The 288,358-nt window shown below is 47.6% G+C and overlaps 1 protein-coding gene and 1 pseudogene across 6 annotated transcripts; both read right to left on the bottom strand.

The window, feature by feature from the left end:
* Positions 1–3,874: 3,874 nt before the first annotated feature.
* On the bottom strand, positions 3,875–171,971 carry RBPMS (RNA binding protein, mRNA processing factor). Of its 6 annotated transcripts, none has more exons than XR_008792833.1 (9): positions 146,226–146,245; positions 143,968–144,049; positions 89,045–89,122; positions 85,889–85,927; positions 84,765–84,827; positions 53,782–53,932; positions 11,251–11,320; positions 6,778–6,880; positions 3,875–3,996 (listed from the first exon to the last, which is right to left on the bottom strand). XR_008792833.1 is itself a non-coding variant. In XM_056116926.1 (9 exons), exons 1-8 carry the CDS (start codon positions 146,228–146,230, stop codon positions 11,258–11,260), a joined length of 612 nt encoding a protein of 203 aa, XP_055972901.1. In that variant the 5' UTR covers positions 146,231–146,245; the 3' UTR covers positions 6,773–6,880; positions 11,251–11,257. The 6 variants fall into 6 exon arrangements, 5 of the variants coding, with proteins under 5 accessions (XP_055972901.1, XP_055972903.1, XP_055972898.1 ...); XM_056116926.1 differs by lacking the exon at positions 3,875–3,996 and adding an exon at positions 19,979–20,109 and having other exon boundaries at positions 6,773–6,880; XM_056116928.1 differs by lacking the exons at positions 3,875–3,996; positions 143,968–144,049; positions 146,226–146,245 and adding exons at positions 19,979–20,109; positions 171,639–171,967 and having other exon boundaries at positions 6,773–6,880.
* Positions 171,972–253,229: 81,258 nt separating this feature from the next.
* On the bottom strand, positions 253,230–254,539 carry LOC130026021 (proteasome subunit beta type-2-like; annotated as a pseudogene).
* Positions 254,540–288,358: the final 33,819 nt, after the last annotated feature.

The raw sequence follows: 288,358 nt of genomic DNA on the forward strand, positions 1-288,358 counted from the left end.
GATCCCTCTAGGAAGGAAAATTCCTCCACATAGTCCTTGCGATAGGAGTTCGGTTGTGTTTGAGCCTCGTTAAGAGAAAGAACCTTTCTCCAGTTCTTTTGGGTTGGAAAGACATGGTCGTCCACCTGAAATTCAGGTCAAATTTATTTCCTTCTGCTCATTTATTTCTGCTTGACCTGTGGATCATTTAGAAAAAACTGGAACGGCCACCGTGGCTGAGTGAGTTCGAATGCCAAGATAGAGAGTCTGGAGTCCATCTGATCTATAATTCATCACGATCACTGGAGGCTTTTAGGACAGAGCTAAGAGAAATGTAGTCGCGCCAGAAAAATGTGTAAAAAGGGGGCATTGGCGGCTGCTGTCAGATCCTGTGAGTGTCTCCATGATGATGTCCCAGGGGCAGGAGCGCTTGGGACCCGGGAGCAGAGCAGGCGGGAAGGCAGCAGCAACACCACGTTAGTTCTTCTGCCCTGTGCCTGGGGCGGCATTGGGAAGGAGCTGTGGCTCAGAACCACGAACGGGCCCAAAAAGAAAATGTTCCTACGCAGCAATAGGGCATTTAGAGTAGAATTAAAGCGGCCTAGAAGTTCCGAGACAGACCTGGGGAAGCTTCGGGGAAGCTTCTCAGAAAACATTTCCCAGACCAGTTTCCATCAGGAACTAATGAAAAGTGGCCAGGGCATCTTGGCCCAGTTTGGCCATTTGCACTAGCTGGGAGGAACGTTCCTTGACACAGGAGCACCAGTGATTTCCAGTCCTCCAGTATTTTCGCAGGGCTGTGTGGCAGAGGATGTGCAGGGCAAGACTTCTCTCTTAAAATATTTTCAGTTGGAAAGAAACATGACTCTAAAAGGAGAGACGTGAATAAACTACAGCCTGAACTCGGTGGGATGAGCCCCAGAAACAAGGAGAAATTTGTCTTCAGTCGGTCATTCTCGGCTTTTTTGCTGAACCCCTCGCACTCCAGGCCTGAATTCTCGGAGGGGATACCATTGTTTAGGGAAATTGTCCCCCTTTATTTCCCTTAGAAAAACTTAAGACAGCTTCTTTAGTGTTAGACATGGGTAGAGTGTTGCTAGAATTTCCAGCGTTGGCGCAAGGACGGTTGCGGCTGTCTTTTCCAGCATTTTCTTCCCCGTTGTTCAGGGACCGTCCCTCCCTGGAAGAAAGGCCAGTTTGGGTGGGTTCTGGCAGCACCTTCGTCGATTTGCTCGAGCGGGCCCAGTAACGTCTCCATTGGAGACTTTGTTGTTATTGTGTTTGGCATATCGAATACGTCACGGGGAGCTTGCCGGGCTCTGCCGTGCGGGCGAGATGCTCTCTGTACCTTGCCGGGCTCTCCGAGAGGGGCAGAGGAATCGAACTCGGGTCGGCCATGTTGGCTGCGTGCAAGGCAAACGCCCTACCGCTGGGCTATCACTCCAGCCCTCAGTTACAATTTTCATGGAGGCAATTCAGAAGACCAGTGCTTCAGGCAGCATCTGACTAGTCGCAGATAGTCCTCTGCCTTCTAGGAATGTTGAACAGTTGGTTACACCAGAGGGCGTCACAGGGTGGGTTGAGTGAAAAAGTACTTCCATGTGCCAGCACTTCAGATCTGTGAGAATGCTCGTCTCAGCTCCAGCTGGAGGGCCTGCTGTGTGGGAATCTCTTTCCAGTCCACGTCATCAGAAGGAATAACGTGCAAGCCGAGTGATAGCACAGTGGGTAGGTGCTTGATTGGCATGTGGCTGACCCAGCTTTGATTCCTGATACCCTGTACAGTTCCCTGAGCCTACCAGGAGAGCCCTGAGCACTGCTGGCTGGGTGTGGCTCAGAAACCAAAAGGAACAACAACAACAACAAAAAGGGCTGAGTACATGTGGAAGGCCTGGGTTCCATTCCTGGCACATAGTTCCCTGAGCACTGTCGGGTGTGGCTTATAAGACAGACCACAAAACCCAAACACAAGAGTTGTGTTGCTCCAGGCTGTCAATCATGTCTCTTTCTCAAGAGCAGCAGCTGGGGGCCTTGAAGCCAGGGGGCAGCTACATGGGATTCCACTGGCTTTGGGGCTACCCCTGGTGCTCAGGGCCCATACGGGGTGCTGGCATTACACCTAGCAGTACTTGGGCATGTGATGTTGAACCTGGGCCCAGCCCTTTGGTATGCTTTGGATTAGAATTTATCTTGCAAACTTTGAGCCTCTTTGCTATGAATTCTTTGAACTCGCCGTTTTGAGTGGGTTCCTCTCTCAGGCGCTGGCTGGAGGGCCGTGCACGCTGGTGCTTAAAAGCAGGCTCACATGGCAGCGAGGTGGGCAAAGTGGCATCATGGAGCCCGTGAACTGGGCCCCAGTGCGTACAGGCCAGCAGCCCTGCCTCACTGCTCCCAAGGGCAAGGGTGTTAGGTCGTTCATGGTGGGAACAGGGACCAGGTTTTATGGGAGGCTGGTTGCCCCCCTCCCTGCCCCGCCCCCCCTCCAGCTACCCCAGCTCATCACCTGTGCTTCACTCACTGGTGGCTGCATGGTCGTGGAGCTCCCGGCCCACATGGAAGCATCCACACTAGGTGTCTCCTTGGGGAGCTGCCCAGTGCCTGGGGGGCTGAGCAGGACGATCCTGGATGTACTCTGGGGTTCTGACACCCAGCCCAGACCCCTGTTGGAGCCCCATGAAGACCTGAGCATTGCTGTCTGCCCCCTGGAGGGCATGTGTGTGCTTTATCATGGCCACTATGTGGAGTTCAGTCATCACCGTAAACGACTCTGAGGCAGCCTCTGCGTCAGCTGCGGCGTGGGAATCCACCAAGCTGGTGACGCTTGGGCGCTCCCAGCCCTGTGCCCTTGGCTCACAGCCAGCCTGTTCCCGCAGAAAGGAATCTATCTGCAAGCATGGTGTGAGAGCTGAGAGAAGGACTTTATTTTTAAAAACGACAATAGAAAAGTACCTCTGAACAGTTTAGAAAAGCCTAAGAGCCGGGGGCAGTTTCCCTAAGAGACAGGAGTACAGATGCCCCGCGGGGGCCGCCCCCTACACCCCTCCCCTTCTCATCAGCTGGGCCCCAGGTGCTCCTGTCAAGGCTTCTGACAGCTTTATTTCTAATGCAAAAGGATGGGACACATCTGAAACCAACCATCAAATCAAGAAAAATCGCAGCACCCAGTAAGACGGGGCAGACGCAGCTCCTCGGGTGTGTCTTCACGCACGGGCTGGAAGGGGAGCCGTCGTGTGCTCCCGAAATGGGTCAGTCGATGCCACGAGATGGACCAGCTCTGAAGACAGCTTGCAGCAGACCCGGCAGTGGTGCTCCCAGTGCCTGGTGCCCGCCGCCCTATCTCCCTGGGTTGGGGTGCGGCACGTTGCTGCAGGGGGAGGCACTGCGCCCAAGGCAGGATGGGAGGGCCCAGAGCCCCCCCAGAAGACAGGAAAGCAGCAAGACGCAGCACTTGGCACACCCCTGAACCGCCCCGTAGCAGCATGAAGGCTGCTGGGTCTGGCAGTGCAGGGCAGTCCCGGAGCACAGCGGGGACGGCAGGAGTGCTGACAGCTAACGCACAGGGCTGGTCTCTCGCGGCCCAGGCCAGGCAGGCGGGGGCTGGACATTCACAATGGTTCTGGGAACTCGGACGGGTGTAAAAACATGCGTCAAACATGCAGCTTATTTTCGAGAGGCGGAAATATATAGGTACTTTTAATTACAAGCATTCAAAAAGTCAAACACTAAAAATCAGTGATCCAACCCAGTGCAGCATCATCCTACATACTCATGTTTGGTAGAAAAATACGCTTGGCCTGTCGGCAGCTTGTGTATTGTGCTTCGAAAGTATCTCCATGCTGTACAAAATGGACATTGGATCATGCATTCACAAATAATACACTATCTCTTAAAATTATACAGTGTAAAAGAGCAAAACTTTTTTTATTATATATATTTTTTCTTCACGAAAAACAGATGTGTGATAGAGGCTGTGGCAAGGTCTTGGAGGGGTCAAAACTGGACAAGATTTTTTCAAGCCTGAAACAGAAAATGTCATAGATTAGGTGACTGTACCTCGGGACATCAAACACACTTTGCCTCTAAGCGAGGCCACAGACAGGAGCGTCCACATTCTCGTTCTCATTAGAGACACATGACGTACGTTTAGTTGACACTTCTCTTGACTGGGAACTTTGGAAGACTTCCACCCCCTGCAGCTGGCAAAGAAAGGTTCACAGCTGTTTTTCATCCTGGCATTCAAAAGGGCCTTGGGGACAGTCACTAGCACAGCCCGGCAGAGTCAAACTTGTCACTCAGTCCATTATTTTCTTACCATATTAACAGCATGCCCTGTTTGCAGAAAATGCTTTCACGGAAGTAAATACTAGGAGCTGCGTTCACGACCCCCTTCCCTTGGCTTGTGTCCAGTGTCGGAATTTCAGTCATATGCAAACCTTTCCAAATTATTCCCTGCGGAAGCCTGCTGGTCAGAGCCAGGAGAGAGCCCGACAGGCCAGAGGAAACGGCCTTTCATGTAAGGAAACGAGGAGGGGAGAAGACGCTGTAATGGAAACAGCATCATGTAAATACCTTAGACTTATTTTGACAGTGCTCAGGGATCACTCCTGGTAGGCTTGGGGGACTGTATGTGATGCTGGGGGTTGAACCCGGGTTCGCCTCAACCCATCTCCACGCCTGAGCAGTGCTCCTGACTGGCAGGGTAGGTGAGCAGGCCTGACCTCCCCCTGGGGAAGCAAGGTGGCAATGCTGGTACCGTCTCCGCCCAAGACCCAGATCTCCCACACCCTTGGGTTTGCCAAGGCCCGTCACCCATTTCCTCCCGCCACCCAGAACCCATGACACTGAATTTGGGCCCGTTTCCTCTGGCCTGTCGGGCTCTCTCCTGGCTCTGACCAGCAGGCTTCCGCAGGGAATAATTTGGAAAGTTTTGCATATGACTGAAATTCTGACACTGGACACGAGCCAAGGGAAGGGGGTCGTGAACACAGCTCGGGATGGCACGGGGCAGCTCCCCCAGTCTCCGGGAAATGCCCGGGGCAGCTCCAGCCTCCTGGGCATGGAAGGAACCTGCCTGCAGTCCATTCTTAGTGGATGCCAGAGCAGGTGCAGCGGTGCCAGGCCCGGTGCGGGTGAAAAGGAGCGTTTTGTGGAAGGCCCAGCACGCAGAGGGGGACATGAGTCTGACTCTTCCCGGGCTTTCCATCACTGCTGCGGAAATGTGATTCTCACATGGGAAAAGAATGTGTCCACATGGCCATAGATGTTCCCAGACCCAACAGAAGGTCAAAATGTGGCTATTTCAGTCCCTGTAAACAAGGAAGGGGTTTAGCCCAGAACGGAGTTCAAGCCTTGGAATGTATTAACAAGGACCTTTTAAACAGAACGCGGAGGCATCCGGGAACAGAGAGCACCCTGGGGGGCAGGCGGGGGGCAGGCGGATCCTCGGCCTCCTGAAAGACGTGTGCAGGGTGAACAGATCGGGAGGAAGCAGCTGAGGGGGCCATGCCACTCAGGAAAATGGCTCCCGCTGGCTAAAGGAGCATTAGAAAACACAGAAATGTTTCATTCCTGTTGTCCAGGACCAAGGAAACATGTGGGCCTGCATCATTGGGGCTGCTGCGAGGGGCGCGGGGTCAAGGTGCAACAGCCAGTCCTGGCCTGAGGGAAGCTCCCTCCTCCCTGGCCAGAGCAGCTCCTCCTGACCTCTCCTGTCACCCACAAAAGGTTCAGGACGAGTGAGCCCCATCTGGAGCCAGCTGAAAGCTTCTCCAGGTTGCCAGGCCCCTGACCCCCTTCCAGAGTGTTGGGGAACCTTCCCGGCTTCCCACTTTCCGACTGGGCTTATCATCTTCACGGGATGCTGATATTTGAGTCAACGATTTGTTCTGGGGGCCACACTCAGTGGTGCTCAGGACTTTCCGTGGTGCTTTCAGTGCTTAGGGATGACATGGGATGCCGGAGATCGAACTGGGCCTGCCAAGTGCAAGGCATGGTTCTCTACTACTGCTCCGGCCCCTATTAAACTTTGAATTCAAAGAAACATATTCTGTGGGTTAGTATTAATCGTAGCCCTGCTACGCTGTGCAGAACCATGGCAAGGGCCAGAGAGGTAGTACAGTGGCGAAGGAGCCTGATGTGCATGGACCTGCCTGGGTTCGATCCCCAGCGGTGTGGCCCAAAACCAAAATAATGAAATCTGCTGGAGGCAGGCCCTTAAAGGAGCAGTTGTGCATTTCAGAGCCCTGGGTTCAACCTCCAGCCTGCATGGCCCCCCAGCCATGCAGAATGTGATCCCTCCTAGAGAAAGAACCAAGACGAGTGCAGGAACGAACAGGAATGGGTCTCTGTGCTGGGAACTGCCCCGTGGTCCTTCTCAGCCTGCCCGTTACAGCCACTGCACTCTAGAAGTGGGGCTCGACCACACAGAATGAACAGAATCTCCCCTTCTGGAGAAGCCCTGCAGCCCTGTGGAACTCAAGGTGAACCCCTCAAACTGCCCCACCCAAAGGCCATCGATCATCCTATTTCTGAAGCAGCTCATAAAAATGCCCTGGTCAGAGAAGAAGGGCCGCCCGAGACTCAGCGGGGCTGGATTAGGCAGCCAGGAGTGGACGAGAGCAGCTTAGAGACATTTCCAGGGCACGTTCATTATTGGAAAAGGCTTAAGGGCTTAAAGAGAAAAGCTCTTTCCGTGGACTGTCTCGGCCCATGACGCTCCAACCCATCCTCATACCCCTTGGGGGGGCTGGGGTGTCCAGGGGTCTCCTCCAGACGCCGGCCAGCCCAACTGGCACTCACCGGCACGCTCCAGTTCTGCAGAACAGCTTGAGAGCCACGGCGCCGCTGAAGATTGTATTAATACCCACAAGACAGATTGCAGCCACCATCACACACCTGGGACCTGGGACGGAGAGAGAGCACACGTTACTAGTGCTCTGGGCCCCGCACTCTCTGATCTGCCAGGGGCCTGCCGCGTCAGAGGGGAGGCCTCTTGAGGGTCTCCTGTGGAACCTGAGGACTGAGTGGTTCCCGAGCCCGAGAAGCCCCCAAAGTCACCCACATCAGAGGCTAGCACAGTCCCCGGGCCAACGTTTCACAGCTGGGTTCCCCTACAGGCCAGTGGGCCCTTACAGGACTGTGAACACGTAGGGAGCTGGGAGCAAAGCGAAGGGTGAGGGTCCCTGGAGCTCTGGGCACAGCGCTGGCTCTCCTGGAGGGGGATGGCCTGTTCCTGGAGACACGGCCTACCTGGGACCCCCATGCTCACAGCTCACCCCCTGGGCCACTGCTCCCAGAGCAGAGCCCGAGGAAGACGCGGCCTCAGCGGCAGCTGCACCAGCTCGGGGCCCAGCTCGGATCCGCTGAGGTGCTGACCCACGTGCTGATCGTTTCTGTGCCAGGAGCTGGTCCTGAGCCAAGGAATTTTCTTGAGTCCCTGCACCCCCCAGATCCACCCTAATCCCCTCTCCCCCCTTTTGGGGAGAATTCCTCACCCCTGCCTCCAGATTTAATGCTATTTGGATACCAAGTGGTATAACTCCCACCGCCTGCCTGTCAAGAGGGACTTGAGACTCATTCCTCTCTCCTGGCCTCCCACGAGAAACCGACTTTTCCCAGTCACGACTACGGATTCCAGGGCTCAGTGGAGCGGAGCCAAACTCTAGTGATACGCAGAAGCAGCTCACGGCTAAACTGAACACCAGCGACCAGGGCTAGATGCGAGATGGAGCGCAACCACGGTGGCCCCATCCACGAGCATGCCGATGGCTGTCAGGCAACCTCGAGAGAAACACAGTGCCACATGCCCCTGCCTGGAGTATCCGGAGCAAGAGCTCACGGCCAGGAGTAGCACAACAGGCTGAGCACACGCCTTGAAATGGGAAGGAGGCCGAGGAACGCTGTGCCCTCCCTCCCTAAGTGCCCACTGGCCTCACCATGAGGGCCCGAGGCCACAGGCCCGACTGTACACTTTGCTCTCATTTCTGGCACCAGGCAGACGCTTAGAATATGCTGGAAAGGATCGAGAGCTTATGTTCCTGGCCTGGTCACCGATTTCCCTTCTGAAAGAGGGAGCCGCAGTGCAGACGCTATAAACATCCTCGCAGGGCCCGGGAGAGCGAGAGTCCAGGGACCGAATCTGCCCGACGCCAGCCGTGACTGTCACTGCTGCTGTCACTGTCCTGCTGCCCACCCATGCAGGCCTGCCCCTCTGCAGGAGGCCCTTCGGGGACTTGTCCTGCTCTCCAATCCTCCTGCTCATCAGCACCAGGCCTGTGGGGCATGCCCCTAAAATGACACACCCTGGCAACAGCCTCGGGCTTGTTCTAGGATCCGAGGGCCCTGAGGGTTGGCTCTCACTTCCGCAGAGTCCTTCCCACTGGCTGGGGGTGCTGTGGTGAAGGGCGACCGTAATCCCCGAGGAGGGAGCCTGTAAAGAAGTGCGGCTCTTTCTGGCCCACCCACGGGCTGTCTCACTAAGGAACGTTTCCTTTGGTCGGTCTCTGAAGACACTGGGAGTCATCCCGGGGGCACCAGGCCACCCCTGTCCTTTGCTGGTCAGGTGGTTTCTCTCAGCTTCTTCCCTTTCCCTCTAGCCTGTGACAGAGAGACCTGAGCCGCCTCCCACCATCCCCCCAGCGCCCGGTTCCCTCTGAACCGCACAAGTGCCCAGCTCGCCAGCTCCCTGGCCCCTCACTGTGCTCAGGGTCATTCCACAATTCAGTCCACACAGCCTCTCTCAGGGGCAGCAGAATTTCCAGCTGCCTTGTCCTAGGACACCTCCAGCAAATGCGGGTGGGGAGAAGCCCCAGAAAGGGGGCATCGGGGCAAGGACCCTCTGGAAGTGCCCAGCTCAGCAGTGCCGAGCCAGTGACGGTGTGACCATGACAAAATGATGACAGCGTTTTCTGAACAAGACAATAGCCGGAAGCCCATTTACAGGCTGGCTATGGGTCCAAGCCGCATGGAGCCTGGGCCTGAGCCACCCACGTCACAGATGCTCAGAGCAGAGTCTGGGCCAGAGCAACAGGGCAGTGGGCTGGAGCTGACCCAGCTCGGACTGAGCCTCAGCGTCCAGCATCTTTGAACATTTGATTCCAACGTTTTAAACATAAATGACCACACTAGACGTTCTCCTGAGCAGAGCTGGTTATGGTCTAAAAACAAGCACAACCCCCCGCCCGCAAACAAAGAACCCTAAACCCCTTCGATGGAGGAAAGTTAAAATACCTGAAGAGAACATTCAGGCACCATCTCTCTGACATCTGGGCACCTCCACGTACAGGGAAGACCAGAATCTCAGAACAAACAAGCGGAGTGCTGTGAAAAGAACTCACTACACTTTCCTGGCTCCTGCCCCCCAAACCTCATTGATCAACCAAACAGATGACCTCGGACCCAGAGCCTGTAACACGGAGCAACTGGCTTGAGATTCTGAATGTACGGTGAGGGCGTGGCTTCTAGGTGGACCACAAACCCTCCGGGGTCACGTGGGGGAGAGCTCCCTGGTCCCTCATACTTCCTGCTTGAGAAAAATGTCATTTTGGCCTTTAAGTAAGGTTCATGCTGTTCACTGTGTTTCCAAGAGCCCGTGCCTCGGGGAAATGAGCTGGTCTGAGTGTGGAAGCGTTCACGAATCCTGATTGAGGGCCACCTCCGAGCAACCCTGCCACAGAATGGGCTGGTCTGGGGGCAGGTTGGGCACTACTCAGTCATGGCACGGGTGTGGCCAAGCACAGGCAGGCACTTCTGCAACGTCTCACCACCCGAGACAGCCACCGGGCAGTGCGGGAGTCCCCCTGGGTCGTGACCCGGGAACTGATGGGAAGGCAGCGCACACCCAGCAGGCGCCTCAGGTCGCGGAAGGTGAAGCGTGGAGGCCGTCGGCACAAAGGCCATGCACCCTGCTCGGCTGCCCTGGGCACTGCCCTCTGCTCCAGTGTCTGTCTCCCCAAGGATGAAGCCGTCCCTGGAGGCCAATTCTGAGCTCCCCTGGGTTTGCCCAGAAGAGAATCGCAGCCTGCTGTGATGTCACAGAGGCACCCAGGGAGCAGCAGCATTCTAGGGACCTGTCCTTAGAACAGAAGCCCCCGAGCCAGGGTGGGGGCAGCATTAGTCAGGGGACTCCAAAGCCTCGCCAACACAGGGCGAGTCCCCCGACACTGTAAAGGATTACAGCTCTCAAGGGAATAAGGTGAACGTGGCAGTAAAAGCAGTGACTTCGGGGGTAAGTAAGACCCCTCCCCAATCCACATGCCAAATGAAGCGTTCAAAATAAGTGCTTTTTTAGTTCACAGAAATTTTGTCAAAACATTCAAAACACTGTCCTCCCGTTATTCATCAATTTGCTCGAGCGGGCCCAGTAACGTGTCCATTTGGAGACTTCTTGTTACTGTGTTTGGCATATCGAATATGTCACGGGTATCTTGCCAGGCTCTCCGAGAGGGGTGGAGGAATCAAACCCGGCTCAGCCGGGCTGAGCACTGCCAGGAGTTAACTCCTGAGTGCAAAGCCATGAGGAACCCCTGTACAAAACATTCAAAGGCATCTGAAATTTTATAGAAAGTCTACATGTAGGGGCGGGAGAGACAGTTACAGCAAGGTGAGGCACCGACAAGGTATGACCCCCCCTGATTCCGGGCAGGAGTAAACTGAGCACCGGGTGTGTAGCCTAAAAGTCAAAACTAAACCAAAAACAAAAACAATTCTCCAGGTACAAGGGAAAAAGAAATCATTGTCTCCTGGAAACAAGGTCAGGTTAAGAGAAAATGACACCAAGATGCCAATTCAGTTCAGTTCCCTGGACAATTAAAAGATGGGGCTGGGGTAGGGCTGGAGAGACGGTCCAGTGTGTGGGCGCTTGCCCTGAATGTGGCCATCCACTCCCAGCCGCCATACAGTCCCCCAAGCCTGTCAAGAGTGATCAGTGATCCCTGAGTGCAGAGCTGGGAGTCCTGAACATGCAAGATGGGGCCCTTAGGAGAAGCACGTGAGCACTGCACAGACCTGGGGCTTGCAGGCTGCACGGAAGCCAGCCTGGAGTGCGAGGGGGTGGGTGGGAGTGAGTGGGCACAGCCCCGGGAGAGCCGCGCCCTCACCGAGAAGCGAGCACACAGCTCACCTCTCCCTCAGTGCCAGGAGCAAAGCCCTAGAGGTGCGGCACTACCAGGGAAGGTGGGGGCCACCGAAGCAGGAGCTGCTGCCTGTCAACCAGTCTGCCCGCCCCTCAACCCTCCGGTGCCTGCCTGTCACGACCCGAAGTTGATTACTCACGTAGGATTCAGCAGAACTGACGGGACTTCCAGCCCTGAGAAGTCGCCTCGGACGGAGGGAACCAGCGCATCTGCAGAGACAGGGGGAGGGGGCTGAGCCCTGCTGTGGGCACATCTTCCTCTGAGCATCCTGCCACCCGTGACCGAGGGCCACGGCATGGGAAAGGCCCCCCGCCCGCCACCCCCTTCCCAAGCTGCTGATCTGGGTGCTGCTGCCGGCATCTCTGTGCACACAGGAGCCTGCCTGCTCCGGTCAGCGCTCCCGAGAGGGTCCTCCAGAAAAGGGCTCTGACTTGTCACTGGGTGCCTGCTCCCTGCCGCCCCAGACAGGTGCATCGAGTCGAATCTTGTCGACAGGCCAAAACATCCCAAGTCTTGTCCTGAGGGAAGGGGAAGGGACGAAAGGGCGGCCGACCCGTCAGCCTCCCTCTCGGCTGACAGGGGGGTCCTCGCTGCTACACGAGGTGCTGGGGGACAGGAGCCGTTCCTGGAAGCGGGGTCTGCCCAGGAGTGCACTGAGGCCGCCTCAGGATGCCCTTTCACCTGGTCTGGTGCCAGCCGTTCCCCCGACACTGGGCTGAAGCTCCTGGTCCATTCAGAGCTGGCTCAGATCCCCGAAGTCGGGGTGAAGCCGTCCTGACCGTCCAGGAATCTTTTGGCCCCATAAAATGGGGGTGGGGGTGGCACGGCCTGGGTGCTGCTCCACTTCCTGCCTCTTCCCGGGATCCCTCTCATGGATTAGACTATGGACGTGGGGTACCCTTAAGAGCTACGGCTGTCACAGCCGGAGAGTGTGTGTGTGTGTGTAGGGGGGGGGGGGCTCCTGCAGGGAGAGGACAGAGCTGTGTGCAGGGCCACCATAAGGGCCTAGATCAAGGGAAGGACCCACGTTTCCAACACCCACAGCCGTCAAGCCAAATTTCCTTTTGGACAAAACAAAGGGGCCCAGAGTGAGCACAGCGGGAAGGGCACTCGCCTTGCATGTGGCTGCTCCAGGTCCGATCCCCAGTGGCCCCGCCCCAGCCCCCCGTGGTGCCGCCGATTCATGCCAGGGGTCCGGCCCCTGCGTCTGTGATAAGCGGGAGGTCAGTCCCGGGGGGAGGGGGGGAGTCGGGAGGGGCAGACACAGAAGTGACTCGTACCTACCCGTGGCTCACGGCTCTGTGAGGAATCCACGTGCTCACTGAGCAACGGGCAGCCGGGAGCTGCCTTCCCAAGTCAGGTGGACAGGGCAGGGCGGGCTGTGGGGACCTCAGCACACGGGGGCGGAGCGCCGGGAGGCTGGTGAAGGTGCTGGGAGGAGGTGACCCTCACCCCACCCCTGCCTGCTGGACTCGGCCCGGCACCCCAGAGTGACCCAGTGCTCGCCAGCCACGCTGCTTCTCAGGGAGGACGTGGTGACATGCGTCAGTCCCTCCTGCCCTTCTGGGCTGCGTCTAAGACCCTCGCTACACTCCTGCTACTGTCAGGGGCTGCACCTGGGCGGGCTCGTTAGTGCAGTGAGCACCAGGAACACAGAGAGCCTGTTGGTCTGCAGACATGGGTCGGGAGGGGGCGCTCCAAGCTCAGCGCATGAAAGGCAGCGGCTTGGCCGTGCACACATGTGCGCGCTCGCCGTGCATGCACACACACACACACACACACACACACACACACACACACACACACACACACACACACACCATACTTTGTGGCTGGGTCAGATCCGGCAATGCTCAATGGTTACTTCTTAGCCCTGTACTTAGGACTCACTTCCGGAAAGCTCCGGGGACCATATGGAATACTGGGATTTGGATCCAGGTAAGCTCTGTGCGAGGCAAACACCTCCCTACCCATTGTACTATTGCTCTGCCCCCTCTTCTCAAACTTACACGTGAGTGCACACACAGACACACACACACACGTATGCACGCACGCCGGTTTGACATCCCAGGAGCTTCTGGTGTTCCTCTGCACCTCTACTCCAAGGCTGACCTTCCTCCCTCTGTGCCTGAGATGGCTAACAGCGGAAGGGCAAGGAAAACTGGGCACTTCACTGCAACCCCATGTAGGTGACCTGTACTGCTGCCCCCCTCAGCATACACCCGGGGGCCTGTCCAATCAAATCCTATGTAGCCTGGCCTGAGCTCAAGGCCCTTCTCACAAGCAGGGGGCTCTCAGGGGTGCCCTGGAGCCAACACCCCGGCCTGGTCCTTGACTGCGGTGATGGATGGGGGAGGAGGAGGGTGCCAAGATACTCAGGAAAGAACAAACTCGGAACAAAAACAAAATGGAATGCTAGAGAAAGTACCAAGTACCCTTACAAATAATTTCCATCTTCTTCCATTTATAGATGAGAAGACGAGGTCCAAGGGGACTAAAATACATGCAGAAACCATGTACCCGAGAGTGCTGCCAAGGACAGACAGACCTTGACTGGCGTCCAGGAGGGAGCCCCTACCTGACCCACGGCCCCGCGCGGGGGGGGGGGGGGGGGGCGCGTGGACCGGACAGTGCGGCCCTGCACTCCTCAGCCCACCCCCACCTCACAGGCACTGCTGAGGGGAAACCCACTCTGCCTCAGGGGGCTGCAGGAACGAGCCACCCCGGGACACTCTCTTCAGGTCACAGAAAATCTCGGTCAGTGGCTTTCAGAGACAACGGCTGTGGGCCGGGTCGGAGCAGGCACTAGCGGCAGGACCCGTGCAGCTGCCTCAATGACTCCTGCCATTTCGGAAGCGCAGCCAAAGACTAGTCCAAAGAGGCATCCCGAAGATTAGTCCAAAGAAGCATCCCGGCTCCAGAGTGAGGAAGAGGGGCTCCACCTCCAGGCAGGCCACCATGGCTACTAGCACAACCAAGGGCTCTAAGAGCCTTAAGGAAGAAACTGGGTTTTCTGAGCACACCTGATGGTTCTGGAGGCCCCTGCGGAGGAGAAACCTGGAGAATCAGAGGTGGAAGCCCGCGAATGTGACACCCAGGTTTCTAGCAACCAGCAGAACTGACGAAAGCTGAACACACCAGCCAGACTCTCTGTACCCCGCTGGTTGCTCGGGAGAGCCCGAGGGGACTGGATCCTCGGCCTAGGCCTCGGGGCACCATACGCAGTAAAGGTGGAGCAGTACCATAAGCCCATGTTTTCTTTAGGACCTTTTCACAAAATCCTGCGTGCTCAGGATCAGAACCCTAAGCTGGCAATCCCGGGACTCTGCTGACAGCCTGTCCACCCCCCACCCCCAATCTTCCTCTAGGAGGGCCTCCGTCATTCACTGCAGACCGAGTGGTGGGCTCTGGTTGGTCCTGCAGAGCCCATAAGAACAGTGAGGATGGCTGGAGGCTACCAAGCCTGAAGCCAGATCCCTGTCCTGGAAACTCCCAACTCATCAGAGGACGGGTGCTGACCGACACTGTCCCTCTGCACGCAGGCTCAGGATGCTCCGGCCAACACCCCCTGACCAGGGAAGGGGACTGCCCGGCCCTTGGAGACCCTTGGGACATGCCCAGCAGGCGGGATGTGCACTCTGGTCTAACATGCCTGCCTGGGACAAGCAGGCAAGAGTGGACACGGTTATGCCCAACATCCATGTCCCTACATCTGGGATGTGGCACCAGATCGTGCAGGCTCCCCCCAGACTGCTTGGTGGCGCGTGGCCGAGGTCTGAACCCCAGGCGGAGAGGTCAAGCTCCTCCTAACCAGGCCTGTGAGTCCACTGGGGCCTCACCAGACACAGGCCTGTAGGGACAAAGCGCTCTCTGCGGCTTCCGAGCAGGCCTGTGCACCTCCGACCATGCCCCAAGCTCACACAAGGCAGCCCTGGCCGAGGGTGCCCGGGCGTGAAACGTGCCTGTCAGATGCAGACCACGGAGCCTGCTGGCCAGCCATGCTTAACTTTGTCAGCCTGTTAATTTTTAACGATGTTTGCCATCAAGGGCCATTAGCGGGTCCCAAGAGCCGCGCTCGGTGAAGCAAGCCGTGCTTCGTGACGAGGCCCCGGGCCGGGGTGCCCCACTTTCCCTTCCTGTCCCCACTCCCGGGCTGCCCACACCCACAGCAGAGCGCTGAATAAAACATGTGCACTCGGTTTCCCTTTTCCCTCCTGTCACAACGTGTTTTCTTCAAGAAGTTCACTTTCTTGTCATGAAGGCCGTGCTGATTTCCCAAGTTTCTTTCAGAAAGCTTTGCTTCTGTTTCCAGAGCTATAAAGAGTTCGTGGGCTCGTGGACAGGACCTGGGTGGACAGGCACAAGCCGGCCAGAGCCCCACCAGCACATACCACACCAGAGCGGTCAGCTGTGCTCAGGGGGGCTGACCCTGAGTCCTAGACCCCCGAGTGCTCCAGTCACCAGAGACAGGCTCAAAAACCAGGGCCAGGCCTGCCCCATCGAGTCGTCACAGGAAGGACAGCCCATGACGATGACCCAAGGAGCAGCACTTGGCTCGTTCCCAGTGACCCCCGGAGCAGTGGGGACTGTGTCTCTCGTCTGAGATCCCAGGAGGGCAGAGTGGGAGGAAACGGCCTTCAGGATGTTGGGCTCCGTCTCCAAACACCAAGCCCCCAGCTCATGCGGGGCTCAGGGCACCTCTGTGGCCACAACCTTCAGAACCAGCCCTCAGAGGGGGACGTGCAAAAGGACCAAAGAGAAACCCAGAGAGCTCAGGAAGCCAAGGGCTGCTGCCCCCACCCGCCGGCTGTCTGGTCCCTGCAGTGGCGAGCTCGGAGCATCTGCTCCAGGACAGGTCCCAGCACCTGCATCCTCAACAAGAACCAACTCTCCCGTCGGGGGGAGGCTCAGCAGTGGCCAGCTCTGGGGCTGGGGTTCCAGACTGTGGCTGAGGTGGCCAGAGGGTCGGGGCAGACGGTCGCGCTTCTCACTGCCTTGCTCCTGGGCTCCAAGGACCAATCTCTGGGCTGTGGCGGGAGGGCGTGAGCAGACGGGCATCTGCCTTGCCGGAACTGGTGTCCGGCCTCCACTCCTGCCCAAGCCCACCGTGGGACTCCCCTCCTGGCTTCTCAGAGAGATGAAGACAAGGAAGCAGCTGGAAAGTTCAGGAACATCGGGCCTGGGTGACGCGACACACACGGTGCCAGAGGTCTCTCGGGGAATCCAGCTCTCTCCCGCTCGGCATCCACTTCCTGTCGAGGCGGCTCGGGGCTGGAGGTCTGTGTGGGCCTGGCTGTGGGGGCGATTCCCGATCCCGCCAGGCTACAGAGCAGGTGGTGGGTGGCAGGCGGGGAGGCTGCCCTGTCCAGGATGCCAGTCCGTCTCTGGCCATTCACGACGGGATCCTTGCTGTGTCTGTCGGTGCGTCTGGCTGGGGACCGAGAGTGACCCGGGAGCCGCCCGCCCAGCCGAGACCCGCCTCCTCCCATCCTTCTTCCAGCCGCCCCTGCCAGTCTCCGGGTCCAGGCTGAGGAGGGCCAGAGACGCTTGGGTGAGCCCCCCAGGTCCAAGTCCCAGGCTGGGCCTTTAGCCCGAGTTTGCTGCTGTGCAGTGTGGAGAGGCGCTGAAGGGCTGTTTCTTTGAGTTCCGAGAAGCTGCTGCTCTCCAGGGCCACCCGAGGGCGCGGCCACCCCCACACCAGCACTCAGCTGAGTCTCCATGTTCCTTCCATCTCTTCCCAAAGTCCACTGTGGCGTTTATTTTGGGTCTAATCTTGAAAACATTTCCGGGGGTGGGGGGTGTTCACAAGGGTCCTCCTCAGGGCCCATGTGACCACAGGAAGTCTGCGTGAGGGTTTAGGGCTTTCGGGTGGCCTGTGGGGACAGGCCAGGGAAGGACTCCGGACCCGCTCTGGGTCCAACTTACCTGCCACAGCCGCTACCCAGCGGGTAAGCGGAACGGCTCCTTGCGCGTGGGGAGGATCGCGCACGTGACCGACCTCCTCTGACCTGTCAACTAGAGCGAGAGCGAAGGCAGGCGCGGACGGCCCAGATGTGTGTCTGCACCGATGGAACCGCCCGTGCCTGCCCACAGTGGCTCACACAACTGATTCCCGCCACAGACACCACCAGCCTGCAAAGCTGGCACAGGCTACTCCGCTCAAACACCAGATGTTGCTGGCCTCAGCTAACGCCCCCTTCACCCACGCCCCCCTTCCATCTGAGGGTCCTGCCAAGTAAGCATCGTCCACGGAGAGCCACAAACAGCAGCCTGGAGTGAGGGCGGGGTGGAACCAGGCCCGTGGCCTCCACAAGCTTCTCGGGGATCCCTTCTTCCGCGGCTTCCTTCCTCTGCATCAAGGTCCTCGAGGACTGCTGGGCTTCGAGGAAGAGGAAGGCAGAGCGTGTCTCCAGATAAACCGAGCCTGGAGGCTGGAACGAGAATCTTCCCCAACAGCTCTTGTTGGCTCAGGGCCCGAGATATGGAGGGCAGGGTGGGGCAGGGGGAGGGTGGGGTCTCAGCTCTGGGTCTGTCCATGGATACTCGGTGCCAGGGGCTGGACTCTACCCGAATCTGCCAGGATACCACCTTGTAACAAATGCATCACAGACAGGAAAAAAACGCTGCAGTCTATTTGAAACAGTGTTTTCTTGGATTGAAACTTTTATTGAAATCTCTCAAATGTTGCCAAGAAATAGTTTGCTTTTTTTTTTCTTTTTGGTTGTTTGTTTTTTGCAAAACAACAAAAAAGGGGGGTGGGGCGGGGCGGGGCGGGGCGGATAGCTAGTGGCAAATTCAACATGGGAGCTCCCTCTGCTGGTCTGCAGTAGGCTGATACGTTACAAACACATTCCCAGAGACAAATCTAATTTGCTGGAGAAGTGGACAAAACACAGGTGTGTTGGGCTTTGCCTCAGGAGAGAAACACTAGAAGAAAAAAAAAATCCATGTCTCAAAACAGAGCACAACATTGCCAAGAGAAACAAACTTAAAAGTTCTTCAAAGACACACAACACGATTTCCAAAACAAAAAGGGGATTCTCCACTTAGGGACGCTGTTCTGGCGCCCCCTCCGCTCCGCCTCCAGCCAGCCCTCTGGCAGGAAGGTTTCGGGTCCTCATCCCCATCCTCTGCCTCCGCGGCTCTTCTTCCAGGCTCTTCTCTACGTGGAGAGGAAGAATCCCAGGAGTCACTGGAGCGGAGCCTTTCCACAAAATTCCGCCCAAGAATTAGGTCTCTGGGGCCGAGTGCCCTGGTCTGGCCAGCGAGCCACACGCGGCTCTAGAATGCTCCGTCGCCTCAGCGTGCCCCTCTGTCCGCTCTGGTTCCCGCTGAGCCCCTCACATGGGCAGAGGCCGAGGCCCCCGACGGCTCAGGTGCTGTTTCGGGGGTGGGTGAGACTCCAGCCAGGCAGCCCGGATACATGGGCTCAGGGCACAGCCTGAACCGCAGGATGGATTCCTGGGGCCAGGGCTGAGCCCCGCCTTGCTCACAGGACTCCTATCTCAAGGCCCTCGGCCAACCCCTGCCATAGCCCTGGAAAGACTTTTGTGGATTTTATCTGTTACGTCAACAAATCAAGGAAGAGACGAATTACCCAGAAGCCGTGACCAAAGCCACTTCCCCAGTCCTTTCTGCCACACGCAAGTGTCGGTTCTCCAGGGCCTGGGCCCAAGGAAGACGCTGCGAAGGAGGCCTTCTCGCAGCCTTTGTTGTCCTGCTTGTGCTTGAGGGCCCCCCTGGACGGTGGCCGCAACCCGAAAGCCCTGCACTATCTCTTGGCCCCCGCTGGCCGACATCAACCTTTGTGCTCCGCTGCCCGGGACTAGCAGGGGAAGAGCAGAAGCGACCCCCAGACAGAGGCGCCCTGACCTCAGGAGACAGGCATGGCACGAGGGAGCACTGGAGAGGGGAGAGGAGCGAAAAGGCACAGAGCGAAGGAGAGAGAAGCCCGACTACACTGGCGGTGGGCACAGGCCTCCCGACCTGCCCTGCAAGTGACCTGCAGTCCCGCCCTCCCGCCACCACCACTGGCATTTTTCGTTCCACTCTGCAGCTTCTCTACGCCTGTCCTGGCCCCGGGTGTCCCCCAGCCCGAAGCACACAGAGGCCCTCCCGGCCCACGAGCTTCGAGGGAGGAAGAGGAAATTTCGGGAGAGAATTCATCCAGCCTCGCAGACCAACACTGCACAAAACAAGCAGAACCCCCACCTGTTCGGGCTTATTATAATTTTTCAAATTTGCACCAGGTTTTCCTGCTCTCGTCCAGGCCACGAGGCAGATGCGCTTGATTCTGTCTCTCTGTTCTGAGTCCTGACACTGGCTGGGGCCTCCCCAGAGAGCAGAGCAGGAAGACCAGTCCTCCCCGGAGGAGACGGGGTCCGCTCAGGAAGCGCGACCTGACTCAGCTGGGCAGGCAAGCGGAACCCAGAGCGGCCCCAAGACCTGGAACTGCACCCCCGACACCGCCCTGTGCTGCCTTCTCTAGAGCGTTTCCCAAACCAGGACAACGGGGCCTTGACTCTCTGCTCTGACACCCACGACTGAGCACAGCCTGCCCTGGAAGCTCCCCGCTGCCCCCTCAGCCCTGCGTCAACAGGAGCCCGACTCCCTCGAGAGCCGCCCCTGGCCCCTGCACGCAGCACCCCCGCCTCGGCCGTGATGTGGGCATTCGGGGAGAGAGAGGTGTCGTTGGGGCAAACGTCAGGCAGTGGGTGAGGCCGTGGCGCTCAGACGGTCCTCGGGCGGAGGGGGCGGTCTCGGTGGGTCTGTTAGCCGCACAAGTGTTAGTGGCTCCGTGCGCTCTGGGGGGCCGGGCCGGGAAGGACGGGCGAGGGTGCGTGAGTGGTGGCGAGGGGCCGAATTACCTGGGCATGCAGTGAAGCGGGGTAGGTGAAAGCAGGAGGCGGTAGAGCAGGCGCTAACTCCGCCGGGTACAGAGGGTACGGGGCCCACACTTCAGGGCTACTGGGGTAAAGTGCAGGCACTGTGAGCTCATCTGCAAGAGAAGAACAAGGGAGAGTCAGTGGTTACCCACGGCCGCGCCACACCCACACCGCCCCGCCCCCGCCGGGGGCCCAGTCCAACGACCCTCAGGGTTCTGATCCTCGGGCTTTGCCCCGCCCGCAGCCCTGAAGCTGGGGTGCAGGGGGACCGGCAACTCGAAGCATGGGGAGGGAAAGCCACAAGCACCCGTGGCCCTGGCCAGGCCTGCGCTGACCACAGCCACGGCCCTCCGAGGAGAGAAAGCAGCCACAGGAGAGCGCGGAGTCTTCTGGAAGCAGACGGGGCTTCTGCGTACAGTACATGGCTCTGAACATGACGGGACCCGAGCCCCCCATCAAGCCCCTCCGTGCCCCCGAGCAGAGGGAAGGAGCAAGCACGCTCGCGGGGGCAGCGAGAATGCGGATATATTTTGGGGGGGGGGAAGGGTCGTGGGGCTAAATGCCTCGCCGGGACCGCTTCCTGGAGCGTCCATGCAAGGGCCAGCAAGCGTAAGAGGAGAGGGTCTTGGCCAAGGCAACTGCCCCCGGGCAGTGTGGCCAAGTGGGACCCCAGGACGGCAGAGAGAGGGTGCTTCCCCCGGTCAGCTCAGCGCGGCTCCGCCACCAGGGAAGCCCACTCCCCGCTCTGGGGCTGAGCACAGGCTCATTGTGTGGCCCCAGCTCCGCTGGGTCCCCCGGAGCCCAGGAGTGACCCCCAAGCACAGAGTGGGACTAGCGACTGCGGCCCACTTGCCATGACCCAAAAGCCACACCAAACAAATAGCAAACCACCCCTAGTGCACTCCTAGTCCTCAGGGAGAAGGTGCAAAGTGGCTGAGAGCCCAGAGCAGCGGGGACACTGGCGGGACTGGGGTGCCAAGAGCCGAGGAGCGACTCTCCCTACGGCTGACAGTGGGGGGGGGGGGGGTCCCTGTCAAGGCAAGAACTGGCCTCCTGGGCAGGTGTGGAGCTGGGAGCTGCGAGGGTGTGGACTGGCGGCCACTGTGTGCCCAGCGGGCAGCATCATACGCCTCCTGGCCCCGACCCTTAGTGGGGGTCTGCGGGGCGCTGGGTGAGTGGGGCGGGCGCCAGTTGCCGTGGGGACGGCTATTTTAGCCACGAGCTATTTTAGGGCTTTCAGAGCCCTTTGAAAAAGCCAAGTGGGTCTCAAGGTCCAGCAGGCAAAGCTCTGGCCCACGTGACCCCTCTCCACTTGCTAGTCAACAGGAGGAAGTGGCCGAGGGGCAGGGGGCCCTGACCTCACGAGTGGGCACCAGCCCTAGAAAGTTTTGCTGCTCACTTTCTTTGGGGTGCCAGCGACAGAAGCTAGAATCTCACTCTATGTAAAGCAGGCATGCCAACCACTAAGCCACACCACAAGGACACGTCATTAAACAAAACAAAAACAAGAATGGAAGGTCCTTCAAACATTCCAATGCTCGAGACACACTGGAGGTGGGGCTGCAACTGCACCTTGACAGGCCGTCACGACCTGCAGGCCCCCCCACATCTCCCCCAACGCATTCCTTCCCTCTGAGTCTCGGCAATGTTTCGATTAAGTCTCTGGTGGACATCCTTACCAGACCTGGCCTGGCAGGACAGGGCGGGGATCTACCTGGGCGTGGGGTTGACCCGACCGTGCCCTTGATGCTGTCCCTCGACTCTCCTGGGCCCTGGGGACGGGATGTGGAGCCGAGCACGGGGCATGGGGGGAGGCAGAAGTCAGCAGGGCAGCACGGGCACTGGGGTGAGTGCCCAGGGGACCGGAAGTGTCTGACCAGCACCCTGCAAATGTGTGTATGCGGGCCTGAAAGTGGCCCCGAGAAACTCAATTCAACATGAGAAACCAGAGCTTCCGTCTGTGCAGGGAGGGGAATGTGGCCTCCCTGTTTCCTAAGGACAGAGACAGAAAGCGCCACACCCCATTGGCAGCACACTTGCAGATGCAGAGGCGGGCTCTCCGAGGGGCTCTGCTCACCCCCCCCCCACCCCCAGTGCCCACCAGCCTATCACCCACGTGTCCGGAACAGGCGCTTCTAGCTGTTGATAAAAACCCTCCTGGTGGCTCTGAAACCCCTTCCCCTGCTGGCGGGCAGCCACTGGATGAGCCTTCTGGGGTCCTACAGTCCAGGAAGAAAATCCCCGAAGTTGTTTCAAGAAGCCTCACCTGGTTTGCAAATGACCACTGAGAATGTCTAACCCTGATATTGTCAAGCCAAAGAAAAGGATGAAAAAGAGGTTCCAAGCAGAGCTGGAACCTTCAAAGTTCACAGTAACAGTGGGGGCTTACGAGGGAGGGGCTGAGAGGGCAGGAGCTACGGGAGCGGGAGCCTGGGTGGGCTCTGAGCACACAGCCAAGCAGACAGCCCATGAGGATGTGCGTCCCAAACAACACGTACTAAAACTGTGGGTGGAAGTTAGTTGATTCTTCAAGTTAACTCCCCTTTGAATCTCCTTTCACCTTCAAAGCCCTTGAAGATATACAGGGGTTCGCCTGGGGACAGGAACCCAACTTAATAAGATTAAGTGGGCTGGAGGGTCTAATGCCCCAAATCCTCAGGTGCTCAGAGTTCGAGAGACCAGTTTAAAAACTGTTCTACCAGGGCCGGAATGATAGCACAGTGGAAAGGGCATTTGCTTTGCACATGGTCGACCCGGGTTTGATTCCCGGCATCCCGTATGGTCCCCCCTCAGGAGTAATTCCTGAGTGCAGAACCAGGAGTAACCCCTGTGCATTGCAGGGAATGACCCAAAAAGCAAATAAATAAATAAATTAAAAACCCTGTTCTACCAGATACTCTCACCAGAGATAAGTTTTAAGTAAGTGGATCTTCAAGATCTCTCTCAAACCCTGCTCCAGGGTCCTTCTGAATGGGAGTAGGGTGCTCTGCCCTGGAGGCATCCGTGGTAGGACAGTGCAAGTGGGGAGGGGCTGCTGACTCCATGCACACTGACAGGCCAGGAAGGCTGGAGAGGAAGGAGTCTGGGACTGCGCCCGGTCCTGCCCACCAGCTTGGGGCTGGGCGCTTTTCCTGGGGCACCGAGGCAGCCGCTGCGAAGGGCCCAGAGCAGACAGCTGAGCAGGCCTTCCAGCGGCACCCGCCAATAGCAAGGGCTGTCCTGACGTCCCCTGAAGAGAGAACTAGGGTTTGGTGGAAGGTTTCAGCCCAGTGAGGCTCAAGGAAGCAGCGTCCAGCCTAAGACAGATGGAAGCAACCAAGGAGGAAAGAGAATCTGAACTGACCGTGTTGTGGCCACGAGTCAGAGAAAGATTTACGTTTTTGGGGGGATGGAGGGGGCCGGGGGCTGCGCCTAGCAATGTTTCACCCAGTACCACCGCTGGTGGTTGAACTGGGGCTGGCGACGTGCAAAGCCAGGGCCTTCATTCCCGCACGTCTCTGTGGCGTACAGTGGGGGATGGGGACGCTGAACCATCTAAGCCCTCACAGGACAGAGGATGACCCCAGGGCCTGGCCTGCACCTCTCTCGGCGGGGAGCGCCTTGGTTACGGGAGAGATCGCGTGATGTTTGGAGAGTCTGGCCAGAGGAAACAGCAGTCCTGACTGCCGACGACCCAGATAGGGGGAGGAATTCCATTTTTAATGGGGGAAACATCAATCTTGGAGCCAGAAGAAATCAGTCCAGGATTGTGTGAAGCCATCAACACCCACTCACCCGGCGAGCAGCTGACCCAAGTCAGTTAAGGAAAGGGACCTGCATGGGGAGCCCGGGGCTTGCTCCAGTCCCAAACGCCCTGTACCCCCTGCACCCCACTCGTATGTGCGGAACTGTGCAGAGGCTCAAATATCCACCCCCCCCCCCCCCCCGGCACTAGCCCTTATCTACCTGGCGGAACAGAAACCTCAGGGTGGGCGTCATCCAGCTGCACTCATGGCCCCACGTGTCGGGAGTCAAGCTGGGTTGACCTCCGAAAAAGCAAACACCTTTCTCCCAGCTTCACGCTCAGGGATCACTCCTGGCAGGGCACGCAGGACCAAAGGAGCGCCAGGGACCCAACCCGGTCAGGTCCCGTGCACAGCAGCCGGGCCACCCTTTCCCCCTGCTCCTGCCCCGGAGAAGCAAGCATTCTAAGGACCTCGGCACAACCTGCTGCGTCCAGTGTCTCAACAGGCAGAACTCAAACAGAAAAGAGTTGTGGCTACTTTCAGTGACGGCGAGAGCCATCATTCTAGACAAGCCGGAGAAAAGCATCTTCTTTTATTTTTGTTCTGTCTTGGGGGACGGGGGCCATACCTGGCGATGCTCAAGGCTTACTCCAAGCTCTGCACAAAGAACCCTCATGAACAGATTTGTAAGGATCTATCTCACAATGATTCAATAAAACAATCTTTAAAAAAAAAAAAAAAAGGAATTAGTCCGGGCCATCTGGGATCCAGGGACTGGAAGCTGGGGCAGCCATGTGCCGGGCAATGGTCTACCCACTGTGCTCTCTCTCTGGCCCCTGACACATATTACGTTTCCATATTTCCTTGACAGTCAATAAAGCTGAGCTAATATGCTTCAAGAGCCTTAGCTGAAACAGAATCTCCCAAGAGAAGTTGAAGGAGTGCCCCTCGCTGAAAATCCCAGGGCGGACCCAATCCCAACCCCTCATCTCCCTAATGGTCTAGGCGGGCCTCAGCATCACACCAGCACAAAGATTGTCTCCTGAGGCTCTCCTTCCCTTGTGGAGTCTTCCAACGCTCACTACCTACAAGAGTTCACAAGACGTGGTTCAACTTAACTGCCACGACCAACGACCCTCAACTATCAACAACTGAAAATGAGAAGGGAGACAGTGAGTAATTTATAGTCAAGCCCGTTTCCTTGACTTTTAAGAAAATGTCAATCTACAAAGAATCCAGCTCTGGCTACAAAAGGCAGGAAGTTCAATAATGACTTGCCCTGGCCAACTGGTTTTTCTGTCTTGTTTCTGGGTCAGTCACCCCAAGCGCAGAGCAGTGGCCCATGCAGTGGCAAGAATGGAGCCCAAAAACCCTGCGCACAGAACACACACACCAGCCCTCCCCACAGAGCCACCGCCAGGTGACCCGGAACCTCCTGGTGCGCCTGGGAGCCTCACCTGGGCTGCCCGCTCCAGGGCGTCCCTCGGGCTGTTGTCTCGATTCAGCCACTGGGAATGTCAAGTCAGGCCAACTCTAGCTCCTGGCTTCAATGGCTGGCAAAGCTGCCGCTCTCCCATAACCTTGTCTGGGTTTCTCCTCTGCAGATCAACTCAGGGCTGTGACCTGTGGCTCTGGAAATATGTCTGAGGGGCTATATTTAAAAGTTCCAAGCGGGTGTTTTCTAGAACTCAAGAAAAGCTACCCATCATTGTGGGAATGAAAACAGCCACTACACCATGCAGACTTTCTGGATCCCAGGGCCTTCCCAACAAATTTCTATCCAGCCCCTCAGTAAGAGAGATCCCTCTTTGTTGGCCTGTGGCTGCCGCCCCTGTCCCCCCCTCTCCTCCCCATGAGCTGATACTTGCTTTGGGAGCTGTGTGTACTTGTCACTGTCACTGTCCTCCCGTTGATCGTCGATTTGCTCGAGCGGGCCCAGTAACGTCTCCATTGGAGACTTTGTTGTCTTTGGCATATCGAATACGTCCCGGGTAGCTTGCCGGGCTCTCCGAGCGGGGCGGAGGAATCGAACTCGGGTTGGCCATGTTGGCTGCGTGCAAGGCAAACGCCCTACCGCTGTGCTATCGCTCCAGCCCGTGTGTACTTAATATATGACATATATGTATATACCTGCAGGTGCTGCTACTTAATATTTATGTATAACACATATACAATAAATCTACACTGCTTTTCATGTCTTCCTTAGCCATCAGCTGGGCTGCACAAACAAATCTCTTCTATTTTCTGCAGGCCACAGTTGTGAAAGGCTGAAGATCGCTGACACAGATAGTAAGTGACCCACTGATATCTCCTTGATTTCTTCCCAACGAGTACCCAAATGCTTGTCATCATTCCTAGTGGCTGAGGTTCTTGTGGACTCAAAATATTCAAACTGCAATTATAACAGCGACTTCAATACTACTGTAAAAGTATGAGAAGACCTCAATGAAAAAATGGAAATAAAGAAACTGCACTATAAAATGGAGGGAGTTCTGAATGGCCCTATTTCTTCCTCACCAAGGTGGGTTGGGGTCTTAACGCCCCCCCCCCCCTCCATCCCAGGTGCTGGCCTCCCTCCCGCCATCCTCCTGCTGCTGGGCAGGTGCCGCTTCAGGTCAGACTGCGCGGCCAGCGGGGAGCAGGCATCCAACAGCACACGCAGGGGCGGTCTCGGAAATGATTCCTGCCCAGCCCAGGCAATGGGAGGGAAGAGGGGAAATGAAGACGAGACAACTCACAGTGGAATCACCTGAGTGAGATGCTCGGCCATCCACCCTCACCACAGTGCCGGTGGCTATGGGGAAGCTGCCCAGGCCAAGGAGTCTTTCAGGGGGCCCAGAAAGCAACCTCCAATACAACACGAGAAAGTCTGTCCCACCAACCCCAAAATTCCCATCCGAATGCGGCCCCCAGGACACCAGCACTTCCTTCCACCGCGGGCACACGGCAACCCTCCAACTGGCTCTTCACTTTCCATCTGCTCCAAACACACATCCTGGATTCACTCGAGTTCAGACTCCTGGGAGCCCCGTTCCACTCTGAGGAAAACCACACCGCCGGACCCGCTTCCTGCTCTTTCCCTCTGCCCGCAGTGGCCCCAACCGCACCCTCCGGGGGGCCTGGGAAGCTTCCGAGGGTGCGAGCAGGCGCGCAGGTGAGGAGGGGCCGAGCAGGGCGGTTGAGACCAAGCCCCTCCTCAGTGGGAGGGAAAGGCCCAGAGAAGCCCCAAAATGGGTCCCGCCGGTCTGATATCCAGTTCCAGGTGCCAAGCTGGTGTGTGGAGATGACCAGCCAGCCAGGGTGGCTCCAGGGACAATGGGAAGGGAGGAGGAGAACGAAGCCAAGATGGGCTGGGAGACAGCAGAGGCCGCGGCTCTCACCCTGCAGGGGCCACGACTGTGATGACAGCCCGACCCTGGGCTCTGTCAGGAGTAGACATGGGGACATCTCCGTGCCCACCCCCCCATCCCCCACACACAATCGGAAGCAAAGTAGGACTGAGCTAGTTTTCAGGACAGGCACGAGGAAGGCCACCATCAGTGCAGTGCCCCCCCCCCCCCCCCAAGCCCACTCTGTCCACTCAGCCAACCCGGAAGGGGCCGTTCCTGCATAGTCCCGGGGTCAGGGACAGGCACACGGAGAACAATGATGGAAAATGCAGCTCCTTATGGATTTCAGAGTGACAGACCACTAGGAGAAATGTGAACCACCATGTGGAAATTGCCAGAGCTGTGCCCTCTTGGGGCAGGCAGAGAACTGCTACTTCGAGGGGCCTGGGCGGGCGTGGACCCAGCAGCCTCCTTGTGCGGGCATCACTTCAGTGGGAATGCAGTGCCGGGGGACAGAGCGCCTCCGCCCCCTCAGGAACGTGCAAGCGGGAAGCAGGGAATGTGCATGCAGGAATGAGCCCGAAGTGCAGACCAGAGGCTCAGGGGTCTCTGTGGCCGGGGCCCAACCAGAGTGGAGACCCCAATGCAATGGGAAAGCCATCCTCCTCACAGCACACCTCCAGGCCTGCAGTCCTTAAGGTCTGGGCCTGCCATTCGAGGCGGCGGCAGGGCGCGGCGCCCTGGAATGCGGGCCCTCGAGCCCCACGCGCCCTTCCTCATTCCTGGGCCTCGTTCTTGTACCCCTTTTTACCAGGGGTACAAGGATGATCTGTGAAGATAATGCTTCGGTAAACAACGGGTGTGTGTATATGTGGGGGTTACAGTTTTATTTTTAGGATAACTGTGCTCCCTCTTCTTTCCAGGGCAAGACTTCCACCGAGACTCTGGGGCTGCAGTGGTAACAGGCCAAGCACATGTGTTATATATGCAGGAAGCCCGGGGCTGATCCCATGACCTCTGGGGGGAGGGAGGGAGGGAAGGAGACAGGGAGGGAGAAAGAGAAAAGGGGGAAGGAAGGAGGGAGAAAGTGGGAAGGGGAAGGAAGGAGAGAGAGGGAAGGGAGGATGAAGGGTGAGTAAGGCCTCTGGGACGCTGAGCACGTGACCTGGGAGGAAGGGGCGCCTGGAGAGGTACGGATGGAAATTCTGAATCACTCCTAAGCATCTCTTCTGTCCAGCTGCTTGACATCAGATCCCTTGTGATTAACTGGTGCTCTAATGAGTCAACAAAGTCCCACACTAGCCCTCAGCTTCCCTGGGGCAGTCTAGAATACTGGAAAGTTCACACGTACGATAGCCAACAGCCGAGGCTGTGGGCACGCTCCTGTCTGTGTCCCTACACGCCACGCCCTTCCCACTGCCTCCATGGCCCACGGCCCTCGATTCCCAGAGCTCTGCCCTCACCAGCAGGACTCTGCCCACCCTCCCCTCTCTACCTCTGTGCCCAGAAACACTGAACCGCAGTTTAAAGAACAACCATAACAGAAAGTCGAGATCTTAATTGTGCAGGAGATTAATAGTCCCACTGCTGACCTTCCAGTAAGATCAACAGTCAAACTTGGCAAGAATTAAAGTATATAGCCCGAGTCTCTCCCCCTGGACCCGACCCTCTCATTCCCGGAGATGGGACTCAGGCGCGGAACGTGAATGACAGAAGAATCCATCTGCTACCACATGCCAGGAGAAATGCGAAGGGCCGGCTTAGCCCCTTGATTGGGAATTTCTAGAGGATCTCAGGATTGAGATGACTAGAAGTCCTTCAAACACCAAAAAACACGAGATGTCAGGGTGTATTCTACTACTACTGTGGCCTGAAAGGACAAGCTGGTGTGCGTGTGTGTGTGTGTGTGCGCGCGCACGCGTGGGCGTGCAGCAGGAGGAGTCAGTGGGACTGCCCCACCACCCCAGCCTGACTCCAGAACCACGTGGGTAGAAAAGGCATGTTCAAGCCAATCAGGGCCAGAAAAAAACCCCAAGATCTAGGCCTGGATTGTTGATGCAGGTCAGAAGCTATTCTGCTTTTCACGCGAGGAAGATCAGCTCAATGTTTAAATCGAGAGTCTGGCTAGATCAATGTCAAATGGCATATTCCGTCATCACTGGACATGAGCCTGGCAGAGACCCGTGAGCTCTCCTGATGGGGAGATGTCAATTCGCTCCGTGGTGATAAAGCCACGGCCACATGGCATCTCTGCTGAGGGTCCAGAGGCACCACTTGGCTCTGTGTCCTCAGTTAAGTCAGTCACTTCAAGGTCAAACGTCTCCACTGGAGAAGTAGCTTAGGATGAGGAGTTAGTGTTCCTAAAACTGCCCCGGGAGTTATAGTCGCGCGTGCGCGCGCACGCACACACACGTAAAGGATCTCGAGAACTTTTGAGATCACATATTGAGTATGATGCTCATGGTGTCTGAAGACTGGGATCCTGTTATTCACTCCTCACACTTTCAAAATCTCTACTGTGGCACATTATTATTCTCATGGCTTTTTTTTTTGGAGGGGGTGGGCATTAAAAACCAGCCAACCAAGAACCTAAGTCTTCCAATGCTACAAAAATAACTAAGAGTTTGTCTATTGAAGGCATCCATGGGGTTGTTCGAGGGGCCCTGGGGACACGGGCGGCGGAAGCAGGCTCTCTGGAAATGGGGCAGCTGGAACGACGCATGCAAGGAAAGTACGATCAGTGGCGTTGTAGATTCCAGCACCTCAATAAAAGAGGGGCGGAGAGAGCAGGGGGCGAATTCCCAAACAAAAATATAAACAGGCGAAGAGGAAGTAGCCAGATACTAAAGGGCCAACATTCCATGATCTCGCTCGTCTGAAATATCTCCGATCAGCAAAGGCATAGAAAAGGAGAGGAGAGCTGACTGAGACGAACGGTGGGAACCGAAGTCACTGCTGAAAGGCTGGCTCCTGTTTGGGTGGTGAAAACGTCTGAAGGAGCATAGTAACAGCTGCAAAACACTGTGACTAAATAAGCCACTGAAGTGCACCCACAGAAATGGTTAAAAACAGTACCTGTCTCTTAAGTGTGAGACCCTGGGTTCAAACACCAGCACCAACCAAGTGAGGAATACAAAAGTATCATACGCATTTTATCATAAGATTAACAAAATGAACTAGACACCCGCCACACTCTAATTTATGAGGTCATATAGGTCAACGAAGAGGTTTGGAAAGAACAAACCTGAACCAAGCTGGGCCCTGAGGCTTGTGGATCTCTGGGCCGCTGACCAACTTTCATCCTGGACAGACTTTTCAAACTGGCGCTGGAGAGCGCTCCAGAGCTTTGCAGGTGGGAGGTCTGGGTTCAGACCCTGGGGCCTCCCAAGCACACCTGGTGTGGCCCGAATGCCACGATAAATGCAAATGAAAACTTCTGAGACCTGAACCACCATGTAAGCATATTTGTTTGCTGCATAAGGAAACGAGATCAGGGCTGGAGGAGCTCATCAAAGAGCCTGAACTGAGGAACAGCCAGTGCTCTGGCCTCAAACCAAGATGCCCACCCCACCCCACTAGGGAGCACGGGGAAGACACCCCGCCTGCCCCGTCAAACACAGTCCAGGAATCCTAGTCCCTCTCCTCCTTCCAACCCCACAGCGACCTCAGGAGGGGCTGTAAGAGGAGTGCACCGCGGGGACCACCTGTCCTGAACAACGGGACGACACCCCCTGCAGCCCAAATGGGAGTGTGAGCAGAGAAGCTCCATCCTGCAGCCTCGCCCTCTGCGGCCCCAGCAGCTGGCCTCATCTTCTTGCCCTGCTTCTGCTGGAGCCCCTCCAAGTCTGTCCCCACACAGGTGAGACCCAGGTGGGGTGGAGGGGTAGGAAAGAGGCCAGAGCCAAGCACACAGCCCAGAGCAGGGCCAGTGCAGGACCTGTAGCTCAATGATGAAGGACGTCGTGACAGCCGGGGGACCCGGCCCCCTTTCGGGGCAGGTGAGAGCAGAGGGAAGACAAAATGTGCAGCCAGGACCTTTCCTGAGAACTGACCACGCCTGGTGCAGGGACCCAGGGACGCTGGCGGGGAGGGAAGATCCACTCACTCACTCACTCACTCACTCACCCGGAGTGAGGCAGGGACCCCGGAAAAGGCACCGGCCAGGAGACGCCCCAGGGCCCAGGGTCCCCAGTCCTGGCAACAGGAGGGCCTGCAGTGACTGGTCTCGGCCTGGCCAGAGGCTGTGGTTCCCACACTGCAGTATCTTTGGATGAGAATCGAATCCAAGGGGCTGGCTGGAAACACAGTGAGGCGGGGCAGCCCGGAGCGGCTCACATGCCCTTTTAGGGCTGTGGAGGACGCCCGGGACATCCAGTGACTGCCCGAGTGAGGAGAGACCCCACAGAAAGCCACGGCTGAGCTCCTCCTGACCCTGCTGCTCTCCTCCCAGCTGTCTTGAGGAGGGATGAGCCTAGCCCTCCCCTCACTCTCCTCCCCTTCCTCCCTACCTTTCCTCCCTCCCTCTCCCTTCCTTCCAACTCCCCCCTGGCTGAGGAGACGGGGTGCTTCCGGCCACCTTCAGACCCGTCTTGCGGGAATGAACTCATCTGCATCAGCATTTTCCAACCCAGGCCACATGGCCCCTCTGTGTCCCAGGACATTATTCCATAGGCCCACACGTGCAAACGGGAGCACAAGGCTAAAAGGAGCTCCAGTGGTAGGGGAGGGGTACAGAAGGGGCTCCCGTGACGAGAATGGCTGAGCCCACCGCAGCTCAGCAAGGGTCTTCTAAGATCCTAAGAAAGCCAAGCCTGAAAACCTCATCAAGGTGGGCCACCCTCTCCCGCAGGAAGCTCGCAGCCACTGCCGACCGAAGAGCCAGGGCGGTGCCGCCTGCCTTCCCCGCTGAAATGACACCTTGCGGTCTGCCTCTGGAGGAAAACTCTCCTTCAGTCTTTTCCTCAGGAGAAGCAGTCGCTCCTAAAACCTGTTATTTCCTCTGGTGAACTGACTCTCCCCGGAAATGTAGATTCTGGAAGGTCACCATGCGGAAGTGGGTTTAGACTCGCTAGGTTAGGCCCAGGTGACACAGGCAGGCGGGTGAGCGGGCATCGCACGATCTACAGATCTGGGTCAGTTGGTAGTGCTCGTGGGCCAAGAGTTAGAAAGGCACATGCTCAGCATGCAGGAGACGCCGGGTCAACCTCCAGCACCAACCACGACCCCCAAAGCACTTTCAGGATGGAGCCGGAAATAGCCCCCGTGCACCACGTAAAGTAAAAAAATTAACCATGGGCTGGATGGAGCGATAGCGCAGTGGATAGGGCATTTGCCTCGCACACACCCGACCTGGGTTCGATTCCCAGCATCCTATATGGTCCCCTGAACACTGCCAGGGGAAATTCCTGAGGAGATGAGCCAGGAGTAACCCCTGAGCATTGCCGGATGTGACCCAAAAAGCAAATAATAAGTAAATAAATAATAAATACACAACGAACTAGTAAGAGGCACACACTTTGCAGATGCAGAAGGTGCTTGGGCTTGCAGGTGGCCACAGCCTTTGCCAGTACAACTGAGGTGGCCCCGATGCTTCAATGGCCCCGGGGTCTGGTCTCCACAGCACTGCTGGGGAGACACTCCTTCGCCCCAAAGGAAAGACACATGAACTGAACATAGACTATGTGTCCAATACCACATCCAGTCTTTCCAGAAGCTCTCAGATTGGACAGTCGGAGAAGGAACTGCTTCCAATAACGACAGTTTTTCTCTAGAGGAAAAAACGCCCTTGCTCCGGGTGCCAGCCCAGGAAAGCACTGGGCCTGGGGCTGGGCCTGCAGTCAGGCCAGCTCTGCAGAGCGGAGCTCAGGCGAGTGCTGAAGGCAGGCGACCATCTGCAAGAGGGCTGGGAAAGTTCTGGAGGCATAGGGCACCTGATGTGTCCACGTAACCTCTTAGAGCCAGGCGCTGCTGGGTAAGGATTCCAAAGAGGCCGGGGAAGGGCAGGAGAGGCAGGACAGGTGACCAAGGGCCCTGCCAAAGTGGTGAGACCCCCTCCCCACACACCCCAGGCCAGGCTGCTGGTGGGGGGTGGGGGAAGACACCTTGGAAAGCTAGGACCTTTCAACCCACTGCAGCCAAAGGAAGTCCGCGAACACGGCCCTAATCTGCAACTGACGTGCAGCGAACACCTGCACTTCGGGGATGGGGCTAATCTACTTCACAGAGATGAGGAGGAACTCTCGCACAAGGCCCACGACTCCAAGGCGGAGAGCAGCAGCCGTGCTGGGAAGGCCCGCTCTCGAGACCACGCACCTCTGCACAGGCCTGCCGAGTTCAGAAGCCTCCGAGGCCGACACGGCCCTCTAGGGAGCTCCTGCCAGCCCTTCCTCTCAAGAGCCAGGAGGAAGGCCTGAGAGGCTGGCTGCAACCCTCAAGCCAAACGGGGTTTTCTCCTCAAGTAAAATCTCACTGCAGAGTCACAACACAATTCCTGCTAGAAACTGGGAAGGGTGGAAGATTCCTGGGGTTCCATTTAATCACTTTAAAGCACTTAGTGGTTCTCAGCATAAAATTTCCCTTTCTCAATCAGCTTAATCAATGGCTGAATAAATAGCAGTATACACACACACACACACACACACACACACACACACACACACACACACACACACACACCTACCTCACTTTCATCTGATGGATTGTTATGCTCCAGAATTTTAAATTAATGAACACCACTGACATTTGTATACATACCAGGGAGCCCTGAAAACATACAAATAGGGAGATGAGGGCAAAAAAACCCCTTGGGTTTCCACAGGATCTCTTGGTTCTCTTTATTGGAGGTGAGTGAGGGGAGTGAAAACGAAGAATCTGGTTCCTTTCAGTACATTTCTTTTGGCTCTTTAATAAACCGAGTCCAGGTCTTGGGAGAGGCCAGTATATACTAGACCTTTGAAAGTTCACTCGGATAAAACTAGAAATGGTAGACTGATTGCTAAATTTAGCTTCTACGTGAAAATACTACATTCAAAACTTGGTACAATCTTTAAGGGTAACTATTTGCTTAAAGTCAAGTGAAACTGCTATTTTAGGAAAAGGACTTGAATTAAACAAGCTTTGAGAAATGTTTACTATAAAATAAAAGTCCCCGAAATACCTTTTAGTGACAAGGTTTATCAAACACATCTAGATTCGATTTCTCTATAAATATATTCAGTAATAAATTAAGAGTGAAATATTAAGAAAAATGGTTATATTTAGAGAACTAATGGTTTAAACTTGGAACGTTACCAGGAAATCCCAGCACTGGCACTTTTTGGTGTCGATAATGGTCTTTAAAGGGCACATGTGTGTGTGTGTGGGGGGGGGGGGCCCCTAGAGAGACAAGGCAGTGGATAGGGCACTTGCCTTGCACGCAGCCCACCTGGGCTGGAGCACTGGCCGGCACCCACAGATAGTCCCCTGAGCCTGCTAGGAGTGGCCCATGACTGCAGAGCCAGGAGTAAGTCCTGAGTACTGCTAGGTGTGACTCCCAAACAAAACAAAAAAGAAAAGAGGATCAGACAATCACCGAACAGACCTAAGTAATGATAATCAATGGCTGGAACCCTATTAGTACATCAGGGAATCATAATGAGAGTGAAGACAGGGTCTATCCTGGAAACAAACATGTCCAACCATCCTAGGTTAAGTGTTCAGTTCCTTTATTTCATTACTCTTTGTGTGTGGTTCGGAGGGGTGTACCTGTCGATATTTGGGGCTTCCCCCGACTCCATGCTGGGGATGAAACTCTGGTCTCCTGCCTATAAAATCTGTGCTGCGTCTCCTGAGTATCCGTGGGCCCCCGGATCATCATCTTCTTTCACTTTCTGGTCGCACCCTATCACTTCTCCTAAGAGGAAAGAAGCAACTCCTTGGTGCTGCGATGAAGGTGTGAAGGTGAAGGAGAGACTCGTGGCAGTGAACGGCGGTGTGAAAGGTGGAAGCCTGGGACCCGAGCCTCAGATGCCACATCTATAAAATGAAAGATGTGCAGCTACCACGTATTTTTTGATTTACTAAAATATATTAAAACTAAAAACTACGTTAAATACAAAAAGAAGCCAGAAACTGGGGCCGGAGTGATAACACAGCTGGTAGGGTGTTTGCCTTCCACACAGCGACCCGGGTTCAAATCCCAGCATCCCATACGGTCCCCTGAGCACTGCTAGGAGTAATTCCTGAGTGCAAAGCCAGGAGTAACCCCTGAGCATCTCCGGGTATGACCCCCCCCACCAAAAAAAAAAAAGGTCAGCTATTGACTGATTAAATCCAGGTAAAGCTCAACAATGGAGGAGAGAAGGGGGGCGGGAAGCAGTGATAACTACTGTGGCAGTAACCTGAATCCAATCAAATCTCTGTAACTACTAATTTCCCGAAAAACAAACAGCAGAACCACTGCATGGCAACACCCTCAGCACAAAATTATAGGACAACCAACCTCAGCTCCTATGCAAATACACTGCAAAGGAAGGAGGGGGGGAACACAGATTACAGCAGAAAAGACTTAAGGAGATCAACTGAATACATAAATATAATCAAGGTTTTGATCATAACGCAGTGAAAAACTTAGAGGGGAGCTGGAGGTGTAATAGGGGAAGGAAGGCCCCCCTTGCCTGGCATGTGCCTGCAGCAGACCCTGGTTTGAAGGAATCAAGGACCTTGATTCCCTGAGCACTGTGGGGTGGAGGTGGGGAGAGGGGAGGATCATTCCTGAGCACCACAGGGCGATCTTGACCCGCACCTCAAAAAACAAAGAAAAAACACAACCTTAAAGAGGCATAAATTTTTTTTCCTAAAACATACACAGTATTCTAACAATTCAATATCCCTACCCCCTGCCAAACTGTAACATGGATCATGCTACGGTTCCCTCAACAATCCCATGACTAACATGTCCCAGAGTTCAAAGTTAAAAAAAAAAACAACTCTGGAGTTCAAACAGTATTAAAAACAGTTAAAGACTATAAAAAAAAGTAACAGAAGGCTGAACTCTACCAGACGGATCTGGCCCCAGGCTAAGACCTCTGGGGCCCGTCCCCAGCACCTGCCGGAAGGTCCATCAGCCCCTCCACACACGGCATCTTCCAGAACAGAAGCAGCGCAGCGCCACAACTCGTCTCAACACTTAGCTGGTGAATGTCTGAGGGAGGGAGGGTGGTCCAGCTGTGATCCGAATTGGGTGGGCTGCAGAAAGGACCTAGCCCCGCACACACCAGACGCCCTCCAGCAGAGAAAAGGCCCGGCCCAGACTGCATCTCCTCAAGCTAGGGCAGCTTGGCAAGCTGCTCCCGGAGTGCATGGCAACACAACACCTCCAAATTTCAGGGTACTGGCAGACCCGTAGGACCACAGCAAATCTGATGGGGAAGTTACAGAGAAGACCACCGGGCTCAGTGAGCAAAAGCACAGAAGGCTCAACTAGCGCCAACCAGCCCCGGAAATCTCACTGACTTGAGTAACACCATCGAGAGATATAACAATGATCACAAACCGACTTTTATTCATTTATTTTAATTTTTTATTTATTTTATGGGGTTTTGGGCCACACGTGGCTGTGCTCAGGCCTACTTCCAGCTTGGCACTCAGGGATCCCTCCTGGCAGGCTTGCAGATCATATGGACTTCCAGAGATCGAAGCAAGGTCAACTGTGTACAGGGCAAGCACTTGGTCTACTGCACCAGGCCTTGATGTATTATTTTGCTAATTTCATTTGCCATTTTTGTTGTAACAAGTAATATAAAGTCAACATGTTTGTGCCGGCTAAGGGGGCAGGCTTGGGTGAGATAGGTAGTGGTGGAACTGGTATTGGAATAGTGAATGCCTGAAACAAGTGTACTATGAACAGTTTTGTAGATCAGTTATAATTAAAACACAGACACACACACAACAGTGGAAGCAAAATAACTTGTAACTTCCTTTCTTGTCTAATCTCTTGGTTATTTACTTCCCTCTTAGGTGGAAAGTAACACATCAAGAGGCAATCGTGATATACAAGATACACTTGAAAGTGTAATGCAGTTATAGACGGTTGGAATCAAAGGAACAAGAATTTCCAGGAACTGCGTTCCAAATGACCTGCGAGAAGTCTGACCCCAAGTTCTCTGGCACAGCGAGACCAATACAGTGTGCCCTTTGGTTGTGCTCAATCTATGTCCAAGTACATCCTAGAATGTCAGTCCCATGACAACTCAATGAAGTGAAGCAGAACAGGAAGCCCCGCAGTGCTTTAAAGCGAAATCACCAGTTGTGGAGGAGGTTAATATTGAGTGGAGATGTGAAAAAAGAGAACGGAACTACCAGCTTCCTCTCCTTCAATCAAAGGACGAAGAAATAATTCGATGATAATAAATGGTACTAGTCAAAAAAGCACTGACAGGGCCAGAGAGACAGCAGCAGGGTAGGGCACTGACCAACCGTGCGACTGACCTTCACGATTCCCAGCACTACATATGGTTCCTTGGGCACTGCTTGAACCAGCCAGATGGGGTCCAGAACAACCCCCTCCAAAAAAAAGAAGAAGAAGAAAAAAAAAACCCTTTTTCTTACAGACCTGAATCAGTGCAATAGGAAAAGCACTATTTTCAAATTAAACACTAGTACTTATGGTAAAGGTAAAAGGTAAAGGCCCTCCCGTTGATCGTCGATTTGCTCGAGCGGACCCAGTAACGTCTCCATTGGAGACTTTGTTGTTACTGTGTCTGGCATATCGAATACTCTCGGTAGCTTGCCGGGCTCTCCGAGAGGGGCGGAGGAATCGAACTCGGGTCGGCCATGTTGGCCGCTTGTAAGGCGAACGCCCTACCAGCTGTGCTATTGCTCCAGCCCCCCAAGTAAAAATTTTATCTGGGGGTGCAGAGAGGGGCTGGGTCACACAGCCAACAATGTTCAACGCTTACTCCTGGCAGGGTTCAAGGGACCCTCTGTACTTATGAGAGTACATGAGAGTACTTATGGTAAGAAACTAATTTTATTCATAGACATTAAAATGATGGAACATGAGAGCTGGTTTAGAGAAATGAGCTTGACACGAAGGGGTGGTAGGAGAGGGGAACAGACTGGTGGTGGCGATGGTGGTGGGGGAGGGGGGGTTTGCTGGAGCGCTCCATGCAGGAAACCCTCTCAAGAAGTGTTGTACGTCTCAGAGCTTCCAAGTAAAAAAAAAAAAATTTTTTTTTAATTTATTTATTTTTTTGCTTTTTGGGTCACACCCGGCGATGCTCAGGGGTTACTCCTGGCTCATTCACTCAGGAATTGCTCCTGGCGGTGCTCAGGGGACCATACGGGGTGCTGGGACCATGTTGGCTGCGTGCAAGGCAAACGCCCTACCTGCTGTGCTATTGCTCCAGCCCCCCAAGTAAAAATTTTATCTGGGGGTGCAGAGAGGGGCTGGGTCACACAGCCAACAATGTTCAACGCTTACTCCTGGCAGGGTTCAAGGGACCCTCTGTGGTTCGGGGGGATCGTGCCTGGCCACGTGCAAGGCAAGCATCCCACCTGCCAGGCTACCTCAAAAAAGTGTTTTGAAAAACAAAACAAGACAAAACCAAACAAACAAAACCCCCACCCCAGACAAAGCAGATTACAAAGGATAATAACCTCAATGGAGGTGAGAGAGAAACCCTATACCCCATGCCCAGACCACTCTAGCCAATCTGCTCTTTATAATCAGACAAAAAAGTCAGGTAAATTCAAGTTCAAGCTCTGACAATGAACAGTTGTTGGTGGAAAGAGTCAAAAAAATTTTTTTAAACTTTTTTCACCAAATTAATCCATACAAAACCTACTCTAGAAATCCCCCCAACTTTCAATAGCTTCAAGTTTAAAGACTAGTAACAAAATTAACGAAAGGCCTTATCCAAACAATAAGAAACTGTCAAACAATCCCCACCCCCACCCCTGCCCGTCTTCCCGTCCACACATTCCACGGCAGGGACCAAGGTCAGGTACAAACAGGAGAAGACAAGCTCCAGGAATACTCCATCAATGGCACACACGGCGACAGACCTAACATTTCATAGTAATCTAAATATTTAGCTTTCTGCCCTCTGTGCTTACTTTAAAGCATCCAGTCAGTATCACCGCTCGGCCGATCCCACGTTCTTTCACACACAACCACTCTCGGGACTCCTCGCAGGAGACAGATTTCGTTTCTTCTTTGAGGAACGTTTGGCTCACTACATATCCTCTTTTCCATTTTGTGCTTTTCTTTTTTGGGTTCTGGGGGTAAACCCAGCAGCGCTGAGGGCTTCCCCTGACTTGTGTGCTCTGGGTCATTCCTCGGGGTGGTGCCAGGAGTCAAAAAAGAGGCTAGCCACAAGCACCTCACCCCTGCACTGTCTCACCAGCCCCCAATGTCTATGCTGACTTCAATCTGCAGAGGGAAATTCCTAGGTGTATAGCACTCCTTCTATTACTCTCCTATGTTCTTCAACGCGGAAGGAAACAGTGCATTCGGCAACAAATTCTAGCGATCCCATTATTCTACTGATTACAGTTTTGCACCAAAGGATACAATAATTTGAAAAAGTTTATCCTCAGCATTTTAGAAAGGCAGTGTTTTTGTGGCTAAAGAATTTTTTTTATACATCAAAAGCAACAGGTCGTAGTGAGAACCGGAGGACGGACAAGCAAGAAGGCACCGTGAGAGACTCACGAGCAGTAAACACCTTCCTGAAGGAAACACCTCCAAGGTCATCATTACAATGCAAGATGGGGGTGGACGCAAAAACAAAAGCAAACAAACAAACAAAAACAGGGCCAGGGGGTGAAGAGAGGCACAGGGCCTCGGGTGCTGGTCTGGCACCAGTCTCCAGCACTCCACACAGTCCTCCTCAAGCACCAGGGAGACCCTGAGCTCGGTGGGGTTCACCCAGTATTCTGAACAATAAAAAAAAAAAAATATTCCACAAGATCTGTGATCACCATGCAGATGGCTCCTGAAGAATCCAATATTTTTCCCATTTTATTCTTTAGTTCCCGTCAATAAACTTTAACTGTATTTGAATGGTAAATGAATAGGAAAACAACCAGATTCAAATGGGATAAAAATCATAGCCTGAGATGGCCAAAGTGATGCGTAAGGGACTGTTTCCATGGGGGCCCCACCGGTCAAGGTCTGAGCAGTCAGCATCACCAAATGGAGAACAAAGAAACTTAAGTCTCAACGCACAGCACCACGTTGGGCTTTCTCTGGACAAAGCAGTGAGCCAGACAGACCTTCACAGTCTTTCAGATTTAGTCAAGACTTTTCATGTGCAGTAAACAGAGGGGACCCAGCCAAAGGACTCAAGAAAGCAGCAAACTCAAATGCCCTGCACCCCCCTGAAGGCGGACAAATTCAACTACTAACACATTTACAAAGGGGAAGGGAGTAGGGGCCCACCCCCAATCAGGGGGGACAAGGAGAGGGGCTGGAGATGGCATAGGGGCCGAAGAGCTTTTACCTTGGCCATGGCCGAGCCCTGGCACCACAGATGGTCTCTTGAGCCCTGCCACAGTGTCCCTGAGCACAGAGCCAGAAGTAAGCCCTAAGCAGTGTGGTCCCAAAACAAGCAGAACAAACCTAAAAAAGACACTAAGACACACAACTGGATGCAGTACATGGAACAGCTACTGAACAATTCAGTTGGAAAAACAGCCTGGGGTGGAGAAGGAAAGAGGCTATGATAAAGCAAGCTGTGGGACCCACGAGACCAGAGGCCAGGGCAGTTAACCTGCACAGGGCCAGTCCTGGGAAGCACAGCGGAGCTCAAACACCACCAGAAGTGACATCAGGCAGAGCCCAGAGCAAGCCCAAGCACTGCTGGGTGTGGGAGGGCAAGTCATGGACTCAGAGTAACTGTTAAATACGATGTTAAATGTTTCCTAGGGGTGCTGATACCGTGCCTCCCTGCTTTGAAAGGCCCTGAAAACAACAGAAAAGAGACATTCTCCCTCTCACAGAAACAGAGCAGACACCAATCCTTTCTGTAGTGGTGCCAAAAGCCCAAATTTCTTCTCTGAAGTCGCTAAGGAGACACTGGCTCCAAGAAGCAAGGTCAGAAGCAAGTAGGAGGGAGGAGTTATCCAGGGAATGTTTCCATCACAGGGCTTTGTTATGCAAACACACCCTCAGTCTGCCCCCAGAGTCACTGGCTAGGAAGACTTTTAGTCAGGTTTGCCCCTTTTCATCTCCAGCAGCACTGGCAGCTCTGGGGAAGGGCCAGGTAGACACCACTACTGTGGATCCTTGGATTCTCCCAGAGAAAGGAAAGTTTCCTCTCTGCTCTCCTGCTCGGGGCTGAGGATCAGTGACAATTACACACACACCCACCTTCAGCACACACAGTAGTGGGGCAATTAAACCACAGCTGTAGAAACAACTGCACACCCAGCCATGGGCTGGAGGCCTCAAGACCCTGCCCTCAACCATTCCCAGCCGACCCCCTTAGCCCACCTGGAAGGCGCCACGAACCCAGGCCTGGCGCCCCCACCTAGAGGTCTGAAACGGTGAGAGTAGCGTGGGTGGCGTTTCCACAGGCTAAGAAGATGACTGCCTGCTTGCCGCTGGCATGAGTGTGACAGAGTAAGCGCGGGAGGAGCGGCCAGCTGGCCTTGGTTCAATCCCCTGGCACCCCAAAGGTCCCCCGAGCCCCACCAAGAGGCCAGAGCCAGGAGAAAGCTGAATTCCACTGGGTGTCGCCCCCAAACAAGAAAACCCACCCCGTACCTCCAAGGAAAGAGAGAAACCCCCAAACAACCCTTAAACAGGGAACCTGTGAGACAGCTCAAAGGGCTGTGGCGCAAAACTGGCATTCAGGAGGGCCTGGGTTTGTCGGGACAACAGCTGAAGTCCCAGCACCCCTGGGCTTGAACACCGAACCATGAAAGATCTGCTCGGGAGGCCTAAAATTGAAACCATGAAACAGAAGGTAAAACTTGAATGTCCCTGTCCTGTTCACAGAACAAAGCCTTCCACCTGGTGTCTATGGGTTTGACCTGGGCAACACTCGGGGGTCCCTCCCGGGGGGCACAGGAAGCCACGCAAGATGGAACTTGGCACCTCCTGCATGCCAAGCATGGGCTCAGGGGCCTGCATATTTAAGACTGGAAGGGCAGAACCACAACTACTAGTCATGTGATGCCAACGGGAAGCCACACACCGTCACACTTGCTCCAATCATGGAAACAGCTCTACTGCCGGGGTCTCTCTGGAATGGCCTCAAGGAAGCACGCAAGCAAGGGGTGGTGGGCGATTGCCATGGGAGGGGCTGGGTTAAAGCACCTCTTGGTCGGGCTCGCTGGAGACAGGACAGTGGGCGAGGTACCTGCCTCTCAGGAGGCTGACCTGGGTTTGGTTCCTGGCACACCATCTGTTCCCCTGAGCGCTGACGTTTGTGACCCATAAGCCAAAAATAAATAAATTTGAAATGAGCAGAGAAAGCACCTCTCAAGGATTACAAATGTATGAAGAACAAGAAGCCTGCATCCAACTGTAACAAAGAAATGCCTTCCTTCTAGCGAGCACTTATGGCTAGAGAACCTGGGCTTGAAAGAATTAGTCATGTCCAAGAACAGATGACTGGATTTAAAAAAAAAAGGTACACATACACAACAGAATGCTACTCGGTGGGAGGAGAAAATCATGCAGTCCGCCACACATGGACGGGTTGGGGAGGATCAGGCTGAGCGAAGTCAGTCAGAATGTGAGGGACAGACACAGAGCGATCTCTCTCGTACGTGGGACATGGAGAAACACAGGAAAGGGGGCCGCAGAGACAGTAGAGCGCATAGGGTGTTTGCCTCGCATGTGGCCTACCGGGTTTGACCGAGGCTCCCCATGTCCCCCTGAGAACTGTCAGGTGTGACCCGAGTCAAGACTAACCCTGAGCATTGCCAGTGCGGCCCCAAACCTCCCTACCTCCCCAAAAAGGGACAAAATTAAACACAGTAAGAAACCCAAAGCCCCAACTCAGCCGAAACTGAGAAGTGGTCTTCAGAGGAAGCCTGCTGTGAGGTGGGTGGAACGCTCCATGCAGGAACCCTGCCGTTATCAGTACTGTAAACCATGGGGGCTACAATAAAATTTCTAAAAAAGTGGAAAATGAACTTCCTTCTGGACCATCCCAGTAATCAAACTCCCTTTGGAAGACTAGTTTCTTCAGAGACTGCAGTCCGCTGAAGAGGTAATGAACAACAAGAATTTACAAACACCCAAGTGGGGGCAACTCTTTGTATGATGGAAGACTCCTCAGATTCCTGACTTCTTAATGCATTTGCTCACAACTGACAAAGACTTGATACACAAATTCAAAGCAAAATGTCAGCAGCCACTGTGGAATCAAAGGTAGGTTATGTATGATGTAAACCAACTGGATCAGATTAGCTATGAACTAAGGTGCCCAGCAATCTGCCTCCCACATAAAGCAAGATGCATTTCTCTGGAATCCATTCTCACCAAATCCGTTACCTACTACTCTTCTATTACTGAATTTCTGAAGGGGTCAGAGAGAGTTCAAAGCACGAGTACACACTTGTGGAAGGCCTGGATTTGAGTGCTGGAACTGCACGGTGCCCAAGTACCACCTACCAACCTCTGCCGGGTATGTCCCCCAAACAAAACAACAACGGATTCACAAGCAAACCCTGAATGGCTGCAGCCTGGACCTGCAGGGGAGGGAGATGGGCTTCCAACTCGGTGTTTATAAGATGCTTTACTTTAAGAAGGGAAATCTCCACCGCCATTAGAATGCGGAAAGAAACCTGTGTTTGGTGCTCTGGATTCCTAGAATGTTTTGCTGTCCTACCTGAGTCAAATTTTATTTCAAGATTTTTTTCCTCCTTAGAATGTCCAGGGGCCCAGGCGATGGTGCCCCTCTCTCTGGTGAGTCCTGACTCTTCAGAATAGACCTTTCTCTGAGATGTGACCTCGGGGCCCCCACGATTATCTGGGGGCTTCAGAAGTGAGGGATGAGGATGTTCAGAGAATCCTCATATGCTCCTCACTGGCGCCTGCTGGGGACATGGCAGCCCCTCTAGCTCAGCTTCCAGGGGCGCCGCCCTCTCTCCTGGCCCCTTCAACGCCCTTGTGCAGGACACCCCCTTCCCAAGGGGTTCAGTTCAGGAGACCTGCCCAGGACTCAACTGAACCTGTTTTCCTCCTCCTCCTCCTCCTCCAGCCCTTCCTGCCATGGACGGAGACAAACAAGGCAGTGAAGTAGCCACTGGGAACAGGCTCTCCCGAGGGATCTCAGACAAGTATCCGCATCCATCCAGAATTTTCTCCTGACAAAACGCCACTGGTTCTCAGACTCCACTATTTGAGGACCATTCCAGGGGAATTAGTTATGATGTCGACATGGTATTTTATGCAGAGCTGGAGCTGGCATATTAACTCAACCACTGATGTTATAGGGATTTCCCTTTCGAAAGCCCTAACTCACCGTGCAAATGGCTACTCTGGCCAGTCGCTATTATTTTTTTCATACATGTGATGTGAACGCACAGAAAGGGCTCCAGCCCAAAGTTCACAGAGGCTGTTTCTGGAGGGAGGAGGAGTCTAACCTTAACCCTCTAGGTTTCATGTGATGTTGTAAAGAATCAGGCACTGCATGAAATGAAAATATTATTTCATATACTTAGCAATAAAGAGAATCCAAGACAAAAGGTTATGGAACTGGGGGTGTGGCCCAGAGGTAGACTGCAGCCCTGAATGTGAGGCATGAGCTCAATTCTGGGGAATGGAAATTAAAAAAAAAAAAAAAAGGTACTTAGCCTAGTTCTCAAATGCAGATGAGCCCCTAGTGTGACCACATCATTTCTAGGGGTGGTCCCAGAAAGGCCTCTAGTCAGACGCAGCTGTTTGCACTTAGATTCAGGGCTCTGGGTGTTTCTAGGGGTAAAATGAAACAAAGCCTTTTACCTCCCCAAATTACAGATCTAATAACCCATGAGAGAACCCCCACACTGCTCTATTACTATTCCCCAAACTGCAGAGCCAGGTGTCTGAAGCCCCTCCTTTATAGTCAGGCAAGGTTTACTCGCTGATACTTCTGATCTTAGCAGAGAGGGCACTGGCTTGCACAGCTGCCAGGAGAGACCCCTGAGGTGACAGAGCCAGGAGTAAGCCCTGAGCACTGCAGTCGGCAGGCTGCACCATGGCCTTCTGGGCCTGCCCAGAGAACCACTGGAGCCGAGGGGGTCGCTGGCGTACGGCTCATGGCTCACCTGAGCACTGTTGGATCTTAGGATGCCTAAGATGTAAGAGGACTATCTGCTCCCCCCACCCACAGTTTGAAACTCCTCCTAAAGTGAACTGTGCTTCTTGAGACGTGAAATGGCTCCCCTGTGCCAATGAAGCAACTATCTTTTATTTTTTCTTTCTGGGTCACACCTGGCGATGCTCAGGGATTACTCCTGGCAGTGCTCGGGGGACCATATGGGATGCTGGGAATCGGAATTGGACCCGGGTCAGCTGCGTGCAAGGCAAACGCCCTACCCTCTGTGTTCTCCTTCCAGCCCCTCTGATGAAGCCACTACTGATGCCACTGAAATAGTTAAGCTGTTCAAAGTGGTCACTCTGATTTTCTGAAATAACCGAGGCTCGAGTATCCAGTATTTCATAGCTGCCTTGTATAACCAAGACGGGACACCAGTGGCTTTCAACCTTTCTACACTCGTGGACTGGCACGGGTCTACAGAGCAGCCGTTGAAGTGCCGCGGATCCTTGAACAACATAGGTAAAACTGTATAGATCGGCTCACGCCTGGCTTTATTCATTTCTCGTTTTGGGGCACACCCAGCATGCTGAAGGGTCACTCCTGGCGGGCATGGGAGACCATATGGGATCTCAGGGATCAAACACAGGTCGGCTGTATGCAAGGCAAGGGTCCTACCCACCGTACTGTCACTCTGGCCCTAGCATTTTTTGTTTGTTTTAAAAAACTTCTGTCTCCTTAGCATATGAAACACGAAGACAACGCCGAGCACTGGTTTAACAAGAATTCACTTAGCATTTTCTTAAACCACATTTTTCCCCTTTAGCTTACTCCCTTGTAAGATTACAGTAGATAATACAGATAACAATCCAGACCAGTCGGTATAGTCGGTCGGGGAGGGGGGGGTTGCCCTGTGGAGACGCTTGTGTCTCCCCCATCATATTTCACAAACCATTTAGCGTCACAAATAAACAAACTCCAAACATGGTTGATGCAGCTGCTTTCAGCACTGGGGAGGGAGCTTCTAGTCAGAAGCAGCTGTTCGCAGTTGGGCTGGGGCCGGGATTATCCATAGTAAGCGCTACTCAGACCTGTCTGCGGCCGAGAAGGGATCTATCGATGGATGTCTCACCTTGATGTCGCTCAAGGAATCAAAACCTATGTTTCCTTCTTCCCATCTGTTAAAAAGCCTGCGAATAATCCAATCAAATGCCTAAATTCCAGCACATGGCTAGGCTCACCTGGTACCGGGTGGCTGCAAGGGACCCCACGCCCCTGAATCTGACGCCAAGTGTCGGGACCCCCCGAATGCCAACATGCTGCCTGCAGAGCTCAGGGTCACATCTGGCCCTGCCAGGCCCCCAAATCTCACTGGGCATCTCAACTTTCTCATAAAGCAAGGAAGTAATTCCGTCATTCTGTAATTCAACAGTTCAGAACCCAGACACAGCCATGCTCAAGACTACTCTACTCTCCACACGCTCGGATAAGCCTCACGCATGAAGGAACCAGCAGAGGAACCCAGGTGTGTGGGACCCGGGGCTGAGATTCCCAAGCCTGCTCGGATCGGGACCGGGCCTCCTCCACCCACATCCCCCATCTTCCAGTTGCTAGATAGTTAGACCCAACAACTGCCCCGCCGCGTAATCCCATCAACGGCCAAGATCCAGAGAGTATAAAACCAAGCTCCCGGAAGTGAATGCGGCTGCGCAACCTCTTAGTGTCTAGTTCTCGCTCTTGGAGAACCCAGCAGGCTACCGAGAGTGTCCTGCCTGCACGGCAGAGTCTGGCAAGCTCCCGGTGGCGTATTCGATATGCCAAAACCCAGTAACAATGACGGGTCTCATTCCCCTGCCCTAAAAGAGCCTCCAATGTGGCACTTGCTAAAATCTCAGGGCTAGGACGAATGGATAAATAGGGGGCTGGGTGCGGAGAAAAACCCACCCCGAACGGGACACAAGCATGTGCCCCAGTGCAGCACAGCACACGGGGCTGCACGCCAGGAACCCGGCAGCGAATGGAAGAAATTTCCTACCAACGGAGCATTTGCAGGATGGACTCTTCGGACAGGAAACAGGACTTCAGGCCAGACACACAGACAGACAAGATCAAGGGGAAGTGGCAGGGGTGTGGCAGGAAGACGGAGAGGCAGGATGAGCAAAGGGTTATGACATCATCAGGCAGGCAGAGGCTCCAAGCAGCGCCAGGGATGGAGCTCAGTGACTTCCCTGCTTGCTCAGAGGCCCTGGGTCCAACCCCCAGCAAGAAAAGACAAAAACAAAGGCACTCCTACATTAAGCATGGTTTCATACAGGTATGGGTTGGAGAATGTGGGGGGGAAGCAGGCCTCTGCTCCCCAACTTGCCCCACCAACACCATCATTAGAGACGTGCAGTGAAACCAATGGAAACACAGTACCCTAACTGCAATAATTTAAGTTTGATGATATTTTTTTTTGGCTTTTTGTTTTTTTAACCCCGGCGATGCTCAGAGGTTACTCCTGGATCTGTACTCAGGAATTACCCCTGGTGGTGCTCAGGGGACCATATAGGATGCTAGGAATCGAACCCAGGTTGGCCGTGTACAAGGCAAATGCCCTACCCACTGTGCTATTGCTCCTGCCCCTGTGACAACTTTTGTTAATGTGGCAATTATCCTCTGCTGAGTGACCCACAGCTGACAGTCCTTAGTTGGACTCTAGAAAAATCTTAAGTAATGAGATTCAAAGCCTCCAATAGTCACATTCTAAAAACTGAAACGAAAGGGCTATGTCCTCTGAGAAAGGCACTCTGAGGGGTGGAGAGCCTCCATCTCAGGGCCCCGTTATTCAGGGTTTGCTAAGAGATCAAGGGCGATTCATTCTGCCAACCTCCTATGTCTAATATGAAATTTACCACGTAACACTCACAGTGTGCATTTTAATCACATGTCAATGATCTCGCATGGCACACTGACACCATGCAGAGCACATCACACGCGCGGGATGTGACCAACAGACAGAGCACTGCCAAGGAGCTGTGGTAAGCACAGAGGCAGAGCACTTGCGGGTGGAAAGTGCTTCTTGGTCGGCATGCCCCGGCGACAGCCTTCTTTGGTGGCCCAAGAAAGCTTGGTAGACTGAGCACGAGAAGCACACAGGGGCCCAGGTTGTCCCCTCAACACCACATGGAACCCTGAGCACCACCAAAGGCAACGTCAGCTCTGAACTGAATGGGAGAGGCCCCAAGGCATAGCTGAATGTGGTCCCAACAAATAAAAAACTTAAAAAAATTTAGGGCATTTAAGAAAAATTGTCGCTTGTATTTCTAGCTGCCTCATGCTGAATACACACACACACACACACACAAAAAGGTTTTTTTAAAAAAAAAAACCCACAATCCAAATACACAACGAGGAGTGGGCATAAATCATACATCACTGAGGGTTCCCTGTGGGGTCTCCCCGTGAGGTGTCCCGTTGACTTTCACAGAAGACAGCTAAGTCCTCGCAACATGGGCCGGGACCATATTATTGCCTTTATACAGGTGAGGAGACTCAGCTACAGGGGAGAGTTGTAAATGGAAGTGAAATTTTTTCATGGGGTGGGGGGTGGGGGGGTGGGGGGGAGCGTGGCGGGTGTGGGAGTCTTGGGCCCAGACCCAACAGTGTTCGGGGTTTACTCCTGGTTCTGTGCTGAGGGATCACTCCTGGATTCCTAGTTGTGCTTAGAGACCACGTGTGGTGCCAGTCCTGAACCTGAATCAGCCATCTGCAAGGCAAAGGCCTTACCCAACTGTACTGGTGCTATGCCCCCACGAATCAAAGTGACTTTATTTTGTTGTTGCTGTTGTTTCACTTTTTAGGTCACACCCGGCGATGCACAGGGGTTACTCCTGGCTCTTCACTCAGCAATTACTCCTGGCGGCGCTTGGGGGGACCATATGGAATGCTGGGAATAGATCCTGGGTCGGCCGCGTGCAAGGTAAACGCCCTTCCTGCTGTGCTATGGCTCCAGCCCCTGGAAGTGACTTTAAGTCCCTCACATCAGATGGATTAAATCTGTTCAGGCTGCTCTTAATCACACCCCACTGCAGGTGTGTTAAGTCAGCACTTCTCAGCGGGGGGGCTCGCGGGAGACCACAGGTCTCCTGGGCTACAGCACTCATGGGCTAGTTCTCAGGGGGTCATAAATGGTGTCAGGGACAGACTTGGGGCCACGGGTGACAACCACATCAACAGGGAGCCACAGTATCAGATTCGGGGGCCAGCGATGAGAATGGGGACCCCTGGGAAGAAACGGGATCGGAGGGGGACCATAGCAGCAAAAAGGCGAACAACGGTCACGCACTTCCTATCAGCTCCAGAGGCTGCAGATCCCAGTTGCCAGCGGGTCTGTCTTCTCCTGAGACCGCAGGTGGCAGCCTTCAGACCAAGTCTGCACAAGGCCTGATCTCTGTTCCAAGTACATCCCTGGCATGTTTTTCTTTCTCTGAGGACCAGTCATACTGGATCCAGGCCACCGGATTAGTCTCCTTTTAATCTAATCATCTCTCTCATGAATTTCATCTCCTAACATGGTCACATTTAGAGGCACTCGGGCTGGGGACGTGAACCTACAAAGGAACACAATTCAGCCGCGGGAGTGAGAGCCAAGAAACCTTCCGGAACTTCGAGGCCTTCTAGACCTTCAACTGTAAGACAGCATTACCGACACACAGAGGAGAGAATTTATTGCAAATGCCTTGCAAATACGGGGAACCCATGATCGGCCCCTTACTGATGGAAAGTCAAACTCAAAGATGGTGTACCTGGCCCATTTTCACCTCCAAACTGCACTTCTCACCCAAAAGACTACTTGCTTATACAACCAGATGTGAAACATAAAAGGAGCTTCTGTATTTCAAGTTTCTCACCTGTTACTACATAAAGAGGAAAAAGAGAAGCAGCTCACATCATTCCCAGGGAACTTGGGAAGTTCGTCTTCTTGGGCCTCCTACATGACTTTCATTTCTCTTCTAATTTGCTCTGACAGTCCGAGCTGATGGGTAGGAAGATGAATACCTCCTTTGGGGGGGAGGTGGGGGGGCAGAGCTTGGGAGCATAACAAGGGGCTTCACAAGTGCAGAGGTCACATGAGCGCCTCAATATATGTACTCTCGTCTATTTAGAAAAGTAAAGGCTATGCGTGAGGCAGGGTGGGGATGTCAAACCCAGTGGTGCTCAGGGAGCAGTTCTCAGGGGCCCATAAATGGTCCCAGGGATAGAATGGGGTCAACTGCAGGCAAGACAAGCACTTAATCTCCACCATGTATGGGCCCGCTCGAGCCAATCGATGAACAACGAGAGGATGGTGATGATGATGGTGATGGTACCTCTCCAGCCCCCAGTTTGTTTTACTTAGGGTTTTCATTGGGGGTAGTACCCAGAAGCACTCAGAGCTTACTCCTGGATCTGCATTCAGGGATAGCTCCTAGAAGCGTTCGGGGATCATATAGGGTGTGGGGAATAAATCTGAATTGGTCACATATAAGGCTACTAATATCCACTGTAACATTTCTCTGGCCTCCAGAGCTTATTTTAAACTAAAGTTCGTATTAGTTGACACTCCCCTGGTCTACACTGGCTGTGCGTTCTGGAGTGACTCTGATGGTTAACGCGGTGCCAAGAATCCAACTGGTTTTAGCCCCACACCAGGCAAGTGCCCATTCTCCTGGACTCCCTGTTTCCTGCCCTTTGAAAACTGAGACAATGCCCCCCCCCACACCATATCTATCTAATCCGCAACACAATCCAATTATGGCCTTTTCACATAACACATGATAGTCACTGAAGAAAGTATAATTCCCACTTTACAGTTGAAAGGACAGGAGCGAAACAAGGTTATTATTTTTTTTAAGGTCAAAGCTTGATAATGACTGGAGGAACAAGAACACTTGCTGACATTCTCAAGTCAAGGGCTAAGATTCTCCACGGAGGACCCCCCTAAGCACTCGGGCGAACGGTACTCTCTGGGTTTCTCACTCTTGGTCTTGGTACGTGAGGACAGGGCATTAGGTCAGGCATGCAGTTGGATCAGGGGCAACCTACAGCTGCAGGAAAATCCCGTTGACAGCATTTCTGTGGGCTCAAGATGCCTGCCCAGCATGACCACTGCCAACCTCTGGGGACTGAGAACTGTTATTTAAAGGCAGAACCAAGGGCCTTTCTTCCCAGTGTCTGGCAGACATGGGATACTCACTGAAGCTCAACAAACCCTTAAGAAATAAGAATTACTACAAAACTGCCGTAGAATTCAAGCATCGCAGACACTTTCTACAGTATCAGCAATAGAACTTCTCAGCCAGTGCCATATAAAAATGTCAACAACAAAGCACGTGTGAAAATCCTGCCTGCGGTGCTGCAGCAGATGCCGACTGGGCCTTTCCTGCTTCCAAATTCTTCTTCAGTCTGCTTCTCACCAGGAGTGAGTCTAACCCTGGCAGGTGTCAACTATGGGAACGAGGAAGTGGGATGGGCCAGTGGGCACTCCCAATGTGCCATGCCGGGTGCCACCAGCAGGGACACTCGAGATTCCCTGAGGAACGACAGTGGCCGGTAACCTTCATCTGAGTCACAGTGTTACTGCGCCCCACGGCCCCTGTGCCGTAAGCAGGGCTATATTAAGAAACACACACTAAGCTTTCTTTTCCCAAGGATACAAGGCTGTTTGGATTTTTTTTTTAAATTCGTTTGTTTTGCCATGAGCAGCGAGGCAACTCTTGAGGCTCTCATGGAAACTATCTGAGCTGCTGTGGGCACAGGAAAGGGAGGCGGCCAAGCAGGCCCGGCCAGTACTCGACGTTCTGCTCTCCTGGTCGTCAGGATGCCCAGTTTGTTCATGAATGTTGAATTCAAAGTAGGGAAAGGAAGGGAGGGAAAAAAAAGACACTACAACAACAAAAAACCCATGTAAGATCCCAGCAAGCTACTTCCCAGTTGAGCTCATCTATCCAAAACACTGAGGGATGCATGCAGGCAAGCGCATGAGAAAAGTAAGGCGTTCCTTGAGGTTTTTATCTTTACAAATACTCTTTTCTGATGCCTGGGTCAAGAGGAGACGTTTCCAAAGAAAAATGAAGTCGGACCCAGTGGAGCGACTCGGCATGCAGAGAGCCAGATTCCAGTGTTCATTCAGCCGTGCGTCACTGTGGCAGTGAGCGAATGTGGGACATGCAGGGCGCGGAGACAGTGTAAGAAACTACCCTAGGGTCAGCTGTACCACAAGACGGAAGTTCTGTTTAGATTTCTTTCCCAAATAAACAAATGTTCCCAGGACATGGAAGAACAAAGCATATCTTCCCCTCAAAATTTATAATAATTTTGGCTTCATAGAAAAATTTACTTTGGAACCCAGGCTGGTGGGTTCCTCTGCAGAGGGCAGGGAAATAGAATGGGCTGCAGAGGTGAAACTCAGGGGCCACTCCTGGCTCAGTGCTCAGGCAATGCCAAGGATCAAAGCAAGGCAAGCCTTAACCCCTGTGCTAACTCCGTGGCCCCAGAAGCTCTGCATTACTAGTTTTCACTGACAGACACCATTCGGAGCAAACAAATGACTTTAACTTCCGTAAGATCCTGACTCAGTCTGATTCACCCATGAAATGGCTTGAGGAAGGAACCTGGGCGGCTTTCACTAAGACCAGCTGATTGTCAGGAAAAGCAGGAAGTTCATGTGATTCGGAAACAAAGTCAGGAACAACAGGAGAGAAATTTATTCCACACAATAGCAGCTCACTTAGGATGGACTGAGTGGCCTGCTCCGCAAACCACCTGTGGCTGGTGGGGCCAGGAAATGAGCAGGCTACTCCCTGCACCCCCCTCGACTGAGCAAAGAGAGAAACCAAGGCACCTTTCCACCCAAAGGAGAACCTGGAGCTTGACAAACGAGGTAAGAAGCTCATTAGGTGGGGGTCAAAGGCAGCAATCGGTCACTAGTGTCCTGCTCCAATTACTTTAAAGCAGGAAGACCCAAATTTCTATAAAGCTTAGCTGGTATTCGTTGGCTCGCTATTCTATTATTTAGAAACTTTTGTTTACCCCCCACCCCCCCAGATTCATGGTGAAGTTGTTTTCAAAAATAGAACTGATTGCTTAAGAATTTGCTTCACTTTTAATGTTCTAGTCTTCCAATGCCACAGAACTGGTGATTAGGAAGTGGAGTGAGGGCAAGATGAAGACCCACTTCTTAGTCCAATGGTGGGTGAACTTAAGCATTTATGCCCTGGGGCAAACAGGCCATACATAGCTCAGGAGGAGGTCAAGACCACTCAACGGAAATTGACCGCAATCCTGGAGATGAGGGCCTGAGGAGGCTGGACCATACTTTGGGACAGCCAATCGCAAGCAAGATTGCTGCCTTTGGGCTGGAGACAGTGAGAAGAGACGGAAACGACGGCCTGTCTACAGCATCAGCTCACACACAGCAGACAAATAATATTTCTTACTTTTTTCTTTCCGAAATGAAAAGCAGATCAACTTACATGGCTCTCTGGCAATGAACTGAGGTACAGTGTTAGGCAGAGGAGTACTGGGGTTTGGTGTCCCTACTAGTTTGTTCTTGGCCATCTTCGTGTTCGCCTTAGCAAACTCTAGTCGCAGTGTTTGTGGAATTTCAGGATCAAAACGGATGCCCTTTGGAGATAAAGAACAAATGAAAGATGTTTTCATTTCCTGAGCATCAAACAGGAATGGTGACAAGAACACATATATGATTAACCCTGGCTGTCAGAGAAAAAGGTCAGCATGCACTCACATTATAACTACTTACCCAGAGCCTGGGGCTGGAGCGATAGCACAGTGGGTAGGGCGTCTGCCTTGCACACAGCCAACATGGCCGACCCGAGTTCGATTCCTCCGCCCCTCTCGGAGAGCCCGGCAAGCTACCGAGAGTATTCGATATGCCAGACACAGTAACAACAAAGTCTCCAATGGAGACGTTACTGGGCCCACTCAAGCAAACGGATGAACAACGGGAGGACCGTGACCGATCACCCAGAGCCTGGGGCAGCACCTAACGCTGCCTGACCAGAAATCCAGAGAGGCGCTGCTTACTTTATTAACAGATGGTGGTTCATGATTTTCCAAAAGAGTTCTCTTCATAACAAATCCCCTCAGGCTTGAGTCTAAGTGTGGTCTAGCTTATTTCTAGCATAGTCAAACACTTCGACCAAAGGAGACCAACAGGACAGAGGCCTTAGTTAACCCTGCACTGTGAGGGCCTGCAAACGACGGGGCCAACCAAGTGGCCAAGGCTTGGACGAGGAGTCTGACACGGACTAAAACCAGGCTTGAGCGTTCTCACCCACAGAACATGAACCCTCGCCCCTACACACACGGGGTTAACTGGGGAAATTTCCTGAGATCAGCTACAGGGACTAAAAGACGGAGCAGGAATCAGACAGTCTGAAATGTCAGGGGTCAGGGAGATGGTTTAAAAGGCTGAGGCACATACTTTGCATGTAAGTAGGCCCTGTCTGGATCCTGGGCACCACTGGCTTCCCCAAGCACCACGGGGTATGGTTCTACTCCCAACAAAACAAGGAGACTTCAATAAGCTCTATTTAACTCCACAGAGGACACATTTACATGAATTCTCAGCGTATGGAGATTTTCATGGTGGCTCATTAGTGCACGGGGAGAGAGCTAAGTTTAAACTTGAGAGTAATCCCAGTTCTTCTTGACTGCTACGGCAACCTGTACAACATCATTCATGAACCAGATCAAACACAGGAAGACACAAGGTTTAGGCCAGAAAGGCCTACACTCCGAGCCTCCCATTCAAGAAGGCCTCTACTCGAAGCCCAATAAAGAACTGATGCCTTGTCCGAAGCTACGGATTCTCAGTCCACTGCACACATGGCTGCGAAACAACCCCCAGGGCCCATGTCTGCCTCTATCATGTTCTGGAAAGGGGAGGGGTGTTCTCCAGTGAGTACCCTCAGGACGGAGACGCTTTATTCGGGGCATATGTAAAGGAGGACTCTGGGGCTCACAGCCTCCTTCGTGTCTTCAAAAACCACCTTGAAAACCAAGACTGTTCTCCCAATAAAGGAGAGAGACGCCTCCGGCCTCAGAGACCAGGAGGAACCGCAGCAAAGGCCCGGGGGGCCCTGAGACTACACGGGCAGGGCAGAGAGAGGGGTGCTGTGGAGGGCTGCACAAAAGCGACGGAGCCCACACACACCTGTCCCTCGAGGCAGAATTTGTTCTGAGTGTGGTTTATCCGTTCTCGAGAAAAAACCAACCGAAGATGGCAGACTGGGGGGAGAGGCGGGGTGTGCTCCTGAAGAAAAGGAACCGACTCAGAGCCCCGCAAAACAGAAAGAAACTGCAAGGGGAGTTGGGGCGAGTGATGCTGGTCGTAGGCAATGCTGAAAAGGAACGCCGCCTCTCACGGGCGTGGGTTTTGGTTTTAATTCGAAAAAGGCTCCATACTCTCTTGCCAACAAATCGTACAGGAGGACAAAGAACAAAGCAGCATTCCGCCGCAGTCTCTGCTTCCACCCGCTTCCACTTAAGAACGTTTTGCTCTATCAAAGCCAGTATCAGAGCAGCAGCAGAACATCCAAATATGGCCCGAAAGGGCAGCGGTGAGAGTGGGCAGGCGCCAGCGCTGCTGGGGGACGCCTCTGCACCCCCAGTCCGGACCCTAGGCCAACCCTGCGAGACCGTGGCCACCACGGCCAGGACCCTGAAGACCAAGAGCATCCTAGACACTCTGTCCACACTGTAGGCAATGAGTGAGGCGGCGCACCTGGGGATCACAGGTGTGTCTGCTGAGCGATCACTTAACCGGGGCTGGTTCTGTGGGCAGGAGGGGACCTCAGCTCCCATGGACACCCTGGCCCTCTCCAGCCCTGCTCCCTTCTCGTGCTGCAGGGGAAACACCACCACCATCACATTACAAACCAAAGCTCCAGCTCCTTATTTAAAAAAAAAAGGCTAAGAAGTTGAAATGACCTAATTTGTTTGGCAGCGTATTTGAGGCTTAGAATACAAGCCACATTCCTCTACCGTCTTCAGCAGCAGGACCATATTTGGAAATCGATACCCTCCTCAGCTCAGTCTCTATCCATAGGGTTTAGCCGAGCCAAAGAAGTTTTTAATGCTGCTGAAAATGAGCAGGGGCAGGGAAACGTCTTCAGTGAGGAAAGGGGAAAGATGGAAAAGGAGGAAGGGAAATTGGGAACTGGTAAGATACCTTGTGCTCTTTCCCAGGGGCAGGAGAGCAGCGTTCAGGAGTCCAGAGCTGGGTAGGGGCCAAGACTTCTTCACATGTCCACGTAGCATGACCAATGACCAAGGCACCTGCTCTGCCATTTGGGCCACCCAGGCCTTGGACCTTGTGACTTTAGTCCAAGCCTAATAATGACACGAGGCCATGCTGACTTCACAATCAGTGTGGTCACAATCAGACGACTGCCACTGGTAAATCTGCTTTTCACAATCCATTTTTCCTTTCTGGCCTATAATGCACCTATTATATAACCAGGGCTGGTTCTGCATTAAATAGGGGACCTCAGTTCCCCAAACATGGTCAACTTTCTTACAACGCACAGAAGCCTTCACTCTTGCAAGTGGAAATGGTGTCTTATTTATATGATTAGTACAAAGATCAACTTTCACCTAGCAGCCTGATGTCAACTTCAGGGCTGTTACCCGCGAGCACACCTATCTATCTTCAGGGGCAGACCGGAGTCTCTTCAACGAGTGGACACTGGTGGATACATGGAGGGTCCGCTGCAATCCATGAGGCCGCATGTGCCCAGGGCCATGCTGGGAGACACACTCACAGACATGCAGCCTCGTAGTCAGGCAAACGGGAATCTTCCTAGCAGTTCAGATCTGCACACTTGGCCCGCAGGGCCCCACGCCAACGCTGTCTCTCACTGAGGGCACTGCAAGGCGGCACCCAGGTGCATAAATTGGGTTTTTCTGAGAACTGCGGTGGGGGCTCTGAGGTGAGACTGGTGCCCTGCCGTGGGGTGTGAGCACACTGGGGACAGGCGACGGGAGCTCCCAGGAAAGAGGTAGCTGGACCAGCTAGGATGGGCTGGGCGGGTTAGCACGGGACATCTTCCAAATGTCTGATCATAGGGCTATCCTGAGTACCACACAGGACCCAGAAGCACCACCAGCTCACAGCACCACAGCCTCAGGCCTTGGCTGGGAGTGGCCCCAGGGCCTCCCAAAAAAGAAAAAAGCAGGTGCAAGACACAACCAAAGCCTCCTCACTACAAACTTCTTTTCCTGGGCCACAGTTCTTAAAATTCCTCCAGTATCCCTTCTAAGCTGCCCGTCAACTCAGTCTCCTTCCCCTTCTCCAACAGCCCCAAACCCACCGTCCTCTGTCTCCTTACTTCAGGGGGGGTCACCCCACAAGTTGTATTCGATAACCTCTACTCTCTCTGCCCTAAGTCCTGGTAATTCTATCTCAAAAGCCACAAAACATTAGGGACTCCTAAGGAAAATGCAACAATAGCATCCGCATACTGGAACATTTCAAACCAGTGTTTTTCACCTCTTTTTTGGGGGGTGGTGTTAATACACAGTGGTGCTCAGGAAATACTCCTGGCCCTGTGCTAAGAGATGAGTTTGGGAAAGGGTTGGAAAGTCATATGGTGTTCAGGGACCAAAACCCAAGTCAGCTGAGTGCCGGGCAAGCAGCCTACCCACAGCAGCACAGCTCTCAGCCTTTCGATCTCTCACATCTGTGGACAGGCACTGGTGGGGGAAATACAAAGCCACTTGGAGGGAAATTTTTTGAAATTCTGTTTTATTTTTTTCCTCTTAAACCTCAAGAAAGTTAAAGAACTATTTGCAAAAGGAAAGGGATAGTTTTCGAAATTCTGCTAGTAATCCCAATACGAATTTTTATTTCGAATTTAAACTAAGATTTTTAGAGTTAGGAGCTTCATGGGGGCCGAGTGATAGGACGGCAGGTAGGATGCTCGTCTGCCCTTTACACAGCTAACCGGGCAGCTCGTACGCCATGGCCTCCGTGTGAGGGAGATGAGGGTCAACGAGTGGTCAGATGAACCAGCAGCAACCAGCACAAACAGCAATGGCAGGGGTGGCGGTACCAGGGAACGCCTCAGAGGAAGGGATGAAGAGCAGAAATAAACTACGACGTAGTTCAGAAAAGGACTCAGCAAAGTTCTGTGTGACAGGGTGGGGCCGTGGGAGGTGGAGGGAGAGGGAGAGAGGGACAGGGAGAGCAAGCTAGTGAGCGAGACACTGCAGGGAGGCGACCTTTCACCCAAACCAGGAGGGAACACACTGGTGTTTTGCACTTGGCAGATTTGGGGACATTTTTTAAAAAATGAGGACATGCTATATCATGAGACTGATGTCGAGCCATCAACTTCGAATGCTAGGGAGCAAGCATTAGAACCCTCTGGAAGATTTCCTTCCACTTCTCCTTCATTAGGTCTGGGATGAAACCCGAGGTCTGAGGCTGAGGTGACGGAGCTTCAGGAGCCCCCTCAGGGTCAGGCGTCCGCATCCCATGGCTGGTGAAGGGCAGAGTGACTTCAGAGATCAGAGCAAACCAGACTGGAACTGATTCGTACGGATCAGAAGGCCAGCTGGGGTTTCCTCCGGGATGGGGAAGGGAAGGCCAGCGCCTGAGCTCTGAGGTTCCCCGATCACAACTAAGTGACAGCTGTTGGGTCCACCACAGTGACCAAACCTGTTTATTCTCCTGAAGATCTAAACTCAGGATGGTTTTCAACCGCTGGTCAGTGGACTGATGCCAGGTGGCAGTTAAGAGGTTAAAAACCACTGACCAAGAAGGGAGAGTGTGAAAGGAGCTGAAACTCGGTCCCTTCAACACTCTTCAACAGACTCTTCCGTCCCCTCAACAGACTCCTCCTCTACCTACAGGAAAAGCCCCCGAATTTCTCAGCAAGGTTTCAGAGCCGCAGAGGTCTGAAGGCCTCATCCTTCAATTCTGAAAGAAGATGTTAGAATACTTGGGGAGCTGACTATTAGTTTTTTGAACAATGGAAGCAGTCACTGCAAGGAAAAAAGGAGGGAAAATTTCCTATGTTTACTGAGAAAAACGTTAGTGGCAACACAAATGTTTAGCACAAAGTCTGCAGAGGACATGTGTGTGTGTCTGAGAAAGGACAACACACTCACAGTCACGGTCCTCCCATTTTTCATCGATTTGCTCAAGCAGTCACCAGTAACGTCTCTATCGTGAGACTTGTTACTGTTTTTGGCATACTGAATACACCACAGGGAGCTTGCCAGGCTCTGCTGTGCGGGCGGGATATTCTCGGTAGCTTGCTGGACTGAGAGGGACAGAGGAATCGAACCCAGGTCGATCACGTGCAAGGCAAACGCCCTACCCACTGTGCGATCGATCCAGTCTGACAACATGCCCGCATGTTTCAAAGATGACTGAAATGTGGCAACAACCTGTTAGCAGTGGGGAGCGTCGAGTCCACTTTCTACAGTGTAACTTTGAGGTGTTTGGATTCATTACAACTCTGTGACACGTAAAATGCTATTATGGATAAAATGACACACGATTTGTTTGGTTCGTTTTGGGGTGATACCTGGCTATGTTCAAGAATCATACAAGGCTTTGCACTCGGGGATCACTCCAGGCAATGGTCCAGGGGCCTATGGAATGTCAGGGATCGAACCTGGGTTGATGCATGCAAGGCAAGCGCCCTACGTGCTGTGCTCACTCTCTAGTACCTGGAAGAGGATGGAAGAGGGTACACTGGAAGAAGGGAATTCTCGTGGAAGGCTAGCACAGCCTCCAAGACCACAGCTCCTGGCCCACACCCCTCACCCAGCTGTGCTTATGGTGAGACTTTATTAAAAAAAAAAAAAAACTTTTGAAATGAGACTTAGAGCAGAAGCCCATGAACCGTGGCATATGGCATATGAGGCATCCTCTTCTCCTGTCCTAGACGTGCCACCTTGCCCCTCCCTGAGCTGCTGAGCTGAAAGAGGGATGCTGTCCCTTTCAACCATCGGAGCTTAGTCACCTAGGGACCCCACCCAGAGGTCTGCACAGCACCTGGCGGCCATCTCTCAGTCCTGAATGACTTTGAAACATCACCACAGCACAGGCTCTTGAAAGGCTTTGAAAGGCCCTCCATTTGCGTTTTTCTGATTTGCTTCTTGGTTAGATGCAGGCTGTGACCCTTCCTGTACTGGGTACCAGGAGGGGAACAAGATGTACTCTGAATCCCTTTCCTAGCAGTCGCTGTTCACTTGCAAGTTTCTCTGTTTTCTCTCAAGGTTTTTCTTTTTTTAAGTAATAATTTTCTGCAAGAGAGATACTTTGCTACAACGTAACACTTTTGTGTCTCATCAAACTTTCACACACTAGTATTAATATCAATGGATGATTCTTACCTGCAGTAAATAGTGACTAGCTAATGCCATCATCCCTCCTGTATTTACTAAGTTTCCAACTCAGGAAAACCACACTTATGGCCCATTTATTATTCATGTTTTAATTTACTCACATTGATACTAATTCAGTTTATTTTTAGAATGCAATTGTCGTTTTGGTGCTCAAAATGTCCCACATCCTCATAATCACAATTTCTCTACATCTACTTACACATATATTGAAAAATGAAAGGTAGAGGTGGAGGGGAGACGGTACAGCGGTCAAGGAGCTTGCCTGTAATACTCTGGTTAACTCCACGGCACCACGTATGAACCCTTGAGCACAAACAGGAGTGAGTCCTGAGCACTGAGGCAGGAGTGAGCCCTCAGCACAGAGCCAGGAGCTTCACCACCACCAATTTTTAAAATAATTAGAAAAAAAATACAGAAAGGGCTGGAATATGGCTCAAGGGCTAGGCACATGCCCTGCCAGAGGTGAGGCCCTGGGTTCCATCCATATCACTCCCCAAAGCAAAGACAGTAAAAGTAAGACTTCGACTCCACTCTGTGCCACAATTCCAATTCTGATCAAACACCACTGGGTTAATCCTCGCTCTCCTTGTCCGTATTTGTCGTTTCGTCTGAGTGCTAGTTCACATTATCCTGTAAACATAACTTATTTACTCAGCACAGGAATGCATGCTAAGTAGTTTCAGGATTACTAAACAACGTTGCTCACCATTGAAAACAAACCCGGGGCTGAGGAGAGAGCAGTCCAAGGGCCCATGCGCATGCTCTAGAGGGCTGGGTTTGACGTCCTGCACTACAGGGGCGCCCCCAGGCCCCACAGGGAAAGACCCCTGAGCACTGCCTGATACAGCCCTCCACCCCCCCACCGCAAATCCTCCAAAGAAACCTACTTCTAATCTGGTACCTGTTTACAATTTTGGTCATCTTTGGGCTAGAAGTCCGTATCTGTATTCAAGAATTACTTGGGTTACTTCTCTCCATTCCCCCGCCCTTCGGTGTGCCTGGATTGCTCATCTGAAGTAGCTACTCGTCTGTATTCAGCTGGGGGGGGGTCCGCCCTGCCCCCCACCTTGTCTTCACTATGAGTTCATAGCAGGTAAAAATTATTTAACCATTTACAAACAAACTTGAGAACCCATTTATCTTTCTATTGCCCCATCATAAACAATCTTGTATCTACTGACTAAAAATTTACAAAACCTACATTTGAACCCTTCTCCCTAATGCGCTGTGACTCTGAGCAACTGGACCTTTTAAGGGAAGCTTTAAATCTCCAAACGTTTCTAATTCTACAGTCGTATTTTGGAAATCTGCAGGGATTTTTTTTATATTGAAACATAAAGACAAAACTCTGGAGAGGTAGGGCACTTGTCGTGCAAACTGCTGGTACCAGTGGTCAGGTGAGTCTCTGGGCTGCCCGAAATGGAGAGAGCAAGGAAATGTTCCCTGTCACAGGGAGGCTGTCCGGAACCTGCCCAGGGAGACCTTCAGTCATTTCCCACAAGAATCTGCATTTCCCACTTTCACGCGGCACCCCTGTGGTTCTGACCTCATGAAACAACTAATTTCTTCTGGTGCAATAAAAATTTAGGGGCGGAGCGATAGTACAGCAGGTAGGGCGTTTGCCTTGCACGCGGCTGACCTGGGTTTGATCCTCAGCATCCCATATGGTCCCCCAAGTACCACCAGGAGTAATTCCTGAGTGCAGAGCCAGGAGTAACCCCTGAGCATCGCTGGCTGTGACCCAAAAAGAAAGAAAAAAATATTTTAGCGTGGTATCGGCAACTTAATAAAATTCGATTTAACATTATTACTTTCTTGACACAAATCAAAAAGCTTGTCCGCTTTAGGGTCACACCCAGCCTCTGTGGTGTATGATTGGGCATCGTTCCTGGGGGTTCTCAGTCGGGGGATGACAGAACCCAGGCCTCAGCACACCCATTGGCCCTTTGCGCTTTCTCCCTGGCACCGCCCCCTTTCCTTCCTGACTCCAAACAAAAGTCCACTTCTGCATTATAAAATTGGGGGTGGGGCGCACCCAGAAAATTCTGACTAGCTCAGTAGCTATGCTGAAGGGAAAAACAAATATTCTTGTTATGGCCTGAACCAAACAAAAAACAAACACTGTCCTCCCGTTGTTCATCGATTTGCTCGAGCGGGCCCAGTAACGTCTCCATCATGAGACTTGTTGTTACTGTGTTTGGCATATCGAATACATCACGGGTAGCTTGCCAGGCTTTGCCACGCGGTAGAGATACTCTCAGTAGCTTGTCGGGCTCTCCGAGAGGGGCAGAGGAATCGAACCCGGCTCAGCAGGGCTGGCTGCGTGCAAGGCAAAAGCCCTACCGCTGTGCTATCGCTCCGCATGCTGGCCTGAACCAATTAAATCAAATTTTATAAGAGAAATTGGGACTATTTCGTTGCCAGAAATTCTATAGTACCGCCCACCCCACCCCAAAGATTCCTAGTGTATTTAAAATTCACGTTCTTTTGTGATAATCTGCTCCATCTACCCCTGCCTCAGATTCTCTTAAACTTAACAGATGTGCTCAATAAAAGTCCTCCATCCTGGGTCCAGGAAATAATGATCAAGAGAAAGGGACAAGTCAAGGTCAGACAATACAGAGTCTACCACAACCCCCTTCCCCGCTCTGTTAGCTGGATCCTGTCCCACCCTCCGTCCTTGGGATCCCTGAGGCTGTGTAGGAGACAAAACCCAACCTCCCGGCCCACTTCAGTCAGTGGTCAGATCCCCCACGGCTCGGGGCGTCAGCAGAACTGGCTGCTCTCCCTGTGCTCGCTACCGGGCCTGCTTGTCACTGAGCCCTGCCTCTATTTCCCTGGGAAGGTAAAACTTGCTGACCTTTCAGAGAGGAGACGATGGGCTAGAGTGTAACTGGGGGAAGAGGACAGTGGGGGAGCAGTTTCAGAATAAGCAAGCATGAAGCAAAGTTGAGGCAACAGCATCGGTTTCTGAAAACTGTGGTACTCACAGGGAAAACAAAATTCTCACAAGCGAGAACATCATTCTCGTGGTAAGAAGTTTCCAGAAAAAACGGCACCAGCTCCCAGGAGTCCCTGGTTTCCTTTCATAAGTCTGTGGCCTCAAGCTACAGAAAGATCAATCAGCTCCGCCCCATACTCCTGACCCAAACAAGGGTCAGGAGTAGGACACTGAATGACACCTATTGCCAATTCTCATACCCACCGAACACACACAGTCCAAGGGGAGCAGAGGCGGGTGGCTGACGGCCGAGAGACTTAGAAACTGCAGGAGGCATAACCATATTGCACCTCAGTCAGAGAACTTTCCTTCTGCTATAAAAAGATGCTCGAGTCCCTTCTAGCTAAGTGACCAAACATGGAAATCTACCCACTGACCTCACGGTGCCTGCCTGCTTGGCACTGCCTTCTCTGAGAACTCAGTCGTATTTGTGATGGTTTGGTATTCGGCCATACCTGCAGCACACTGCCAGCTCTGTGCCCAGGAGACCACGGAGTGCTGAGGCCCCTGACCTGCCTCCAGTACTCAGCTGCTCTTATTCCAAATTTCTGGTATATCCCACGTCTGAATAATACCTTTGTCAAATACACTTCACAATATAAAAATCCCGTCTTTTGTGTGTAATTTGGTGGTTTTTTTTAGCATAGCCCGGGAGTGTTACAGCGGTCATGATACAATTTAGGAGCATTTTTATCGCCCTCCCAACTCAAGGTTTCTGTGCTCTCATTCCTCGTCACTTTCCCTCCTCTCCACTCACCTCCAACCGACTAATCTTAAATAGACTTTGTGGATTTGCCTTTTCACTCACCCAGAACAATTCCTTCAAGGTTGACCCACATTACAGGCTTGGCAGTATTTCAGTAATTTTTAGTTGCTGAATAATATTTCATTGTACAGATTATACTACATTTAAAATATATTTTCACCACCTGGACACTGGGTTGTTTCCATGTTTATGGCTACTATAAAAACTTGGTACACATGTTTCTGTGTAGATTAAATGTTTTAAATTCTCAGAGAGCAAAACTGAAACTGCTTCCTTACTATTTTATTTGCACCAAAAGCGTTTTTACTTTTTTCCAACACTTGTCACTGCCTGTCTTTATTTTAGCCACCTTTAGTAGATCAGAAGCGGAACATCACGTTGATTCTGATTACCATTTTGCTACGAGGTCATATACCTTATTTTGGTATTTCTCAGAGACACACCTGGACCCAGCAGCAAGGAAGAACCTTACCTCCTACTCTGTCACGCTGGGCTGCCAGGCTGCTGTATTTTAAGACACTTAGAAGGAGGGTTAAAAACAACGCCTTATTTTTCAGAGTACACTGGAAGTGATCTGGGATTACCAATGTTTCAACATATGTAAGGGGAAGTAAGGGGAAGTACAAACTTTCACCTTTTAGGCACACAAAGCACAAGTCAGAAATAGAAGGTGTTTCCTGAAAATTACTGTCATTTTTATTATAAACCAGGAGACAAAGATATGTGTTGAAAAGACAGTCTCAGGTCTGAGGGGACCAAAACATATTTCATTCTGAGTGCTGTCAGTTCTTCCTTACACAGGTAGCACAAAAACACTCAAGTAGATTTAACAACAGACTCCACGTGAGGTAGATGCAAAACCTTCCCCAAGGATCTAAAAACAATTGCCATATTTAGCGAGCAACTTAAAATGAGACAAAGACAACAAAATCTGATGGGTTTGCTTCAAAGGCGTAGCTGGTAGAGAATGGAGCACTAAATAAAGGGTGCTGGGAGGTTTCTCCTTGGATGGGAGATGCCTGATGAGAGTAGACTATAGATTGAACACTTAATGGCTCTTCTGCAAACCACAGCACCCAACAGAAGAGAGAGAACAAAAGGGAATTCCCTGCCACAGAGGCAGGGTGGGATGGGGGTGGGGAGGGGGGTTGGAGGGATACTGGGATCAGTGGTGGTGGAAAATGGGCACTGGTGGAGAGATGGGTATCCAACCATTGTATAACTGAAACCCAAGCACAAAAATTTGTAAGTCTACAACTGTACCTCATGGTGTTTCACTGATAAAAATTAAAAAAAAAAAAAACCCACAAAGGCGTAGCTGGGGCTCCTTCAGATAACAAGAGGAGAGGTAATTAAAAGGAAGAGCTGCATGTTATACATGTAAATACACACATTTGGGGGAAAAATTAATACCACAATTTCAAAGGTCTGAAACTCAATACTATTTTCTGAAAACCAAATAGAAATCTTCTATCATGATAAACAAGTTGTAATCTAAGGCAGAACATGTCATGCCTAAATATTTTGTTTCTGGGTCATGCCTGCTGGTGTTTGGGGGGATGTCTGTGCTCTAGGGAGGGGCTGTCGCTCCTGGCAGGTGGTTCGAGGTGCCAGGCCCAAACCTGGACCTCCAGCATAAAAAACACACTCCAGCACCCTGTGCTCTCTCTCCAGCCCCAGACATTTTATTTTTTAAACAAAATAATATTTGAAAAAATTTAGAGAGATGTGAGGGCAGAAAACCTGGGCTTCTCCAGAGGAGGAACAGCAGCCCAAATATTTTTAAAAACAAAACCACCTCTTGGCAAAATTCATAGAAGGTGAGGACCAGCAGAAAATTGGGTCAGCTTTCCCTGCAGCTAAGTAGGAGGAGGTTAATCTGCATAAAACAGGGAAACTCACAGGATCCCAGTAAAGATTATTTCCAGGACCTCCCAATCTAAGTAGTTTCCACCCAAGCATCCATGGGTAGTGTTTCTCCACACCTCCCCGGTCCATTCCCACCCTCCCACCATCCCATCTCCCCATCTCCAGGGAGACTCAGAAATTTGGACCTGGGAACGAATGAAGGCATCAGGGCGTCCAGCCCTGAGGTGTCCAGGGTGCCAGGGAACTGTTGTAGGAGAGTCTGTGCTGTGGGTGCACCTGTCATAGGCCGAGTCGGCACCCCGTTCCTATCTAGCCTGTCTCTTCCATCCCCCGAACTCGGATAGAACCACAACCAAATGCAGATTTCTCTGAAAATTCTTGTAGGGAAGACCAAGCCTCTTGAAAGGTCCCCGTGGATGGAACAGTACGTGTCAAGGCCCAGCTTCAGGGTAAGGACTTCCTCCTGTTCAGCAGAGCCTGATCTTTGCTGGACAACTACTTCAACATGCAGCACTTAGTCTGATACCAAATACGTCAGCGGGCAGGGGGCTTGTCTTGCACACAGCTAATGGGGTTTGATCCCCGGCGTCCAATATGATCCCCAAAGCCCAGCTGGATACCTGACTGCAGAGCCTAGCCATGTGCAGCTCAAAAAAACACCACAAAAGGAGTCCACTCTTCATTGTGTCCTGAGACACGGTGACGGTGCTCCATGAGAAAGAAGTTGTACAGCTCTCCCAGAACAAGCACTAAGAGAAAGGAAGTTAGGGCTGGCGAGAGGGCGGGTTGTGTGATCCCTGGCACCATATACAATTCCCTAAGCACCCCCAGAAGCAATCCTGCAGCAGAGATAGGAGTAGCCCTGAGCTCTGGTACATGTGGCCAAAACCCATTGACAACCAAGAAATGGATCTGCACTGGATTCAGTACGAGGTGGCAGCAGGAACACCCTTCAGACGAAAGAGGAACCGGGATTGAAGGCCAGCCACTTGGGGCATTATTGTGGGGAATGTCCAACTACTGATTGTTGCCACAAACCAAAAGACAAGCTAGCAATTCTATGGGTTAACAAAGGACATGAACTTAGAACCCATCCATTACATAATGATTTTACAGCATAAAGATAAAATAAACAACAATATAAGTCCCGTAAAAAAAAAGTAAGACTAGACCTCACAATCCTAAAAAAGGACGGTTGTAAATATTTCAAATGCAAGTCTCTACAACACAGGTGAAATCAAAATCTTGAAAAAGCAAAAAAGTCCCTGTGACGAGCAGCTGCTGCATAGGTGCCCAACGGGAGCATTCTCTGGGACTCCTTCTTACAAAGACGACATTGTTTACAGGTTAACAATGGAAGTGGTTGTTCCCTTGTTGTTTTGTTATCCTTCCCTCCCCCCACCAAGCTGAAATGAAGGTTGACTACGATTCCAACAAGGAACAAACTTGAGAGAAGATTCCATCAGATGTAAGCCATGTGTCACCCTTTTCATACTAAATATGGGCACCACTTGCAGAACCCAGGATTGTTAATACAACTGGCTGTGTGCTGGGTCACTGCCACAGAGAAACCATCCGACCAATCACGCCCCGTACTTCTTCTAATCCAACCACCTCAAAGTGTTTGTCCTGGATTTCCGAGAATAACCGTGTTTATGGCTCGTTGTCCTCCTTGTCTAAGCAGAGTCATTTGAGAAATGTCCGTATCCCTATCCATGAGCAATCCAGATTATTCCTTAAAAAGAGAGACCCCTCCTGAAGGTTCTGTGGGTGTCGTGGCACCCAGGTTGATGCTGGTTGAGTCCCAGTACAAAGTCTTGCTCTACATTCACCCAGAAAGCAATAAAGGTTCTTGTTCCTGACATCTAATTACTGGAGAAAATTTGTATTTTATTCATAAACCAGATATTCCATAAAACACGTTATGATCGTCATTCAAAAGCTTTAGTGACAACAAGGAAAAAGGATCTCACATCTAGATAACCAATGGGGTTTAACCCCTTGGTTTCAAGTCTGCATTTCTCTCCTGAGAATATTTGTAACAGGATTGGATTTCTGCACAATATACGAGCTTGGGCATGATGGAGAAACTCATTATTACACTTTCCTGGCCATCCTGGATCTGGAATAAAAGGATTTTAACCAGTTTCCTAGTGATTAGCTAGTCCCCCAAATACAATTCATCCTTGCCTTCACGTTTATTTGGTAAACAAACTAACACTGAAATTCACTTGGGCTCATATATAAGTCAAACACCCACAGAGGAATCTACAAAGCATTTAACGTATGGGGTCCACAACAGACGGAGCAAATCTTTGATTCGGATGAGGCCCAGGACTAGAAGAAACAGGTAGAACAGAAGTCTGTGCAAGCTTACTTGATCTAGTTCCTCCTTTGGTGTGTGTATGTGGGACGGGGGTGGGAGTATGGGAAGAGGACCCACCCCTAAATGTCCCCTGGAAATTTACCTTCTTTTCTTGTTTTGAGGTTACCTGGCTCTTTGCTCAGGGATCAGGCCTAGCCAACGGGGGGGGGGGGGGGGGGGATCTACCTTCTTCTTTTGTTGGGGTTGTGGGGGGCACACTGAGTAATACTCAGGGGTTACTCCTGGCTTCGTACTCAGGAATCACTCCTGATGGTGCTCGAGGGATCACATAGCATCCCTCGAGCCGTGGATAGACCCTGGGTTGGTCAAGTACAAGGCAAATGCCCTACCCACTGCACTATCTCTGCAGCCCCAAATCTAACTCTTTAATTGAACAAAGTGCCCTATGACACCGCTGTAGCTGAGACTACTATCCCCAGTTTGGGAAACACTAACATAAAAATGATCTTAGTGGTGGATCTTCTTCCGAGAACGCTGCAAGAAAGTTGGTTCTCCACAAGCACCACCTTCAATAGGGCATGCTGTAAAGAAGATAACAACTGAGGAAGAATAACCAACTTGGGGTAGAATCTCCCCTCAGGGAAAGAAACTTTCATCACGGCAACTGGGGGTGCTGTTTAACTACAAATATGCCCCCACTGCCAGTTTTGGTTTATAATAACCTTGGGGGGGGGCGGGGAATGATGGTACAGCAAGTATGGCATTGCTCTGCATGCGGCCTGCCCACTTTCAATCCCTGGTATCTCACATGGTCCCTTGAACACCGTCAGGAGTAATTCCTGAGAGCAGAGTCAGGAGTAATCCCTGATGAGCATTGCTGGGTGTGACCCGCATGTCAAAATGCAAAACAAACAAAAATCCTTTCTGGAGCCCAGTTTTCTACCAACACTCCAGACTCCTGGGTTGACTGTGTGTATGTTGCGGGACGAGGGCTGATATTCTAGTCAGCGGTTAGAAGAGTCTGATACACCCTCAACCCACTTCTCCTAAAATGGGCAGCTGGGGGAGTGGGAAGCTAGGGGGTTTCCCCTTGGGAACTTCCTGGAAAGGTAATTCTACCACTTGACAAAGAGGAGATTGCTAAGGAGCTCTGCATTTCCCCAACTGGAGGAAGTAGCAGAACTGAGCTGCTTACAGTCTAAGCTGGTTCTTTGTAAGTTCAGAGAATTCTTTCCTTCTTTGATTTCACTTCCCTTGCAGGGAGCTGCCGTGGGTCCAACTACTCTTGCCCATTTCCGCTGGCTCCCACAGTGCGAGTGGTTCACGGGAATGGGCTGGAGCTGCAGAGACCACTTAGAAGAGGTGCTTTGGAGACCTCCGAGTCTCTGGTTTGACATGACCTTCCAATCCAGCTAAATGCATTTCCCCCCCACTAAAATCCCATTTTTGTTCCCCAGCCACCTCCTGTGTACATAACCATGCCCCTGGAGAATCTGCTTTGTATAGGATGACTATAAAACCATGACAAGGCCTTTGAAGAAGCTATAAACTCTATCTTTAATATGTCAACAGAATCCAAGTCAAACAGAGTTTATTTTCAAAAGGGCTGAGAGGGCAAGTGTTTGAACTTCTGCCACGATGTTCTCAAACTGTCCTGAAACGAATGATTGAAAGACCGGCAATGGCGATGTCCTCAAGTGAGGCACCTCCATCTCAGGCCTGGCCGGTGAGATTAGAGCAATGTTTTACAGTGACACTGACCTAAGCAATCTTACATGGAAAGCAACTAGCAGAGTGCAGATGCTCAGGTGTCATCCTGGGGGCTGGACCTTAACATTTCTACCCCTAGCATTTCTAAAGGACGCAGGGACCAACTGTTGTGTTAGGAACAAAGACATGGAGGAATTTTTACACAGAATACCCAATACGGCTGGCAGTGTCAGCACTCCCAATGCCACCCAGCACGGCTGCAGCGCCAGCACTCCCAATACTGCCCAGTACGGCTGCAGTGTCAGCACTCCTCACTGCGGTCCTCCAGTCTCACCGGTGGCACAGTGAGTGTACCACAAGGAGCCCCTTTGCAGGAAGAAGTGGGGGAGTGACCACATTAGCGACAGCTCCACGAAAAGGGGAAGATGCTCAAACCACAGCACTCAAGAAACTCCAAACCACTGATCTGAGTAACCACTTAGTTCCATTGGGGAGTCCTGAAAAGATCTTCGGGTGATGTGGTCAAACTTATAAGGGGGAGGGGGGAAGGACTGATGGGGCCAAACTCTGGGACTCTTGCTAATCAGGCAGGGGCCCTCTCACTGAGCCACACCCCCCCAACACCCCAACAATCTGATCGATGCAGCCCACGAGTCTGAAGGCTGTCAAGTCAACACACATCAGTGGAACATCACAATTTTGATGGCTAATATCACTTATCTGGGAAATTACTTACAAGTACCTCAACCAAGCACTTCCCTGCACTTCTAAAAGTCTGAGGGTAGTCACAGACAAATTTCAGAGGAAAAACTGATAATCGTAAGAAATGGAAGGTTACTTGGGCCGAAGCGATAGTACAGTGAGTAGGGAGGGTATTTGCTTTGCACTGGTTGGCAGACCAGCAATTAATAACCACTGTTTCAATTGTGGTTTTCATCATTAAGAAATCAGAACAGTCCAGAGACTAGATGATGCCAACTGCGGCCAGTAGCATACCTGATGAAAAAAAGATGCTTATGTGCAAATTATGTGATTCATAATCAATCCCCACTATAGAGATTTAAATAGATGATACTGGGCAATAGGAAGAGTCTCCGGAAAACTCTGTGTGTGTGTGTGTGTGTGTGTCTGAAGCAGTGAGGGGGGGGGGGCGCACACCCAGGGATGCTCAGGCTCAAGGATTACTCCTGCCCTGCACTAAAAAATTACTAATGGAAGTGCTTGAGGAACCATATGCAATGCCACAGATCAAATCCAGGTCAGGTGCACACAAAGCAAGCTCCTGACTGGCTGTACTATCTCTCCAGCCCCAAATTAAGCATTTTGGTACCTTTATAGAAAAGGTACATGAAGACTAAGTTCTTCTGTTGCGGAGGCAGTCTCAGGGGATGCATTTCACACACTCATAACTTCACCTGAACAGAGTGGTTAGGGCATGAGGACCAACTTGACCTTTTGTAGATGCTTCAGGATCATGCTGCAAAGTTTACCTTTGGCCTTTACTAGTGGCTGGTGGAAAAGGGGAAAAAATACTTAAGTACAGGAAAAACAGTGACAATATACAAACAAACTCCACAGCTGAAACAAGACAGATGCCTCAGTTTCAAAGTTCCACTGAGAGAAGTCTTCCAGGTAAGGTCCACCTCTATCCCTACTACTTTTCAGCCAGCAACGCTCCCTTCTTCAACCTAGGAATCAGCAGACCAACTCCCCCATACTTAGTACACCCTGTCAAAATTCAGGCCATCTAAGAAAATCAAACACAAGAAGGGCCAAGGGAAGGACAGAGGTCAGGACGTTTGCCTTTCATGCAGACAATCTGGGTTCTATCCCACGCATCCCATATGGTCACCTGAGCACAGGCAGGAGTCACTCCTGAATGCAGAGCCAGGGTTATTCCTGCACATCACTTGCTGTGACCCCAAAACTCAAAACGAGAGCTACATACAAGAAGACGACAAAAACAGGCACATTCTAGTGAATAATTAGGGGGCAGAGGGAGAGAAGTTTGGGGCCACAGCATCTGAGCCCAGGGGTCACTCCTGGTAGAGCTCCTGAGACCATGTGCAGTATCAGGGATCCAACTGGGGCCAACCACATGCAACCAAGTGTCTTAACCCCTGGATTATCTTGCTGATCCCAGTTAGTAATTTTTTCCCAAAGAAAGCTGCAGAAGATAATGCCCACACTTTAGAAGGAAAAGGGTGTGATTAAATATATGAAATTTAAAACATCTTTCAAAATCACATACCCCCCCCCACACATAAACACACACACATCCTCTACTAAGGAGAAAAAATAAGGACTGGAGCGATAGTACAGCAGGTAGGGTGTTAGCCTTGCACACGGCCGACCCGGGTTTGATTCCTCCGTCCCTCCCAGAGAGCCCAGCAAGCTACCGAGTATCCCCCTACATGGCAGAGCCTGGCAAGCTCCCTGTGGTATATTCAATACGCCAAAAACAGTAATAAGTGTCACAATGGAGACGTCACTGGTGCCCGCTCGAGCAAATCGATGAACAATGAGGAGGACTGTACTGTGCTGTGCATCCAGACAGGTCATGCTCCATGCATCAGTTTTTAAGGATTGATATCAGGTTTTCGCTCTGTAACTAATTCAATGGAGCCTGAATGGACAGAGATGTGCCTTCCTAAGGCAAGAAGAGTGGGGTGACTGCTGTTTGCAACTGTAATAAATCTTGAAGCTTTGAGAGAACCCAGAACCCTGTGATTGTTTCCCTGAAAAGCTGTAAGAAGTGCTGATACATCAATTTACCATTAACTAGCAGAGAAATCAATATTCCAAAGTACTCTGGATCCACTGGGAAGTGGGAGTCCACAGCTATTTTTAAACTAGTCTGTAGGGGAGAAAGTTTAAGGAATCAAAACAAGGGCAAGGTGGGATGGTTCAAAGGGTTGGAGGGATGGTTTTCATATGGCAGCTCACAGCATAATCAGGTGTGGTCCCCATATCCCACAAAAGGAAAACAGGACCTTTTTTGACAGTCAACACAATCTTCAGAATTTTTAAACAATTATTACTAACTGTTTCATCAATATAGTGCTTTAAAAAAAAATAACAATCTCCTTCAGTTCAATCTTCTGACCTTATGAAGTAGGTTCCACCAGCAGAAAATTAATAACAGGAAAACCTTAAATCAATGAGTGGTACACCCTGGATGTAAATGGGGCAACCTGGGCCTCACAACTTGATTCCATGGCCTTAGAGGGGCCGAGCCAGGATCACTAAAACATCTTTTCCCACCTCACCTCAGGTGCGATTTAGAGACTTACATCTTCTCGTAGAAGAAAACACAGGAACACAACCTGTACACACAAATCCATTAGGTACTCTAATATAACAAATCTCTTTTTATTATCATTAAAATCCATTTTGTATGAAATTTTTGTCAGATTTAAGCGAGGGATAAACCAAGAAGACACAGTGAAATGTTGGAAAATCAACACTGTCCTACTAATAGTGACCTAAGATTTTCCTAAAAACTTTCCCTCTCTGTGATTTGTTACTCTTTTATTCAGCATTCGACAATGTGTAAACAGCCAGATTTCTCTTTCGTACACATGCTTTTCTTTACACTGGGTGGGGGTGTATTAAGACTTGTAACCCTGAATAATCTTTTGTGCCTTCTGTTCAATGTTCCTTCATTTGAACATTATATTGGCCTTGTAAATGAACGCCAAATCTGAATGAAAAACCAAACTGCAAAAGCGTGTGAATCCCTATTTTTATTTGTGCTTTTCAAAGTGTAGCAATGCTTTTATTTTTTGCTTGTTTCTGCTCCTTTACTGTAAACTTTCTGCCTGAGAACATGACATGAATTCTTTTCCATCTAAACTTACTTTTACTGTGTATTTATTCATCCATTTACTTTGAGTGATGCTTTATGTAAACAAAAGACAAACACAGATTCACATGATTCAAGTAAATCCAGAGGTGGACAGTTAAGAATTTTCTACTTGGGCCGGAGAGATAGCACAGTGGGTAGGGCGTTTGCCTTGCATGCGGCCGACCCGGGTTCAATCCCCGGCATCCCATATGGTCCCCCAAGCACCGCCAAGAGTAATTCCTGAGTGCAAAGCCAGGAGTAATCCCTGAGCATTGCTGGGTGTGACCCAAAGAGAAAAAAAAAATTTTCTACTCAACTATAAGTCCGGCCCTCAATCCTCTGGGCTTTCAGACACAGTAAGACAAGGGTTTCAGTTTTGTGAGGGCATCAATGCTAAATCCAGGCAATCAGAAAAATGAGGCCAGAGTGGGGAACTGAAGCCCCCAGTCTTTGGTATATTCATTCATGAAAAATGAAGAGCAACTCCAGCAACAGACAATGAGGGGTCTGAGGTGCCAAGGTCCAGAGCGGTCAGTCACAACAATGCCAGAGGCTCAGGTTCTAAGCAGCTGTGGCTTCCTCAAAAAAAAAAAACAGAGCACACTGTACGCCACACGGCTATCTTCTCCTCACACTGACTAGACAGGGAAGCAGATTCTCGGCATTTCTGAAATACCTAAGAACCATGGAGGAAGGGCAAGGTCAAAACTGAGATAGCATTTTTGCAGGGGAGTCTAGATAAGCTTAAAGAAGCAGCCCCCCAAATAGGCCCCTCCGCCAAATGGAGGCACTTTCACAAGTTTATCAGCTGTTGCAGGGCTGAGCAGAGATCCCTCGTCTACCTGTCACGAGCTCCACACACCTCTGAGACAGCCTGGGGTTCGGCACCACACTCAAGTTCCTGCTCATCTTTCCTTGAGCTTAGAATTTCTTTTACTTAGTGGCAGGCTTGCTTGCTTTCTTTTTTCTCTTTCTTCCTTTCTCTTTCTCTTTCTGTTTCCACACACAAACGATGAACAGATTTAAAACAAACATTTCTTTAGGCAAAGAAAGAATTCGAGAATTCTAAAGACCTCACACATTCTATCTTCGCTAATGTGCTGAGAGCAACTTCTCAATGAAAGCCTGAACCACGCTACGGCAAATCTGTAGTAAGTTAAAGGGTGGGCTCAGGGGTCTGACTCAGGGGAAGAGCATCTGCCGTGTCAGCGCAGGGCTCAGAGTCCAACCCAGGAGCCCGGCCGCTTCTGAACCGCAGCAGCCAAGAGTGGGCTCTCCGGAAGACCCCAGGTAAGTGTGGAAGCTGACATGTCCGGGGAGCCTCAATCAAGCCAGGTGTGTGCAACCCCGGATATTTGAAAGAGTAAGGAGAGGACAGGGGGTGATGGCAAAGTGCCAGGTCATATACGAAGAGCAGAGCATGGAAAAATTTACCAGGAAATCTTTATAAACTCTAAAACCTACAATCTTGTAAGCTATCCTCCCTTCCTCCCTTTCTTCTGTGATTTTGGGGACTGAGTCACTTTTGGTGCTGAAGTTTTTATGAAAAGCTGAGTTCAAGTTTATTGAGGAGGAAGGGGGCTGGACTAAGCTGTCTAACCCTAAAACAAATGCCACTGCTGGGAAAAAGAGACAAAGAGTCCTCAGCCTGTCAGCATCATGAAGGTTCTCGACTAGCACACAAGCAGTCCCCAAGCTAGTGACATCAGACGGCCACCTTTAAGCTCTGCAAGGGGAGAATACGCACGAATAAACAGATCTAGCAAATAAACACCAGATAGGAATCATGACCTCATCTGGCAGCCTGACATAATTCCCATCCAAAAGTCCCAGCTGGGATCACACCAATTGGGCTTCTTCAACCACACTGAGCAAGAGAGCAAGAGAAACTTAAGGAGAAAAATTTAAAACTGATAAAAAACATATTGACACGGTGCCTGCTGAGTGAGGGGGAGTTGAGACAGGACATCTGGAAACTTGCATTTGGGAAAAATCTTGTTTAGTGGAAATAATTCACCTAACATACAAGTTGTACAAATAACAAGATCAAAAGTCCTAACTTGCACAAGCTGACAGGAAAACCTGTGACACAGGAAACGGAGACTGCCATCCAGATTTCTGGTAGCCCAGAGCCAAAATGTCCTGAGGTAGCCGCGACTATCTTGATGGCCCTGGTGTCCTTCTGCACTCAAAGAGTTTGCAGCAGCTTCATGGTTGCACGTAGAGCATTTGCAAGCATTTGCAAATTGGTGATTTTCCTTCAACACTTGCAGAAATAATATTCCATCTCACCAATGACGAACAAAGCAAGTATACAAATACACCAAGCAGTTTTAAAAATACACACACACACACACACACACACACACACACGCACGCGCGCGCACGAAGAACTCAGACAGTTCAATGAAGGTGAAATTATGCAGAGGCTGGAATCGCTGACACACATGATTATTGTTATTTCAACGCCAGGAACGTATGGAAGTAGAAATGGCTGACGAGTTTTCCTGATTCTATCAGTTGTTTTTATAATTACTAGGTATCTTTTCAGCATTCTTTTGGAAAAAATAAAATCTAAGTTATTTTTTAAATACTCCCATTGTCAACAGCTAATAACTTTAATAAACACAAAATATCAGGTACTGTGTATCCTCAATTTTTGCCCCATTTACTACATGGCTTCTTTGTACAAGAAATCTGGATGGTGACCATTCTTCTCATCAAAACCAAATGATTTCATCTACTTTTCCCAAAGTTTAATTACACTTAAAAATTTTCTCCTTCGTGTCTTACATATTGTATAACTGAGAACCCTCTCTATAACTGGTGCGGTATTAAAATGAAAGAACTATTATGAAATAATTTTGAAGATCCTCAAAATATTAAAAATATAATTATAATGTGACTAAGGAATTTCACTCTTGATTCATGCCCAAAAGAATCAAAATCAGGGAATGAAACAGATACACTTAAACATCAATGCAAAGTCTAATTCACAATAGACAGTAGCACTGTAGCACTGTCCTCCCGTCATTCATCGATTTGTTGGAGCGGGCACCAGTAACGTCTCCACTGTGATACTTGTTGTTACTGTTTTTGGCATATCGAATATGCCACAGGGAGCTAGCCAGGCTCTGCCATGCGGGCGGGATACTCTCAGTATCTTGCTAGGCTCTCTGAAAGGGACAGAGGAATCAAACCAGCGTTGACCGCATGTAAGGCAAACGCCCTACCCGCTGTGCTATCGCTCCAGCCAGTTAATTCCTCTTACAAAATAGATAGTAAAAGGAATTAACTCAAGTGTGTATCCATCAACAGGGAACTGTATAAACAAAATGTGGGATATATACATATACTCAAATTATTGAATCACCCATAAAAAATAAAGAGGTTTAATACAGGCTATAACACATATAAATCTTGAAGATACTATGTTCAAAGAAAGTAGCAAAAATAAAAGGACAAACATTTTAGCATTTAAAGTATGCAAATGATTTTTAATTGCCTCTTAACAATACCAAATGAAACTGGATCATACAAGAAGTGTTTGTATTAGTTTGTTTGGTGCTGTAACAACTAAGTCCATGGGACTAATACCCAAATGTAAATCCCGTGCAAAGGAAAAAATAATAATGACGTATGCAAACGAAAGAACAGAAAAGACAGCTGATGTTCTCAGGGGTTAGAGAAGGAAGGAGAAACGGGAAAGTAAACATTTAGTGGTTGAATGTTTGGGATAGTGATGAATTAGATCACCTTGAGTAGTGTTGGGTGCACAATATGGAAAATAAATTAATGCTACTATATAAAAAAAACTTGATCCCAGACCACCAAAAGGGGTTTCTCCTGAATACAAAGTCAGGAGCAGACCCTGAGCACCAAATGGTATGCCCCCCCAATAATAAAATGAAAAATTTTATCATAAAATAACATGGCAGATATAAAAAAAAAAAAATCACCACACTGTATACTGTCAATGAATGAATTATGTGGATAGAAATTAAATCAGTAAATGTTTGCTGTACATACGCAATTTTGTATGTGTGTGTGTGTGCACATGTGTGTGTGGGTTCACATCCAGCAATCCACAGGGTTTCTCCTGGCTCTGCACTCAGGAATCACTCCTGCCAATGCTTGGGGGACCATATGGGATGCTAGGAATTGAACCCGAGTTTGCCATGTGCAAGGCAAATGCCCTACCAGCTGTCCTATTGCTCCAGCTCCATACACTCAATTTTTAATGTTTAAATTATTATTATTACTATTTCTGGCAACACCTGGCAGTTCTGGCAGTGCTCAAGAATTACTCCGGGCAGAGCTCAGGGGAGCACCCAAGGTGCAGGGGATTGAATTCAGTCAGCCACTTGAAGCCAAGTCCCTTACCCGCTGTACTCTTTCTCCAGCCCCAAGCATATCTATAAATCTGGGATCATAAAGAGAAAACATTTAGTAAGTTCAATTCAAAGGAATGAGCACATTACTGTGCTACCCCCAAGCAATATTGATTTGTGAAGACAATTTGCAGTGATGAGCATAGTTTAATTACATCCAAGTTCCCTAATTCTGACATAATTTGTAATAGAGCCGACGATAAAATCTCCTTCTCTCCTAATTTAAAAACAATAATTTGAAGTTAGGATAAAAGGAGTATCACACAAATGAGGCACATACGCTTAGGTGTCATCCACATACATTTGGAAGTACTTAAAAGTGTGCAGTCCCCAAAACACCAACAGAGAACCAAACCAAGGCAGGGCCACGAGGAACCTATGGTATGAAGTGCTAACTGAAAATGATTCTTATTAAAATAAGGTTCTGGGGCCAGGGCGACCTTAAGGCGAGTAGGGCATTTGCTTTGCATGCATCTGACCCAGGTTTGAGCCCCAGCATCCCAGACAGTGCTCTGTGCCCCATCAGGAGTGATCTCTCAGCACAGACAAGTCCTGAATACCACCAGGTGTGGCCTCCTCCAAGAAAACAACAAAAACATCAACAATAAAAACTAGAGTTTCAGCTAAACAATAATGGCGGTTTTGCAACCATCACAGTTGGAAGCCAAAGTCCAATTTTCCCACCTCTGTCTGCTATGGGGTGTTACCTTTAGATCCACCCCATACTTCTCTTAAAATTTCCACACATCAAAGTTTTCACCAGGACCAAGCCAAAGCTCAGTATCATTGTGTGCTTTGATTTACATGTCAAAATTACAAATGAATCTTTAAAAATACTTGGGCAGTTAGAATTATCAGCTCCCCCTTCCATTAGCTTGGAAAATGGAAAAAATGCTGGTACCAAAATTACAAATGTGTGTGAAGGGTGACAGATAGGTCAGATATTTTTCTGTCAGGTTAAAGAATAAATGGTGTTTCTTATCGAGTGGATTAATGAGACCATAGATAACCTGCAGGAAAAGTCTGGGTTTGGGTTATTTTCAGCTTAATTTGGGAGTTTTGCTATAAAAACAAAATATACTGCATTTACTTTAGAAGACTTGAGTAACCACCTCATAAAAATTCAGTGTTACCACTGAACTGCATCCAGGCATGTTTTTCCCATAAAATTATCAAATTGACTAAAGAATAATCCAAAAATGAAGGGTAATAAAAGATTTTACAAATCAGTCATTTTGAGTAAAGACTATTAATACTAACAACTGGAGTAGAGAACAACCACATTAAAGTAAAAAGAAAAAATGCAATCATGAAGAATTAGTTTACGACACTAAACTAAAATACAGAGGGTCTTCGTGGATTGAGGTTTAAGTTTCCCAATAGTGGAATAAAACAAACACATTACAACACGGAATTTTCCCCCAAATGAATGTGAACTAAAGCTTTTAAGAGAATTTAGTCTAGAAAAACATAAGAAAGTTTTGTAATTGCTATGAGCACTGTAAATTTTTAATTTGCTGATTAGAAAAGATTGCTGAAAAGAGAATCATACGCTGGGTCAGAGAGAAAGGCATGTCAGCTTCGTACATTATCCTAAAGGGACCCGTTTTCTCCACAGAAAGGAGCAGGCGTCCTCCACAGCTTCATACCAAGCTTTGTTGTGGCCATTTGTCTTGGACACGAATCGTCCTTGCCACTGGAAAAATGCAGTTAGCATTCCATGGACCAACAAAAATGTTGCATAAAGTATCCAGGATTAATATCCAAGAAGGCCTACAAGTTAGAACTCTCTTAACCAGAGGCATCTATTCTTCCTTAGTCTCCGAAATTCCCAACAGACGATGTGAGCACAATCGCCAAGGTGCAGAGACTCCGGTGTAAGAATGCATATTCACGGGGCCTGAGCGATGGTACTGCAGGGAGGGCACTTGCCTTGCATGCGGCCAACACAGGTTTGATCCCCAGCATCCCATATGGTCCCCCAAGCACTGCCAGGAGCGATTCCTGAGTGCAGAGCCAGGAGTCACCCCTGGGCATCTCTGGGTGTGACCAGAAAGGAAAAAAAAAGAATGTATATTCACAATATTGAAAAAGATAAACCAGGGCTGAACAAATACCCCACACTCAAAAGAGGGCTCAAGTTCTATACTGCACGGGTGAATATTAAGAGTTACTGCTATGGGGATAGGATGAAACTGTTCTTAAGCAGAACTGAGACTTGACTGGTAAAGAGCTCTTCCCAAGTCCTAAGTCCATGAACAACACATAACATTAATGGTTAAGGGAGAAGGTTAAAGGAGCTATGCCAGTGAGTAAGAGGTGAGGACAAGAAGTATGGTGCCGCCAGCAGGTCAATCTGTACCTGCGAGGCGAGTGCACCAGCAGCCTGATGGCGCCTTCAGACTTCCAGATACCTCAAAATTGCCGCTGGGCCTTTGGCCAGACCCCCAAAACTTGGGACAAAGTTTACCAAGAAAGTACACGGCCAAAAGTTAGGTATGTGGGAGACACACCCACAAACCACCTCCAGCTCAGCTAGATAATTGGAGGCAAGGCCTCGCTGGTTCCTGATCAAACTGCTTAACGGCCAGAGACTCAGAAACAAATCTCGAAACCCAGCGGCTTTTGGCAGAAATGCGACTGGACCCCTCAGTAGGTTACTGTCACCAGGCCACCCCAGGGGGGAAGGGTGCTGTCCCTCCTCATGCTCCCCCTTGGTGGCTTGGTGGCCGCCATCCGCCAAAGGCCACTGGACATTCAGGTTTGGGCCCTCAGTGACGAGTCATGCGGATGGGGGTTGGGGGTGGAGCCGGCCCTTTCCCACACATCCCAAAGAGACTCTGAGTTGCCGCCCACCAATGGCCTCTCTGGCTCCTGATCAAGGTGCTTAACAGTAATGATCCCAGAGACTCAGAAACAAATTCTGAACCCAGCGGCTTTTGGCAGAAATGTGTCATATCCCTGCAGTAGGTTATTGTCGCTGGGTCACCTGAGGTGGGAATAAGTTTCATGCCTGAAAAGTCAGGCTTGGGCCCACAGTGACGACTCACGTGGGGCCTCATGGAATGGGGGTGAAGCCGGCCATCCCCAGTCCCAACAAGACCCCAAGTCATCACCCACGAATGGCCTCTCTGGCTCCTGATCAAGCTGCTTAACGGCCATGATCCCAGAGACCCAGAAACAAATCTCAAAACCCAGCGGCTTTTGGCAGAAATGCGTCCGGACCACGCAGTAGGTTACTGTCGCCAGGCCACCCCGGGGGAAGAAATGGTAGTGTCCCTCCACCTGCTCCCGCCTGGCAGCCCAGTGGCCGGCATCCTCCAGAGGCCATTGGACAGTCAGATTTGGGCCCTCAGTGACAAGACATGCGGGGCCTCACAGTATGGGGGTGGAGCCGGTCCAGTCCTCCCCACCACAACGAGACCCAAGTCATCGCCCACGAACGGCCTCTCTGGCTCCTGATCAGGCTGCTCGACTGCCATGATCCCAGAGACTGAGGAACGAATCTCAGAACGCAGCAGGTTTTGGCAGAAATCCCTCCAGATTTAATTGTTGAAAATTTGGAACTTCAAAACTGACATCATATGTTATTCATAACCAGCAATAGAAAACAAATTGTCTACTGTTGCCTTTTTGGCAGATCCTAGTGTTGGGATAAAATCCCAAATAATAATGGTGGGTCAGGTGTCAAAATACTGAATTTGATCAAAGTAGAGAGAGAGTAATGTGGAGGTGATCTGCCCCACAGGTATGGGGAGGGATTGGGATGGGGGTATACTGGGGTTTTTAGTAGTGGAGATGGGCACTGGTGAAGGGACGGGTGTTTCATTGTAGAATGAAATGTACAATGTAGAAGTCTTTCAAGACTCAAACCTGAAAGCTTTGTAACTGCTCTAATTCAATAAATAAAATTATAAAAAATGAAGAAAAAAAAAGCAAGGTTCATGCCCATTCAATCAGCCTAATTAGTGGCTGAATAGCAGAACTTCTACGTTTAAAAAAAAAAAAAGAGGTGACTACAAGAAGAAGAACCTGAAACCAGACATCAGGACGTGAATCGCATAAACATCCTGGGCCAGGCAGCAGAGACATGGGCTTAAACAGCTCCAGTATGACTCAATCCCATGCAATGACAACACTCTGGCACCAAAAACACAGAAATCATGTTTCTATAGCCTGCTTGGTCAAGCAAGGAGACAGTTTAAACTGACACCACCCTCAGGCTAGCCCATAGGGAAGGCTGCCTGGAGACAGAAGTCACTGTGAACCTTGGCTTCAAACAACAGCTCAGCACCTTCAAGAGCAGAGAACACACTTCCTTTATAGCAACAATGGAAAGAATATGGAGAAACTTCATCTAAGGTCCTATGGACTGAACTATTTTTTCATTAAAAAAAAAAGGTAGGCCCCTGATTAAAATGAAAGACAACAAAGTCTAGACAGAAACTAGCAGGTTTCAAGGTTGAAAGTTATTCTGAGTAAACTCTGATTGGACCCATGTCATCCAAAAATCATAAAACAGTTTTTACAAAGTGGTCAATTACATAATGCGCTTTTCTATTTGAAACATTCAATTATACACTGATGTCCTTGTACACCACTGGCGCAGAGTAACTGATCAGCTAATGTTTTGTATGATAAATGATCTAGTCAGAATAACTGTTCTTCCCTTACCAAACAAATCGTAAACCTACAAACCATTTCAGTAGAGAGCACACGCTTCCCCCCCATCCCCAGAGCTCTTTCAAAATTGTATCAGAGGTCCAGGGAAGATAGCTTAAGGAGGCTGAATGAAGCACATGAGCCCTGGGTTTGAGCCCCCACCCCAGGAACACTGCATGGTCCCCTGAACATGACCAGAGCAGCTCCAACACCCCCTCACTTAAAAAAAAAAAAAAAGATGTATCACAATGACACAATCACGCAGATTCTGCACTGACAATCAGACGGAGAGGAGTTAGAGACAGCGGATTCTCATATGTAACTCCCACAGTAACACAGGGGTCAACCCGTATGGTCACAGAGGTCCACAAAATCACAACTAAATTCTCATTCTAGGGCTGGAGAGATTACACAGCAGATAGGGTATTTGCGTACATGTGGTCAAACTGGGTTCAGTCACTGGCATCCTGGATAGTCCCGAGCACCACCAGGAGTGATTTCTGAGTGCAGAACCAGGAATAACCCCTGAGCACCACCAGGTGTGGCCCCCAACAGAAACAAAACAAAGAAACAGAAATTAATAAATTCTTAGTCTATCTTCTCTCAGCTGGTTCCAGTAGGATGTTTTATTCTTCACCGTAACAGAGGGGGGAAATTTCTATTAATATAATTTTGGTAAAAATACATATGGCTGGAGACATAGCACAGGTTATGCCACTATATATGGTCCCACAATACTATCAAGAATAAGCCGTAGGTACTTCTGGGTGTGGCCACCCCCTAGACATACACTAAGTGTGCCTACATGTGCTCTGTGAGCCTACAAACCAAATACAGGCACCGTTGTTCAAACCTGCAATGCAGAACTTCATTTGGGAGAATCCTAAACTGAAGTTTTTAATCAAAGTTGGGCCAGAGAGAGAGTACAGGAGTAAAGGCCTTGCCCGGCTCCCGGCTAATTGCAGGACGATCCCTGGGACCATATATGGATGATTCCCCAAGTCACCCGAGACACACCAAGAATGGCTGGAGCGGAGATCCAGGCGTGTCCCCCAGCATTGCCGAGTACGACACCAGGACGAAAACAAAACCAGAATAAAACTAGGATAAAGTCTATGACCTGTTTGTTTTTAACACCAAACATCTGAAACAAATGAAAAACAGAAACACCTCATGAGATCAGGAAAGGCAAGATTAGCTCAATTCTTGCTTCCTACATAGCCACGGGGAGCTTCATGACAGCCAGCAAGGGGTGTGCTGAGGTGAGTTAAGGTACTCAGAGCATTAGATTCTGAGATAGAGACAAGCAAATGTTCTGTACAGGTTTCACCATCTGACCACATTCTGGGGGAAAAGCTTCTGGAGGTCTAAACTCGCGAGTTCCTCCCTCCCTCCCTCTTACCACGAACAGTGCTGTTCCATTGGATGTCCTGTCCGAAGCAGTTCACCCCTTCCCACAGCTCACAAGGAAACCCCCCAAAACCACATCCTCGGTACTTACATTCAAAGCATTCTTTGCAGCTTCTGCTTCTGAGCGACTGTCAAAACTGACAAAACCTACGGGCTGAGGAAAGAAAAAGAAATGTGAAGTAAACAAACAACCAGGGAGTGCGGGGCTCAAAGGTGACGTCAGACAGAAGGACTCAGGGATGACAGGCAGGAGTAGAAAAAGGAGCACAATGACCCAGTGGTAAACCGCAGTCCTCTTTTCCCAGGGTGACCAGTATCATAAAAACATCTCCACCTCAAGCCCCAGAGGATGCCTTTGAAAGTCCTGAGCCAGAGAGAACTCAAAACGAGCTCCCTATACCAGTGGCCCAGAGACCCAGCGATCAGTCCCCGAGCACCACTGGCTGTCACCTTGTCCCCACACCCTCTCAAAAGATCTGTGTAACTGGGCTAGGCAAACACATTTCATTCACGGAAATAGAACTTTGTAAACTCCATCTTTCAGTCCAGGCAGGTACTCCCAGCCTAGGCACAATCTGAGTGAGAAGAGGAAACACTCAGTGTTCAGCACAGGAATAAAAAGGGACATGGCTCAACGTTTTCAAGAAACTTGCAAGAACTAGGAGAAGCATCCATGACACCTCCATCCGAGACCTGGGACTCTGCCCGTGGTTACCAGCGACTAAAAAGACAGCCCCTATTCCCATAAAATGTTTCTACTGACTGTAAAAATGTTGTTCCTATTTAATCTTATTCCTAAACACCAAGGAAAGGGAATAAAAGTCAATCACAGCCATTTATTTTTAAATATATACATGCCAAGGTAACTCTGATCAAAGGAGTACTTTGCCCTCCTTCAGGGGCGATGTGGTTTGGTGTGTGTGTGTGTGTGTGTGTGTGTGTGTGTGTGTGTGTTTGTGTGGTGGGGGTGAAGTGGGGGAGAGGGGTTAAAAGGTAGTCCCAGACATATGAGCTGGAGAGGATGAAATTATGGACCATTTTCCTATTTATGCCTGCTCAATTCACCCTTAATTTTAAAGGAACGACAAAATCAGATCTTAATGGCTATATTTAAAAAATAAATAAAAGGTGTCATCCACCCCAGAAAGATGCCTTAAGAATGAAGATTCAAACTCACTGTAGACAATCATTCAAACACAAGCTTCAAATTCTTACCTGCTTAGATGTAAGCTTTATAAGAGAACCCTCGTATCCCTGCAAAGAAAGAAACGAATTAAGACCACAAATACTGGGAAAAAAGCAATTGTTGCTACAATTAAATAGAGGAAAAGTCCCTTCTGATTTAACTGGAAAGTAGGTTGTCTCATTCTCCTTTCCTCTCTCCCCGGGTACATAAACAATCACACACTCAGTACATGCCTAATCTTGGTATGCCTAGTTCCTGAAATTCAAGCACTAGTCACTTATGTGCTTCTTTGCCTCATCATCATTTGCATTATGTAATAGTGAAAAAATAGGTGTCTGTCAGGACTTTTTTCTTTCAGGAGTTTTTTTCCCCATGTTATAAAACTTGGAGAAAAGAACCAAGCTAGGGGTCACGCTATGTTGATGATACCAATATGCTATAAAATAAAAGAAACATGAAAAATGGAGCAGACAGAACTCAATCAAAATTCCAAACCCACGGGAAACTTGAAGCAGGCAGGGATAACACAAAAGGAGCAAAATCATACTTCCTCACAGACAGAGTTGGAGGCGTACGAGGGTGGGAGAGAAAAGGCCACGCCCAGGATTTACTCCCAGTTCTGTGCTCAGGGTTCACTCCTGGCAGCGCTCAGGAGACAATATGTGGCATCAGAGATTGAACCAAGCAAAGCTGGCCACATGCAAGGTGCAGCTTAACCAGACGTATGAGCTGGAGATGATGAAATTAGAGACCATTTCCCTGTTTATCCCTAACTCAATTCTCTCTCCAGTCTGAGCAGCAGTCAGCTATCACACTGATCTCCTGACAGGAACATGGAAATACTTCAATACCTTCCTGCCTCCTCAGAAGGGTTCCTTTCTGGAAACAACCTGCAGCTGGGGCTCAGAGGGGTCCCTAACTAGGGGCCCGGACAACTGCACTCCAGGGAGTTTAATTACAGGAGACTGTGAGGAATGCACCAGGGTCCTGACTTTTGCGTCGGGGTGTCTGGCAAGATGTTGAGACTGCTTGTCCTCCTGTCTCCCGAACAGACAACTATGTGACCAATTAGCCACTGTAAACAGTTGGATCTCCAAGGCCTTGAGCATCTCTGGCCAGACCAGTGGCCCGAGGAGTCCCAGCCCTGCTGCTGCCTCTTTCAAGGTGCTCTCACTCAAACCCTGAGGGTCAGAAACCTGTGGGCGGCAGAGGAAAAGGACGAATGGCTACTGAGTAGAGTGGGGCGCCACTAGAGGGACAGACTGTGGGGACCAGAGCTGGGTGTTCCACACTAACTCCCAATGGGTAAGGCAGCCTCCGACTCCCCGAAGACAGACCCTGGTCCAGCTGGCTATTCTGTGTAGAGATCTGCGTAAAATGGCATTTACTGTTGCAAGTTCCAGTTTCTTCTTTTACAAAACCAAGTTAATGATCTTTAAACGATTGTGGTGAGAATTTATGTGCCAGGCTTGCTGGCAGAATCACTTTCTCTTTACACTTGAGGTCCACTAAGAACATTGGGAGGAGAGGGAGAAGGGGGGAGGGGGTGTGCGACGGTGCTCGAGAGAGTAAGTCGAGTTTGCCGGGCGATGTGGCCAACCTGGTTTGACCACCAGCACCCCCATGTGGTCCCCTGAGCCCTGCCAGGAGTGACCCCTGAATACTGCTGGGTGTGGCCCCCAAAGAATATCATTTAGGGGGATAGAGATGTCTGAAACGGTAGAATACAAGCCTTGCACACACAATCTGGGTCTGATTCCCAGCCCTGTATGAGTCCTGAGCACCACTGGAGACCCCACCAACGCATATACCCCCCAAATTTAGCAAGACCAACAAGTGCGTAAGATTCGCATCCTGCAAAGGGACAGAGTAAAATATGCCCTCCCGCAGAAGAACTGAGAACATTTCTATGGAGTTTTCTGAACTCTGGGCACCCTCGCAGGATCCTCTTTCTCACTTCCCCTCAGCTGATCTGGAGTTGAAGTGCCCCGGGTCCCCCTGCACTGTCACCATCACCACTGCTCTCACGGGGGTGGTGCTCAGGACAGTCCCATTCATTACGATGGGGTGGCTCTGGACACCTAAGCTACAGCTTTGCCTTGCATGCCTGAAGGGCCAGTCCCTCCACTCCCCCACCCTCCTTTCCCCCAGCTGCTCACCTGTCACACCCTATACCTCTCTAGGCAGCTCGGTCTGTCACTTCAGACTGTCTGCTCCTGGCCCTGGGTCCCGCCACAGCAGGGAATCATCTTTAACTAGGAGTCCAGGTGGTTTGTCTCGACCCCAGTGATGCTGTGGACATATGTGGACCGATGGCTCGGACCCGGCCTGCTTGAATGACCTGAGCCCTACACGCTCTCTCCCAAGGGCCCACGCCCCGGCTCTCTCCTGTCCGCTCAGGCTCACCTTCACCATTTGTTCTTCTGGCACATGGTTATCACAGCGTTGGCTTAAATTCTGGTTATGTTTCTGGCGCCAGCAACGTGACATACCTCCAAAGGGACTTAACTCAGTAATCCCAATGCATTTGCTCGAGCGGGCCCAATGCAATAAACATTTCATTAAGCACCAGGGATGGTCCCCTTCACTCCTACGAAGCAATTCTTTAAAACCTTGTCTTATTTGAAATCTAGGACAATTTTCCTATGAAAAATAAAGATTCTTCTATACCTATTTAACTGCTTTCTCCAAAGAATCAATTATATCACATTACTTCAATGAATAGGAACCTTTTTAAGGGTAGGATCTAACAATATGGTATTTGATTTATCAGTACATAGTTAAGAGCTAATAAAAAAAATTTTTTTAATGACAGGGGACTCAATTCAATTAGGTTAATCAATTACTGAATAAATAGCAGTACTCCATATTTTAAAAAAAAAGAGAGACGAGGGACTACCCCAGCTGTTCTCTGGGCTTACTCCGAGCACTCTGCACTCAGCGATCACTCCTGGCGGGGCTCGGGTACCAAGGATCAAACCCAGGTGAGCTGCATGCAAAGCAAGTGCTTGCCTGCCTGCTGGACTATCAACTGTGGCCCGAGCTTCACCTGTGAACCTTTTTGTGTTTTTTAAAAAACAGATACTTTATAAGGTGCTTTCTTCAAAGTTGTTATTTCTTCCTCCCAAAAGTCCCCCTCAAAACTCTGGCCTCCTTTACCATTTCTCGAAAATAGAAAAAGCTACCTTAAATGGTCTGAAAAGCAGATAGAGCTCCCGAGGCTTGATGTCGAAGGGAAGACCACTGACAAACAGAGTCCGGACCTGGAAGGCAAACAGGAGAAGTGGTTAAGGGTGGACAGCCGAAGGAATACAAATCGCAGGAAACCACAAACCCCAAACTCCTCATATGATCCCGTGACACCCACTGAATGCACACTCTCGCTGTGACACAGTGAATATTTTAAAGTACTCAAGTAACGTGTGAGCATTTCTGTGTGGAGCATAGCTCATCTTCCTAGCTAATTTCCATTAAGAAAGTGACTTCTCCTTCCCTGAAGAAACAGTGCCAGTTCTGAAAATGTGAGAGGTAGTATGGGTTCATACAACTGAAATATCAGCTTAAGAGAATGAAATGTCAAAACGAAAATACACCTCACATTCGTCTCCTCTAATTAAACAAATAATGTGGCAGAGATGGTACAGCGGGGAAGGCATTTGTCTTGTATCCAGCTGCAACTGTGGTTAGAATCCCAACATGCTGTGGCGCTAAGCACAACAGCATCAGGACCTGCTCCTCAGCTCTGCCAGGGGTGGCCCAAACACAGTCCCCCAAATAGTTTTCTGTGGCTTCCCTCACAATTATGTTAATAAATGTGAACGCTTCTTAAACAATTCAAATGTCCCTCAACAGTATAGTCCAGGTACACGGATTCTGCATCTGCCTTCTCTCTCCTCTCACCACAGAGGAGGCTGCGCCCTAGACCCGCAGTCTTTCTCTTGTGCTCTATGGCAAGTCCAACAAGAATGAATGCCTGTGGTCAGGGCACAGTCAGGGTCTCGATAAAAGAGACAGTACAGTGACCAGGATGCATGCCTTCAGTGCACGACACACAAGGGGAATGAATGCCCAGCCTCACAGGGTTCACGCAGCATGACCAGGGGCAGCCTCGAAGACCCCAGTAATACCAGAATGGTCCAGACAATCCCCACCAGGGCAGGGCTTAGGGATGTGACACGGCCCACGCCCCATAGCTGAGAACTGAACCAGCAAAAGCCCCTTCATGGTCCCAAAAAGCTAGAACCCTATAAATGTACAATGCTACAAAGCAATGTTTTTTCAATGAAAAGAGATCCCTCAAGAAACCAGTATTTCTCAAGCCCAGGGAAAAAACCACGCACTTAGCATCTACTACAATAATGAACACAGGTGACCTCTCTTTCAGCGTCTACAATAATGAACACGGGTGACCCTCTTTCAGCAGAACATTCGCATGTGGAAACTGATCAGAGGAGAGATGACTGCCGCATCCGTTTCAAAGAAGAGGTGGACACAAGTGTCACCAGCAGGGAAAAGCACCTGCCAGAGCAGAGGAGAGAGTAACGAACAGCAGGGTATTCTGGGGGCAGCTGAGTAAAAACTGAACGGGCAACAGGATTCAACCACAGGGGTTTCCAACATCACCAGCTCCAGAATTTAGTCCGGATTCAACAGGCAAGGCTCAAGCTCTAATCTTCTACCACAATTACTGTCTCTGCCTTTCTGTCTCTACTTATTTCAATATGTATTGTATAATTTTGGTTGAGATGACTAACATATAATAATGCCGTGTCAACTGGAGGTGAAGAGTACCATTTTATATAAACCTATGAATGATCTACGGCCAAACTCAATGCTCTTCGATTAACGATGTGGAAGATTCTCCTTCAGTAATTCATGAATAAGATTTTTCAGAATCCTAACCCTTTCCGTTGAGTCTGGTTGCAATGCAACAAAAATGGCAAAATTCTTTTTACTGATCCAGCTACAGCACATAGTAAAATGTCCCATTATTTACACACAGGTGCTTAATAACACTATGAATGCCGATTTAAACTGCCCCAGAATCATAAATGTCTTCTTTCGTTATTTGTTCATTCACTCATATTACAGATTAAGGTATAACTGACATAAACATTTACATCCTCCAAGTGCTTTATATAAGTGTCAATTTGCTAGGTGTTGACATAAATAACCTGTGAAGTTATCAAAACAATCAAGATAATACCTATTCATGGCTTTCAAAGGCTCCTTTAATCCCCCTCACCACTATCTGACACTTCCTCGTGCCTGGGCAATCCCTGATCTGTGTTGTCACTACAAATCAGTATGTGATGCAATGAAAGGAGCCCTAGACTTCTGCACCACTTACTTTGGCTCATTTCACTCCAGCATGACTGAGATTCAGTCAGTCAATAACCTAGTCCATTATCAATAACCCAGCCCATTCTGTTACTGAGTTCCACAAATATACAACAATTTTACCTATTTGCTTGTTGGTGGGAAATACGGCTTATTCATGTTTCTGGCTTCTACAAATATAAAAGTTAAGAATATTCATTACAAGCCATTGTGGTTTCTTTCCTTTCTTTTTCGCTTTCTGGGTCACTCAGCTGTGCTCAGGACTAACTCCCGGTTCTGTATTCAGGGATGGATCCTGGCAGAGCTCAGGGGACCATGTGGGGTGCCAGGGATCAAACCCGGTCAGCCAAGTGCAGAGCAAGCTCCCTACTTGCTGTACTGCTGCTCGGGCCCCACCACTGTGATTCCCTTCTTCTTACATTGCTATGATGGATCAGAGGGATAGGACGGTAAAGAGATGTTTAAAAACACAACCACACTGCCAGGCAGAACCTTCTCTTCTAGCCCAGAACATGATCAATGTTCTGTGGGTGGCTTAAAGCAACAGAGAATTCTGTTGTGGCTGGGTACGGATTGTTTTACATAAATGCGAATTAGGTTCAATTTGCTATTCGATCCTTCTTTTGCCTCCCATCCCAACATTGTTTGTCAGAAAGGAAAGTTTCCTCTGAGGAAGTCTTTCTGAGTTAAAAATCAATGTCAGCAGTACAGACACTAGCTAAAGAGACACAGATCCCGAGGGAATCCTGCTAACCAGCGTGCCTGCCTTCCCTCCTGAGCAGCCAAAACCCTCCTCCCTTCTCCCAGAAAGTGAACACCATCTGCTGTTCTACCTGGGGCAGTCCAGGCAAGAGGAGAGTCGCCAGCTCCCATCCATTCAGATTTGCGGAGTACCCATCCCATTTCATGTCTGACACTATGCCAGTATTGAAATAAATGGACAAGGCATCCCTGGCAATAAAGATAGGCAGATCTTCTGTCTTAAAGATCATTCACCCACTAAAGAAGCTTAGCTTGGAGAAGCAGGGCCGGAGAGACAGAAGAATGTTAAGGCACGCAAACGGTCCCTGGAGCACAGCAGCGCTAGAAGTAAGCCCTGAGCACCACTAGACCACTGAGTGTGGCTCGACACCCCCCCCCCACACACACACACCCTCGCCGCTGCCCATGGAGGCATGAGGGCGAGGGAGATCATTCAAACAGCTGAAACATGCTTTGCACGCAGAATACCCAGGTTCAGTCTCTGGAGTAACAATGGTCCTTCGAGCACTGCAATGAAGGGAGAGATAACAGAGCAGACACACACGGACATGGGGACTAGGGGGCCAACAGCCCAGGGCAGGTCTAGCCCAAAAGGGTGGGCTAGGGGTGGGGGGTGGTGCGCCTGAAGAGTGAAATTGGAAAAAAAATAATCAAGTCAACTACCATTTATAATATTGTTCAAAAGAAAAGGACTTTATAAACATTGGAGCTAAATAGTTTTCCCAAAAAACCCACTAGGAATTTGGGGGTTATCAACAACAGATTGCTTAATATCAATTAGGGATCCTTAATATCCATAAAATGCAGTATTATGCAACCTACTAAAGCAATGTCTAAGAAAGAAAGTATTTGGAACTCAGTTTAGTTTTATAAAACAGCCAACACATAGAGGAAAAAATGTCTTACAGGATGTTTATGTGGGGCTGGAGCAGTAGCACAGTGGGCAGGGTGTTTGCCTTGCACGCGGCCGACCTGGGTTCGATTCCCAGCATCCCATATGGTCCCCCGAGCACTGCCAGGAGTAATTCCTGAGTGCATGAACCAGGAGAAACCCCTGAGCATCGCCAGGTGTGACCCACAAAGTAAATAAATAAAATAAAATGTTTATGTGCTTTAGTCCTGGACTGTGGAAAAGTTTTAATGATTATTCGTATTTTTCATCTATGTACACATAAGGTTCATTTTGCAAGATTGAGGACTGCCTCCATCGCTTCTTTATGTTGTCATTTGTTTATTTAAAGGAAACATTTCTACTTTTTAAGATAGAACAATAAATTGTATAACTCTTCTGTAAATAAAATTATAAACCATAGATTCTTAGTGTCTCAACAGAAAAATGTCACACGTGTTTTTAAAATGTAACTTATTAGATGTAAATCTGCCGGTAACTCAAATGAGGACAAGACACTCAAAGCAAATGCTTTGTTGGACAAATGGGAGGCAGTTTAAGATGTTGGGCACTTAACTGCTTATGTCTCCTTGATGCCAAAGAAGCCCGGTACTACCTCAGAACCACAGAAGTAATTCCTGAGTGCAGAGCCAGGAGTAACCCCTGTGCTTCTCCAGGTGTGACCCAAAAAGCAAAAACAACAACAACAACAAAAAAAAAAGTCACAAGGAGCAGAGGTAACCTTAGGGAAGGGCCCTGTGAACATGGTGGAGTGATACTGGCATTTTGATGATGTTCATGGTATAGGTAATATGTACCCTGAAAATGTATAAATATGCGTACTCTTCTGAATTAATATTACCTCAATAAATCTTTTAAAGTCATGGTAAAAGGTAAAGGTAAAGGCCCTCCCGTTGATCGTCGATTTGCTCGAGCAGGCCCAGTAACGTCTCCATTGGAGACTTTGTTGTCCAAGTCATGAAGATTAAAAAAAAAAAACTACTCTCTAACATCATGCTTTTCTTCGGTAACAAGGTTGGATAGCCAAGCGGCTACTTAGAAACCATTCCAGTCCCCTGTTCCTACCATCACGCGGGTAGATCTGAGCCATGGAATAGCAAAGCACTGCCAGTTTTGTCTATGAAGATCACAGGAAACTTAGTGACGGAACCAATGTGCACATGAAAAGGAAGAACAAGTAAATAAACCTCACCCAGTGACCAAGAAGTCCAAATGACATGGCACAGGAGCCCACGATCCAATGTGGGGGGCGGGCAGGGAAGGAAGTCCCCCCAGACACCAGTGAACTCATGGCAGGTTGATCACTCTCCAGAGCGGCCCTGAGTACAGGCAGTATCTCGGGACACAGATGTGCCTGGCGCCTTGCCCCCAGCAGCTGTTTACTTTACACCAGGGGAAACACATTTCGCAGTCAAAGACACAGCATGCTTCATCGAAGCTCAAGACATGATGCCTCTGACAATCCTGTCCCAAAGGGACACTAATGGATTCTGTGGATGTACCTCCAACTTCATCTTGACCTTAACAGGACTCAGAGAGTAAACAGGAGGAGGACCACCTTGCACTCGAAGAAGGGCCCCTTTGCCAGTCAACGGCTATTACTCCTTCGTGGCTCACAGTTAAGCGTTTTGGAGAAAACGAAACACTACCAGTTCCCACCTGGAAAGCAAGTCCTAATTCAGCAAGACATCTTAATAAATTCTGACATTTAATAAACTCTAATTTGATAAGTAACAAGCTGGTCTTGAATCTTCCCGGCCAGCGCTTGCTTTAAAATACAAAGGTCCTATATTCAACAAAAAATGCCACAGGTGACCTGTAGCACTGTCCTCCCGGTTTGCTCGAGTGAGCACCAGTAACATCTCACAACAAATTGTGAGATTTGTTACTGTTTTTGGCATATCAAATACGCCATGGGGAGCGTGCCAGGCTCTCCGAGAGGGGCAGAGGAAATGAACCCGGGTCAGGTGCATACAAGGCAAACGCCCTACCCACTGTGCTATCGCTCCAGCCCCACAGGTAATCTCGGCATGAAAATAAAAACCAACAAACCCTTAATTTCAAAATGCAGGAGAGAAGAATCACACACTGTTCCCTTTGGCCAGCAACAGCTGCTTAAACATCACAGAGTCCAAAGACAATGGGCATTTTTCTGCGTTCTGTTTATGAAACTATTCTTTGAGACAGAAATCACTTCTAGCTGTCTGAGCTGATCTCCTGAAGCAAGTTCCTCTTAAAAGCAGTAGGATAAAAAAAGGGTAAGTTTTTATTTTCAAATGACTTATGAATGACTGCTCAGTCACTCATTTGAAATATTCTAATGAGCAAATCCTTCGGCGTTATGTCTCCGGATCATTTGCCGTCTGCAAGCTTCCTCTCAGCTTACCACAACATACCTTCGAGTTTAAACGAGGTTCCAGTCATTCTTTGAAACACACACAATCAGGGTCAAGGATACAAAATCATGCCAAAGGCATTTTAGAATCTGAAGGCACTTTAGGGGTAGAGTGTAGCAAGGTTCCAGGCACAGGTTAAATATTTGCTGACTTACTTTAGGAACTATGGAATAACATCTTGTTATCCTAATGAGATAATACGGGTTTGCCTGTCAACATCTCTGGTGATGACAGGCACACACAAGGAGGTGATTAGTATGTCCAATCCCAGCCATACTAATATAGTTACCCACGACATTCTACCAATGCCGAACACCCTTGCCAAAACACAGAAGAGATTAACTTCTCAAGAGACAATCAGATGCTGGGAGAAAAATGGAAAAAAATAAACTGAAATCAAGATAGACTTGAAAACTGACCACAGGAACATCCCGGACTACAGTTACAAATACAGAGAATGACCAACGTGTCTATTAGAAAAATTATTCACATTTCAATTCATGATACTTATATGAATTAAGTTCAATTTCAACAAAAGTAAACAATTCAAAAGCAACAATTCAAAAGGATGTGGAAACACTAATTTGTGTATTTAAATTGCTGAGCAGACCTCTGTACCTTAAATTTACAACAATAATTGTTAAGAAAGCCAGTATCAAAATCTGCCCACAATCCTAATTTGATTCCTTCAATGCTTTTACAAATTAGAATAGCATAAGGGTAGTTTAAAAGAAAATGCAAAGGACGTATTCCAAATTACTTTCGTATTAAGAGTGGGGAAGAGGAAAGGATTACAAACAGAAAGCTTTCATGGTATGTATTTATGCAACTTGGCATTTGTGGGTTTATGGGCAGCGGTCAGGGCTTACTCCTGGTGCGGTTCAAGAGACCACATATAGTGCTGGGGACCTGACCCCGGACAGTGCGTGCCCTGGGCCTAGTCTATGCTCTCTCCAGCCCAGCATTTTTGTTTTTTATAAACGGATGTCATTTTCTTTGGGAAAACGAGTATCTCCCCTTCTTTCGAAGTATCTATCAACCATGAGTCCTGCCTTTTGCACTTCTGTTCTCAGAAAACTCCTTTTCCTACTGTGAAGACTGAGCTAGGAGAAATCCACATGCACGCTAACTTGCTTCACATTTCAATCTGAACACAGGACTGCTTCTTAAAACTTGCTTTAAGGGGGAAATCTAGCATACATCACCCCTCAGCATTAGAGAAGGAGTGCCCTGAGAAAGAATCTTTCCGATTGGTCAAAGATCTGTTTCTTTGGGACCACCCGCACCTCGGTCCCCCACACCCACATGCTGAGAGACCAAACAGACCCTGGCTTCTGGGAACAGAAAAAGCTCCACATATTTTGGGTCACACAAAGCCTGAAGAGTTGAGCTGTATTCACACACGAATATGTCCGTGTGTAAGGTGGGGAGAAAGGGGGGAGGGGGTTCTGAGCCCTATTTTGAAGTTTAGAAATAAAAAACACACTGATTTCCTTAATTTATTTTTGATATGCAAGCAGCACCTGGCTGTGCTAAAGGTGGTACTCCCAGCCCTGTACTCAGAGGGCCATTTATGGTGCGGAGGATAGAAAGCAGTTCGACCATGTGCAGCAAAGCAAGCTGTGGTACTAGCACTCTGCTCTTTCTTTTTTATCTGTATCTTTAATGATGAACAGAATTGGGATGGCATCTCAGTGCTTCACCTGTGTGTGCTCCAGGATTTGATTCCCAGTATAAAGCCATTAAGTACAAATGGATTTTAAAAGATTTTTTTGTAAGCACCCTTTGAAACACCGAAACTGCAAACTTAACCTTGCCAAGGACTGCCACTCACCTCATTTAGGGGAAAGCTTTGCGGGCCTGGTCCGGTTTCCCATTCATGTCTTACCACCATGAAAACAGATTATCACCATCATAGAGATGGTCCTGCCAGGAATTAAATCTGGCTGTAGCTCAATGGAAGCTGACTGGCCTTTGGTCCCTGTCCAGCTCCTTGCTGGCTTCAAGATGGAGCAGGTGGTCAAGTTCATCTTCCTCTCAATGGCCAGCAGCTACATTAATGATTGTTTGGTTCAGGGAGCCAAGCCACGTTGCTACAGACACGGCTGAAGGTCATGGTGCAACCGGGAACCCCCAGGTTTGTTTGAAATTGGCAGTTGCTGTTAATCAAGGAACTTGTCACAACCCAGACCTAGTTGAGAGATCCAACTAGTGTTTGCCCTGAGTGGAACTGCCGGGTGACCCTAAGTGTAGAATGTAACAAAAACTAAAGCCTTCACCTCGGGGCCCTAAGAAGGATTCCTTCACCAAGGGACTCAGAACACCCCCAGGTAGACCACTGGAAGACCAAGACTTGTGGAACGTATACAGGAAGCAGAAGAATGCTGCAATTCATGAATATCTGTAGCATTGAGACAATCAATGTACTGGGAAGCAGGGACAGCAGGTTAGCACTTGGCATGCCAGATCACTATGTCTGTTCTTGAGAAACGATTGTCTGAAGTGTGGCAATTTATGATCTCTCGTGCTGACAAAACTTAAGCCCAACCTTAAGGTCCATCCACAGCTGTTACACAACTAAAAGGATGAAATATTTTAGCATTTGAAACCACGCACATACTATCAGCGGGTTTATGGAAATGAAAACCCAAATTCATTATTTAAGAAATTTCCTTAGAAATCAACTGAGAACAGTGGTGAAGGGTCTTGGGCACGTGGTGTGGCTGGGGTCAGAAACAGGACTAGATTTTGTTGTTGCTACAAGCCACACTTGGCAGTAGTTATTTTCAATTGTCATAGTTTAGGGGCCAGAGAGATAGTCAAACCAGTATTCCATTTGCTTGCATTGCTCAAACAGGAGAAAATATAAGATGCAATAAATAGTTCCTGTACTGTACACAGAAATTCACTCCTAAGATCCTAGAGTGGGGCTGGAGCAACAGTACAGCGGGTAGGGCGTTTGCCTTGCAGGGAGCCAACCCGGGTTCCATTCCCAGCATCCCATGTGGTCCCCTGAGCACTGCCAGGGGTAGTTCCTGAGTGCAGTAACCCCTGTGCACCGCCAGATGTGACCCAAAAAGAAAAAAAAGAAATCCTAGAAGTTCCTAGAGTGTTCTTGTGTGCTTTGGTCTTAAGCCTATCAGGTACGAATCTGACCCGTAAGCTAAGCCATCAGCATCCTAGACTACAAACAACAAAGACCTTCCATACACTGACAAGAAGAAATGCAAGTAGAAAACATGGAAAAGCCCTTATCAAAATCCAAGCATCTCTCCCCTTCTGGAGCTGGGGTGCCAGGAGTGGGGAACCTTTTAACCGCCGGGTCATCTGGATATCTGCATTGCACCACCACTGCAATATAGGCAGATGCTCATGACAAGTTTCCATGCCTGTCCACCATGGACAAGGGTCACATGATCTCAAAGCATTCCTACCCCTGAAAAATTGATTTGCTTATTAGCAAAATAAAAAAGTTATTTCATGGAGCAGAGATAGTACAGTGGGTTGCACAGTGCTTGCCTTGCACGTACTTGACCAGGCTTGACCACACATGGCATCCCTGTGCCAACCAGGAATGACGCCTGAATGCATAGACAGGAGGAATTCCTGAACATTGCCAGGCACGCTCCCTCAAACCTCTCCCTGCCAAAGAAACAAACAAACAACAACAACAACAACAACAACCCAAAATTTTTTAAAAGAGAAAAGGAGGGAGGAACACGTAACACATTTTGAAGTGATGCTGACTGAGATCTCCAAGGTCTTCCAAGACTCCCTTCATCACTGAGATCTTTAAACTGGACAGGGAAAATGAAAAGTATGAGTTGAAATTCTTAAATGTCAGCACACAAGCTGTGTTAAAAACCTACTTCCCTCGAGCCAGAGGGAGAAGACAGACATTAAGGGACTTGACTTGGACATGCTGACCCTGTGGGGAATCTCTGGCCCCACAGGAAGGGACTCCCAAGCACCCAGAAATCTGAAGCCTTAAGCACCACAGGATATGAACACAAACAAGTAGTCAATACTAGACAATTCTCCATGAGCTCCATGGAAAGAGGAAATTACAGAGCTTAAAGGTGAGGAGTTGGGAGATTTTCTGGACAAAAGGGAACAGGGTAAGGAGGTGAGTGACTAACAAGGCAATTTTAAGGATTCCTTGAGATGGCCTTAACAGCAAAGATAGACATACAAACCTACACATCTGATTAAACTGCACGAAAGACACACACTAAAACTGGAAACATCTAAACAAATGCGTGGTTGGTTTTTACAAGACATTGCCATCAGGGAAAACTAGGCAAAGAGCACACAGGATTTCTCTATTACTTCTGAGAACTGTATATGAACATCTAAAGAAAAGGTGAAAAAATGTAAGTGAAAAAACTTTTAGACATAAATTATGTTATAAACATTAATCAGGAGATTTTTATGGTAAAACCAGGCCATGAGACAAGTTAGGAATTCATAAGCATTTCTATTTTATTCTCCCCTACACTGCCTGCATTTTGATGTTAAAGTCCCACCCAAAGCCTGGCTAGTTCCTATTAAGTTTTTCATTGCTGAAACAAAATTGTAAGTCACAAATAATATAATCAACTTCTTAAGTACTCAATTTGCAATAGTGATTTTCTCTAACACTTTTTAATAATATTATCATCTTAGCTGTGACACTTCTTTGACTGACAGTATTGCATGCCCCACTCCAGATACATCTAATATGATATAGAAAATACACCTCTATAATCACATTCTATACTGACAGCAGTTTGGTGAGCTAAGAACTATAATTTTAAGCCCCTTTCTTTATAAAAGTTCACTCAGTTCACATTCATTTATAATACCACAAAGGTAAAAATGCAAATTTTTGGAACACAAGCTATTTTTAGTCAACTATTTCCCCTAATTCATTGGCTTACTTTAAACATGTCAAAGCCCTGTGCTTATAATGCTTAGTTACAAGCATCAGTAGAAAAATATAAGTGCCTCCGAGCTTTTCCAACTGCAAGAATCACCAATTTCAGAATACATTTAAACCACAATTCGCAATTCCACAACCTATACAGAAACCATCCTACTATTGGGCCTTATTGTTATTACATAACCACCTTTGAATTGTACCTTTCTAGCCATTTGTTTGGACATTTGAATCAAGTCAAAAAACTTATTTTATATTTTGGGCCACACCTGGCTGTGTTCGGGGCTTTACTCCTGGCTCTGAGCTCAGGGATCACTCTTGGCGGGGTCAGAGTGTCAAGGGAACTAACCCAGGTCAGATGTGTGCAAGGCAAGCGCCCTACCACTGCATTATCTCTCCAACACCTCAAGTTTCTGCACTGCATGTTTTCTGTGTAATCACGTAAAGAGATGCAGAGTTCAGAATACATGGCATGGCCATATGTATTGGCTGGAAGCAAGAAATGACATCCAATGTGTGTGAAATGACATCCAGTGTGTGTGTGTGTGGGGGGGGGGGGGAACAGTAAGATTTGAGACTGATAAATAAACTCGAATAATGAAAACAGTACACATTTTTTCAAATGGATCTAAACTATGTAAAATTTTGCTAGATATTTAATCTGGGGTCCCAAAGTACCGTAACTTTCCAATTTCTATGAATACAAAAAAAGACCACTAAAGTGATCCCAGTGGTTTAGATCACATGTTAACTTTAAAACTAGCTGAGTGCTCGGGCACTGAGTTCTAGGAGTCCCAGATTCCTTATAAACATGAAGGCATGCAGCATCTCTGTGCTCCATGTAATTCAAGGATGCAGAAAGGCAAAGCTGGCAGAGGGTCATCAATTAAGACATCACTGAACCATTTGAATCTAACAAGCCACTGAAATATATGCATTTCATCACGTCTGTTCACAAGTGTATTGGTTTAAATCAGTGTTCCCGAAGGTGGGCTACTTACTACATCTTGTAGGGAGGGGGCTGGGGGAGAGTATCAGCCTCATACAAATGGAGGGAGATTTCCATTTATTCACTTAAAGTAGATTCCCAGGGGGCCACTGAGAGATTTTACCCCACCACTTGAATAGTGTGGCAAAAGGCCAAGTACTTCAGAGAACCTCTGATTTAAACTGCCCGTTTTAACTTGTGATCATTGTGAATGATGGCCTGAGCCACAGCTCAGAGAATCCAGGACAGTGGCCAGTGCCAACAAGGTGGAATGGGCTCTAATCAGATACAAAGTACGTTCATCAGACACCCTTATCAAAATTGCCATTGAATCGATCTGCATTTCCCTCCCCTACTGAAGTACTTGATAGGATAGTGCTCAAAAGCACATGAAAGCAGTAGCCCAAGAGAACACAGTTTGCCTGCCTTGTTCTGCTCGAGGCCAACCTAGGCTAGATTCTGGCATCGGAACAGCCCCCAGAACCAGGAGTAATTACTGCATGCAGAGCCAGGAATAACTCTGAGGATCACTGGATATGCCAAAACAAAAACAAACAACAGCAAAACCACCACATAAACTCTGGAGCCAGGTTGCCTGGATTGGAACCCCAGCTCCAAGTACCTTTTATTAGCTAAGTGATCTTGGATAACCTAAGAGCTAATGAAAATCTTGGTTTCTCCTCTGTAAAATGAAAATACAGTAATACTTTCCTCATTGTAGGGACACAAGAAGTTAATTAAATGCATCCAAAATATTTAGAAAAGTGCCCAGCATGCCTTAACAATTACGGACATGTTTTTAACTCTCCGGGTTGGAGCGATAGCACAGTGGGAAGGGCGTTTGCCTTGCACGCGACCAACCCAGGTTCAATTTCCAGCATCCCATATGGTCCCCTGAGCACTGCCAGGAGTAATTCTTTACTGCAGAGTCAGGAGTAACCCCTGTGCATCGCCAGGTGTGACCCAAAAAGAAAAAGGAAAAAAAAAAAAACCTCTCATTTGCCATCTTAATAACGTACGTTTGCAGGTACTGAAGAACGAACATTAAAGATTGAAATAATTCAAATCCTAAAACTTCGTAGTTCATTTGGCCAACTAAGAATATGTTTGAAGTTACCAAACATAAAATAGCTAGTGAGGGAAAAAATTTTCACCAATTGTATACCACTGAAGACACAAGTATTTAACTTTCAATACTTAATTTCCAAAATTAAGACGCTCTTATACCATCTGCACTCTCCCTTTCAGAGACCCGAGATTCCTTCTCAAGACTTAACACGTGAATGCAAGTATGATTTGGGGGGCAGAGGGACAGAACGACAGGTAGGGTGCTGGCCTTGCACATGGCCGACCAGATCCAGATTTTCAAATCTGTTCATCTGTCACAGAGGAAGAATTCTCTAGCCATCAGAACCTGGGACCCCGTTGGGGCTCCTTCAGAGCAAACATGATCTGGCCTGTCATCCTCCAGGGAACCTGATGTGCCAATGCCAGTGCTGCTCCGGCCAGGACACAGGCAACCAGCACAGCCAAGACTGTTCTCCCAGCGCCAGACGACCTGCGCTCCAGTATGACCAATGAAGACAAGGCCCAAACCGCAACACAGAAGCTATTCAGCAACATAAAAGTTACATGGGACAACAAAAGAATTATTCCAAGCGTTCTAAATACAGTAACTTAAAAACCTCACCAGAAATCCAAAATGTAACATACTGAATTATACTCTTTACTGACAGTAAGGTTACTGTCACACAGCACACACAATATGTACTTTTTTGCTAACTGAAATTTGGTCTGAGATACTATGACCCCAGATAAAATTAAGAATTGATCCTTGGCTTTTCCCCTTCTGGAGAAGCTCTATTCTCACTCTCTTCTTCCTTCACATTTCTGTAATTTTCTTTCAATACGAACTACTTAAAAAAAAAAAAAGATCCTGGGCATAAGTGCTAGTGCTGAGCACTGTCAGGAGTAATTCCTGAGTGCAGAGTACGCCCCGAGCACCGCTAAGTGTAGCCAAAACACCAATAAATTAATAAATAATTTTTTAAAAAATTTAAATAAAAAGAATGGATCCTTAGAGGCTGGAGAGATAGCTCGACATGTTTCTTTTTGTTCAGAGAACCTGCTTCACTCAACACCGCAGAGCCGACACACCCTATTGAGACCCTGAGCACCTTCATGTGTGGACCAAAAAAACCAAGCCTGAAACACAAATCCTTAACCTCATCACCATCAACATGATCCTGGTGTGAGCAACGCTGAGCAAATCGGCTTTAACACAACCACTGCAGTCCTTTCCACCTTCATCTGCACCAAAGAGTGTATCGTTCATCCATCAGAAATGTTCATCTGCAATGTCATCTTATAGCTCAAAAACAGTAAGTCAGTCTAAATATCAGGCACACACTATTCGGTTTTGAAAAATGCAGAAAATACCCACTCTGCCCCCAAATCGCTGCTTTCTAACCTCACAATCAGCACTGTTAACATGTGTTAGCTCCTTCCAGAAGCATCAGAAAGAAATTCCCAAGTGGCCTTCAAATGCTCTGTAACCAAACTTCCCTTCTTTCCTTTCGTTTGCCTGGGCTCTAGTGAGTCTATATTAACAATGCATCTTGCTTGCTTTGGATTGGGGTGGGGCAGGGGGCACCCAGGCAGTGCTCAAGGGCTACTCCTGGCCCTGGCTCTGTGCCCAGCGGTTACTCTGGTCAGCTCTTAGGAACCACGTGGGGAGGTGAAGCTTCAATCAGGGCCAGCTGCACGCAAAGCAACGCCTGGACTCCGGGAGTATCTCCCCGGCCCTATTTCTGCCTAGAAGTCTTTTCTTTGATGATTCTTTTTCATCTGTGTCCTCCGCTCACTTTCGGGGTCTCTGAGCAAGAACACTTCCCTATCTGCGTCAACGTTCTCCTTTCCTAGAAATGGTCCCATGAAATTATCCATGAATTATCTGTGAAAAAGACTACTCCCTTGCTATCCAGCAAGAACGATTAAGAATGTATACCCCTGGGGGCCAGAGAGAGAAGACAGGGGTGAAGGTGCTTGCTGTGTTTGAGGCTGAGGGGGCGGAGGGAGCAACAATGCTAGGAGCGAGACCCCTCAGCACTGAGCCAGGAGGAAGCGCTCACCACATATCTGATAGGTCTGCAACCAAACGTGTATCAGCAGCAAAGGCCACACACTGGAGCCCCTACCAGCAGCATAACCAAGGAGCGTGAGACACACCCTGGGCAAGCATTGCACCAGATGCGTGACCCCCACTGAGGAACACAACTATGAAGTGTGTGATCTCCCAGTCACCCCTGCAGCAACAACAAAGGAAGGGAGGAGGAAGAGGAGGGGAAAAAAACAATTTGTAAATCATTTCATAGGCTTAAAGTACCAGAATTTAAGATTCCAAATTAGGTAATGTTATCTAATATAGCTGGAGGGATAGCACAGCAGGCAGGGCGTTTGCCTTGCAAGTGGCCAACACGGCCAGAGTATCTCGCCCATGGCAAAGCCTGGCAAGCTCCCCGTGACGTATTCGATATGCCAAACACAGTAACAGCTGTCACAGTGGAGACCGTTATGGGGCCCGCTCGAGCAAATCGATCAACAACGCGAGGAGAGTGACAGTAATCTAATATAGACATGCATTTACACAAATAATACTCAGTGACTTTCAAGGCAGTACCCGTAAGTATTTAATAATTTATCTTTGTCTTAAATACTGAAAAGATAAGAACTACTCTAATCCTAAATTAAAAATATCAAGTTCGTTTCGTTCCTAGAACCAGCATTCTTTTCTGCAAAGTTTAGAAGGGACAATACACGAACCATTTGTTGTAAGGGAAAGAGAGCAAAATTCAGTTCTCTTACTTAAAGGCAGAGTATTTCTAGCACCACATGTGGTTCCCTGGGCATCACCAGGAGTGACTCCGGAGCAAAGCTGAGCACTACCAGGTGCCACTGCCCAGAGAGCCCCCACCCCACCCCGTGATTTTCAATTCAAAAGGTGTGGGCACGTGGGACGCAAGCGTTCCACGGCCGAGAGCCACCTTCCCAGGCTGGACAGGGATGGACGGAGGAAGGACCAGAGGAATGGAGAAACTGGGCCCGGGCCCCAGGCTGGTTCCCAGACAGCTAACTTCCATTCTCTCCTCTTATTGCACAATCAGAGTCGTAGTTGTAGTCCCAGTCATCACAGTTCTACCATCCTACTCTCCTCGTAGACTCTCAAAGTCCTCTACTTCCAGTCACCATCGTCATCCAGTCCCCCTTCTAGTCCCAAAGCCACCAAAGTCTCAGCTGTTATCCCTTTCTAGTCAGTGACTTTCTAGTCCCCTCTTTCCACTTGCAGCATAGTTATACAGAAATCATGAAGGGTGGGGAGACACAAACGTGGGGCTGAACACGTCTTAACAACAAAGAGAGGTAAAGCCCTTCCCTCAGGAGATTAACTCAAGGACAAAACCTCATCTGAGGGTTCCGCACTCCAGATTGCTAGATCTGATCACGGGCAGGATTCCATCTAAGGTGTACTGCTTTCTCCTGTCCTCAGCTAGTTGGTGATCCATTTAAACCTTCTTCTATTTCTAGTCATTCTGTATGGACACAGTAAGAGAGGTATTAAGCTTAAAGAGTGGCTCCCCTGGGGACACCCCACTATCTATCCCAGACCACAGTCCTCAGGCCAGGTTAGTCTTTCTTACCCCAGCAGGGTCCTTATTCAGCTACTTCTTTTTGGCTCATGAGAAAGTTTGTTCCATGAACATGCTCTTATGCTCATGGTGCTTAGCTTGTCTCCTTCTGATGCCAGGCGAGCTCACAGGTTGCCCGGGGTCCATCCAGTCCCTTTGTCAAGACCCTGCTAGGAACTAAGGGCAACTGAGGATTAAGCCAAGTAAATATGGATGTCCGGAAGTAAATATTATTTTGGAGTCAATTAACTCCCATGTTACAAAGCATAAAGAAGGACATTGCTAAATAAGCCATGTAAATGGAAAGAGAAAGGCAATATAGAATTATTAGTACTTGATGGAACTGGTTGTGCCTCAGGGGCACTGTTGTGGGAGTCACTCAATAATCCTAAAATCCCTTTGGAAAGATCAAGGACAACCCAACGTTATTCAACACCCACAAGGCAAAACCAAAGGTAATTAACAAGAACAAACTGCACTGGAAATTAATAAAAACGTCTATGAGGTTAAATCACATTTGACTTAATGACTTCAAAAAACTGAATTCTGGGGCTGGGAGAGTACAACAGGCAGGGCACTTACCAAGCACACAGCTGGCCAGGGTTTGATCCCTAGCACCCAAGGTCCCCGGAGCACTGCCTGTAGTAATCTCTGAGTGCAGAGCAAACCAGTAACCCCTGAACCTCATCGGGCATTGCAAAAAAAAGGAGGGGGGAGTGTTCTGGGGCCAGAGAGATAATACAATGATACAAATGACCCGAGTTCAATCCCAGGAACCCCATTTGTTCCCCACCAAGCGTCCTGCCGGGAGTGATGCCTGAGTGAAGCCTGAGTGAAGAGCCAGTTGTAATCCCTGAGCACTGCAGGGTATGTCTCCATATCGTCATCCTCGTACCCCCCTCCCAAAGAGTTCTGAGATGGGGACGACAATCACACACTGAATAGCACACATAATTCTCATGTATATAATTTTACCAGCTCAGGTCTTCGTTATCAATACCTTTGTAACTTTTATAAGGTCACCTTTATAACTCCATCATGGAAACAGGAAATAACATGAACCAAATGTTGAGGAGTCCCTGAGGAACCATGTAGTACTCAGCCATGTGGATTTCAGAGCACAAATATTGCCAATGTTCAATACTAAACTGGAGTCCCGCATTTAGCCTCTTGGAGACAGAGAAAGGCACCCTGCTGGGGGAGAGACCATGCCAGCACAGAGCTTGCGAAACCGTCAAGAACGCCTGTGTAAGACCCCAAAACACCGTGGGTTTCTCCCTCAGAAATCAAATTTCAGTAGACCTGGAGATAAGAATTAGGCGTCTGAATTTTGCCTTTCTTTAAAATTTATTGAGACATGATTAACAAAACTACTCATAACCGAGTTTCAGGCTTACACTGTCCCTCCACCAATCCCCCCAGGTTCCTTCGCACGCACCCCACCCCACCCTCATCCTGTCTCCTTGAAAGGCACATTTTAAAAAAAGAGAAAATCACTGCAGCTTTTAATCTGTTAAGATTAAAATCTTACTGTTAATTGCCAGGTATGACCCAAAACGCCCAAAGAAAAGAAATTGGAAATCACAAAATTTATTCTTAGAACAGTGACTCTAGGTCCAGTGAGAGGGGACAGAGTCAATCTCACTTGACTCGTATGTGGCTGACTGTCGTTTCATCCCCAGAACCACATGGAGTCCCCTGAGCACTGCTAGCAGTGGTTCCCGAGAGCAGAGCTAGGAACAATCTCTCAGCCCTGCTGGCTTAGGCTTAACCCCCTCCCCCAAATAAAAAGGTGAGAGTGGGGAGTGGGAAAACTTCGGGAAAACTCACAGTGGCCCAAAGAGATTTCCCGAAGTTTTTTTGTTTTGTTTTTGCTTTTTGGGTCACACCCAGTGATGCTCAGGGGTTACTCCTGGTGGTGCTTGAGGAACCATATGGGATGCTGGGAATCAAACCTGGGTCGGCCGCGTGCAAGGCAAACGCCCTACCCGCTGTGCGGCAAACTTCTAGCCCCCCCCCCGAAGTTTTATTTGAAGATAATGTAAGAAAAAAAATGAAGACTTCAAAGACATTCTATAAATCTATAAGAGTACGGTATAAGCTGTGAATGTTCCACTTTGTTTCTGAATACCTCAGCAGCAGAACCAATAGGGAATCATTGATAAACAAGTATACGTGTAAGAAGCTGGAAAACTGTGCCCAAACCTGGTTGTAGCTATTCTAACTACATATTAAATGTACTAGGTATTAAAGGTATTAAAATGTACATCCTAATAAAGGTCTGCTGGGAGGCTGAGAGCTAGCCTTTCTAACTGGCTGCTGGCCTGTGGACAGTAAGATTTTTCCGGGAGCAACCACCCGAACTGAAAGCACTCAGAGGAGGATGCGATTACTAATTAAAAGGAAGATGCTTGCACTCCAATTCTGGATACTGTGGTTAGAGCTGGTCTCTGGAATTTACACTTTTATCAAAGACCTAATGTGGTATTGACCGAGGTGCCCCACCCAAGGAACACCGCCACATCGGGTTTGGAATAAGATTTCTCTCGATTTCCGGCTATCCAGGAGTCATACTCCAAAGTAGTAAAGACACGAGACTAATGGGAGAGGGCTTTTAGGGCAACGGCAGATTAGCAGGTCAAATTCCCAGCTACAAGCAGAACCAGAAATCCACCTCCTGGACCAGAAAAGGCCTCCTCGGCTCACTGCCCGGCTTGTCTGAGTGACCCCTGCAAGAAGATGGGTGCAGAGACACAGAATCTGAGAACTGGGACCAGTTATCATTACAGTGGGCAGATCTGACTGGCTGCAGGAATGACAGGAAACAAAACTCTATGATCAGAAATAACACACCTTCACTGGCAATCCAAGCTCTCAAACAAGAAACAAACTAAGCCCTACATGGGACCAGAGGGGATAAGGCACTTGCCTTGCAAATAGCATACCTGTTCAATCTGTGTCCCCTGAGCATGTGACTAGGAGTGATCGATCCCTAAACCCAGGAATAAGCCCTGAGCACAGCTGAGTGTGACACTGAAACAAACAACAAAATCCTGGTGTTTTGACACCCCACAGTGCTTGCTCCATCAAGCAAGAGAACAGAGACATAAGCGCAGGAATTGGGGAAGAGAGTGGCCACAGATGTTGAGGACATCTCCACATAGTAACTCCATATCTGGGGTGTTCCCTGCCTCCCACCCTTTTGGCAACATCAATCGACGGATCTCATCAATGTCACCCATTTTATCCCCTCACTCTGACCCCCTGACCTGGCCACAGAAATCAAGAATCCCAACCCAGTCACTGTACCATCTTCGGGAAAGCAAAAGAAGCTCATAGAAGAAAAATTCTGCTATTCGCTATTCCACAGCCAAGATGGAATTCCTCACAGAAAGGGAGGAATATCCTTAGGGCAAACCTAAAGACCCCAAACTGATGGGGAGACATCAAAGGAAGAGTCATCATTACAAAACACAAATTTTGAGACTCTCAACTAAGCCAAGAGGCAAACGCTAGGGGAGCACAAGACATAAGACGCTGCAAAGACAGTGAAAAATTCCAAAGATTCTACATATGCAATTCACAATGAAGGCCAATCAGGAACTCATGATAGAATTAGAGCAATGATTCAGGTGGAAGAGGAGAAAGAAACAAAAAGGAAGTCTCCGGGAGAAACACTGGACTCCATAAAGATAAATCAGAGCTATTGGAGTGCCACAAGGTACTTTTAAAGTACCTTTAAAGATAAAAGAGGAAGGATTAGAGACTGTTTAGTCAAAGAAATACTTCCTGAGAATTTCCCAGAGCTAAGCAATAAATTAAAACCAAACAGAAATACCCAGAAATTTAAGAGAATACCCCAAATTTTAATCCAAAAATCTGGAACTTCTAGGACTGAATCAGGAAGAAATAGGAAGCTTTAACAGACCTTGTGCATTAGTGTGATTGAAAATCAAACCGTAATCGAGAGCCAGGGAGAGGGCTCAAAGGGCTGGAACACAAGCTTTGTTTGAGGAAACCCCTGGAGTGCGGGGGTGTGCACTTTCCTGCAGGAATTCCAGGTTTGGTCCTAGGCACTGCTGGAAACCCCCTATGAACAATGAGGTGGGAGTAGCCCCCAACCAGCTATGGTTCCCAAGTCACCCTAATAACAAAAATGCCCGAGACCTGATGGCTATTTCATTGAATTCTATAGACCTTTCAAAGCATCCAACCTACTCAAACTCTGCCCACCCCGCAAAGATTCTCAAGTACATCAAGACAGAATCACACTAATACACAAGGCAGAAAAGAACACTGAAGCCTATCTCCCAGCAATACCCCCACCCCACACACCAACACAAACAAAGTGAACTACAGACCATCATCTTTGTAGAATACGGGCACAAACATACTCAACCCTGACAAATCAAACCCAACCACATCATGAGAACCACTCAACATGATCAGGTGGCCTGGCACCATTTATACCAGGAACTGAAAGTTCAACATTTGCAAGCCAATCGATTAATAATATGCCACACCCACTTTGGTAAGACTTAATATCCATTTATGATTACAAGAAGCTTCAACAAATTTGGGAGACAGGAAACACACCTCAATGTAAAAAAGTCATATACACCAAGCCTATAATAAACACTATATGTGAAGTTGAAAAAACAAAAGCCCAACCCTTATGACATAGAAATCTGCAATGACACCCACTCTCACCAGCACCCTTCAACAGCACAAGTCCCAGTCAAAGCCATTAGGCAGGAAAAAAATATAAAAGAAATCCAAATTGGAAAGTGAATCTATCACTATTTGCAGCTGACATACTATGGATAGAAAAACCCAGACACCCCCCTCTCAAAAAAATTACTGGACTGAATTAGCTCCATGAAAGTAGCAGGATACAAAAATCAATACATATCCATCAGTTGTACCCCCATACACATAAATTAAAAACCACCCCATTTATAACAAGGGCTGGAGCGATAGCACAGCGGGTAGGGCGTTCGCCTTACAAGCGGCCAACATGGCCGACCCAAGTTCGATTCCTCCGCCCCTCTCGGAGAGCCCGGCAAGCTACCGAGAGTATTCGATATGCCAGACACAGTAACAACAAAGTCTCCAATGGAGACGTTACTGGGCCCGCTCGAGCAAATCGACGATCAACGGGAGGGCCTTTACTTTACTTTACTTATAACTGAAAAAAAAAAATAAATGGAGGAGCCATAGTACAGTGGCTAAGGGAATTATCTTGCATGTGGCTGACCCCAGTTCAATCTCCTTTGGCATCCCAAATGGTCCCCACACACCCACAGGAGTGGTTCCCGAGTGCAGAGCCAGGAGGGAATCCTGAGCATAGCTGGGTGTTGTCCAAAACCAAAACCAAAGGAAACAAAAAACAAAACACCAAAAAAAGAATGACTATTGGGGCTGGAGCAATGGTGCAGCGGATAGGGTGTTTGACCTGCACACAGCCAACCTGGGTTTGATTCCCAGCATCCCATATGGTCCCCTGAGCACCTCCAAGGGTGATTCATGAGTGCAGAGCCAGGAGTGACCCCTATGCATCGCCAGGCGTGACCCAAAAAGCCAAAAAAAAAAAAAAAAGACTATCAAAAAACTAGAAGCAAAAGGAAAGTTTGTCAAGATGTGAAGAGAAAGAACCAGCTAACTCAATGAGCTAAGTGAGTGCTGCGTATTACAGGAGGCCTGGGCTCTATCCCGACTACACGGATTCACGGGAATCTGGGGCTTAAGAACCATCAGGTACTCTTGCCTAACCAACTAACCAATCATCATCACAGATGCTAAAGGAGAGCACTGGTCTTGGGTTCAAATCCCTAGTGCACCACATGTGGAACAATCCTAGCAGCTAAGAAGCTTGTGATCCTCAGTGCCATGGGAAATTCCTGAGAATACCAGGTGTGTTACAAGCACAACAGAAAAGGGTGTTCACACCCCAGAAAACAAAATAAAGAAGATACAAGAGAGCCACAGTGAGGAACTGCAGCTTTCTATGAACACATCTATGAGCTCCGCAGTGACTCCTGGTGAGCACCATGACCAATAAGTGTGTATCTCAACTAAAAGCATGGTCCCAGGGGCTGGAGCGATAGCACAGAGTGTAGGGTGTTTGCCTTGTACGCGGCTGACCTGGGTTCGATTCCCAGCATCCCATATGGTCCCCTGAGCACCGCCAGGAGTCATTCCTGAGTGCATGAGAGCCAGGATTAACCCCTGTGCAAAGCCGGGTGTGACCCAAAAAGCAAAAAAGAAAAAACAGGCTGAGCATGTATGCAGGCACCTCAACAAAAAGGAGTGCAAACCTTGGTGAGCACTGTGGGCAGGTATCTGAGCACCACACCTGATGTGCAAGCCGCACAACCAGCACCACGGCTCGTGACGACTGAGTCCCAGAGCAGGGTGACGGGAGGGTACCTGTGGGAGGTTAAAAATCAGGTGGAAGAACTAAATTGAAGGAAGCGGGAGCAGGATCATTCCTGCGCGAGGGAATAAAATACGCTACAACGATCGTGCGTTTGTCCGAATTTTGGACAGAACCCTTCACCTTCTCTCCCTCATGATGGTGACACTTTGTTTATTAAGGTACGATGCCTTGTCTATAAATGGTCAATCATCTGTTGGAACCATCTGTACATCACGTAGTGATTACTTATGGCGTCTTGGTTTTTCCAAGGCTGAACCCAATGATCCTTGGTTTCTTGGCTGTCTCTGAACAGAGATGATGCTTCAGAATTCCCCTAGATTTTTCTATCTAAGTGCTGGTGAGTGAAATATTCTGATCACGGCTAGACCCTCGCCATGTATGTGGCCAATCCCAGCTGGAACCCAAGCACTACATATGGTGTGAGCTCCACCAGTTCATCCCTGACACTGCCTAATGCCCAAGAACTGAACTTGGCCCCATCTGACACCACCCCGCCCTGTGCTGAATGCTGAGTGGGGAGAGCCCAGAGTAAACCCCCAGTGCTCCCTCAGACGGCTGCAGAGGCTTCCAACCACTACCAGAAAAAAAAAAAACCTTTCAAAAGTTCAATTTTTCCAAAAATTTCATTTCATTTCATTTCATCATCCTGTTATTCGTCGATTGCCTCGAGCAGGCCCCAGTAACGTCTCTTTCATCCTAACCCTGAGATTATATTCAAGGCTCTATAGGAGAATGAGACCCATCATTGTTACTAGTATTTGGCATATTTGGTACGCCACGGGGAGTTTGCCAGACTCTGCCCTGTGGGCAGGCTACATTCAGGTGTGCGGAGAGTGGTTTCAGCATGGTGAGACCATTTATTCCAAAAATAAAATAAAAATTAACCCCAGAACTGCAAGCACCTCCATTTCTCATTTGTTTTCCATTATTATCAGAATATTCATTCATCCACAAGGAAACATCAGTAACTGGCAGTTTTCCCTGAGAGGTGCAATAGGCCGATTCACACTCCTAGATGGGCTGAAGTCATGGGAGGATTTCCACAGCCAGGGTGAGGGGGCGGGAAGAATCCTCACCTATCAGAATTGCAACTTCGTGCTTGTGCAAAGCACTCGGACTCTGCTTGCTACGACCATCTTAGGACTTCCTTCCCAACAGCCTCCAAACAAAGACCATCCAGTCCTGCCTCCTCAGCAAAGCCCAGGAGTCCAGTCCAGAATATCTGCTTAAACGTGGAGTTTACTATTATTTACGGTCGTTCACTTAGGGAGGGATGTAACAGAAGGTGTCTGAGGCTTAGGGCCCTGGGACAGCAGGTGTGGATCACAGTCTGCGGGGCACAAGGAGAGAAAGGTGTTCTGGGTACGGGTTTCTGCCACAGAGCCAGTGTGAAAGAAAGAGCTGCTGTTTGTAGCACCTGATCCTGGGACTGGAGCATTTAGCATACAAGTGATTAAATATTTTACCTCCAGGGTCCTAAAGCTGTTTATTTTATTTATTTATTTTGCTTTTTGGGTCACACCCAACAATGCTCCAGGGTTACTCCTGGCTCTGCACTCAGGAATTACTCCTGGCAGTGCTGGGGGACCTTATGGGATGCCAGGGATTGAACCCAGATCAGCCAAGTAAGGCAAATGCCTTACCCGGATGTACTATCACTCCAGCCCCACTGTTTATTTTTAAAACAAATATTAAAATGCCATTTAGTTAACCATGTTTATGGATATTTCCCTTTGTCCTTATTTTAACATAAGAAGCATGATTGCCACTGGAAAAGAAAAATGACTAACTTTCATCACTCTACCAGTTATCAGTAAATAACTAAAGTTTTCCTTAATTCTACTTCTAAATGAAAGACTTTCTTCTGTTAGCCCCCCAAATTTTTTTAAATAAAAATTTTATTGCTTTCAGGCAATTTAAAACCCTGAACGTGACAGACTGAAATAAATCACTAACCATATTATTATAGAAGACACAAAACCTTTTACTTTAGAAGTTAATTTTTCAGTCAGGCAACTCTGACAATATTATTCAACATTTAAACAATGACTTCTACCTATCAAACTGTCACCAGTTCAGAGGGAAATGGAACTGATGGCCTGAGTCGTGGAAAAGAGCCACCCAAAGCCAACTGGCTCACCCAGTGCCCACTCAGCTCCCATATGAAGACAGTATAAAAGGCAACTGGGAATTATCATTGGTTGCAGTTAGATTGGAAGGTCCAGTTCCTACCAAATGAAAGAATCAACCTGAAAGAGGATATCAAATGAAAAGCAATCCATCTACAAAAATTCATTTCCCAAAATCATCACTAATTCTTAGAAACATCTGTGCAAGTGTTAAATACTCAATCTCCAAGGGCTCATAAAATTGTTTTAAATGGGTAAGACCTGAAGGGACACTTCCCCCACCAAAAAGCCATGCAGATAATGGATTAACGCATGAAAAGAATCTATCACTTACGCAAATCAAAATGACAAAATAACCACATATCGAAACCACAAAAAAAAAAAATAAATAAACCCTGATAACCTCATATCCCTGACCATGTTCTTCACCAAAAGATCGAAAACAAGAATTGGGAAGATTCCATGGAGTTGCCAAAAAGACAGTGGAGGAGGCTGAGCATTTGCTCTGCATGCCGCTGGCCCAGGTTTTGATCCCTGGAACTGAAGGCCCCATGTATGCGCCCGCCCCCCTCCCCCACCACTACCCAGGACCACTCAAGACCATCAGGAGTGATGCCTGAGTCCCTAACTACTGCCAGGTATGGTCCAGAACCTAGAAAGAAAAAAGTATAAAAATATGAAGATGTGACCAAAGCAACAGAACAGTGGGTGGGATATCTGCCTCGCACACAGTGACCTGGGTTTGGTCCCCAGCACCCCACATGGTTCCCCAAGCACAGCAGAAATGATCTGAGTGAGAGCCAGGGCCACCTGCCAGGTGTTGCCCCCCCTAAAAAAGGAAAAAGGAAAGAACATGGAGAAAAACAAAAACCTACGGGGTTTGTGTGCTAAACTGGTACAGTTGCTATAAAATATTACGACTCCTAAGCTCCAGCAATGGGGGCTGGAGTGATAGCACAGCAGGTAGGGCGTTCGCCTTACAAGCGGCCAACATGGCCGACCCGAGTTCGATTCCTCCGCCCCTCTCGGAGAGCCCGGCAAGCTACCGAGAGTATTCGATATGCCAGACACAGTAACAACAAAGTCTCCAATGGAGACGTTACTGGGCCCGCTCGAGCAAATCGACGATCAACGGGAGGGCCTTTACCTTTTACCTTAAGCTCCAGCAATATCACAGGCTTTTATCTACAAAATATGAAACACTAATTTAAAAGGTTACTCCCAACCCCTATGTTGATATCAGCATTATTTCCATAGCCACATAGTCTATATAACCTAAATGCCCGTCAAAAAAAAAAAATGACTGGCACACAGACACAGTGTGGTCATGGTATACGCATGATGGAATATTACTCTAATGTTTCAAAAGAGAAAACTCAGCCTTGGGGACAAAAGGAATGGGTCATGCTAAGTAAAATAAGGAGATGAGACAATCAGAGAAGGTGCTTGCTTCAGCCATGTGTGAAACAATAATGTAAGCTGGGGGGGGGGGAAAAAAACAATTCCTGGGCTCAGTTAAAGTGACAGCTGAAACCAGAGGGCATGCGGGTGGCAGGAGAAGAGTCGAGGGGTGGTGGGAACAGCACTGGAACTTTGGAAGTGAAGGCAGGGGGACCAACATGCATTTGGAGGTATTACGCACTACCCCTAAAATTCTATAATGGAAGGTAATAAATCAACTAAAAAAGGGGTTTTGTGGCTCAAGTGAGAAAGGCACATGAGAGTCCCTGACCTGGGTCCCCAGCACTGTAGGCCCTTGGCCCCCAGCACCACCAACGTGGCCACAGGCTGTGTGTCCTGCTGCCCTGACACACACATGCATCAAAGAAAGTTTCCTTCCAACAGCAAGAGCCAGTCACTGGGTTTCTTGATCATAAAACGACCAGATACAACAATCTGCGACTTCTACATTTTAACTCGTTCCGCCACTCCTTGTTTTAAGAGGCAAGTTATTTGGGAGAAGGAAACCATGCGTTAATTTATTGTGATGTGGCAACCTGCCTTCCATCTGTGTCCCCTGTAATACCTCCATTTGTTTAAAAGAAAGATAAACTGTTCTTTAAAAAGGCTTGGAGCTCTGCTTCTAAACAGGACATCCTCGTTGATTTGGAGTTAACCAAATGTAAATTGTCATTTTTCATGATTTTTCAGTTGAAGCCAAATTCTTCCCATAAAAACCTTAGGCTGACTCCGAAGGAGTTCCTTCTAAAACAATGGAAAAGTACTCTGAAAGACAGACACAATGGGAGACAAGACACAGGAAGCCCCTAGAACCTGGCTCTGCAGAACAGCAGACCTGGGGCTGGAGCAAGAAATAGTACAGCGGGTAGGGCATCTGCCCTGCATGCGGCCCACCCGGGTTCAAGTCCCAGCATCCCAAGCGGTCCCCTGAGCACCGCCAGGAGTAATTCCTGAGTGCAGAGCCAGGAGTAACCCCTGAGCACCACCGGGTGTGACCCAAAAAGCAAAAACATAAAACATAAATAATCATGGTAAATTCCTTTCAAAAAAAAAAGAATAGCAAACCTGCGCCAAGGATTCTTTCTCCCTGGGGCCCAACGAGGGGTGGGGAGGGAGAGGGGTGTCAGCAAGCTGAGGTAGGGGCGCGTGTGCACAAGGGGACAGCAGTTGCGTGGGCTTCACCTGAGAGGTGGCACGTAAAAGGACAGGTTGAGCACCAAAGAGAATCAGACGAGCATGCAGCTGACCCCAGTTCAAATTCCTGCGACCAGCTAGGAAACCCCAAGCATCAACAGGGGTGAGGGTCACTCCTGAGCAGAGCCTGGAGCAGTCCCAAAGCACCTCTGGCTGTGGCTCAAACCCCACCCATCCACCCCTTCAAATGAGAAGGGCCAAAGAAAGACAGAGGGTGGAGTTGAGAACGTTGCTTCAAGGAACAGGGCCAGGACAGAAAAGGAAGCTCATGGACGTGATTCCCTGTACTCTACCAAGTTCAAAGACATTGACTGAAGTTTGTTGTTTCCTCAATTTTCCCTCCTCTTCCTTATTTCTTCTCATTCTCAATGAAGCTTCACAAAACATTATAGAAACATGTGACAGAAAGGAAAGCATTTTGAAAGGCCGAGAAGGGGGATTATTTGCTCTCATTATTGCTTTCCTTGAAAAGTTATTCTACTCCAGCATTTTGAGCTGTGTGAACAAGTATAACGTGCCAAATTCCCAAAATTCTAAGCCTGGTCTCAACTTCAGGGGAGGGGCAAAAAAACTGAAAGACTGGCTAGGGAGGTGGTGCAGCACATAGCTTGCACCTCTCTAGCGCCTGGCGGATGCAGAGGGAACCCCTTAGAGGCTCCTCAGATAGGAATGCCCTCCCCTTACAAGGCTTTAAATACACTGGATACTGAGAAGAAACAAAATGGAATACAGATTAGCGTGTTACTTCCCAAACATATTCCCAAGTAAATTTTACTACAGACACTATGTAATCCTATAATGAACTAGGTCCTGCTTTTGTGCTCTTATTTTAGAGGTGACAACTCAGAGGCTCAAAAACACTAGAGTAGGTGCTAAGGTCATAGTTCATTGGGCAGGAACTTGCCTTACATGTCACAGGGAAGGTGGAAGGGAGGAAGGGAGGGAGGGAGGGAGGGAGGGAGGGAGGGAGGGAGGGAGGGAGGGAGGAAGGAAGGAAGGAAGGAAGGAAGGAAGGAAGGAAGGAAAGAAGGAAGGAATCTAAACAATAAGACCCAGCACCTCTACCTTGGACCAGAAGCGCCTGGAGGCCGAGCGCTCTGGATCAGGACATCCAAGGCCTGGACAGAGGGCACAGCTGGTAAGCTGCCTGCCCTCCATTCAACTGACTTGGGGTTGATCCTCAGCACCATATATGGTCCTCCGCGCCCGCCAAGCATCCATGAGTAGAGCCAAGGAGTAAACCCTGAGCACAGCAGTGTGTGGCCCCGGAATCAAAGAAAAAAAGACTTTTGATCATGACTTCCACCCCCATTCCTACCCATGGCTCATCTTTCTGTACAGGTCCAAGTTCTAACCAGTTTTTATCAGTCACTCCATCGGCTTCCATCTCCAAACCTACCCTGATAATCAGGCCCACCCTGACTAGACTCTGAGAGATAAGATAGTAAAGTGGGGAAGGAGTGGAAAAGGAGTTACTGGTTTGACTGTATTGAAAACTGGGTGAGCTGCCCCCTGGCCAAGGCGGGAAATACAACAGTGAGCAAGTCCCCTGGATCAGGACATCCAAGGTCCGCCACGCACAACAAATGTAAACTAAACCATCTTCTGTTCGCCTTAAACTTAAACACTCACGTGCTGCAGTGATTCATACAAGGGGAGAGGGAGAGAGTTTCATGTTGTAGTTAAATGTGCAAAGAAAATCCCTTATGTTTAAGGGTACAGCATCAGTAGACTATACGAAAACTATGGAAAATTCAAGAAACTTCTTGAAGCTAAGATAGAGCTTAATGCAATATTAATACCTTTGCAAATACAACCATGCAAATATGACTTAGGACTATAAAGCAAATCTAGTTAACTTTTCCCTGTTTTACTCTGAATCTAACTGGATACTATAGTTACAAACCATCTCATTTCTCATGTTTTTGAAGTCGGATCCATCTAAGAGCATATATATCCTTACCAAAAATATATAGGAATACTTAAATGATCAGAATTTAGATTTGAGGCAAGAGGACACGATGAACTAAGAGAGTTTAGAAAGCCCCTGTTTATATCAGGGAGCTCTCCATAATTCATCATCTAGCAAGAAATGTAATCAGAAATGAAGGGTGTGACAGTTGTATTAACAGCACTGTTTAAAAGTTCCCCAAATAAATACTGCCTAAGTTTCAAATGTGAGGTAGATCTATCTATAAGGCTGGTATAGAAAGTTGTCTAAGTGTGTGTGTGTGTGGGGGGGGGGGGGGGAAGAGGAGGAAATCCCATGATGTAGATGCAGTTTTGTATACTGACCTGGATGATGGGGGTTGGGGTGATGTGGGGGGTGGGGGTCAGGCAGTGCCAGGAATACAACCCAGGACCTCAGATATGCAGAGCTTAAAACAGAAAACAGAAACGGGCAGCAGAGATAGTGTAAGGTTAAGGGGCTTGCCCTGCACATAACTGACGCTGGTTCCATCCGTGCGGCACTGTCAGGTGTGATTATGAGCACCGAGCCAGGAGTAATCTCCAGGTGTGGCTCCAAAACAACAAAATTGTTCATCCTAACCGACGGCTGTCTCGATTTTGACTTGTTAAAAGAGACATTTAAAATACCATTTTAAATACCATGAGAGCACTAGAAATAAAACTGCTAAATGATTTTCTACCCAACAAATTAACCTCTAAGTGGGGACAGGGCTATAGTACAACGGCTAAGTACTTTTGCCTTCCATCTGGCCGGCCCAGGTTCGATCCCCAGCATCCCACTTAGTTCCCCAAGCACCAGCAGGAGTGATTTCTGAGTACAAAGCCAGGACTAATCAGGCCCTGAGCAGTGTGGTCTGAAAATCAAAAATAAAAAATAAATCAAAAGACTCAATCACATATCACTACTTATGAAACAGCAAAAGATAAAATTTAAGAAATAAGACTCGGGGGCTGGGGGCGACAGCACAGCAGGTAGCGTGTTTGCCTTGCACATGGCTGACCTGGGTTCGATTTCCAGCATCCCATATGGTCCCCCGAGCACTGCCAAGAGTAATTCCTGAGTGCAGAGAAGGAGTAACTCCTATGGAATGCCAGGTGTGACCCAAAAAAGCAAAACAAAACAAAAAAAGGCTCAATGAGGCTCCATAGGAAGGAGATCCTTTAGCAATTTGATCTGACTTTTCAAATTATTTCAAGTGTACCATACTGATGATGCATAGTAATTGATTTCAATGACTTTCCTTAGCAAAGTTCTCACAAATTTACAGATAGACTTAAGATAAATATATATATAAAAACTCCAAGTTACCTTTCCTTATATAGAAAATTTCAGAAAAAATAATGAACTTCTGTTTTACAGATATAAATGGAATTCACAAGTTTTCAGAGAACTGATAAAAGCAAAATAATTAAAAAGATAAGTTGCTTTCCTAGTGTCTAAACATCTAGTTACCTAGTTCAGTTTTCGGGGGTTTGAGGGCAGACATAAGGATGGTTACATATCTATCTCACAGTATTAACTTTACCCTTTGCAAATATACAGTTTCTGTTTTTAGAATTGGTTTATTTTTTCAAGAACATATACCAAAAGCCTAATTAATAAACTGTAAAAACAGACAATAAAAATCTAAATCTATTTTTGTACCTTAAAAGCTATGAGACTTTTCAATGGATTTTAATAAAATGTAAAATGTCAGTTAGCTAAAGCATTCATACCAATCAGAGCCATGAACAGAGCAGAGCACAAAAATCCAACACCATACTCCTAAGCTCAGGACACATCTCTCTTTGGTAGTTAATATCTGAAATATTAGGAGCACTTAAATTGCTTAAATTATAAACTCCTTCTATTCCATCAGATGTTCAAGGAATGATCTAATGGCAGCAAAGCAAATTAAATGTTTAAGAACACACGGTGGCTTTTGGCTCTTAATGTGTGCTTAAGATTAGAAGCCAGTTAAGCATAAGTCAAAAGTTACAACAAAAATCATTTACAAGTTATCTGAAATCTTTGAAATATATTAAAATCTTTCTACAAGCCGCCAAATGCTTAAGCCAAGCAACACGGGGGATCATGAAACTCTTCTTCCCTACCTTAGTCTCATCATTATTGTTCTTTGACAAGTGGGAAAAGGAGTGGGTCTGTGGTAATATGTATGTTTCCCACATCTACGTTAAACCACAATGACAGGGATTCTTACAAATTATGCTAAACCAAAGTGCAGAAATGATTCAATCCTGCACATAACTGTGTTTACCCGGACTGTCAGGCTCTATTCAAATGCTTCACAATCTGGTCCCACAACTCCAGAATCTAAAGGCGGGACATGTTCTGTGCTGGGGTGTGGTGTGTTTAAAGTTGGGTGTGTTGTGGGGCTGGCTTGTGTGTCCCCATCCCTACTGGGTAGCAAAATCTAACCAGAAGTGGTGAGCAACTAGATACATTAAATATCTAACAACTACTACATGTGAATGTGCTTAATTAGCAAGTGCCACTTTAGACCTCACCAAGAGTTTCACCTAGGGGTCGTCAAGTGTCACCAAAGACAAGTCTATTTTTATACGTCAAAACCTCTGTATTATATTTACTTTTTATTTCTTTTTTAAGAGGGGTTACATCTGGATGTGCACAGGGGGCAACTCCAATGTTTTAGGATGGGAAAAGTCACTCTTGGAGATGCTTAGGAATCACATGGGGCCTTGGAGAGAGATCAGTCTCCTGAATGCAGAACACACACACCAGACCAGCCTTACATTAAAAAATGTAAAAGATCCTGGGGCCAGAAGGGCGTACAACACACAGTCAACCTAGGTTGGGTCCCCAGCACTGCCAGGACTGAGACTGAGCACAGAGCCAGTTGTACACCCTGAGCACAAATACACGCAGACCCTCCCCCCAACTAGGATCCTGAAGCACATTCGATCAAGAATTTCAGATAAGAAACCGTGCGCCTGGGGGCCAGAGACAGTGCAGCTGGTAGGGCGTTGCCCTAACAGCAGCAAAGAAGCAAAAACAAGAAGAAACTGTGAACCTGTATCAATGCATTTATCCTCGCAGATCCTGAACACAGCCCCTATTTTGCAAACAAGGAAAACAGGTTTCAAGGAACCTGTCCAAGGTCAAGCAGCTGGTAAATGTTAAAGCTGAAATGGGAACAAGCAATACGCAACCTTTCCTCTTTGTGTCAGACCTCATTCTGTTGCCCTAGTCACACCTGCCAAAACGAATGCAGCTCATTTTTTTTAAACCATTTCTTTAAAAAAAATAAAAGAAAAACACAGGAGCTGGAGCAATAGCACAGCGGGTAGGGCGTTTGCCTTGCACGCTTCCGACCTAGGTTCGATTCCCGGCATCCCATAGGGTCCCCTAAGCACCACCAGGAGTAATTCCTGAGTGAAAAGGCAGGAAGTAACCCCTGTGCATCGCCGGGTGTGACCCAAAAAGCAAATAAATAAATAAATAAATAAGTGAAAATTAAAAATACTGGGGCTGGAGCAATAGCACAGCGGGGAGGGCGTTTGACTTGCACGTGGCCGACCCGGGTTCGATTCCCAGCACCCCATCTGGTCCCCTGAGCACTGCCTGTGACTCACCTGTGACCAGAGCAAGTAGGGCGCTTGCCTTGCGCACGGCCGGCCCCGCTGGACCTCAGCCCCCCCCCCCGTGGTCCCTGGGCACCAGAAGGACGAATTCACGAGTGGGGGGGACCAGCAGCAACCTCCGAGCACCGCCCAGGGCGGCCCCCAAACAAAAACCGAGTCCCGTGACCAGGCCAAGGAACAGTCGGCACCGCACTCGTGGGGACCCCAACGAGGACACGAGCCCACCAGAGCCCACGCCCGGGGCTCCATCAACACGCACCGCCCACGTCACAGTGCTCTCGCCCGTCACGGCCGTGGGAACACGCCGTCGCCGCCGCCGTCCCCAGGGCCAGAGGCTCGGTGGGCGCCGAGACAGACCTCGGTGGCCCCCTGGTCACGAGTGGGCACCGCAGCGTGGGCACGCGGCGAGCACGTTCTCCGCACCCGCCTCATTTCCCCTCAAAGGGCCGAGGAGAGGAAGGACCCTAGTCATCGGCGGGGAGGGCGGATCACCTGCTCCTGTGTCCCGGGAGGACGATCCGGAGTCACCAGGGCGGCCCCTGCTGCTCTGCTCCCCGGGCCACGGCCAGGGTCGGGGTCGGGGTCAGGGTCGGGGCGGCCCTCAGGTCCACAGGAAGTGGCGCCCGCCCGGCAGCCTCTCTCTCCAACATGGCCGCCCACACGGGCGGTAACCGGAAGCGGAAGGGGACCCTCCCCGGAAGGGGACCTGACTTCCGGCTGCGCGAAAGCCTCTGCGCAGTGGGTGCGGGTCCGGCAGCGGGCGAAGCGCAGCAGCAGCAGAAGAACGGACAGGGAACGTGCAGACCCAAGCGCGGCGGCACTGCGGGAAACAGTGGGCAAGGCAGGGACGGACGCCACCCCCTGCAAGGCGGGAATGGACTCCGCACCCAGCAAGGCGGGAATGGACTCAGCACCCTGCAAGGCGGGAATGGACTCAGCACCCAGCAAGGCGGGAATGGACTCAGCACCCTGCAAGGCGGGAATGGACTCAGCACCCAGCAAGGCGGGAATGGACTCAGCACCCTGCAAGGCGGGAATGCACTCGGCACCCTGCAAGGCGGGAATGCACTCGGCACCCTGCAAGGCGGGAATGGACAGAGCACCCAGCAAGGCGGGAATGCACTCAGCACCCTGCAAGGCGGGAATGGACTCAGCACCCAGCAAGGCGGGAATGGACAGAGCACCCAGCAAGGCGGGAATGGACTCAGCACCCAGCAAGGCGAGAATGGACAGAGCACCCAGCAAGGCGGGAATGCACTCAGCACCAAGAGGGCTGCTACCTACAGGCTTACCCGAGCACTGCAACAGGCCACCATACCCACATGCTGAAGCTGCCAAAAGTCAGGGGAAATGAAGCAAAACCTTCAAGGGACAACTGGAGTGCTACGAAATAAAGGGGCAACGGTTAGAAACAGACGGAGACCTGCAGAGACAGGGAATGAAAAACACGGCACATAAGGAATCAAAAATGTTCCTTTTCATACTGTACTTCCTTAGGTCCATCACTAGAAAGACCGGTATGGTAAAAGGTGCAAACCGGTTTTATTTAAAATTGTCACTCAGTCACGACTCAGTCACTAGGTCAGAAAGTGCGGGCCACTTTCTTCTATCCAAGTTTACTTATATTGCTATAATCTCATAAGAGGCACACAAATACTCCAGGAACACTGAGAGAACATAAAAATAAAAACACTACAGCTAAGGGCTGGTTTGGGTGTGTATGTGTTTGTGTGTGTATGTATATAGATATGTGTAGGTCTATACATATATAGCTCTACATACACATATGTATAGATCTATACATACACACACACACATAAAGGATTCATCAAATTTAAAAAACAAGGGGAAATTTTTGATACTACCTAGCCTTTGTAACAAAGTACAGAAATTAGTAATCCTAATGGAAAAAAAATGAAGAGGGGCTGGAGAAAAACTACGTACGTTAAGGCATTTGTCTCGAATGCGGCAGATCCAGGTGCAACTTCTTGCAGTATGTATATAGTTTCTACTGCTAGGAATGAACCCTAAATCCAGAACAAAGAGTAAGCCCTGAGCAATGCCAGGTGTGTTCCCCCATCCCCCGTTCCCACCACCCCTGCAGAAAAACACTGGAGAGAGTTGAAGAGATCCATCTCCTTATCCATCTTTCTTGATTGCAGTCTCTGGAGCATTTCCATTGACCGGCAAGACACATTCCAAGTACTGAAAATGTACACCTGTTATTTGTAAACTCTCATGACATGAAAAATGCTTTCCTCAAAAATCTGTTCTACGCAACTTTTTTTTTCAATTTGTCTAATAAGCCAACTTTGAGTTCTGTGATTTTAGCCATTACCATAGTTTTCCAGTCTTTTCTCTCTAGGTTGTAAATTCCACAGACTTTGGTAAAAGTCAAGAAGAAACAATGTTGGTCAAAATGGACCATCCTCAAAAGTAACTTAAGTCAAACTTGAACTTCTTTTAGGCTGAATAGAAATTTCACATGTGTAGATACTCAAAAATTTAACCATGGTTAGAGTTAAAAACTGACAACACTGTACAACAGAGACACTCTGCATGCCAGAGCCCCAAGTTCAATCCTTGGCACCTCATGGTCCCAAGCATAGCTGTGCACTGAGTACTGAACTTGGAGTAACCCACAAGTAAATCTCCCCCAATCCTGACAATTACTATTCTAATAAACAAAATAGGAATTGCTGAGGTGAAGGAACTAGAAAGTTTCTGCAAGTAGAATGCAAAACAGTTTCTTCAAATAAAACCTGGGGTGGGGGATTGTGGAAGAGATCCTTCAAAGGGCTGGAGTACATCCAGGCACCTCATAGTCCCCTAAGCACCACCGGAAGCAACCCCCGAAGTACCTGAGCAGTGCTTGGTGTGACAAAACAACAAAACCTTGTGGCTAGGAGACAGTACAAAACTGACTTGGGTTCCATTTCCCTCACCCACATAGGCCAAGCACCTCCGTGCCTGGTCCTGGAGGTGCCCAGGACTGCTGGTGTGGCTAAGAAGCACTCGAGGGGCTCAGCAGCACAGCACCCTAAGGCCTTGCTGAATAGCTTGTGGAAAATCACCAGTGAGGGGTCCTGGACCTCATAGGCACAAGTTGGGTAATAGCTGAGAGGGGTGGAGGACATGCCTACAGAGTCAAGGCAAGGTCCAACCCTTATGGGTTCCCACGCACTGCCCAGTCCTGAACAGCACCAAAATACTGGCCATCATGCCCAGCCACAAAACAGACATCATATGCCTCCATTTACAGATGTGTAAAGCAAAAACATTTCACAGAAAGAAGACTGGTGGTTGCCAAGACTTGTGGTGGTGAGGGGGTAGGGGGATGGGTGGGTGTTATTACATAATGGGCACAAAAACATCAGTTTCACAAGAAGAAAACATTTTGGAGATTTGTTGCACAATAACGCGAATATACAACCAAATTGTATACTGAAAAATGGCTTAAGAGGGGCTGGAGCCATAGCACAGCGGGTAGGGCGTTTGCCTTGCACGCGGCTGACCCGGGTTCGACTCCCAGCATCCCATATGGTCCCCTGAGCACCGCCAGGAGTAACTCCTGAGTAACCCCTGCGCATCGCCGGGTGTGACCCAAAAAGAAAAAAAAATGGCTGAAGAAAGCAACAACAATTGGGCATTAGGGGTGCTCAAGGGTTACTCCTGGCTCTGTGCTCAGGAGTGATCCGTGATGGGCGAGGAGGAATATGCCACACTGGGGACTCAAACCTGGATCAACAGAGGCAAGTTGGCAAGTGCTTTAATCCCTGTACTATCTCTCAGCCTAGAGACAAAAATTTTCCTACTACAAATAATTCTGAGTTCTTATCTTTATCTATATACAAAACCCAACTCACAAGGGAAGCCAATAGAAGCTTAACAACTCCAAGGAAAAATTTTCTATCTTTTGGAGAAACAAATCCTCAAAGGAGTGGGCATGTGGGCCCAGTGGCCGAGCACACGCATGGGAGGTTCTTCTGTGTTCAACCCCAGATACTGCACAGCCAGCCCAGCTCCCCTTTGATCCCCAGCACATGGGGGAGTGGCTCAGCTCCCTGTTCCCCCAGCAACTCGAGTTGTGACACTACCCACCCCCCAATACCCTCCACACACACACTTAACAAAACAGCTGCAGAATATCTTTCTCTCACTCAACACTCCTTTTTTGAGACACAGGCACAGCGAGACAACCCATTTAAGGTTCTCTGAGGGCTACGAGGTCCCTTGTAAGATTCCAGGCATCTGTCACTGCTGCCACGCAAAAGGGCTCACACAAAAGTTTGGCCTTTGTCAAAATTACGTTTTAACTCCTGGGCGTTGCCAACCCGCGGCTCCTCCAATTCATCTGTAAGATCTGATTGGAAACAAAGAAGAAAGCGAACGCAGGCTTTCGTTTTGGTTTACAGTTAAGAGATTTGCTTTCAAATGGTGCCCACAAAAAGTTTATCCTACAAACACCATTTCTTGAGCATGACTGATCAGAACTCATCAACTTTGTCTAACCAAAATAAAAAAAAAAGGAAGGACAAAACAATCACCAGTACTATGGTATCAGTGAATTAAGACACCCCCACATGTCCCCTCTGCAAAAACACATTTAAAATAGATCTTACCTATTTCAGGCCCTGGCTGGAATACAAACTTGATAATAAATGTGCCACAGGGAGGAAAACCTTATCATTTGTGCAAAAGAAAAGAAAAACATAAAAAGGCCGAATAGTAGAGTATAAAGCCTTTCCCCTTCATGCTCCCATGCGTGTTCAAGTTAAAAAAAAAAAAAAGAAAAAAAACTTTAAAAAAGACCTTAATTCTAATTGCATAAGTAAATTCTAATTCTCATAGCCCTCCATTATAGGGTGTTTTTTTTGGGGGGGGGCGTAGAGATAATACAGTGGGGAGGGCACATGCCTTGCACGCAGCTGACCCCGGTTCCATCCCCAGCATTCCATATGTTCCCCTGAGCACCGCCAGGAGTGATTCCTGAGTGCAGAGCCAGGAGTAACCCCCTGCATTGCTGGGTGTGATCCCAAAAGCTTCTTTTTTTTTTTTTTTAAAAAAAGGGGGGGGTCTTTCTTTTTTGAAAGGTTTTCTTTTATTTGCTTTCATTTGAGCAAATGTTTCTACAATCGAGTCACGTAAGAGTTGGTGAACACAGGGCTGAAGCAATAGTATGGCAGGTACACCATCGGCCTTGCACAGGCCAGTCACAGTTCAATCCCCGGCACACCATATGGTCACCAGAGCCAACTCAGAGAGATCCCTGAGCGCATACCTGGTGTGGCCCCAAAATCATAAATAGAGTTACAGGACAAATAGCACTGTGATCTCCTGTCCTCCTCACTCTGCCCCATGCCCTCTCAGCTTCTTGCTCTCGGGACATATATTGACTTAATTCATACTCTGTACCTGATACTCCCATTAGTTATACTCTATACCTACAACTTGGAAAGGAAAGAAAGAAGTCAAGCAGTTGGCTCAGAAACTAGAAGCAGAAAAAAAACCTGTTTATAAACTATCATCCTAAAAACTACCAGGCTCTTCATCAGCAAGGTAACAGCAAGATGGGAATGAAAAATAAAGGAATATCTAAAACTCTGCTCTTCAGTACTCCTACATAAAAAAAAAAAATCACTATCTTAAGGTGAAAACATTAAAACCAATGTGACAAATGATACATAAAATAATTTGTTAGCAAAAAATAATAAAACTCTGCTCTAGAACAAATTTGCAAAATGGATAGATCATTTCCAAAGTAAAAAACAATACTGGCTTTAAAAAAAAAATTCAGAGTTCAAAACAAAATTCTTGAGTCTTCAATCAAACTTCAGTAGTTTCACCTACTTAGGGTCAAATTGCTACACACACACATATACGTATGTTCCGTATTTATGTATGTATATATGTGTGTATATATAAATTTATAATGACACAAAGAGAAAACATTTAAGGGGTCTTTATTGAATTACATTAAAGAAACATTTATTAAGTGTTTATGAGCAAGGATTTCTTTTAGCACTAAATACAATCCTAGGAATTTGGTATGACCTGAGTCCATCTTTTTCTCTCTCTCTCTCTTTTATTTTTTGGACCACACGTGAAGGTGCTCAGAAATCACTTCTGGCAAGGCTCAGGAACCAACGTGGGGTTCCGGGGATCAAGCCCAGGTCAGTCGCATGCAATGCAAACACACTATCCACTGTACTGTTACCTCTGCCTTCAGTGCCTATCTTTCTTTTTGCAGCAAGAATCAGAGTAAACAGCCAGGGCATGATATAATGGCAAATGTACCAAGAAACTATGGCAAACCGCGTAACTACAGAGCAGCAGAGAAACAGGGAGCACACGCTGAGGAAAGCTAAGTCTTAAGGGACAGTGAAGTCTGACAAAGGTCAAGAGTGACAACCTGTGCCTGGCGAGAAAGTGGTGGACAGAGCACTCACTTTGCATGCAGGCTGCCCTGGATTCAATCCTCAGCCACATACATATACCCGCACCCCCCAAGTCCCACCAGGAGGGAGCCCTGAGCACTGCTGGTGCAGCCCCCCACAACACGAAACAAGAAAAGAAGAATGCCAACTTGCTCTTGTGAAGATGAGCTGAGCCAAAGGCCCAAAGTCCCATCTGAAGACTACACATTAGCTGGGGCTGGAGCGATAGCACAGCGGGTAGGGTGTTTGCCTTGCACTCGGCCAACCCGGGTTTGATTCCCAGCATCCCATATGGTTCCCTGAGCATTGCCAGGAGTAATTCCTGAGTGAAGACTACACATGGTAGAAGAAAGGGCAAAACAAGTAGCTGGAGATGCAGAAAAAGACTGGGAGTTCTGGAATGAACAAATGGTTGAAGAGGGGGCCGCAAGAGAGCACAGGGAGCAGGCACTTGCCCTGCAAGCAGTACGCCCTGTTCTGAGAGGAGCCTGGGAACTACCATGCGGCCAACAGAACACACGTCAAGGCTCATGAGAAATCCGACAGTACTTTAAACTGTTTATAGAGCTGCTCTGTCCAATGAATAGGTATTTTTACAGGTATCCAATTGGGCAAAAACAGTATCGAGTACAGCCTAGGTGTGCACTTAGGATTGGGACAGTTACATCATAAAATACTGGTACTAGGGGACTGCATGGGTATGTATGAAATTTACTACAGAAGTACCCAAATTATGGGGCCAGAGTGATTGTCCAGTGGGTAGGGCTTTAGCCTTGAATGCAGCAGCCTCGGTCCAATCCCTGACATCCCATATGGTCCCCCAGCACTGCCAAGGGTGATTCCTGAATGCACAGTCAGCAGTGAACCCTGAAACATTTCTGGGTGTGACAAAGGGGGAAAAAAAGAGCAAATTACCTCAAATAGGCCTCGAGAGAGCATACATTCAAACCCAGCATCTTCTCAGAGGAAAAAAGGAAAGACAGAATGGGTCATCTTTGGGAGTGTGTTCCTTAGAAAAATACCAGAGAGGAAGTACAAAAGTTCAGGGATCTTGCCTAGTACAAGGCTGTGAGTTCACCCAGCAATGCATATAGAACCCTGAACACCAATCCCAACGTGGCCCCCAAGCACTGGCCCAAATCCCACAACCCTCAATAAAAAATTTAAAAAAAAAAAAATCTCTGAGGATTTCTGTTGTTGTTGCTTGTTTTTATTTTGTCGGGGGTTGTTCCCAGCAATGCTCAGCGACAGTGCTCTACTTACTGCTGGGGTAAGGCCCATGCCTGGGACTAAACATCTCGAGCCGTTAAGTATCTCTCTGGTTGTGTTTTACATTTTTATTCTAGACCATTCAATGTCTGTAAGCTGGGGGGCGTTGGTCAGATCTTTCCTTCCTTGTCCCATGAGAGTCCTTAAACAAAATTCCATATTCTGCTCCCCAATAACAAAACAAAACAAACACTGTCCTCCTGTTGTTCATCAATTTGCTTGAGCGGGCCCAGAAACGTCTCCATTCTGAGACTGGTTGTTACTGTGTTTGGCATATTGAATATGTCACGGGGAGCTTGCCAGGCTTTGCTGTGGGGGTGAGATGTTCTAGGTAGGTAGCTTGGCGGGCTCTCCGAGAGGTGCGGAGGAATCGAACCCGGCTTCCAGCCAGGCTGGCTGCATGTAAGGCAAACACCCTACGGCTGTGCTATCGCTCCAATAGAAAACAGAATTTGGAGAACTCAATTCTCCATGAGGAGGGGGGAATTATTACTATTAATACTTTGCTAATCTGGTGACACGGACCTCTTTCTTTGAATACAAAGGACACACCTAAATTCTCAAAGACACTGTGGGAACGGAAAGATCCCAGTTCCATTACTGAGCTTACTGATATCATAGAATTCCCAAGTCAAAGGCAACTTAGGGGGCTGGAGTGATAGCACAGCGGGTAGGGTGTTTGCCTTGCACGCGGCCGACCCAAGTTCGATTCCCAGCATCCCATATGGTCCCCCGAGCACCGCCAGGGGTAATTCCTGAGTGCATGAGGCAGGAGTACCCCCTGTGCATCGCTGGGTGTGACCCAAAAGGCAAAAAAAAAAAAAAAAAAAGGCAACTTAGGACCGTTACATTCAGCTCTCACTATCCACTTTAGAAAAATAAATGGTAATATCACGTGTGGATAAAAGGCTCTCTGTGGCTGTTTTTCACTTCTTTTGTTTCCTTGGGGGAGTGGATATTTGGGGATACACCTTCAGGGATGACTCCTGGCTCTGTGCTCAGGCATCACTCTTGGAGTGCCAAGGACTCGAACCAAGGTCAGCTGCGTGGGGTTCTTCAACCCCTGTGCCACCTCTCCGGTCCCAAAGCTGTCTGAATTTAAGTCCAGGCTCGTCGTGGCTGTCTTTACCCACTTTAAGTAATGCCATATGGTTCTTCCAAAAGGTCCAAGTTCTCTCAGAGAAGCACTCGGGGATGATGGAAAGGAAAAGCACACGGTATCAGAGAGAAATACGCCAGGCTGATAGCAACCGCTAAGCACAGCAGGGTCATTGTACTGACACCATCGCTCACACATTCGGAACAATCAGGGCACTGAGCGCACAGACGTCTAATGAGTAGCTGAAGAGGGCCAATTTGAAGAAATGAAGTCTTATCGAACCAAGACTTATTTATAAACCACAGCCCTCCAAATGCACAGGCGGGAACAATCTCTGGGCAGAACCTGACACAATGCTTCCCGAACTCTGCCTGATAAACCCTCAAGAAAACGCGCTCCTGAAAAGCCAGTATTTAATAATCCAAACAGAGAACGCTCTATTTTTCTTCCCTTATGGGTATTTATTTTGCTTCACAATTAAGCAGCCATTGGAAGAATAAGTTTTTTCAGAGTTCTGTAAAGTCATCTTAAATTAGGCCCCGGAAAGAAATGGAATCTCTTTTAGTAATGACTCTTGTTTTCTTTGAAAGTTCATGTTTGGGTCAGCCAAGTTTTAAATGGTAAAATTATATTGCTGTGTTGTTAGTCAAGTCGGGAGGCGGGGTCTGGGCGAGGCCCCTGCGGGCTGCTGCTCTGCTTTCCAAGGCGAAAGAGGGTCTTTAGCGAGACACATCAGCTGAGAACACAGGTCACTTTCGGTGTCCCACATGCAAAGGCTCAAAAAAAAAAAGTCAAACTTTAAGAAACAAAAGCGTTTTGCGGGCCTGGGTGGTTTTTCTTAGGTCAATGAAATGTCTACACGAAAGGGTTCTTTTGCTGTTTTCCTATGTTGCAACTGAGTTAGATAAAGAACAATTGTGTAATGATTTTCTTCCCATTTATTTATAGATGCCTTGTCTTGTTCTAGTAAGAATAAAGCAGCAGATCATGAATAATAAATCGATCTGACGCTAGGAAGGCATCAGAGGCTCGTGTGGGGTCGCATCTGGCAAATTATCCTCTTCCTCCGACCAACCTGCAGGCAGCACTCACTCTTTCTCACGCTTCTTCACAGCCGAACTTGGCACAACCCTCTTTCTTTGACTCAAAACTTCATAAAGGTAATCACTGCACAGGAACTAAGGAAGTAGATTTTTCTGGCTGATAGGAAAGCAAGACGGGTACACAACACAGGTAATTTCACAGCAAACGACACAGTGATTTCAGGGGGATAAAAAAAAATTGGGGGGGGGGGGGTGGTACAGGAGGGAGGGAGGAGGAGGCCCTGACAGCAACATCTCAAGAGACAACAAAGTAAGTCCTGAGGGTAAGGTAGTTCAAAAGGTTGGGGTCAGCATCCAGCCTGCACAGAAACCTGGGCTCCAATATAAGCACCGTTGGGTGAGCCTGGGGAGATCCCCCAAATTGTCCCCCTACACACACACCCACCAAAAAAAATAAGCTGTGACCACCTTATGAGTACTGTGTACCAGGATCACTAGACGTTCTGGTGGAAATATTTTGTTTAAAATCTTTAAGGCAGAGGGACATTTTTTTTTTCTTTTTGGGTCACACCCAGCAATGCACAAGCGTTACTCCTGGCTCTGCACTCAGGAATTACTCCTGTCGGTGCTCAGGGAACCGTATGGGATGCTGGGAATTGAACCTGGGTCAGCCACATGCAAGGCAAACGACTACCCACTGAGCTATCGTTCCAGTCCCACAGAGGGACATTTAAAAAATAAATGAATAAAGTAACTATGGAATGTAGGCGGGGGACATAGGTTGGGGGGTGGGGGGAGAACACATGATTTGCATATATGGGTCAGGGGTTCCTCCCACAGCATGGTAATGCTCTATAAATAATTGCACTGAAATTTTACATAGCTAGGCCAAGGTACATAGAGTATATGAGGGTAAGGCACTTGTTTTGCATGTGACAAACCCCTTTAATCCCTGACACCACATATGGTATCCTGAGCACAGAGCCAGGAGTAAACCCTTGAGCAACACCAGGGGTTGTCCCAAACCCTGAACAAATAACTAACATAGGGGCTAGAGTACACCAGGTAGGGAGTTGGATCCCATATGGTCCCATATGGTCCCCCAAACCTAACAGAAGTAATCTCTGAGCACCATCAGATATGGCCCAAACACCAGCCCTCCCAAAAAAAATTTTTAAATAATGTATAGCAAATATGCTATGTGTCAACTTTTGAAACTAACCAAAGACTCAGATTTCAAAGGGTGAAAATAATTACCTTTTTATTGGAGTCAACTAAATAACTATAGGATTATTTCGAATTAGGTTCCCAAACAACAATTTTATTCCCGAGGGGAAAAAAAAATCTTTGAAAATGCTTAAAAAAAATCTTCAAACAATTACTTCAGACAACAGACCTCTATGATAATTAATAAGCATACAGTCAGTCACCATTATTGAAAAGATTCAAGTGATTAAGCCTTGGTTCCTTGTAAGACCACTTTAGTTTACATATTAAAAACAAATCATACCCACAAGTAATTACTTATCCTACTACACTGTAATCATTTGCCTCATTTTTCATCACTCACCAATAAAAAGAGACTTGCTTGGTCTTCACATTTCAGCGGTTTGCACAGTGCCAAGCATAGGGTGAAACTTTTTAAGAGTTTTTTTTTAAAAAAAAAAAAAACAACCTTATAGGTGTGTTACAGAACTTTCATGGGGGGGATGATGAATCAGAGGCTGGAATTTTAGCCTTTAGGAGGAACTACCAAAGGTTAATCCATATTCCTCCCAGATGTTCAGACACCTCTGACAGGATTGCTGCACGCTTACCTCACCAGTGAGCAGAGCCCCCAAGAATGCACAGGGCACTTAATGCTCTCAAGCCATTTTTAAAACGCTGTCACCGTTGCATTTCTGTTCTTTGCATAATAAAAGACTCTGTAATGTACTTTGGGGGAATGGATCAGAAGTTAATAGATACTCACTGAAAGATTGGTTTTCTTTATGAAATCTGAAAAATGTGCCCCAAAAGTACATTTCAGGAATGAATACAACCAAGTCTTTTGTTTTCAGCTCTCAAATATCTTGTTCCACATGACGGCATAGAATCCAGACATGCAACTTGTCTCTTACAGAGACACTCCATGAAGATACAAACACAGGTAAACAGTAGGTCTGAGTCTCTCCTGCTTTGCCAAAAGTGGCAGAGACAAAATGTGCCAAGTTTATGCGGAGATTCGAGGATGTAGTTATAAGTGTTTGAAACAAAGTTACTCGGATTAGGGTGTTTAACTTATCAATGAGATTATTTCCTTTGTCCAAAAATGCTCTTCCTCTTTCACTTCTAACGTACAGTGTTCTCCTAAGACTTGGAAATTTAAAACCAGGACCCGTTCCATGCTGCTGGGCTGAGCAGCCGTGCAGACGTGCAGAAGCCAAACCATGAAAGGAAATGGCCCCACGAAGCTGATGAAAGGGATCGAGCTGGGTGACTTGATGATCCAGCTGCTAAGGAGGGATTTGTGATCCACCATAATTGTTTCAACTCTGATTACAAAATAAGATTATAGACTTTTTATATTTCACTCCCCAGATTTAGGGACATGTGTATCAATCACTGGATGAGGTGGTTAAGACTTCCAACACTGTCATTAGCTTAATTGTTCTGCCTTTTCTTTTTTTCTTTTCCTGTAAAAGAAAACTAAATACCCTTCCCAGGAGGCCTGGATTTCACTGCTTTTAATTTAGGCAAAATTTCGTTATGAAAGCACAGAGGAGATACTGCTGAAGGGTCAGAAAGGATTTCTATTTCTAGAAGGCAGTTTTTTACTGGAGCACAGGCACCCCTTGAGGGAGAAGCCGTGAGGGCTCCAGACACCCAATCCAGGTCAGCCGGAGGACCATCCATGAACCCACGCGAAGGCTGAGTGCACAACTCTATCCCAGGTACATGACTACACTCTCTGGATCTCAGTTTCCTCATTTGTCAGGACTAATGCAGCTCCTTCTAAAACAGGGTCACTCCACTGAGGACTGACATCCAGACAAGCAGGAAGTCTGTATCCTGTCTACAGAAAAATCACCAAGATCACTTTCAATGGCCCTTTTTCTCCCTCACCACCTTTGATATGGTTTCGAAGCAACTGCAAAGACTTTTTGGATTAAGTATCTCTTATGGATTTCTGCAGGGCTGAAGACGGGGCTACAAGTTTTGGTGACACCCCGCCCACATACACGCCTCCCCAAGTTTGCTGGTGCTGCTCAGAAGGAATCTGGAAAATGCAAGGTCATGATCACATTAGAGCTCTAACACTAAAAGGAAGCACAATGGTTTAAAGCCCCACTTGGATCACAAGACACAGGAATACACAAGGCAGAGGGAGGCAGTCCCTCAGGACATACCCCGCAAGTATCGACAACGACTATATCTATAGGGAGACTCGAATTTGGAAAACTCCAAACAGACTAGAGTTTCTTTAGCAGTTTTCCCTTCACTCCATAATAAGCCGAAAATGAGCCCGGGGCCTGGGACTGATGAGAGCTGGATCACTTGATAGGGGAAACGGACGATTAACAGCTTTGTAAATCAGGACTGCCAAAATAAAATAATACTGCTAACCTGTGGAGTTGGCAAGCTGGGGTGGGGCTGGGGGTACGGGAGAGAAGCAGGAAATGCTGGCCCAGGGGAGTTGCAAGGTAGCAGAACTGTTGATGGAAGACTGTGTGTCAAAACCCCAACTATGAATTACTACGTAATTCATGCTGCGTTAATAAAATTCAATTGGGGATGCTTAATATTTCTAGGGGATAGGAAGTGCTTGCTGAAAATGGCACCTGGAGTCACACACCCCACGAATGAATTCAGTCCCTCCTCCCCACCACCACCGCCGCCACAACATCCCCAGGTCTCCAGAGGAGGAAACAGGCTGAAAGAGACAGAACCGGTCACCCCAAGGTCAGAGTCTTGGCAGGGAGCCCCACCACCCACTTGTTTAAACCCTGCACAGTCAACACCACGCACCTGACACCGGGCTGGACCATCGACAATGTTAAGACAAGTGCTTGGTTTACAGACAGCGGAGTGGGCCCAACATACAAAAAAAAAAAAAAATCCTTGCAGGAGAGCATGTGATCAAACCCCTGGGGCTTTTTGAAAATGCCCCAGGGAAGCAGAGTGGGGAAAGGCAGCTGGGTGTGGCTGGACCTGAGCTGGAGGAGGAGCAGGCATTCCTGGCGGGAAAGAACAGGAGGGTTTTGCAGCAAGGGGACAGGGGCCCAGGTACATAAAGGTGAGTGAGCACAGGAAATCCAGTGGGGCTGGAGGGGAGACTGTCCAGGCCAAACAACGCAGACATCCAGTATCTGCTCCCACGAGGCTCACAGACCTGGTGGCAGTGGGTGCGCCTGTGTCTCCCTCTCTCCCCCAACCCAGGTGGCTCCTCCCTGCCCAGAGTCAAGGCGACTTTAAAATGCAAATGATCACAAAGCTAACCAGAAGTCTGAGTCAGGCTCTGCGGTACAGTGAAGGGGGAATGAGGAGGGCCAACTGGCTTCCGTGATGAATGGCCCTATGTGGACTTTGGGGATTAAGAACATCCCCCACGGGTCTTAGCAGCTCTGCAAAGAGATCAATAACCTCCCCAAAGTATTAATCACCTCTGTCATTTAGACTTGGGAGCCAAAAGTCCGTGCAACTCGTAATATCTAACACATCATTCGAGGGGGTCGAGGGGGTCGGAGGGAGAGGGCCACTGTACTAAGCTCCCAGCACCACCTACCTGCCCTTCCCTCTCCCTTCCCCAGCCCCTGGGCCTGGGCTGAAGCTGCCTCCAGATGCGACCAGGAAGCACCTGAGTGATTTGTTCCCCCACCCACTTTTTTCTTTCCAAAAAAGGAACAGAAGGGGGCTGGAGAGATAGCACAGCGGGTAGGGCGTTTGCCTTGCACATGGCCGACCTGAGTTCGATTCCCAGTATCCCATATGGTCGCCTGAGCACTGCCAGGAGTAATTCCTGAGTACAGAGCCAGGAATAACCCCTGCGCACTGCTGGGTGTGACCCAAAAATCAAAAAAGGAACAGGAGGCTAAGTTAGTTGGGCACTTCTGCTCTACCTGTTAAGAACAGTGGGAAAATCAAAAGACGACAGACCCACAGGCCAGGTACTTAATTAACTTCTCTCAACTAATATGTGAAGAGAAAACTTAAAAATCAACCACCCTGCAGAGAAACGCACTTTAATTTTCTACCACAGGATTAAAAGGATGGCTGCTCTCCCCAGGGGGAAAGAACCACTGAGGAGTCGGAGCACAGCCCTTGGCACCTGGCCCCCTCGTGGAATGTGACCACGGACCAACAGCCCTGTTCATCATCACATCTTGCATCACTAGAGTTGCAACATCGTGCCACTCTGCCCTGGTCGAGATTCACCCCTGCGATCTTTTGTTGGAGGGGGGTGGACCATACCTGACAGTGCTCAGGGGTCACTGCTGGCCCTCTGCTCAAAGATCACTCCTGACGGTGCTCATAGGGCCGCGTGCGATGCCAGCAACTGAATTAGGGTCAGTCACATGCAAGGCACGCGCCTTATTCCTCCTGTATCATCTGTCTGGGCGCGCACACCCCCATCTTTAATGTCCTGCATGGCATATAAGCAATTTTCCATGAAAGAAATAGAAATGGAGAAGCCCATTAGCACTCTGCATGACAGGCAGTCAGGAGCGAGTCCTAATGCCGCCAAGTTACACTCAACAGGTGCCTGAGTTCAAAGGCCAGTTCTCATAGTTCTGTGTGAGCTCAAGGAGGTTACTTACCCTCTCTGAACTTACTGCACCTATAAAAATGAGCAGCATAGTTCTACCTCCTCAAGGAACTGTTTAGATATCTCAGTAAGTTAGCATCTGTAAAACGTCTAAAGATGTCTGGAACCTGGTGTTTGACAAACGCACTAACTCTTACAAAAATTCCTAGATTAAGGGAAATGGCTATTTCAGCACTAATCAAAGAAATGGCATGCTCAATAATAGGTCAAGATATTTGGAAGGTCTAATGTTTGAGATAAAAATACTGAAAATCATTATTACGGGGTAGTTTCACTAGCCATGAAACCAAAAAACATTTAATCAGGTATCAAATTAAAGACATTTTATTGGGCTCCTATCAAATGTTAATCACTGTGCTACATGTTGGGGATAATGAAATTAAAACAATAGTATGAAAGGTGAAGGGAAGGTCACAATGTTAGTGGTGTTTTGTACATTTGAAACGACTCTTACTATGAACAACTCTGCTGTTCACAGTGCCTTAACAAAAATTTTAAAATGATTAACACTAGTTTTTGGTTTTTAATCACTAATAAAATGATTAATTACAAATAACTAATTCTATACATCTCTATATATAAAATTCTGTATGTGACATTCTATTTGTGACATATGTGATGTGTGTGCGACATTCTATATATGTTAAGAGTCCAGCGAGTACTCTGAAGAGCCTCACTTCCTTCATTCTGAAAACGGAAATCTCTTCAATGCCTCCACAGTGGTGTAAAGCATTAAAGAGCTAGTGTCCGTGCTGTGCTCTTGTGTTTTCACAGGAAAAATAATGCAAAAGTGTCCAAACCTTGTAGAAGGAGAAGACTCCCGCTTTCAAGGACAAGGCACAATGATGTCACCGTAGCTGAGTTGTGAGCTGCTTCTCTGAGCCTTCCGGGTCACTAGGAAGAGGGCCCCTCCCCTCTGCTCCCCCAACGTTTCACATGCACGCTCAGCGCACCACTCCATGAAGTGGGTGTGATCATGGCTCTCCTTAAAAGGACATGAAGCTTGGACTTTAGAAACTAAAGGTCACTCAGCTAGAAAGTGAAACCACCAAGCTAGTTACAAATCCAACATAACCATGTACCTTCAATAATAAATTGATAATTAAATTTCCAAGATCAGAAAGATGAGGCTCAACCAATGTCCCCACCGCCTATCTTCATTCCATTTAATCATCTGTGCTTTGCAAGCATCTGAGCACATTCAATTCTCCAGAGGCAAGCTCTATAATTAGCGCTACGATCCACACGCTACCTTATGGTATAGATTATTATTCCCAGTTCACAAAGAATTGCCTCTGAAGAATCAGGAAGATACCCCCCTCCCCAAATGACACAGGTAGCTAAGTGACAGAGCCAACATACAAAACCAGGATGCCAAAGCTGCAGATTGAATGCACAGTTCAACGCAGCCTGAAAGAATCCTAAGCTCGTCTCCATTTTCTGAAAGTAGAAGCTATATGGAAAAAGTGTTACCCTTGTCCCATCTCAATGACCCAGGAGATTTGCCTTGGCGAATTCCAACCAGAATACTTTCTCTTTCCAGGAAGTCCCCAACCTCTGAACCAAGTTATCCTGTAGGTTCTTTAGCTCTGGTGAGCAAAGGTCCAGTGGGCCTGAGACAGAAGTTGAAGTGAAGGACTAAACAAGGGGAAAGAACATAAATAAGTTCTAAATGCCTGGGGAAGCAGCCTTTTATCCAACAACAGATTTTCCCTGGGTCCCTGGAATGTCGCCCACACCAAGAATAAGCACAGCCCTCGCTTCCAGGCCGCCCCATTCCCCCTCCCAAACCAGTCCGCCCTGTCCCCTTGGAGGCAGCTAGGCAACCAGGCCAACCCCACACAGAGGTAGCGAGGTGCCAAACCCTGCCTCGCAGGTCTTCAAATGAAAGCAGAAGCAACGCTCTATAAATATGCACCCGCTACGGAACACTTGAACAAAGAGATAAGGGGCAGATAGTCCAGATGTTTGAGAGCCGGGAGACTGTGCTAGGGCCCTGGTGGACAGGGACTGGGGAGCCGAGGCCGGGAAGGCGGAGAGCTAAGCCAGAGTGATTCAGTACCTGGAGCAAAGGGGCCAGAACCCGGCAGAGCAGCGCTGTAATAACGCGGCCCAGGGCCTAGGGCCTGGACTTTGTAATAGACATTTCAACGGCTGACAGGTCTGGGAGACAGATCCTGATTCGCAACCCTATTCTAGAGAGTTAAAATTAACAGCTAAGTCACTGCTCTGAAGTGAGTGAGTTAAAAAGGGACCTGACTGAAAATGTATAACCCTGCTTATACGAACACACACTGACATTCAATGTCATTCAATAAAAAATTGTCAACTTTCCATTCTTTAAAGGTGGCTTTGGGGCTAAAACAGTAGCACAGAGGGCAGGCGACTTGTCTAGCACACAGTCGACCCAGGTTCAATCCCCAGCATCCCATGTGGTCACCCTAGCATGGCCAGGTATGACTACCCCCACCTCCCACCCCCCAGTGCCCTGCTGAAAAGGAGGCTTCGTGAACTGTGTTAAGAATTGCTGGATGCTGGGGCTGGAATGCGAGTACAGGAGAAAGGTACTTGCCTTGCACACAGCTGAGTCCGTTATGATTCCCCCAAAATCCATGTGGGCCCCCAAGACTACTAGGAGGAAGCCCTGAGCACACTGGTGGGTAGCACCGCACTGTCCTCCCGTTGTTCATCGATTTGCTTAAGCGGGCACCAGTAATGTCTCCACTCTGAGACTTGTTGCCCACCCACATTTATTTTTGAAATGAGAAACATGTTACTTTACATAAGGAAAATCAAAATGAGGCTGGCTAGAGGTCACAGAGAGAGTAAAGCAGTTAGGTATTTGCCGTGCATACAACCAGCCCACAAAGTCTGAGAGCAACTCCCAAGTTCTGCTGAGTGTGGCCCAAGCCCTCTGCTCTCCAAAAATGGAAACCGGACAAAGAGGAGGGAAGACTTAGGGCGACAGGCCATGCAGGAGGAGCCCTGAGCCTTGAGGGGCAAAGCCTGACCCAGGCATCCAAAAGGCAAAAAGAGAGAAAAATGAATAGGGAGCCCAAGTGGAAGATTGTCTAAAGCTTTTCCTCAGCTATATTGACATTTGTTCAGGAATGTTCCTTCCTATGCATCATTAAGAGTTTCTACAAAACGAAGTGCCTTGGAACACTCCAGTTTAACAATGCCCAGATTCGTAGAGAATCCTACACCTGCCAGCCCCAAGGCCCAAAGGCCCTCACTTCTAGGAACCTTCCTCAATGTCCTTTCCCCAGGGGTAATTCCTACCTGCCCGAGCAAGCAGCTCTTCCTAACTTGCATCCCACTGCATCACTAAGGCATGGGGAGGATCCTACAGTATCCGGGCACCTGGGAGGTACCTAGAAACCTTCTGAAGTATCAGTCAGTGATGTCGTAGCTTCAAACTGAAGAATAGGAAACACAAGTTTTACATAAGGCGTTATAGCACTTTAAGGGATTCTCTCAGCAATCACGCATGCAGAGACAGTAGGGGGCCATGAGAATGACACCAGAGAGGAGGCCCACAGCCACCTAGAGTTTTCTTTTTTTTTTTTAACTTCTTGGGTCACACCTGGAGATGCACGGGGGCTCCTCCTGGCTCTGCACTCAGGAATTACCCCTAGTATTGCAGGGGGGGCGGGGGGAGACGGACCATATGGGATGCTAGGAATTGAACCCAGGTCGGCTGCTGCAAGGAAAACGGCCTCCCTGCTGTGCTATTTTGCTAGAGTTTCAGAAATATGTTTGACAAATGATTGCTGTCCAAGGGTCTCCCCACAACCTAAGTCACATTCGCCTGGCAGCTGCTGCCTGGCGATACTTTTCTTAGCGTCAGGAAGTTGGTGAGTTTGTGATTAAACATGTTTCCGTCCTTAGCTCCACCCTAGATGCTATCAGGTTGACAAACAAGGCTCTACAGCTGACCAGCTCGCACCACACTCCAAAATACCGAAGAAAAGACAAACAGGGCCAAATGGTCTCACGTCACACGTCACCGAGAATGCAAGGTCCTCTCCAAGTCAGGCACTTTTCACTCCTCTTTCTGCTACAGCACAAACTGAAACCGCGGGCAGAAAAATTAAAATTGGACATTCTCATAACCTCACTTAATTTTAAACTTCTAACTCACAGTGTCAATGAAGAAAGTCACCACATGACTCACCCTGTTACCTAAACTTTTAAAACTAAAGAACAGAAACTGGTCAGCCAAATGATCCCACGTTTCTTCTAATTAAATCCTAACCTCCTTCCTGAGTCAGACCAAGCCTCTCTCCACCTTCCTCCCTGACCTACAGCCCTGAACTACTCCACTACAAGAATGTTGGAAGCATTCACTAAGAGAAAACAAATCCCACAAATTTGCCTGATCTGCACAAGCCTTTTTCCCTTTGCTAACTTTCTATTCAAGCCTTGCGTCTATTGTCCAGTGACAACCTTTCTGGCCTGTCTCTGCGATTTCTCTTTATCAAACGAACTTTAAGCTGAATGGGCAAGGTTTCACAGGCAGAACAGTGGAGACGCGCAGAAGCTGCAGAAAGTAAGATTTGTTTGGTGGGTGGTTTCTGGACCACACCCAGTGGCACTTGAGGACCACTCGTTGCTCTGCGCAGCACTGTCTTCAGGGGAACATGCAATCTTAAATATGATCTCTCTACACATTATATAGACACAGAAGTACATTTTGTGATTTTTAAACAGAAATAAGGGGCCCAACTAATGGTTCCTCCCAAATGCCTAGGAAAAACAGATTTTTCTGAGAAGTAACGTGCAGATTTCTGCCACTGACTGCATCAGTCAAAATTCATTGTGCAGTGCAGAGAGCAAGAAAGAAAACAGAGACAACAGCCAATAAATTCCAAACACTCTGGTAAAAGCACCAATATTCAGTCATTGTGATCTTTGCTGTTTCTATGAAAAATAAAACACTAGAACATTTTCATAAACTACCACCAAACATTTTACTGTATTCTTAGATAAAGTTAAAAGATGTGACAGGTTATCTGTCCCACTGAAGAACAAGTTTCCCCTCCTAAAGAAAAACATTAGGAGAAAAACTTCAAGACAAGGGCCAGAGATATGGTTCAGTGGTAAAGTTCACAGTCTTGCAAGCATGAAACCCTGGTTTTTCAAGCCCCAGTCTATTGTCCAGTGACAACCACCAGTAAAACACAACACACACACACACACACACACACACACACACACACACACACACAGAGGCACAGTGACACAAGCAAGTATGCACAAATGCAAGCGAAAGAAATTAAAGAACAGGGATGGAGAGATAGTACAGTGGGTAGGGTCAGGTCCTACTTGCATGTAGCCGAGTCAGGCTCGATCCCCAGAATTACACAGGACCCCCAGAGCCCAAGAGAAGTAATTCATGGGCACAAAGCCAGCAGCAGGCCCTGTGCATCATCGCAGGCTACGAACCAAAAACCAAAACAAAAATCATGATGATAAAGAAAGAACATTCCTTCCTAGGGATTAGAATTCACACACTGACTCCACAGATGAAATATTTTACAACCTGTACCATTTTGCTTACTTTATCTGGCTAGGATGATACCTAATCAACCCCAAAGGAAGCAGGGCACAAGGTGACTATATATAGACATTTTGCCTCCCGGGACAAGCACATACCCAGAAACAGCCCTCTACATCTCGGCTCAGAGTTTCCCAAACTCTGGAAATTCCATATTGCAATGTGACATGACCTGAAATACTACAAAAAGGATTCATTATATTACCATATTTCACTGCAGAATGGTCAAAGGTTTTATGTTCTCCCCCCACCCCGTTTTTGGTCAAAAAAAAGAAAGCAGGTTGAGACCATACTAGTTTTTTTAAGATGCCAATAACTTAAAAAAACTGTTCCATGAATATGTCAGAATAAACAGTGGATCATTAATTTTAGCTCTGTTTTCAGGCTGGAGAGAGGACAGCAGGTAGGGCACGTGCCTTGCTTTGGTCGATTCGGTTAGATCCAGAGCATCCCATATTCCCCCAACAAGTGTCAAGAGTGATTCCTGAGTGCCAGCAGTAACCCCAGAGCATTGCTGCATGTGGCCCAAAACTTTAAAAAAAAAAAAGGATGTGTCTTTTTGGCAAAGCAACTACTTGTACACTAAGGCCCTGAACTTGCCTCCCTGAAGTCCCCAGAGAAAAGTCCCTGAGCAGTGAGCCAGAGAAGTCCCTGAGAACCAAGGGTAGGGTCCCCATACAGAAATAAAATAAAAATAGCCCCACCTAAACCCAGTAACTTTAAGGCTCATGTCACAAAAACAAACATATGGACAGCCCTCAGACACACTGGTTTTAGACTGAAATAACCAAAGAGGCGTTTCCCTCCACATCCTTCAAGGCCCAGCAAAAAGGCAAACTCTAACTTCCACCCATGTGACAACTGGGTGGCTTGGTCCACCTGCCCCACCCGGCACCAGCAGGGCTGATTCCTGAACACCGAGCCACAAGTCTCTTGGGAGAGGCCAAGATCTTCAACCCCCACCCCTCCAAAAATGTGATCTTTGCTTTCTTCCTTCTTTCTTTTTCTGTATTTTACATGGTCCCTAAAGTATGTGTATTTTAATTTGGTTTTTTGTTGTTTTTGTTTTTATTTTTGCTTTTTGGGTCACACCCAGCGATGCACAGGGGTTACTCCTGGCTCTGCACTCAGGAATTTCCCCTGGCGGTGCTCAGGGGACCATATGGGAAGCTGGGAATCGAACCCAGGTCAGCCGCGTGCAAGGAAAACACCCTACCCGCTGTGCTATTGCTCCAACCCCCGTGTATTTTAATTTGTATTAAAATATTTATTGAGGGGCTGGAGCAATAGCATAGCAGTTAGGGGTTTGCTTGTACGCAGCCGACCCGGGTTCGAATTCCAGCATCCCATATGGTCCCCTGAGCACCGCCAGGGGTAATTCCTGAGTGCAGAGCCAGGAGTAAACCCTGTGCATTGCCGGGTGTGACCCAAAAAGCAAAAAAAAAAAAATTATTGAGAAATTGTTCTTACTTGTCAGATAACACACAATGGTTCTGTAAGTTTTTCCCATCCCAGCTCTGGGTCACTCCTGGTATTCTTGGGGACCACATATAGTGCCAGAAATCAAGCTGGGGTCAACTGCATGCAAGGCAAGCAGCTTAGCCCCTATGCTATCGCTCTGGCACCCCTGAAATTTCTTTGGGGGACACAAATATAGATGTTCAGGGATTATTACTGTCTCTGCACTCAGGATTTACTACTGGCAGTGCTCGGGAGGCCAGATGAGACACCAGAGTTGGAATTCGGGTTGGTTGCATGCACAGAAAATGCCCTATCTGCTCCCCTGCACAAAAAAAATAAATAAATAAAAATAAAAATCCTTTTTTAAATAAGAAAACGGGACCAGAGAAACAGTCCAGCAGGCCAGGCACTTGCCTTGCATGGGACGGATCAGATTCAACCCCCAATACCCATATAATACTCCAAGCGCTGCCAGGAATGATCCCTGAGCAGAGCCAGGAGTTAGCTGAGCTGTATTGGGTGTGGCCCCAAAATCCAAATTAAAAAAATGGCAGAAGAAATGGCGCAAGGGGCTACATACTGCATGCAGAAGATCTGGTCTGGTCCTGCCCCAGACCTACCTGGGCTCCAGACACTCTACTCATTCTTAATCTCTAGGCAACATGCTCCAGGAATAGCCCCTGGACCTGAAAAAGTTTCTGAAACATCCCTGGTGTACGATCACGTGGTATCATCTGGTCCTCCAAGCACCCCCAGGAGGGATCTCGGAGTTCAAAGCCGGGAGTTAAGCCCTGAGCACCTTGGGGGTAGGGGTACGGGGTGTCTAAAAAGAAACCTAAAAAAAAGAAAAGGGGCTAAAGACCACATTCGCAGGCCCCCGTTCAACCCCCAGTACCTCATGACCCTCTGAGCACCATCAGCAGCAACCCCTTAAGCACCAAGGTCTGGCTCAAAATAGACAACAAAAGGAAACTGCAGAGTCTATTCAGAGCCCCATAAGCAGAAGAACCACCGCAGAGCTTACTCGCCACGGACATGTGTCCTGCGTTCCTTTTCCCGGCGTGCCAGTCTATCAGCTCAGCTCCGTGACCGGTGACACACACCGCCCGGCCTCCTGGCCAAGGTCTGGAATCCCAGCAGAGCAGCGCAGGCCAGCGGCACAGAAGGGTCAGTGGCCCTGGGGTCATTAGCATGTTGTTCTCTGCCGGCCTTGCCCCACTTCTCACCACTTCTAAGGTCAAAGTCCCCCAAGTTCTGCAACATTTCCTCTAAATAAGAGCTTGCCTATAAACATTCTCAGAATTTCCAAGACTCGCGGAAAATATTTATTCGTTGCACTAGCAAACATCAGTGTATCATTAATGGAAATATGGCAGCGCACTGGGCCAGCACAGATAATCATTAATGACCTAATATCAGGTGTTCTGATGACACCAAAGAGTAAGGGAGGAGTTTAGGGCCAAAATACTTCTAAAAGTCAACATGGTTATAAGAACTCCTAATATTCTACCTACCCTTCTCTTGAGCCCACTCGAAACAAGGGAATCTAATTCACAACGTTCGCCTGAAAACAGCACCTTGTGTATGAGAGTAGCTCTGTCTCCTCTTCATTAATGAGCAAACCCAAAATAAGAGTTTTGTTCTGATATGGGTTTGGTTTGGGGGAGGTGGGGGGGCACACCCAGTGGTACTTAAAGGGATCATGAGACACAGGGATCGGCCGTGTTCAAGGCAAGTGCCGGACCTCAGTCGTATCTCTGCAGCCTACAATACGGTTCTTTCCCTGGACACCAAGGGAGCCAGAAAGAGAAAACTAGAAATCAAAGAGGAAGCTTCAGAGACCAGCAGAGTTACTCAGGAAAGGGCTGCGGACCCCAGGCTGTCTGCGTTGCTCGAGCGTAGCAACACAAAACATTTCTATGAAATAAAACATTTCATAGATCCCGTCCAACCCCTGAAATCCTATTACGGCATTAATACATACTGCCAGCACACTGACAACTAGCGCTAGAAATCTTTAACACTGGCTTTCAAACGTCTACATTTCCACAGTGACCTCCTACTACTGTTGGAAGAAAGAAAAGCATCCATGCACTTTCTTGACGTCATTCAAAAATACAGATCACTATTAAAACCAGGCATCTATTTCTCTGTTCAGCCTAGCAGAATAAAAACAAGCCAAGTCCAAAGAATCCTTGGGCCGAGCATGGGCAATCACTATTTCCCAAAAAAAGAAAACGTACAAAGTTACGTTTGGGATACCAGCTTCCAATGGATATTTGACTATACTTGGTTTTCAGAGGGGAAGGATTAGAGATGAGAAGCTGAAAATAGAAGCAATAAATCGGAGGGAGGGAAAAGTACTTGTGAGACGGTAACAATTAGCAAAAATGTGGTATCGCCAGTATTAAAATAGGAATCCTGAGCTACTCTGGCGGCCTCGGCCATTCAGCCTCCCAGGCTGGGCCAGTTCCCTCCAGAAAAGTCCCTTGGCCCCAGTGGACAGCCTTATAAGGCAACTCTGCAGGGAGAGCAGATAAGAATACCAAGCACTTAACATTTCCAAAGGCCTCCATCAAGTATTAACTCATGAATCCCCGTGGAGCTCTGGAGAGCTGGCTAGTCTTCCAGTTTTCCAGGAGACTGGGAATAAAGACTCCTGACTAACTGCAGACAGACAGACGCTGGACTTGTCTCCCAGCTTGTAGCAGCAACTGGCCAACACTTTCCTATAGTTAATGAACCAGGAAACCATCAAAGAGACAACCCCCACCTCCCCCCACCCCCTGCACCTCCTGTTAGGGTAGAGCGGCTTGTCAAACCCTCAGAATAATTAAGACTCTCACTGGAAGCCTGAAAAAGGAAGACCAGCACCGTTCCGGAGCCAGGCAGCCAGGACGCTAAGAGGTCCTCTCCCCACACTGGTTTCCATTCTCCAAGGGGATCCTTGCTACCCATCTACCAGGCCGACTTACCCACATGACACAGCAACCTAGACGGTCTAAAAGTGACTAAGTCGCTTCACTAAAATGTTTTAAAATTTCAGGAGCCAGAGAACAGCACAGGAATTACTATCATAAAGCAGGTTATAGGGGTTAAGGCACCCCACCAGCCTTTGGTTTGAAACCCGGGGAGAGTGTTGCGGGTGGGTGTCCCTTGAGTAGCAAGCGTCTCAGAGTCGGGGTACCACTGGGTATGGCACCAAAACTGAAATAAAAAGATTTTAATGCCGGGGGGAGGGGGGGTGGTGGAGTGACAGTACAGCCAGCAGGGCGTTTGCCTTGCACATGGCTGGTCCGGGATCAATCCCCAGCACTCCTGAGTCCAGAGCCCACAGGAGTGACCCCTGAGCACAGAGCAGGACTAAGCCCTGAGCACTGCTAGGCAGGCCCCAAAACAAACCTAACAAAAACATTTCAATGCCCTCTTTATCATCCTCATTGTGGCGCTCAGGGTTTACTTCTGACCTTGCTCACAGGGACTCAGCGGTGCCTGAAGCAAAACCCCAGCTTCTCACATGGAAGGGAAGAAAGACTCAGCTCACTGGGCAGTACAGCCCCAGTTGTGGCATCTGTGACATCCTGTGTCCCAGTACTGAATGGGCAGGATCTACTATGAGGGGCTGCATTTTCCCTGCAATGGAGCCGGCCCAGGTTTGATCCCCAGCACTAAGTATGGTCCCCTGGGCACTGCCAGGAGTGACTGACTCAAGAGGTTTGCCAAGTGTGGCCCAAACACCAGAACTTCTGTTTTTTAATTTTTAAAGAATATAATGGGGGGGGCAGGGAGAATATAATGGGAAGGAGCAAAAGTACAGGGGGCAAAGCATGTACGCAACTGACCCTACCAGGAGTGATCCCTGAGCGTTGCTGGGTGTGACCCACCCCTCACCCCCTGCCCCAAACAGTAAGATGACGAGAGAGCTAGTACAGCAGGTAAAGTGCCGGCCTTGCAAGTAGCTGATTCAAGTTCCATCCAGGGCATCTGTAATGGTTCCCCAAGCCTGCCAGGGGCAACTCCAGGGTGCAAAGTTAGAAGCAACCCGAGTACAGCCGGCTGTGGTCCCCAAATAAACATATATATTTTAAAGTACATATATGTATATAAAATATACGTGAAGGTGCATGAATACATGCATATACGTAGAATAGTGGCAAATGACAAAGTCTCTTAGGATGTAAACTCAGCTAGAATCTAGAGACGACACAAAGGCAGGACTGTCATGATCTGATTTTTCCTCTAGTTGCCTACGCCTACTTTATGACTGACACACACCAGAATTGTCTTTCCCAAAAAATGAGCTCAAGATCCAAATAAACAAACATCTGTAATTATGTAGTTACATAAGAAAGGGTATCTGAAAACATTAAGCAGCATATTTTATTCATTGTGCTCATTCAGAGACTGACATAAGTGTCTATGGGTAGGGGTGGAGATTCGGGTAACAAATCCCCAGGGTAATAATCCTGGGAGGAAAAAATGTAAATGCGAGACAGAAGAACACCACACACCAGAAGGCAGGGACCCAAAAGCAGATGCCTCTGGAAGAACAAACATTTGTCAACCAACAAATGTATAAATAGAACATGTGTGTGATCAAAGGGAATATTATTTAGCCAGGAAAAGGAACCCAGTACCAATTTGCCAATTTGTGCTACGACATGGGCAGGCTTTGAAAGTATCACACTTAGTAAAATAAATAAGCTATACACAAAGGCCAGATTCTGTATTAAACTCTCTGTGAAATGTCCATAAAAGGCAAACGCATGGGCCTAGGAGAGAGAGCGTTTGTCTCATATGAGGTCAATCTCCTCACGTACCACATGTGGCCCCCGTCTCCTACGCACTGACAGGTTCAATACTGAGTGCTCAGTTCCCCCATTAATAATCCCAACACCTTCCCCCAATCAAAGACAAAAAGGCAGACTACAGAGACGAGACAAGATACGTTGTCTCCAGGGCTGTTGCGAAGACAGGTCAACAGGCATGGGATTCTGTTCATTTGTACCGATGGGTGCCGGGGTGAGAGAAGTCTACAACAACACTGTAAAGTTCAGCTCTAAATATACCACATCCTAAGAAACAGTGATATGCATCACGAAATGAATAAAAACAGGCCGTAAGAGTCTTTGCAACTCTTAAGATTTCATTTGAAGGTATGTGAGCGAAATCCCCAATAAAGTGCAGGGCCGGAGAGATGGGTCAACAGGCTGAGATCAAGCTCTGCACACAGGGTCTGGAGCCGGGCTGGATCCCTGGCACAGCCTGGTATCCCTGTACCAACCCAGAGCCACAAGCCCAGTGTAGATCCTCCCCCCAACCCCAGCAAATCCAGATATGAGGGGTAACCCCCTCTGCAAAAAAACATACAAGCCACCACACCTACACAAGCTCCTATGGAGTTGAGAAAATCAAGCACAGGCATTGGACACCAAGTCTGGAAAAGCCAAGAAGGGCCTTGGGTGGGAGGGGGCGGGACTGTGAAGTGTCAGTTCCCCCAGGCACTGCAACCTAGGGGAAGGAAAGGCGGCACCGGGCTCAGAACCTCCAACCGGGGCCATCACCTGCCCGGAATCTATCAGCCGCAGATTTTGACGGCAGAGCCCAACAGTGAGCGCAAGTCAACTGTGGTTCTTAAGGTCTAATTTAAGAGTCCAGACAGGTGGGATTGAAAAGGTGGGAAAGATGAGACTGGAGAGAAGCCAAAGGCCACACCGATTTTCTGAAACTCAGAGACGCGCTATAAAACCGGGTGACTCACCCCCGTGAAAAAGAAATTACCACATCACTGACTAAGAGACACCAGGCAACTCACATTCCTCTCTCCACAGAGGCTGGACCCGGAAAAGCAGCATTAGGCTCAAGAAACGTCAGGGATGGCTTCCAAAAAACGTCACTGAGGAAAAAGACCCCCCCCGCCCACCCCCCCATCCCCCCCCCCACACACATACTGGTGGTGAGTGAGGTTGATTTGGAGAAGGCAGATATTTGGTTTTGGGGTGGAGAGGGGGTGGGTTTGAGCCAGCCCCACCCCCCACCCCCGCCCTGGGGTGGACTAACTCCTGGCTCTGAGCTGGGAAATTATTCCTGGAGGGCTTGGGAACCACATGGGGCGCCGGGATCAAACCCAGGTTGAAGGCATGCAAGGTAAACACCCAATCAGCTGTTCTATCGCTCTGGCCGCCAGGAGGACAGGCTGAAGCTCAGTCATCCCACCCAGTAGCTGTGACCCAGAGCAAGCTTTTTAACTCAGGTCCTCGCCGAGGATATTTGGAAAGTGACAGCAAGGCCAGGGTGCGTCCACACACCAGGGGCGTGAGCTGGCCGAACAAGTCCCCTCGTTCTCCAACTGCAGTTCTCGAAGCTGGAGCACTTACTGGTCTCCAGCTTTGTACTTACTCCTGCATTTCTTTATTTCACACACACGTCCCCATTTCCCGGTTTCAGGAAGGTCAAGGACAAGGTCTGCCCACTGAATCACCAGTCCACTTTAATACAGTAGAAATTTAATACCGTTGGAATGACTCTAACACCTATGAATGATGTTTCAGTTTCTCGGGCTAAGAAATACCATGACTGAGGCGTGCCCCCACGCTCCTGTGAACAGAGAGAATGAAGAAAAAACACACACAGAAGAGAGTCACCAACTTCTTCTAAAAGAAAAATGGGCTTCCGGTATGAAAACCCTGATGGCCTGCAGTTTCGTTTAAAAATACAGAAAGGAAGGGCTCAGAGAGACAGTACCAGGCTAAGGTGCTGGCCTGGCCAGCAGGGGATCACTGTTCAAAACCCAGAACCCCAGATAGTCCCCAAGTCAGCTAGAAGTGATCCCTGGGCACAGAGTCACAAGCAAGGCCTGAGCAATAAAGGATGTTGCACCCCCCCAAAAAAATATATATATATATATACATATATATGCAAAATAGAACCAAAGAGCTAGTAGAGCAAATGAGGCACCTCCCTGCACACAGCAGATGCCATTGTGACCCAACACCCCATACCGTCTCACACACACACATGCCTGGATTGACCCCTGAGCCAGGAGGAAGTCCCGACCACCACCAGGCATGGCCCACACCCTGCCCCAATCAGTAATTCCTGGTGGTAGGAGCAGGAACTTTGCACACCAAGACCATGTATTTTGGCACCAAGTCATTTTACCTAAACTCTAGTTTAAAATTTTATTTTTAATCTTAGACATAAAATAAAGCCAAAGATAGTACAGAATGAATATGCTTGCTGAGCATGCAGCCAACCTTGATTGGGTCCAAGGCACCACCAACGGTCCCCAAAGCACCACCTGAGCCCAGAACCAGAAGTAGCACTGAACACTGCTTGGTGTAGCCCCCACTGCCGCGAAGAAACCAAATAAACCAAAATAAACAACACTGTGCCTCCTGCAGGTGAGACATCTGTCACCTATGAGACAGGAGCTGTTGGGAGTCAGTAACGAATGACTAACCAAAATATCCTCGGATGTTTTAAATAAGTAATTTTTTTAATCCTTAAATCTGTCTTTTTTTATTTACTTATTCACTTAAAATGAAGAGAGAAGGCTTCTCCCTCACAAATAAAAACGCTGTATTTTTTATTCCTAACTTTCGTGACAGTGAAACTATCCACTGCCCTTAAATCTTCCCGGCTCTTCAAGGGCAATCTCGTCAATAAAGATTGAACTGCCTGCCTACTCCATTCCACACTGATGGGCCTGGATTTCTAAACCCTTCCCATCTACATTCCACAATGCTGCCAGCTTATATAAAAACTCGGCCTGCCCTCACTGTTTTTAAGTCGCCTGCCTCTTGCTCAGAAAAACCACATGCCTTCAAAGTGGTCAAGACAACCTCTGGCCACGGTCTGTCTTCAGCCAAGCACCAATGACTGAACCACAGGGAATGTCCCACAGAAGTTGAACCTCTCACCACTAATAAATGTTCTAGACCTCAATCCCTAACTCATCTGTCCACTGGAACTAACTCAAGGGTAAAAAAAAAAAACTTCTTTGATTTTGGTTTTCATGTCACACCCAAGGTACTCAGGCCCTACTCCCAGCCCAGTGCTCAGGGAACCACACGGACCAGGGATAGAAAGCGGACCTCCCACGTGCAAAGCCTGTGCTCCAGCCTGCTCGCTCTCTCCTCGGCCCAGAAAGGCCTATTTTTCATGGCAAATGATGAGAAAAGTGCTGTAAGCATACAACTCAGTGTTTCATGATCTCACTGGGAATTTACTCTGAATCGCTGTCAGAGAAAATGCTAAATGAGATGCAAATTCCATTCATATGTACCAGTCAAGATGAGTCAAGACTGAGGTTTCCATTACATCTGCTCATTTCCGAGAGTCACACTCTAAGGACACATATGTAGGCTTTGGAGAGAGGCCTGCGCTCTGCTGCAAAATGATCTGGTAGCAATTAAGGAGGCCTCGTGGGCTGGGGTCAATGGTGATTGCCAGGCCCATACAGAGCTCTGAGCTCCTCTCTTTACACTCCCTTCACAGTGGGCATCCACAGCCAAGCAACCCTGGGGATGAGATAAGAGAGCCCCGAGGCTTTGGGCAGAAATGCATCCGGTCCCTACAGTAGGTTACCGGTGCTGGGCCGACCCAGGTGGGAACGGTTTCATGCCTTGGCCTGTTCCCCCAGGCAGCTTCCAAACTTCGGCAAGAAGTATCCACCTCAGTTTAGTTAGGCTGGGCCGGAAAGAAGCGTTTTCACAAGCTAGATGCATACCCACTGTTTCAAGCTCTGAATAAAGTTTCCTCCAGGGCTAGAACTGTCTTGTTCTCTGAAACTTATGGCAGGCTGATGAGCATGTCTACCATCTACCTCAGCCGAACTGCACACCAACCACGTCACCAAAGGAGAGTGAGCAGGACAAATCCCAAGTCCTGAGACACAAGGTCACACCTCTGAAAGCAGGAAGCACCTTGCAGTGCTTGGGGGATGGGGCGCAGCGCTGAAGACCAAACCTGGGTCAACAAGCGCCGTATTCCCTGTACCAGGCTGCATCTCCCAGAGCTGGAGATGGGGCAGGAAGTAAGGTACTTGCCTTGCATGTAACTGACCCCAGTTCAATCCCTGGCATGACATGGTTCCTGAGCACAACCACAGGTCACTACTAAGCACAGAACCAGGTGACAGCCCTCTGAGCACTGCTGTGATCTGATCCCGCAGCACAATCACCAACAAAAAAGAAAAGAAACCAGCACGAACCAGGATGCATCTTTACTTAAGTATTGAATTGGTTGTGGATAATGATTCACCTGACAAATGTTGGAACTGAGTCCATGGAACGAACCAACACATCCTCACCAGCCATCAATAGCAGAAAAGATCCAAAGACCCAGCACCTAAGATCAAAACCACTTTCCCCTGAACCACTACAATGACTTCCAGGAAATTTCCCATTAGTAGTAAGTATTCCAGTGGCCAACTAAACAAGTGGGAGAAATCCTGAAATAAGGTTTCTAAAAAATAGGCACTACGTCAATATACGTGTGTTACACCCATCAAACTGGGTTAACTGTGAACGACCATGAAACCCAAACTTAAGAAATCCCACGACAGAGATTAGCGACCTCTGGAACATTTTACAATTGGCGAAGAACGGGCAAGCAGGAAAAGGGGCCTGCCCATCCTGGGAGCAAGGCGAGGGCACGTGTGTGGAGAGAGGGCTTGGCAATAAAAAACAAATGTTCTGTGAAGAATGCATGCCCTTTGACCCTAAAATTCCATTTCTGACAGATGAAGCTAAGGAAATTACTAAAGGTGTACACAGATTTAGCTAGGATATATACAGAACATTTTATTTACATCACGAAGTGGATACAAAGTTCACCCTCCCTCCTAAGGAACTGGCTGACTCTATCAGGCACATCTTTATTATGGAATGGCATACAGAATTAAAAAATGAAATGCCCGCACTAGATATTCATAACATATGCTAAGTTAAATTTTTTTAAAGTTTTTTTTGTTGTTAAAATAGAAGTGTATCAATGGCTAAACAGCAGTACTCCTACATTATAAAAAAAAAATAGAGAAGTTTACATACAGGACTGCATAAAGAGGATACACAAGGCATTTATGCTGGATGTACAGAGAGAAAGCGGAAAACTGGTAGTTTCTTTTAAACAAGACCATGAAAAGGGACTTGGGCATAATGGGACTCAATGAAGTGTTCAAATGGTTTAGGAGTCTAAATAATCCACTAAACTTAAAAAAAAAATCCAATGGATCTATCATCTCTTTGTTGCTTACTTTTGTTTCGGCGGCCATACCTGGCTGTGCTTAGGAATTACTCCTAGCTCAAAGATCATTCCTGGAGATGGGGGGGAGGGGGGTCCTAAGGGGTACTAAGACCCAAATCCAGGGTCCGCGAGGTACAAAACAAGTGCCTACCTGCTCTACTATCTCTTCAGCCCCTCAGCTAAGGAAAAATGACTGCCTCATCCCTGGGTGAGGATCTCCTTCATAGGGCTGCACACTCATTAGGGATAAGGAAGAAGAGATATTTTTATGCCTGGCTTCCTGAGGATGCAACTGAAACTTCAATTTTAAAAATAGACCGCTTATTAGTTTTGTGGGGTGATCTCAAAGAGCAGATAGGAAAGAGACTGAAAGGAGCAGGAGGACTGAGGTGAAAACGCAAGATTCCTCTGCCTGGGGCTTCAGCTAACGACTTTTGCCTGGGTTGCCTTCAGGAATAAGAAAATGCAAAGCTTTCTCGGTGAGTTCAGGGCAAGCCCAGACCAACTGAAACTCCCAGTATAATCAAGACCCATTATTTCCAACAATATGACAAAGAACAATTTCCATACTGACTAAAGCCCTACAATTACCAAGTGTCAGTGAATGGATCAAACTCAGATGTGTTATCAGCCAAATTGAGAAACTCCAATTCCAAAGCCCCGTGAGCCCTTTAGAGTCTTTGCCCCATACCGAGTTTTTGTTTTAAGACTGAGAGTCTGTTTTTTAAGACAGTGAGAAGATGACCGCATGTCAGAAACTGGTCTTGCAAAGGGCAAGATGTTTTCCACTCTGCTTACTCAAGCACACCAACAGAATAGACAACATTCCTAATCAGAACATTTTCACCTGAATTCAAGATTTACCCATATTTACACAAATGTGCTAGCTGCAGAAAAAAGCAGCTCTTCCAAACCCACCGTTGGACACCGTTTCCAGAATCCATGAAAACCACATAAAAACCCTACAGCCACAGAGTATATCAGTTAAGAAATGCTCGAAGACAGACGCAGAAAAAGCCTCTGGTGCACAAAATTTTAGTGTCATGTCCTCATAATTATAAGCAATTTAAATGTAGAGTACTTTACCGCTGATTTTTTTTTCCTCTGCAAAAATCAAGTGATGATCATATGTAATAACCAGAAACTGACAACTGTGAAACTGACAAAACGGACAAAAAATAAAAGCATATGCCAACATAAATCTCCTGTATATTAGAAATACTACAACAATAACTGCGTTCCTAAGTTTGTTATGAAACAAACCTACCAACATAAGAGACACTGGCATGTTCATTGATAATCTTTTTTTTTCCCCTTATAAACTTTGGAATTTATCATCAAACTTCTCAAACAAAACTGAACTCCTCCCTTCACTTCAGATTTAAGATAGTCTTCCAGCACCTATTAAAAAACAAACAAAAAGCTTTTATAGCCAGATCAGAGTGTCAACTTTAATCTTATCTCTGCAGGGTCTCAGATACATACTCTTGCATGTGTGGGGTCCTGAGTTCGATCCTCCTCACATAGGGGGAGGCCAAAGGCAGACTGGGGAGGGGGTCGTCTTATCTCAGCTATTCAGTGGTCAAGTGTCTGGTGCTAGGGAAGAAGGCAAACCACCCCCCACACACAAAACCCACCAGATAAATCGGCAGGCCTTTCTATAAATACAGTCACAATACTAAGCCTATAAATAGCACTGTTTTTCTTTGAAAAGATGTTTGTCATTTTCAAATGTTCTGAAAATGAAGTTAACCACAAAACCCATGTCAACAAAATGTGTGTTTCTAATTATTAGTGAGAAGATTTATATTCCTGGGAAGGGTAAAATAGAAAATTAAAATAAAAATGGTGTGCATGGAAGAAGAGTTCGTTGCTACAAGTCAGCAAGAATTTGTAAAAACAAAATAATTTTGAGAAGTCCAAAGCAATGGAGGGGCAGGTTCCTGCTGTACAAATAAATACTGAAATAACGGCCACTTTCGAGTGAGGAGAGGGCCTGTTCCGGGCACACTAGGCCCGACTTCACTCCGCCAGCGAGGGTTACAAACGCCCAGGGTTAGTCAAGAGGCAGAAGTCACACGCTATTCAGGCCAGGGATTTCTGAAAAGAAAACGACCAAACGCAGACCGTTGAATTTCTGACGTATTTAAATCACTGTTTATTGTGGATCATACAAAAACCCCCATCGGGGCCAGGGAAACCAAAGGAACCCCAGGGTTTCATCCGGCCAGCAGAGTACCCCAGCCCTCCCAGGTGTGGCCCGAAAACAAAACGGAACAAACAAAATAACTGTTCTGTTCCATCCCCCACTCCAAATTTCTGCATTTGCTGGGGACGGGGTTTTTCAGCAACTACTGAAGTCCCAGAGAAAGCACCAAGTCAAGGACAGAATCCTCCCAGGCCAACTGGTTCCAGCTTGACTCCTGAGGACCTGAACCAAACCCCCCCAGGGGAAATATCCCGGCAACCCCAGCTCTCAGGAGACCCACACACACACACACAACTTCTAGGAGGGGACAGGAAGGAATCCTCTACCTTCTTCTCCCCCCCCTCCCCCCCTGGATTGGTGCAAGCCCAGAGATGAATTTCCTAGCTCAGGGTTCCTGCATAAACCCCTCCCCAAAACACAAAAGACTCAGGATGGGCCTTCAAGAGTCCTTTTGTTTAGAAAGGGGTCATTTCCTGCTGTTAGCTCACACCCAGAAACTCCCACCCATTTCTCAAGGAGAGGCCCTGATTTTCTCAATCAAAAACAAAAACAAAACCATTTCAAGCTTAAAACCGTTCCCCCACAAACAAGCCTCCCTCCTGCGGTCCAGAAGTTCCTCTGCAACCCCTAATCCTGCACACCCAGCCCGGGTGTGGAAGGGAGAAAATGGGAACGGGGTTTTAATGCAGGGCTGGCCCAGGATGTCTGCAAAAGGCCTCAAGGACTGGTATCCTCGGAAAGACAAAGAAAAACAGGAGTGGGGGTGTAGGGAATAGGCGAGGGTCAGGCACCAACAGGAGGATTTCTAAACCACCATTTCAATGCCCTTCAGATCCTGGGGCAGGTTTTTGGAAGTTTGCTCTAGGTCAGATATGAGGTTCACAATGCATCCTGGAAAGCGCGAGGGTCCTCGTTTCCCTGCTAGTGGCCAGCGACCTGCCACCTGATGCCCACTGAAGAAGGATGTCCTAAAAGGTTCTGTCTTGCTTTAGCATGAATGAAAGAATAAAAACAATTTGAGAGTGCGTGAGGTTAACACGTAGCTAGGAAGGAGGCTGAGGGGGCTGCCACTGGGAGGCGGCTGAGTAGATGCACCCCTCGGGACTACCCATGCAGTCCATGGGGCTGATGGGGGGAGGGGAGAGGGGGGTTAATACTAAGCTTGAGGAAGCCTAAGTCAGTGCCACCTGGGTTTTTAACAGGCATCCCTAGCAAGCCCAGTCACACCTGGTCTCCATGCGCCATGCCCCTCACACATGCCAGTCCTAAGTCCGTCCAACCATGGTAGGTTCTAAGCAAAGGTCAGGATTCCTCTGTATGGAGCGACAGCACAGCGGTAGGGCGTTTGCTCTGCACACAGCCAACAGGGCTGACCCGAGTTCGATTCCTCCGCCCCTCTCGGAGAGCCCAGCAAGCTACCGAGAGTATCTCGCCCGCACGGCAGAGCCTGGCAAGCTACCCATGACGTATTCATATGCCAGACACAGTAACAACAAAGTCTCCAATGGAGACGTTACTGGGCCCGCTCGAGCAAATCGACGATCAACGGGAGGACAGTGACAGTGCAAAAAACTACAGTGGACCCCCACATCCCAAGGGCTCTCTTCCTCTGAGTGTATGATGGTTGTACTCTCTGAGAAGGTGTGAGGCTCCAGAAGAGCTCCCCGAAGAGGGAGTAATCATAGTGAGGGTGGTATGGTTGTGCCAGCACTGGAGTCCAGCTAGTTAACCAATGGGGTGGCCTGGCAGATGACCAGAGAAGCCCCTGCCGCATGGACCTCACACTCCAGATGGCAGCACCAAGAGTGCACGGATGGCAGGCAGGAGGAACTGTGAGTGCGTGTGCTTGGAAACGGGGGGCTCTCCACTTGTTGGTCAAAGGTCTTGGGAACTGTGGCCTGGCTGACCAGCAGGACCGAGGAGGCAAGGTAAAAAGGGTGTTGCTTTTCCAGGCGAGGAAGAGCGGGTGTAAGGCCTGGAAGGCTGAGTGAGTCTGACAAGTACCTACAAAGGTCCAAGCCACTGGAACCTAATGATTGAGCCCGCGGTTGAAGGCTGACTGCTTTACTGGATGCAGTGGTCAGGGGCACCGGCAGGTCCCATCACGTGGCCCTCAGGCAGCAAACAAAGTCATGTCTCAGCTTCTTCCCTTATCCCTAAACAGGACAGAGTATGTTTAAAGCAGAAGATGCTCCTTGGTGGTCAGAAATTCACAATTAAGTCCTATGTGTCAACTATGATAATGTCTGAAGCAGGGTGGATGGTCGCCATCAGTAAATAAGTTATGAATTCACATTAAAAAAAATCATCTTTTTCACAAGTTAGATTTGTACCACCCTGAAATGGTCCCCTCAGGGGCCAGGGTGACAGTCGCACCTTCAAGCCTGAGAGCTGTGTGGTCCAGCCTGGAGCAATCCCCCGCAAGCAAGGTGCAGCCCAGAAACCAAAACCCAGAGCAAACTGAACACTCCTCCCTCCAAGGGTCGGAGCTGTAGCAAGGCCAGGTAGGTGGCTGACCCATTTCAATGGCCCCACACTCCACATGGTCCCTGAAGCCTTGGAGCCCACCCGGAGTGGCTCCTGAGTACTAAATCAGGAATAAGGAAAAAGCCCCTCCCTACCCCCCCAAAAAAAACCAACAAAAGTACTGTAAAGGGGGAAAAGGAAAAACTTTTGCAAAGGAAGTGGTCTTCCCACTAGCACTCACTACTCTCCGGCTCATTACCAGTGAATTGCTTGGCCGAGTTAGAAAGGAAGGACTGGGCTTTGAAGAGTTTGGAAAGAGGAGGCAAAATCAAATCCCGGGGCTGGCCAGAGAGACGACGGCACATGTTCTGCCTTACACGCTGCCAAACGCTGGCACCGCACGTGGTCCAGGGGCAGACAGCAGGAGCAGCCCCTGGGCACCACCGGGTGTGACCCAGACCTCCCTTACCCCCAAAAATCAGAATGCAGAATGATTTGGCTTGGTAGCCGGTGGCTGTCAGGACTCCAGCATTTTGCTGGCTCCTGATAAAACAGGGCCCCAGGAGAACCACTTTCCAACCTCTCACCCCACATCCCGGCAGGCACCACCGGCCGGAAGTGCATGTGTGTTCCTCCCCCGCCCAAACATCCTGCTGGCTTGGAGGAATACTGTATTTAAAACCAGATGCCTCCGTGGCAACGCACACATCTTCAGGTCCTGTAAATCACACGCTGGGCCAAGTAATTACACTCTGTAGCACTTCCCCTCCAAGCACAAAGGAAGGCCTGGGCATTCGGTAACAGGATCGCACCTTCCTGTCTCAGGAGCTCGCCACTGGCCACTCCTCAGGTCAGCCTAAGCCATTTTCACAACACAGGGGCCTGGGGACTCAAGGACAAGACGTGGGTGCGATCTGATTAGCATTTCCCAGAGGCAACTGTTGGCTACCTGCCAGCCCATCCACCTGGTGACCTCAGAATTCAGGAAGGTCCTATTAAACGTGGCTTGGGAGAAACTGGCAATCGACTGGATTCAACTTCTTCCCGTGGCTTGGGGAGCTGGACCTTTGACCTGGAGACTCCCAGGATTCTCTAACCTTTGCCCCCAACACCCATTTTAGAAGGCGGGCAGGGTAGGGCCAGACTGTGGGGGCTCCTGGCTCATTTAAGTCCTTGCATCTGAAATTTGTGTAACAATACTGTGTTGCAGCCTGGAATTTGGAAGATAATTTGGAATTATCTTCCAGGTGCACTTGGCTTTCATTTACTGCCATTTCCCACCTCCCGTTTTTCTGATGCGTAATATACCTTCAGAATGGTTGCAGAGGCTTAAAACCTTCCAGAAATACAAATGCAAACTGTTACTCAACTACTGTTTTTGCAGGACAGGCAGCAAACTTTCAGGAAAGGCAGGGGACCGATAAGGTGAAAATCTGATCCACAAAACAGAGGACTTAAAGATCATCTGCCCCTTTCCTCCACCCAGTGAAGTCAGAGAGGAAGAAAGCAAGGAGAAGAAATGATTTCTTCTTAAAAGAATGTTAAGTCTCAGACCTTTTTCCTACCTTTACTTTGCAAACCCATCCACAAATGTTATGGCACCTCGATGGTCCTTTCTTGGTACAGGGTTTGGGCAAAGGAAACTCGACAGTCTGGGAATCAAGTACAAATTTCCAAAGGAAACAATTTCCAGAGACTCTTAAGAAATGTGACATAACCTAGATGTTTCTAAACTCCCAACTGAGGCTTTCAGTTGGGTAAATATACAAACATTCTTGTAACTGAGCTTATAAATAACTAGAATATATACTTATATATATAAAAAAAAAGACTACTTTAAAAAATGTGCTTCCTCTGGGACTGTAGCTCAGTGTAAGAGAGCACTTGGCTTGCATGTATGAGGCCGGCATTCCATCCCCCCATACCACAAAACAAAAATGTACTTCCCTTCTTCCAGAGAAAGTCCAGTTCTGCTCCTCCCACTATTTTAAAATAAAGATGCTCTTTCCCCTGGAGCTGCCTTCCTCCCCTCCCCCAGCCCTCACAAGTTTCCTAGGAACAACAATCCCACACTTCAATCCTCTAGTCATCCCATTCCCATCTCCCACCTTGCCAAAGATTACCAATCTATTCTGGAATCAAAACCTTGGTACCAGAACGCTCATTCGTAGATCTACTGAGCTCGATAGATTAGAAATCTACTGCAGATCTAGTCGGCCAGATAATTAGCAATTTACTCTGAAATGGCTGGAAGCTCTCTCTGACCTCCACTCAACAGCCTCCCGGCCTCCTCCTCCTCTGGTCTCCTTTACTTCCCCTTTCAGACTCCATTCTCTCCGCCTACGTACACACCAGCCAGTTAGCTAGTCCCTGCAAAAACTAGCATTTAAGACCCAGTTAGGGCCAGCGAGAAAGCACAGCACACACTCAGCACAGGCTAGGGTTCAAACCCTGTACTTCATGGCCCACAAGCCAGCGAGTAGGCTTGAGCCTGTAACTCCAAAAACACAAACAAAACAAAGAAAGACCCAGCCAACATCTCTCCTTGGCCCTCAGTTCCCCAGCTAGGGCCTTGAGCAAGATGGAGATGACTGATACAGCCTTATGGTCTTGCCTTGTATCTCCAAAGCCAATGCCCCCCACCCCGCCCCACATGTAAGACCCCAAATACCACCTCCCCACTGTAATCAGCCCGACTGCCATCCCAGAAAGGCAAGTTCCTCCCTCGTGTCCCTGATGAAAGCCCTTCCTTTCCCTTCCTCCCTCCCAAGTCTTCTGTTCCCAAAGGTCGGGTCCCCGTAAGTCTGTCTCAAAACCGTCTTCCCCCATAATCTCTCAGCCCTTTCCTTAGCTGGCCTATATATATATATATATATATATGTTTTTTCATTTCTGGGCCACACCCAGTGGTGCTCAGAGCACTCCTGGCAGTGTTGAGGGAACCATGCTGTGCTGGGAATCAAACCCAGGCCTGCATACCCAGTGAGCTCTCCCTGAGCCCCTCATCTGGCAAGATCCGAACTGGCTCAACTCAAATGTCGCCAGTTACAACTGTTTCCATGGGGCTCCCATTCGCTCCGCCTCACCGGACAGACTGTTCCTGACCCAGAATCCCCTCTGTTTGCACAGTGACAGCACCACTGAGCCCGTGAGAGGAAGAAATGCTCAGAGACACCCCCCCCCCCGCCCACCCCTGCACACCAGTTTCGGGGCCACCACTGACTCAGGAATTCCTCTTTCCCTGTGCAGCCTAACATAACACCAACATCAATTTGTGGTGAGGATAAAAATAAAGCAATACATGAAACATGTTTGGCCAGTACTTGGCACCTCATAAATACTCAATAAAAGTCAATTATTATTTCAGGAGCAAATGGACGGAAAGACTTCTGAACATTTCAAAGCATCAAATAGTTCTGCATTTTCTGTCATGGCTACCAGCAAAAAGGATGCGACTTTATTCTGGTAAGTCCCAACACACACCATCCCACCCAGGCCCAACACTGAAGCTGTTTAAAACCCAACTTCTTAAATTGTGGGTCACAATCCCAAAACTGAATGTTTCCAAAAGAACTGCTGATTTACTATCAGAAAAGGTTTGACTTGTATATCTATCTTATATACCGATACTCCTAGGGTCACAGAAGACGAGTTTAATAAATCAGTTTGTGGGGCCAGAAGAGAGAGCACAGAGGTTAAGACACTTGGCGCTGCAGGCAGTTGCCTCCTGTTCAAACCCCAGTACCTCATATGGTACCCCTGAGCACTACCTGGAGTGATTGCTAAGCAGAACAGGAGTAAGTCCTGTGTAGCTGCAGGTGTGGGTCCGCACACCCCAAAGTACTCCCCTGTCGGGCTGAGGGTATGGCTTAGCAGCAGAGTACTTGCCTTGCAAGTACTAAGTTTGGTCTACAACTCCACACAAACAATTAAAAATTATTATCCTAGAAAGTCAAGAAATGAATGTAAGGAATCATAACGCAAATTACCCCTGAAAGTCAAACAAGGCTCATGCCCATGATACGACACCCTCGTATCAACAGCGGCCATTTCAATCCCTGGCCCCTGGGCCAGAGAGATTGTATAACGGGCTATAGTGTACATTTTGTATGCAGAAGGCCGGGTTTCATTCGAGGCACCAACCAGACGGTCCCTCAGTAAAGCCAAGAGTGAACAGGAGCACAGAGCTGGGTGTGCAGTCCAAGACACCCCGAAAAATTAATTAAATGATTCATTAAAAAAAAATAGGGGCTGGAGTGATAGCACAGCATTTAGGGTGTTTGCCTTGCACACGGCTCGACCTGAGTTCGAGTCCCAGCATCCCATATGGTCCCCTGAGCACAGCCAGGAGTAATTCCTGAGTGCATGAACCAGGAGTAACCTGTGCGCATTGCTGGGTGTGACCCAAAAAGCAAAAAAAAAAAAAAAAAAAAAAAAGTACCTGGTCCCAGGTGGCTCAAGCCCCCTGAGCCACACCGCCACTCGGGCTCCAGCTACCAGTAAGGCTCATTCTCCTCATTCCTTCTAAGTTTTTTCTCTGACCCAAGCAACGCTCAAGAGGAACATTTGCATTCCCTTTCCCCTAGCCCGGGGCAGACACCAAGGTGCCAAATGAAACTGAACACAAACATTCCAAAGTGGCTGTCACACAGAGCGGGCCTGTTCGGAAAGGCAGGGCGCTCTTCCACCTAAGCTGGGCTTTTCCGGAAGCGCGAGACCGAAAGGTCAACTGGAGTTCCACAGCAGACCAAAGTCAAATGGTGAAAGCCCAAGTGCTCCTGGGAAGGCCAGGCGGGGCGGGGTGACGGCGCCAACGGGGAGGAGCCCTGGGCCTGGCCCCACTGGTCCACCTTGGGCTTCTCTGCATCCCACTGGGCAAGAGGCTACAAACCAAAGCTGCCTTCTCCCAGCTTATCTCCCACCCATCCTCCACCTGACCATCTAAGTTAGAAGACCCGATCTTGGATGACTCTGTTTCCTTTGGGGGCCTCACCAGGCAGTGCTCAGGGCTTATTCCGGGGTCTGTGCTCAGGAATCACTCCTGGCAGCACGCCGATGGGGTGCTGGGGATGGAACCACAGTGGCCACATCCAGGACAAACACCTTCATCCCTGCACTCTCTCTCTGACCCTGCTGATGAGTTAGAGAGGAATGAGTGAGACAGACCAGACAAACATTCAGAGTACTGGGTTCTGTCTTTGGGCATTAAAAATGTGCATCTTTTTACTCTGAATCATTTTTTCACACTGCATATCTCAAATAAATATTCACTTTATGCCTTATGGCTAAAAAAGCATAAAATAAGATTGGTAAGATTTTTTTTTCTTCACACTGTCACACTCCTCCCGTTGCTCATCAATTTGCTCGAGCGGGCCCAGTAACATCTCCATTGGAGACTTTGTTGTTACTGTGTCTGGCATATCGAATACGTCACAGGTAGCTTGCCAGGCCTTGCCATGAGGGCAGAATACTCTCAGTAGCTGGCTGGGCGCTCCGAGAGGGGTGGAGGAATCGAACCCGGCTCAGCCAGGCCATCAGTGCGGAAAGGCAAACGCCCTACTGCTGTGCTATCGCTCCAGCCCGATCCAATTGTTAAATTTAAATAAAAAAAAAAAAAGGAACTGCAATCCTGGGGGAAAATCATCTCTTTGAAATAGGATGAGGGGAAGCAAAGGTCCATTATCGCCACCTCTGAACAGCTGACACAGTTTAGACTTAGGTGTGCATCTGGACAACAAAGAAATGCTGTGGTTTTGGACTGCCAATGGCAGCACCTCAGATCACTACAGGAGTTTGGGGAACAGACTGAGAGAAATTCCCCCAGCACACACAGAAGCAGCCATTCTTCTAGTGGCCCGACTGGGGGACATGACTCTGACCAGCCCAAAGTCTCTGTTACCTACATGTATCACGAGAGGCTTCGGTGGCATCTTCAAGGCTAAAGACGCTGACATGGTTTTGTTCACAAAGTTAATTTTAAAAATTTAGGAAAAGACAATCGTCAGCAAGTAAATAAAAATGATCTGCAACTCACCAAGCGTTTAACTTCTTTATGTGTCTGTGTGTATACATTCACAAAGCTAAGAACTGACATCACAAAGAACTGAAATCTACTCTTCTCACTCAATGCTATAACATTATAAGAATTAGCCTCTCAATTAAAATGCAGGCAGAAACTGGAAGTGAAAGTTGAATTCTTCCCCCAGTCCTCAGAGGGAATGTGGCAACCCAACACCCTGAGTCCAGATTTCTGGCCTCCAGAATTGTGAGAGGAAAAAAAAAGGGGGGTTTGAAATCTCAAAAAAATATTATGTAAGCATCTTTTACTCTGAATCATTTTTTCACACTGCGTATCTCAAATAAATATTCACTTTATGCCTTATGGCTCAAAAAGCATGACTATGTAATGCTCAAAAAGAATGACGATGTAATTCTCTCAGAAAGTATACCGTGATTTACATATCTATTTTCCTAACTTAGACATATACACAATCTTGTGGATTTTCAGTATTATTAGTAACAACTGAAAACAAATCTTTCTGTGTGCTCATTATTTCTTTAAGTTCCCAAAACGTAAGAACTGAATCAAGCCTGGGACACATTTCCATATCCAATGTTGAAAGCTCCACTAAATTTTTATCACCCCTTCAATCCACACACCTTCCCACCACTTACACCTTCTTGCAACTTCTTTGGATTCAAAGCAAAAGTTCACAGGAACTTACAACTGTATGAAAGTACCCTTTTTTTGGATAAACAGTGGGGGAGGGGGGCATACTTGCTGGTGCTTGGGTCTAACTCCTGGCTGGCTCGGTACTCAGGGCTCACTCTGGCAGGGTTCAGGGGGACCCTATGAGATACCAGGGATAAAATTCGGGTCAGCCGCGTGTAAGCCAAGGCCCTTCTTGCTGCACTATTGCCCCAGCCCCTGAAAGCAACTTTGAAAGAGAGATGGCTCAAAAGGTTGGAGCAAATGCATTGCAGGATTCCCAGAGCTGGAAGTAGTAGTCCCTCCTAGCTATCCAGAACCAAAAATTACATTAAAAAAAAAAAGAAGAAGAAAAGAGGGCCAAGAGATGAATACAGAGATGGTAGAATGCAACTGCCTTGCATGAAGCTAGCTGGGGTTCAATTCCTGCCAAACGCTTAAATTCGTGAGCCTGGCTAGGAATAGGCGCCTTAGAGAAAAACTAGGAGTAAGTCCTGAGCACAGACAAGTTGGTCCAAAACAAACAAAATATGATAAATATAAGCAAAAAGAACCTCTACCCATTAGTTTATCCAACCCCCAAATGCCATCGGAAACAAGTCACTACAGAAAAAGTAACTTCAAACACTCATGTTATATGCTAGCATCTCATAGCACCATTTTGGTATGCTCAGTACATTTCCATCCAAAGCGCGGTCACCAAAACCTACTCATCAACTGAAACAGACTCTCTTAGCTTTGTTTTGGTTTCAAATATAACAGAAACACAAACTTTTATGGTAAGTTCATAAAACCATTTTGCTCTTCCCGCCCCCCCTCCTGTGTCATAACACTGATTAATGCTCAATAAAAAACGTGGGGTTGTCCAATCAAAAACTCACAGTTATCGCCTCCCTATGAGAATTTGAACTATTTTCATCACCCCAATATGTGAGCAATTGCTAAGCCCTGACAAGAAGGCCAAGGAAAGATCCCTTTTAACTTCTGGCTTTCTGGAGAGAGAGAGAGAGAGAGAGAGAGAGAGAGAGAGAGAGAGAGAGAGAGAGAGAGAGAGAGAGAACAGCAGGTAAGGCACTCGCTTCGCACGCAACTGACCTGGTATGTTTCTTGGTACCCCAGATAGAAACGGAGCCAGGAGTGATCACTGAATGCTGAATGCCAAGCTGGGAGAAAGCCCCCTCCCCGCAAATTTTTTTTATTTCAGGCTATGATACCTGCCAAGTATCTTTTTTGAGTAAAACTCATCAACTGCTTACTTTTCAAGTATGCTAGAGGACCAGAGCATATATTGCCTACTGAGGTTCATCCCAGCACTAAGTAACGTCCCTCAGCCCCAGGAGTAAGCCAAGTGTGACCCCAAAATAGAAACAAAGTATCCCTAATTTTTAAAGAACAATTTCATTTACCCTGGTATTTCAGTATAAGAGGCCTTTTAGAAAATTATTAGTCATCAAACTGTACCCCATGAATTTGTCATCAAAGCACCCCATGAATCAAGAAAAAAGCTTAAACCAAATTACCTGACTTCCATTTCAAAAACTTTAAGAAATTTCAAAAAATGACTACAAGATAATAATTGCCATATAGAAAAATTTAATGGATAGATATTTCACAATTCGATAATTTTAGCAAGTCTGGTTGAGTGCAAACTGCCAAAGGTGTTTTGAAACTCTTTTTCAAAATTAAGAGGCAAATTCCAGGAGCTCTACTCATTGTAAAAATGCAGTATGAAAAGTATCTAAGGACCAATAAATGTGTGTGTGTGTGTATACATGTAGGTGTATTCATAAGGTTTATGTATACATATATATGTACAGACTTATAAATCTCAGATGCCAGTAAGATTGTAACCACAATTTCTTTATCAGAACAACTTGCATAAGAACATTTGCTAGAGGCCAGGAAGTCAGACAGGTTATCTCTCTTACACAGGTGGCTTAGTTTAATCTTGAATTTTTTCCCTCTAAATATTAAATATAATCAATAGACGAAGTACAGGTCCTGTTCAAATTCTCAGAAACACAGAATCCTAAAAGACTGCAAAAATTCTTCTAAGTCTTAGACTATTTGTTCTAAACAACGGAACCAAGTGACCATCTCTATTTCAGGGTAAGCTTCAGAAACTCTCAACAGAACTACAATGTACTGCAAGATACTCATTTGAAAAAAATAATAAGAAAAAGAAAACTGAAAGTGGGGGAGGAAATCTAAATTATCCTGAATAAAGACCTATGAATTCAATAATTTTCTCTTAGAATTGATTGGATGCCTCCTAGTCAGTTCCAAGGCACCAGAAATTACAATCAAACATATTTTCCTCTTTTGTCATTATGTGCATAAACTTACGTGTCTGTGTGTGTGTTCTGTTTACTGGAAATCTCAGCCAAAGCATTTAAATACGCTTGAGAACAAATTGCAGATCTCTGGGTGGGCAGGGAGAGAATCCAGAGTGATGGTTTTGTGTAATGCGCATTAATCGGACTCACCAAATCCCGTTTTTACTTCACGTGTGGCTTACAGGGTTAGAAAGTGTGACTGCGGGGCGGGAAAGACAGGACACTGGGTTAGGTGCTTGCCCTGCCTGCTTTGCGAGCTGCTGACTCCAGGACCCCATCCCAGGCAGCCCACATGGTTTCCAGAGCCCGCCAGAAATGACCTCCGAGGGCAGAGCCAGGAGGAAACCCTGACTGAGCTCCCCCGACTGGGACCCAAAAACAAAACCAAAAAGTTTGACTCTCCCACACTTCTCCCAAAATCAGAAATCCAAAATACCACGAGGACAAAATTCCCTGAAGCTTTCCGGTCAACTTGCTTTCTTTTCCTACATTTTAAACACAGGCCCTTCAGGGTGTCTGCTGAGTACCTTCCTCTCCCAGGACTCAAGTTCTGCAAGCTTCCCACTTGCCTCTTTATTTTTGAAAAGGGGTTTGCAAAACCTACCGAAACTTCTTAGAGTCACATACCATTCCAATCTGAAAAGGAACATTGTCGGGACAACAGGAGAGGCAAGAGGCAGTAGTGGCCTGAGACTTACGCTGTACACAAAACCTCAAACAATAAGGCAAGTGTCCAGGAACAAGGCAGACAACAGGTCAGACCGGGAGGCAGGGCACCGGAGACGGAAAACTGGGATTCTAATTTGAGTTAGGTTTTAGATTGGGGACACTGAAATTTCTTCTTCTACAAAAGCAAAGCGTAAGTCATTAAAAGAGGATCTTTAATTTCCTAGATTAGCTTTTCCCACTACAAGTTCTCTCAATTGCTTAAGTGAAGAAAGATGGTTTCATACGGTAAAATTTTTAACCTTAGAAGTAAAGAGGTTGCCGATGTAAGACTTCGGAAGCAATTATTTTTTTTTTTTTGATGTGTTAGGTGCGCTAGTTAAACACAGCCAGTTCTTAAAAAGCAAACTTGTCACTTGTAAATTTTTATTTCAGTGCTAAGAAAAACTGCAAGGCAGTCGGCCAGTTTCAAGGAAAAAGTGGATCTTGCCATTCAAACTTCCAACTCTCTGAAAGTGTTACTAAGAATCCCTTCACTGGCTCAGAAACAAGCATATAAACACTTTCCAAACTAGCTTGTATTGAAACAGGCGATCTCCCCGGTAAGAAAACAATTTCAGTTTACTGCAATCTTTGTGACCGTACCCTTCCTGCAGGAGCAGGTCAAACCACAACGATTCCAAGAGTAAAATCTTGTCATTGTTTCGCATTGTTTTTAAAGTCCTTACTTTGCGCTTTGCAAATGGGTCCCATTTCCCAAGCGAACAATGTCCTGGGGGCTGATGTGTGTTAATTACATCTCCCACAATCCGAATATCAGTCTGCACACAGCACCGTAAAACAATCAGCATCCTCTCGCTTTAGAAATCGGTTTACCGTCTGTGTTCATGCCTGCTATTTATTCCAGGAGACACGAGCCACGCGTAAAGGTCCTATCCAGACGCGTAATTTTCTTACACCTCCACCCTCTCCAAACTTTTCCTAATAAATAGCAAAGCTCTGATCAGCGAGGCGCGGGTCTGACAAAGCAGGCGGATAGAACGACTTCCCTGGGCTCCATCCCATGCACCTGAAGGAAGGGGACCCACCTCGGGGGACACCACCAACGCCCTGACTACCACATTCCAAAACGTCGGTTCGGGGGGCTTTCTCCTCCGGGTGCTCATCGGATTGTTTCTACCCGGGGAACGCTCGGCAGCCGCAGCGTGTCCTCGTCCTTGCGGAGGCGCCGAGCAAAACTCCCGCTCGCTCGGGAGTCGAAGCGCTGCTACGGGCAGCCCCGTGGACCCTTGGGTGAATTTCAGCGCTGAACACCCCGACGCCGAGCGCAGAGCCGGCAGGGCCCCGCATCCGCCAGGACCCGACCACCCCAGGTCCGGGGTCTTTGACTCATCGGCGAGGAATGCGGCCGGTGGGTTATCTATTAATCCGGAATGCCTGAGCTGCAACGAGGTTTCCCCAAGAACTTTTACCGCGGGAGGGGGCGGGGGCGCAGAAGGTGCCTCTCGACCGGGACTTTCCCCCCGGAGCCGCACCGACGCCCCCCGCGACCCCCGCCGCGGACACAGAAACTTCTCCAGCGCCACACTCCCCCTCCCCAGGAAGCCGGCCGCCGCGGGGCCCGGGCCGGCGGGCAGGGACAAAGCTGGGCCGGCAGGTCCCGCGCCCGCTCACCTCCTCCTCCTGCAGGCTGGCCTCGCTCGGCGTGCTCTCCTTCTCGGCTTTGCCGCCGTTGTTCATCTTCCCGGGGCGGCGGTGGGCGCGCTCGCCCGTCTCCTCCTCCCTTCCCCGGGCGCCGCGAGGCTGGAGCCGGGGCCGGGGGTCCCGCGCGGGGGCGAGGGGCGAGCGCCGAGCGCGGCGGGCGGGCGGGCGGGCAGGAAGCGAGGATGGGGCGGACGAGCGCGTCCCGGGACGGCGCGGCGAGTGCTCGGGAGCGGCGGCAGGGAGGGGGCGAGGTGGCCGGAGGAGGAGGAGGGGGAGGAGGAGGAGGAGGAGGCGGAGGGAGAGGAGGAGGAGGGAGAGGAGGAGGAGGAGGAGGAGGAGGAGGAGCGGCGCGCGGGCAGCGCAGGACGCGGGGCCGGGAGCCGCTAAGTGCGCACCCGGGCCGGCTCGGGCCACCTTTGCCGCCGGCCGCCCGGCGCCCTCCCCTCCCCTCCCCTCTCCCCCTCCCTCGCGCCCGCCCCCGGCCTCCGCCCTCCCTGGACGCGCGCTGGCGGGCGCAGGGGCTGGGCGGAAGCGGCCGACCCCGGCCCGGGAGGGGAGGGCAGGGGAGGGGACGCGGGGACCCGGGAGGCGCGCCGGGGACCCGGGCTGGTGCGGCGTTTCTGCGCGCGCGCTTTGCACCCGCGGGCGAGCCCTCTGCAACGCCCCGGGACTGGCACGGCCGCCGGAGCCCTGCGAGGAAGGACCCGACAGTCCTTCCTCGACTGACTTTCTTCCCAAGCCCCGGGACGCGCTGCCCCGAGCCCCGAACCCCGCCACCCGCGCCGGCGCCCCGTCCTCCGACGCGGCCCCCCGCGCCCGCCCCGGCTCAGACTTCTCGGGGGCCCTTCTCGGACTGTGGAGTTAGTCGGGTGTGTTTGCCGGGCTGCGTCTCCCTGAGCCTTCCGGGAAAGATCTCCTGTTTCTCTCTCATTTCCGCGGCCCTTCAAACACCCTATTTCATGCGTGGTAGGCGCTCGGTGAGGATTTGTTGGCTAAGGGGATCATCGCCCTCCCCGCTATCGGCGCTGGCGGCCTGCACTGGGACCTTGGGGAAAGTCAAAGAACTGTTAAAAGTGGGGAGGGTGAACTCAAGGGTTTTGATGTTTGGGGGATGTTTGGATCACACCTGGCTCTGCGCCTATGGGAGGGTGGGGATGGAACCCGGCCTGACCAAGCGAAGCGCAAGGCAAGCGCTCTTCTGTCGCTCCAACCCCTCAAGGGTTGTTTTGCATGCGGGAAGCCCTGGGTTCAATTCTTGACACTGCATGATATCCTGAGCATCCCAGAGCACAGAACTAGGAGTCCCCTCTGACCACCGCCAGCTGTGGCAAAACACACACACACTTATAAGGAAAAAAGTGCTTGACAATTTGGACATGTGTACCAGCCCAGCATTCTGCACCACCCTGAGTGTTTATGCGAAATGAGCATTCGTGGGGGATTTTTGGAGAAATGAGAGCTCTTGGCCAGGGAAGGGGGTGGTTTGGGAGCCACGCCTGACTGCTCAGGGCTTAGTCTAGGCTCTGAGCTCAAGGATCACTCCTGGCGGGGCTGGGGGAGGGACATATGCAGTGCCTGGGTCAGGGATCAAATCCGAGTTAACTGTGTGCAAGGCATGCCCCCTACCAAAGTCTGGCCCAAAAGGGGCGTTCTAATAGTCATCTCCCAGAGTGTTTCAGTTAAAGGATATTAGAGGTTGCTAGATCTATACTCCTGGCATTGCTTCAAGCTCACTTTAACTTTACCGGCCATGGACAGGCGGATTCCTGGGCCATGAAGAAGTTTTCCAATACTGGATCATTAGAACTTTCAAGGGTTACTGTTGCAAAATCGTGGACGTTAAATTCCCTAGATCAGTAGGCTCTTACTCCTGTGCCTATCCCAGGAATCTTTCCCCGGCCGTTCCTTTCCTGCACCAGTCACTTCTAATTACTTATTTGCTTTCTGTACTGTTTCTCTTTCCTCCCACATCACTAGACATTCCCTGTAGTGGTTTAAGTACTGTTGGGAATGAGGTGTGGGTGGCGATGGAGTTGAAGATAGGGCCCCTGCTTTTAGGGAGTTAAAGTTGCGTGGATACAAGATACTGAAAACCAAAAAGAGCTCCACTGCGTCTCATCTTAGATGCTGGCTAACAGGGTACCTGAGTCAAGAGAGTAAAGCTGGGAGGGGCTTGCTTTTGTGCCCCTAACCCGGGTTTAATCCTCAGCACCTATGTGTGGGCTCTGAGCACCACCAGGAATAATCCCTGAGCATTGCTAAATGTGGCCCAAAAACCAAAACAATTCTATTTTCTTTTATGAATAAAGGTTTGTTTTAAGAGCATTGCAAATGAAAGTGAGAAAGAAAGAAAGAAAGAAAGAAAGGAAGAAAGAAAGGAAGAAAGAGAGAGAGAAAAAGAAAGAAAGAAAGAAAGAAAGAAGGAAGCAAAGAGATAGTACAGTGCGTAGGGCATGTGGCTGACTCAGGTCTATCCCTGGCATCCCATCTGGTCCCCTGAGCACCGCCAGGAGTGATTCCTGAGTGCGGAGCCAGAGTAACCCCTGAGCATTGCAGGGTGTGACTCAAAAGTGAAAACAAAAGAGTATTGCAAATTTAAAGACAAGACGGTGCTGATTGTAGATTATAGGGATGGGGAAGCTAAAAAGAATCGCCCCTCCCCCCCTTTGGGGCCACACCCATCAGTACTCAAGGTTTATTCCTGGCTCTGCATTCTGGGATCACTCCTGAGAGGACTCAGAGGACTAAAGGGTGCTGGGACTTGAATCTGGGTTGGCCGGATGCAAGGCAAGTGCCCTACCCACAGTACTATTGCTCTGGTCCCAAGGGCTAATGATTTGTATAAAGTTTTCATTATTGTCATGATGTCACTTCTCTCTGCAGTGGAAAAAAGTGTTTCCTGGATGAAAATAAATAAGAGTCTATTGAAATTATTGTTAAAGCTCAGAGGAAGCAAAGGGCTGGCTACAATTAATCTGGAAACTTGGACAACCCTCCCAACTTCCAGTTCCTCCCTGACTTACGTAGGGAGCCAGGAGGGGGCAATGTCTTCCTGAGCAAGGACTGAGGGGTGGTCTTGGGCCCCTGTTCTGGCCAATAATGCCAACCCTTTGCCCTTTTTGCTCATTCTTGCCAGTTACAGAACAAGCTCAGCGGGAAGGCATTTTCTTGCTGGAACCTGGCAGAAACCCAAGGACATTGACAGGGATCTAGTCATTGATAGTCAGACTTCCCCTCCCCCACTGCCCCCATGGGAATGAATAGGTAGAATCTTGTGGTTCCTGGAGGTTGAGGGACCCTACCCTACCTTTACCTAGGGACAAATGGCATCATCCCAAACATCAAACCTGATTCTTTAAGCCAAGGAGACACTCTGTCTATTGTTAAAAGTCAGAAACGTTCAGACCAAAAATAAAAGTAAGTTCCATGAAAAGTTTCCTTGTCCGGCATCTTCATCGCTAAGTTCAACATCAGGAGCCTAATACATAGTCAGTCCCACTGATTATTTTTGAACCATGAACGTTACCAGGTAACCAATTGGGCTACCCGTGGTTCATGGCCCCAATCTTTCATGTTATTATTGGGAGGGGGCCACGTGCAGGTGCTCAGGGATCATTCCTGGTGTATTCCAGGACTATATATAGTGCCAGGGACCAAATGGAAATGATCTAACCCTTTTATGTCTTTATTTTTCAGGAGGTACAAGTTTAGGTAGACAACTTGTCTAAGAAAGGAAAACTGAAGAGATTGTGAAAAAAATTTTCACATTGATGATGCCTGCTCCTACCACCTAGCACTGTTCACACTTGGATGTGGCATAATTAGGACAAATTGTAGCACTCAGTGTGTTAAGTCCCACCATTTGGGGCCAGAGAAAGAGCTCAATGGGCTAAGTGCATGTTTCCAGGCAGGAGGCCCGGGTTTGGTACCAGGTCACCTACCTGTTCCCCCAAGCACAACAGGGAGAAATACCAGAATTAAAAGAAAAAAAAACTTTAATAAATCACAGGGACCCAAGATTACCACCTCAGCTCGAGCGGGCCCAGCAACGTCTCCATTTTGAGACTTGTTGTTACTGTGTTTGGCATATTGAATATACTCTCGATAGCTTGCCGGGCTCTCCGAGAGGGGTGGAGGAATTGAAAGCAAAGAGGCCTGGAATCAAGTTCAAGGTAAATGTGCAGTTCAGGGTGTTTTCAAAATGTCGACAGAGATGGGGTTTTAGGCAGGAGAAAGAGGGACTCCTGTTTTCTGTCTTTTCCATGGAAAATAATTAAGGCTTATTTGAGGGCCAGACAGATGGTACAGTGGGTCGGTGCTTATCGTGCTCACAGCAGGCCAAGGTTTGCTCCCTGGCATCATATACAGCCCTCTGAGCACTGTCAGGGGTGATCCCTGATCATAAACCAAAAGTAAGCCCTGAGCACCACCAGGTGTGACTCCCTGCAGAAAGTCTTTTTTTTTTATTTTGTTTTATTAGTGAAACCCCGTGGGGTACAGTTGTAGACTAACAAACTTTCATGCTTGGGTTTCAGTTATACAATGATCGAGTACCCGTCCCTCCACCAGAGCCCATTCTCCACCACCAATGATCCAAGTAGCCCTCCCACCCCCCCACCCCCACCTCTGTAGCAGGGCGTTCCCTTTTGCTCTCTCTTTCCTTCAGGGTCTTGTAATTTGCAATAGAGGTATTGAGTAGCCATCATGTTCGGTCTATAGTCTATTTTCAAACGCATCTCGCATCCTGAGCGAGTCCTCCAAACATCCTTTACTTGGTGTTCCCTTCTCTATCTGAGCTGCCTTTTCCCCCAGCAGGTGCTGCCAGCTTCCAAGCTGTGAAGCAGACCTCCTGGTTTTTATCTCAACTATTCTTGGGTGTTCGTCTCCCATTCTGTTACTTTATATTCCCCAAATGAGTGCAGTCTTTCTACGTCTGTCCCTCTCTTTCTTGCTCATTTCACTTAGCACAATACTTTCCATGTAGAACCACTTGTATGTAAATTTCATGTCTTCATCTTAACTAACAGCTGCATAGTATTCCATTGTGTAGATGTACCAAAGATTCTTTCACCAGTCGTCTGTTCTCGGGCACTCGTGTTTTTTTTTCCCCAAATTTTGGCTATTGTGAACAGTGCAGCAATGAACATAGAAGTGCAGATGTCATTTCAACTGTACTTTTTTGCCTCTCCAGGGTATATTTCCAGGAGTGGTATTGCTGGGTCAAATGGGAGCTCAATTTCTAATTTTTTGAGAATCGTCCATACTATTTTCCAAAAGGGCTGAACCAGTCGAAATTCCCACCAGCAGTGAAGGAGGGTCCCTTTCTCGCCACATCTGCGCCAACAACAGTTTTTTTTTGTTCTTTTGGATGTGGGCCAGTCTCTGTGGTGTGAAATGATATCTCATTGTTGTTTTGATCTGCATCTCCCTGATGATTAGTGATGCAGAGCATTTTCTCATGTGCCTTTTTGCCACTCGGATTTCTTCTTTGAGAAAGTTTCTGTTCATTTCGTCGCCCCATTTTTTTGATGGGGTTGGATGTTTTCTTCTTGTAGAGTTGTTGTGGAGTACTTTGTATATCCTTGATATCAACCTCTTATCAGATGGGTATGGGGTGAATATCCTTTCCCATTCTGTAGACTGTCTTTGTATTTTAGACACTGTTTCTTTTGAGGTGCAGAGGCTTTTATTTTATTATCTTAAGTTTAAGATCGTCCCATTTGTCTATCTCTTTTCCACTTGCTTAGCCAGTGGCATGTCATCTTTGAAGATACCGTTATCTTCAATGTCGTGGAGGGTTTTGCCAACCTTGTCTTCAATGTACCTTCTGGATTCCGGTCTAATGTTGAGGTCTTTAATCCATTTTGATCTTACTTTTGTACATGGTGTTAGGTAGAGATCTGAGCCCACTTTTTTGCATGTAGCTGTCCAGTTTTGCCAGCACAATTTGTTAAGGAGACTTTCCTTGCTCCATTTCACATTTCTTGCTCCTTTATCAAAGATTAGATGATCATATATTTGCGGGGAGGTGTCAGTAGATTCAACCCTGCTCCATTGGTTTGCAGCCCTGCCTTTGTTCCAGTACCATGCTGTTTTAATTATGACTACTTTGTAGTAGAGTTTGAGGTTGGGGAGATTGATTCCTCCCATTTTCTTTTTCCCAAGAATTGCTTTAGCTATTTGTGGGGGCTTATTGTTCCATATGAATTTCAGGAGTGTTTGCTCCATTTCTTTGAAGATTGTCATGGGTATCGTTATAGGGATCACATTGAATTTGCACAATGCTTTGGGGATTATTGCCATTTTTGACAATGTTAATTCTCCTGATCCATGAGCAGGGGATATCTTTCCATTTCCTCATGTACTCTTTTATTTCCTGAAGTAGCATTTTATAGATTTCTTTGTACAGTTCTTTTATGTCATTAGCTGATTCCTAGGTACTTGAATTTCTGGGGCACAATTGTGAACGGGATTATTTTTTTCATGTCACTTTCTTCTCATTATTTGCATGTAGGAAACTCATGGACTTTTGGGTATTGATTTTATAGCCTGCAACTTTACTCTACAAGTCTTTTGTTTCTAGGAGTTTCTTGGTAGAGGTTTTAGAGTTCTCTAAGTATAGTATCATATCATCTGTGAATAGTGAGAGTTTGATTTCTTCCTTTTCTACCTGAATGCCCTTAATATCTTTGTCTTCCCTAACCACTATTGCAAGTACTTCCAGTACTATATTGAACAGCAGTGGAGAGAGTAGACATCCTTGTCTCATCCCTGATCTTAGAGGGACGACTCTTAGTTTTTCCTCATGGAGGATGATGCTTGCCGTAGGTTTGTGGTAGATGGCTTTAACTATTTTGAGGAAAGTCCCTTCTATACCCATTTTGGTGAGGGTTTTCATCATAAACGGGTGCTGGATCTTGTCAAATGCTTTCTCTGCATCTATTGATATGATCATGTGGTTTTTATCATTTCTTTTGTTGATATGATGGATTATGTTGATTGATTTCTGAATGTTAAATCATCCTTGCATCCCTGAGATGAATCCCACTTGGCTGTGGTGTATGATCTTTTTGATGAGTTGCTGAATACTAGGGCTGGAGCCATAGCACAGCGGTAGGGCGTTTGCCTTGTGTGCAGCCGGCCGGCCCACCGAGCCAGGTTCAATTCCTCCACAATTCCTCCACCCCTCTTGGAGAGCCCGGCAAGCTACTGAGAGTATCTCAACTGCACGGCAAAGCCTGGCAAGCTACCCGTGATGTATTTGATATGCCAAACACAGTAACAATGAGTCTCACAATGGAGACGTTGCTGGGCCCACTTAAGCAAATCGATGATCAACAGGAGGACAGTGCTACAGTTGAATACTATTTGCTAGTATTTTGTTAAGAATCTTCGCATCTGTGTTAATCAGGGAATCCGGCCTGTAGTTTTCTTTTCTTGTGGTGTCTTTGTTTCCTTTTGGTATTAGAGAGATATGGGCTTCATAGAAACTGTTTGGGATAGTTTCTGTTTCTTCAATTTCCTGGAAAAGCTTGAGAAGAACTGGCAATAGGTCCTCTTTAAATGTTCGGAAAAGTTTGCTAGTGAATCCATCTAGACCTGGGCTTTTATTTTTGGGAAGACTTTTGATCACAGTTTCAATTTCCTTGATATTAATAGAACCATTCAGGTATTCTAGATCTTCTTGATTCAGCCTTGGGAGATTATAGGAATCCAGGAATTTATCCATTTCTTCTAGATTCTCTTGTTTCGTGGCATACAGACTTTCAAAGTAGTCTCTGATGATCTTTTGTATTTCTTTGGTTTCTGTTGTGATATCCCCTTTCTCATTTCTGATTCAGTTTATTAGGATTCTCTCTCTTTCTTTGTGAGTCTTACTAGTGGTTTATCTATCTTGCTTATTTTCTCGAAGAACCAGCTCTTGGTTTCATTGATCTTTCAGATTGTTTTTTGGGTTTCCATGTCATTGATTTCTGTTCTAAGTTTTATCATCTCTTTCTTCTGCCTGGTTTGGGCTCCTTTTGTTGATCCTTTTCTAAGATCTTGAGCCGTAAAGTCAAGTTGTTTATGTGGGCCCTTCCTTCCTGAGAAATGCTTGCAGAGCTATAAATTTTCCCCTTAATATGGCTTTAGCTGCGTCCCATAGGTTCTGGTAGCTCGTGTCTTCATTCTCATTTGTTTCTAGGTATCTTTTGATTTCTTTCTTGATTTCCTTCCTGACCCACTCATTGTTCAACATTGAGTTGTTTAATTTCCAGGTGTTTGAATTGGTTTTCTGCATCTGTACATAATTAACTTCTATTTTCAGCGCATCATTGTCTGAGAAGACAGTTGATACAATGTCTATCTTCCTGATTCTGTTGAGGTATGCTTTGTGACCAGTGCATGGTCTATTCTGGAAAATGTTCCATGTGCACTGGAAAAGAATGTGCATTCTCTTTTTGGGGGGATATAAAGTCCTGTATAGATCTATTAACCCTCTGTCTTCTATTTCTTCCTTCAGAGACATTATTTCCTTGCTGACTTTTAATCTTCTTGATCTATCCAGGAGTGAAAAGGTGGTATTGAAGTCTCCAACTACTATTGTGTTGTTTGCAATGTTCTTCTTAAGATCTGTTAGCAGTTGTTGTAGGTATTTGGCTGGTCCCTCATTGGGTGCGTTTACATTTAGGAGTGTGATTTCTTCCTGCTGTATATATCTTTTTATTAATAAAAAATGGCCTTCACTGTCCCTTCTAATATTTTTCAACCTGAAATCTGTGTTGTTCAATACTAGTAAGGCCACTCCAGCTTTTTTGAGGGGGTTGGTTGCTTGCAGGGTTGTTTTCCATCCTTTGACTTTGAGTCTGTGTTTGTTCTGATTGTTCAGATTGTTTTCTTGTAGGAAGAAGAATGTTGGGTTATGTCTCTGAATCCATTTTGCCACTCTGTGTCTCTTAATTGTTGAATTTAGACCATTTACGTTGAGAGAGATTATTGTTATGGGGTTTTGTGTCATCTTTCTTTAAGGGTTTTTTGTGCTTGTAGGGGTTTGACTTGTCTAACAGTAGCCCCTTTAGCCCTTCTTTTAGGTTTGATTTTGAGTCTATGAAGTTCCTGAGCTGTTGTTTATCCACAAAATAGTGTACTGTTCCTTCAAGTTTGAGTGCGAGTTTAGCCCAATAAAGTATTCTTGGTGAAGCATTCATTTCAGTGAGTTACTTCACTATATCCCATTACTGCCTTTGGGCTTGGAGGGTTTCCTCTGATGGTCTGCTGTGAATCTAAGGGGTACTCCGTTGTAAGTGATTTCCTTCTTTGGCCTTGCTGCTTGCAGTATTGTGTCATATCGGGGGCATCAATCATTCTAACTATGATATGTCTTGAAGTGTTTTTGTTAGGGTCTCTTTTAGCTTGCACCTATGGGCTCCTTGAATCTGGATGGCTGCATTGTCCAGCTCTGGGAACTTTTCAGCAATGATTTCTTTAACTGTGGCTATTTCATTGGGATTGTTTCCCTGATCTTCTGGGACTCCAGTGATTCTAATGTTGTTCCTCTTGAAATCATCCCCTAGGACTCTGATTCGCTCTAGAGCTATTTTGAGGTCTCTTGCCATTGTTTGTTGTTGCCTGTAGGCTTCCTGCAGTTCATCTTCCAGCTCACTGATTCTGTCTTCGGCTGTAGCCATTCTACTGTTGAGGGCACACACTGAGTTTTTTATTTCATCTACCGAATCCTTTATTTATGACATTTCTGTGCGTAGCTTTCCAATTTCTGCTCTCCTTTCTTCTTCTATTTTCTCGATTGTTTCTTTCATGTCCTCCTTTGCTCGAGCGGGCCCAGTAACGTCTCCATTGGAGACTTTGTTGTTACTGTGTCTGGCATATCGAATACTCTCGGTAGCTTGCCGGGCTCTCCGAGAGGGGCGGAGGAATCGAACTCGGGTCGGCCATGTTGGCCGCTTGTAAGGCGAACGCCCTACCGCTGTGCTATCGCTCCAGCCCATGTCCTTACTGAATATCTGTCTCACTGTGTCTTTGAGTTCTTTGAACATCTTCATTGCTTCATATCTGAATTCTTTATCAGAGAGCTCCCTTATGTGAGTAACACCTCTTGAGGCTTCTGGACTCTTTCCATAGTCCTCTCCTTGTGGTGGGAATTTGTGTTGTTTCTTCATGTTTTTGTGGTGGTATGGCGCTTGGGAGAGGGAGAAAACCGGGTGCAGCGTTGGGGACGAAAAGGAAGGGGCTCAGGGATGGTGGACTGCCCAGGGTCCCAGAGGACGCCTGGGGAGTGTGCGCAGGGAAGGCGGATTCCTGGGTTCAGCTATTCACTGACGTGGGAGAGGGAGAAAACCGGGCACAGCGTTGGAGATGAACAGGAAGGGGCTCAGCCAGAAAGTCTTTTTTTTTTTAAGATTTTTATTTATTTATTTATTTATTTATTTTTGCTTTTTTTTGGGTCACACCCAGCGATGCTCAGGGGTTCCTCCTGGCTCTGCACTCAGGAATTACTCCTGGCGGTGCTCGGGGGACCATATGGGATGCCGGGGATCGAACCCAGGTCAGCCGCGTGCAAGGCAAACACCCTACTGCTGTGCTATCGCTCGAGTCCCAAGATTGTTTTTTTAAAGACTTATTTGAGACCCATGTCATGCTGCTGCCACCATGTAAGCTCATCTACCAGCCCTGTTCCAGAGAGTCATAATTAAATCTCATAAGACATTAACTATAGCAAAATTTCTCAGATGCACCAGGCCTGGCTGAGACCTCCAGGAGACCTTGGGAACAGGGCAGGTGAAGTTCCTGCCCTCCCAAAGGCCTGGTAGCCGCTCTCACACCCCAACAGCTGCTGCCAAGCTTCTGGCTGGACAACACCGTCTCAAGAATGAACTCCACGGAGATTCTGAATTTTCTTGAGCACTCTGCCATATTCGTGGCCACATTACATCTCCAGATTACGATACTAACAGCACACCAGGTTGGGTGGGAACGTAACATAGAAGCCTTCTAAACTCCACTAACAAAAACATCAACACATTAGGGCTAACTAGCAGCAACTGCTTAGAAAACCCTCAAACAAGGACTTAATGTCTCCATGGTGGGATGCAACAATTTTCATGAATTTTTTTTTTTACCGAAGTATATTTTTTTATTATTCCATTAGCAATTCAGTGGGAACAAGCAATATAAAATAAATCTTATGGGCCTGATACAGGGGCAGGCTTGAGGGGTGGTTGGGAAAATGGAGATGATGGTGGAGGGAAGGTGATAGTGGTGGGGGGGCGGGGCTTGGTGTTGAAATAATGATTTCCTTTAATAAATCATCATGAACAACTTTGTAAACCACAGTGTGTAAATAAAGTAGGGGAGACGGGGACTTATTTGAGAGGCTGGAGCGATAGCACAGCGGGTAAGGCCGCTTGCCTCGCATGAGGCCAATACAATTTGGTCCCCAGAATCCCAGCATCCCATATGGTTCCTTGAGCACCTCTTGGAGTAATTCCTGAGCAGACAGGAATAATTCCTAAGCAGAAAGCAGGAGTAAGCTATGAGCATCAACAGCTGTGGCCCCCCAAAAGAAAAAGAATGGTCATATATTAGCCAATAAAATCTAATGAAAATTTATAAGTAGGCTTGGACTGTTTTATTAACCTTTGCTAGTGAGGGGAATTTGTGTGTACGGAGGAGTGGGGAGGTGAGGAATGTATATTCATTCAGTATATAAATGATCTTTATGATCTGTTTACTACTGCAGAGAGAGAAAAAATTTCAAAAGTGAAATCTCGGTAGTAATCATTTCCAGACACGCTAAGAGTACAAAGACAACAATAAGATTATATACCCCAGAAAGATTAGACTATTGACCAAGACCCACTGCTTCCTCCCCTGCCCATCACCCAAAGGAGTGGCCTGTGGCCACGGGTTCCACGCTAGGTTGGAAGAAATGTCATAGGCACCTGTATTTTCCAATCCCTATGTGTTTCTCTGGATGTGTTCATTTTGGGTTGGAGCGACAGCACAGCGGGTAAGGCGTTTGCCTTGGATGCGGCCGACTTGGCTGACCTAGGTTCGATTCCTCCTCCCCTCTCGGAGAGCCCAGCAAGCTACCAAGAGTATTTCGCCCACTCGGCAAAGCCTGGCAAGCTACCCATGACGTACTCGATGTGCCAAACACAGTAACAATTGTCACTATGGAGACGTTACTGGGCCCGGTCGAGCAAATCGATGAATGGGAGGACATTGACAGTGAGAGTGTTTGTTTTAAGGCTTGCTTTCCAAAATCCCAGCCTATAATTATATCTTCGATGTTTGTCTCTGGGAATTGCAGACGTTAAAGATCTATTTTGAGGCGCTTTGCATGGCCTGGCTTTGTATCCTAATACTGTAGCAGAGAGCTGTGGGACCTACCACATGTGTCGTGACAGCCTATTCACAGTCACTTCCTCTGCATCCTCAGCTGGCTCCCAAAATTGGCTGAGCCAGATGCCTGTGTTCTATTGCTTTGTCATCCCTGACACTTCTCTGTCCCTTGATTTACCCCAGGACCGTAACCATCTTCCCTTGATTTTGTTTCTTTGCTTCTGACTGTGCTTTAAAACACACAACACAGTATTGCCATGTTAGCCTTCTGTCGGTTTGTTTTGGGAACCACGCCCAGTAGTCTGTGACCACACCCACACTCAGGAAATTTTGCAGTGGGGAGACCAGGCCATGGACTTCAGCATGCAAGACGTGCACTCAGCCATTTGAGCTAGATCTCTATCCCATTCTAACCTTTTTGGGGGGGACTGGTGAGGGGATGCCACACACGCAGTGCTCCTGGCTTACTCCTGGCTCTTCATTCCCCTGGAGGGCAGGTTACCGTATGTGATGCTGGGCATCAAACCTGGGCTGGCCGCGTGCAAAATAAGCAGTCCAGTACTATCATTCTGGCCCAATTTTACCCATTTTTGGAGGGGTTGGGACCACAACCTCCAGTGCTCAGGACTTACGCCTGGCTCTGTGCTCTGGTCACCCCTGGTGGCGCTCGAGGGATCATATGCAGTGCCCAGCATCATCCCGGGCTGGCTGCCTGCAAGGCGGTTGCCTCATTCACTGTGCTATCTTGCTGGCCCTGTTTTTTTAACCATTTTTTTTAAAGTGTAGTGCTCAGTCCTGTGAAATCAGTTCACATCATTGTGCAATATCCTCCCAATTTTTACCTCCTAAATACTTTCGAGATTCAGTCACTTCCCTCCAATCATTTGTGGAAGCCCAAGCGGCCTCGTGGAGAGGCCCACCGGGAAGAAGTGGGCCAGCTGAGAGGCAATCACCTACCCCAATTTCCCGTGGCGTGGCGCAGTGAACTATCCGGGAAATGCAGGCTCCGGCCCTAGTCGGAGCGCCCCAGCTGAGGCCACTTGAAAGAGGGTTGAGCTGTCTCCACTGAGTCATGCCCAAATTGCAAAATTGTTCACAAATAGAAAGTGAATACTGTTGTCTTAACTACTTAGTTTCAGCCACTGCATTTGTTACACAGTAGATAAGAGAAACACAATTTTCTTACTTAAAAATAAGGTAGGAAGCCTAAACATGGGGGGAGGGGTACTATCATCCTACAGGGGTTAAAGCCGTGCATACCACCGACCCTGTGGGGTTTGATTCTCCAGATACCACCAGGAATGACCCCTGAACACAATGCCAGGAGCAGCCCCTGAGCACTGCTGGGTTTGGCCCTCACACACAAGAAACATGGACAGTGATTTGGGGATGAAGTAGCGAATGGAACCACTTTGGGGAACGTTAGTGAAGAGCGTTATCTGTTATGAGGAAATCTCCGCCAGGCTGCCCCCCGGAGTTACCACTGTTGGTTCCACGCAAGGACTGGTGATGCCGTGCTGGAGCCCCGCCACAGGGGCACAGGGCACACCTGCTAGTGCCCAGGGATGAAACTTGGGCCTCCTACGTAAACCTCACCTTTCGGGCCATCTCTCAGCCCCATAAGGGGTATTATTAAAAGATAATGAGGGGCTGGAGAAATAGCACAGCAGTAGGGCGTTTGCTTTGCACACAGCTGACCCCGGTCAATCCCCAGCATCCCACATGGTCCCCTGAGCACTGACAGGAGTGATTGCAGGAGATCACTCAACAGGCTAAAGCTTATGCTTCACATGCAGGAGGCCTGGGTTTGATCCTCAATACCGCATGGTATCCAGAGCACAGCTGGAAGTGGACCCTGAGCAACAAACCAGGAGCGGCCCTGAGCACAGAGCCAGAGTGGCAAAAAAAAACAAAAAACAAAAAAACAAACCCCCCTCCACACACACATACACACAGCAAAATAGAGTATTCTTACTATAGCTAGAGAACAGGGACCTGGATTTATATTCTGGAAGAACAATGAACTAAATTAATTAGGTTTAGTTAGCAATTAATTTGTCACTGTATACAAGGAAAGATACTGAATGAATATGTGAATCGAGTTGAGATTTGGGGGTGGGCTATTTAAAAAGTAGAACAGTTTCAGGCCAGAGAGATAGTAAAAGAGTTAAGATGTTTGCCTTGCATGCAACCGACCCCTGTTAGACCCCTGGAGCCTTATGATCCCCTAAGCACAGCTGAGCACAAAACTTGGAGTAACCTTCAACACTGACTCAAGCACTATCGGGTGTGCCCCCCCCCAAACAGTAACATGAAAATTTTAAGTTGAACCGTTTTTTTTTAGATGCTTAGAATATAAGAGAAAGGAAATGAAATAGAGATAAAAGGAACCGTTTGCTTTTCAATCGGAAACTAAAAAAAACATAAATAAGCTAGAGCTTGCTGGATTAGAAATAAAATTATATTTCTCATTCTTAGTTTCTCTAGAGAAAATGAGTCAAAATAAGAAGAGGCCAGAGTAATAGTGCAGCAGGGAAGGGATTTGCCTTGCACATGGCTCACCGGGTTTGATTTCTGGCATCCCATATGGTCCCCTGAGCAATGCCAGGAGTAATGCCGAGTACAGAGCCTGGAGTAACCCCTGAGCATAGGTGTGACCCAAGAATGAAAAAAAAAAATTTAAAAGGAAGTCTTGGAATGAGAGAGAGAAAGAGAGAGAGAGAGAGAGAGAGAGAGAGAGAAACAGAGAGAGAGACAAAGAGAGAGAGGGGGGGGGGATCTTGCCAGTGACTGATTCAATCTCCAGCACCACATGGTCCTAGAGCAGAGAGCGCGCTCACCCCACCCCCAGCACTGCTGGGTGGAGCTCAAAACCCCTGAGGCATGGGTGGGGGGTGGGGAACTGATGCAAGGGGGAGAGGATGAATAGGAAAAAATGGTTAAGGACAAAGGTTAATTCTAGGGTCTTAGCAGGAAGACATAGTTGTGGGTAAAGTTCTCAAAAAGGGAAGAGCTGGGAGAGGCAGCAGGGAGCCTCCCCAATGCCCCTCCACGCCCCCAACCCTCCATTCCACCAGATGGAATTCACTCCTCTTCAGTGTGAGCTGAGCTACCATGGCTGCCAGATTACAACAAGATTGGGGTGGGGGGGCGGGGGAGGGCGGGAATATGACCAAGTGACATAGCATGTGCCTTGCCTTTGTGAGGCCTGAGTGAGGGGCCCCTCCAAGCACTGTGGGTGTGGGTGTGGCCCCACAACAGTCCAGAGTTCCAGATGCCAAGAGCTAGTACAAGAGTGAGGCGTCCGCCTATACAAAGCCCAAACCAATTTGGTGCCCAGCACTGCACGTGGTCCTCTGAGCACCTTCTGGAATCAGGAGTGATTCCTGAGCACAAAGCCAGGGATAAGCTCTGAGCACCGCCGGGTGTGACTCAAACCCCTCTCCACTCAAATAATCAGATTACATAAATCAGAGTTTTTTCAACCTTTTTTCTGGCCCTGGCCCCCTTTAATCTTGTTTCCTTCCTGTGGCCCCTGTCCTAACAGCTGGGCCCACTAGTCCTGTCATAGTTCCTGTATTTATGTAATGTCCATCGGGCCCCCACTTGAGGAATGTTTATATAATCAAGCAAAATGTTTAAAAAGAGAGATTTTTCACTCCACTATTACATGCTCTCACTTGCCATGGGTTTTTTTTTTGTTTTGGGTCACACCCAGTGATGCTTAGGGGTTACCCCTGGCTCTGCACTCAGGAATGACTCCTGGTGGTGTCCAGGGAGCATGTGGGATGCCGGGGATCGAACCCCAGGGTTGGTCACATGCAGGGCAAATGTCCTACCTGCTGTACTATGGCTCTGGCCCCTCACTCGGCATGTTTAATGGGAGCCAGGTACTAACCCTTCAGGGAGCTCCCTGTGGCAAGGGAGTGTGGAAGCTTTCAGCCAGAGTCAGCAAGGAACTGAGACCTCAGGCCAAGCAGCCCAGAACTGAATCCACCACCACCACCACCCACCTGCCTACACTTGGAAGTGGGTCTTCCCTAAATGCTGTCTGAAATGAGCTGTGACCTACTGAGTGTCTGAGTCCTGGAAAAGCCCAGATTCCAGCTCTCAAGCCCAGTGGTAGGAGCATGGGCCCTGCTGGAGGCAGTTAGGTTTATATGAGCTCATGAGGGTGGGGGCCCCCTGATGGAATTAGTGCCCTTTCATCTGTGTGTCTTTCGACCACACCCAGTGATGCTCAAGGGTCACTCCTGCTGGAGCTTGTGGTGTTGAGGATAGAACCTAGCTCAGCCACTTGCAAGGCATGCATCTACCTATCTCTCTGGCCCCAATATATTCTATTTTGCACGGCAGTCAGAGCTGCTTAATACAAGTCCAGAACCCCAGTTAACGCTTTGCTTACAGCCTTTGAGAGACCTGTGAGGCCCAGGATGGAACGCAGGCCTCCTGCACAAAAATGCTGCCTTCCAGCCTGTGGCGCTCCACTACTCTGGCCTAGTGGTTGGTTACTTTAAGCCATTATGTTCGGGGGTAATTTGTTATGCATCAACAGAAAGTTTGATACCGCCAAGATTTAAGTAACTCAGACATTCTTTTCTGGAGGTTGGGGGAACCTCTTTAGTGGTGCTCAGGAGGCCTGGAAATCCCTCCCTGAAATTTTCATCCTACTAAGCTGGTGATTCAAAGCCTGAACATGAGGATGCTCTCTGCTTGGACCTGTACTTGGAGCCTCCAGGGCTGCTCCCGGGCACTCCTAGGGACCGGGGCGGGGGGAGGGGGGCGGTGGTGGTGGATGGTTGCCAGGATGTGAGCGGGGTCAGGTGAACGGGATGCTGCTCTGTGACCCCTCTGCTCTCTCTGCTTGAAGCACGCAGATCCCTTGAACTTGACAGGAGAACTTCTAAGGCTCTAAATGGTATTTCTGGGCTTCGGGAGATGGTTGAGAGGGTTGGAATGCATACTTTGCAAACATGAGCCCAGAGTTTGACCCCAGGGTCCACATGTTCCCTCAAGCACCATGCCAGGAACGACCTCTGAAACTACCAGGTATAACCACAGCCACATTCTTACAAAAAGCCCATAGAGGGGGATGCGGTGCTGCCAGCAGGTCAATCTGTACCTACAGGGTGACTGCATCAGCAGCCTGATGGTGCCTTTAGGTTTCCTGATAACTCCAAATTGCTGCTGTACCTCTGGCTGGACCCCAACAACTCAGGACCAAGTTTCTCCAGAGATTAAAAGGCCAAAAGTTAGGTATGTGGGGGCCACACCCACAAACCACCTCTGAATCAGCTATATAAGTTCATTTATCGGCCTTGCTTCAGAGATCCATAAATAAATCTCAAAAGATATAAAAATCCACAGTTAATCTTGGACCCGCTCATAGCTGAATAGACCAGGGCAAGTTGGAGGGGAGCAGGTTGGCCTCTGCCCACCTAAGCAGAACCCCCAGCAGCCACTTGCTTCCACAATCCAAAATCACCACCATGCCCCCAGCTGGACTCCACCATCTCAGGACACACCTCACTGAGATATAATCTGCTGAAAATTCTCGTACATGGGTTTTGTGACTGAAATCTCCAGGCTTTCTCGGGGTTGGGAAGGGCTACCTCTCCCCACCTCCCTGTACTTCCAGAAGCCTCCGCAGTCATATCCGTAACCCAAAGCTGCTATCCTATTGAAAAGCTACTCCAGCTTTACCTTCCCTATAAAAGTACTGACCACCCTGAACAGACATGATGACCTCTTAGTACCTGTATTGCAAACCATAATGAACAAAAGGAAAATGAGAGAGAAAGACGATAAGTGCCTGCCAGAGAGGCAGGCTGGGGGTGAGGGGTGGGGTATTGGGGATGGTGGTAGGGAACAGGAGACATTGGTGATAGGACACGTACCCTGGTGGAGGGATGGGTGCTGGATCATTGTGTAACTGAAACCCAATCATGAACAGCTTTGTAATGGTCTATCTCATGTATATTCAATGAAAATTGAAAAAAAAAACAACCTAATGTGGAGTTCATGATTACTTCAGTCAGCTTAATCAGTAATCAGTGGCTGAGTAAATAGCTGTACTCCTACATTAAAAAAAAAATTTAAGAAGCACAAAAAACAAAAAGCCCATAGAATGCTGGGAACAGGGATATAGTTCAGCAGTATAGCACTTATTTAATGTGTGTGAGACCTGAGACCTTGGAGTCAATCCCTGGCACCACATGCCTCCACCCTTAGGTGTCAGCATGGCCCCAAGTAAAGACAAAAATAAAAGCCACTTTCCACCACGTTTGGGTCTGAGGTGCGGCTCAAGGGAAGCACAGGCTTTGCATGAGGGATTAATGCTGTCACATTAATGGTGTCAAGCTCTGGCCCAATGTAGAGAAGCCCTCTCAGAAACCAGTAGGAGCAAGGCTTTTGCCTGAGGGAGATCATTTGAACTTGAAATATAAGAAAAAACCTAGGCATGTTTTGTTGGCTGATTGGACAGTTTTAGCTTTTGGCCCACACCCAGTGGTGTTTGGGGACCTCTCCAGTTCTGTGGTAGGGGTTGCTTCCTGAAGTGTTTGGGGAACCATGCGGCACTGAGGATTGACCCTGGGCCTCCTGCATGCAAAGTATACACTCAGCAGGTTAAGCTCTCTCTTCAGCCCCAAACCTGTGACTTTTTCAGGATTCTGATTAGCTTGCATCAGCTTGCCGCTTTGTCATGAAAGTAGATTTCTGGATCTTCTGCTTTTCCAGCAGGAAATAAGCTTAGGAATTACTATTATTCTACATATTTTTTTCTCTACCTGACAGTGACGAGGGCTTATTCCTGGCTCTGTGTTCAGGGATCACTCCTGGAAATGCTCATGGGACCATATTTAGCGCCAGGGATCAAAGTTGGGGTGACCTTGGGCAAGGCAAGCACCTTACCTGTTGTAGTATCTTTGCAGCCAAGCTCAGGAAGTTTTTTCTGGACAATCATGGGCTACTCCCAAATAAAGATGATAAGTCAAGATGAAGCAAAGAGTCTCTAAGAGAGTTTTTCACAAAGGCCTAATAAAGGAATGATATTATTTGACTTGCTGGATTTCAGAATTGTTATCGTCCAACTTCCTTCCTTCCTTCCTTCCTTCCTTCCTTCCTTCCTTCCTTCCTTTTTTTGCTTTTTGGGTCACACCCAGCGATGCTCAGGGATTACTCCTAGCTCTACACTCAGGAATTATCCCTGGCAGTACTTGGGGGACCATACGAGATGCCGGGGATCGAACCCAGGTCATTGGCATGCAAGGCAAACGCCCTACCCACTGTACTATCGCTCTGGCCCTGGACCAGCCTTTTTGTCCCTCTCATTTTCTGCCCATGAAGCATGGGGTTATCTAGTACAGGTTTTCTGCCCTAGCTTACTGCTTGAATGGTGATGTAGGAAGTAGATTTTGTCTCTTTAGTCCTCTGTTCTTCTGACCAAGAGGAGACAGGTCAGAGGAGACATAATTGAGGAGCTACAGCCAAGAAGATAAGTCTGCCCTTGTACCTGACTTAGCCACCATACCTTACCTTAGACCATGGGCGGGAGCCGACAGTACAGTGGGTAGGGTACTTGCCTTGCATGCAGTAAACCCAGGTTCGATCACTGGCATCCTATATGGTCCCCTAAGAATCACGAGGAGGATTCCTAAGTGTAGTACCAGGAGTAAGCCATAAGCATCTCTGGGTGTGGCCCCTGAACAACAATAATAAAATACCTTAGGCCAGAGGGGCCAACTTCTTTCCATATAAGGTCATATAGTAAATATTTCAGGTTTTCCAGGTCATGCGACATCTTATCATCTCATTCCTACTTTGGACAAACCGGCAGGCTACCGAATGTAACCTGCCCACTCGGCAGAGTCTGGCAAACTCCCCGTGGCGTACCCAATATGCCAAATACCAGTAACAATGAAGGGTCTCATTCTCCTAACTCTGAAAGAGCCTTGAATATGGCACTTTTTAAAAAGAATCTCAGGGCTAGGACGAAGGAGACGTTACTGGGGCCTGCTCGAGGCAATCGACGAATAACAGGATGGTCGTGATTGTGATTGTGATTCCAGGTCACACGTGTGGTCCTTTGCAGGGGGGAAGGGTCTCCCAGAAGAGCTCAGGGTCCTGAGAGTCTCTTCTGGCAATATGAAGCCCTGGCATTGCGGGCCTGCCATTTCCAAGCTTGGGCTTGACAACACAGTGATCAGACCCTGCAATGAGGGGCCATTTGGTGCCAGGGATGTATCCTGGGGTCTCATGCATACCTGACTTGTGCCCTGTCACTGTGAGCTAGCTCCCTGGCCCCATATGTGTGATTCCTGTCACTTAGACTTCTTTGATTTTCATAACCCTGTAAAAATATAAAAACCACCTTATCTCGCAGCAAAATGGGTTATAAACTGTATTTGACCCTCATGCTATGGGTTCCTCCATTCCAATGACTGAGTGCATAAGGTTAGGAGATACTTTTTAACTTTACATGAGTATCTAAGTGTAATTTATAGTGGAAAGGGACAAAATGGATGGTCATAGCAAGTCTTGAAACATACCCCAAATACCTTCAGCTACCAGGGACGAAGCAGAGGTTAAGGCCACACCTGGTGGTGTTCAAGGCCTACTCCTGGTTCTTCTTTTGTTATTGTTGGAGCTGGTGGTGCTTAGGGGTTATTCCTGGCTCTGCGTTCAGTAATTACTCCTGGGGGTGCTTGGGGGACCAAATGGGATGCCGGGGGTTGAACTTGGGTCTACCATGTATAAGGCAAATGCCCTACCCACTGTACTAAGGTTCCAGCCCCTACTTCTGGCTCTGTGCTCAGCAATCACTCCTGGCAAGGCTCAAGGGACCATCTACATCAGTGGGGATCAAACCTGGGTCAGCCACATACAAAGCAAGAGCCTAATCTGCTGTGCTGTCTCTCTGGACCCTATCTTTACCCTCCTAGTTATTCACTCCAGTCCTACCATCAAGACTTATCTATCCCCTCAAATTTGAGGAGGGATTTTTCTTCTTTGTACCACAGGACATAGAGAAATGGCATCCTGGGATTTCTGTGCACAGGCATTGGAAAGCATAACTGTTTTGATTTTCTCCCTCTTGGAACCTAGCATGTTTGTCAGAAGTCATGAAGAGGGGATGGGGTGATAGCAGAGGACTTAGGGTGTTTGTCTTACATGCAGCCAACCCAGGTTCAATCCCTGGTGTCCCAGATGGTCCCCCAAGCCCACCAGGAGTAATTCCTGAGTACAGTGCCAGGAGTAACCCCTGAGAAACACCAGGTGTTGCCCCAAAACAAACAAAAACCCAAACACACAAAATCAGATCAGAGTGATAGAATATCGGGGAACATGTTTGCCTTGCACGTGGCCAACCCAGGTTCTATCTTCAGAATCCCATATGGTCTCCTGGAGCACCATCAGGAGTGACATCTGAGCATCACTGTGTGGTCCCATCCCCTCCCCCCAAAAAAGTCACGAAGAGGCCCCTAACCATCTCCCCCTGCCCCACCCCTACCCCCCAACGCTGGCTGCACTCCCTAGAAGCTTCATCTGAGCTCCCTGTACCACCATCCTCCTTGGGAACGGACTCCAGAAGGCTCCACCGCATGCCTTTCCCAGATCACAGCAGTAACCAGCTGTCTGTCCATAAGTTTGCCCAACTGCAACTGCAATTGACCCCCAAGTGACATGCGTTTAAACTATGCGGATCCCATTAGACACAGATTTCCTTGTAAACAGATTGTGACCTTCCAGTATCAGAACATAGTGTACAGTGCTGTAAATGAGCGTCTTCCATTTTCTTTTCTCTAGCTTACTTTGTTGCAACAGCGCAGTATATAATATATATGCCATACAAAATAGGTGTTGATAAACTGTTGAGGCCCTCTGTAAGTCTTCAAGTCAACGGAAGATGTTTAGTTAGATGTAGAAAGAATCAAAAGTGGTTAATGTCCCTAGCCCCCACATGGCTCCAAGGTCAGCTGTACATCTGTGAGCAAATAAGGGATGTGTGGCTAGTTTGAAGTGTCTACTGATGTAGCAGTCCATCCTGGAAATAGCATCAGTGCTGGGGAAGCAATGGGAGGCTCTGGAAGCCAGAAAGCACTGGGCATTTTGAAGGACCAGCAACCCTGACAGATCAGTTAGAATGATGGGACTGGAGAGGTAGTACTAGACTAAGGCGACTGTCCTGTGCTCAGATGACTCTGGTTTGATCTCCAGCATTGCATAAGGTCCCCCCCACAGCAGTGCCTGGAGTAATCTCTGAACAGAGCCAGTACTAAGTCCTGAGCATAGTCAAATGTGGCCCAAACCTCACTTCCTTGGGAAAAGACACACCAAAAGCACAAAAACATTTCTGGTATGTATGGCGGCAGTATTGGCCATGTGATGTTGGGAATAAATCCTGGGCCTCCTGCATGCAGAGCATGAACTCCAGCCTTGGAGCTATCTCTCTGTGCTCCATTTGACCCCTACCACCCCACCCCATCCCCACACATACTATTTTAAAAAAAAAAATCTAAGTTGAAGGGAAAAAAATGAAAGAAAAGAAGGAAGGGAGGAAGAAGGAAGGGTTGAAGGAAGGAAGGAGGAAGGAAATTAGGAAGGAAGGAAGGAAGGAAGGAAGGAAGGAAGGAAGGAAGGAAGGAAGGAAGGAAGGAGTCTGTGGAGTCTAACATGACCAAAATGTAGAGAATCTCTTAGTGAACAGATTTAATTCCTGTGGCCATTATGAAGAACGACCCTTTAGAAAGCAATCATCAATAGCTGGTAAAGGGGAGTCATTCGAGGCACGTAAAATGGAGTTTGGAAGGGTGACAGTGACCCAAAGACAAGCAGTGATTTTAAAAAAAAAGTATGGAAATGAGGGTCATTTCCAAGTAAGAAACTGAGTTGAGAGATGATTGAATGTAGGGGCTAAGAGAAAGCAGGCCATCTGACCTCACACCCAGGTTTCAAGACTTGCAAAGTGGTGATGCCAAATCCACAACAAGGGGGAGGGAGGGAGGGAGGAAGAGAGAGAGAGAGAGAGAGAGAGAGAGAGAGAGAGAGAGAGAGAGAGAGAGATGGGAGAGAGAGGAGAGAGAGGAGAGAGAAAGATGGGAGAAAGATGGGAGGGAGAGAGAAAGAGAGAGAAAAAGAGATGGGAAAGAGATGGGAGAGAGAAGAGAGACAGATGGGAGAAAGAAAAAGAGACTGGAGAGAGAGAGAGAAAGAGAGCAAGATGGGAGAGAGAGATGGGAAAGAGAGATGGGAGGAGAGAGAGAGAGAGAGAGAGAGAGAGAGAGAGAGAGAGAGAGAGTGGAAACAAAGAAATGAGTCCAGGGGGAAACTCACTTGCCTGCTGGTATGGGCGGGGTGTGCTGTTAGCTGTGAAGCTTTCTGGTGTTGCGATCCTCCAACTGTCGGAAACGTGGTCCACATCCCAGAACACACAGGCCATGAGGCATCCGTATATTTGTGGTGCCACCTCCGTAGAGGCCTCAGCTCACAATAGCAGATCTGGGAACAGAATCATAGGACATAACTGTGCTCAGACAGGATAAGGACGAAGAGTGGAGCGTGGTTCCCACTCCCAGCACCACCACCGGGTGTGACCCCCGCCAGCCCCCACAAACCAACCGAACAACCTGACCCCCGGCAAGCTGACCCCCGAGGCACAGTGTCACAGATTCCCCAGAGCGCCCCATTTTGTCTGAAGATGGCAAGTCAGCCGTATCTCTCCCCACTCCCCCAGAGCCTCTCACAGAGACCCCGAGAGGCTGTGACATCATTAGGACAGAGACAAAGATGAGGTTAGTCAGAGCCATCAGCAGGGATAAGAGTGCAGAAGCCGGAGAGCTGAGAGAACAGCTCAGGCTGCAGACAGGACAGGAAGGAGCTGACCCCGAGCCAGGGAGAGGGACATGGGGCTGGGATGGAGAGTGGGTGCGAAGGAAACCGGCTTCTCCCCATATTTCTCTTTTTCATGTTTTTTTAAAGTGCTCCCCCCTCATTTTAGAAATGTCCAGCAGGAAAAGGAAAGATGGGCGTTCAATTGTTTTTTTTTTTTTTTTTTTGCTTTTTGGGTCATACCTGGCGATGCACAGGGGTTACTCCTGGCTCTGCACTCAGTAGTTACTCCTGGCGGTGCTCAGGGAACCATATGGGATGCTGGGAATCGAACCCGGGTTGGCCGCATGCAAGGCAAACGCCCTACCCGCTGTGCTATTTCTCCAGCCCCTGGGCGTTTAATTTTTATTTGAAGTTTCTTTTTTTTTTTTTTTCTGGTTGTCGGCCACATCTGGTGGTGCTCAGGGCTTACCCCAGGCTCTGCATTCTGGACTCACTCCTGGTGGTGCTCCAGTGACTGGGGTGTGAGGGTGGAACCTAGGTCAGCAGCATGCAGGGCAAATACCCTACCTGCTGTACTATCACTTCGATTTTTTAAAAAAACATTTTTATTAGTGAAACACCATGAGGTACAGTTGTAGGCTTACACATTTTTGTGCTTGGGTTTCCGTTATACAATGATCGAGTACCCATCCCTTCACCTGTGACCATTCTCCACCACCAATGATCCCAGTATCCCTCTCACCCTTCAACCCCCCACCCCCCATTGTACTATCACTTTGGCTTCTGAAATTTATTTATTTTATTTATTTATTTTGCTTTTTGGGTCACACCTGGCTATGCACAGGAGTTACTCCTGCCATTGCACTCAGGAATTACCCCTGACGGTGCTCAGGGCACCATATGGGATGCTGGGAATCGAACCCAGGTCAGCCGCGTGCAAGGCAAACGCCCTAACCGCTGTGCTATCTCTCCAGCCCCTGAAATTTATTTTTCTTGACATAAGAAAAATGTTATTCGTGTTGAGTTCTGAGCACAGTTAGGTGTGGCCAATAATAAAGAGAAAATAAGTGTGTCTTGGGGCCGGGTTGGTGGTTCAAGCCTGGAGCATAGGCTTTGTAAACTGGAACTCTGGGGTTTGTGGTTTTGTTTTGTTTGGGGGCCACACCTGGCGATATCCTCTGGAGCAAAGGGACAGGAACAGTAGCTCTGGTCATTGCTTGAATTCCAGACCGCAAAAACATCTTTGCCTCATGTACTTATTGATTTGGTTTATTTCTCTTGAGGGGCCATACCTGGCAGTGTCCAGGCTTGGCTCCTGACTCTGGGCTGGGGAATCTCTCCTGGGGGGGCTCAGAAGGCCAGAATGAGGCGCCAGGGATTGAAGCCGGCTTGGCTCTGCGCAAGGCAAACGCTTCACCTGCTGCACTACTGCTTTGGCTCATGTTGCCAAGTCTTTGCCGTTCTGCAAAAGCTGGTGTGCCAGCATTTCACTTGGTGCATTGGGCAGTTCGTGTTTGGCTGCAGAACAGTACCCAGAATCCAAGAAAAATATTGCTAGATCGCTAAAATGATTGCAAAGGATATAAATCAGGAACAGTAGTTGGAAGAGATGCTTAGGGCATGGTGGGGGGGGGCGATAAATAACATATCCCCTCTGCCGAACTGCTGTATTTTCCCAAATCTTGTGTCTGCAAGCCGGCACCTCTCGGAAGGACCTTTAGCGGCTTTGTGGAGGCACCACTGCATAAGTAAGATGGATGGAATTGTTGGTTATCCACTCAGCCTGTAGCCGCTCACTTCTATAAGGAAATCAGGAACAGGATTGAGAGCCCCACCCTCTATTCATGTTGGCAACCAGCCTCCAGCCTCAGGTGTTTCCCTTTCATTCACAGGAAACACCTTAAATATAAGAAAACTCCAAGGTTGGGCCTTGTACCTTGGGTAAGGCACAGTCACTTGTGTGTGACTGACCCAAGTTTTATCCCTGGAACCCCTGTGATCGCCCTGAAGCCCACCAGGAGTGGTCCCTGAGTGCAGAGCCAGAAGTAACCCCTAAGCATCACCGGGTATAGCCTCAAAAAGAAGATTCCAAGATTGGGGGGAGCTATGAGCTAGGAATTGTGAATGTATATCAAATATGTATGAGAGGGACTGGAGCAATAGCACAGCGGGTAGGGCGTTTGCCTTGCACCCAGCCAACATGGCTGACACAGGTTCGATTCCCAGCACCCCATATGGTCCCCTGAGCACTGCCAGGAGCAATTCCTGAGTGAAGGAGCCAGGAGTAACCCCTAAGCATCGCTGGGTGTGACCCAAAAAGAAAAAAAAAATATGTATGAGAACCTGAAAGGAGAGAGAGAGTAAGAGGGAATGTGTCTGCCACAGAGGTAGGGCGTGGGTGGGGGTGGGGGTGGCTGGAGGGATACTAGAAACATTGGTGGTGGAGAACGGGCACTGGTGGAAGGATGGGTACTCGAACATTGTTTGATTGAAATAAAACCACGAAAATTACAGAAACTGATGTACTCAGCCTGTTTTGAACAAACGAGGGAAGTGATCTGACTCATACTCACTTCCTGCAAGTCTAGACTTCAGAACTCTTACTCACTATCGCCCCATTTTTTTACTCTCACCACTTTTCCGTCTACCCTCACCACTTTCTTATTTAGTGCCAGGGATTGAACCCAGGGTAAGGCAGGGTACTCTGTCACTGAGCCCCATGGCTCCCCAGGTTCTCTGTTTGCTTTCTGAGGCCATACCCAGCAGTGCTCGAGGTTGCTCCCTCAGTGCTCAGGGGACCATCTGGTGCTGGGGACAAAGCCTGGGAATCCCACGCGCAAGGCATTCTCTCCGGCACATGGAACACCTCCTGACCCCGGTGCCTGCTTTCCCCACAAGAGTAATAAGTTCATTCTTTACAACATATTTGTCTTTTTTTAATTTAACTGATATTTTATTTGCTTGACAATTATATTTATAGTATTTGACATTTAGACTTCAGAAAGTGCCTTAGGTGGTCTCAAAGAATACTAATATTTGGGGCTGGAGAGATAATACAGAAGTTTTATCATCGCCCACGAATGGCCTCTCTGGCTCCTGATCAAGCCTTTTTTTTTTTTGCTTTTTGGGTCACACCTGGCAATGCACAGGGGTTACTCCTGGCTCATGCACTCAGGAATTACTCCTGGCAATGCTCGGGCAACTATACGGGATGCTGGGAATCAAACCCGGGTTGGCTGCGTGCTAGGGAAATGCCCTACCTGCTGTGCTATCGCTCCAGCCCCCTGATCAAGCCATTTAATGACCATGATCCCAGAGACCCAGAAACAAATTTTGAAACTCAGAGGCTTTTGGGAGAAATGTGTTAGGTCCCTGCAGTAGGTTACCGGTGCTGGGCCAATCCAGGTGGGAATAGGTTTCGTGCCTTGGCCTATTCCCCCTGGCGGCCCGGTGGCCGCCATCCTCCGGAGGCCACTGGACAGTCAGGTTTGGGCCCTCAGTGATGAGACACGTGGGGCCTCACGGGATGGAGGTGGAGCTGGCCCTTTCCTCCTCATCCCGATGAGACACCCAGTCGCCGCCCATGAACGGCCCTTCTGGCTCCTGATCAAGCTGCTTAACGGCCATGATCCCAGAGACTCAGGAACAAATCTTGGGACCCAGCAGGTTTGGGCAGAAATCCCTCCAGATTTAAGTGTTAAAATTTTGAAATTTTGAAATTTTGTGGCCACCACTGCAGCCATGCGACATCATATGTTATTCATAACCAGCAATAGAACACAAATTGTCTACTGTTGCCTTTTCAGCAAATCTGAGTGTTGGGGTAAAATCCCAAATAATAATGGTGGGTCTGGTGTCGAAATAGTGAATGTGATCAAAGTAGAGAGAGAGTAATGTGGAAATCATCTGCTCCACAGGTAGAGGGAGGGTGTGGGATGGGGGGTATATTGGAGAATTTGGTAGTGGAGAATGGGCACTGGTGAAGGTACGGGTGTTTCATTGTATGACTGAGACTTAGACCCAAAAGCTTTGTAACTGCTCTCACGGTGATTCAATAAATAAAATTATAAAAAATGAAAAAAAAAGAGAAGTAACATTTGATTAAAAATATTGTATGGAGAAGTGGAGATTATGGAAGATTATGCTTCCACTTCTGTGCATAGAAATCAATAAAAGTTTTATGCACTTATTGGTAGTACCAATAAAAGAATAGATGTATAGAACTATAGTGCAAAGCTATAGAAACCAATATTTCATGATACTGGCACACAAAATTGACTCCCAGGTCAAAGGAATAGAATCAGGAACCCAGAGGAAAACCCTCAAATGTATGAACAGTCGATGTATAACAAAGAGGCTAAGTGCATGCAGTGAAAGAGAAAAATCTTTTAACAACTGATTTAAAAAAACTGGCTGACCACATGCAGCACTGCATGTATAAAAAAATGATTTTAATACTATTTAAACTATGATACTTCGTTGTATGACTGAAACCTGATCACAAATAGCTTTGTAACTGTGAATCTCACAGTGACTCAATTAAAAAATTTTTTAAAAAATATAAAAGAAAACTCTGATACTTTGGGGCCAGAGCAATAGTCCAGAGGATAGGGAACTTTCCTTGCATGAAGCCAACCCAGGTTCAATCCCCTGCACCACATATGGTCCCCTGAGCATGACAAGAGTGATTCCTGAGAGAACCAAGTAAAGGGTGTTGGAAGGATCTGCCCAGAATGGGAGATGCATACTGAAAGTAGACTATAGACTGAACATGATTGCCACTCAATGCCTCTTTTGCAAACCACAGCACCCAAAAGGAGAGAGAGAACACAAGGGAATGCCCTCCCACAGAGGGGGGTTTGGGGGGAGGGATACTAGGATCAATGGCACTGGAGAATGGGCACTGGTGGAGGGATTGGTACTCAATCACTGTATAACTGAAACCCAAGCACAAAAATTTTTAAGTCTACAACTGTACCTCATGGTGTTTCACTAATAAAAATTTTTAGGAGTTTAAAAATTAAAAAAAAAATAAAAAAGAGTGATCCTTGAGCACAGAGTCATGAGTAGGCCCTAAGCACAGCTAAGTGTTCCCTCCCCCCCAAAAAACGAAAACAAAACAAAAACCTCTGACAAGAATCAGTCCTGGCTCAGGTGTGAGGAGAAAGGGATTGTCATTCACAGCTGGTGGGAATGCCAACTGGTTGATACTTTTTGGAAAGCAATATGAAAATTCCTCAAAAAATTAGACAGTGAGTTTCATTTGGCCCAGTGCTAGTGTTTTTGGGACGATACCTAGGGCCCAGAAGCACAATATAGAAAGGCATCTGCACTCCTGTGTTAATTGCAGCACTATTCACAATAGCCAGCATCTGGAAACAACTCGAATGCCCAAGAACAGTATAATGGAACACTATACAGCCTTTAGGAAAAAATGAAGTCCTGAAATTTACTTACATCAGGGTGGACATGGAGAATATTATGCTGAATGGAACGAGTTAGAGAGAGAAGGACAGACATAGAATGACCTCACTCATTTGCGGGGCATAAAACGTAGTATGAGATTCATACCCGAAGACAATAGAAACGAGGGCCAAGAGGACTGGTCCATGTTAGAAAACTTGCCATAAGTTGTGGGGGAGGGCAGTTAGGACAGAGAAAGAACCACCATGACAATGATAGTTGGAAAGGATCACTCTAGGCAAGAACTGCGTGCTGAAAGTAGGTAAAGGAATATGATGATAATCCTTTAGTAACAGTATTGCCTAAAGAAAAAATGGCTGAGAGAGAGAGGAGAAGAGGGAGAAGGAGAAGGAGAGTCTTCCACGGAGACAGGCTTGTAGGGGTGGGGGGTAGGCAGGAGGGACATTGGCAATGCTGGTCGTAGGAGATGTGAACTAATGAAGGGGTGGGTGCTGGAATATTATATGACTGAAACTGTGTAACAGTGTAACTCACTGTGATTCAATTTTTAAAAAAAAATACCTGCCTTTGATATTTCAATAGAAAATAATTAAAAAATTTGATCTTTTGAGGTCCAAGCTGGTGAGAGAACATAGTGAGTAAGGTGTGTGCCTTGCACGTGGTCAACCAGGGTTCAATACCCAGCACCATATATGGTTCCCTGAGCACTCCTAGGAGTGATTTCTGAGCACAGAGTCAGAGATAAGCCCCCGAACAAAACAAAAAGTAGATGTTTAGCAACAAGTTACATCTGGGTCTTTTATCCGATTATTAATTGAATGACTTATGGTACAATATGAACATAGTATGAGTTACTGCTTACTGCTGACTTGTGATTCTTCCGGTGAGCCTGGATTCATGAGAATTGCAGAAAAGTTAGGGGTGGGGAGCTAGAGAAATAGTATAAGGATTAAAGCATTTGCCTACACACAGTCAACACCAATTTGGTGCCTGGAACTGACCACATACGTCCTCTGAGAACAGATCCAGGAGTAACCCCTGAGAACTACCAGGTATAGCTCCTGTACACCAAACAAACAAGAACCTTTAAAGGACTGGAGAGACAGTACAGTGGGTAAAGCGCTTGCCTTGGGCACGAACAAGCCGGGTTCAATCCCTGGCACCACGTGTGATGCCCCAGCATTGCCAGGAGTGATCCCTGAGAGCTACGAGTTAGCCCTGAGCGGCACCAAGTATGAGTCTAGCCCGCCCTTCCCCCCCTTCACAGAATTTTTTGGAGATAGAGTATGTTGAATAAAAACTGACACTTAAAAATATCACCTTGGGAAGAGGAGCTTCATCTAGCTTAGCGGAGGTTTTCTTCTTTGTAAAAGTGACCTCCCACGAAGGCCTTACCTCTGCTCAGGGCTGCCCTCTGCACAGGGCTGCCCATCCTCAGCGTAAGGAAAGACTGCCTATTTATTTGAGCAGAAGTACAGACCAAAGTTGGGCCTTAGATACCAGTCTGCAAGCTGCCTGATTAATGAGCTTGAACGGGACCACTGAAATACATTTGCCATCAGCAATGTCTCTATGATATGTCAGACAACGCACCTCTGAAGGTGAACTCAACTAAGGGCATGGTGAATTGCGACGAAACAGTCTATTAAAAGGTGTAGCCTTTACTTGAAAAGGTTGAGAAGGAAAATTCTTAAAAAAGAAACAAAAGATCTATATGGTTAAATTTAAGCCCGAAGTTCATTCTGATATATGTGTGTGTGTGTGTGTGTGTGTGTGTGTGTATGTGTGTGTGTATATGCGTGAGTGTATAAAATATGTGTGTGTGGTGCTAAAAATTGGTGATAAAATTGGGTCTCATACATATGACTACTTTACTACTGAGTTATATCCCCTAGCAACATATAGATGCATACATAATATTTAAAGTGTGTTTAATTTATTTATTAGTTTGGGAACCAAGCATTCCTCATGTACTACTCCCAGTTCTGTGCTTGATAGTCACTCCTGGTGCTCAGGTGGACTTGCAGTACACAGAACTAAACTGGGCCTCCTTTGTACAAAGCAAAATTCTCAGCTCACTGAGGGCTCCCTTTCTCTCTCTCTCTCTCTCTCTCTCTCTCTCTCTCTCTCTCTCTCTCTCTCTCCCTCTCTCTCTTCTGTCTCCCCCTCTCTCTGTCTCTGTCTCTGTCTCTCTCACATTTGCTTCTGGGAGTCAAACCCAGGGCCTCACATGTGCAAAGGCAAATACTCTCCCACTATGCCACATCCCCAGCCCAGTACATTCCTGTAATTGGGTTGTTAACTTCTCCACCTCATCCCCTTGCTCTTCATTTTGTACGTGTTTGAAATTGTGGGGAAAATCACACTGACATGAACAGATCCAGCTCCTTCTCTAACTTGTTTCTGGTGTTATCATTGCTAATTAACACAAATGTCACTTGTGTGAATGCTTCAATTAATTTATTAAATTAAACATTTTCACTAAAGGCCTGTGCCAGAAATATTTTTGTCACCCATACAGGTCTCCTTTCCCGCCTTTAATTGAATGACTTTTCTCCTTTTTATTTATTTATTTATTTATTGAATCACTGTGGGAAAGGTTACAAAGCTTTCAGGTTTATGTCTCAGTCATGCAAATATCAAACACATTTCCCTTTACCAATACTTATCCTTTACCATGAAGAACCCCAATAAAACCCCACCCCCCACCCCTCCCCGTCCCTGTGAGGCAGATGAATTCTAGTTAACACTCTATCTGCTTTGATTAGATTCATTGTTTCAATAAAAGATTCACCACTATTATTTAGAGTGTACCCCCCCCCAAATCAGACATGCTGAAAAAGCATTGTGAAGTGATTTGCTTTCTACAGCTGGGTTCAAGAATTAAATGTTGGTTTTGGATTTCTGCTCTTTTACCTATTGACCCTGGAAGTATTTCTACTGAAAATCAGATAGTTAAGAAATTGGTTTCTGTGTTCTGGAGTCCTGGCCGTGCTGGAGAGCCGCTCATGGGGGGCAACCGGTGGCCTCGGTAGGGCGTGAAGGGCGGACCGAAACGCCCCCCTTCCCATGAGGTTTTAGTCGCCCCCACACTCCCGGCTCATACCTGCTGTCCACAAGGCTCCCATGTGGCCGCCATCTTTCTTTCCAGAGAGGAGAGGGCGAATGGGGCAACACCCTTTCCCCTCCGGCAGACTTGATGGGCTGGATCAACGCATAGTCCGTTCACTTTTCTGCTCCAAGCTGCTGGGTTCTGCATTAAGTCCTTGTGCTTCTGGGGCCGTGGCCGTGCTGGAGAGCCGCTCGTGGGGGGCAACTGGTGACCTCGGTAGGGCGTGAAGGGCGGACCGAAACGCCCCCCTTCCCATGAGGTTTTAGTCGCCCCCACACTCCCGGCTCATACCTGCTGTCCACAAGGCTCCCATGTGGCCGCCATCTTTCTTTCCAGAGAGGAGAGGGCGAATGGGGCAACACCCTTTCCCCTCCGGCAGACTTGATGGGCTGGATCAACGCATAGTCCGTTCACTTTTCTGCTCCAAGCTGCTGGGTTCTGCATTAGGTCATTGTGCTTCTGGGGCTGTGGCCGTGCTGGAGAGCCGCTCGTGGGGGCAACTGGTGGCCTCGGTAGGGTGTGAAGGGCGGACCGAAACGCCCCCCTTCCCATGAGGTTTTAGTCGCCCCCACACTCCCGGCTCATACCTGCTGTCCACAAGGCTCCCATGTGGCCGCCATCTTTCTTTCCAGAGAGGAGAGGGCGAATGGGACAACACCCTTTCCCCTCCGGCAGACTTGATGGCCTGGATCAACGCATAGTCCGTTCACTTTTCTGCTCCAAGCTGCTGGGTTCTGCATTAAGCCCTTGTGCTTCTGGGGCCGTGGCCGTGCTGGAGAGCCGCTCGTGGGGGGCAACTGGTGACCTCGGTAGGGCGTGAAGGACGGACCGGAACACCCCCCTTCCCATGAGGTTTTAGTCGCCCCCACACTCCCAGCTCATACCTGCTGTCCACAAGGCTCCCATGTGGCCGCCATCTTTCTTTCCAGAGAGGAGAGGGCGAATGACTTTTCTCCTTTTACAAAGAAAAGGTCACTGGAACATCCTGCCTATTCTTGCATCTGCCTGTAAGTGCAGCTCTCTTTTGGTTTTCCTCTTTTTTTTTTCTTAAAACTGTTTTAGAATTGGGGGCCAGAGTGATTTACAGCAGATAGGACATTTGCCTTACATATGGCCAATCTGGGTTCAATCCGTGGCATCCCTTATGGTTCCCCAAGCACCACTACGAGTAATTCCAGAGTACAAAGCCAGGAGCAACCTCTGAGCATCACCGGGGGTGTGGCCCCAAAACAAAATAAACAAAAAGATTCTAAAATTTATTTTAGTGGGGAGAGGCCTCCCCAGCGGTGTTCAGGAGGTCCAGGGGATACTCTGACAATGCAGGGCACCTCCAAGGCCAGACCCAGCAATGCTGGGGGCACCATGTCATGCTGGAAGTTAAACCTGGCCTTCCTTTCTATCTTTAATTTTGAAATAGCTTCACTCTTCCAGAGAAAAATGTGCAAAAAGAGAAAAGTATGGGGCTTCCTTTATAGATATTATCAGAAACACAACTTATCTTCCACCCTTCCTTTCTCTTTTTAATTTTGAAATAACTTCACACCCTTCCAGAGAAAAATAGTGCAAAGAAAAAAGTATGGGGCTTCCTTCATATATGTATATGTATATATATATACATACACACACATATACATATTTATACACACATATACACACACTCACACACACAGGCACGCATATGCTCAGAAACACAACCAAGTGTTACTGTTCCACTTCTCATATGTAGCGGTTAGAAAAGATGAAGTCATGAAATTTACATACAAGTGGTACTACATGGAAAGTATCACGTTAAGCAAAATGAGTCAGAAAGAGAGGGACAGACATAGAAAGATGACATTCATCTGGGGAACATAAAGTAGCAAAATAGGAGACTAACACCAAAGAATACCTGAGGTAAGTACCAGGAGATTTATTCCACGGCTTGGAGGCCAGCCACACATGCTTTGGGAAAAGGCAGCTCAGGTAGAGAAGGGAGCACCACATAAAGGGTGTTGGGAGGATCCTCCCAGGATGGGAGAAGCATGCTGAAAGTAGACTATAGACCAAACATGATTGCCACCCAATGCGTCTTTTGCAAACCACAGCGCCCAAAAGGAGAGAGAGAACAAAAGGGAATGGCCTGCCAGAGAGGTGGGGTGGGATGGGGGAACGTGGGGGGTGGGAGGGATACTGGGACCCGTGGTGGTGGGAAATGGGCACTGGTGGAGGGATGGGCATTTGACCATTGTATAATTAAAACCCAAGCACAAAAATCTGTAAGTCTACAACTGTACCTCATGGTGTCTCACTAATAAAAATTAAAAAAATAATAACATAATGTCACTTAGGGGCTGGAGCAGAAATGCAGCAGGTGTTGCATTTTCCTTGTGCATGGCCAACCCGGGTTGGAGCCCCAGCACCACATATGCGCCCCATGACCCCCATCATCCAAAGTCATGTCCTTTAAAGCCAAAAAGATTCAGAGAATAGTAAAATAAAATCACTTAATTACTTCACTTAACTTCCCGTTAGTCGTCGATTTGCTCGAGCGGGCGCCAGTAACGTCTCCATTTGTCCCTGCCGCGTGCTAGTGTAGCCCAATGGCATCTGTTCGCTCAGGGAACATGAAGGGCCTCAAACCGATCGTTCATGATCTTCACGAAGAAGTCTGACCGTCTGGTAGGTCGGCGGCCACGCGGTCTTTTGACATCCCGTGGGATCCAGTCAGTAACAGCTCTAGTCCAGCGGTCGTCTTTAAATCTCTTTACGTGACCAGCCCATCTGAAATAAAAGAAAATAAAATAAAAGTAAAATAAAATAAAGCAAAAGAATTCAAGTCAGGGTCGCCTGCTGTCACCTGGCAGCTGTCACCTGTCTTCCGTGTCCCATGGTCTTTAGGAGTTGCTCGGTTCCTGGGAAGAGGCCCCAAATGGAGCTTGCTCTGAAGATTCTTCTTCAGGGAAGGCTCACTTCCTCACAAATGATGTTAAGTGTTCCGGGGCAAAGTCACTCTTTTCTCCTTTGGAAGTGGTCTCTGTTCCATGGAGAGGAGCGTGACAGCTCTGGAGGTCCCCTGGTCTCTGTCTCTCATCTCCCAGCCGAGCACCACTTGATTTTCTGCCTAAATGATCGTTACAACAATTCACAGGTAGTGGTTTTCTCACTAATTGCTCTTATACTCCAAGAAAGAGTTTTGCCTTCTCCCCCTGGGTTTGGTTTTGGTGCTGGGGATCGATCACACATGGGTTCACACATGCAAGACAAACGCTGTGCTGCATGAGACACATTCCCAAGCCTCTTCCGATGTTTTTAATCGTTTGTTTTCATTTGATCAGGGTGGACTCCTGGGTTCCCATTTGTACAAACTCTGGGCCGCCCGGGGAGGCCCTGGTGGCTTTCCCTCTCGCCGCCTGGGTTCTGGAGGGCCCTGGGCTGCTCGCCCAGCCAGGGCGGGCCAGGTCATGGGCCAGGCAGTGGAGGAAGCGAGGACCAAGCCGGTTGATTGATCAGTTGCTGTGTATTCCATTCTCCCCACGCGCCTGTCTCTGAGCCCCCATTCTAGAGTCTCACTGCCCCTCATTCCTGTCTCCTCCTGTCTCTCCTGCTCATCTCTCCGTGCTCCATCTCGCAGCCTGGGCTCTCTCTCTCCATGCACCTGCTCCTACATCCTTCTCCCTCTGTCCCCCTTGCTAGTCTCTTCTCACTCCATCTTGCTGCCCACTCTTTCTCTTCTCTTCCAACTCTCCCGTCTCTCTTAGACCATCATCTCTCCAACTCCAGCCCTCAGCCTTCCTAGCCCCTCATGCCTCAATCCCCACTCTCTGGATTCTGCTTCTCTCTGACTCGTCTCTCCACCCCAACTTGTCTCTCTACACCTTTCCCTCTGGGCCCAGGCTACAGCCAGTTTGATAGCAAAATCAACACAAGAAAGCCCTTCCTGACTGCCCAGGGGCAAAATACCTCTTAAGGTGTTTTCCTCCTTTCCTCAGTCCAAGAACTCAATCAACATCTTAATACTAGTCATTTTTGTGTGGACACAGTAAGAGATAACATTGAGGATTGTAGGGCAGCTCTCCTGGGAACATCTTGCCGCAGACTCAGACTATAGTGCTCAGGCCAGATTGATCATTCCTAATCCTAGCAGGGTCCGAATCTAGTTATTACTTTTTGGATCATGACAGCATTTGTCCATGACCAAGCTCTTAACTTAGAGTTAAGCATTGTGGCACTTTGGCCAGGCCCATCTCGATGCCAGAGTAGCACATAGCTTACCGCTTGTCCTGGTTCCATCCAGTTCCTGGTTGGGACCCTGCTTTTGGGGGTGCTTAGGAAGTGAGGCTGGCTGAGATTTAGGTGGAGAGAACAGTTACCCAGGAAAATATCACCGAGAGTCAATAAACTCCCAAATTTACAAAAGCAGAGCATTTACTGTCTTCTTGTGTCCACACAAAAAGGACATTGCTCTGAATAAACTATGCAAAGGACCTAGGGAGAAGAGAAAAACGATATTTGCAAGTCAACATAGCACAAAGAAAGAAGTCACAAATAAACACAGAGGAATGGGAGCACAGTGATGGGAGCAACCCAATAAACCTAAACTACCTGAGGCGATGCAGGAAGGACAAAACAATGTTACCCTACACCCATTCGATTCAATGGGATGTAATCTGTCCCTGGCATTCATCTAGGGCCTGGATACAGCCAGTTGATACCCCGGCTTCCTCCCTGCCTATTTAAGCTGAGTCCTGTATCTGTTTGAGATATCCCCGTATCCCTTCTTTACTTCCAAGTGCAGGATGATGCCACATATTTGTCTTGCCCAACCCCTTTGCTCTGAGGCATCATTTCAATGTAGAATGGTATTTAGATACCAAGAATTGGGCACAAGCTGTGCTCATTTTTCTATAAATCATCTTAGTGGATAGAGCTGGCGAATTCATATTTTTATATGCACATGTACATATAGACACACTTATAAAATATATATCTAGTCATATATATGTATGTATACACACACACACACCTATATGCACTTTTTTTGTGTGTGGGGGGGCTTTGGGGCCAAACCCAATAGTGCTCAGAGATTACTCCTGGCTCTGTGCTCAGGGATCATCCTTAGCAGTGCTGGGGGGATCATATGGGGTGCTGGGGATTGAACCTGGGTTGACTGTATGCAAGACAAATGCCCTACATGCTGTACTATCACTTTGGCCCCATATTTTCACATTTTACATCTGTTTAAATCTGTTTGTAACTGCATCTCTATATATTCCAAACCACTCGTTCACATCAATTCCTGTAATTCCAGTCCAACACAGAGAAGCTCATTCAGTTCCCTTGTTTGTAATTGCCTTTGCTGACAGCAAGAAAGCCGACTCTTGGGGCTGGAGCGATAGCACAGCGGGTAGGGCGTTTGCCTTGCACGCAGCCAACACGGCCGGCACAGGTTCGATTCCCAGCATCCCATATGGTCCCCTGAGCACTGCCAGGAGCAAGTTCTGAGTGCATGAGCCAGGAGTAACCCCTGAGCATCGCTGGGTGTGACCCAAAAAGCAAAAAAAAAAAAAAACCAAAAAAGTCGACTCTCAGTATCTCCAGGATATTTACTCATTGCCCAATCCACCCTCCCCCCCATGTATTCTTCCAGTGCCCGCCAGGCTGTCACACTGCTTGGCTGCCTCTCCTACATACATGCCAGCCACCTTCCATGCTTGGCCCTGCATAATTATAAAATTATCAAGGAAGAAAGAGGTTGTCCATAATAATTACAAAATTTTCATTTCTGAAATATATTTAATCTCACCAGTTTTTTAAAAAATTTTTTTAGTGACACACCATGAGGTACAGTTGTAGACTTAAAAATTGTTGTGCTTGTGTTTCAGTTATACAATGATTGAGTACCCATCCCTCCACCAGTGCCCATTTCCCACCTCCAATGCTCCCAGCATCCCTCCCATCCCCCTACCACCCCCATCCCACCCCACCCCTGTGGCAGGGCATTCCCTTTTGTTCGCTCTCTCCTTTTGGGAATCTCACCAGTTTTTAAGGTGCTTTTCTATATCCTAATAGAAAAGTGGTCAAATATTACACAGCAGGGCTGGAGAGATAACACAGCTGGTAAGGCACTTAGCAGACTTGGGCTGAACCCCCAGCAGCACATATGGTTCTGAGCATCGCCAGGAGTGAGTCCTGAGCACAGAGCCAGGAGTAAGACCTGAGTATCTCTGGGTGTAACTTCAAAATAACAAAACAAATAGGGCTGGAGAGACATTCCAGTGGGTAAGGCACTTGCCTTGCATGCAGCCAGCCTAACTCGATCCCTGGCATCCCAGAGGGTCCCTGGAGCCTGCCAGGAGTGATTCCTCGTCATTCCTAAGTGCAGAGCCAGGAGTAACTCCTGAGCACTGCCAGGTGTGGCCCCCAAACAAAATAAAACAAAACTAAACTAAGCTAATAACCCACCCAATATAGACACGATAAGCAACTATTAAATTATTTTAAGCCACCATTTAATAGTTTTTCTCTCCCACTGCAATACACACGGGCTTAACGAACTAAGCTCCAAAAGCTGTCATTTCTTTGCTGGGTTTTACATACAGAATCTTAGTTTCTTTAAAGGACACTTAGGGTCATAGGTGAGATTTTCATTCCAGTTTGTATTTGTGACACCTCAGCCTGCAGTGCAACCCTCCCCGCTCACTCCCTGTCACTGCCACCCCACCTCAGGGGGCTGGTAAAGGTAAAGGCAAAGGCCCTCCCGTTGATCGTTGATTTTCTCGAGCGGCCCAGTAACGTCTCCATTGGAGACTTTGTTGTTACTGTGTCTGGCATATCGAATACTCTCGGTAGCTTGCCGGGCTCTCCGAGAGGGGCGGAGGAGTCGAACTCGGGTCGGCCATGTTGGCTGCTTGTAAGGCGAACGCCCTACCGCTGTGCTATCACTCCTACCAGGGGGCTGGTAGGCACCTGGATTATGCGGGAGGGCTGAGTTTTTTTTTTTTATTAAAATTTTTTTTAATAGTGAGACATCATGAGGTACAGTTGCAGACCTACACATTTTTGTGGGGAGCTGAGTTTTGGCAGTGAAGCGACCTGCCTTTGAGGCTACACAACTCTGAGTGCGCTGGAGCTTTCATCTTACTGTGATGAAAAGAATTAGGGGACACCTCTCTGACTTTGTTTTTGCTTTCTTAAAACGTGGAGCTATAAGACAGCGGGGAGGGCATTTGCCTTGCACGTGGCTGACCCGGGTTCGACTCCTCCACCCTTCTGAGAGCCCAGCAATCTACCGAGAGTACCTCGCCTGCACAGCAAAGCCTGGCAAGCTACCCGTTGACGTATTCGATATGCCAAAAACAGTAACAAGTCTCACAATTTGTTGTGAGACATTACTGGTGCCTGTTCAAGCAAATAGATGAACAACAGGAGGACAGTGCTACAGTACTAAACGTTTATGTGTTGCTTGATTTTAAAAAAAAAAAAAGGTGGCTATGTTTTTCACCGGGCTGGAGTGATAGCACAGCAGTAGGGCATTTGCCTTGTGCGCAGCCAGCTGGCTGAGCCGGGTTCGATTCCTCCGCCCCTCTCGGAGAGCCTGGCAAGCTATCGAGAGTATCTTGACTGCACGGCAAAAGCCTGGCAAGCTACCCTTGACGTATTCAATATGCCAAACACAGTAACAACAAGTCTCAAAATGGAGACGTTACTGGGCCCACTCTAGCCAATCAATGAACAACGGGAGGACAGTGTTTGTTTGTTTTATGTTTTTCATCAGAAAAAAAGTCTTTCATATATTTTATTTTTGCTTTTTGCGTCACACCCAGCGATGCACAGGGGTTACTCCTGGCTCTGCACTCAGGAATTACTCCTGGTGGTGCTCGGGGTACCATATGGGATGCTGGGAATCAAACCCAGGTTGGCCGCATGCAAGGCAAACGCCCTGCCCGCTGTACTATCGCTCCAGCCCCTGTCTTTTATCTTGAAATTAAAAATATATATACATATGGTATTTTAAATTCTGGGTAGGAAGATAGTTCAAAGCTCTGACCACATGATTTGCATGGATGAGGCTGAGGTTTGATCCCTAGCACTGCCTGGTCCCCCGGGCATCATCAGAAGTGACCACTGAGCACTGTGCTGGGAGTAGCCTCTGAGCAATGCCATATGTGGCTGCAAAGCAGCTTGCCCCAAATTGAAGATATAGGTATTAAAGGGCCGGAAGCATAGTACAAGAGGGTGAGGTGCTTGTCTTGCCTGTGGCTGACCAGTGGGTAAGGCAATTGCCTTGCATGCAGCCAACCAACTCAATCCCTGGCATCCAGCTGGGTCCCTGAAACTGCCAGGAGTAATTCCTAAGTGCAGAGCCATATGGTCCCTTGAACTACAAGGGATGTAGAGCCAGGAGTAAGCCCTGAGCACTGCTGTGTGTGATCCCAAAACAAAAACAAACAAACAAGATACATATTTAAAACTCAATAAGAGAGCATATAGGGCTAGAGCGATAGCACAGCGGTAGGGCGTTTGCCTTGCACGCAGCCAACATGGCCAACCCGAGTTCGATTCCTCCGCCCCTCTCGGAGAGCCTGGCAAGCTACCGAGAGTATCTCGCCCGCACAGCAGAGCCTGGCAAGCTCCCCGTGACGTATTCGATATGCCAAACACAGTAACAACAAAGTCTCCAATGGAGACGTTACTGGGCCCGCTCGAGCAAATCGATGATCAACGGGAGGGCCTTTACCTTTACCTTTTAAGACAGCATATCATCTTTAAAGGAGACTCTGCGCTGTTCTCTTCCGGGAGCTGGGTTTTATAGGCATGCAGGTCCCGGGGCTGAGATCTCCAAGCCTGCTCGGATTGGGGCTGAGCATCCTCCACCCAGATCCTCCAAATTCCAGTAGGCAGGGGTCACACCCACCAACTGGCCCCCTGGCGCAGTGTAATCCCATCAACGGCCGGCCGAGACCCAGAGACTATAAAACCCAGCTCCCAGAAGCGTCCGCCACTTGACATCTTATTATGACATCTTATTATCTCATTCCTACTTTGGACAAACTGGCAGGCTACCGAATGTAACCTGCCCACACGGCAGAGTCTGGCAAACTCCCCGGGGCGTACCCAATATGCCAAATACCAGTAACAATGATGGGTCTCATTCTCCTAACTCTGAAAGAGCCTTGAATCTCAGGGCTAGGACGAAGGAGACGTTACTGGGGCCTGCTCGAGGCAATCGATGAATAACAGGATGGTCGTGATCGTGATCGTGATCATCTTTAAAGTGGGTCAAAGAGAGCCTATGGGTATTGATCAGCAGGAGAATACTTGCCTCACCGGTGTGAGTTTCTGGTTTGGATCCTATAGATCAAAACGAGGAACTGAAGAATTAACTAGAGGATGAAAGAGATAGCGCAGAGAACTGGAGTGCACGAGAGAGAGTGCGGGTGAGAGACCCAGCTCCAATCAGCACCATTGCATAATCCCCTGAGCATTGTGCCAGAAGGGGCCAAAAATTAGGAGGGGAAGAAAAAAAAAAGAAATGAACAGATATTTAAGCAAAGGAGTGATGAAGCACAGGTAAAAGTGTTCAACAGAGTCATTCGAGAAATGTAAATCAAATCACAATGAGATAAGACTGCATACCCTTCAGAAAGTTGGACATTTGAAAGCTGATTAATGCCAAGTGCTGATGCAGTTGTGGAACGACGGGAGTGTTCAAGCACAGCTGTCCAGAAAAACAACTGGAGTTTCTTGTAGACGTGTCATGCAATTCAACAATCCTTTCCTAGGTGTTTACCCATGTTAAATAAAACGCTGTGTTTGCATAAAAGCCTAATGTATGATCTCTAAAGATCAGCAGTAGAATACTTTCAGGCCGCTTTGCAGATTAATACAAACCCAAATAGGGGCCGGAGCGATAGCACAGCGGGTAGGGCATTTGCCTTGCATGTGGCTGACCTGGGTTCAATCCCCGGCATCCCATATGGTCCCCCAAGCACCGCCAGGAGTGATTCCTGAGTGCAGAGCCAGGAATGACCCCTGAGCATCACTGGGTGTGACCGAAAAAGCAAAAAAAAAAATAATAATAATAATACAAACCCAAATATTCTCCAACTGAAGGATGAATACACTATGCTTTGGTCATACAATGAAATGCTCCATAGACAAAAGGTTCAAAATAGTGATTGTTCAACCAAACGCAGTTGGCTAAGCGCAAGGCACTAGACTCTAAAAGGTTGCCTATAAAGAATTCTGTTTATATGGCATCCCAGGATAAGACAGAAAAGAGCATTGGTGGGGCTGGAGGTTGTACAGTGGGTAGGGCGCTGGCCTCGCCCAGGTTAGATGTTCAGCACCCCATATGATCCCCTGAGCTCTGCCAGGAGTGATTCCTGAGCGCAGGGCCGGAGCAAACTCTGTGTTTGGTGAAACCTGTCATTGGTTACCGGGGGTGGGGCTGATGAAATTGAATACAAAGGGTTGCCGGGGCATTGGGGTTGGGGGGATGACTGAAATATGTGTTTACCCAAGAGTGTCACTCATGGGGGTAGGGGTGGGCCCCACCACTTGGTGCTGGGGTTGGAGGGTAACTTTCTATGGTGCCTTGGGAACTACTCCAGGCCAGAGGCTGAACAGGAGTGAGCTGCGTTCACAGCAAGCACCTTACCCCTATACTCTCTCCAGCCCTTCAAAAGTTCTTTTTTTGTTGTTGTTTCTTTGTTTTGATTTTGGGGGTCATACTTGGTGCTCAGGTTACTCCTGGTGGGGCTCGGGGGACCATATGCTAGAGATCCAATCATGGTCTGTTGCAGGACATACAAGTGCCTTGACCTCTGTACTGTCTCTCTGGCTTAACCATTATTGAAAGAATTATTTATTAAATTATTTTAAAAAATTAATGTCCAATATACAAAGTAGAGTCCCTCCATAGTCATCAAAGTTAATGTATTATTTTAAATAGAAATACCATCAACAGATATAACATTGGGTAAGTTTAAGGGTTTTTTTTTGGGGGGGTGAATAGTTTGCTGAGGGGTTACTCCTGGCTCTGCACTCAGGAATTACTCTTGGGTCTTTGCGAGCCCACATGGGATGCCAGGGACTGAACCTGGTTCGGCTGTGTGCAAGGCAAATGCTGTTCTATTGCTCCCAGGTAAGTCTCAGTTTTGAACAACATATTGACCAGGTTGTCTTTCAAGACTCATTAGATAATCATCTATCAGAATAACAAGAATAGAAATGTTCTACTTTGAATTTCCTGAAACTGTTCCTGCAAGATAAGTGTTTGGGGATGAGTGATTAATCTGCAAGGCTGCCTGGAAAGACTACAGGGCAGAGAGGAAAGGATGTGGGACGAGAAGGCTGCTTCCTGCTCCTTCCCACTGGCATCCGCTTAGACTGAGAACTGCCTGACCCAGGCCTGAGAACCGCAGGGGATGTATCCGCCAACTTTCGTCCTTCCTTGTCAGAATTGCTCTGGAGTTGGGTTTTTCCCTTCATCTGGGTACTCCCAGGCTGCATGAGAGGACAGAGCTTTCCTCTGTGAGAGAAGTCTTTCAGGAGAACAGACCCAGGAGTGCTGAGAGATAGGCCAGCAGCTAAGGCGCTTGCCTTGCGTGCTGCTGATTCTGGTTCAACCCCCTGCATCGCAAATGGTCCCTGGAGTTTCGACAGGATTGATCCCTGAGCTCAGAGCCAGGAGAAAGCCAGCAAGGTGTCCCCCACCTCCACTCATACCCCTCACTCCCTAACTTCTGAAAAAAAAAAAAAGAAAGAAAGAATAAGAATGAAAAGGAGGGGCTGGAGCAATAGCACAGCAGGTAGGGTGTTTGCCTTGCATGCGTCCGACCCGGGTTCGATTCCCAGCATTCCATATGGTCCCCTGAGCACCTCCAGGAGTAATTCCTGAGTGCAGAGCCAGGGGTAACCCGTTGAGCATTGCTGGGTGTGACCCAAAAAGTAAAAACAAAAAAAGAAAAAAAAGAATGAAAAGGAGGAGGAGGAGAAGGAGGAGGAGGAGGAGGAAGAGATGAAGAAGAAAAAGAAAGAAGAAGAAAGAAAGAAAGAAAGAAAAGGGACTCGGTACCTCAGGGGAGCTTTTGGGAATATTGGTTGTCAGTAGGGCAGTTTCTACATTTATCTTTGTTTAAAAACACCTTTTTTAAAAAGAATAAACCCGGTGGTGCTCAGGGATTACTCCCAGCTTGGTGTGTGAGGGTTCCCCTGGCAGTGCTCAGGGGGCCATGCGGCGCTGGGATTGAACCCCGGCCTCCGGCATGCTTAGCAGGAGCCCAGAGTGCGGGAGGGAGAGCACCTCGGGCTGAGCACGTGCTGCGTAGGTCCTATGTCCTGCCCGGGAGCGACTCTTAACCCCACCCTAGCTTGCTGGGCAAGGCTGCCAGACCCCCAAATACACAAATTTCTTGTCTTCACATACAACTTCCTAGAGAATCAAGACCAACCAACAAAGGAAATCACTTTACTTTTAAAAGTTTTGTTTGTTTGTTTTGTTTGGGGGCCATACCCGGCTGTGCTCGGCAGTTATTCCTGGTGGGCTCTGGGGGATAGTTGGGGTGTCGGGGGATCAAATCTGGGTTAACTGAGTGCAAAGCAAGAACCCTACCATCTATGCTATCTCTCCAGATCAACCACCACCCCCCAAACCAAATTTGTTTTTAAAAAACCTTTTTCTTTTTGGATTTTGGGTCACACCTGGTGATGCCCAGGGGTTACTCTTGGCTCTGCACTCAGGAATTACTCCTGATGGTGCTTGGGGAACCATATGAGACACCTGGTGATGCTCAGGTGTTACTCCTGTCTCTGCACTCAGAAATAACTCCTGACTCTTTGGGGGACCATATGGGATGCCGGGGATTGAACCCTGACCAACCACATGCAAGGCAAATGCCCTACCTACTGTACTATTGCTCCAGCCTCAGAAAACTTTTCTCATTGAAGCAAAACTTCAAAACTGTCAAACCAATTTTAATTCTACTGATTAGCCCTGAAGACGGTCTCATTAAGTCCATTAACACCGTATAAGCACTGCAGAGCTAGGTGTGCATATTTAAGGCCTCTACTTTTATTTTCTTGTCTGTGGAGCCAAACTCTAGGTATCACTTTCTGACATATCAGTAGAAGGTGTCTGACAGGAGTAAACCTAGTTGTAGATTAGGTTTCCCTGGTCTGAAAGAACATTTCCTCTGGGAGCAATGCTAGAGGCCAATATCTCTCCAAATTCCTGTTCCTCTGGTGTGATGATAGTCTCCAGGGAAGAATGGATACATGTGAATTGACTCATGAGGTTGCAGGTGACCATCCAGAGTCCCTGACTCAGGCATGGGATCAGTTACCTCAGAGAAGTCAAGAAAAATTTACTGCATCAAGACAGGGTAGCCTTAAGAAGTACAAAGGCCCTTGAGACAGTGTCAAGTAAGGTGTTCAATGTCTCTGCTTTCCTGTGTCAACTCAATCCTTGTGCAGGCCTGGTTTTTCCACATATCAGGGGCGGTTGACGATTATGGTTTTATATCCTAGAACTCTGGTCACTAGAGAAGACTTATAGCTCCGTTTTGGTTCCAAGTGAAAAGTAATGAGGTAGAGATCACTGATGTAGTTTGACTCAGTTGCCCTGGACTGTCCAACATAAGGACATATAGCATAAGGACAAACCACTCCCATAGGGATCTTGTTCTGGACTAGTAACCAGAGTAGTGGTCACTCCTGGCAGTGCCCCAGGACTGTTCCTGGTTCTGTGCTCAACAGTGACCCCTGATGGTGCTCTGGGGACCATGTGTGGTGCCCAAGACTCCAGCTGGGTTTGGTAAGATGCAAGGCAAAACCTAAGAGTTGTGTATCTTTCCGGTCCCTGTGGGAGGGCATGACTTTTAAGAGGATGAGGAAATGCTGCCTCCCAGCCAAAATCAAAGAGTGAAAGAAAAAAAATGGGTCAGAATAAAGAAACACTACACGATATATAGTCCAAATGAAATGAGGTCTGCATTAGAAAACATAGGTGGAGCTTCTCAGCCTGGATAAACCAACCGGGCAAAAGTTCAATAAAGAAACATTGGCGAGTAGCTGGAGCAAAAGTATAGTGGGTAGGGCATTTGCCTGGCACGCAGATGACCTGGGTTCCATCCCTGGCATCTCATATGCTCCCCTGAGCACCTCCAGGAGTGATTCCTGAGTGCGTACGCCAGGAGTAACCCCTGGGCATTGCCAGGTGTGCCCTCCAAACAAAACAAAACAAAAGGAAAAGAAACATTGGCCTTAAAAGCAGAAATGGGAGAGATAGGCCTAAAAAACATATGGAGCGCTCCACATTCCCCCATGCCCCCAACCGCCCCCACGGAAGTACAACCACATTTTTTTCCAATGTACATGAAGCAGTCTCCAAGATAGATCTCATGTGGGACATAAAGCAAGCCTCCACAGAATTAAGAGGATAGAAATCATATCCAGTATCTTCTCAGACCACAATGCTTTGAAAGTGAAAATTAACAACAAACGGAAAGCTGGGAACAATTCAACACTGGGAAACAAAACACTACTCAACTACCAGTGGGTCAAAGAGAAAATCAAAGAAAATATAAAAAGATTCCTGGAAAAGGGGCTGGAGTGATAGCACAGCGGGTAGGGTGTTTGCCTTGCACGCGGCCAACCCAGGTTCGATTCCCAGCATCCCATATGGTCCCCTGAGCACCGCCAGGAGTAATTCCTGAGTGCATGAACCAGGAATAACCCCTGTGCATTGCCGGGTGTGACCCAAAAAGCAAAAAATAAATAAATAAATAAATAAAATAAAACCAATCAATCAATAAAAATAAATAAATAAAATTTAAAAAAAAAGATTCCTGGAAAAAAATTAAAATGGAGACACAAGTTACCAGAAAATATAAGACACAGAAAAATCTGTTCTAAGAAGGAAATTCACAGCCAAACGAGTTTTCATCGGAAGTCAAGAAAAGGCTGATGTAAATAACATAGATAGTAGAAAAGATCTTGGACTGGAGCCATAGCACAGCGGGAAGGGCATTTGCCTTACATGCAGCCGACCCAGGTTCAATTTCTCTGCCCCTCTCGGAGAGCCTGGCAAGCTACCAAAAGTGTCCCGCCAGCACGGCAGGGCCTGGCAAGCTCCCTGTGGCATATTTGATATTCCAAAAACAGTAACAAGTCTCACAATGGAGACGTTACTGGTGCCCGTTCAAGCAAATCAATGAACAATGGGAGGACAGTGCTACAGTGCTTCTAGAAAAGATCTTAAGATACTAGAAAAATAATAGCAAAGGGATGGACCAGAGAGATAATACAAGGAGTAGGCGCTTGCCTTGCCTATGGACAGACCAGCCCGGTTCAATCCCTGGTACCACATATGGTCCCCAGAGCCCTGCCAGGAGAAAGCCCTCAGAACCCCTAGGTGTGGCCCAAAAATAAACAAGAAGTATAACAAAGGAAGCACAAAGGAAGCAGAAGGAGGCATACAAAAACAGAGATAAACAAAATAGAAATCAAGAAAAGCCAGCAGCAGTACAGAAGATCAAGAAACCAAAGTTTTTTTTCTGAAACGATAAATAAATCAAACCTCTAGCTAGACTCACAAAGAAAGATAGAGAAGACTCTAAAAATTCAAATAAAAAATGAAAAGATTACAACAGGTCATGGAAATTCAAAAGATCACCGAGGTTTGACTGAGTCAGAAATCAAACTGGAGCACTTCGAATACATGGATATAGTTTTGCAATCAGAAAACTTCCAAAGATTCCCTCAGGAGGTCGGAGAAAGCAGAACACCTAACAGACAATGACTAACAGGAAAAAGAAAGAGTAATCAAAAGTCTCCACAAAAACAAAAGCCGGGGGCCTACATGGGTTACTAATGAGTTTCTCCAAACTGTCAAAGAGGCCCTCCTTTCTTTTTTTTTTTTTTTATATTATTTTATTTATTGAATCACCATGAGAGCAGTTACAAAGCTTTCGGGTTTAAGTCTCGCTCATACAGTAAAACACCCATACCTTCACCAGTGCCCATTCTCCACCACAAAAACCCCAGTATACCCCCATCCTACACCCTCCTACCTGTGGGGCAGATGATTTCCACATTACTCTCTCTCTACTTTGATCACATTCAATATTTTGACACTAGACCCACCATTATTATTTGGGATTTTACCCCATCACTCAGATCTGCTGAAAAGGCAGCAGTAGACAATTTGTTTTCTATTGCTGGTTAAGAATAACATATGATGTCACGTGGCTGCAGTAGTGGCCACGCGATTTTGAAGTTCTGAAATTTTAACACTTAAATCTGGAGGGATTTCTGCCAAAACCTGCTGGTTCCGAGATTTGTTCCTGAGTCTCTGGGATCATGGCCGTTAAGCAGCTTGATCAGGAGCAGGAAAGACCGTTCATGGGTGGTCACTTGGGGTCTCACTGGGACAGGGAGGGAAGAGTCAGCTCCACCCTCATCCCATGAGGCCCTACATGTCTTGTCACCTGACTGTCCAGTGGCCTCAGGAGGATGGCGGCCACCGAGCCGCCTAGGGGGAGCAGGCGGAGGGAAAACACCCTTTCCCCCCTGGTGTAGCCCGGTGACAGTAACCTACTGCAGGAACAAGATGCATTTCTGCCAAAAGCCACTGGGTTTGAGATTTGTTTCTGAGTCTCTGGGATTATGACCGTTAAGCAGCTTGATCAGGAGCAATAGAGGCCATTTGTGGGCAGTAACTCGGGGTCTCGTTGTGGTGGGGAGGAAAGGGCTGGCTCCACCCCCATTCGTGAGGCCCTGCGTGTCTTGTCACTGTGGGCCCAAAACTGAATGTCCAGTGCTCTGGAGGATAGTGGCCACCTGGCAGCCAAGGGGAACAGGCCAAAGCACGAAACCTATTCCCACCTGGAGTGGCCCAGTGCCAGTAACCTACTGCAGGAACAAGACACATTTCTGCCAAAAGCCGTTGGGTTCTAAGATTCGTTTCTGAGGATCTGGGATCATGGAGGCCCTCCTTTCTATTCTTCTCTGGCTCTTTCAGAAAGTCAAGAAACACATTCTCCTGAATAGTTTCTATGAGGTCAATATAATCCTGATGTCAAAAGCAGAAAGAAGTATCACTAAAAAGGAAATTACAATTACAGCAAATGTTCCTGATGAATATAGATGCAAAGATTCCCAACAGTATCTTAGCCAATCAAATCCAGAGATACAATTGAAAGGATCATACACCATGATCCCAAGTGGATAACCCAGGGATATAAAGGCCCTCCCGTTGATCGTCGATTTGCTCGAGCGGGCCCAGTAACGTCTCCATTGGAGACTTTGTTGTTACTGTGTCTGGCATATCGAATACTCTCGGTAGCTTGCCAGGCTCTCCGAGAGGGGCAGAGGAATCGAACTCGGGTTGGCCATGTTGGCCGCTTGTAAGGCGAATGCCCTACTGCTGTGCTATCGCTGCAGGGATATAAGGATGATTCAATACATGCGAGTCAATCAATATGATACTTCATATTAATATAAGGATATGATCATATTAAAATGCAGAAAGCACTCATAAAATGCAACCCATTTATGATAAAACTCTCACCAAAATGGGACTAGAAGGAACTTTCCTCAGTATATTAAAAGTCACATACAACAAACTCATGGTTAACATAATCAATGATGAAAAACATCTTTATTCTAATGGTCAGGCATAAGACAAATGCTCTCACCACTATTATTTAATGTAGTATTAGAGGTCTATGTCATTGCAATAAGGTAAGAAAATTCAAATTGGAAAAGAAGACAAACTCCATTATTTGAAGATGACATGATATCATGCTAAAAAAAAAACCCTAGAAACTTTAAACTCATATAGTAAGGTGTCAGGCTACAAAATTAAAATATGTAGATATCCATGATATTTATACATGAAAATAATAAGGTAGAAAGAGAGATTTTAAAAAATCCCATTCATACCTGTGTTTCCCCTCCCCCTCCAATCAAGTGCCTGTGATCAATTGAACGAAGAAGGTGAAGGACTGAAAGACTCATACAAAGAATACTATAAAAGAAAAAGAAGACACAGGAAATGGAAACATCCCTTTGTGGGTTAGACGGATCAATATTGTTAAAATGACCACCTAATCAAAGCACTGTTCACATTCAATGCAGCCCCCATAATAATTTTCACGGTACTTTTTAACATGAACCAAATGTTAAAATTTATAGGGAGTCATAAAATTCCTAGAATAACGATGTGGGAAGCTTTCCCCCCCAACTTTTTTAATTTGCAGGGACAGGGGTAGGGCACATCAAGAGGTGTTCAGGGCTTATTCCCTGCTCTGTGTTCAGGGCTCACTCCTAGTGGGGCTGGGAAATCCGATGCGGTTCTGGTTGATCGTAAGTCTGCCCTGTGCAAGGCAAGTCTCCTCCCCAATGTACTCTCTGTCCACCCCTTCCCTAACTTTCAATTATACTATAAAGCTATAGTGATCAAAAATTTTTGGTACTGAAATAAAGACATTGAGACCAATGAAAAATAACTGAGAGCCTGGAGAGAAATACTTAGATATGTGAACAGCTAATCCTTGACAAGGAGTTAAAAGTGCATGAAGTGCATTGAAGTACAAGAAAAGCCCTTTCGAAAAAACAGTGTGGACCACAGAGACTGGCCCATATCCACAAGAACAAAAGCAACCGGTGCTGGCGCGGATGTGATGAGAAAGGGACACTCCTTCACTGTTGGTGGGAATGCCGACTGGTTCAGCCCTTTTGGAAAACAGTATGGACGCTTCTCAAAAAATTAGAAATTGAGCTCCCATTTGTTCCAGCAATACCACTCCTGGGAATATATCCCAGAGAGGCAAAAAAGTATAGTCGAAGTGACATCTGCAATTGTTTGTTCTTTGCAGCACTGTTTACAATAGCCAGAATCCAGAAAAAACCTGAGTGCCCGAGAACAGATGACTGGTTAAAGAAACTTTGGTACATTTACACAATGGAGTACTATCTAGCTGTTAGAAAAGATAAGTCATGAAATTTACATACAAGTGGTACTACATGGAAAGTATCATGTTAAGCGAAATGACTCAGAAAGAAAGGAATAGACATAGAAAGATTGCATTCATCTGGGGAACATAAAGTAACAAAATAGGAGACTAACACCCAAGAATGGCCGAGATTAGTACCAGGAATTTTACTCCATGGCTTGGAGGCCAACCACACCTACTAGGGGAAAAGGGAGCTCAGATAGAGAAGGGAGCACCAAATAAAGGTGTTGGGAGGACCCTCCCAGGATGGGAGAAGCATGCTGAACGTAGACTATAGACTAAACATGATTGTTACCCATTGCCTCTTTTGCAAACCACAACACCCAATAGGAGAAAGAGAACAAAAGGGAATGCCCTGCTACAGAGGCAGGGTGGGATGTGGGGGATGGGGGGTGGGAGGGATACTGGGAACTGTGGTGGTAGGAAATGGGCACTGGTGGAGGGATGGGTACTCGATCATTGTATAATTGAAACCCAAGCACAAAAATTTGTAAGTCTGCAACTGTACCTCATGATGTTTCACTAATAAAAATAAAAAATAATAATAATAATAAAATAAAATAAAAATGCCAAAACTTAAAAACCAGTGTGCAGAAAACTGGGCAATTATATGCCAAAAAAAAAATTCTGCATCTATATTTCATACCCTACACAAAAATTAACTCAAAATTGATTGAAGACCTTAATATTAGACCCTAATTCATAAAATGCATTGAGGAAAACATGGGCAGAACACTCCGTGCTCTGGCCCCAAGAAGAGAGAATTTATTTAGTATCACAGGGGAGATTCCTGGCTTAGATCATTAGACAGAAGTCCTGGTCATCCAAAAGAACGATAGTGGGGTTGGAGCGATAGTACAGGGCATAGAATGCTTACCTTGCATGGGGCTGCTGTGGGCTCTGTCCCTGACACCCTATATGGCTCCCTGAGCACTACCAGGTGTGGCCCCCAAACAAAACAAACGTAAAGAACAATAGTGAGTTTACGAGTCTGTGTAGTAGGTTAGATGCTTATTTAAAGTATGATTGGATAATTGGATTTGGAAAAGATTATGGAAGTTCTTGAATGTCTAGAAGATGAATGTTGGGGCTGGAGCGGGGAGAGCGTTTGCCTTGCAGGCAGCCGACCCGGTTCAATTCCCAGCATCCCATATGGTCCCCTGAGCACTACCAGGATTACTTCCTGAGTGCAGAGCCAGGAGTAATCCTGCGCATCGCTGGGTGTGACCCAAAAAAGAAAAAAAAAAGATGAATGTACTCATTAAGAGAGTATTCGATTCGATATGCCAGACACAGTAACAACAAAGTCTCCAATGGAGACGTTACTGGGCCCGCTCGAGCAAATCGACGATCAACGGGAGGGCCTTTACCTTTACCTTACTCATTAATATGTAAGTATTAGGATTCTGTAAGTTTTTTGTTTGTTTCTGGGCCACACCCCAGTTGTGCTCAGGGTTTACTCCTGGCTCTGTACGCCCCTACTCCTGTAGGGCTTAGGTGTCATATACTGTGCAGGGATACAACCTGGCTATACTACATGCAAGGCAAGCTTAACCCCTGTACTAGTTGTCCAGCCACTACTTAAGCTTTTGAGCCAGAGACTATATCAACAAGGTGAACTTTTCTGGAAGATTAATCTGGGAGCTCAGGTTGTCCTATGCATAATAGCTAGGAGTCCTGTTATTTTCAAAAACATCTTTCAGGGAATTTCTATTCCTGGCCTGAAAAATATGCCACTCCCTTTCCTCCCCATTCCAACGAGACCCCGAGTTGCTGCCCATGAATGGCCTTTCTGGCTTCTGATCAAGCTGCTTAATGGTCATGATTTCCAGAGAGTCAGGAACAAGTCTCGAAACCCAGCAGGTTTTGGCAAAAATTCCTCCAGATTTAAGTGTTAAAATTTCGGAATTTTGAAATCTTGCAGCCACCACTGCAGCCACGTGACATCATATGTTATTCTTAACCAGCAATAGAAAACAAATTGTCTACTGTTGCCTTTTCAGCAGATCTGAGTGTTGGGGTAAAACCCCAAATGAATAATGGTGGGTCTGGTGTCAAAATATTGAATGTGATCAAAGTAGAGAGAGAGTAATGTGGAAATCATCTGCCCCACAGGTAGGGGGAGGGAGGGGGTTGGGGGTATACTGGGGTTTTTGGTGGTGGAGAATGGACACTGGTGAAGGTATGGGTGTTTTATTGTATGAGCGAGACTTAAACCCGAAAGCTTTGTAACGCTCTCATGGTGATTCAATAAATAAAATTATAAAAAAAGAAAAAAATTAAGGTGGAGTTCATGCCTAATTCAATCAGCTAATCAGTGGCTGAATAAATAGCAGTACTCCTACATAAAAAAATATAAATATACCACTACAAAACAGCTCAGCTACAAGGAGAAATAAATCAGGAAGACCCTGGCAGAAACTTTCCACTCCCATGTCTATAGCTTAGCAGGAAGTTGCCAGGAACAATGCAAACGACCAAAACTCAGCCAACTTGAAATGGACAATCAGAATATCCAGATAACCATCAAAGATGGTAAATCCAGGATGGAGAGATAGTACCTGAGTTTGCTTCGCTTGCTGGTGATTCCAGTTTGATCCCTAGCACCGTATGGTCCCCAAGACTTCCACCAAGTGTGCCCCTCCACCCAACATCCTGCACTGGCAAAATGATAAACTGAGATGTAAAACCTTCCCCATGCCATTTTCTAAACACCAAATCCCCGCATGATGGGAGTGCATCAGAGTAACACAGGAGCCAGCCAGCTGAAAGAGTTCCCGAGAGCCAAAGTTAGAATAATTCAAGCAATAAAAGAAATAAAATGATACTGGTTTGTAAAATGTATTAAAATAAATCTCTAGGGTGCATCCACTAAAGCACCTGTCGTGCAAGTGTGAGATCAGTTGGGATGGGGGTCACACTGGAAGTGTTTAGGACGTACTCCTGGCTCTGTGCTCAGGGGCTCACCTGGTTGTTCTTGAAGTACCATGCAGTGCCAGGGATCAAACGAGGTTGGCTACATGCAAGGCAAGTGCCTTCATCCCTGTATTTTCTCTCCGGTCCCCTAAGTGTGAGATCTTGAGTTGGGTCCCTGGTGCTGTCACATGCATGCAGAGTGCATGGCCCTGGCACCTGGACTGTTTGTGACTGTCCATTCTGCTTTCTCAGATCCCTTGAGCTACACGCAATTTCCTATCACATGGCCGCCTGGTGTGTGTGTGGCCACAGCGGAGGCACAGTGGTCAGGACGTCACTCCTGAGAGTGTGAGTGAGCACTGCAGGGACTCCAGCAAGCTCGACAGCCAGAACGTGCATGAGCACCACATCTCGAGGCCCCGGGTGAGCACTGCGGCTACATGTCTGAGCACCACAGCCACATGTGGGCGCCAACCCAGATGTCACCGTCATGGGCTCAGGGTGAGGGGAAGAGCAGCATCACCTACAAGGGGGAAGAGCCAGCAGTGAGAGTATTGGAAGTAGAAAGAGAGAACGAGAAAGAAGAAGGGAAAAAGTGAAATACAATGGAGTTGAGGAAATGAGAGGATAAACCAAAGGAGAGGTGAGATGACCCTCCTGTGCATGATTCTGAGCCATTTAGAAAGAGATGATCGCTCTGAAGGCGGGGACTTTGCCCCCTCACAGACAGACGGGAGCGTGGCGCTACCCACACGGTGGAGAAGGGCTCTGAGCCCGGTCAGCGGCAGCGCGGACTGTGACACGATAGGCTGTGGTGCCCGAGGCCTCTCTAGACCCAATCCTCACCTCAGTCTAATCAGGAGGGAAACACCAACCCAGGCCATTGAGGGAATGTCCGAGGGTGTGGCCCTGTAGTAGGTGTGAGGCCACAGGCCTGAATCCTATTCCTAATACCACCCCACACTGCCAGGTACTATTAGCAGCCCAAGGGTGTGGTTCTGGAAAGCCATGACCCTGTGTGTGTGAGCACTGTGAGGGAAGTGTGTGAGTCCTGGACATTTCAACAACGATGGAACAACATGGAAGGGGAAGGGGGAGAGGGAAGAGAAGGGAGAGAAGGGGAGGGAAAGGCGAGAGAGAGATAGAGATAGATAGAGAGACAGACAGACAGACAGAGAAAGAGAGAGAGAGAGAAAAGAAAAGTGCCTGTCATAGAGGCAGACTTGGTGGGGCATGATGGGGAAGCTGGGATCATTGGTGCTGGGAAAGGTACACTGGTGGAGGGTACTGGAACACTGGATGACTGAAACCTAATCATAGACAGCTTTGTAAAGATCTAACTCACAGTGATTCAACTAAAAAATAAATAAATAAAAATAAGGTAAAGGTAAAGGCCCTCCCGTTGATCGTTGATTTGCTCGAGCGGGCCCAGTAACGTCTCCATTGGAGACTTTGTTGTTACTGTGTTTGGCATATCGAATACTCTCGGTAGCTTGCCGGGCTCTCCGAGAGGGGCAGAGGACTCGAACTCGGGTCGGCCATATTGGCCGCTTGTAAGGCGAACGCCCTACCGCTGTGCTATCACTCCAGCCCTAAATAAAAATAAAAATATAAAAATATAAAATAAAAATATAATAAAATATAAAAATATAAATTTAAAATATAAATATAAAAATATAAATATAAAAATATAAAAATGCATAAATGCATGATGAATAAGTTATTTATTTATTTCTTCTTGGGTCACACCTGGTGATGCACAGGGATTACTCCTGGCTCTGCACTCAGGAATTACTCCTGGCGGTGCTTGGGGGACCATATGGGATGCTGGGAATCGAACCCGGGTCGGACGCATGCAAGGCAAACACCCTACCTGCTGTGCTATTGCTCCAGCCCCGATGAACAATTTGTTTTTAAATGTGCATAGATAGGGCCAGAGAGATAGTCTAGCAGGTAGGGTGCTTGTGTCTAAGCCAGGTTCCACCTCTGGCACCCCGTATGGTAACCTGAGCACTGCCAGAAGTAATTCCTGAGTGCAGAGTCAAGGAGGAGCCCCTGAGCATCAATAGATGTGGCCCCCAAACAAAAACGAACATAAAAAGTCCTAACAACAACAACAACAACAAAAGAATGCCCATTAAAGTGAGAACAGGCAAATCGCACTTTTTCAAAACTTGAAATACTGTGTTAAAAGCCTCAGTTAAAGGCCAGAGAAAGAATCTAACTGGGGGTGCACATGTTCTACGTGTGGGAGGTCTGGTTTATCCACAGGATTGCATGGTCACCTGAGCACCTGCAGGTGAGGCCCAAGCCAGGTCCACCCACACTCCCCCTCCACTGCTAAAAAACAAAACAAAACAAAAAAACCCACAAAAAACCATAAAAGCATAGAAGCATTCTAGTTAAGGGTGGGGGGAGGGGGCGGGGCACATATGTTTTGTGTGCAGGAGGCCCAGGTTTGATTTCTGGCACTGTAGCACTTGTCACCCCCAGAAATCTGGGTTATGTATGTTCCAAAAAAACAAACGAAAATTAGCAAATCAACCAACCAACCAACCAACCAACCAACTAAGAAAACCCTTGTTAAGAGGAACAAGAAATCAACTACAGGCTAGGACTTAGTATTTGCAAACCACATATTCAACAAAAGACTAATTTTTAGAATACCTAGCAAACTTGTCAGAAAAAAAAAAAGGAAAAGAGAAAACCAGAAAGAACTTACAAAGGTCACTAGTAAAAACATGAGTCAATCTGAAAACGAGTGAAAAACAAAACCATCATTTCAACCATGAAGATGCACAGATAGGAGAGAACCACATGAAAGGAAAAGACTGACCATCGCCAGCCCTCAGGAAACACACACGGAAACCACCAGAGAGATGGCTACACACCTCTCAGAACCGCTGACATAAAAATGGCTCTGTGCTAAAGTCTTCTGAGGCTGTGGAGAAACGGGATCCTTCAGATGGTGGTGGAAGTGGAAATAGGACGGCCAGTCTGGAAACCAGTTTGGCAGTTTCTTACAAAACTAAACATGCAATTATATAGACTTAGCAATTGCACTCTTGGGCATTTATCCCAGAGAACTGAAAACTTATAGTCACACAAAAACTTGTTCATAGAAACCTAATTTATAACAGGCAAAAACCAGAATAGGCCTGAATGTCCTTCAGCCGCCAGACACACAGTGAACATCCTTACCCTGGAACATGGTTTTGAGATAAAAGGAAGAAACTATTGGTGCCATTGACAACTGGGTCGGGTGTAGTTTAAAGAGACAACATGAGAGGGTGGTGGAATATTCGACACCTTCACTTTGGTTGTGGGTATAGTGCCTCAACAATTGTGGGGAAGTCAATAAACACACAGAGGTGCACATAAATCACTTGGTCACTTGATATCCCATTACTCATCGATTTGCTCGAGCGGGCGCCAGTAACATCTCCATTCGTCGCTGTCGTGTGCTACTGTAGCCCAATGGCATCTGCTTGCTCCAGGAACAGAAAGAGCCTCAAACCATTGGTTCAGAGTCTTGACGAAGAAGTCTGACTATCTTGTAGGTGGGCGGTCACACGTTTTTTTTTTTTTAATTTTTATTAGTGAAACACCATGAGGTATAGTTGTAGACCTACAAATTTTTGTGCTTGGGTTTCAGTTATACAATGATCAAGTACCCATCCCTCCACCAGTGCCCATTTTCCACCACCACGGGTCCCAGTATCTCTCCCATCCCCATCCCCCACATCCCACCCTGACGTCCCGTGGAATCCAGTTGGTAACGGCTCTAGTCCAGCGGTCATCTTCAAATTGTATTCCGTGTCCAGCTCATCTGATTTTTGACGCCTTGTCAAACCAGACAGCGTACCTGATACTCAATCGTTGACGGAGGTTGGAACTTCGGATTCCTTCTCTGACTTGAGTGAAGTGTGGTACTCCAAGCACAGCTCTTTCGATTCCTCTTTGGGAAACCCGAATAGCATTCTCATCCTGTTTTTGTAGGGCCCAGGTCTCTGAGGCATGTGTTAGTGCAGGGAGAATGGTGGAGTCAAAAGCATGCAGGACCATTCTACTGTACAAGAAGGGAGGCATCCACGACATTGGCAACTATTGCCCAGTCTGCCTATTGCCCATCGTCTACAAGCTGTTCACTTGAGTCATCCTGAATAGGACTGGCAGAACACTAGATGAAGGACAATCATACAAACAAGCTGGGTTCCGAAAAGGATTCAGCATGATCGACCATATCCACACGGTAACCAAGCTCATTGAGGTTTCTCGGGAGTTCAAGATGCCGCTCTGTTTAACGTTCATTGATTTAAAGAAGGCCTTTGATTCTGTTGAGACGGAAGCGGTCATCGAAGCCTTAGCCAAAAAGGGCATTCAAACTCAATACAAAAGGATCCTCTGTGAGCTGTATTACAGATTCTCTACTAGGATCTCACCATTCTACAAGGAAGTGATCATCGATGCAAAAAGAGGGGTTCGGCAGGGTGATACCATTTCACCCAAACTCTTAGTCCCACCTTTGAGAACGTCATGCGATGACTGGAATGGGAAGGAATGGGAGTAAAGGTAGACGGTCAGCAACTACACCACCTCCGTTTTGCTGATGACATAGTTTTAATAACACCAAACATTAGCCAAGCGGCACAAATGCTGGCCGACTTCAGCCATGAGTGTGGAAAGGTCGGACTGCAGCTGAATATCACCAAGACAATGTTCATGAAAAACGGATTCGTTCCTGATATTCCGTTTGCTCTCAATTAAATGAACATCTCCAAATGCAGCAGTTATATGTACCTAGATCAAGAAATCAACATGTCGAACAACCTGGCAGCTGAGCTGTGCAGAAGGAAGAGAGCGGTGTGGAACACCTTCAAGAGCGCCAAAGAAATAGCTAAGAGGATGAAGAACCTCTGGCTCTGGGCACATCTCTTCAACTCCACCGTACACATAAATAATACTAGGAAATCCAAATAAATCAGCAGATTGTAGCAATGTCAACAACCTGATTGTGATATTATCCTTTGCAAAATGTAACCGTTAGAGGAAGCTGGCTAAATCATAAGGTGCTCTCTCTCTCTCTCTCTCTCTCTCTCTCTCTCTTCTCTTACTTTTTGGCCACACCGGTGGTGTTCTGGGTGCCTCCTGGCTCTGTGCTCAGAGATCACATCTGGCAGTGCTCAGGGGACCATATAAAGTGCCAGGAATTGAACCTGGGTCAGCCACATGCAAGGCAAATGCCCTACCCACTCTCTGGCCCCCTGCTCTCTTATCTCTTTATGTAGCACTGTAGCAGTCCTCCCGTTGTTCATCGATTTGCTCGAGCAGGCTCAGTAATGTCTCCATTGTGAGACTTGTTGTTACTGTGTTTGGCATATCAAATACATCACGGATAGCTTGCCAGGCTCTGCTGTGCGGGCGAGATACTCTCGGTAGCTTGACGGGCTCTCCAACAGGGGCGGAGGAATCGAACTCAGGTCAGCCAGGTCGGCCGCAAGCAAGGCAAATGCCCTACCGGCTGTGCTATCACTCTAGCCCATCTCTTTATGACTACATGTAAATATGCAGTTATCATAACAGAAATTTCTATTAAAGTGTTACATAAATGTTCAGCAGCATTGTCACGGGGATGATCTTACACCTGATTAGAACAGTAAATGAGAGTAGACAAAAGGAAGAGAAAGGGATGTGGAAAAGGCAATCAGGAAAAAGAAGAAGACAGAAGCTCTAACAAGTGCACCTAAAAAGTGCTTCTGATGGCTCCACCGGCTGGAGTGGACGCTTTGCTGTGGAAGCCCTACATTGGCTCTCTGGTCCTACCTGGTTCCCAGTACTGCACTCAGAATAGGCTTTGAGAATTGGGGGTGTGCAGGCAGAATTGATACTCCCTCTTCTTTCTTTCTTTCTTTCTTTCTTTCTTTCTTTCTTTCTTTCTTTCTTTCTTTCTTTCTTTTTGCTTTTTGGGTCACACCCGGCAATGCACCGGGGTTTTTCCTGGATCATGCACTGAGGAATTACTCCTGATGGTGCTCCATATAAGGGACCATATGGGATGCTGGGAATCAAACCTGGGTCAACCGTGTGCAAGGTAAACATTCTCCCCGCTTGCTATCGATAGCACAGCGGGTAGGGCGTCTGCCTTGCACGCAGCCAACATGGCTGACCCGAGTTCGATTCCTCTGCCCCTCTCGGAGAGCCCGGCAAGCTACCGAGAGTATTCGATATGCCAGACACAGTAACAACAAAAGTCTCCAATGGAGACGTTACTGGGCCCGCTCGAGCAAATCGACGATCAACGGGAGGGCTATGACTCCAGCCCTGTTGCTCCCTCTTCTTGTATGGTCGACATCTGCTTCTGACTCTTAGCACAGCTGGTCTATTTGTAATACACAGAGATGGAGCTCTAGCTGCATCTGGATCGAATCGAACAGAACAGAATTCTCTTCATTTTAAGATGGGTGTATTCCATTCCTCTGACCTCCAGTGAGCTATGCAAGCAGTTTTAAAGATTTCTTGGCAACGATTAATCCTACTTGTGATATGTCATGTGCAATTCTGTCATTTTGAGTTTCTCTTCCAATCTTTTGACTTTGTGCTTCTTGACGTAAATGATTTATCTTGAAAATTGTCCAGTGTCTCATAAATGAGTCCATATAAGGCACACTCAAAGAGCAATGCCTCCTAATTTTCATCTTCCCTGTCAGGGATCAGTCATTTGCCAGAAACTATTCTTTGATGTTCCCCAATCTCCCATTTTTCTCCTAAAATTACGTTAAAGAATAATAGTTGGAAACTAATTAAAAATAGCTTTGTAGCAAAGTTCATTTCTGAGCTCTGCCACATCTCATGAGCTAAAACATCTGATGCTAGACCTGACCCCAGACTCAAGTCATCATAACTAATATCAGCCCTTTAACATTTCTAAGAGGTAAGTTAATGCATATATAATATTCTTAATTTGAGGACCATCACTGTCGCTGTCCTCCCGTTGTTCATCGATTTGCTCCAGCAGATCCAGTAACATCTCCATTGGAGACTTTGTTGTTACTGTGTTTGGCATATCGAATACATCACGGGTAGCTTGCCAGGCTCTGCCGTGCGGGCGAGATACTCTCGGTAGCTTGCCAGGGCTCTCCCCAATTTGGGGACCATACCCAGTGATAATTGTGGGTTACTCTGGAAGTGCTCCTGGGACCATGTGGTGCTGGGGATTGAACCCAGGCCTCCCACATACAAAGCATGTACTCAGCCCTTGGTATCATTTCTCCAACCCTTATCCTTGACTTTACAGCTAAAAAGGAACTGAGGCTTAGAGAAGATAACCTGCCCCAGGTCACTTTCTACTCTGAAAGGTCAGAAGCAAATGCCACAGGCCCAGATTTCAACATTGAAACTGCACCTTCCATGGGAGAGCACCTGCCCATCTTGATCAACTGGTCAGAGCACCTGCTATTAGCAGAGAAGTGTCCCCAGAGGGGCTTTGCAATCTTCAAAGCAGAACCATAAACATGATTAGCTTTCAAGACTCCAGGAACTATTGGTAGAACCTCAGGCCTCGTGATAAATCTGCAGGAAAGCTATGTGAGGGGGAGGAGGTTGGCTAGCTGCCTTCCCAGATTGCCTCACCTGTGTGGAAGGGCAGCTTGTGGGCACCTAACCACCCCTTCCTGTCCTGTCACCAAATTGCCTTGAAGTGAAATGGAGGGCAGCCGTGAGTTCACTGGTCAACTTTGTCTTCTTTGTCTTCCTTTGTCCACCCTCATGCTTTTTTTTTCCTTTTTGGGTCATACCTGGTGATGCACAGGGGTTACTCCTGGCTCTGCACTCAGGAATTACTCCTGGAAGTGCTCGGGGAACCATGTGGAATGCTGGGAATTGAACCCTGGTCGGCTGTGTGCAAGGCAAACACCCTCCCTGCTGTGCTATCACTCCCGGCCCCCTCATGGTTTTTTTTTTTTCCTTCTTCCAATCTACCATGAAATGTGGCCACATAACACACAGAGTCATACATGGACAGGGTTTGGTTTTGTTTTATTTTCATTTGGGGGAAATTTTAGGGCTGTGCGCAGTGGTACTCAGAGCCATGTTCCTGATTCTATGCCCAGCAGACACGTCATGGCAGGGTCTGCCGCAGGCAAGACAAATGTCCCCTTTTCCCAAATGGGAGCACAGCTGGGGATGCTCAGGGGTTACTCCTGACTCTGCACTCAGGAATTACACAGGAGATTTGAAGATCGAGCCCAGGTCGGCTGTGTGCAAGGCAAGCGCCCTACCCTTTGTACTATCTCTCTGACCCATCAAATGTCTTAACCCCTATACCCTCTTTGGCCTATGGACAGATTTTTTTTTTTTTTTGCTGCACCCAGCTGTGTTCAAAACTTTCTCCTGACTCCGTAGCACTTCACTGTCACTGCCCTCCCATTGTTCATCGACTTGCTCGAGTAGGCACTAGTAACGTCTCCATTGCGAGACTTGTTGTTACTGTTTTTGGCATATCAAATATGCCACAGGGAGCTTGCCAGGCTTTGCCATGCAGGCGGAATACTTGCCGGTAGCTTGCCAGGCTCTCTGAGAGGGGCGGAGGAATTGAACCCGGGTCAGCGGCGTGGAAGGCAAACGCCCTACTCATTATGCTATTGCTCTGGCTCCCGACTCTCCTGACTCTGTACTCAGTGATAAGTCCTGGAGATGCTGGGAGGAGCATACGAGGTGCTGGGGATCAAACCTAGATGAGCACTGTGCAAAGGTGAGTGCCTTACGCACTTGATTATCTCTCCAGATCACTGGACCTGTTTTCTTAAAAAGTTCCGGGCCAGTCTGGAGAGATATGTCAATGGGCCAGTCTAGAGAGATATGTCAATGAAGTATGCATTTAACATACTTCAAATGCAGGAGGCCTGAGTTAAATTCCTGCACTGCAAGTTCCCCAGAGGAGCAACTCCCTAGTACAGAGCCTGGGCTGGACCAGGACACCTCCGGGTGTGGCCTTCAAACTAAACAAACAACAACAAAAAACCCAACCCTGATATGTATTGTTAATGTCTCTCAAATTTAAATAAACCACAGTTGATTATTTTATCTAATGATAAAACTCATTAACTGCATAATGACTTCATGCTCCCTCCTCTAAAACACAGAGCATGCTCACTATTAAAAATTAAAATCAATCCATCAACATCTAATGGCTAAGTAGGGATATTAAGAAGAGGCATTATTTGGATCTCTGTAAAATTACCATGGGATTCATGAAAATAATTGGCAAATCTGGACACGGAACAGAGCCCGAGAAAAAAACAGGATTTTAGGCAGACCACATCACAGGGCTGTGACGTCTGTGTTGTTTTAAGGGTTCACCTAATTGTTCCCAGGACTCAGCCTCACTGTGTAGCACCCTAACTTCTCACCCGGCTTGAGGTTCACAGCTGAAGAGGGGGGTGACTCGCTCATGTCAACCTCAGGCTTCCTGGGCAGATTTTATCTTTAGCTCTTCATAATGTCTAAATCATTTCAAAGTCTTTCTGGTTATGTGCTTGCCTGCCTTGCTGAAGTTTCTGTTGTTGTTTGTGATTTAAACCTGTTGCCTGACTGAGCAATGAGAGAACCCCTGAGTCTTTAGATCGCAAGATTTACCTGACAAATGTTTTACCTTAGTTTAGTACTACCTTCAAGGTTTAGAGAATCTTCTCCTCATTCTTCAAGGAGTTGTATTTGAAGACTCATGAAACTTTCTCAGGTGTGTTTTTTATTGTTTGTTTGTTTGTTTTGGTTTTGGTGGGGGGTTGGAGTTTGGGCCACACCCAGTGATGCTCAGGGCTTACTCGTGTCTCTGTGCTAAGGGATCACTTCTGGCAGTGATTCAAGGATTATATGCAGTACTGGGGCTAAAACCGATTCACCACTTTGCGAGGCAAGTGACTGAACACCTGTCTTGTCTCTCTGACCCTATTTTAACCGTTTTAAATGTATATAATGTTATGCCAAGTTGTGTAACCGTTACCATTTTCAAAACTTTCTCTCAAAAGTTTTTGTTGGGAGGGGAGGGAGGAAGGAAGGAAGGAAGGAAAGACATTGTTGAATCTAAGGTAATAAATTCTGTTTACTGCTTTTCTTTCGGAGTTTTATAGTTTCCACTGCTTGAGTCTTGGATCCAATTTGAATGTGTCTTATATATGTTGTAAAGTAAAGGTTCAACTTCATTACTTTGCACGTGAATATCCAGTTTTCCTTGAGCCATTTGTTTAAAAAACTGTCCTTTCTCCCACTCAATAATCTTACTATCCTTTGTTGAAAACCGATCAACAGTTGCTCCTGTGTCTGGATTAGAAACCTTCTCTTCTTTGGTCTACTTGTCTTCCAAACTTGGAAAATCTGTGGCTAAAGCTTGTATATGCTGAAAGCCTTGTAGACCAACAGTCTTATTAGACATCCAGTGAAGTGTGGTTGCTCTGAAGAGAAAGAAATGCCTCTAGAGCTATAGTTTGCTATAGTTTCAATGTCAGTCCCACATGCTGAGACACCTACATATCAGTTCCTCATTTGGACTTTCTCACCCCCCACCCCCACCCCGTACTCTGCTTTCTTGCTGTAGATGTCAGTGTTTTCATGAGGAGTTTCTTTGCTAGAAAGATTGAAGTGTAGTTCAGCAATAGAGTACTTGCCTTGCATGTGGAAGCCTCTACATTCAATTCCTGGCATCATAAGATAGATAGATAGGTAGACAGAGACGCTGGAGAGATAGTACAGAGCATAAGTCACTTGCCTTGCATGTAGCTGACCCAGTACTACGAATGGTCTCCTGAGCACCTCCAAGAGTGATCCCTGAGCACAAAGCCAGGAGTAAGCCCTGAGCCTAGCTAGCTGTGTCTCTTGTACCAAATAGATTTATACCAAGTTTTTTTGTTTGTTTGTTTCACGGGGACCATTTTTGGTGGTGTTGGGTGCCTTTCATGGTAGATCTTGGGGGATCACGCAGTGCTGGGTACAAAATTGGGATTTTTATCCTCAGTACATGTCAGGCAAGCAGCTCAACCTTTGTACTCTCGCTTCAGCCCCAGTATCAAGCTTTTATGAGACAACTATTCTCTACAAAGACAAGGTAGAAAATAAGGCCCTCTGCCTTCATTAAAAACATGATGAAGGGAGAAAGAGTACAGGGGTAAGGTGTTTCCCTTGCATGCAGCCTACTTGGGTTAAATTTCTGGCTCTCGTTATGGTCCCCTGAACCACTGATTGTACAGCCAGGACTGATCCCTGAGCACTGCTGAGTCTGGGGGTGGGTGGCTGTAGGGGGAAAGAGAACAAAAAAAACAAACAGAACCCCTCCCCCACAAAACCCTAAAACCAAAACCAGATGGAGGTCCTGACATATGTTAGGCAGGCACTGAGAATCTTTCCCCCTAAAAGGTGAGAGGGAATGAGGGAATATTCCCAAAATTGTACACCTATACCTTCTACATGTTCAAAACATTTCTGGATATGTCTACCTGGATATCCCTCTTCCATGTCAAAACTCAGTATATATAACTCAAATTCACCCATTTCTAGTGTCCATCTGGAGCTCCTGGGCTCCAGGCACGAAGGGTATCAACTTTTTGGCTATCGTGAGTCCTTCTTTTTTGTTTTTTGTTTCCTTTTTTTGCAGAGGGTGGTGGTGGTGAGGCCACACCAGTATGTGTTCAGGGCTTCCTCCTCCTGGTTCTGTGTTCAGGAATCCCTTGCAGGACTCAGGTATCACACACTTGGCAGTTCTCAGGAACTAAATCTGTGTGTGGGACGGAACTGGGTTATATGTGGACACTAGTTTTCTTTTCATGGGGAGGTCTCAGGAACGCCTACTGGTACTTGGGTGGGGACAGCGACTCCCAGTTCTGTGTTCAGGGATCACTCCTGACAGTGAATTAGCCCTGGGCCAGCTGCATGCAGGGCAGCCCCCCCCCATAGTCTCTCTTTCTCTGGCCCCAAGACCTGAATTTTTCTTCTGGTGTCTAGAACTGTTCCTTCACAAATGTGTCCACATTAGCTTGTGACCTTCTAACAATCAGGTAACTGGTTTTCATGTTCCAATCTATGCAGACACCAAGATTTATTTAGCTTATGCTACCTTTGAAAACCTTAGAGTGACTTTCCTTTGCCAATGGGATAAAATCTGAAGTCTTTATCACAGGCCCTGGCCCTTCCACAAGCTGAATTAAGTCTGACTTGGGTAACTTCTTCACAGAGGTCATCAACTTTAGCCAGATTGGTTCCACACTCACACCTTGCATAGTTTTACATCTTTATACTCTTTTCTTTAAAAAAAAAGCTACTTTAGGGGTGTTAGGGGATTAGGGCCATACCAAGTGGTACTCGGGAGCTATTCTTGGCTCTGTGCTCAGGACTGATGCATCGTGTGTGGATCTAGGGATAGAATCGAGGTTGGCTGCATGCAAGGCAAGCACCTGACCTCCTGGGATACCCTTCTGGCCCCTATTTTACTCCTTTCCTTGTGCTTCACCAAGTTATAACATCTTTCTTCTCATGTCTTTCAAAATCTAATTTGTGCTTCAAGGAATCCCCACAGCACGTAGGCTGGGAGTCTCTAAGAGAATCCCAAATAAATCACTCTTTTCTGCTCTGGCTGTGAAAGATTTGAAAAGTGAAAAGTAAGAGTGGTGGGGGAGAGCTGAGGGATGACTACAGCATGAGGCACAAATGAATGCCAGTCGCCACGCAGAGAGCAGCCCACTTGCACCCCCAGCCCGACCTGTCTCAAGCTCAGACAGGGCTGGAGTAGCCACTGGTGAGGGCTCCTGTTCTCTCTGGCATCTTGTGCCCAGGAGGAAGAAGAAGGGCCACGGCAAATTCTTTCCACAGGAAGGGAACATTGGGATGGAAGCAAAAGTCTCCCAAAGCGGCAGGGCATTCCCTCTTGCTCTCTCTTTCCTGATGGGTGTTGTGGTTTGCAATAGAGAGGTCTTGAATGGCCATCGTGTTAGGTCTATAGTCTCCTTTCAGCATGCATCTCCCATCCTGAGCAGGCCCTCCTAGCACCCTTTACTTGGTGTTCTCTTTTCTATCTGAGATGCCTTTCCCCCCAGCATGTGAGGCCAACTTCCAAGCCGTGGAGCAATCTTTCTGGTACTCATCTCTACCATTCTTGGGTGTTACTCTCCCATTTTGTTACTTTATATTCCACAAATGAGTGCCATCTTTCTATGTCTGTCCCTCTCTTTCTGACTCTTTTTACTTAACATGATACTCTCCATGTTGATCCACTTATATGAAAATTTCATGACTTCATCCTTTCTAACAGTTGCATAGTATTCCATTGTGTAGATGTACCAACATTTTTTTAACCAGTCATCCGTTCTCGGGCACTCAGGTTTTTTCCATGGGGTGGGATGGGGGATGGGGTGGGGTGGTAGGAGGGATATTGAGATCATTGGTGATGGAGGATGAGCACTGGTGAAGGGATGGGTACTCAATCATTGTATGACAGAAACATAAGCACGAAAGTTTGTAAGTCTAACTGTACCTCACGGTGATTCATTAAAAAATATATATATATATATATATATATATATATATATATGCTTTAAAAAAAGAGGCTCCCAAAGTCTCCTCATCTATTCCTGAGAACAGACTACTCGACTTTACTCCCATCAATAATCTGAATCCAGCCACTTCTTCCCTCCACCCCATCACCTGCTGCCTGGACCCATGTGAGTGCCTAGAGCTGGTCTGCTCCGGTGCAACGAACACGGTTTCCCGCTGTAGGGTCAGAGCAGTGCTCCTATTATTTTAATTTTATTTTTGGATTTGGGCCACACCAGGCAGTGCTCAGGGCTTCTCCTGGCTCCTGGCGGTGCTTTGGGGAACAATATGTGGTATGAGAGACGGGACTGACAATGGTGATGTTCCAGACCAGTGCCTTTCTCCCACTATGATCTCTCTGGCCCCCACAGCAGCGTTTTAAAGATGGAAGCAGATGGTGTCCTTTTCTAAAACTCCCATGGCAGAGTCTCACAAACCTTGGACTCAAGACCAAAGTCAATCCCTGAGGAGGCTGAGGAATCTATCTCTCATTTTCTTGTGTATCCCTCATGCCCTTTATTTTTTGTTTCATCTTCATGGATATTTTACATTTTTAAAAAATACATATGGGCTGGAGTGATAATACAGCAGGGAGGGCGTTTTCCTTGCATGTGGTTGAACAGGTTTTCAATCCCCAACATCCCATATGGTCCCTGAGTACTGCCAGGAATAATTCCTGAGTGCAGAGCCAGGAGTAAGCCCTGAGCATCGCCAGGTGTGACCCAAAAAGACAAAAATAAAATAAAAAGACTTATGGACCAGAGTGATAGTACAGTGGGTAGAGAGCTTGCCTTGTATGCAACTGATCTGGGTTCAATCCTTGGTACCCCAGAAGATCCCCTGAGCCTGCCAGGAGTGGTCAATGAGTGCAGATCCAGGAATAAGCCCTGAGCACTGCCAGGTGTGGCCCCAAACAAAACAAAAGAAAACAAAACAAACATAGTCCGACTCCAAGATCTCTGCGTGTGCTCTTCTCTTGGACTATGACCCCATCCCCCGCTCCTTGCAGTTTCTCTTCTCTTCCTCCCAGTTTATTCTTACTTGTTCCTTAGATCTTAGCTGCCCCCCTCTTTATCGAGGCCCCTCCCCATGACCCCATAACTCCCGAAACTTCCTTCACTCACCTGTGAGTTATTCTAGAAGTGTGGGATCATTTGACTAATATTTTGCTCCATTATACACTCTCAGGGGACCCACAGACCATATCTCAGGGGCCCACTCTTGTGTTCCCCGGCAATTAGCACAGAGCCCAGTCCTCAGAGACACCCAGCAAATATTTATTGAACAAATAAAAGCCCAGCTCAGCTCTGACTTCCTTTGTAAAGCCAGACATTTGCTCTCCCTCCTCTGAGATCCTCTGGCTCACCCCCACGCACTGGCTCGAGACCCCACCGCACACTCGGCATTCATGGCATGCGGCCTGTTGTCCTGTGTCCCTGGAGAGTGAGTGCCTGGGGGCCGGGGATCGTGACGGACTGCAAGGGTGACTCTCTTAGTGCCTAAGCCAACTTGCAGTGTTTGACATGTACACAGTCACACTTTATTCGAAGAATTAATAAAGATGTTGGCCTTTCTTTTTCAGTCCACAGCAGGGTTGGTATTGATGGGAGGAAGTTATGATTCCCTGATGTTTGGAACTGTAATGGAGACGGCCTTTTATAGGCTAGAGTAAGGAAGATAATGCCCTTTTATTGCTAGAATGTCTCTGCCAATATACTTGGAGAAACCAAGCCTTTATCATCATCATTATTATTATTTTGGCAAACACAGCAATTGAGTCTTTTTCTTGTGAAAAAGGGGAAAATGTTGCGTATTCACACAAACTATTCACAGGAAGATAAAATGCTTTCATGTACTAATTTGAATTATATATATATATATATATATTTTAACACACTTGGGTAGGGGGTGATTTGAGCCACATTCCATGGTGCTCAGGGCTTATTTCTGACTCTCTGCTCAGGGGTCAGTCCTGGCAGTGCTTGCGGGAGCATATTTGGCGTTGGAGATAGAACCAGGGTTGGCCATATATAAGGCAAGTACCTTACCTTGTATTAGCTCTCTGGCCCCATTTCATTCTGTTTTGCTAAAATGGTTAGCAAGTATACATTCCAATCAAACTGGAGCTGCTGCGATGTTCAATCTTGCACTTATCTATACATAAATAATATGAGGGCAAGATTGTCAGAAATTTGGGATTAACTGGCCAGAACCAATGAATTAAAAGGCAGAGGTAAACAGTAGAATGGCCATGAACCTTTTTTTCTTTTCTGAGATTCACTGGGCAGGGTCTGGCTTCAGGGAAGTGCAGAGTCTCAGGCTGAGTCAAGCATTTACACCAAAACTTGGTTTTCAGGGAAAATGCTTTGTCAAATAAGAAAGATACAAAAACATAGTCCAAGAAGCAAGGCAAAAGATATTGGACTGTAGGGATGAAGACGACGAATAATATAAATAGTGAGTGATGTGGTTACTGGCTGAAGGAAGAAAACAGTGAGGAAAACAAGGTCTAGCAAGGGTGAAGCTTTGCATTGAGAAAACCAAGTGGTTGAATTGTGGACATCTCGTAGACCCTCTCATTCATCCCAACCACATCTTTTATTCCATTTTTGCTTATAGGAGGGCTGGGGTCTTGAATAGACCCCAAAGAGGGGTCTTTTGACACATTCAGACCATTGAGATGCTTACAACTTTTTTGGGGGGGGTGATCAAAATCACAACTACTTTCCCAAGCAAGACATTAAGTAAGACACAGGAAGTTCTGGGCATGTACTCCAAAGCCTGCCATATTTGTTAGAATGAGTTTGAAAGCTTCTGTCAGAGCAGAAATGCCTGTCTGTCGGGAGGTTAGAAACTTTTGTACGTTCTGCATTTCCTCTTTACTCAGTAAGCCTCCTGTCCTTCTTTTCTAACTTACTCTTTTTATTCTGTTTGTCCTAAGATTTCTGAGTTCTGAATTCCACCATCCCCTAGGAACTCCACAAGGGTGTTATGTTTTGAGTGCCTGCTCTAATCCCCATCAGTCCACTCACCCATAGCTCTCTGTCCTGAAGCCTGGCCGTTTCAACTCAAGGCAAGGCCAGACCATCTGACTTCTGGATCAGGAATGTGCTCAGTAAGCCCTACTTGCCACTCCAAGTGGGTTTGGCAATCTTCTCCTTTGGAAGAACGAAAGAAAGAAAGATAGAAAGAAAGTGAAAGAGAAAAACTGAGGAGACGTAACAACTGCCTACATACCAGACGAAAGGATGAGGAAAAGAATTAGACAAAGGGATTATCACTGATGACGTTTCCTCTACACATTTTCCACTCTCGACTTGAAGCCTCAAGCATTGCTCTCTGTAGATCACACAAATCACAAATCCTCCTGTTAATCGTCAATTGCCTCGAGCAGGCCCCAGTAACGTCTCCTTCATCCTAGCCCTGAGATTATATTCAAGGCTCCTTAGGAGAATGAGACCCATCATTGTTACTGGTATTTGGCATATTTGGTGCGCCACGGGGAGTTTGCCAGACTCTGCCCTGTGGGCAGGCTACATTCGATAGCCTGCAAGGTTGTCCAGAGTAGGAATGAGATAATAAGATGTCATAATAGGATGTCCGGGTTCCGGGAGCTGGTTTTTATAGTCTCTGAGTCTTGGCCGTTGATGGGATTACACGGCGCCAGGGGGCCAGTTGGTGGGTGTGACCCCCGCCTACTGGAATTTGGAGGATCTGGGTGGAGGATGCTCGGCCCAAATCCGAGTAGGCTTGGAGATCTCGGCCCCGGAACCCGCGTGACTCTGTCCCACCGCCAGTACCTTCATGTGTGCGGAGAGTGGTCTCAGCATGGTGGTGGCTGGTCCTGGAGGTCTTTGGCTGCTGGAGTCCTGGTCGGGGCGGGGAGGGAAGCTCAACCCGCTCCCCTCCAAGGGGCCCCAGTGGCGAGGACAGTCAGGCGCGGGGGCAGGAGACTGAACTGTTCTTCTTCCGGGAGCTGGTTTTTATAGTCTCTGAGTCTTGGCCGTTGGCTGTAGATAAATAAGTCTAATGTCTGACTCCCAAGTCTCTGTCCCCAGACTTATCACCTTATTCAACTTCCAGCTGGAAATCTTGGTATCTGGAACATGTCACTCTTCAAGATGGGAATTTCCCAGCTGAACCTGAACCTGTCCCTCTCTCTGATTTCTTCCCCATTTACCAATTTCCCTTTTTCGTTTCTCTCTGTATTTATCCTGAAGCACATCGTGACTTCAAAACCTACACTCACACTTTTTTTATGTTTGGGTTTTGGGACCACATCAGCAGTGTTTGGGGGCTTTGTGCTCAGAAGACCAGGAGCTGATGGGGATTGAATGGAACCAGCAAGGCAAGTGCCCTCACTCCACAAACTATTTCTCCAGGTCCTATTCTCCACACTTAGCTCATCAATTTCTCAGTGGTCTGGGCTTGCAGCTAACACAGCTGGGGGCCCAAAAACACACCGCAGAAAAGCCACCTGCACTTCCTGTGTTCATCACAGCACTCTTCACAATAGCCAGAATCTGGGAACAACTCGAGTGCCCACGAACAAACAACTGGATAAAGAAATTATGGTACATCTACATACATACGATCTGAAGAGAAACCAGAGGGCTAGAGCGATAGCACAGCTGTAGGGCATTTGCCTTGCACGCAGCCAACATGGCCCACCAGAGTTCGATTCCTCTGCCCGTCTCGGAGAGCCCGGCAAGCTACCGAGAGTATCTTGCCCGCACGGCAGAGGGCAGAGCCTGGCAAGCTCCCCGTGACATATTAGATATGCCAAACACACTAACAACAAAGTCTCCAATGGAGACGTTACTGGGCCCGCTCGAGCAAATCGATGATCAACGGGAGGGCCTTTACCTTTTTACCTTTACCTACATACATAATGGAATACTACTCAGCAGTCAGGAAAAATGAAGTCATGAAATTCGCTTATAAACGGATGGACCTGGAGAGTATCATGCTGAGTGAAATGAGTCAGAAGGAGAGAGACAGACATAGAGGGACTGCACTCATTTGTGGGATATAAAAGAAACAGTATGAGACTAATATCAAGGACAGTAAAAACAAAGGCCAGGACAACTGGTCCATAGTTGGAATAAGAAGGGACCGTTATGACAATCATGATTGGAAGGGATCCCTTTGGATTGGAGATGTGTAGTAAAAGTGGGTAGAGAACCAAACATAGACGGCCTCTTGGTACCTGTATTGCAAACCATATTGCCCAAAAGGGGAGAGAGAGAGAGAGAGAGAGAGAGAGAGAGAGAGAGAGAAGAAAGGAGAGAGAAGCATGATATTGGGGGAGGAGGGTGTCAGGAGGGAAACTGGAGACATAGGTGGTGGGAAATGTACACTGGTGGAGGGATGGGTGTTGGAACAGTGTATGACTGAAACCCAATTGTAACTATGTAGCTCATGAAACAACTTTGTAACTATGTAGCTCGTGGTGATTCAATACAAATAAATAAATAAATAAATAAGGGCAACACAGAAAAGAAGTTCAAATGTTTTTTCTTTTAACTTAGAAACTGCTCAAAATACATGAGAAGAGCTGAGTTGAAATCAGCAACAACTTCAAGCAATAGAAAGTGCTAATATCATTGATTCGCAAGGTTTGTACTTTTCTATGAGCACTACACTGATATCTACATCACACTTATAGGAGCATAGATTGTGTAATAAACAATGTATACATCTATGGAGCAACAAGGATTGCTAAACACTTTTTTTCATGTATTTGGAGAAATCTGATACAGGTTCACTCATCTTTATCATTAGCTTACTTCCCCTTTCTTTTTTTTTTTTTTGGAAAACTCCCTAAAAGTCCATTTGGCTGCTTATGATCATATTTTTGGGTTTTGTTTTGGGCCACATCCAGTAGTGCTCAGGGGTTACTTCTGGTACTGTACTCAGCAATCACTTCTGGCCGTGTCCAAAGGATCATACGGGATGCCGGGAATGGAACCCAGGTTGGCTGTATGCAAGACAAATGCCCTATCCACTGTACTGTCACTCTGACCTCCTTTATTATTTATTTATTTACTTATTTATTTGCTTTTCGGGTCACACCCGGCTATGCACAGGGGTCACTCCTGGCTCTGCACTCAGGAATTATCCCCGGCGGTGCTCAGAGGACCATATGGGATGCTGGGAATCGAATCTGGGTAGGCCACGTGCAAGGCAAATGCCCTACCTGCTGTGCTATCACTCCAGCCCCTTCATTTATTTTTTAAAGTTTTTTTTTGGTTTTGTTTTGTTTTGGGGCCACATCCGGCAATGTTCAGGGGTTATTCCTGGCTTGACACTCAGGAATCACTCCTGGTGGTGTTTGGGGTTCTAGTATGATGCTGGGGATCAAACCCAGGTCAACAGTAAGGCAAGAGCCCTAGCCACTGCCCTCTGGCTGCAGTCCCTAAATTTGTTTGTTTGTTTTTGACCACATGGAGTGGTACTCAGGAGTTACTTCCCACTCTGCACTTGGGGTTGTTCCTGGTGGTGCCTGGCGGACAGAAGGTGCCAGGAATTGAATCTGGGTTTTCTTGTGCAAAGCATGTGCTCACCCCACTGAGCTATCTAGCTTTGGGTATGCTTTGATATTTTAATTATTTATTTATTGAATCACCGTTGAGATACACAGTTACAAAGTGGTTCAGGAAGTGGTTTCAGTCATACAATGTTTCAACACCCACACACCCATCCCCCAACCAGTGTGCATTTCCTACCAAGATGGTCCCTCGTTTCCTTTCCTCCATCCTTCCCTCCTCCTGCCTCTATGGCAGGCACTATTTTCTCTCTCTCTCTCTCTCTCTCTCTCTCTCTCTCTCTCTCTCTCTCTCCCTCTCCCTCCTTTTGGGCATTATGGTTTGCCATGCAGGTAGTGAGAGGTTATTTGTATGTCTTTTTACAAGCAACTGTTTTACCATGAATTTGTAGACCATCATAAAATTCCCAGAATTAATTTTCCCCAGTTGATGTATTATTAAGCCATGATTTAGTTTACAACATGCTGTAAACTATGTTGGTAATATGTCTTACAACCATCTCCTTATTACTGCTTTTTACTTGCAGGGCGACTATACCCTCCTTCACCCATGGGTCAGTGACCCTCCACCACTGTCCTGAGGTCCCTTTTCCACCCCCCCCCCCCACCTCCACTTTTGTAGGCTCAGTTCACTGTTCTGTTGGCAGATCTGCTCCTGGGCACTCTGTGCTCCTATGTGGAGGCTGACAGCGCCCCCCCTCCCATGCTTCCCCCCACCCCTAAATGCACAGGACTTGGTATTGGCCCCAGAATCGCCATGCGGGCTCTGCAGAGCCAACAATGTCCTCAGGATATTCCTACAACCACAGGGCCTCCTGCCTGTGTCCTCAGGAGAGCAGAGGTGTTGCTAAACCATTCCTGTGGCAGGCTCAGATTACTTTTCTGCGTCAGGGACAGATTTCAGTAACCTTTTCTTCCTCAAAACATTCTCTCTGCCACTGAGATACATGTCCGCTTCTTATTTCATACTTCTGGTTCTTATTTCAGGTGACTTTGAATTGAAAAAAGGCCATTTTCGTATTGGAAGCATCTCTGATTTTCTGTGAGACAGACATATTTCTCTTATAATTGTCTTTTGTTCCGGGGCCGCCCCAGCAGTGCTCGGATCTTACTTCTGGATTTGTGCTCAAGAGTCCATATGCGATTCCGGGGATGAAGCCAGAGTTGCTGAGGGCAAGGCAAGCCCTCTAGCCACTTTCTCTCCTCATACCACTCTTCCCTGGTGTGGGCGGCAGCAGGGCCTCATACAGGGGTAGGGCCTGGATCCCGGGGCCTCGTACAGGTAAGGCACGTGCTCTACTGCTTGAGTCACATCTTTGGCCTTTCAGGGCTATTTTAATGCCCAATTTCTTAGGGGTCACACTGACTCTTCAGTCAGGAATTGCTCCTGGTCGTGCTTGGGCAACCATATGGGATGCCAGTGGTCCAACCCAGGTCGGCCACATGCAAGGCAACCCCTGACCTGCGGTACCCTTTTCAACTGGTTTCAGAGTTATCCATAAATACAATCCCAGCATTTTCCCTTTTACTCATTTTCATTGCCAGTACTCAGAACAGAAATGAATGCTAATTGGACCTCCAAGAACTATTGCTGTTAGACAGCTCCAGGGACAGTGCTCTTATTGTGAGTGTGGGAGGCTGGGGTGGGATTGATGTCCTGGTACTTCACAGTGCCCCAAACACCAATAGGAGTAGCCCCCAGAAGCCGCTTCATGTGGCCCCAGATAAAATAAAAACAAAGAGGGCTGGAGAGAGAGTACAGTGGATAAGGCGCTTGCCCAACACATGACCAACCTGGGTTTGATCCTGGCACCCCTTCTGGTTCCCCAAGCACTACCAGGAGTAATTCCTGAGCACAGAGCTAGGAGTAAGCCCTGAGCACAGCTGGATATGGTCCAATCCCTTTCCCCCCCAGAAAGCAAGTGAAACTGAACAGCAAGGGTTTGTGGATGCCAGGCTGGAGAGCACAGCCTGCCTGCTCAGCCTCCGTATCCCAGGAGAGCTGGCCCAGATGGACTCACTCAGGGCGTGTTAACCATTTATCTGGCCCCCGCCTCGGCGAGGCTCGCCCCATTCCTCACAGCACTTAGCCCGACCTAATGGACAGGATGGGATTCCCAGATGATGCTGCATCATAAATTCGAACCACCCTCCCGACCGACATTAATGTCTTCTGTGGGTGCAGAACCTCCAGGGACCCATCCCCAGTCTTACATTTTGAGATAGAGCTGGGATAGTACCTGGGCTGGGAATGGGATGAGTCGATGGGGCGTGCTGGTTGCTATTTCCAGGTGTGGTGTGTCACCCTGCTGAACTTACAGGGTCTCCTAACTGGCACGACAAGAGCAAGGCTCATCCCGACCTGGGAAATCTCTGCCTCTCTCCGTCGTCTGTAACAGCTGCCAAGGAGCCCTGCCCAAAGAGAGGAGAGCATGGACTGCCCTGGAAAAGTCTATCACTCGCCCATTAAGAGCCACGTGTCTAAAACCGGCTACCGGTTATCTCCACGCAGTGAGTGACGAAAATGGCAAATCCCTGCTGTAGACACTGCAGAGAGTGTTTGCTTTTCTTTTATTTTTAGCTCGGGGGCCTCACTCCTGGTACTCAGGCTGTTCCCAGCTCAGTACTTCATGCAGTGCTGGATGGAACCTGGGCTATGTCCTTTGAGCCAGCCCTCTCCCATAGACAGACAGCGCTCCGGCGAGACAACTCTCCAGCCCATAGACTCTGAGGAGTTGCAATGATGAGCTGTTGCTTTGGTTGGGGCTTTAGCGGTGGGTTTGAGCGCTGGGGCCGGCAGTGAGGTTTGTGGTTTATTTTTCTCTCCTACCCTTTCCCAGTCTGCAGCTCTTGGGATCGGGTCTGCCCTGCCTGGGAGGCCTGCCAAGAGCCCCTTCCTGCAGTGGTCATCTCTGACCTCCCCGTCTCCCCTCACGCTCTCTTTCTCCTCATGTTCACGTTGCAGTACCTGGATCACCTGTAACTAGGTGCTTGTTTGCCTTCACGTCTCTGTCCTACCTTTTTTATTTTGTTTTGGGACCTCACCTGGCGATACTCAGGGGTGATTCCTGGGGTGTTTGGGGGGCCATATAGGAGGGTAAGATCGAACCTGGGTCAGCTCCATGCAGAGCAAATGCCCCTCTGGCCCTCTTTCCTATCTTAAACACTTGTTTATGATGGCCAGGAGCTCAGGAGCCCCCTCCCCCCGCCTTTGCTTTCTTCTCTATTCCCCAGACCTCGCACAGTATTAGAACTTAGTAGGTATTAATAAAATTGAATCAATACCGAATCAGTGAGCTGTTAATATAACTGAAATAAAATAAAGAGCTCTGTTGTGCTTATGCTATAATTTGTTCTGTTCTACAGTGCTGTAAGGCCTCACACAAATGATGTCTGTGACTATCATTGAGCCACATCTCAGCCCTTCTTAATTAATTAATTAATTAATTTGTCTTTTTGGATTACTCCTGGCGGTGCTCAGTAGTTACTCCTGGCTCTGCACTTAGGAATTACGCTTTGCAGTGCTCTGGGACCATATGGGATGCCAGGGATCGAACCCAGGTCAGCTGCGTGCAAGGCAAACGCCCTACTTGATGTACTATTGCTCTGACATCTATTTTTTTTTTTTTGTTATTGTCCATTTTGGGAGGCCAAATCTGGAGGAGGTGCTGAAGGGTTACTCTGGGCTTTGTTATTAGGGGTCGCTCCTTGATGGTGCTATGTGGTTGGAGGGGGATACCTTGTTTTGTCGGGGATTGAATCAGGATCTCCACCCCACCGATGCAAAACATGCCTTTAGCTCTCTGAGCTATCTTCAGCCATTGTCTCCTCCTCCGACTCCTCCTCCTCATAAAAATATTCTAAGATTTTTATTGATTGTACATAAATTGATCAAGTTCAATATCTACTAAGTCTAATATCTAATACTAAGACCTAAGAAGTTTTCAGAGATAGTGGGATTTACTTAAAATTTGGCCATGCCCTGGAATGCTCAGGCCTTATTCCTGGCTCTGCACTCAGAGGTCATTCCCAGTGGGGGACCAATATGGAGTGCTGAAAATTGAACCTGAATTGCATGCATGAAAGAGTGAGTTGCATGCAAGGCAAGCGTCTTACCCACTATACAATTTCTCTAGCTTGCTTACATACTTTAAGCTATGGATAAGAAAGTTAGCTTTATGACTATTTAACATGTGTATACTAACATACGTTATGAATACATGCTCAATTATTTTTTAATATGATAGGAGTTGTCAATTTATTTTTTATTATTGTATTTTGGGGGGCTTTTTTGAGCCATACCCAGCAGAGCTATGGGCTACTCCTGGCTCAGTGCTCAGGGACCACTCTTCCTGGCAGTGCTCAGGGTCCATGTGGTGCTACAGATCTATTTGGAGTTGGTTGCAAGCAAAGTAAGTGCTCTCTTATCCCTCAAGTCTGAAGGTTCTCAGTCTAAAGACTGTGGAGGTCACTAGGTCAAGGGAGTCATGTTTTGTAGGGTTTTCAAGGCAGGAATCCTGGCTCATACATCTCTGCCTTCCTTGGACGGCCTAACAGAGAGATTGGAAGACACAGCAGGTGACTGATGGTTGTTTGCTGGATAATGGGGTCAAAGATCACAGGTGCAGCTTGATTTTGGACAATTACCCTCACCTGAAAAAATTGCAATAAATGGGGAAAAAAGGAAATAAACAGATCAACCTTCTGAGCCACAATTCAACTCAGCATCACTTTGGGCTCCTTCTGATCCATGCTAGCAAAACAAAAAGGAATTTCTGCTGACTGTGGGCTAGTAGAACGATCTTCATCTACAAAAGGCAGAATATTCCAGTTCTAGCGCTGGGCTGCCCCTCACTGTGAATCTGAGAAAATGTGTCTGTCTCTGATGAAGGATAAACCCACTTATGTTGGCAAAAGTCCAAGAGGAGGGTTCTAGAAGCACCAGAGAGTTGGTCATTTACATGGCAGCCCTTGCACTGTGCTCACATCCTCCTAATTGTGTGCAACCCCCTGCCTCTTTATTTTGCAGGGGTTGGTAGAGGGTTTGGGGACCATACCTCGCTGCATTCAGGAGCTACCTTGGCCCCGTGCTCAGAAGTCAATCCTGGTGGTGCTCGGGGAACCATATGCAGTGCCCAGGATCAAACTGGGTGTGGCTGCATGCAAGGCAAGCACCCTGCACTACCTCTTTGGCACCTCACTGCTTCTTTATTTTTTCAATCACACTTGACAGTGCTCAGGAATCATACCTGGCCTTGCTCGGGGGACCATATGCAGTGTCAGGATTCGAACCACTGCTGTAGCGTCATGTAAGGCAAAGCCTTAACCCCTCTAGTATCTTTTTGGCCTCTGCTGCATCTTCGAATGATTCCAGCTCACCTATTGACTTCAGCATATTGGGCTCTTCCATAACCTGTGTCCCAACGTCTTGGTGTTTCCCAGTCCCCAGGAGAGTCGAGTCTTCTTGTTCATGAATGCCTCCGAGCTCTAGGAGAGGTTTCCTGCTGCAGGCTGCATGTCCTTAGGCTCTCCCAGCTTTTCTGGGATTCCATGGCCTTCCGTCACCTGATGTCCTAAAATGAGCTCCTGGAGCCGAGGTCAGGCCCCCGACCTTGTCCTGAACAGAGTTTCTCCGAGGTAGAAACTGCCTACAGGGCCCTGGCTTCTCTTAGGACACATTTCACTGCAGAAGCACAGAGGCCTCTGGATTAGGAAATCCCCCTCTTTCCTCACCACGAACAAAGGGGATGATGAATCCTTTTTCCACTTTCTTTCCCCGAACCGAAATTAGAATTTTCAAGAACGCGTGGACTTGAGAGAGAGGAAAATGCTATAAATTTTTAGCACTCGTTCCTTGTGGCCCATTTGTCCACTTTTGACCTTATCAATGAGCATGCAGACTGATTTATTCTTGCAGCCAGCGAATACATTTCTCTTTTGCATTCTTCCCTCCGCTCTTAACATTATCTTACATGTGCATTTCAACGTATCAACAGAATCTGCAAGCTTAATTCCTTTTAATAGCAACATAACATTCCATTGTCTTAATGTACCATAGTTTGCGTAACCTTTTCCCAATTTTGGGCATTGGGTCACGTCCCATTTTTCCACTGTTATGAGTGGTGTTACCGTAAACATCTTTGTCCTCTTTGGTTTCTTTTCTCTTTTGCATGTTTCCTTGGGGTATGTTCCAAAAGTGGGATGATTGGGTCAAAGTGTACGAACAGTTTTATAGCTCTTTTTATTTATTGCCAGACTGATCTCTAGAGGGGGATGGATACTTTTCAAAAGTGCCAAATAAGACAAAGGGCCTGGAGAAGTCGTAGCTTAACTGGAAATATGGGCCTGCATGTTGCATCAGATTCCCTTCCACGGCCTTCATTCTTCACTCCGGAGATGGAAATATAAGGGAGAGGGCGTCTGAAGACCAGTCCCCTTAGTGAAACTCTCTGTGGGACTCAGAAGTGCATCTGGCTTCTCTTCGACAATTATCAGCTGTCAAGACAATTATCTTGGGAAGAGGCTGCACCAAATTGGGTTTCTAATCCGAATTCTAACAAAATTGCTATGTGCCCTCCTTGCTTTCATGGCCTACGACAAGTCACCAAACCCCACTGAACCTGATTCTCTCTCATTTGTGCAGGAGGTTAAGTCCCTCTTTTTAAAAAATAAGACGGTCCCCCTTTAAAAAAATTTAGTCATGCTCACATTTATTCTTAATTTACCTTTTATCAAGAGTACATGTCAAAAGAGTAGAAAAAAATGAAGGAGCCCATGAAAAATAGTTGCCGAGCAAGTGGGAGGTAGGGCTTGAGTTAGGAGACCTGTTTAGTGAAAGAAATGTTGTTGTACAGGTCATGGATGCCATTTTTTTGTCAGAGTTGAGCACTGAAGGTTGGCAGATTCAGGGGAAGTGTGTTTGGAGCTCCTCGAGATGTTTCGTGAGAAAGCCCACTACATTCTCTCGTGTGACAGCTGCTGCATAATGTTGGTCCAGGATACTGCAAATCAGCAAGGCACCATAGCCACGGGCTGCAAAAGGGGCCTTGGCCAAGGCTGCCAGGTAGTACCAGATGGTAGAATACAGGACCCTCACATTCATCATTGCCACCCAAGCGGAGCTCCACATGCTTGAGGATCTGACTTCGAAGACGGCTAAGTTTCGGCACTTAAAATGAGCTGCTGCTGTGGGAGACAGCAGATTCGTAACCATTTCACGTCTTATACGGTTGCACATTTTTTTCCTGAATATATTCTGCAAACTGTATAGTGTCTCCAGCTTCGCCAACACCCAGGAGTAAAATGTTCTCATTCATCTTAAACATCCTGTCATGAGCGTTGTTCGTCTGGATATTCCTGCTAGCGGCTATCTCGTAAGAGGTGACAAGCTACACAGGGAAGGCCCTGGATGCCGATGAAGTCCTCCACGGTGGCAGGAGACCTGGAGCTTACAAGTTTGAGAAAAAGTGAGAGACACTGGCTCCTCAGCTGCACTGGTGAGACGGCATGGTGGAGTGGGGATGGTCCCTCTTGAGAGGGTTTAGAGAAGATATTTATTGCTTGGAGTCATCTCCCAGCACTGAGCACTGCTGGTGTGGCATCCCCTAACAAAAACTAAGAAAAGGGGGTGGGGGGAGATGGCTCAAAGGACTGGAGTACCTGCTTTGTATGTTAAAAGGTCAGGATTTGATCTGAGGTCTCCCAAGCATGGGTTGGGGCTGGGAGAAGCCCCTGAACTGCCAAGTATGACCCAAATAACAAAACAAAGAAATGACTTTACAAGGGATGGGCTCTTGCTCTCCCCCACAAACACTTAGGGGAGGGGGGACCTCGTGTCTCTTAGTATAGCAGCCCGGTCCGGGGTTGAGGACATTGAATATTTGCTGTGGATGGATGGACCATCTGCCTCTGGGGTCCTCTTTCAGTGTTTAGGAACTAGAAATACAAGACTTTCGAAACGTTTATGGAATAATATGTCTTCTAGAGTGCAGAAAGGCCTGAATGTTTAGAGGAGGTGCTGGGCTTGGGGCCAAGCCATGGTTTCCTTGCCCAGGTCACTGGGCTGGACAGATAGTACAGGAGGTAAGGCAAGCAACCCACCTTGGTTGGATCCCTGGTACTGCATGTGGTCACCCAAACTCTGCCAGTTGTTCCCGAGCACAGAGCCAGGAATAGCACCTGAACACAGAGGGGTGTGTCCCCACCCCTCTAACAAAACAAAGGAAATCAAATGTAGCTGAAAGAAGAGCATCTACAGATTTCTGGAACAAACAGGTGTAAGAATCGATGGGTGAGACTGGCTAGACGCTTAGGAAGACAGTTCAGAGAAAGTTCTCCTTCAGTATGAAGAGTTCCCAGTAAATAAAATTGAACGGCCACATGACTCAGCAATTCCACTATTGGGCATTTATCCCCAGGACATAAAAACACTCTCTCAAAATGACATATGCACATGATTACTCATTGCTGCACTTAATACAGTAGCTAAGATAAGCAATCAACCTCAGTGTCCAACAACAGATGAACGAAGATTATGAAGATGTGGTACACATCCATAATGGAATACTATGCAGCTGCAAAGAATGGTGAAATCATGCGATTTGCTCCAGTGTGGTTGGAACTGAAAGAGATTGTGTTGACAGAAGTAAGCCAGAAGAAGAAAGACAGAAACAGGATGGTCTCACTCATCTGTGGTCTATAGGATACTGGATAAGGACATGTTACTGTAGTAAAAGGGGGATGTGCAGATCATCCTTGACCCCAGCCTTTAGAGAAGAGCGGGATAGAGAAGAAAAGAAATCAAGGTGGAAGAAGAAAATGGTAAGTAATCAGTGTACAGGTACTGGGGCTCCAGCTACACCAGTGATATAGGTGAGTGGTATAGTCATATATCCGAAACATAGACTGGACAAAAATGAAAACATGAGATCCAAGCTGCAACCACTGAAACTGGAATGTGCCTGTCAAGGTGACAGGTAATTATGGAGTAGAGGTAGTGATGGGGAGGGAATAAGGAACACTGGTGGAGGGAAGATGACCTTGGTGCTGGGATTGGTGTTGACATACATGCCTAAAACTCAACTATCAACAACTCTGTAAATCACAGTTATTTAATAAAAGAAAAGAAAAGATAAAATGGAAAACTGTATTTCAGATAAAGCTCCTCACCCCAGACCCAAGGCTCCCGGGCTCCCGGGCTCCTGACAGCAGCCCAAGTCTGTCTGCAGGCTCATTCTCTGGTGTTCTCTTTTGTTCTCTCTCCAGGAACTAGGGCTGGAGAGGAGGTTGGTGTGGGGTCCACTTCCTCCCAGAGGAAGCTTCCTTCATTCTTTGCAGGGCAGGGGAGGATGGTGTCAAGTTCTTGCTACTAGTCACCTTCAGGGGTGCAATTTAATGAGTCTCCCCTAGGAGATACTCTGGCCTTAGGGTCCTGCCCCTCTGCCAAGTAGAATGCTACACAAGTGACTTTCTGGAACATCAGGGAGATCAATTTGGCCGCCTCCCCCGGTGGGGAGATACTGTTGCTCCATGTCAGATGTCAACTTTCCCAACAGGAGCGACAGGACGCAGGTAAAGGCCTTGCACACAGCTTTGCTCCCAAACACCGCATGGTGGGTTTCCTGAGCACCAACAGGAGTGGCCTTGGAGCATTGAGCCAGGAGTAAGAGCACCACCGAGTGTGGTACAAGCCCCTCCTCTTCCATCCATCACCGAAAGTCAACTTCCCCCACCTAGAGGTCAGGTGAATGTGCAGAGCGACTTCCGGTCAAGCCCCCAAGGCCCCAGTGGTGGGGCTCTCACCTCTCACTCCTCTGCCTCCGCCTCTGAGTCCCTATCCAGAGCCGGGCTGTGTATTCCCTCCTTTTGGGGTAAAGGATCGGGCCGCAATAGGGAAGGGGCCGTGTGGACTCCCACCCTGCACAACCCGGGTGCGCTCCCCCCTTCTTCTTGCTCGCCCTGGACCACGCAGATCCCATCAGGGTACCCGAATGCCCCTCGGACTAGCCCCTCATCTCCGAGCCCCCGCTGCGTGTCACTGGCAGGCAGGGCAGCCAGGATCTCCAGGAACGTGCTCGTCCACTGAAGGGAAGAATAGGAGCCGCAAGACACAATAACTCAAAACTCCTCCGCTATGCTCAACCCCCCATCTACATGTCGGGGATCCTGTTCCAGGGCCTCTCCCGAGAGTCTCAGATTCTGAACGTAAAACTGCGGAGACTGGAGAGATAGCACAGTGGGTAGGGCCCTGGGGTCGCATTCTGCTGAGTGCAGCCCAACAGGGCCCCTGGGCACTGCCAGGTTTGACTCCTGACCGTAGAGCCAGGAGTAACCCCTGAGTACTTCAGGTGTGACCTAAAAACCAAACAAACAATCCCCCAAATATAAATGAAAAACTGCTGAGAGCCCTTAAATATTTAGGGCTCAGAGTGTTTTCTTGACTGTCCTCATCTCCTTTCAGTAGCCCTGGAGGTTTTCTTTCTTTCTTTTTTTTTTTTTTTTTTTTTTTTTTGCTTTTTGGGTCACACCTGGCAATGCACAGGGGTTACTCCTGGCTCATGTACTCAGGAATTACTCCTGGCGGTGCTCAGGGGACCATATGGGATGCTGGGAATCGAACCCGGGTCGCCCACATGCAAGGCAAACGCCCTACCTGCTGTACTATCACTCCAGCCCCAATTTTTCTTTCTTTTTTTTCAACTTACTTAACTACTTCTGGAGGGGAAAGATGAACATCCCTCATCACCGTTTCTATCTCTCAGTGCTGGGGCAGCAGGCCTGACGCACCAGAGAATGGAAAAGAAGGAAACAGTTGGCATTTCAGGTTCAGGCTTCTCTACTCAGCTATGTCGAATATTAACGAATAAATTAATCATTAAGGGCATTAACGAAGCTGGCCCAGCGTCTTTTTGGGTCGAGCTGCTCCTGACACAGTGGGGCTGGCTAACTTCTGCCCTGTCCTTCCTTCCCCAGCAACCTGGTTTCTCTGTGTCAGTCTCTGTGTGTTCAAGTCAGCAGTTTTCTTCCGTGGTCTGCGCCGGACATGCTTGTGACCGACTGCCAGAGGCATCCAAGCTCACACTTCATCTCGACCTTCAGCTCTCCCAAGGAGATCCTCGCAGGTCTGTGCTGCTGGATTGATTCATTTCTTCCTGTGTGTCTTCGTCATCGCCCCCTCCCGCCCCAGGCCTCCGTTCCTTTATTCACCCAGTATAGATTCAGTGTTTAAAGTTGCCAACTACTGCCAGGCATCTGGACTGCAGATAAAGAACAAAGAACTGTCGAAGAGCTGGCAGTACTTCGTAGACGTTTAATAAACAGTTGCTGAATAAATGACCTCTCTCTGAGAGGCCGGGCTGGGGATTTTTGCTGGGAAAATTGCAACCCAGAGGAACTAATGAGCACAAAGCTGGACAATACCAAAGGCAGGAGGAAACAAGGGCAGCCTGGCTGGCAGCTCATCACATCTCTGACCTTCCGCTGCCGACTGGTGATCGCTGTGCTGAGCTCAAGGGATTCAAAACTTACGCCTTCTGCATCTTGTGCCAGGAAAGTTCTCCTCTGGGTCCCACCACATGGGGTTCTCCTAGCTTTGAGGCACTGCTGGTTGGAGGCTCTCTTGCCGATCTTATAGTGTTTTCTCTCTGTCCTGGAGAATCAGCAACAGGCTTCCAGCGCAAACACAAGAGGGCTTCGGAAAATATGACCCTCCACACCCCATGTCACTGTCCTTCCTGGAGGGGAAGGAAAGACCAGCCCTTTATTGTGAGCTCAGTGAGTGCTGGTCCTGCAAAGCGTAATCGGGAGGACTTGGCAGTGTCGAGGCCCAGCCATACCTTGGAGCTGAGGATCAATAGCCTGAAATCTTGCAGGGTCAACCACAAGGAGGACACAGCCACCGACCCCAACCCTCCACTGCATCTTGGATTTCAACATTGCTCACACCTTCTTTTTAGGGAAAACTTTCCTGCTCTTTCTTCCTCTATTTTTTGTTTTGTTTTGTTTTGGGACCACACCTGCTTGTGCTCAGAGATTGTTCCTGGCTCTGTGCTCAGGGAATCAAAACATGGTACCAAGGATCAGACCAGGATTAGCAATAGCAAAGTGAGCAAGTGTCTGTCTGCTGTACTATCTAGCTCTCTGGCCCTTGCCCGTTAAAATTTTTTTAAAAAATAATTCTAGTTTAGGTCATATGGAGACAACAGTGATAAAGTCAACAAAGTTACTGCCTGCCACCACCACCACCAAAGTGACAATGATCCTTGGCCGCTGTCCTTATGTCACCCCTGAACCCATCTTATTTCTGTTTGTTAATTTGTTCTGTTACTCCAAAGCCAAGAGTTTGTCATTGCTGGATACTGTCTATTCCCTTGTTTTGTCATTTTCTCTCTCTATGTTCCCTACATGAGTGCGAGCATCTGGCATTTGTCCTCCTGACTTACTTCGCTTAACACAATACCCTCCAGTTCCCTCCAGATTGCAGTGAACTGCATCCTTTCATCTTAGAGCTTCACAGTATACCATTGCGCATATAATGGACATGTCCACTCACTGGGTACTGTCATTGGGCACATGGTTGTTTTCACATCTGGCTGCTGTATTAAAGACTGCAGTGAACGCAGGTGTGTGCATGGCCTTCTAAATTCCTTGTTGGAGTTTCTCTCACAATTCTAAACACAGACATGGCTGGTCAACCAGAGCTTCCAGGGTTCCAGAAGACAGAAGAATGCTTGGTCCATAGCCACACACACACACACACACACACACACACACACACACACACACACACACAATGGGAGGTCAGGGGTGGAGGGGAAGTGTCCCACATAAGAGTTTACACAGCAAACATATGACTCACTCTCAAACTGTGGGTCAGCTGCCCAGGAGGTGGAGATGACGTGCAAATTCCAGGTGGCCAACGAGAAGGCGCTTTCCATTTCAGAGGCCCACGTGGGCTGACTTGGGTGTCCAGCCTAAACGGAGTCTGGCTAGTCCTTGGTTTCTCTCTCATGAAGCACTGAAGATTTCTCTCACTTGATTTCCTGGTCTTAAGTCATTCCCTTTAATTTGTTTGTTTTGAGACCACATCCAGGTGCTCAGGGCTTACTCCTGGCTCTGTGCTCAGGATTACTCCTGGGCAGGCTCAGGAACCATATAGGGTGTGAACCTGGCTTGCTGTGTGCAAGGCATGTGCTAACCTGCTATCTCTCACACCCAGCCCTCAATAACTTGTACCAGCTGTGTGTTCAGATGGAGCAAACATTCTGCTGGCCAGTGAGGCTGATGCTCATTTGCTCTCAGACCTGTCCAAGGAAATCTTCTGTTCTGCTGCCACCTCCCTTGCTGGTGACGGTGCTAGTGATCAAGAGTTCCCACTCCACCTGCTGCCCTGGACCTCTTCCTTCCGCTCCTCAGCTAACACAGTGGCATCTCCCTGAGCAGGTCATCACAAATTGGTCTGAACCAAGTTGATTAAGAAATACTGGACATCTCGGATGAAAAGAGTTTGAACCTAGTTTTAAAATTTTTTGTGGTTTTGGTTTTGTAAAGGAAAAAAGTAGGATAAAAAATTGTATAACATAGCATGAATTTAGACTTAAATTACTTAACAAAAACAGCAACTCTAAAAGTTTACATTCCCAACAATACAGCACAGAATGTGTTGATATAATTCTAAGGAGAAAGTGCAAGGTGTAAAATCTATCATTATAATGGATTTTTGAATGCTCCCAGATTCTATCAGAAAAGAGCATATTCAGCAAGCAGAAAATCAGCAAGGACACACGTGAACTCAACAGCACTACCAATCAATGGAATAGAAGTGATGTCCACAGACTACCTTGTCCTGTAGCAGTGAATACACGTTCTTCTCAAGCTCACATAGGACATTTACCAAAATAGACCTTAACACATGTATCTAGATAGCCATAAAACACACATTACCACATGTAAAAGAATAGAAACCATACAATGTATGCTGTCTGATCACAATGGAATTAAACTAGAAATCAAACCAGAAAGACAGTTGGAAAATCTCAAACTAACTTGAATACTAAACAGTACATATCTAACGAACACATGGTTGAAAGATAAAACCTCATACCATATGAAAAATCATTTTTAATGAAAGACAATAAAACATCCAATATCAGGGATACAATCTTAGCAGTGCTTAGAAATGTACAGTGTTGAATATATAGAATCAAAGAAATACCTAAAATGACACATTATATATAAATCTAAAATTATTGTCAAGAAATCTTGTAGAATGAATCTTGTCAAGAATCTCGTCAAGAATCTTGTAGAAATCTTGTAGATTACTATAGCAAGATTTCAGGAACAAAGTTTTTTTTTTTCCCCCCCTTTATTTTATTTTATTTTATTTTTTTTACAGTTGTAAATTTATAATTTTTTGTGCTTTGGTTTCAATTATACAATGATCAGATACCCATCCCTCCACCAGTGCCCATTTTCCACCACCATGGATAATATCCCTCCCACCCCCATCCCCCCATCCCCCCTGTCTCTGTGGCAGGGCAATCCCCTGTGTTCTCTCTCTCCTTTTGGGTGTTGTGGTCTGCAAAAGAGGCATTGAGTGGCAAACATGTTCAGTCCATAGTCTACTTTCGACATGCATCTCCCCTCCTGGGAGGATCCTCCAAACATCCTTTATTTGGTGCTCCCTTCTCTATCTGAGCTGCCCTTTCCCCTAGAATGCCCGGCTGGCCTCTAAGTTATGGAGTAATCCTCCTGGTGCTGATCTCAGCTATTCTTGGGTATTAATCTCATACTTTGAGGAACAAAGTTTATATTAAAAATTATATATATATTTTTTCCTGGGAGCTGGGACCATGGTAGGAAAAGCTGACCCAGGTTCTATCCCCGGCATCCCATATGGCCTCCCGAGCCCGCCAGGAGTAATTCCTGAGTGCAGCTAGGATAACTCCTGAGCATTGCCTAGGTAGCCCAAAAACCACACACACACACACACACACACACACACATACACACGAGTGCTACTCCTGTGAACACAAAAATAATGTTTTTCAACATATTGGTCAATAAAAAAAACTATTTGAAATTAAAAATAGAATATGGAAAAAGTCCTAGAGTCTGGAGAGATAGTACAGGAGGTGAGTACACTTGCCTTGAACACAGACACTTTGGTTGTTTTCTTGATTCAATATCTGGCACCGCACTGTGTTTCCCTGGGCACAGAGCCAAGAATAGACCCTCAGCACCACCAGGGGTGCCCCCAAATAATAATCACTGTCACTGTCCTCTCATTGTTCATCAATTTGCTCGAGCGGGCCCAGTAACATTGTGAGACTTGTTACTGTGTTTGGCATATTGAGTACATCATGGGTAGCTTGCCAGGCTCTGCCACGCGGGCGAGATACTCTCGGTAGCTTGCCGGGCTCTCCAAGAGGGGCAGAGGAATCGAACTCGGGTCGACCATGTTGACTGCGTGCAAGGCAAACGCCCTACCAAATAATAATAAAACATAATAAAATACCATATAACAATACTGTTTATCTTAGCACACTTGATAATGAAATGGGTACTAAAACATCAAGACTCACCTATTAGAGTGGCAAGACCTCCAAAACTCGAATAACACCGTGTGCAGTAAGATATTAAACAACATGAATTCCATCACTGCTGGAAGGAATGCAAAAATAATGCAATTACTTTGGGAGATAATTTGGCAGTTCGTTACAAAACAAAACATCCTCTTATCATACAATACAGCAATTGTGCTACATGGCATTTACCCAAGTAAACTGAAAATTTCTCTCTGCATGAAAACTTACTCAAGAATGTTTATAACAGTTTACTTAATTTTACTTAGAACTGCTATGCCTATGCGCCAGAGTGAAAGTACAGTGGATAGGACGCTTGCCTTAATTGGGTTTGATCCCCAGCACACCTTATAGTCCCCTCAGCACCACCAAGAGTAATTACTGAGTGCAGAGCTAGGAGTAACCCCTGAGCATTTCTGGGTGTTGACCAAAATCAAACAAGCAAACAACTTCTAAAACTAGTGGCAATGAAAATGTCCTTTTGTAATGGATGGATGAATGGATACGTGACTTCTGAGTAATAAGATATTATTCAGTGCTAAAAAATGAGTTAGTGAATCATAAATGCATTTTTAAAAAGAAAGAAAAAATGCATCAAAAACCAACTTTAATTGCTTATTAAGTGCAAGAAGCCAATCTGAGAAATCTACATATATATGATTCCAACTAATGATATTCTTGAAAAGCCAAAACTATGGAGACAGTAAAAAGATGAATGGTTGGGGGAGAATGAACAGGGAGCACAGAGGATTTTAGCACAGATTCGTTGTAACACTAGAATAGTGGAAACATGTCATTATGCATTTGTCAAAACCCACGGAATGTTTCAACACAAAGAGTGAGCACTAAAATGCACTTGTCCATTAGGTGACAATAGCGTGTTAGTGTAGCTTCTTCTATCAATTCAAATAGACCCATGTCGTGGGGGAGGTGCTGCATATTTGGGGACAGGGATGATCGGAGCTTCTGTACCTTCTTCTCAAGTCAGCTGTGAACATAAAGTTGCTCTAAAAAATAAATTCTGGGGCTGGGGAGTGTGCGTTTGTGGTAGAGCACTTGCTCTGGATTCCATACCCCAACAGAGAAAGGAAGGGAGAGAGAGACAAAGAGAGTGAGAGAGAGAGAGGAAGGGGAGAGAAAGAGACAGAGAGAGAGAGAGAGAAAGAGAGAGAGAGAGAAAGGAGAAAAGCTTATTAAGAACTGAAAATGCAAAGCAGGGCTGGAGAGACAGACCAGAGTTTAAAGCAATTGTCTTACACACGGCTGATCCTGTCCTGGCGTGACATATGGTACCCTGAACCAGAAGTGATTTCGAAGCACAGAACCAGGAGTAAGCCTTGAGCACTGCAGCTGTGTCCCCAAAACAAGACAAAACAAAGCAACAAAAGAAGCAGGATGTAGAATAGTCTACGGGACATATACGGGACATAAACTTACATTGGAGGAAAGGCCACTGAAATATCTCTCTAGTGACTATCTCTGTAGGTGTGGAATTATTGGAGAGTTTTATATTTTATTTTTCTAAATTTCTAAATAAAGGATATGTACTTCTTAGATAATCATAAAAACATTGTTTTTAAACATGAGGAAATAAAAGAAAGTAGCCTTTTTTTTCATTGAGGTGATACTAGCTTACAACAATGCATAGATTTCAGGTGTACATTCTCCCAACTCAATAACTGTGTGTATCATAACACACCCACTGCCAAATATCCAGTCACCTTCCACCATCAGCCAGTCTCTTAGTGGTATTAAAGAGACTTTTATTTATGGTTATGCTATTGGCTCCTTTGACAATTAAGCTAATTAATTATGATTAATTTTTACCAAAATTAATAACAAATTAGTTATCTTTATACGTGTGGTTTTATTTCTGTGCTCTTAGTTCAATTTCATTGTTGTGTACCTTATTTTTGTTTTTTGCCCTTCATTTTATTTTTGTAAATGTGCCTGTTTTTAGTTGAATACCATAATCTTTTGATTATTGTAACTTTGTAATATAGTTTGAAGCCTCGGTGTATGATACTACTGTTTTTGTTCCTCGCACAATTATTTTGACTCTTCCAGATATTTTGTATTTCCATAAAAATTTTAGGATTTTAAAAATTCTATTTCTGTGAAGAATGCCAATGGGTTCTAAATTTCCTTTTCTTTGCCAATGGGTTCTTAATAGGGATTACACTGTATTTCTGTATTGCTTTGGGTACAAGGGGCATTTAATTCTTTCAATCCCTCAGCATGGAATGTCTTGCCATTTCTGTGTGTCTTTTTTACTTGTTAATTTTTGAGCCACACCCAGCATACTGAGGGGTTACTCCTGGCTCTGCACTCAGAAATTACTCCATTACTCCTAGTAGTGCTCGGTGCATCATACAGGATGCCTGGAATCGAACCTGAGTTGGCCCCTTGCAAAGAGAGTGCCTTGTCCACTGTACTCTCTTCTCTTGGCCCTCTTTGTGTCTTCTTTAATTTTTTTCCTACAGTGTGTAGTTTTCAGCACGCGGATCCTTCAGTTCCGTGATATGTTTTTTCACTATGTACTTTGTGCTTTTCAAGATAATGGTCCCTGATGCTTCCTTTATTTCTCTTTTTGAGCACAGACTTGGAATTGAGAATTGAATTGAGTTGAGACTCTACTTCAGGCTAGGTAAGAAACCCATCAAGGCCTGAGCACTGCAAACCTCCGTTCTGCATCTGTAATGAGGACAATAAGAGTTGACCCACAGTGTTCTCTCTGTGTGTGTGTTTGTGTATGAGGCTAAAGTACATATGAATGTGGATGTGCCAGGCACCCAGAGGGTGAGCGCTGTGGATGAACTCCCGAGCACCTTAAGAGTACTGAGTGCATCTGCCTACGGAGACTTGGCTGGACATTCAGAAGGTCTTTGGTGTTATCCTTCTCCCATTTCCATCCCAAATTTCCCGCTGAAACTAAGATGTCAGACTAGGGCAGCCCACCCCCGTTTCCACTAAACTCCTCCAACTGGATAAAAGTTGCCCTAGATGGGAATTGTGAGGAAACCTCTCGACATTGAAACACCAGTGTGCCAGGCTCTGCCACTGCTTGGTTTTTGCTCTTTCCCTCCATGTGTGATCCTTTTTTGTGTGTTTTTTTCTCTTCCTCTCCCAGCCCAAGGGCGAAGCCAAGTACACATATCACCAGCAAATAGCTCCAGGGCCGGAGTCTTTCCGAGGATTTGGAACCGGAATGACTCTGACAGACAAGGGGGAGACTGTTGCAGGCTGGGGCAGCAAGAGCGAGAGCCCAGGGCACAGGAGGATGAAACAAAGGCCTCAGTCTCTCCACAAGCCTGGGCCAGACCGGCGGAACTGGGGGGGTCCTGAACTGAAGGTACCCGACCCCCTCCAGTTCAGAGAGAGGTGTAGAATGTGAGAGGAAGGTGTACAGAATGTAGCAAGGGCTCTTGGACTGCGTTCGCCTTCGGTTTTACTCGGAAGCATTCCAGGCACGGGACAAAGCCTGTTCTGTAGAATTGTTATCTGAGGCCAGGCTGGGGGTGGGGGGTGAGGGGGGCAGAGGGCCTCAGGGTGTGATGGCTGATGGCTCAAGAGAGCATTCCAGAATGGAGATAAGTGTGGAGAGAAGGTCAGGGAAGATGCTATGGAAGTCTAAAGGATTGCTGGTGTCACTCCTGATAGGAGCCAAAGTGAGATAAGTCAGAGAACCTTTCAAAGTTACACTGGCCCTTTCAGAATGCTGAGGAGAGAGAGAAAGCACGACAGGAAGGAAGGATGGAAGGGAGGGAGGGAGAGGAGGAGGGAGGGAGGAAGGAAAGAAGGAAGGGAGAAAGGAAGGAAGGAAGGAAGGAAGGAAGGAAATAAAGATATAAAGAAGAAGGAAGAAGGGAAGAGAGAAAAAGAGAGAGTGGGCAAGAGAGTGATTGGAGAGATACCACTACAGTGGGCAGCGTGCTGGCTTTATACTAGGAGAACCCAGGTTCGATTCTTGGCACCACATAAGGTCCCTGAGTACCACTAGGAATGAATCCTGAGCACAGAGTTAGGAGTCAGACTTGAGCACTGCTGTGTGTGGCCCACCCACACCCCATGCCAGTAAAGTAAAATAAAATGGAAGATAGACTATGAAGCTAAGTAAGATGTCCCAAATAAATTTATTCCGACATGCTTGAGAGGCGACAGTGCGTCATTCTGCCACTGTTCTCTCTTCTCGGCCTCCAGGCTCACGCTTGGACCCATCCAAATGTTCTGGGGGAGCATGCAGTGCCCTTCAACTTGCTGCCTTTCTTTCTTTCTTTCTTTCTTTCTTTCTTTCTTTCTTTCTTTCTTTCTTTCTTTCTTTCTTTCTTTCTTTCTGCCACCATGTCCTTTCTCTCCCCCCACCCACCACCCCGTCTGAGTGTTGCTCGACCCTCACACCACACTTCCAGAGTTGTTCGAATCGCCTGCTGTGTAACTAAACTGTGTCCTCCCAGAGAGGGGTTCCTGGGTTATGACTAAGTGGTAAAGTGCATGCCTGGTACACAGCCAACTCGGGGTTGATCCCCAGCGCTGCAAACACATTGAAGACACCGACTGCCAGAGACTGTGGCCTCATTAGGGTGAAAAACGAAAAGGCCTTTGAAGAGGATCAACACTGAGAGAAGTTTTTTGTCAGGGAGATCCTTAATCAGATATGACAGAGATCCTTCCAGAAAGGGACAGTCAGACAGTGACTGTCCAGCACTCAGGGAAGCTGACAAACAGACAGGAGAAAACAGAAGTCTGTCGGTCATGGGACTGCTTCCTTGGCGTTACTGGAAGTTCTCAACAGCATCATTGGGTGCTTTTATTTGTTTCATTTATTTGTGTTTGGGTCACACATAGTGGTTCTCAGGAGGTCCTCCTGGCTCTATGTTTAGGCTTTGCTTCTGGAGGTGCTGAGGGGAACACGGAGCACCTGGGATGGAGACTGGGGTCTCCCCGTGCAAAGCACATGCTCCTCCCTTCAGCAATCTCCCCAGACCAAGTAACTGACTATTAAAAGTCCCACGGTAGGGCCTGGAGGAATTGCACAGTGACTTAGAGTGCCTGCTTTGCAGGCCTACGGTCATGAGCTCAGAGCCCTGGGGTCCCATGGATGCCAACCATGAGTCAGACAGCTCTGTGTTTGCAAACCCCAGTACCCCAGGTACTTTCTGGCTCCATCGTAGCCAACTGTGCATATGCGCCGTAAAAGAGTGCGACCCCACTGAGTACCACAGCTGAAAAGAAGTACGAGCCCCACAGTCAGTCAATGTGGCTCTTGGTGAGTGCATGGATGAGTCACTGCAGTGACTCCTGACAAGCAACACAGCCCTAACTTGTGTGTTTCAAACTAAGAACATGAGCTCTGTCAGCTACACAGCTAAAGGAGAGCAGACCTCGGGGAGCACCATCACTGAGGGGCTGAGCACTGTGACCTCATATGCCACGAGGGGCGAGCAACAGTCATGGGGACCCCAGGTCACTGCAACATCATCAACTGCTGCAAAGGGAACGGGGAGGAGTGGAGGGCGGGAACTGGGAAGATGCTCAGGGGAGTCATTGCTCGTGGTATCTAAACCCCAGCTCTATCAGGAATCTTTTGACTGTTAGTAATTTAAAAATCTACCACTGGAACCAGAGTGATAGCACAGTGGGTAGAGCTTGCATGCGCCAACCTGGGTTCGATCCCCAGCACTCCATATGGTGCATCGCCAGGAGTAATTCCTGAGTGCAGAGCCAGGAGAACCTCTGAGCATCACGGGGTGTGACCCAAAAAGCCCTAAATAAATAAATAAATAAATAAATGAAAAATCTACCACTGGGTCAGAGACATAGTACAAGGGCTAAAATCCTTGCCTTGAATGCAGCTGACCCAGATTTGATCCCCAGGACCGTATATGGTCTAGAAATACTGCAGGGAGTGAGCCCTGAGTACAAAGCTAGCAGTAATCCCTGAACACTGCTGGCTGTGACCCCTAAACCAAATCAAATCAACCAAAATCTACCACTAACTAGCTTGTACAAGAAAAGGAATTTACTGACTCATTCTCATTACATTAAAAAAAATCATTATTTTAATTAGTTAGTTTCAATTTTTCCTGGCTCTCTGGGGCTTCGTTCCTTGGTTTTTTTGATAACCAAGCTCATTGAGGTTTCTCGGGAGTTCAAGATGCCGCTCTGTCTAATGTTCATTGATTTAAAGAAGGCCTTTGATTCTGTTGAGACTGAAGTGGTTATCGAGGCCCTAGCCAAACAGGCCCTAGCCAAACTCAATACATCAGGATCCTCCGTGAGCTGTATTGCGGATACACTACCAGGATCTCACCATTCTACAGGGAGATGATCATTGATGTCAAGAGAGGGGTTCGGCAGGGTGATACTATTTCACCGAAAGTCTTCAGTGCCACCCTTGAGAACGTCATGCGACGACTGGAATGGGAAGGAATGGGAGTGAAGATAGATGGTCGGCAGCTATACCACCTCTGCTTCGCTGATGACATCGTTCTTATAACACCAAACATCAGCCATGCAGCACAAATGCTAGCCGACTTCGACTGTGAGTGTGGAAAGGTCGGACTACAGCTGAATCTAACAAAGACAATGTTTATGAGAAATGGTCTCATTCCTGACGTTCCATTCACTCTCAATGGGACGACCATCTCCGAATGCAACAGTTATGTGTACCTAGGTTGAGAAGTCAGTATGAGAAATGACCTGGCACTTGAGTTGCGCAGGAGAAAGAGAGCAGCTTGGAAAGCCTTCAAGAACATTGAAGAAATAGCTAAGAGAATGAAGAAACTCCAGCTCTGGGCACATCTCTTTGATTCCACTGTTTTTCCTGCATTAACATACACCTCAGAGACCTGGGCCCTATGCAAACATGATGAGAACGCTATTCAGGTCTCCCAAAGAGGAATCGAAAGAGCTATGCTTAGAGAATCACGCTTCACTCAAATGAGAGAAAGAATCTGAAGTTCCAACCTTCATCAACAGTCAAGAATCAGGGACGCTGTCTCATTTGCCAAGGTGTCGAAAATCAGATGGGCTGGACACGTAATGAGATTTGGAGATGACCACTGGACTAGAGCCATTACCGACTGGATACCACGGGATGTCAAAAGATCACGAGGCCGCCCACCTATGAGATGGTCAGACTTCTTCCTCAAGAGCCTGAACGATTGATTTGAGGCTCTTCGTGTTCCTTGCCATTGGGCTACATTAGCATGCAACAGGGATGAATGGAGACGTTGCTGGTGCCCGCTCGAGCGAATCGACGAATAATGGGATGTCAAGTGATCAAGTGAAGTTTCAATTTTTAAATTTTGGTTTTGGGGGTCACAAACAGGCTATGGTCAGGGATTACTCATGGCTCTGTGCTCAGGGATTTCTCCTGGGGGTGCCTGGGAGGCCATATACGATGCTGGGGATCAAACCAGGATCTGCTATACGCAAGGCAGGGGCCTCACCCCTGTACTATCTCTCCAACACACGATCATCTGTTAGTGTGGTATCCTGAGTTGCAATGCTACTGATATCTTTGTTTCATAGTTAGCAGAGCCTCTTCACTGGCTTATTTAACCAGCAAGTCCACCTGCAGTGATTCTCAGATAAGATGGTTCCTTAGTTCTCCTAGTTCCTTACTCGGGAGAGAGAGAGAAGGGATCAAGGATCAATTCTCCCCCCTCTACCAGAAGGAACAAATGCCAGGAACACTTTGGATTCAGCCTTCAGAAAAATAGTATCTGTTGTTATCTTTTGGGGGTGGGCTCACACCTGGCACTGATGTGATACCACTCCTGGTCCAGTGCCTCGGGGACCATGTGTAGCTGGGGATTGAACCCGGGCATGCTGCATGTAAAGCACACTCTCCTGTCCTTCGCGTGATGGCTTTGCCTGGTTTCTGTCAAACCCTAGCTTTTCAAACTGTGGGTCGCAACCCCCACGGGGTTGCTTAACTGAATACGGGAGTGATGAAAAGCCTGGCAACAGAAAAGGGCTTCTGAACGCACAATGACCAAACAAACAACTCAAAATCTACCAGGTGGTGCACCTGAACATCACACGGCAGTGCATGTCGGGGCTGCATTTCCCAGGTACAGATGGATCACATCCTGATTTAAACCTCTCAGCCTGTAGCCCTGGGAATCGAATGCACCTTGACCCACACTATTTACAACGGAACTCTCTAGACCCTTCTTTTCTCCAGAGTACTTATTACTGTCAAGCACACTGTACTTGGCTATTTACTCACTGGCCGCTGTATTTGTTTATGGTCTGACTCCCTCCCCAGGAAGTAAGCTTCAAAGAGGTGGACATTTCTGCGCTTTTTTTCCATCCTGGAACCGAGAATCAGTACAGAGCTTTTCCCAAGAAGCTTTAGGAAGCCCAGGCCCCCTTCCTGTCGTCCCCACCCGCAGAGAGGAGCCCCATGGGTAAGACTGGTGAGTGCACCCTTGCTTCCGGAACACACGCCCAGAACTGTTCCTTGCACAAATGGCCCCAAGTCCACCGTCAAGGTCTCCAAAAGCCTCTTGCTCAGGTCATCCTCCTTATATGTTGGCCACAGGGAGTAGACTGCAGAGGCCTCGTGTTTGCACATGGTCCCTCGTGCTGAGGGTAGACATGTTGGGGTGAAACGAGGAGAGGATGGGCCACACACCAGGATCCTCATCTGACCCAGGACTAGATGCCCTCAGAGGCTGGTGCAGTCAGGCTGAGTCTGCCTAGTCTGCCTTGAATGACACCTGGCATAGGGTAGGTGCTCACGAGTAGGCGTGGAAATACATAAATGGATGAGTTCCTCTCGGGGGTGGGTGAGGAAGGATGCGCACAGGGTTTGCGTCGGACTCTGGGCTCAGGGATGACTTCTGGTGATGCTTAAGGGACCCTATGGGGTGCGAGGTCAAACCACAGTGCAAGGCAAGTGATTTAACCGGGCTCGGCCTCATGCAAGGCAAATTCCTTACCCACTGGATTATCTCTCAGACCCTTAGTAAGCTGCCCCATTGACTTGACTAACAGCTCTTTGCTTAAGGAGAATGTCAAAATCTCAGTGATTCAAATGGAACGCAAAAGAAAAATTCCTCACTTTGAAACTGCTTCCAGCTTTCAGCAACCAGAAAAGAACTTAGACAAAGCCTCCCAGCCCCCAGCACTTGGCTGTCCCATGCTTCCCTGGGTAGCCTTGGACTGTCCTCCCCAGTTGCCTAGTTGGTCCTTTCTCTCATTACATCAATAAATTTCAGACAGTTAATTATATATATGTATAGAAAAGAATGTTTCAAGAAGAATAGTCAGGGGCTGGAGCGATAGCACAGCAGGTAGGGCATTTGCCTTGCCGACCCAGGTTCGATTCCCAGCATCCCATATGGTCCCCCGAGCACCTCCAGGAGTAATTCCTGAGTGCAGAGCCAGGAGTAACCCCTGTGCATCGCCAATGTGACCCAAAAAGATAAAAACAAAGGAATATTCATTGGAAGAACTATAAGAAAGGTTGAACAACAACTAAAATAATAACTCCTAGACCGCTCCCCCAGTATTAAGGTTATGCGGCTTCCCAGCACCACTGGACCCTCGTCTTTAGGTGCATTGAGGAGCATACCTGGCAGTGCTCCAGGGCTACTCCTGACCCTGTAATTCAGGGATTGTCCCCTGTAATGTGGTGCTGGGGACCCTGGGGTGCCAGGATGGGAGTGGGGCTGGCCCCATGCATGGCAGTCTCCTCAGGGCCTCCCTTGAAGCACAAGAGCAACTGGTTGCTGGCAGATCATGGAACAGAGATTCTGGGCTCCCTGAGCATGGCATGGGAGATGCAAGAAAGAGAACAGAAAAAAATACGTATATATATTTTTTAATCTATAGAGGTGAAATAGTGGGTGACTGACTGGGAGGGAGGACTGACTGGAATCAGGGAGGGGAGATTAGATTCTGGAGCTTGTTTCCACCTGGCCTGTAGGAGGCCGGCTTAGTTCTTATCACACATTTGGAGCCAGGGAGAGATGGCTTTCTTCGCCCTACACTGCCGAGCAGATGAGTTTTTTTATTTAGATGCTCCCAGCCTCAATAGCCATTCCTGCCAGGGGTAGGATCTACATGGAATCATGCTGGAATGTACTTTTTTTTTTCAGCTTATGGCATCTATTTTGACTAAAGGCTAATATTTTTAATAACCCGTTTAGTCACTGTGTTCTTTGCAGTTTAAGTTACAAAGTAATACATTTTGCATAATTCTGTTCAATATAATTGCCTTTAATAATTATCAATACAATTTTAAAGTCATGTTTGTTTGAATAATATATTGACAATAAGGAAAAAGATAGTCTTTCTTCTTTTGGGGGGGGTGGGGAGACACACCCAGCAGTGCACGGGGTTACTCCTGGCTCCGTGCTCAGGGATCACTCCTGATGGACTCATGGGACCATATAAGATGCCAGGGATTGTGCTGGTTAGCCATATGCAAGGAAAATACCCTACTCATTGAACTCTCTCTCTGGACTGGAAAATCTTTCCCCCCTCACATAAATATTTTAATAAGCAGTAACATCATATTGGAGCTATCAGTGTAAACATTTTAAATCACTTTTCCCCAACCCCTGAATTCAGAAGAGATTTTGTTTAAAAGGTGCAAAGGAGGGGTTGGGGGCAGGAAGGTACCTACAGTTTGGGAGGAGTCTCTGAAGCAGGATTGTCTTCAAATCACCTTCTAAGTGGTGATCTGTGGCAGTGAGTGAGAATATAGATTGTGCGATTGTGGATATGTGTGTGTGTGTGTGTGTGTGTGTGTGTGTGTGTGTGTGTGTGTGCCTCCCAAATTGTGCTCAGAAGGCCCGGGTTCCATGGGTGATTCTTGGCCAGCAAGGCCAAAGGTTCAGAGCAAGGATGCGAGGATGTGCGACTGCTTCAGATGCGTGGAACTGGCCTGGCCTGGCTGCACTTGGGGTCTCTATGGTCATATCTGGCAATGCTCAAGGGACCGGGTGGTGCCAGGGAGTCAACTGGGATGAAACCAGTGTTGAACTGGGTCAAATGCATGCAAGGCTTTAGGGAGGAGGGGAATTGGGGATTGGGCCACACCTGGTGGTACTCAGGACTGACTCCTGGCTCAGTGCTCAGGGATCTTTCCTAGCCAGGCTTGGGCGGACTATGTGTGGTGCCAGTTGAGCCAATTGAACCTGCTTGACCACGTGCAAAGCAAATGCCCTATGATTCTACTAACTCTTAAGCGGAGTGAGAATATTTGCATGAGCTAGGGGATGGAGTGATAGTACAGCGCAACAGCAGTCAGATGAAGTTAGGATCCTGACCTCAGGAAGCAAAACGGACTTGAGCTTTGCATAGATGGGACGGGAGGCTGTGTGCAAGGGTCATGTGACGACATATGAAAGGGTCCTCATTCCATCATCTCTCAGTGTTCACTGGATTCATTCTTACTTCTTACACTCGTCTTTTTATGGCATTTCTTATCTCCCTACACGACATATTTATTTGTGTTACCTATCTCCTCTGTTAAGTACGTGAGCTCTCTAAAGTAAAAATTTTTTGTTTTGTGTATTTTTTTAAAAAATAAACTTAGCAGTAAAGGTAGAGTCCCCAAACCATAAGAAAACAGGGTGATAAATTTTGGGAAATAAATGTACCCATACCACTAGCAGGTGTTTTTTGTTTTTTGTTTTTTTTTTTTTTTTTTGCTTTTTGGGTCATACCCGGCGATGCTCAGGGGTTACTCCTGGCTCATGCAATCAGGAATCACTCCTGGCGGTGCTCGGGGACCATATGGGATGCTGGGAATCGAACCTGTGTCAGTCATGTTGGCCGCGTGCAAGGCAAACGCCCTACCCGCTGTGCTATCGCTCCAGCCCCTAGCAGGTGGTTTTTTATGGAATGAAGCGGTCAGTGTTCTGGAAACCCCTTCAGAGGCAGACTCCCAGAACTGGCCTTGCTGTGTGCCCTGCTATAACACAGCACCTCCTACAGTGCCGGGCTGAGAGCAAGTGTTTCATTACTCATAAATAAATGCATTCTTTTATTTAGTAGGGATCCACTCTGCTCCGGGCACAGTTCAACGTACAACTCCACAGGGGAACAAAAAACTTCCCCTTTCTGTAAAGAGTCCAGCGTAACTTCACAGGGCAGTTGGGAGAATGTGTATTAGCAGCACTTTGAAGAATAGGCTGCTTTTATGGCAATTTGTAAGTAGAAAGAAGGAAGGAAAGGAGATGAGAGTTCAGCTGAATTTCTCTTTTTCTGTTTCAAATTTTAAGTGTATGATAAACTTTCTCATGATGCATGCTACAATTTGGTTAATACTGACTGTTCACATTACTTTCTGGTTATGTTTTTGTTTTTAAGATTTTTACTGTAGTTTAATAACTGAGGCCTTTATTCCGCTTTGAACTAATTTTTGTGTATGGTGTGAGACAGGGATCTGGTTTCACTTTTTGCATGTGGCTTTTTGCATGTGTTTTCCCGGGACCATTTATTGAAGTCTTTCCTTTCTTAACTTCATGCACCTAGCTTCCTTATAAAAGAGAGTTTATCTCTGGGCCCTCAGCTTTATTCCTTTTATGCTGCCCTTATGCTATAGTAGCACACAGTTTGATTACTCTCTCATTATATTGTAATTTAGAATCAAGAAATACCTCTCATTTCCCCCCCTCAGAATAGCTTTGGCTATTAAGGGTGTTTTGTAATTCCACGCAAATTTTAGTAGGGTGTGTTCTAAGTCCCTAAAATATATAGTGGAAATTTTGTCTTTGTGTAGGATGCCTTGTTAATTGCTTTTTTTTGGGGGGGGGGGCAAGTGTTGTTTGAGCTACACCTAGCACTGTTGAGAGCTGCTCCCAGATCTATATTTGGGGATCACTCCTGGTGATGCTCAAGGGACCATGATGTATTGGGATTGAAATGAGATCAGCCACATGCAAAACAAGTGCCTTAACCTTGTACTACTAGCTTATATACCAGATACTCCATATATGGTGATTATATGGTGATTTTCTCCCCTGATTGCAAACTCAATGATTTCAACAGCTGTGAAGTTTCTTTCTTTCTTTTACTGGCTAGTTGTCTTTCTGATGGTTTCTCTATTGCCACGAGGTGAATAATATCAGTCACTTTCATGAGCGTGTGCTTTTTCTTTCATGTGCAGTGGGAAAGAGAATTTCTGTAGGTATCTTCCATAGAAGAGTAAGTAAGTTGTTTTCTTTGTAATCTTCTGCAAATGTTATGTCATATTGCATTTCATTGGTCTGGAGTAGGGGACTTGCCTGTCTTTGACCCAAGATAACAGGATGTTATGTGATGATTGGTTTAAGGCAAACAGTGTTTAGGTCAAACAGGTTTGCCCCCTGTGATGGTTCATTTGATGTGTCAACCTGACTGGGACACTAGGTTCCCAGATATTTGGTCAAACATTAATTTGGTGAAAGACTTGTACTCTGAAAATTATAACTCATTGTTAAAGGAAATAGTAGAGGAAATGACAAGATATTGCATACTCATGGATTGGAATGATAAACATGATAAAAATGGCCATCCCACCCAAAGCATTATAGTGATTCAATGCAATCTCTATCAAAATAAAAAAATCCCCCCCTCACAACCTTGTAGTTCTCAGGGCTTATTCCTGGCTCTGTGCTCAGGGATCACTCTTGATGGTGCTGGGATTGAACCCAGGTTGGTTGTGTTTAAGGCAAATACCGTACCTGCTGCATGATCTCTCCACTCTCCCACATGTTGTTTTTTAAGGAAATAAAACAAACCATAATGAAATTCATTTGGAACCACACCCCCCTACCAAAAAAAAAAAACCCAAAACACTGAGTGGTCAAAACCATTCAGTGAACAAATGGAGGCATCTCCTCTCCAACCTCAAACTAAGCTATAGTTGTCAAAATAATTTGATATTGGAATCAAAATAGATATATATCAATGGAACAGAATTGAGAACTTAGACTTTAAGCCTTACATAAGGACAGCTAATTTCTAACCACCCCCCCAAAAAAAAAGCCACAAGCGTAAAATGAAATGGGAAAGGAAAATCTCTTTAATAAATGATGTTGGGAAAATTAGTATTCCACAGCGAGAGAATGAAAATAGATCATTTTAGCACAGCAATACAAAAGTTAACTCAGGGACTCAGAGCTATAGTATAACAGGTAGGGCATTTGCTTTGTATACGGCCGACCCAGGTCCAATTCCTGGCATCCCATCCCCTGAGCACTGAGTGCAGAGCCAGGAGTAAACCTTGAGCATTGCCAGGCATGACCCAAAAAGCTCCTCTTCCCTAAAAAGTTAACTCAAAATGAATTAAAAACTTGGGCTCTAGACCTGAATCCATAAAGCACATGAAAATACTTAGGAAAAACACTTAACAGTATTGTTCTCTGGATTAAACTCAAGAGAGTCCACTCTGATGACCAAGGAAACGAAAGCAGGACTAAATCAACGGGATCACATGGAACTGAGTTGTTTCTAGGCAGTGAAGTATGTTATTCAAAAACTAAAGACATGGAGTAAGGAAGAATTCTTTTGCTTTGGCCTGTGTTTGGACTAGGCTATTGGCTTTCTCTTGCACTTAGAGCAGAGATCAGACCAACCGCTTCCCTGGCTCTCCAGCCTCTGGCCAGTGGATCGTGGGCCTTCTCATTCTCCATTATTGTAGGAGCCCGTTCTGTTCATGACCTCCTTAGGAAACACATACCTCTCATTGGAATAACACTGATTTATAATATAGAGTTTCAGATGTATATATTATCACTTAACCTTTGCATCAACGATACTGAGGTTGCCACCCAAACTGTGGTCTCTCTACTTCGCATATAGTTGATTCCTTCCGCCCAATTTATACCCACTTTTTTCTTCCCCTGTGACAGATTCCATTTTATTTCGTCTGTTTGCTTTGTTGCTTATTGTTCCGTTTTCTTTTTCCTCCACATGTGAGTAATATATAGTATTTGTCTTCCTTCATCTGATATGTGTCACTTAGGAGCCAACTCTCTATAATAAATATATTAATCTGTAACACACAAGGATAAGTAATAATGTTGATTTATTCTTACATTTATTATATAGGTCCAATAAATGTCGTGTTGATTGTATTTTATTTTTCCTGAAGAACCTGATGAATACAACCCTGAAGCCAGGGCCAAGCTTAGATCTTTCCAAAGGACAGGTGTCAGGAAGGAATATGTTAGTAAGGACTAGATAGTAGATGCAAATTGAATTTCTGTTAACGAAAAGGGAAAAAATTGGAGGAGAAAAAGCAGTAAGCATTTGCTACTCTTGGTTCAAGTGGTAGAACCAAGCCTAGAATTCTAGTTTTACACTCTACTTATATTTTTGGTTTGCTTTTGGGCCAGACCTGGTGATGCTCAAGGGTTACTCTTGGTTCTGTGCTCAGGAATCACTCCTGGCAGTGCTCAGGAGATCATGTGGGTTACTGGGGATTGAATCTGGGTTGGCTGAATGCTAGCACCTTACCTGCTGTACCACCTCTCTGGCACTTTATTTTTCTCTCTGAAGCTGAAGAAGTTAAGTTTATTTGGGCTGGAGTGATAGTAGAGCAGATAGGGCTTTTGCCTTATATGGCTTGACCTGGGTTTGATCCCCAGTACTACTTACGGTCCCCTGCGTCCTGCCAGGAATAACCCTTGAGCACAGAGGCAGGAAAAAGCTGAGCACTGCTGGGTGTGACCCCAAAACAAAAACAAACAAAATAAAGTTAGAAGTTATTGTACAGTTCAAGTGGATGGATTCAGTTTCCTTGTGTATGAATCTCTCTCTAGTCCAGGTTACTGTGTCCTGGAAGCCTCTGGTGTATGCATTCCTGATCTGAAATCTGTCTAGCTTACCACTGTCTGGGCTTAAGACAGTGTCACCCATGTCCTTTTGCTGGGCCTTGCTGCACTGCATCTTTTTCTGGGCTTCTCTAGGATGGTGATTTCTGTTGTCCCAGCTTTCCTTAGTCTCTAGCCATAACCACATGCACATGGATGAGAGATTCCTGCTGTCCTGCTGTCTCTCTGGCAGTGCTCAGGGTTTACTCCTAGCTCTGTACTCAGGAATCACTCCAGTAGGGCTTGAGGAATCATATGGGATGCTGGTTGGCCATATGCAAGGCAAGCACCTTACCCCTCTACTTCCTCTCCTGCCCCAGAGCTCTACATTCTAGATTACCTCTTATTGCCTGCAATGAGCAACTCACAGGTCTAGGTGTGGCAATATATTACCCAGAATCATTTGTGCTGCAGTGAAAGAATGCGCTCAGATGTACAGGAAGCCGGAAGTTCTATATGAGGTAGAAGTCAAATAGCTAAGAAAGGTAGTTTATAATACAAGCCAGCAAAGAAAAATAACCTGGGGGGCTTCCCCTGCAGAAAACACCCCCTCCTGTAGAGTTAGTTGGGTTCCCCTTTCTTAGCAGAGGGGGCACATCCACTTTGCACCGTGTGCTGACTCCTACCCCACAGACTGTGAGCACACTGGGCTTTCTTTAGAGTTGATGAATACAATGAACTAATATGGACAAAATGCTAATCTCCTCTGCCCAGGATTCTTAGCACGTTCTCCAGAGGAACTAAAGGCTTAACTGAATGGTGCATTATCCCAATTTAAGCTTTAAAATGTGCCTCCAGGAAATATTCCTGAAATATTTTTCCCTACATGGGATAAAATCGAACGAGAATGTTCTGCCCTCCTTTGTCCTAAAATAGTTTCTTTTTTCCATATCTCCCTCCTTGCTCAATACCAAGGACAGAGTTAGATTCTTTTATTCTGAATTTAATGGATTATGACTTAAAAAAATCTTGAGCTTGGCGTCTAATGCCTCAGAGGTTCTCAATAAAGGCTGGCTGTGTCTGAGTTCGTGGGTATAAATTATAATCATTTCTGTCTTGTCTTGAAGAGATTTTGCTTAAGCAACATCTGACTTTTAAGTCTCCCTGACTGGAGGCCTGGGAATGACTCAGGGCTCGTGCTCCTGTCTTCCAGACACCAGCCACCACGTTGAGTGACCACTGCTGTTTGTCGGATCTTCTCTACCTTAAGAAAGTTTGTGTGAGCTACCGAGAATGCTCCCGGACCTGGAGAGAGCCGAGATCACCGGGAAGTTCCAGATGGGGTAGGTGCCGCATCCAGCCTCCTCCAGAGGGAACCCTGGTGACCATGAGCCTCTACAAGCATAGCTCGCTTATGCAGGAACCCGGACTCTTACTCCAAACCGCGCTTATATATAAAGTGGTCAATGGAAAGTAAATTCTCCAGCGTTTCTCCCTGAAAATCAGGATTAACTCTTTTACAAACCACAACACCGGATAGGAAAGAGAGAACAAAAGGGAATGCCCTGCCAGAGAGGCAGGGTGGGATGGGGATGGAATGGGGGGTGGGAGGGTTACTGGGATCCGTGGTGGTGGGAAATGGTTACTGGTGGAGGGATGGGTATTCAAAATAAATAAATAAATTTAATTAAAAAATATTATCAAAGGTGAAAAAAATAAAAAATTTACTTTATTATTCTTATAAAGTAGGAAGACAATGTTTTATAACTTTTCATTGAATCAATATATGCATAATTAAGAAATAAAAATAAAAATGAATGGAAAAATGTTTAAAAAAAAAAAAGAAAGTTTGTGTGATCTCCAGAGTACCACGACCAACCAAGTATGTGTGAATGACTAACAATGACTAACAAACATCGCTAAAGTGTGAGAACTCAGCAAGCACCACATCTGAGTGTATGAGGGAGCAGCAAGTCCAGCCAGCACCACCAGTCCATATATGCAGCCCGGGCGGGGGGGGGGGGGGAGGGAGGACCTCTCCCCTGCTGAAGGTTCCATTCTGTTCTGCTAAGTTACATTCCTGCGTCTTCTTCAGGCTGATTCTCCCCTTATCCTCATCAAGGGTTCCAGGAGCCAAGCAGGCAAACAGAACAACAAAGTGTAATGGCCAACTTTCCATGAGGAATTTATTTACACTGTCTTCATTAGGTTTTAAAAAAAGTAGGGGTAAGGTGTGTCAAGCCCAGTGATCTTCAGGAGTGACTCCTGGCACTACTTGGGGGGCCACGGGGTGATTACTGTGAAGAGTGAGGAGGACAGCAGATCACAGTGCTATTTATCCTGCAACTATTTATGTATTTATAATTTGGGAGCCTCACCCAGCAGTGCTCAGGAGTTACTCCAGATTATGCGCTCAATCACTCTTGGTGGAACTTTAACCAGGGACAGCCTTGTGCAAGGCAATCGCCTTACCCCCTGTACTATTCCGCTGGCCCCGCTATTAGATTCTTTTGCATCTCCCCCAGACTATTTAACCCAAGAATGAGAAATTCATTCATGTACTTAGCGTTCTTGCCAAGAGGTCTTCCCTCCTGCCTGCTGCTTTATTGTGTCCACTCTTTCCACACTACCACTCTATGGATTTAGCTGACAAAAAAAAAAAAAAAAAAACAGAAACAAAAGCACTAAAAACAGAACCCCAGCTCATTAGAAGCTTTGAGCATCAGAAAACAGCAGTCAGGACACTCCAAGATGAGATAGAGGAAACTTCTAGAAAACAACCGAAGGTGGAACAAAGTCTGAAAAGAAATGGACAGCAAAGCAGACAACTTTGGAATGAGCTCAAGAGGAATAATACAAGAGTCATTGGAGTCCCTGAGGGCCATGCAGGCAGATTTGATGAAGAATCAATAGTTAAAGAAATCATAGTTAAGAACTTCCTAGAGTGGAGGACTAAAGGCCACCAAACACAAGAGGCCTAAAGGATCCCAGCAAAAACAGACACAACTAGGAAAATTCCAAGATACATTATTCTAAGCATGACAAAAACTGAAGACAGAGACAGAATACTAGAATACTGAAAGCAGAAAGATCCAAAAAAAAAAAAAAAAAAAGGAACTTATATGCAAAAGAAAGCATGTAAGACTTACAGCAGATCTGAGTCTGGGAGCCAGAAGAATTTGGAAGGATAGAGTCCAAAGAGTCAATGAAATGAACAATCCCACCAAGAATACTCTATCACTAGATTCCCATGCAGTTTGAAGGATCAAAATAGAGCTTCACGGACAGGCAACAACTTAGGGAGTTCATAATCTTAAAACCAGTCTGCAAGAAGCATGAAGAGAGCTCTTTTTTTTTTTAAAGGACAGGAAAATCACAAAATGTGGCATTGAGTATGGCACTCACCCATGGCACTTCTAGCTGCTTCAATTAGAGTAAGAAAGCTTATTCCTTGCTAGCTAAGGTATCTGATACATTTTAAAACAATGAATTGGTGTCTCATTTATATTGAATGTTCCATGTATGATTAGGTTTTTGTACATAATAAATAGAGATTTATTATATCTCAAAATAGAGATTTTTATTACAATCTTTTACTTATTATGCAGTCACTTAGACAATATCTATAATATAGTATTTTCTAATTTTCTAATTTAAAGTCAATTTCCCTTCCTTAGGACAAAAGACACTTTGTCCTTTTTTTAGTTTTATTCAGATTTTTCCCTTGAAATGTTTTTTTTATAAATCTTTAGTTTTTGTTTTTGTTTTTTTTGCATCACACCCTGTGATGCTCAGGGGCTTCTCCTGGCTCTGCACTATGGAATTACTCCTGGTGTTGCTTGGGGGACCGTATAGAATGCTGAGGCTTGAAGCCAGGTCGGCCACGTTCAAGGCAAACTCCTTACCCATTGTGCTATTGCTCCGCCCCACCCCCCTTTAAATTTTCTTAATTCTCTTCACTCTTACTAAATTTTAAATTTGTAGAAGATATCTATTTTATGTAAACTCTAAAATGTATTAGCACAGAATTATCCATTATATTTTTAAAATTTATATACCTGTTTAAGAAAGATTTCGCTTTTTTGAAAAAAAGTTTTTTAAAATTTTTTGATTCACAGTTTTGTGGAATTTCAGATTATTCTATTCATCTGTATGTGTATAATTGACACCATCTACACACACACACACACACACACACGTCTCTCCTACATGCTTGTGTGGAGGGAGTAACATAGAGAACAGCAAATGGTCAAAGTCACCCCAACTGACGATTTTGACTATGGAACTGAGCTTATATTGGGGGGAGGCTTTGGAAGGGGTCCTTGGGACACTGATGGAGGGAAGCAGCACTCGGCTATGGGTCTAGTTTGGAATGATGTATGCATGAAAAATGGGATAGACGGTGTCGTAAATTCTGTTACCTCAAATAAAATGTTTTTTTTAAACTATAAAATATACAAGCTTAGTATTAAAAATTTGAATTTACACGTATCTGTAGAAATGATAATCTATTAAAAGAGTCAGTGATTTAAAAATGTGATTTGGGCCAGAAAGACAATATAGGAAGTCAAGATACTTGCTTTGCTGCAACATTGGTTCGATCCCCAGCACTGCGTATGGTCCCTTGAGGATAGACCAGGAGTAAGCCCTGAACACCACCGGGTGTGACCCAGCCCCAGCTGAAAAAATAAATAATAAATAAATAAATAAATAAGAGCTAGAGCCATAGTACAATAGTCACTTGGCTTTCATATCCCCGGTGCCTTACAAGGCTCACTCTCTGACCTTGCCAGGAGTGACCCATAAGCACAGAAACAGGAGTAAGCCCTGAGCACGGCCTGGTGAGGCCCCAAAACAACAACAAAATCACTGATTTTAAAAATACAAAAGTTTAGGGGCTGGAGAGATAGCACAGCAGGTAGGGCATTTGCCTTGCATGCGCCGACCCAGGTTCGATTCCCAGCATCCCATATGGTCCCCTGAGCTCCACCAGGAGTAATTTCTGAGTGCAAAGCTAGGAGCAACCCCTGAGCATTGCCGGGTGTGACCAAACAAACAAACAAATACAAAAGTTTACGTTTTGGTGGGTCTCTTTTGTTTGTCTTTTGGGATCACATCCATAGGGCTCGGCAGTCACTCTGGGTTCAATGCTCAGGGGCCCATGTGGTATCTAGGATTGATCCTTGGATTCTCACATGCAAATCTGTGAACTACTGCCTTTTGAGCCACCTTCCCAGCCTCTAAAGTTTTAAACACATTAAAAACTCAGGATTGATTAGATACACCAAAAGATTAAATGAGTAAAAACCCGAATATAACACAGAATTGTATTGAGTTTGAACGCCCTGATTGGCTAGGGCTTCAATGACCGCTTCCGTCTCAACAGAATCAAAGGCCTTCTTTAAATCAATGAACGTTATAAACAGAGCGGCATCTTGAACTCCTGAGAAACCTCAATGAGTTTGGTTATCGTGTGGATATGGTCGATGGTGCTGAATCCTTTGCGGAGCCCGGCTTGCTCGCATGGTTGTCCTTCATCTAGTGTTCTGCCAATTCTGCCCAGGATGACTCGAGTGAACAGCTTATAGACGACAGACAACAGGCAGATTGGGCAATAGTTGCCAATGTCGTTCATGGATGTCTCCCTTCTTGTATAGTAGAACAGTCCTGCTGGTTTTCCATTGGGATGGAACCTTGCATTCAGACAGGTAGCATGTGAAGAGCTGAACTAGTGTATTGATGAGTACTGATGGCAGGTTCTTCAGGTGTTCAGGTCTGACCTTGTCTGGGCCAGGTGCTGTTCACTTCTTTACCAACGAAATGGAGGGTCGGATTTCGGAAGGGAGAACATTGGGAACAACATATCCATCCTGCAAAATTTGGTATGTGGGCAGGTGGACGTGGCTATTGAAGAGATATCCAAGTAGAAGTCATGGATAACCTTCTCCATTGCCCTTCTGGAAGATGTGATAGGTCCATCAGGACGTTGGAGGGCAGTCATCTTGGTCTTGTAGTTGGCAAAGGACAGGCGGGCATTTCGAATGCTTTTCCTGGCTTCTGTCGCATCAGCCAGCACTGCTGCTCTTCTCTCTTTGAGGTCTTCCTTGATCGCTTCTCTGTACTGCTTTGCAAACTTGGACGTTTGCTTATGGCTGCTTGAGGCTCACGCCAAGCCATGTTGGCGAATGAGCTCAAGAATTTTCTAAGACAGGTGTTTATTTGTGGCTAACTCTCTCTCAGTGTTCCTCGCACTATCATGAAGGTATTCTTTGTCAATGTTGTCAACAACAGCATCTTCCCATGTTGCCTCAAAAGTGCCAAAGAGTTCCCAGTTTGTGGTCGTTCTGGGAGTTCTTTTCTTAAACTTTACAGCCCATTCTCCCCACTCCATGAAGTAGAATTTTGCACAAAGGAGTGGGTGGTCCAATCATGTTTGGAATTTTGGGACAACAGCGACATCAGTCAGGCAAAACTGTTGATTGAATATGATGTGGTCAGTTTTGTTGTGGAACCGTCCACTGGGAGATTCTGTGAGCTATATTATGGATTCACTATCAGGATCTCACCATTCTACAAGGAAGTGATCATCCATGTCAAGAGAGAGTTTCAGCAGGGTGATACCATTTCACTGAAACTCTTCAGTGCCACCCTTGAATGTCATGCGATGACTGGAATGTGAAGGAATGGGAGTGAAGGTAGACGGTCGGCAACTACACCACCTCTGCTTTGTTGATGACATCGTTCTAATAACACCAAACATTAGCCAAGCGGCACAAATGCTGGCTGACTTCGACCGTGAGTGTGGAAAGGTCAGACTGCAGCTGAATCTCACGAAGACAATATTTATGAGAAACAGTCTCATTCCTGATGTTCCATTCACTCTCAACAGGATGAACATCTCCGAATGCAATAGTTATGTGTACCTAGGTTGAGAACTCAACATGACGGATGACCTGGCACCTGAGTTGTGCAGGAGGAAGAGAGCGGCTTGGAACACCTTCAAGAGTGTCAAAGAAATAGCTAAAAGAATGAAGAACCTCTGGCTCCAGGCACATCTCTTTGATTTCACCATTCTTCCTGCATTAACATATGACTCAGAGACCTGGGCCCTATGAAAACAGGATGAGAATGCTATTTGGGTCTCCCAAAGAGGAATAGAAAGAGTTATGCTTGGAGTATCATGTTTCACTCAAGTGAGAGAAAGAATCGGGAGTTCCAACCTCTGTTGACGATCAAGAATCAGGGATGCTGTCTCCTTTGCCAAGGCATCAAAAATCAGACGGGCTGGACACATAATGTGATTTGGAGATGACCACTGGACTAGAGCCGTTACTGACTGGATTCCACGAGACGTCAAAAGATCACATGGCCGCCCACCTACGAGATAGTCAGACTTCTTCATCACGACCCTGACTGATCGGTTTGAGGCTCTTCATTTTCCTGGAGCCATTGGGCTACACCAGCACGTGACAGGGACAAATGGAGATGTTACTGGTGCCTGCTCGAGCAGATTGATGAGTAATGGGATGTCAAGTGATCAAGTGATCAACACAGAATTTAAAAGATGGAAAATATAAAGGTGGGGTTGAGAAACAAGAGAATATTAAATAGTATAGGGAAGCAAAAAGTCTGCCACCGAAAGTACGTCTTTGGCAAAAGGCTGATGTCATGGGAGGACTTTGACATAGCAGGAAGGTTGCCCTGTATGAAACTGTTCATGTGCAAATCTGCCCCTTAAGGAGGTTTTCCTGGAGGCCTGAAACATTGACTCTGAGCCCACCATGTAACCCCCAAAACAAAAATGTCCAGTAGATCTAATTTCCTCCTCTCTCTTCAGAGGACAAAACAAAAGTTCAATCTTCATGCCTCTGCTTTCTGTGTCCTCTTTTGGTAGTTACCATAGCTGGCCAATCTTGGTCTTAGATATGAGTTTTGAAACTGTCTGAAATCTCGTTAACAAGCTCCTCCAGCTTTTCGGGTCTCTCTCATGAGTACAGAAGGTAAACATGTTATCAAACATTTCCTTTTACTGCTCTCTTATCCGTACATCTGACACTTGTTTCATTATTTTTCCAGACTCTGAAGAGCCCAAAAGGGTGCAAGATGATTCATTTCTTTTGTGCGCTGACCATTGTTTTGTTTTGGGGCTATACCTCACCTTGCTTAGGGTTTACTACTGGCTCTGGCTCAGTGATCATTCCTGGCAGGGGTTAGGGGAAAATATGGGGTGCACGGGGACCCAGTGTAGCAGTACGTAAGACAAGCACTCTATGTGCTGTACTATTGCTCAAGCTCCATGAAATTACAGAGGGAAAGAAATAACCCATAATAACCTAGACATACTAAGAGATGTAATAACTGAGTATTTTCCAACCCAAAAACTCAGGAAACCTATTGAATCCCAAATAGGATAAGTAGAACATACTTAGACATATCATAGTAAAGTTGTAGAAAACTGAAGATAAAAAGAAAAATCTTAAAAGCAACTGAGGAGTGGAGAGAGGGAGAGAGGGAGAGAGGGAGGGAGGGAGAGAGAGAGAGAGAGAGAGGGAGGGAGAGAGAGAGAGAGAGAGAGAGAGAGAACCTTAACACAAAGTCAGGCATAAGCCTTGATCACCACTAAGTGTGGCATGACAGCAACAACCTCCCCCCAGCCCCGAAAAAAATCAAAACCAATAGAATTCAGGGTCAAAGTTTTTTGCTTTGCATGTGGTTGACCCTAGTTCAGTCCCTGGCACCATATGATTCCCTGAGCATCATGGGAATCAGTTCCTCCTCCAAGGATAGATCTGAGAGTACTTCCAGGTGTGACCCCCAAGCCTCCAAACTGGTATAACTTCCAAGTTGTGGCTGTCTGGGGTGGAGATGGATGAAGGAAAAAGAAAACTCTGTTAAGCGAAAAAAAGGATCTAGAACAGTGTCAACTTCCATATGACACCATTTCTGCTTAGTTTTGAACTATGTTGGAAATACAAGAGGGGAGACTGCCCAATTCCAGCTGTCTCAGTCAGTCTCTCACAGGAAATGGAAGCCACAAACACAGTTGATGCATAGGCAGGACTGAAACAGAAGAGAGCAGAAGCCCAGGAAAAGGACCCCCGGGTGCTGGCCCATGAGAACTTGGAGGTGCCTGGTTGTCCACCTGTCCTGTCTTCACCAAGACCAACCTGGCCAGCTCTTCCCTGGAGTCTGTCTTCTAACACATCCCACCAGTTCCTCCCCCTGATCCTTATACACATCTACACACACACACACACACACACACACACACACACACACACACACACACACTCTTCATCCCTCCACACGAGAGCCGCCTGTTAGGCACGAATATTCAGGTGATTCTCTCAATACTGACGGAATCTAAAATCCAGCCAGATTCTTTATACTCCATTATCCCTGCAAAATTAGGAGCCCCAAGATGTACCCCAGTGGGGTGCACCTTCTATATGGTGCCTTAGCTCTTACTTACCCTCACTTGGAGGCATCTCAGCACATGCTCACACCCTTCCACACATTTCCAGACCACACACATTCCTGAGGAAACCGGGAGTCTCCTGATACTAGAGGTCGCATCCCATCTATATCACCATGCAGAAGCTTCATGGATTACTCAACAGAGGATCTTTCTCTTCCTCTAGAGAGCCCACCATTGCCATTTCCTCTCCTCACTTCTTTATTTCTATGCAACTTTAATTTTTTTTTCAGGAGGCGAGTAGAGGGGCCATGCCCAGCAGTGCTCAGAGCTCGCTCCTGTGTCTGTGTTTAGGGATCACTCTTAGTGACCCTTGGGGGACTGTATGTGGTGCCAGAGATCGAACCTGGGATGCAAGTCAAGTCCTCTGTCCACAGTCCCGTCTTTCTGGCTCTTCCACTCAAATTTAAAATTGCTTTTAGTTTTTTTAAGGGCTTGTTCACAACGTTCAAGCAAAATTCAAGCACCCTAGAGGTTAGCAGAACATCGTGACCCTGGGAGTTGAGGATCTTGGTTGCAGAACCCGCCTGATGTGATGTGTTCTTACTCAATAACAAGTGAATTTAGGGCCGGAATGGTAGTACAGTGAGTAGGGTGTTTGCCTTGCATGCAGCCAACCCAGGTTTAATCACCAGAAGCCCATGTGGTCCCCTGAGTCTACAGGAGTGAGTCCTGACTGCAGAGGCAGGAGTAACCCTAGAGCAGCACCGGGAGCGGCCCCCAAACCAAAACACCCCAAACAAACACAAACAGGCAAATTGCTCAGGGGTAAGAGCTCTCTCACGTCCCACCATCCTGTCCTGACAAAAATAGTTTCCCACAGAGCTACTGGTATTGCTGTAGTGCTGGCATCCAGCTCAACCCCTCATACATGGGCCTTCTACTCTACCGCTGAGCCCCAGACTCAGGGCCCATATCGCACCTGAAGGAAACTCATTCACCTCCATGTGAAAACAGCCTAGAACGTCCTCCCCATGAGATATGTGTCAGCGATATGACCCTTGTCCTCTTTAAAGCACTAAAGTTTGTGACATTAAATTAAACTGGGAAATGCTTTCCAACTTAGAGCCAATTGCAGTAGGAGTGAATATTCTAATGGGGCAACCCTGACTTAACTTACCCATTGG

Source organism: Sorex fumeus, unplaced genomic scaffold, assembly GCF_029834395.1.
Source record: "Sorex fumeus unplaced genomic scaffold, SorFum_2.1 ptg000033l, whole genome shotgun sequence".
Taxonomy (NCBI): Eukaryota; Metazoa; Chordata; class Mammalia; order Eulipotyphla; family Soricidae; genus Sorex; species Sorex fumeus.

Excerpts from the sequence above, each read along its gene's own strand:
- RBPMS (XM_056116923.1), bottom strand. Across the intron at positions 85,928-89,044 it reads TGCTTTTCAGACCATTTAAG|GGATACGAGGGTTCTCTTAT; the intron begins GTAGCTTTTTCT and ends CTTTCTTTGCAG. Across the intron at positions 20,110-53,781 it reads GTTCATTGCCAGAGAGCCAT|ATGAGCTCACAGTGCCTGCA; the intron begins GTAAGTTGATCT and ends CTTCTCTTGCAG.